The following is a 285,776-nucleotide window of genomic DNA, read 5'->3' on the forward strand; positions in this document are numbered from 1 at the left end:
GGTTAGTTTTGCAATTAAAAAATTATCGAGTTTCGAGCCCGTAGACTGAAATTTCAGTCTCCTTAATTTAATTTGAAAACAAAAAAATATGATTCAGACTGCATTATGATCTTTCCGTCGGATACTTCGTTTGCAGTCTACTAAGGTGTATTTTTGCAATTGACCAAATTCTTGACTTTTTAGTGATGACTGCCGGACTAATTCTTGACTTCTATAGTGACTATTTTTGGCGTTGACCAAAATATTTAAGCATTGACCGTAATATTATTGATATAAAATTAATTAGTTGATTGTAAAAGAAGTCTACTAATTAAAAAATTAAAATGTTGGTCAACCCCAAAAATGACCACGACAGACTGCAAATGAAGTCAACATTCCTGGAGACTTCGGACGTAGTCTACTTGGCGAAAGTCAAACTTGCTCAATTGCAAAATTAACTACAACGAAGTTTACTTTTTCTAGTTGACGGATAGATGAAGTCTACTTGTTAGCTAGAAGTCTACTACAAAGTCAATGGTTTGGTCAATTGCAAAAATAACCAGAGTAGACTGTAATCGAAGTTAACTTGTTGAAACTTTCTAAGAAGTCTACTCTGTTCTATGTTTTTAATTGCAAAAAAAAAGTTAACAAAGGAAGACAACAAAAGAAGTCAACTATCCTAGTAGACTTTATGCTTTATTAAATTGTAATTGCAAAAATAGACCACACAAAATAGACTTCAAGGGAAGTATCTTCATAGAGGCTAGATTATGTCTACAAGGTTGATATCAACATGAAGTCTTCATAATTTGAAAACCAATTTATTGCAAATTGGTGAATAATTTTAAAGATTTTCTTGTTGTATTCTTTGATATATGATATATACTTGCCTCTGTATGTTTTTGAAATGATTATATATTATACATATGGAGAAATCAAGTTTTTGGTTTTATTAGGCAGTTAGGTCATTAACTTAGACTTATTTTTGAAGTCAACGAGTTGGAGTTATGTGTGAAGTCTGTATAATTGAAAAAAAGTCTTCAATTGAAAATATATAAAGATTTTTTTTTGATTTTTTGATTCGAAGATGAAACGGCTGCGAAGATGAAGCGGCGGGGTTGAAGAATACAGAGTTCGGCGAGATATGGTACAAATTATAATATTTATAATAATCCCGGTTTTAGAAAACTAATTCCAGTTTATTTGTAATGATTACGTCAACGACTTCTCTGGCAGACTTCTACATGGGAAACTGAACCGTCTGCAAATCAATCAAATCAATTTAATATTTGTAATGATTATGTCGAAGACTTATCCAAAAGACTTATTCTAAGAATATAGTAGCCCTAGGACGTCGGTTTTTTCGGTTCGGTTGTTTCGGTTTTTTGGTTTTTTATTTTTATTTTGAAATTGTTATTCGAATTAAAACTGAAATTACAAAAAATGGAAAATATCAGTTGTTTCGGTTCATTCGGTTAATTTGGTAATTTCAGTTTAATTCGGATAAGTTGGGTTAATTCAGTTTTGTTGAATGGCATAAAAAAATTGTTGTTTCCCTTCTTTCTCTTCTTTCTTCCTCTCTCTCTTTCTCGACAAACTCTGTCTCTCTCTTTCTCAACTCTCTTTGTTAACTCTTTCTTGTTGTGAATCTGAGTTGTAGAACTAAATTAGATGTAGAAATTTGTCATAAAAAAAATAACAAATATTTTGAGAGAGAAAGAAGAAGGAAAGGAGACTTTTTCAATATATGAATTTTTGAGAGAGAAATTTGAGGGAGAGATCACATAAAAAAATAGGTTTGACTTATAGAAAGAAGTATATATATGGTTAAATTATCCGGTTAGGTTAAAATTAAAGAATCTGTACGCATTCGGTTAAGTTCAGCTATTTGTTTGGTTAAATTATCGGTGAAATTAAGATAATATAATATTAATGGTTGATTGCATCACAAAGTCAACCACTAATAGTCTACAGAGAAGTCTACTTAAGCAAACCCTAAATCAAATAATTTTAGCCTAATCAACTTTTCCTTGTTTAATTTGACTCGTTTATATGTAAATTTATTTTATTTCAATACAGGAAATCTATGTGGTTATTCTTTGATCAATAAGTTTCTCAAATTATTTTTTATAATTTTTTAATTAAAATTTAAACTATAATTAAGGAGTAGACGTCTTTTTATGTCTTCTTTTTGACGTCAATTTGTAATCCACCTTAAGAAATCTGTTGCAGACCTCCTCGGATTACATCTGTCATTTTGGCTTCTGTTTTTTGTTTATTCGTAAGGGAGTCAACTGTAATTTCAGTATTCATAGTGATTATGTTTCTCAAATAACGAATATAGGGTCTACTTTTGCATTCAACACCAAATAAAGGTATACAAAATGCAATTGCTGCAAAAGTAAAAGGGTATATTGAATCTAATATTTTGAATGATTTGAGTTTGATGATTGTATGATAGTTTTCATAATTATTGTAAAATTCCTTTGATCCTGCTTTAAACCATAAGATTAAAAATTATGTACTTTTAAGTTGAAAATCATCTAAATTTCTTATAAAATTTTAAATAACATAGGAGGTATATTTTCAAATCACTGTTTCAATAAAATTGTATTCACTGAAGTTTTAAAAATTCATGATTGAATAACTTAGGATTTTACACTAACTCACTGAAAATGTATGATAGATATTAGTAATATTCACTGAAATTATAACCTAGATCGCAGAAAAAGAATTGGTTAGGAAGGTAATACGATTATACGAAGCATTCTGAAAAAGAATTGGCCTTGACTTTGTTTTTTTTTCTTTTTTTCTTTTTTTTTTTTAAATTGGGTTCTTTTTGATTTTATTATAAATTAGAGTAGATAAACTCAGAATTTTTGGATTTTTATTTCTAATTGAATATTGTATTTAGAAACACCGAATATTCATAATAACAGTAATGAATATAATTTTATAATCTATATAATGAAAATAAATTTTATCATCATAGCCTCCAAGTAACAGTTGCGTTTATTGTATATTTCGTAACATATTTTATGTTCGATTCTTTTAATAGAAAAATTCTTCAGTTGTATCCTTTACAAAGTTGTCAATGTAAAGCTGTGTTTATTCAAATGCTCACATATATATGTTTGTGTTTATTTAAATGCTCAAGATGACAAGATCCAAGGACCATGCAGAAAAGAACATATATTTTAAAGCTGTAGCATATTCATTTTTTCGTCCAAGAAATATCCATTTATATCATATTTTAAAATAAAGCAGATGTATATTTATTTAGAAAATTGCTTTCTAAATCTAGTATTTTTCTAAATAATTAAATTACATAATATTACAACCCTTGAATTTTTTTTTGTACACCCGCCTATAATTTATGTAAATTATCTTGAACAAATGATCTTGTATTAATAGTTTAGGGAAAACAACATCGACTATATAAGATCAATGAAGATTAATAACAAGCTGCGTCAAATACCCAAAAGATGGTATGACGTGAACCTTTAAAAAGTAAAAATAAAAATGAAACTAGCTCGTTGTCCGAAATGAAGCAACATGATACATATAATTCTTCGTTAACATGAAAAGAAAAATGAAAGTGGCCCGTTGACATTCCACAAACGTTCTCGCACGTCTCTCACACTATCGTGTAGACATGCTTCCACGATTTAGTTGGAAAGAGTCCAGAAGGACACGGAAAAAGGAATAGTACAGCTGCACTTTGCTATAAAAACCCATGCGCCCATTCATTACAACACAAACCAAAACAAGAGAAACTAACCAACAAAGGCGTTGGTAAAGAAAACTATAATCACAATGCGATCTTCTTCTAAGATGGGGCCTTCAGCCAATCTCATTTGCGCTCTAGGAGTTATCATCATGGCAACAACGGTTGCTGCATATGAGCCATACACGTATAGTTCTCCACCACCACCATATTCTTCCCCATCTCCTAAGGTAGAATACGAGTCTTCCCCACCACCATACGTTTCTCTACCACCACTACCATCTATCTCTCCATCACCTAAGGTTGAATACAACTCTCCTCCTCCACCATATGTCTACAGTTCTCCACCACCACCACCATACTACTCACCATCCCCCAAGATTGAGTACAAGTCTCCTCCCCCACCGTATGTTTACAGTTCTCCACCACCACCATACTACTCACCAAGCCCTAAGGTAGACTACAAGTCTCCACCACCACCATATGTCTACAGTTCTCCACCACCACCATACTACTCACCCTCTCCTAAGGTAGACTATAAGTCTCCCCCACCACCGTATGTTTACAGTTCCCCACCACCACCTTATTATTCGCCTTCCCCTAAAGTTGAGTACAAATCTCCTCCCCCACCATATGTTTACAGTTCCCCGCCACCACCATACTACTCACCATCTCCTAAAGTAGACTACAAATCTCCTCCACCACCGTATGTTTACAGTTCTCCACCACCACCATACTACACACCTGCCCCTAAGGTAGACTACAAGTCTCCACCACCACCATATGTCTACAGTTCTCCACCACCACCATACTATTCCCCATCCCCTAAGGTTGTATACAAATCTCCACCACCACCGTATGTTTACAGTTCTCCACCACCACCATACTACTCACCAAGCCCTAAAGTAGACTACAAGTCTCCACCACCACCATATGTCTACAGTTCTCCACCACCACCATACTATTCCCCATCCCCTAAGGTTGTATACAAATCTTCTCCACCACCGTATGTTTACAGTTCTCCACCACCACCATACTACTCACCAAGCCCTAAGGTAGACTACAAGTCTCCACCACCACCATATGTCTACAGTTCTCCACCACCACCATACTATTCCCCATCCCCTAAGGTTGTATACAAATCTCCTCCACCACCGTATGTTTACAGTTCTCCACCACCACCATACTACTCACCAAGCCCTAAGGTAGACTACAAGTCTCCACCACCACCATATGTCTACAGTTCTCCACCACCACCATACTACTCCCCATCCCCTAAGGTTGTGTACAAATCTCCTCCACCACCATATGTTTACAGTTCCCCACCACCACCATACTACTCACCAGCCCCAAAGATAAACTACAAATCTCCACCACCACCATATGTTTACAGTTCTCCACCACCACCATACTACTCGCCTTCTCCCAAGGTGTACTACAAGTCTCCACCACCACCATACGTCTACAGTTCCCCACCACCACCATATTACTCACCAACCCCTAAGGTAGACTACAAGTCTCCACCACCACCACACTACTCGCCTTCTCCTAAGGTGTACTACAAGTCTCCACCACATCCTCATGTATGTGTTTGTCCACCACCTCCTCCATGTTATTCTCCATCCCCTAAGGTTGTGTACAAGTCTCCTCCACCACCATATGTCTACAGTTCTCCACCACCACCATACTACTCCCCATCCCCTAAGGTTGTATACAAATCTCCTCCACCACCATATGTTTATAGTTCCCCACCACCACCATACTACTCACCAGCCCCTAAGGTAGATTACAAGTCTCCTCCACCACCATATGTTTACAGCTCTCCACCACCACCATACTACTCCCCATCCCCTAAGGTTGCATACAAATCTCCTCCACCACCATATGTTTACAGCTCCCCACCACCACCATACTACTCCCCATCCCCTAAGGTAGACTATAAGTCTCCACCACCACCATATGTCTACAGCTCCCCACCACCACCGTACTACTCACCTTCTCCTAAGGTGTACTACAAATCTCCTCCACCACCATATGTCTACAGTTCCCCACCACCGCCACCTTATTACTCTCCCTCACCAAAGGCTGAGTACAAATCCCCACCTCCTCCATCGTATTCACCTTCTCCAAAAACTGAGTATTAAACCTCATGATCCCCATCTTCGTATTACTATCATTAAAACAACAAATGCCATTCGAAACTAAGCTACTGAATTTTATTTTATTTCTTCTTTCCTTTTGTTCTTGATGCTACTTGTATCTTTTAAGTTTCTTTGGATTTGGATTAAAATTTGGCTACAAAACCTTCATATGGTTTCATGTTTTTTCTTTAATATGTGTAAAGATTGCTTGAAATCTGTATGAAGAATTCGTTCGCGAATTTGAATTTGTAGTGTGTATTCTTGACTTTATAACTTTGGATAATATAATTTATCGATCCTATCCTCGTGTATGGAATGCATACATAATTTGAATGGATAAATGGAAAGTTGAATTTCTTAATGTTAGAAGCGTTACCCCCAAATTATAGAACTCGAGGCATAATACTAACTGGAAAATCTAAAGTCAACTAGATAAATGAGAAATGTAGATATAATCGAAACATCAAGAATTAAGGAGGTTTGGTTTTCCTACCTACTCACTGACCTACATATTGCATAGACCATTAGGGCTTCTTAACATACTTGATATGTATCTCCATGGCTGAGAGTGCACCCAAGTCCAACATCATCTTCAATTACCTTTTCAGCTTTATAAATGTGGAGTGACCAAGTGTCGATCACTACAAGAAAACATTCGATTTCCTACCGCAAATTTCGAATGAAAATAGAAGGAAACAGGTGTTTCCTTGGAGGTATCTCCATGTTTTTTACGAATTTTCTTACAAAACATGTTGGAGGTAATAGCCCGAAGGAAATCAGTTTTGGTAGGCATTTTGTAGGAAAATTCTTACCAATTTCCTACAAAAAAGCTTTCGTAAGAATTTTCGTAGGAAAATAGAAATAACCTTTTTAACCATTTTCCTACCAAAATATTCGTAAAAAAATTATTCTTACCATTTTCCTACTAAATCTATATTACAATTTTTCTACCATATATTTCATTCCATTTTTCTACCAAAATATTCCTGTGAGATTCCTATGAGTTTCCTACCAAATTAATAAATAATATACAATTTTTTTTTCAGTAATAATACGAATTCCAAAATTGAATTAAAATAAAATGATCATTTATGATAAATCTGAATAATCTATATAAAATCAATTTTTTACATAACAAATAAATCTAAAATCAATTTACTTTTCATATTATTATTCTTACCTAACCATATCAACCAAACTGGTCCGGTTAGGACTACAAAGCAAACCAAAACAGAAATAAACCACACACCACCGGAGAAGCTGTCGCCTCCATGTCCTTGCCATAGATTCTTTAGTTTCTTCGCTGCAGCTAACTGGCCTCGCCACATCGGAGCCGCTTACTGGCCTCGCCACATCGGAGCCGCTTCAACCAACGAAACCAAATCTTTGATTCAAGGAGATCAAAGTTTCAGCTAAGATCAGATCGAAGTTGAACAAGTGAATCGATACTAAGGATTAGAGGATGAAGACTGTCCTTAAGCTCACGAGAGCGGCGTTCTTCGGAAACTGAATCCATGTAACATGCTGAATCCATGATCTCCTCGTCTAACCTACCGCAACCTCCATTTTTTCTCGATTTGGACGCTTCAAAGCCCTAAAAATCTAATAAGGAAGAAGAAAGACGAGAAGAGAAGAAGTCAGTCAAAGAAAAAAAATAAAGATACGAAAATTAGTAGATCTAGGTGTCAAAAGATGTGCACAGCTTCTACGATCCAGGTTTGATTTGCAGCCATACTCAGGACATTTTTGTACACTTTTTCCATCTAGTAGTCTTTCTTCTATATGTCTTTTCAGGCATTTCTTGCAGGATTTATGATTACAGAATGCAACAAAAAGCATCTTTGCCGCTTCGATATCAGATTCCAAAAAGATACTGCAAGTATTGTTTTGAGCAAGAGACATACCTTGAGTCCCACTTACAAGAACAGGGATGCTAGATGTCAATTGTTGCCTGATGCGTTGCACATCATTCATTAGCAAGGCGATGATCTCTTGCTTAGGCGTGGATCTTTCCATGAGCTAAAACATTCAAAGATTAAAAGAAAACATCAATTACAAGACATGGTGAACATTAACAGGGAAGAAAAGAGAGAAACTTACAAATTCAAAAACCCGATAATCACGGCAGAAAATTGAGATATGATTGATCCCCAAATTCACAGCTTCGGTTAGACATCACTTCAATGCTATGAGTAGCCCTGGGCATTCGGGTTTCGGGTAAAACCCGATCAGGTTCGGGTTATCGGGTATAGGACTTTAGGAACCGATAAGGTAAAACTAAAAAATTGGTTTCGGTTCGGGTCGGGTTTTCTTGGGTACGGGTCGGTTCGGGTTAGAATTCTGATACCCGGAAAAAATCGGTTCCATGTCGGTTCGGTTTATGGCTACCCGAATACACTAATTTCTACCCGATTCTACCCGAAAACCGGAAATTTGCCTTTATAAACCGAAAACCGGTTTATACCCGAGACTAAGTGACCTGCAGATTGATTCTACACAACACAAGTACTAGCAATTATTCCTGCAAATTTGACACAATACTCAATAGATAATACTAATAGAATTCAACCATGAAATCCAATATTCCAAGTCATACAAATGGGAGAAACTGCTATACTCATCATAGAGATCCTTCAAGATCATGTTGACTGAATCATAAAGATGAGTAGCTTATGCAGTATTTTCGCCATAGAGTGTATCAAAATAGAGCTTCAAATAACTCATCTTCTTCCTAGGATCAAAAACAGTAGCCATTATCAACAGTTTGTTCATTTCCATTTTATCCCCAAATAGATCCCAATACTTCCCTAACTTATCTAACATAGCTGAAGCTTTTGTCTGCAGTTTTTCCTCAACTCCAGAACTAACACTTAACGCCGTAATGGTTTTAGTAATGGTGACTATCTCATTGTATATTTTATGAGAGGCAACACTAGTTGAAGCTGAAGAAACCAATGTAGACTTGTAAATAATGATGAGAATCTGAACCAACCTCTCAACTTCATCCCAATGATCTCTAATAGGTGGTCCAATCCTTTTCTTTCCATCCACCTTTTCCTGAAAATAATCATTGTAGGGTTTATCTTCAGCCTCCATCTACTCAAATGCCAGTCTGAACTTTAGAGCTTGTTCTAACATGAGGTAAGTTGAATTCCATCTTTTCTTCACATCTAAAGGGAGGCTTCCTCTTTTGATCTTTCCTGTGTCAACTCGGAAGTAAAACGACTTGAGTCTGTTTGTTGAAGACCTCACATATTGAATACCATTCCGAATTGCAGACACACTGCTATCTATCTCTTGCATACCCTCCTTCACAATCAAATTCAGAATATGAGTAGCACATCTCAAATGCAAATATTCACCTTTCAAGACCATTGAATCATCTCTAATCTGCTTCATTGCTTCCGTGAATTTCCTCATCGCTGAACTATTAGCTGTAGCATTGTCCACAGTGATGCAAAAAACTCTCTTTATATCCCACTCAGCCAAACAATCAAGCAGAACCTTAGCAATTGTTTTACCTTTATGATCATCAACACTCTTGAATCCTATGATCATCTTCCTTAACCTCCACATAACATCAACAAAATGAGCCGTTATTACCATGTAGCTTGCTCCAGTAGTCGGAGCAACCCAAATATATGTCGTCAGTGACAATCTTTGTGACATACATCTCATATATGTCTCTTGTAGCTGTTCTCCAAGAATGAGGCATATAGAACTGAACCTTAGAGCAGAAATGTCGAAAAGCTAAACTCTCTACAAAAGACAATGGTAGTTCCCCTATAACCAACATCTCATTAACAGCCTCTCTAAAGATTGATTCAGAAACCTTACTAACAATTAAACTGCCACCAACACTATCAGGAGTAAACACAGTTTGAGTTTTGTCTTGATTAGCACTCGACCATACCTTGTATGCTTTGCAGGTTTTTTTGATATGATTCTTCAGAGTGGAGGTTCCAAACTTGGTTGGATAAGCCATTTCTTTCTTACAGTAATTGCAGTTGCACTTGTCCGAATTTGCTGCTTGTCTGGTGAAGTGTTCCCAAACCCCATATCTTGTCTTCTTTATTAACTTAGAACCACTACCTCCTTCTCCTTCTTCACCCTCAGTTTTGTTATCTTTCCCCTTTCTTGTCTTTCTAGAGATAGGCGTTTGAATATCATCATCATCATCTGTTGCATCTATCATCAGATCATCATTGTTTGCTGGATTATCACAAGAAGCCATCTGCATCAACATGAAAATTACTGACATTAATACGTGGAAATAGAACAGTAGAAGTTTTAAATAAAACAGTCACAACTCACAAGGCACAAAGCGTTAAGTTAGAACTACAAGTCTAGAATAGTACAAGTTATAAGACAAAATGAAAATCAGAGACATTAATGTGTAGAACTAGAAGTCTAGAACAGCAAAGCAAAGTTTACAAGAAAACACAGTCACAAGAAAGAAAGATTTTGTGTCACAAAGTCACAAACTAATGAATCAAAGTCTCCACATTTGAGTATTTGATTTTGATTTTTGAGTTTTGAAACAAGTTAGACTACAACATCTAATTCTAATATGAGACAAAACCATACAGAATTACAGATTACAAAATCCAATACCCAGAAATCCAACATCTAATTCTAACATGATTCATAACCCAAAAATCGATATATAAAACTCCATTAAGACTAAAGTCATCAGTCATCAATGATTAGATTTGGTTTGAATCACAAATAGAAAAATGAAACACAATAAGAGACGGTGGTGGTGGAATTTACCTCCGATTGGTTTGTTGACAAGGCGGAAGGTGGAGAAGTGACCTCCGGAGATTGAATGGTTTGAGTTAGGGTTTCCAGGTTTGCGTTTCATAATATATTGACCATAGACAATTAGACATAAAGAAAAGAAAGGCAACAAAAAATTCGATAATCGAGACTAGAAGGAAACTCAATCGACAATCCTGCCTAACCCTAATTCCCCATGCTCTCATTCTCATAGGCTCATATACAGCGGTGCCGCCCAAGTTTAATAGTCGTATAGATCGGGTTATATGTTTAACGTTTCGGGTTTTTGGGTTATCCGATCGGGTATGAGATAAAAACCGAAACCGAACCGTAACCACGGGTACACATATATAGGAACCGCTGGTGTAAAACGCCTAAAACCAAACTTACCCGAAACCGGGTTTTTCGGGTCGGTTTCAGTTTGGGTGCTCGGTCCGCTTTTTTTGCCTAGGGCTAGCTATGAGCTCAGCCTCCAAAACTGTAATGAAAGAGTCATCAAGTGATTTCTTCATGTGAAACAAGCGACAACCATCTTCTTCTCTACAAATTACAACCCCAAACCCCGTCGTCTTCCCCGATATTAAACCCTTGAAATGAAGGCTGTAGGAGTAGAACTTAAATCTCCAGGTGAGAGTTTTGCGCCATCTTCTCGTGCTAGATTGCCTTCTTTCTTCATGGATTTATTGTGCATACTTTCAAATTAGTAGAAGAGGTGGCTTCGTGTGAGGATATAAGTATATAACAGAATTGTTAAAAAGTAACAAAAGTCTCTTTATATATGTAGGGATGAGGGATCGAACATCTAAACGCAAAAGGATATTAAGTTATATAATCTAAGACTAAACCTAAAGAAAATAGAAAATAAATGACGTGTCCGGAAAGTAATTAAAAGCTTCTAATCTCAATATCAAAAATTAAATTCTTAAGTTTTTTTTTTATATTTTTAAAATAATTAAATATTTTTTCAATGACGATAATCTTTAAAATTATCTCATTATCCTAATTTATAAAAAAGAAAAATTCCCTAATATATCATAAGAAATATCAGAAAATTTCCAAAACTTTTCTTTATAAATGCTTCATTAGCTTAGGCCGTAGCACATGCTACGTATAAAAGTTCAATTTTAGGTAGTATTCGTTTAAAATTAAAAATGAGCTCCCAGACCAGAATCAAAAAGACATATAGACGACGAAAGAGATGAAGAATTCATCTTCTCCGACGTCCTTTTCATCGTTACCGGAGGAGATCGTTCTCCATTGTTTGGCTCGTGTCCCAAGATACAGTCGTCCAACTCTATCCTTAGTCTCCAAGTATTTTCGATCTCTCATTGCTTCCCCTGAGCTCGAGGCCACACGATCACGCAACGGAATAACAGAAGATTACCTCTACGTTTGCTTAGACCTGAATAAGAAAAACCCTAACCCTAGCTGGTTCAAAGTTTCCCTAATCCCCAAGCAACAGAAACTGAAACCTGTCCGCTGGTTCAAAGTTTCCCTAATCCCCAAGCAACAGAAACTGAAACCTGTCCCTTCGTTTCCTCACCAACTTCCCGAATCCTCGAGTGTTGTTTCAATCGTTCGGAGATTTATATAATCGGAGGCCTCGTTAATGGACATAAAAGCAATAGAGTGTTGAGTTTTGATGGTCAATCTCGTGAATGGCGTATATTACCAAACATGCGTCTACCTCGAGAAGCTGCAGCTGCTGATGTGATCGATGGTAAAATCTACGTGATTGGAGGCTCTAGTTTAGACAATATCGAAGGTTGGGGAGAGGTTTATGATCCAAAGACCCAAACTTGGGAGCCATTATTGCCCACAACACTAAACCTCACCGCTCAAATGAGTGTGGTGCCAGGCAAATTGGTAATGGGTGGAAAGGTTTATGCCAGGGATGGTTTGAAGCTTAACTTGGATACGAAGATTTGCTTGGTAGATAACGGGTTACGTCTAATGTCAATTTCCCATCATAATATTTATTGGAATGATCCAAAGCAAGATTCAATATGGAGATGTGTTGAAGGACTTGAAGAACTCTCTGATTATACATATTTTTTTAATGATATTAATTCTGTGGGAAAGTCCTGCAATAGAAAAAGTATGACAGTGTGGTGGAAGTGGGTGGCGGTTCGCTCTCCAGATCACTGTTGTCGTAAGAAATGTAAAACGGAGATTTGGTGTGCCGAGGTTTTGTTCGAGAGACGCGGTTTAAAAGAGCTTTGGGGATCCGTTGAATGGACTAAGAAAGTGTTTACCTTTGAGGGATGTGACCCTCGTACCGGTTTCTTTTTGCATTCTATGATTATCTCACATTGATGTAAGGGTTTTTAGTATCATAGATTGATTGAGAGGGCATTTAGATTTCGTGTGAGATATTCCATGCACAGTCCATACTAGCTACTAGATGTTTTACTTTTCTAATTTCTATGCAAATATTTTTATTTGTTGAACAATATTTGATTAATTATAAACATGTAGTACTTACGATCCATATTTCAGAAAATCCAATACATTTATCAAGTTACAAAAGAAACTAAATATATTTGCAAAGTACCATGATAAAACATGTAAATTTGAAGATTATGAGTAAGAGATGCAAAAGGTGTATCAAAATAACTTGTTAAATCCAAACACATAGACTAAAGACTATAATAACCCACGTAATCAGGGACAGGGGGAGAATCATCGGATAAACCACCATCAGCATACAAATCATCCCAGCAACCTTCATGATCATCTCCATCATTATAATCAAAATCACCATCGGCAGCACGTGAGCAACCTGTAGGACAAATCACTTGACTCTTCTTCCATTCAACTCCACATCTGTAGCAAAACTGATACCCACATCTACAAAAAACCATATAAGACATTATAAAAATGTAAATATATAGTCCCAAATTATATCTTAATTGCGTTAAAGATATATATATATATATATATATATATATATATATATATATATATATACCTGCAAATCATGTGGTTGCAGCCTTGATTAAGCTCAATTAAATGTCGACATTTGACACATTGGCGCCATTTTTGGTTCTGTGCTAGAGACTTAAGCTTCAACTCATCATCAACTAGAGTGCCAGGGTGAAGTTCTTGGTACTTAGTACACGACAAATCAGAATGCGATGGTACTTTACAATCAATGCAAAAGAGTCCAGAACATTTGATACATGTTGCATCGTTCGATTGATCAGATCGAGAAACCGCGGTTTTGGACATCAACATTGAGCAGTTTAGATAGGGGCAATAGATACTCTCAGCTACGGGAATGGAATCCTCTTTCATCTTGTGTTTCCACATCTGAATCACCTTAGGTTTCAAAACCTTGCTACAGTATTGAAGACTCAGCTCTAACTTGCATTCATTATCAAGGCATGTGGGCACAGTTCCGTTTTGCAGTTTGACTTCCACAAACTGATTAATACAAGGAAAACAATAACGGTGAAGGCATTTACCGACAAAGAACATGCGATCTACCGTGGTTTCTTCCAGAGAAATGACACAAACTTCTCCCTTAACCTCCGAGGCGGTGCTGGTTTGAGAAACAATTGCCTCTCTTGCAAGATTAAAAACAAACTTGATATTGTTTCTACAAACTAGAATAGCTCTACTAGAATCAAATTTTTCTAGAAGGCGATGGACTTGTTCCAATAGTTGTTCGACAACTCTTTCCTTCTTAGGATCACATTTACCAATCATTATCTGCATTCAAAAATTAGATTCATTCTCCTTAAACCTATATATTTTGTCGACGCAGATTATAATCAAAGTCATCATCACATAACAAGATATGAACAACTGCTCTTTAAGACACTACAAGAAATCAGGTGATCGGCCACTGTAGTAATAATCACTAAATAGTCGTTGATTGAAAATTTGCGACTATTTTGCGACTATACACTGTTGTAGCTAATATTTTGTCGCTAATACAGTTGGTCGTTAATTAGTCGGTATTTAACGACTATACACTGTTGTCTGTAAATTGTGGTTACGTAGTCGTTATGTAGTAACTAAATTTAGTGACAATTTGACGACTAGTGTACGAATATATTAGTAGTTGTCGTGTAATAGTCGTTAAATATGACGACTAATTTACGACGAAGTTACGACTTTGTTACATGAATAAAATTGCAATACTAGGTTGTCGTTAAATAGTCGTCATATTTAACGACTATTTAACGACAACCTAGCGACAATGTTCTGTCTAAATGACGACTACATAACGACAACTTTGTTTTAGAAAATAATAAAATTAACTAGTTATTATTGTTTCGTAACTCTGATATTAATCCTGATTTTAATCCTGAAATTAATGAAATGGAGAACAAACATAATATACAAGTCCAAATTCTAATGAAAACACATTATATAAATAACCATAATTTTATTGAAACCAGAAAATACATTAGTCCAAAACAGAAATCAAACCAAAACCAAAGAGAGAAAGAGTTTATAACACATACAAACTGAACAAAAGAACTTGGTTCATGAGTTAAGAAAATATAGGAACCATATTGGAGTTGATCATGGTGTTGGTGAATGTTGATTGTCCTCCTCAGCTGATTGAGAGGCTATAAACTCCAAGTAGGCTGGATTTGTGTCGTGCATAAACTTTGCCATCAACGACAACTCTTTGATCTCATTCTTTTGCTCAGCCACAAGGAGAGCAGTCTCTTTTTCTCGAGCAGCAACTTCAGCATTGAGAGTCGCCTGAATTTCAATTTGTCGTTGGGCTTACTTGAGTTGCTCTTGCAATGTAAGAAAGGCTTCAGTTTGTGATCGTTGCTTGCCCTTGCCAAGATTAGCTTTGAGGCTTCCAAGACCATAAGGAGTTCCTCGTGAATCCTTCTCAGTGCACTGTTTTTACCAAAAAGAAAAACTGTAAATAAAGAGCAAAACAAATTCATGATCGAATAGAAATGGTACTTTACCTCAAGGAAGATGGCAGTACATTCATCGGTGGTGAGCTCTCGACGGTGTGAAGTACCATCTGAAAGGCTTGAATCTGCCTCAAGCTCAGCCATCTTCTCCTGCAACTTCTGCTGATAAGCTTGATGAATTTTCTCTGCCTTGCCATCCACATAAGAACCATCCGGCTTTGTATGTGTTTTGAAAAAAACTTCACCCATACTGACCTCTCTTCCCAACTCTTCTTCCTACAATGTTACAAAATAAAGAATGGTTATGAAAGTGTTTAAAGATAGAAAGGATATAAATGTAACTAACAAATTAGAAATGACTTAACCAGATCATCTTGGATTTCTCTATATGACTTGGGTCCTGATAAGTGGATGTGAGGACCTAGACCATTACGGTCAGACAAACGACAATTGGAATAGGTTGAACTCCTTTGTTGTTGTTCTTCAGTATCCCAATTATCAACCATCTCTTGCCAGAGAGTACCTTCAATCCATGAAGGTTTAATTCGAGATGTCCTTGCATCGCTAACCATGCCCTTCATCCGACGGTTGCAGATGGTGTTGAAATGTTCTTGAACGGTTCCTGTTATCAATGGATCACAGGTGTGAGTTTTCTACATAACAAAAGAGAGAAGGAATTATGTTAGTGAAGTTAGTGAAAACAAGCAATAAACACAAGTAAAAAACATGTTACATTGTACTATTCTTACCGCAAATTTCATGAAGTATCTTTCTTTTCGATCGGGAGGCACACAAGTCCAACTATAATATGGACCATCGAATTTGTTTGTAAAAATCTTGGTAATCTTCCGAACAAGTTGACCTTTTTTGTCCCGATCAAACCTCCACACATGTAAACAATGCTAGTTAGTCAGATCAGTTATAAAGCAAATAAAAAAAATAATAATCAATCAATATATGCTAAAGAGATTATATTGCATCAATTGTTTCACATACACTACTATAACGAATTGAAAGCAATAAGAATGACAAACCAATTGAAAGCGACGAGATTGACAAAAAGATTGAAAGCAAGGAGATTTACAAACAGATTGAAAGCAACGAGATTGAAACTTTCAATCAAACAAACCAATTTAAAGCAACAAAAGAATTCAATCCGCAAACTATGAGAACCAAAGACATCCTAAGTATGACAAACCAATTGCTTGCACCAAACCAAAGCAATTAAATCGAATTCTACATCAAACCAAAGCTAGAAACATTACCAAGTCGTCTTCTCCAATGGTATGAGAGAGAGAACAGTCGTAAACTTCTCACGGCCAGGCATCGTAAGCAGGACAGTTAGAGATTGCATCGTCTCATCCTGGAGTTGAGGCTCGTAGTTGTTACCTTGAGAAGACGGTTGTTGAATATGACCATGAGAGTGCTGCGTTGGAGATAGCAGATGATCCTCCGGCATGTGAGCAGTATTGTTCTGAACCTCAGGTGTCGAAATGGGCAGATCAGGAACTTGATTGGCTGAGTTCTGGAAAAGCGTCTGTGGCGGTGGGAAGTTCCGGAAATGTTGTTGCTCTTGGGGCGTGAACGAGGAAGGAATTCGAGCCGTTGGCGTGAAATTGTACTGAGGTGGAAGAGGGTTGGGTCTTCTAACGACGGGTGGGGGTTGGTTAGAGGGTCCGACTCTCTGAGAAAGGTTGGGTGCAACCTTTCTCTTTTTTGTTTTCTTAACAGCAGGGTTCGACGACATAGAAGATAAATCGATTGAGGAAGAAGGAGATGGATCGAATTGATGGATTGATTTAGGGTTAATGGAAGAAGGAGATGAGGAAGTGAGGAAGAAGGAGAGATCGAATGTTTTAGGTTTAGGTTTAGGAATAGGTTTGTCTCAGATCGATTTTGATGGATCAGATCGAAATGTTGTTGGGCCCAAATATAAGAGGACTATTACACAATATAAGCAATACGTTTTGTTTATATTCACAAAAAAGGAATTGGTTCAGATGGTTAATGTACCCTGATTAATATCATTAGACCTGGTTTTGAATAACCCCAAAGTCAAATTGTTAATTTTTTTTTATGACACAAAAAAAAGTTATACTTATTGTATAAAACAATAATCTTAAAGAAATTAACAAGGTCTTCCAAATGTTTATTAAACAGTAAATTATTTTACATATCTTATACATAATTTATTTTACGTATCAGGGTTCTTCATCGTCTTCTTCTTCATCATCCGAAGACGATAAATTACAGATAAATTCATCTTCAGGTTCCGCGTCTGCAACATCATAATCGAGATTTATTGGGTCTCCCCTTTCCAAATTGTCTACTATGACATCTTCAATTGTAGTGATCAATACAACATCATCAGTTTCTATTTGCAAAAGAGTTGGTTCTCCAGAAATATTTCCCCTCGGATTTACTTTTAGAACATTGAGCCACAAATGCTTTGGTTTCTTTATGTTTGGGTACGAAATATAACAAACTTGAGATGCTGTTTTGCAATCAACGTGTAAAGGTTACACATATTATATATAAAGGTGATAGTGACAATATATAATTAATGTGGAAATTTATATACATACCTAGAATAAATGGTTCATATTTATTGTACTTTCTGGATGAAAAAACCTCTACAACGCCACCATTACTTCTGCGAGTGCCTCTACCAATAACAGGGTCATACCACTTGCACTTAAATAGTGTGATCTTCAACCCAAGCATCCCTTCATACTCAAGTTCTATGATATCAGCTAATGTCCCGTAGAAATCTGCAGCATCAGATGCATTCACATAATTTTCACCTTTAATAGAGACCCCATAGTTACATGTCTTTCGTCCAGCACCGTGATTCTCTGTATGAAACAAATAACCGCTTGTAAAATACATTGGGCATGTTGTAGCCTTGTTCAAAGGTCCATGGATAATTTCTTGAACCCAAGTAGGAAATGGATTGAAGGCGTTCCAATAAGTAACCTGCATATAAGTTCCGTTATTTTAAATAATAACAATAAGTAAAATAGGTATATCACGAAAAATTATTTAACATACATATTGATTAACCCATGAATGATATTCATCAGCTCTTTTCAAGGAGAGTTCTTTCTCGCTAAGTCCTGGATATTTTGCCGAAATATAATTCTCGAACATACTAAATATAGAAAGACCAGATCACCACAAATGTATATGAGAAAATATAGTGGAATTAGATATCTTAAAATGTAACTAATTTGTGACATGTAACTAATTATATACCTCTCAATTGGTTGAAAATAGTCACAATTCCGTAAAACATATGCGTGTGCGCAACGATAGTCATCACCTGAAAGCCATATTTCATTCATTTCTCCATTGGGACAGCCAACTTGAGTAAATATAGAGGGTACTCCAGGGACATGATATTCAAATGCTTCACCTTCATCAAATCTTGTTAATCTGACCATAAAATTAAAACAATAATTATTATGACTATTAAATTAAATATCACTTTAAAAATAGTTACTCTTAATTGCTCACCTTGATTTTGTTTGTATGTTCGCAGCAAAATAGTGCTCAGAGAAATAAACAATCTCGTCATTGATATATGATTCAACAATTGATCCTGCCGCATATCTTTTGTTCTTTGCTTTTCCTTTCAATTTTTTGAAAAACCTTTCAAAAGGATACATCCACCTATATTGGACAGGGCCTCCCAGTTCAGCTTCGTAGGGAAGATGTATAGGCAGGTGCTCCATCACATCAAAAAAGATGGTGGAAATATCTTTTCCAAATTGCAAAGGATTAAAACATTGTTCTGTTTTAGAATTTGAAGTCGACTTGTTTGCAAAGTTCTTGAGCATAAGTCCCGGAAAAATGCTCCAAGCCCTGCAATATTATATTTATTCAAACTTCATCACATTAATTACGGAGAAACCTTTAATCACTTCATATATATATATATATACTTGTTTCGTGTTACAATTTTTTAAATAATTAATTAATATACCTGATAACGCAAGGTGGACATTCCGGTGAAGGAGTTCTGCAAAGATAAATGGAAGTAACCGCTCCATGAAAACATGGCAGTCATGGCTCTTCATGCCTGAAAACTTTCCATTTTCCATATCAACACAACTAGCTAAGTCTGCCGAATAGCCATCTGGAAATTTAACCGAGTATTATACACATTCCAATAAGCTTTTTCTGGCTTCGTCTATCAATGTGTAGGGCGGGAAAGGTGCTTTACCCCTACTATCAAGATGTAAGTGTGGCCGAGAACAGAACTTTGCTATATCCAATCTTGACATGACAGAATCTTTTGATTTACCTTTCACACGCATAAGAGTGTACATTATGTTGTCCAAAAAATTCTTCTTTGTATGCAGCACATCAATATTATGTTGGAGATTAAGGTCCTTCCAATACGGTAGCGACCATAAAATGCTTTTCATGTGCCAGTTATGGTGCTTTCCATATCCATGCATCTTCCTTTCATGACCATTTCCACCGACGTCCTTGGTTCTTGGTGGATTTACAGAATTCAACCGCTCAGAATAAACTTGCTCACCGGTCAAGGACTCTGGTGGATACTCTCTTGTAGCGTCTTTTCCCTTCAGGAAGTCTTTTTTATTCCTCCTCAGAGGATGATCAGGAGGAAGAAATATCTGATGACAATCAAACCAACATGTCTTCCTTCCATTAGGTAGATAAAAAGACTTTATATCGTCTATGCAAACTGGGCAAGATTATTTACCATGTGTTGTCCATCCAGATAACATGCCATACGCAGGAAAGTCGCTTATCGTCCACATCAGTACTGCTTTTAGGTTGAAATTTTGGCCCAAGGACACATCGTATGTATCGACTCTAGTAGACCACAACTCTTTTAACTCATCAGTAAGAGGTTGGAGAAAGACATCAAGACTAGCTCGCGGATGGTTTGGACCAGAATTTAGAATTGTAAGAAACAAGTACTCAGTATCCATGTACATACCAGGGGGTAGATTATATGGCGTCAATATCACTGGCCATAATGAATGGTGACGAGACATCCCAAATGGATTGAAACCATCAGTACACAATCCCAGATACACGTTATGGGGTTCTTCAGCAAATTGAGGATTTTGTTCTTGAAAATACTTCCACTCCGCTCCATCAGATGGAAGACTCATTTCTCCCACCTTTGCTTGGTGCTCAGCATGCCATCGCATTGCTGCTGCAGTCTTGTGACTCTGATACATTCTCTTCAGTCTATCATCAATAGGTACGTACCACATACGACTATATGGTACTTTGGTTCTGCGTCGGTCATTCTTAGGCTTCCATCTTGGTGCATAACAAAACAAACATTTTTCTTCCTTTTTGTCATCTTTCCAGAATAACATACAATTGTTTATACAAACATCAATTGTATGATATGGGAGTCCTGAATTGCGCATCAATTTCTCTGTCTCGTAATGAGAACCCGTAGCCTGGTTTCCTTCTGGTAAATAATCACTCAACATTTCACATACTGAATCCACTAACTTTTCACTCATATTATAATCTGCCTTATTTTGCATAACTCTAGCAGCTAAAGATAATTGTGAATGACCTTCACGACAACCATCATATATTGGACTTTTTGCACCTTCTAACAAGTCATAGAATTTTTTTGAATGGTTAAGTATTGGTTCTTCTACGCTCTTATAATCCCCATCCCATTGATAGTTATCATCAAAACCCACATTAGAAGGAAATGCATCATTCACCATATCCACATATCTATCTTCTACTACATTACCCACTTCCTCACTCCCACTAATAAATGTCGGATCAACAGTACTCGTTCCTATATCCATATTTATTTCTTCCCCATGCTTATACCAAACATAATAATCTGGCATAAACCCATAACTAAAAAGATGGTTCCAAATTCTAGTCCCTAGAAAATGCTTCTCGTTTTTGCACCTACTACAAGGGCAAAAAAACTTACCCCCATTTTCTTTTGCAAAAGGCTGGCTATTTGCAAATTGTATGAACTGCTCCATCCCGGTTCTGAACTCTTCTGTAAAATTTTCCGCCACCTCATCGATCCTCTTGTACATCCACTCCCGGAAATTACTATAATTGTAACTTCCTGACATTATTATAAATCTCTATGATCTCGTTTTTTTTGGTGTTGCTTCGTGTGTTTCTGTGAGTGAGAAAAACGTTTATTGAGCTCAGTTTATATAGGTATATTTAGCGACTAAAAAGTGACAATATCACGTAGTCACCAAATACAGGTACACCTACTCCGGATTGCTAAAAACGTGCTTTAAACCAACTTTTAGCGACTATTTTGCGACATATGCTGCGGTCGCAAACTTTTGTCGCAAAATAGTCACCAAATTTACGACAAAACAGCAACTACACAATCAGTCGCTAAATTAGCGACTAATGTGCGACAAAATTTTACGACCCGCCGCATAAGTCGCAAAATAGTCGCCAAATTTACGACAACACGTGCAACTACACAATTAGTCGCTAAATCAGCGATTATTTTGCAACAACATTCACAACTTCCTTACTTCGTCGCTTTTTAGTCGCCATTTAGCGACTAATTTAACGATTCAATATTTTTGTCGCAAACTAGCAACTAATACACGAGTATATATGATTCGTCGCAAAATAGTCGCTAAATAGTCGCAAAATAGTTATTAAATTTAACGATTACACATTTAGTCGCCGATTGTAGTCGGAAAAACCGTGTTTTCTTGTAGCGAGATATACAAATACCAAATATATATTCACGGTAATGTTTGCAAAAATTATTTCTCACAAGTGCGTTCAAGCAAGTATTCAAAACCATCTAGTTAAGGGCTAAAACATAAGAAAGAAATAATTTTTTATTTGTATAGTTTAAGCACTTTAAGTTTTGATAACGCAATACTAATTAATTAACCCCTAACCAGCCAATTTAGGGTGTCATGAATAATATATATTAAGTGCATATAACAAAGTAGAGAAACAAAAAAAGACTTACATTTTGGTAAATCGAAGAGTCATCACAATAAATCACAAGCTTTCTGATCCCTAAATCGAGTGCTTCACTTAATCCACGAACCAAAACCCTAATCTCAACTCTTTCGATGTTGATCTTGGCGTCGTTCATTGGTTCTTTTATCTCAAACAACAACTCATCTTTCGGATTGCAAATTGCAACTCCAAAACCAGCCATCGCCATCTTTTTCCCATCATGCTCCGCAGTAATATCTGCTGCAATATCATTGCTAACCAAACCCTTAAAATACAATCTGTAGACAACGTTATCGACATATTTTGCCGACGAAGATTTGGTTACTCTTTGTTTCTTAGAAACAAAGCCTACTTCATATCTTTCCATGATTGTCTAGTTTCAAGTTTTTGGTTGGAAAAGAAATGAAGAAGCTAGACGTATTAAGTTTCTCAGAAGTTATATTACGTATTATGTTTTGTTCTTAATAGAGATAATCACTAATTTTATATAAAATCTTTTATATTTGCGGCCACCAATTTTTTTTTTTCATTATTACGTTTGTATTTTTTTCAATTATGAGCTACTAATATTTTTTTTTTAGAGATAATATCGAATCCCTTTTGCTTAGGGTTTCGATTTTACACAAATTCTTTTTGACATTTTTGATAATCTCTTTTTTCACGTTAATAAAATTAAGAGAACTTTTTCTCGCTGGTTCCAATCTTTGTGAATAATTATGAAACGTATAAGCCAACAAATTGCGTCGAGCTTTCAGAGTTTGTTGGCTAGACATAATATCATAGATACTTTTATGCAAGGCATGTCTAGTCACAAGATGACTTGCAGTATCTGTTTAGATGATAATTTAGACATTAGTCAGATGTTTTGTGTTAATAAATGTCGTCATCAGTTCTGTTCCAACTGTGTGAAACGACATATAGAGTTGAGGCTATTCGAGGGAAGTGTGATTAGATGTCCTCATTACCGCTGCAAGTCCAAGCTGACTTTTGGAAGCTGTGTTGATATTTTGACACCTGAACTAAGGAAGACGTGGAACAAAAGGATCAAAGAGGACAAGATCCCTATAACAGATAGAATTTATTGCCCAAACCCGACGTGCGCAGCTTTAATGTCAATAAAAAAGCTCTCTAAACCTATTAAACAAGCTGGAGTCAGGAGATACTTCTCTACATTTACAACAGAAGCTAGATTTAGAAGACACTGCTTCGAATGCTTTCACCTCCTTTGCATCAACTGTAGAGTTCCGTGGCATAGTGACTTGTCGTGCAATGATTACATGAAACTGGATCCAAATTCTACAGCAGGTGATAGAAAGCTCAAAGCTTTAGCAAATCAAAGGTTGTGGCGTCAATGTGGAAAGTGCAACCAAATGATCGAACTTTCAGAAGGCTGCATCAAAGTAATTTGCAGGTACCATATCTGTTACAAAAAACATTTTACTTTTGAACTTTTTTATATGATTGATAATATCTGATTTATCATTCCATTTTTCATTGTAGATGTGGACATAGGTTTTGTTACAAATGTGGAGCCAAGGCTGGAGATTGCGATCATCATTTTTACAACATCTTTCCTACAAGGCCATCACAGCAGTAGCTTACCATCGATCTTTGCGCATGGCTTACTTTTCGTTTTGGTACTTATATTTATTAGATTTTTTTTTTTTTGCTTCATAAAATAGTATGATCAGTTGTTTTAATATGATATGATTAAATTAGGAGCAAACTTAAATATATTCCGATTACCTTTGATTTTCTATTTTGATGCCCTTAAAGAATGAAATATTGTTTTAAAGTATTTTCTGCCCTTACAAAGAAAAGATGCATGGAATATGTTTTCAGTTTTGAAAGGGAATCAAAATTCGATTTCTTCTAATCAAGTTGTTAGAATTTTTTAATTAATTTCGAAAATATACATATAATAGTATCATTTAACATTTATAACTAAATATTGTCTAAAGGATTAATATCAAATAAGTTTGTTTTAATTAAGAATATATTTCCCTCATGTACGTACCCAATTCTAGTTTTATTATATATTCAATTGATTGATTTTCTAACTTTTTAAATATTCACTTTCATTCTCGATAACTTTTCATTATTATACTCTAACTTTTGCAATTATAATGTTACACTGGTTAAAAAAGAGAGTATGATATCAATCACCAATCCTTTTTGGTTTTTGCTTACGTTGTTCCTTCTTACGGTGTTATTATTTTTATTTATTGTCTTTTGCGTTACTTGTTCGATCCCTATTTAAATTTATAAATTTCATCGAACTTCCTTCACAATTGATTCTGATCGGTGAATTGTGAATAAATATGCAACGTATAAGTCAACAATTTGCATCCAGCTTTCATATTTTGGTACCCCGAAATAGTATCAGACATGCTTATAAACAAGCAAAGGAAGCTATATTTACTAAATCCAGCAGGCTTGTGAAGAATCCTCCTCGCAAAACGACTTGCGGTATATGTTTAGATGATAATATTGACCCTAATCAGATGTTTTGTGTTGATAAATGTTGTCATCAATTCTGTTCCAAGTGTGTGAAACGACATATAGAGGTGAGGCTACTCGAGGGAGGTGTGATTAGATGTCCTCATCACTGTTGCAAGTCCAAGCTGACTTTTGGAAACTGTGCTGATCTTTTGACACCTAATCTAAGAAAGATGTGGCAACAAAAGATCAAAGAAGACACGATTCCTATTGCAGATATAATTTATTGCCCAAACCCGAGCTACTCGGCATTAATGTCGATTAAAGAAGCTGGAGTTTGGAGATACTTTCTCTAAATTTACAAAAGAAGCTAGATTTAGAAGACAATGCTTCGAATGCGGTCAACTCCTTTGCATTAAATGTAAAGTTCCGTGGCATAGTGACTTGTCGTATTACAAGAAATTGGGCCCACATCCTACTGCTGATGATATAAAGCTTAAAGTTTTAGGAATTCGGAACATGTGGCGTCAATTTGGAAAGTGCAAACAGATGATCGAACTTTCAGAAGGATGCATCAAAGTAACTTGCAGGTACCATCTCAACTAATAACATTCGAATTGCTATATATGTTTTTATCTGATTTTTTCTTTTCTTATAATAATGTTTTAATCAAATTATTTTTTTTCGTTGTAGATGTGGACATAAGTTTTGCTACCAATGTGGAGCCAAGGCTGGAAGTTGCCATCATGGTGCTCGCCATGTCTATCTTCCAACGCCGCCATAACATCCGCTTGCGCCTTCACCAGAGTGCCTTACCATCATGTGCATGACTTAGTTTTTGTTTTGGTTTTATTATATTCATTTTGCTTCAAAAAATAGTATGACCGGTTTTGTGGGTTGTTGATAAGGATAAAGTTTGATGCAAACATAATTACAAGTTCGATTGTATGTTTTTTTTCCCAACATTTATAATTAACTTATTACCCTTTCTCAATTTTATGAAGTTCATCAGCTTTACGGCCACTAGACAACCCAAGCCGTCTGACCTGATATATATTGACAATGTTAAGCGGTGAAAATTTAGACTTGCAAGTTTACAGAATGAAGAATAATTCTTACATATTTATAAAACAGATTAAGATGAATTAATAATATAAATTATATACATACTTTATAGAATTTAATGACTATATAATTAATTTATTATTGTTTTAATCAAAAGCATTATCGTGTTTTTAAAACGGACTAAAACATTCTACAAATTGCAGTTGATTTTTTTTAGATTCATAAGTAATTTATTTTTTAAAGGTAAAGTTGAATTATTTGACGTAAGATATGTTAAGTCGTTATTTTACCTTTTTAGATTGATTCGCGAACAAAAAAGTACATACAGTAGTATGAGGTATGTCATTCCTACTACATTATTCCAAATTTTTGAATTTTACATAAAGATAAAAAGTAAATAATATCTTTAAAAATTAGAGCACTAAATTAATTCACCTTTTGATAAATTATATATATATATATATGTATGATTTTATTAAGTATTTGACCTTTAAGTAACAAAAGTTACTTATGTCTAACTCATGAGTGTTAATTAGTGGATTGTAATGGGACACATACATACTTTTTCAGGCTTCCAAAATATGCATATTTTAGTCTTATGCATACGGTTAAAAAATAATGTCTTAAATAAAAAAAAAAAAAAAAAAGTGATGGAAGGTGTTTCAAAACAACTATTAATTTAGGTGTGAATCCAAAACACATAGACTAAAAAAACCATACCAATCTCATGTAAATAGTCTATGTAGAAGCCACGGGGAAAATAATAGAAACCAAAACCACAATCGTAGCACCTAGCTATCTAGGTCCCAGGACTATAGGAATTGCTAACAAAAATAAAAAAAGAGAAAAAAGGACTTGATGAGAAACCAACACATCTGTCAGCAATTGGCTACGATGAGAGCAACCTCCAGACTTCCATTGAGATCCACATTTGTAGCAAAACCTATAGCCACACCTAAACACATAACCATGAACATAAGTACATAACATTACATCACAGAGCCAAAAACATAATCAAATGGTCCAAAGAGGATTTGACACATAATAATAAGTAATAACTATAGAATGTGATTAGAGATGATACCTGCAAGTTACAACGGTGCGTTCTTGCGATAGTTTGTTCATATGTTGGCAACATCTACATTGACGCCACACTGTTGTACTAGGCTTTCGACCCAACGACCTTTTTTTGTACTCATCGCACGACAAGTTACTATGCCACAGAACTTTGCAGTTAATGCAAAACGGTTTACGGCATTCATAGCAACTTCTCCTAACTCCATCTTCACTAGATTCAGTGAGCTCGGTCTTGGACATCAAAGCCCAGCATGTTGGATTTGGGCAATGGAATCTGTCACATACAGGAACTGATTCCTCTTTAAACCTTTGTTCCCACAGCACTTTGAGTTTAGGTGTCAAAAGATGAGCACAGCTTTTAAGATCCAGGCTTGATGTGCAGCCAATATGAGGACATCTTGGTACACCTCCCTGGTTTAGCCTCAGTTCTATATGTTGTTTCATGTACTCCACACAGAACTTATGAAGGCACGAATCAACGCAAAACATCTTCTCAGCTCCAGCAGCACGGGGCGTAGTGGGTACTCTCACGTCAGAAACTATTGTTTCCATTGCGAGATCACACACAAATTTAGTTTGACTATCAGTCACAAGAAGAGGGATGCTCGTTACAAATCCTTGTCTGATACGTTGCACATCTTCCATCAACGAGACGATTTTCTCATTCTTAGGCGCGGATCTCCCCATGGCCTAATCATATTCAAAGGGCAAATCATCAATTAGGGTATTGAAACAAACAAATACACATCATTATGAGAACCTTAACAGCCAAGAAAACTTACAAATTCGAAAAGCTCAGGATCATCAAAGCAGATTGAGATATGATTGATCCCCAAACTTAGGGCTTTGGTTAGTCCTAGCTTCAAGGCCATAATGTCAGCCTCCCAAATTGAAAGGAGGGTCTCATCAAGTGGCCCCTTCAACTGAAACAAGAGATTATCACGATCGTCTTCTCTGCAAATTGCAACCCCAAATCCGGTCCGAAACTCCGTATCTCTCTGCCACTTTCTCAAACCCTTGAAGTAAAGGGTGTACTAGTCAAAACTTAAATCCCCCGGTGAGGGTTTTGGGGCATCTTCTCGTTCTTTCTTCATGTATTTGTTCTGCATATACTTTCAGTTTTTTTTTCCTTGAGGCGTAAGGTTTAATGACTCGTAGTATATATAGAGAGCAGAGGCGGCTCCAACTAAACGCATAAGGATATTTAGCTTTTTTTTTTTTGTTTTTGGTAGGAAAGGATATTTAGCTTTTAGGAATACATGTTTACCTTACGCCTAAGAAAACATCTAAGAAAGAGGAAAATAAACGAAAATTTTAATATGAATTAAGGATAATTATTGGAAACAGAAAATGAAACTTGTCGGGCAAGTGATGCTTCTGATTTCTCAAGTTGCATAAAAGTTCTTTACAACGCTTGATCTCAATCCACTGCAGATTTTTTAACCAATTGGGCACAATAGAATAAAGCCCAATTCTATTTTGTTTGAGTTATTTAGGTTAGTCAATTCTATTTGTGATTAAAAAAACAAAAACAATTTTATAAAATTTAGCTGCTATAGATTCTATTTTGATAAGAATTGGTTAAGTACTAAAAATTGGTCTTCTAAAAAATGGGTAAGTTGAATGTCTAAACCCCGTTTAAGTGTTAGTCGCTTAGACAAACCCCGTTTAATAATAACTAGGAAAACATCCAGGCTATCTGTTTATGTGATTACTAAGTGTTAAAAAAAATCAACTTTTATTATTAGGTCATCATGGTATGGATGTGATTATAAGTATAACATATTAAAATATTATTTCAGATGTTTTTAGCTATTTAATTATATTTAAATTTTGTATAAATCATTTATTAATATGCAGAAAACTTCTACCATATTTAAAATTTTAATATGTTTTTCTTAAAATTTAAACTTTTAGCATCATATTTTATAATGAAAAATACTCTAAAATAGCACTAAAACAAGTTTTATGGACAACTATAACACAAATTCAATATATTTCCAAAAATAACATTATTTAACACATTAAATTATTTAAAATTAATTTTTAGAATTTTGTTTTTCAGGTTTGGATTCTCATTTTCACATTTAGGGTATAGTTTTGAGGGATATGGTTTAGTATTTTGAATTTAGAATTTAATTTTAAAAGATTAATTAATGTTATTTTTGGAATTTTAGAAATGTTGTACTAATTTTGGATAAAAACTTATTTTGGTGCTATTTTTTAAAATCTCCCTTAAATAATCGATGATGGGCTTATCAAATAGAGAGATTCTCAAAAATAGCACTAAAATAAGTTTTTTTTCTAAATTTTGCACAATATCTCTAAAATTCCAAATTTATAATTATATATCAAAATTAATCTTTCAAAATAAAATTCTAAATGCAAAATAATAAATCCTACCCCCTCAAAACTACACCTTAAATTAATTTTAAATATTTTAATTTGTTAAATAGTGTTAGTTTTAGAAATTTATGGAATGTATATTATTATTGTCCATAAAACTTGTTTTAATGCTATTTTAGAATATTTTCTATCAGATTACACTAATAATGTAATTTACTATCAAACCCAGAATGTTACCTAAATTGTAAAACAAAGAACGGCGATGTGAACGTCGCTTCTTCTTCCGATCATCGACCCATCTTCTTCTGATGTCGTTTCTTCTTCCAATAAAAATTAATTCGTCTGGTTGGTTTCTTCTTCACAAGTGATTCTACATGTTCTTCTTCCTAGAAACTATGCTTCTTCTTACTTCTTTACTTGGCTTTACGAGCTTTAACTATCTTCGTTTGAGTTTGGAATTAGTTTGGGATTTTTACCCGTACCAGAATCAATGCTAAAACATACCCAGATACTGTCCCTAGTTTTTGATTGATTCGTTTCCCATTTATACTAAATTTATTTATCGATTTTCATCTTACTTTTTTTTTTGTTTTATAGAGAGATATTTAGTGGATATCTAACCAATGGAGCCTCAAAATTAAGTGAGTATCTCAAATTAATTTGAAACTAAACATAGTATTATTTTTATCATCACATACATAGTGGGTATGAGACTACTGCTTTTTAGAGGAGCTACATGAGATAAAGACTCATTGAGTTTCTAAAATATTATATTTTCTGACTTTGATTATTTTATTAAAATTTTAAATTAAAAAATTACACAAGTGACAAATAATATGCTAAAAGTGAGAAGAGAAACGCATCTTCATCTCTCTCATGCATTTTTATTATATTTGATTATTTTTTCTTTTTGGTGAGAACTTGAGATGGTCTTAGGCCCTAGCTACGTGCCAAGATTATGATCATCTACATGGCGTGTGCTTAAAATTTGCTAAACATAAAAAAGAATAAAAAAGAAGACTAAAGCAACCACCACCTTCATCAGAAATTGGTGATGATGAAAGCAACCTCCAAACTTCCATTGAGATCCACATTTGTAACAAAACCTATAGCCACACCTACACACATCAACCATGAAACATTACATTAGTTGAAAACATTACCAAATCTCCAAAGAGAATTTGAATCATAATAATGTGATTATAAATGATATATATATATATATATACCTGCAAGTTACAGTGATGCGTCGGTCGAATAGTTTGTTCATGTGCTGGCAACTTCTACATTGACGCCACAATGTTGTACTAGGCTTTCCACCAGACCTCTTGTACTCCGCGCACGACAAGTTACTATGCCACATGACTTTGCAGTTAATGCAAAAGGGTTTCCGACATTTATAGCAGCTTCTCCTAACTCCATCTTCACTAGATTCAAGGAGCTCGGTCTTGGACATCAAACCCCAGCACCTTGGATTAGGGCAATGGAATCTGTCACATACAGGGATTGAGTCCTCATTGACCCTTTGTTCCCACATCTCTTTTAGTTTAGGTGTCAAAAGATGGGCACAACTTCGAAGAGTCAGGTTTGATTTGCAGCCAGGATGAGGACACCTAGGTAGACCTCCCTTGTTTAGCATCAGTTCTATTTGTTCTTTCATGTACTCCACACCGAACCGATGAGAGCAAGCGACGGAAAACATATTACCAGCTTTACCAAAAAGAGGCTTGGGTAGTGTTTCCATTGCGAGATCAAAGACAAACTTAGTCCGAGTTCTAGTCACAAGAACAGGGATGCTCGTTGTAAATTTTTGTCTGATGCTTTGCACATCATCCATCAACAAGGCGATTTTCTCACTCGTAGGAGCCAATCTCCCCATGACCTAATTTATTAAAGGGAAAAAAAGATCAATAAATATATTGAGAAACAAAATATACATCATGTAAACCCTAAAAGCAAACAAAACTTACCAATTCGAAAATATCATGCTCATCGCAGTAAAATGAGATATGATTGATCCCCAAACTTAGGGCTTTGTTTAGTCCTAGCTTCAATGCCATAAACTCAACCTCCCAAATTGAAACATCTGAGTCATCAAGTAGCCCGTTCATCTGAAACAAGATATTATCATCGTCTTCTCTGTTAATTGCAACCCCAAATCCAGCCAATGTTAAACCCGTTGCTGTCTGCCACTGCCAGTTTCTCAAACCCTTGAAGTAAAGGATGTACGAGTCAGAACTTAGATCTCCCGCTGAGGGTTTTCCAATGGTGGGTTTTGGGGCATCTTCTCGTACAAGATCTCCTTCTTTCTTCATGTTTTTCTTGTGCATACTTTCAGATATATATATTTTTTTTCCTTTGAGGGTTAAGGTTTCAGATTTATATATAGAGCAGAGGCGGCTCCAACTAAACGCAGAAGAAAATTAGCTTTTAAGAATAGGTCATATATAAAACCTAATCTTATTCAAACAAAGGAAAAATTCTTCACCAAAATTTTTAAAAATTAAAATAAGCTAAATTTGGGATATTGTTGAAAACAGAAAAGCAAACATGTCGGGCAACTGGGCAAGTAATGCTTCTCAATTCTCAAGCTGCATCCAAGATTTTCGTGTTTACGTTATTTGGGTTAGTTCGATAAACCTTTGTTAAGTTGGCGAATGTTTTGTTAATTTTTTTTTATGGTGAATTCTTCTAATTTCCAACTATATATATATATATTAAATATTATTCGTTTTACCTTATTACTATACATGATTGTAAACATTTATTTGTTGTTTGAGATATATTAAGTACATTTTTTTTCTATTTTTTTTTTGTTTAGATAATTTTTTTTTATGTAGTTTCTATCTACCTTATCATACATTATCTCTTCGCGCAATTTTTAACCTGAATATTCATCGGAGTAATGGTGGTTTAACCACCGTGGTTATGAATCCAACATTGATTCTTGGTTAAATATTGGTCTTGTTTTTAAGGCATCTACAAGCCATTCCAATGTGTTTCCACCATATCTCATAAGGAATTCACTACAAGAAACATATTGTATTCTAATCGTGAAGTTTGGCCACTATAGTACATTAGTACTCCAATTTCGTACTTTCGGTCCAACACATTGTTTTTTGAAATACATAGCCAGTTGAAATTCTAGCTAGCAACGTTTATCGCATACTTTGACAGTATAAGTTTTTGTCAAAAAACCACTACACTAATTGACTCCATCCTCTAACACTTAGAGAAAATCAAGGTTAGGGAGTCCATCAGGCCAAAGATATCAAGATAGACGGAAAGTGATGTCTCGGGAAGACGAAGGGGGCAAAAGGCATGAAAAGATGATAAGACAGCCGGATATGAATTTCTAATATAGTAAAAGAGAAGTACAAATTTTTTTCGGATCAGGTCATAACTAAAATTAACCCGAAATTTACTATCTCGGATCCGGGTTGAAATATATCCGAAATCTCTGCTTGGGTGATCCAAATAACACCTCCAAATTTTGATTCCTCGAACCAAAACCGAGTATCATTCCTCACAACAAATCCGGTAAAGATTGAACCTACAATTTAGGCAACATATAAATTTATTATAAGAGATATGGCAGTGAATCATAAATTCAAAAAATATAAGATTCCCATATCTCTTAATTTTCTCTTAAGATCTCAAATTCATACCAAATACATATGATTACCAGAATTATCTCTTCTACATACTCCTAAGATCTCATAATTTCTCACAACAAATCTGATAAAGATTAATCCAACAATTTAGGCAACCTTAACATTAGTTATACGAGATATGGCATATTAATCATAAATTCAAAATTTAATCCTACAATTTAGGCAACATTAACATTAGTTATACGAGATATGACATATTAATCATAAATTCAAAATTTATATGATTCTCGGATCTCATTTTACCACTATAGGCCGGAATATCTCTTCTACATACTTCTAAGATCTCACAATTTTACCTGACATATATGCTTACCTGATTTGTAATCCCCTAATTGATATCTAACCACTGTATCGAATACTCATTTGACTAAAATTACGAAAATTTGATTACCGAATTAATTGCTAAATCAATTATGATAAAATTTAGGTTTACCTATAAATACTGATTACTCTAACACATCAACATCATACCTTCCAACAAAGCTTTCATCTCTTCTCACTTTATCTTCCGAAATGGCTGCCAACTTAAGAAAAATTGATATTGCATCCATCAAGCCTTTCAAGACTGTTTGGAAGATCCAGGTCAAAATCATCCATAGCTGGCAGCAGTATACCAGCTACTCTGGTGAGACCCTCGAAATGGTCCTCGCTGATGTATCTGTAAGCTTACCAACACTACACATAAACTTCATACCTTGATGTTTAGAATATTTTGCAAAAATTAGACACTTACTATGAATAAGTTTTTTTTCTGTTTAGGGTACTTTGATCAATGCGACTGTCAAGAAAAACCAGCTACATAAGTTCCAGCGTATGATCGTCCCTGGTCAATGGAGAACCATTGAGAATTTTTCATTGACTAAGGCTACTGGAAGATTTAGGGTCACAAAGCATGTTTACCAAATGTCTTTGTTGAACACTTCCAGAATTGTGCCATGTTTCTCATTGTTTGATGCCATCTACCTGGACTTGGTTGATTTCCAGACTATTCTCAACTAGCCAACTTTGAATGAGAACATTTGGATTGGTTAGTATTCTCAGAAAATTCTACTATATATATATATGATTATTTATTAGATATGAAATATAAATTTGGGTTTTAAACTCAAGTAAATGTTTTCCATTACAGATGTGATTGGCCAAGTTGTAAACGTTGGTGAAATGAAAACCCATGAAGTGGACAACAAGTTCAAGAAGAAGCTTGCGTTTGAACTCAGGGACACTAGGTATTATACTACCGAAACTAACAACTACAATTTTTTACTGGCTAAGTTTTAAAATCCGATTTAAAAAACGATTGTCAATATTCAGGGATGAACGTTTAGCATGTACACTATGGGGTAAGTTTTCTGAAAACATGTTAGCCGCATGTGAAAACAATCGTCTCAAGACATTGATATGTTTGCTGCGTTTTGCTAAAGTGAATTCTTTCAAAGGTAAACACGATTTATTCTCTTGAATATATAGATTATAAAACCTATATATCCGTTTTTAGACTAACAACTGTGTGTATTCATAAGGTCAAAGATCTGTCTCCAATGCTTTCGAGATGTCTTTACTTCTCATTGATCCAGCGCTCCCTCCAAATTCTTACTTTATCATTCTAACTATACAATTAATAAACCATAAATTGGTTTCCTACATTTATTGGGCCTTTCTATAATACTACTATTTTTTCTTACAATAAAACGCAACTATAAGCATTCAAAACACAATTAAGTTAAATAATTTTGGTAATGTTTTCTCCACCATGTTAATGGTTGAACAATAAATTAATACACTTAAATGTGAATTACCTACATAAATAACATATATGCAATATGTTATGAACAATTTGTTTTCGTTTTGTAACTCATATTCAATTGTGCATGACCTGCACATTTGTTATCAACGACTAGGTGTACCGTTGCTACAATACGGACATAATAGTTTTCTTTTACCAGTTAGAACCAGTATGATGTTTTGCAATCCGTCCATAAAAACTAAACACAATCCGTGTTTGTTAAAAAATTAAGTAATTTACTTATATTTTCAAAGTACTCTATATATCTTTTGCAGTTTTCTTAGAGAAGTTAAATTAAATTATAATACTGTATTTCACTTTGATTTTAGCTAGATTATTCCACATATATAACCTAGACGTATATCTTTTGGAACGGGAAACACATCTTGCCGCGTCTCTGATACTAGGATTTTTGTGTGTCTATCTTAGCAGGTCTCAATTAACCTTATGCAGTTGTAGTACAGAAGGTGTCAATCCAAATGGGAATCTTTACTATCACTCAAGATGCAATCAAGCAGTCACAAGTTAAGCCATATTCGAAATGAGTTTTTGTCTAACAACCTAGAGTGAACGAGATGCAAGAACAAAACAAGTTTACAGAACAAGAGCTAAAATGCAATAACTTAAGAGAGCAAAAACAAGCTAAATGAGCAGAGACAAATGAGCAAGCTATTAGAACAGAAATAAAGAACAAGCTTAAGGATGCAGAAACAATCAGATAAGATAGAAGTTCTAAGGATGGGAGTAATTGATGTCGGTAGAGTATCCTAGTTTACAGAGTGTTTAACATGCCACAAGCAAACTATCCCTAAACAATGAACATCACAACTTAGCTAATCCAATCTCTTGACAGAAGCTACTCAAACTCAACCACTTCCAAACCTAGCTTTCGCTAGAGAAACATGATCAAGCATGGCATGAAAATCAAGTTCATTCACGTCAACAAACATCCTAGACAACTAATCTCTTAGGCTAGGAACGTAAGTCTCTGGCACTAGTTGGTCAAACATTTCATCGAACACCTTTTGGATGCGGAAATGTCTAAAACCCAGTTCCAATTGATCAGAGAGAAACTAGTATTTCTAACTCTAGTCCAGAAGGGAATCATACAATCAAAGCTTAAATACTCTACATCCTAAGATCCTCCACCTAATCTATCCCATCCTCAAGAACTACCACACTACTCAGATCCGAAAATCATAGTCAAAGATATAAACTCAGAAAACATTAATTCAAGCATCCTAAGATAGATAAAAATGAGATGAACAAGTTTTAAGAAGAAATCCAATCAAAATACTGAACAAATTCAAAGATATCGGGATACAAAGTGTCAAGCGTTTTTGGTGGCTAGGGTAAACCTTAGGGGAAAGAACAAAAACGAGATAAAAGATATATGTTCGAGTGAAAACTTAACAAAACGTATTTATAGTAAAACATGGAAATCTCTAAAACATAAAACGACAATATAGAACGTCGGTTCGGGAATCCTTCTTGGATGCGTCTTCGGGACAAAACCAGGACGTCGGTTTAAGAGCATCGATCGAGTCGCATCGTCAGAGTGTCGATCGATTCGCGACGTGAGAGTGTCGATCGAGTCGCGGCTTGAGAATGTCGTCTGGGAACTGCTGATCGAGTCGCATCTTGAGGGTGCTCAGGAGCCATCCTGGGACGTCTTGGTCGAGTCGCGTCTAACATCCGATCGAGTGGGAGCTCCCCTTTGCGAGCGGGTCGAGTCGGACTTCTGAACGTACGTGCATTCACTAAAACGGAGATAACTCATGAACCACAACTCCGATTGGTTTGAAATAAAGTGCATTGGAAAGATGACTCAATTCTATACAACTTTGATGAAGACGTCAAAAGCTTAATCCCAAAGTAAAATCTTCACTCGACTCGATCAAAGACGTGGAAGCTTGTGTCACTGGGTAGTGTAGATCGAGTCGCTTAACTGCTCTCCTGATCCTTGTTTGCATTTGATGGTTTGGACACCTCCTAAAACACCTGAAACAACTCCAAAATGCAAGATGCGTGCAAGACCAATGCAAAGACTACCTAGATATGCATGTTATGCAAAAGAGACTAAAAACAATACAAAGCAATGAGTTAAGAGAACAAAATGAATGACAAATGCATCATCAAAAGGTGTAAAATTTATACATATCAGTCTCTTATCCGATAATATACTTGCACACCAGCTTCTTTGACGACGAGGAAAAACTGATTATACTGCAACCATTATACGATTCTTTTGGGAGATGGAAAATAATCGGGTTGATGATATGCCCAATCCTTCTGACGTTGTAGCTAACGTGATCGCCACATGCAATCGCCTTGGATTTCGTGGGGAAGATGCAACCATGATTGCAGTTGGCAACACATGGAAATTAGGTGAAGATATTGTCCATTCCACGCAGATATATTACTCTTTGGGTAAGGTATTAAAGTTTGAACATGTCACTAAAGATAACTAATATCTAGTTTCTTAAATCAACTTATATTCATTTTGCTCTACAGATATAGTTTTTGGATATTGATTATAATTATTTTTTCATTTGATTGGATACTTTTTTTTAGTCTCTCGTACACAATTAATCAGACACCGCCGATAAAGTGATGCTCATAAAAATCGTGAATTGGATAATCACTCATCTAGATGAGCACAACAAATGGGCTGTGCTGGGTATCTCCTATCTGGGTGATGAGTTAACGAACTATTTTTTTTCATTATCATTAGGTTTTCATAGTTTTGATTCTGTTCCGGATGTAATTGAGCCACTGTTCAGGGATGATCTTCTTAAGCACTCAAGCTCTCGAATAGTCTGTGTGTTGTTTTTTGCCATTTTGATAAATTGCGGGTGGCCTTGATCGCCTGGTCTTTTACCAAAAAGAAAAACTACTATAAGTATATAATGTTTTTATATAGAAAAAAAACAATTGAACTTTTTTTTTGTTAATTGTTTTTTCCTTTTTTTCTTTTTTTTTTCATTTGGAATTGTGTGACATATGCATGAAGGAAATTAGAAAATTTAGCAACCTACACAATTTAATCTACCTAACCGATTCTTTTAGTCTACACAAATTAAACAAGAACAAAATGATAATTAAAATGATAACAGAAACTAAAATCATACAAGAACAAATAACTGTATGCATCTTTGCTCGATGAGAGCAACCGCCTTGCTTCCATTCGGCTCCACATGTGTAGCAAAAGGTATAGCCACACCTATACATCAACAATAAACAGTACTTAGGAAAAATCATAAATCAAATTCTAAAATAATAGAATATAATATAATATAATAATAGATATAATGTGTCTTTAAATGATAATACCTGCATGTTACTTTGATGCATCCTTCTGAAAGTTCGGTCATGTGTTGACACTTTCCACATTGACGCCACATTTTGTCATCTGCCAAAGCTGTGAGCTTCCCATCATTTTATGTAGGATATGGGCAATCTCTTGTAGTCCTAGCATGACAAGTTATTATGCCATGGAACTTTGCAGTTGATGCATAAGGGTTCACCGCATCTGATTCAACAGCTCCTAACTTCAGCTTCTCCAATTCATGTAGAGAGCTCGATTTTCGACAATAAAGCGGAGCATCTTGGGTTAGGGCAATAAACTCTGTCCCATACAAGAGTTGAGTCCTCCTTGTAATTTTTTTGCCACATGTCTCTTAGTTTAGGTGTCAAAAGATGGCCACAGCTCTCAAGAGTCAGGTACGATTTTCAGCCATAATCATGACATCTCGGCACACTTCCCTCAAGTAGCCTCACCTCTATATAACGTTTCACGCAGTTATAACAAAATAAATGATGATATTTACTAACATAATACCTCTCCTCAGCTTGTAAATCAGATAGGGCAAGTCCAGTGCTTATCAATGTTGACGTGGCGAGGAGGGTCCACAGATTTGCCTATCTCCGAAACTATTTTCTCCTTTGCTAGTTCATAAACATATCTGATTTTGTTTCCGGTTACAAAAATCGTAAAGCTCGACAAAATCGTTTTCGGATTCGTTGCACATCATTATTTAGTAGGGCAATGTTGTTCTCCTCTGTCACGAATCTTCCATTAAATGAAATCTATTCAATAGGAACAAGATAATTTTAGTAGTGCATATTGAAAAAAAAAAAAAAAAAAAAAAACAAAGAACAATAGTTCCAAAAAACTGATGCTTCAATACATGGACAACTAAAACATGCAAACTCCTATAAAGAGCCAAGAAAAACACTTACTGATTCGTAAACAGGATAATAATCAAAATAAATGGAGATGTGATCGATCCCCAAACTCGCAGCTTCCCATAGTCCTCGTTTTAATGCCATTAGCTCAGCCTCCAAAACAGTAATGTTCGAGCCATGAATTGGTCCATTCAGCTGAAACAAGAGATCACCTCTATGTCCGCAAATTGCAACCCCAAATCCAGCCAATGAGTCCTCGCCAACCAAGCCTTTGAAGTAAAGGGTGCACAACTGAGTAGTACTAGAGCTCGAGCCAGTAAATCTCTTGAGCTTATTTTTCTCTGGCGATGTAAAGAGAGATACAAGAAGTCTTAACTAATCAAGGGATTATTAAGCAAGATTTATATGTATAGGAACAAATATAAGAAATATCAACTAGTCGTGGAGATTGTTGAGCAAGACTTATATGCCTAGAATTCTAGGTTTCTCTAAAGAGAAAAGCAAGAGTTCAAAGACTTATTGAAAAGAAGAGTTCTCCGACAATATTATTAGAAATCAAAAGCTGTCGTACAAAATAAAGCTCAATGCTTAAATAGAAGAGAAGGGTAAAACCACTAGCCATTCAATACTTTTATACACCTAAAGAGAATCTTAAAGAAAAGGAACAAATGGAACAGAAAAAAGAACAAATATTAAAATTCGTTTTTATATTTTAAAATTAATAATGGTTACCAGTAGGAGCCTCAGTTTTTTTTTTCCTTTTTTCACAATTTTCTCATTGAGAATGGCGTGACATTTCATAATTCGGAATAAATTTTGTGGATTTTTTTTTTTTTTGATTTTTTGTTTTGGTCAATTAACCTTTTGAGGATTCTGCAAGACTCTTGGATTTCACAAGTGCCTTGACAACTTGGGCAAATGATGATGCTACGAACTATGAGGCGTCCAGATTTTTTGGACAAACTTATGTTAAGTACGGACATGTTAGTATGATGAAAAGTAAGAATAAAGAGAGACTTTCTCAATCTTTGTTTGCTCTAATCTCCACATTGTTAAACAGAACAAGAGCAAGGGCCACGTTCTATCGCTTTCATTTCTACCAATCATATACTCTAAAGTCTCAGAATCTAAATTATCTCTATAAGCTTCGGATCATGCATCAGTTTTAAGTGGGCTTCCCACACAAACGGTTCAAGCATATCAGAAACTAAAACCATCCAGAGCTGTGTTCAACAACGAAATCTCTAACCCCTAAAATACACCAACTATTAATGATTTATCTCCAAAACATATTAAATTCGGGTTTTACTGTGGGATTCCAACTCAAAACCAATTGGTAATGAGTGGAGAGGCCCTAACCCTTTATATATTACTTAAATCCCTTACATCTTTCCGATGTGGGATATTTTACACTAACACCCCCCTTCACGCTCAGGCATGACCATCTAAAGCGTGGGCATATGTGGGAACAACATCCACGGGTGGCCCAACAAGCAACCTGCTCTGATACCATATTAAATTCGGGTTTTACTGTGGGCTTCCAACTCAAAACCAATTGGCAATGAATGGAGAAGCCCTAACCCTTTATATATTACTTAAATCCCTTACATCTTTCAGATGTGGGATATTTTACACTAACAAAACAACCTCTATTTCCATATTTGTTTAACGAATCAATCAAAGTTGAATAAAAAATCTTTATATGTGAGTATATCTGTATATATACATTCAAGGGCTTTGCATAAAGGTGAAAGCACTTGAATCTTCTGGAACATCTGACGTTCCAGGCAAGCCAATTTTTAAATTAGACTTTCATTTAGTTATCTTTTTAAAAGTTAGAAAACCAAAGACGAAAGAAAAAATCAAAACATCCGAATTGTAACTAGTAACTCACAAAAGCAATCATACTATTATATGAAGGCAAACTATATATTATAAATAATAGTATATAATAGGTACCAAGACGCAAAAAACAAGATGGTAAAAGACACTAATGGAGGCGGCAGCAACGGCTGTACTGGCGGCTGTCGTGGCATCCGGTGTAACGGCGACCATGGTTGCGTTGGAAGATACGTATGTAAACGACCATGACAGCAATCTCCAGCCTTAGCTCCACATTTGTAGCAAAACTTATGTCCACATCTACAATGAAAATGCAATGATTAAAAAATATGTATATAACGAAATATTAATGTTATTAATAGATATGATGATACCTGCATGTTACTTTGATGCATCCTTTTGCAAGTTCAATCATGTTTTTGCAGTTTCCACATTGACGCCACATATTCTTATTTGCTAAAGCTTCGAACTTAATATCATCCGCTGTAGGATTTGGGCTCAATCTCATGCACTCGTCGCACGACAAGTCACTATGCCACGGAACTTTACAGTTGATGCAAAAGAGTTTATCGCATTCGAAGCAGCGTCTTCTGACTCTAGCTTCTTCCGTAGAGTTAAAGAAGTATTTCCAAAGTCCAGCTTCTTTAGTAGATTTAGAGAGATCTTTTAACGACATTAAAGCTGAGCACCTCGGGTTTGGACAATAAATTCTCTGTTTTACAGGAATCGAGTCCACTTTAATATATTGTCGCCACATCTTTCTTAGTTCAGGTGTCAAAAGATCAACGCAGCTTCCAAAAGTCAGCTTAGACTTGCAGCGATAGTGAGGACATCTAATCACACTTCCCTCAAGTCGTAGCCTCACCTCTATATGTTTCTTCATACACACGTAACAGAATCGATGACGACATTTATTAACACAAAACATCTGATTAGCATTAATATCATCGTCTAAACAAATACTGCAAGTCGTTTTGCGAGGAGAATTCGGAAAGAAGGATGCAAATTGTTTTCTTATAGGTTGCATATTTCTTTGTAAAGATCAGAATCAGGAAGAAGAAGTGGTAACGAATTCAAGGAAAGGTTTGAGAAGAAAGTTCTCTTAATTTATAATCGTGAACTTAAAAAACCAGAGCATGCGAGAGTTTTTCTGAAATAGAGATCGAAACAACTAAAAGAATAAGAAAGTTAGGAGCTAAAGTATAAACCCTAAACAAAAACAGAATCCAAGAAGGAAATTAGATTTTCTAGTTATCTTATTAGTAAAGTAATAATAAAAAATAAACTAGTTTATATTATCCGGAAAGGCGAAAATAAAGGGTGAGATTGTATCACACACTCAATTTAATTCTCTATTTTTTTCATTGAGAATTGTGTGACATTCATAATTTTGAATAAATTGTTGTGGATTTTTTATTTTGTTTTGGTAAACTAACCTTTAGTGGATTCCGCAAGAGTCTTCGATTAATCAAGTGAATAAAATAGAATCATAAAACAAGTTTAAAGAATTTGCGAAGAATAAGTTTGAAGGCCTAAGTAACAGTTAAATTAAAAAATGGTAGATTCGATTATACATCTACATGTCCATCAATTTCTTCTTAGTGAAGTTCATGTGTTGGTTGTCTGAATACTCTGTACGTTAGAAGTTTCTAACGAGTTACTGAAACGACCTGATCCGTTTTTTTAATAATAAATAATAATAATAATAATAAATAATTATGATTAGTGGTCCTATATCCACTAGCCACCTACCTACAATCACAATCAACAGCTAAAATAACTAATATCATTAACCAATAATTCACCAATCATAATCCAATATTCAACATTAATTCTAAATCATAAACTAATGATCCAAACAGCATAAACCAGATACCAGCAATCCTAACAACATTTTAGGACTCAACTCTAGCAACCTAGCAACGCTAGACAACAATCAATCGAGTCCCTAGAACATCTTACTCTTCATTGCCTTGATTCCACGATCACACTTTGTCTTTACCTGCACCACAAACACAAATTGAGATGCATGAGTATTTGATAAATACTTAGTGAGGCAATCCTCCCATCTACTGGGCTATACACACAAGCAACAATAACTCCAATGTTCCAAACAATCAACAAACAAAACACACAAACCATGAAAACGAACATCGTCACACTGGAAGGGAGGTGTCGACCGACACCAACCTAGTGTCGACCGACACTGGCATTGGTGTCGACCGACACTGGCATTGGTGTCGACCGACACTACCCCACAGTGTCGATCGATGCCCATTTTTGCTGGTGTCGATCGACACTCCACCTGCAACTGCGATCCGCACGAAGCCGAGAGTCGAATCTGGCTTCCCAATCTCCTCCAAATCATCCAATACTCAAAACTCATGCCGGAAACATCATTAGGAACCTGTATAATCCAATCCCCAGCAAGAAAACACACAAAACAACAACAAACAAACAAGAACAAGGAAATCAAGGGCTTAGATTAGCCATGGTCATGCACTCACCTCTTTGCAGGAAGTTTCTGACCAACAATGAACGAATCCACACTCTCAGCAAGCTTCCCACACGTTCCTAGCCTTGAATCCTCACTCCCACAGCAAGATCTCACCCACAAAGCATTTAAATCTCACAATCTCCCTCTAGAACCTCAAGAACAGTTTTCTCTCTTTTCTTTTCTCTCAAAGCGGCGTGAGACAACAAAAACACGACCCTATGTCGTTTTCTCCTTTTTAAACCTTGGTCCAATGGTTTCCTTAAACCAAACCGGTCCAAATCTATAATTAAAACAATCTGGTCAAACCAGAAATAAGTGGTGTCGACCGACACCAACATGGGTGTCGATCGACACCCACCCCCAAAACACAGAGTTTTGGTTCGCGGGTGTTACAGTTACTCTCGACGTTTGCTTACAATGAGTTTTGAGATATTCATATTCTAGAATTATTGGAGAATACAAAAAAACCATGTTTTCTTGAAAAATGCTAACATAATCTTCTCAAGCTCCACAAAAACCTTAGTATCTCCTCCCAGTCATCACTGTGCTGCGGCACAATCCTCTTTTCTTGGCAGCAGGTCATCTGGTGGTCTCACTGTTCTCGCTGTCTGGTGAGCGGAAGCTTAATAACGGACGAGAACGCTAGATCTCCAGGAGAACTCGGATTCACGAACGGATCTTGCTTAGAACATCGTAACTTGACGAAGAAGCAATAAGGATCAGCCTGTAGTCTTGTAATAGTAACAATATCCTGATCTGCATTCTTCAAGGCACAAAAACACTCTTGAGATGCTGCAAGCTTGATTCTCAGCCTTGTTGATTCTTTTTCCTCAGAAACTAGCTTTTCCTCAATATATTGCATCTTACCGTTCATCAACATATTCTCCTTGACGAGTGCTACATTCTGTTGGCTAACCTTCATCCAATTTGTATAAAGACTCGTAAAAACAGTTTGGAGAACTAGGCATAATGCCATGCCACGTTTCTTAACGTATGTTGTGGTGTATTTTCTAGTAGAATGCTCCAAAGTCTGTTGAGAGAGCTGGGGAACAACATGAAGTCCTGGGAACCAAACCAACAAACAACACCATAAAGGCTTGAACGCTCCGTTTGTGGTCATCGTAGGAATATGAGATGATGATCTGATCTCCAAACTAAGACAAAGTAAATCACACAGATTCTCTTCACACGGCATAAAATAATCCTTTCTAGAAAAATATTCCAAGATTAAGCGTAGCTTTTCACAAGTCATGAAATTCCTTGATACGCAAGCAACATCCAAGTAACGTACAGCTATGCTTAACCATGTTGAATCTCCACACTGATCTGACGTTGCCTTCACGTCTTCAAAGTGACGGTGGAACTTATAGCGCGAACAGAGCAACAACGATCCAGCCAAAAATATTGGTTGAGAGACTCGCTAGGTCCGTAAGACACACGACGTGAGCATTGGTTACCCAAATGCAATTGCCTTGTTTGAACATGAACATAAATTTTGTCTTGGTAAAACTGATCTTGAGGTGCTGCCATGGCTTGCACAACTCTGTTACAGCTAACGACACACTCAGCCCAACAACTAAGAACAAAGCTTAGTTTTTCTTCTTGTCCAGAAAAAGACTTCCTCAAAATACACTCACGTGATATGAGTGTCATAAAAATGATATTTTCAACACACAAATCCACCATCTTTCTTCCAGCTCCCACAAGCATAGAAAAAGAAACGTACCATATGATACACGCGTCTCTACCGTGGAGGTTACGTCGCAGACACAGAAAAATATTGATTGGGGTGTTGTAATTAAAAGCCCAACGAATAAAATCCATCTTTGAACTGCAAACTTGAGTTTCCTCATTCCTTTGATTTGGTTTGTAGCTCACATCGAAATCTTCTTTTGTTATTCTCCAATGATGAAACGAAACAAGAGTTTCGAATTCAGTGCTCTCTCTCTCTTTTCAGGCACTCCAACACCACTACTTCCTTGCCCCAAAACTTGTATAGTCAACGCAATAGAGATCAAAAATTCCATTAACAAAGATCTTAAAAACCAAACCACCATAGATTTCGTGATAGAGATCTGCCCAGCGGCGAACAAACAAAATCTCGCGCGGACCACGATCTGGAGGTTCCTTGTTGACTTTCTGACGGCTGTGTGTAAGCTTAACAACATAAAATTTGTTAATATCTTTGACATCAAAATTCAGATCATCAACTCTCGGAACTTCTTCTTCTATAACCAACAATTTGTTTCCTCCATTGTCAAGGCTACCATCAAGATCTGCATCAACATGTTCCATAGTGGAAAAATTGTCACCATTACTATCAAAGATTGGCTTTTCATGTTTGTTGGGTGACAGTCTTGTGTATTCCACGCCCTGATTGACGTCTTCCTCACAACCATCACAAACTTGATCACAAACATCAAACACAAAATTTATAGTTTCAACGTCTTCTACCAAAGCGTCAAATTTTGGTACAACAAAGCTGTCTTCATCTTGAATCTCATCATACAGATCAACTGTATCATCTTCAACATCAACTATTGGAGCATCATTGGTGTGGGGTTTCGTAGTAGTTAACTCATCATCATTAAAAGCAACAAAGATCATATGTTCCACCGCTTCAGCGACTTCGTCAACGCTGTCGTGAAACTGAGCCTCGTCGACTTTATTTTGAATATGATCGTCGTCACCTCCGTCTCGCACCTTGTCATCCATATCGAGAACAGTACCGTCTTGGTCATCATCATTCACACTGACAAAATCAGCGTCGTTTTCTACGCTTACGTCGTTGACAAGAACACCATCTTCTTTGTATTTGACATCAAATTCTAGATATGCATCATAAACCTTAGGCGGAGAAAAAGTACCATCACCGTAGATACTATATATGGGTTTAGATACCATATAATTTTCTTGAATGTGCAAATTTTCTTTGTGATCCACCTAAAAACGCCTTTGTCGTTTTAACTTTTGCAAACGACTATGCACCAAAGTATCATAATGATGAGGTAAGAAGTGTGCGCATCTGCTTAAGTTTATGCCAAGATTTAATAGGGCTTTTCCCAGCTTGCTTGCGTGTTTTCTTCACATGTTGCCACCATGATGCGGCTTGTCCTCGAAGTTTTTTAACCACAAGCCAAACCAGTTCATTATCTGGAATGCTTCGAGACACCAATATGTCTTCAACTTCGACGAGCCAATCTAGGAACGAATCAACACTGATTCCACCATTGAAAGTAGGAATATCCATCGTAACGAAATCAAACCACCAGAAACGTGATCAATCTGATACCAACTGATAGAGAGCAGAAGCTTAATAACGGACGAGAACGCTAGATCTCTAAAAGAACTCGGATTCACAAACGGATCTTGCTACATCATAACTTGACGAAGAAGCAATAAAGGATAGGGCCGAGATGAGGAACCATATCAACGTGGTTTTGCAAGTCCTCCTTGCAGGACTTGAACACAAGCTATTAGGGATGAGAGTCCTCCTCTCTCCGCTTTTAACAAAGCTTTCTTAAAATTCTTTTATTCAATAATCGATCATTGTTTACAATAGAGCTTAGCGGCTCTTAAATAGAAGTCACAAAATAAAACCCTAACATACTTAAGAATCTAATCTAAAGCGTAAAACCTAAATAAAGCCCATAAGGGTAATATCCTAAACGAATAACAATAAAAAGCCCGACTACGACACGGACCATCGGTGGACGTGCTCGTTGCAAAGATGCGCTGCATCATCCGGCCTAAGATATTTTCCCGTGACATAGTTTTTGTCAAATTTCTTCTTCCGTTCGATTCTAGCCTTAGCTTTGCTCTCATTTAATTTCCTGGCTCCGGCTCAAAGAAAATCTGACTATCCATCGATGAAAAAGAGCTCTTCCACTACCTTAGATGCTTAATGATATATGCGAACCTCAGAATCCACCTATTATTCACGCTTCTCAGTTTCAAGGTGCATGCATGAATGATACGTGGAAGAGATTGAGATGGGTATTTTTTTTTTTGTTGTGGAATTCACAACAACACATGGACGAGAGTATTGATCGGAGTCACACCAATTGACTTGTAAATTGACAAGACTTCAAGAGACTCTATACACACTTCGTGTTACTTACTTTGAATGAAACTGTGTACAAATGAAGAACTAAGCTATGCTTATATAGAACAGTTAACCACAAACAGTCATAGAGCTAAAGAAGCAAGAAAAATCGCAAAGAATTAAATAAAAGAGCCATTGGAGGTATTAATGTGATTCTTGGCTCAAATATTATTTTATTTTAAAAAAATTTGACCCCTATTACTATAATTTCTAGCTCCTCCAGTCGAACTAAATATCCCTAAGCTTCGGATCATGCATCAATATTAAGTGGGCTAGCTAGACTTTCACACACACACAATTCAAGCATATCAAAAACTAAAATCATCCAGATATGTTCTAAAGCGAAATCTCTAGCCCCTAAATTACACTAACTATTTATGATTTATATCTCCGAAACAACACCAATTTTCATATTTGTTTAACAAATTTAATCAAAGCTGCACAGAAAATCTTTATATACAAGTACATGCTCCATGCAAGGGTATTTGCATAAAGATGAATGCACTTGAACAAGTCAACGGTCCAGGCAAGTCAAATTGTAAATTAGACTTTCATTTACTTCAAATCGTTACAAAATAAATATTAGATCGATAAAGAAAATTTCTGAATGGTTTCATTATTGCTGGGCGGACCAAGAAATTTTTAATTACTAGATCATTTCATAATTTTGATCCGGGTAACAAAAATATCTAGGTTTGCCATGGAGTCCGCCACCAGCTGTAATGGTGACCGGTGGCATTCGTTGTAGTGTCGACTGTGGGGTGGTATCCGCTATAACGGCGACTATGGTTGCATTGGGAGATACATATGGAAAATACCATGACAGCAAGCTCCAGCCTTAGACTTTCCACATTTGTAGCAAAACATATGTCCACATCTACGATGAAAATGCAATGATAAAAACATATGAATATGACCAAATTCCAAATATATATATTTTTAAAGTAAATAAATATAAATAAAATTTTGACAAAATATGAATGTTATTAATAGAGATAATGATACCTGCAGGTTACTTTGATGCACCCTTCTGAAAGCTCAATCATGTGTTTGCACTTTTCACATTGACGCCACAATTTCTTATTCGCTAAAGCTTTGAGCATATCATCAGCTGTAGGATTTGGACCCAATTTCTTGTAATCGTCGCACGACAAGTCAACATGCCACGAAACTTTACATTTAATGCAAAGGAGTTGACCGCATTCGAAGCATCGTCTTCTAACTCTAGCTTCGTTTGTAAATTTAGAGAAGTATCTCCAAACTCAGCTTCGTTAATCGATATTAAAGCCGAGCACCTCGGGTTTGGGCAATAAATTCTCTGTATTATAGGAATCCTGTTCTCTATGATCCTTTGTTGCCATATCTTTCTTAGTTGAGGTGTCAAAAGATGGACACAGCTTCCAAAAGTCAGCTTAGACTTGCAGCGATAGTGAGGACATCTAATCACACTTCCCTCAAGTCGTAGCCTCACCTCTATATGTTTCTTCATACACACGTAACAGAATCGATGACGACACTTATTAATACAAAACATCTGATTAGCATTAATATCATCATCTAAACAGATAGTGCAAGTCGTTTTGCGAGTAGCCTTGGCTTGGTAAGGAGGATTCTTCACAAACCTGCTGAGTTCAGAAACTATAGCTTCCTTTGCTTGTTTATAAGAATGTGTAATACTATTTCCCGGTACAGAAATCGGAAATAAGGACGCAAATCGTTTTTTTATAGGTTGCATCGCAAAGATCAGAATCACCGAGAAAAAGTGAACTAAGAAAACCAGAGCATGCGAGCGTCCCTTTGAAATAGAGATCGAAACAACTAAAGAAATAAGAGAGGGTCGTCTATTTGTGTTAAAAAGGAGCCTAAAGGAAACAACCATAAACAAAAAAAAAACGCAATCTATTGTATAAAGAGAGGGATTACAGTTTTGGAACAATCGTTTTTGTAACTTTAAAATTTTCCAAATTTTCTTTTGGAACAATCTTTTTGTAAATTACAATTTTCTTTTTGTTTATACCACTTTTTGGAACAATCGTTTGTAAATTACAATTTTCCAAAATTTCTTATAGCATTTTTTGATGGTACGTCGAATATAAGGGGCAAAATTACCTCTTCGAGTTTAGTGGTGAAAAGGCAAACTTATAATGGTAACAATTATTGTGGTGGACAAAATATCTAGTTTTTATTTTGGAAGAAAATTATTTCATCTTCCACAAACTGGAGTAGTTGATATATACCAATTTAATTTCAAAGCTCATGAATTAAATTGATGTAATATGAGTTGGAAAAGAGAAATAACAAAATGAAAACATCATAAAAATCATGACAATTGAGAAATAGGAAAAATAAAAATATGATTGGTTTGTGTTTTGTTTTGTTTTGTTTTTCTCTAGTTAAAAAATCAGGGACTAATGAAGTGGTAAAATCAATAATAGGAAGAGGAAAGTAGTATTTGAAGAAAAAAATTCTTGTTGTTGTATAGGTTTGAATAAGAAGAAAGTTTTTTTTTGTTCAACATTGACCAAACAGCGGTCCATTAGCTAAATCTCTACCTTTGTAGGAAAAGGGACTCGATCAATAGTGTGATGGTTATATAACTACATTCGTAAGAAGATAGTTATATGACTCAAAATATATGTGTTATCATAAAAGCTTAACCTTTATGTTGATTATTTTCTCAACAAACACATTAAGGTAGCTATATGATGTCCCTTTACTTTCATTTTGGCATTGTACATACCACTAAAAATTATCTCAAAAATATATATAGAATGATAAATATATCACATAGTTATAATGATGATGAATATATGTTGATTCTTTTCTCAATAAACACATTAAGGCAGCTATATGATATTCGTTTACTTTCATTTTGGCATTGTACATACCACTAAAAATTATCTGAAAAATATATATAGAATGATAGTTATATCACATATAAATGATGATTAATATATGTTATAGTAGTATAAGGTATTTTTCATATCTTATTATATAAAGGTTGATGTCAAAGTTACTCATTAACAAGATCGTGACATGTGTCAAATATATTGATTAGATGTTGACACATATCAAAAAAAAATTGTATAAATATAGTAGGACAGCTAATTATATTTATAGAATTTTACTTGTTTATATTTTATAAAAATTATTTTTCTCAATCGAAAAGGAAAACTAACAAAATCAAAATATTTTCCATTGTATGCTAATTATATTATATGTGTGTTCTCAATAAAATTTGACATGTGGAAATAAAAACTTAATTTATTGAGCATGTATATTAATCAATTAATAATGAATAACAAAGTTTAAAAGAATAACATAAGTTATTTAACATAATTTTAGTCGGATATAAATTGTATTTATCGTTGTAATATAAATTTTTATTGAAAGTAAGTATACAAAACCCTGAAAGAATAATGAACTTTAAAAAAGAAAATTTCAATACATGATGTGTATAAGTATAGTTTTACATGTTTTATTTTAAAGATTTAATGCATGTAGTAATATGATAAACTTGAAAAAAAAATTGAAAAAATAAGTTTGTAGGAATGAATTTTTGGTTAATTGTTGAAAATTGACAAAAGTATTAATTATGAAATTATGACATATAGAATAATAATATTTAGGATATTTGTGGATTGCCAAAAATTTTGTGGATGTTAACTGACTTTTTACTGATTATCTTTATTGTTAAATTAAAAATACTAACCAATATACATATTATTTCATATGATGCTCATATTTTTTTATTATTAAAATTTTAACCTTAATCCATGAAGAAGTGAATTATGGTTTTACAATGAAATAGATAGTTAAATGTGATTACTAAACTGAATGTCTAGCGATGAAATTTATTGTAGATTAAAAAAATTTCAAATATTAATATGTATCATTTATGAAAAAGTCATTTAAGAATATTAGTAATTTTTTCTTATGATTGATTTTATAATTTCAATACATGTATTTTTGTAATGAATATGTCAAAACATAAGATAATTCAAAATAAATTATAATTTATTTTCAGTTATTTGATGAAAATGTCTCTATATCTTTATATATGTTTTTATTTTATAATTTTCACTCATTTAAAATTGATTAAGACATGAGGTAAAATTAGTACTTATGAGATAACAACATAACAAATATATCTTAAATAATGTTTGATTCAGTTGAGAATTATATTTTGTTAATTTTTATTGTATTTTCAATTCTTACTAAGATATAGATTTGATATGATGTATTAATTGTGTTTGAGATAAAATATTTAGTTCTATTCATTAAGATGAAATGTGTAATTAAACTTAAAATATGGTTTATTATGATGGCATAGATATTTAAATGGTACTCTCTGTCTTTTAAGAGTTTTTGGGTAAAAGCACAAAGATTAATAAACAATAACTACTATGTCATTTATAAAACTTCAACTAATATGAAAATATATTGTATAACTCAAATAGTCATATATTGTTATATTAATAAAAATTATACGTAGAAATTTGAGAAAATATTATAAAATTGAGCAAAAAAATCCTTAAAACTCTTATATAATTTAATTGAGAGAGTGTTAAAATGAAATATGAGAGGTTCATTGTAACAACCCGTCCTGCGGACCCCACTAGCAACCCGTCCTGCGGACCTAATAGACCGTCTGTGGACCCTACTAGCCTTCCGCTAGCCGCCCAAACGGACTCCAAGCTGGCCCTGCAGGGCATCGATCATAACCTCTCACTGTTGACATCCAAATCACCAGTAGGTTATTGGTGCGCCAGGCGTTCCTTGGACCCTGGTCCTCACCCTTTAACAACCTTCCCACAGGACAAGCTGTCACCAATTGACCTGCAGGACCAGCTTCGGGCCAATGGGGGTAAGCTAGCGGTGGGCTAGTGGGGTCAACGGGACGAGTTGTCACATTCATATTCAGTATTAAAATGTTACAAGCTAAAATCTAAAAACATGTATAATATTACTTAATTATTTTTAATAATTTTTTTAAAAAATTTTACCCACGTTATAACGCGGGCCTATCTAGTTAGTATTATATAAAACAAAATACACATGTTAAAAATATATATAGTTCAAAAGACATGAACATTTAAACATATACAACTTTCATCAAAGACATAACTTTTGTAACGAAAAGTTATGATGGAAATCGCAAACAAAATACAAAATAAGGTGAAAGATAGAATTATAAACGAGGACATAAAATCTGTATAAGTATCTCTATATACTTATTTAAGTAATATTGTTAAAATTTAATCTGTATAGGTATCTCTATATACTTATTTAAGCAATATTGTTAAAATTTAACCCTAGTATCATGTGGCATATGATAGAAATGTCATTACATTTAAATTAATTTAATAACTAACAAAAAAAACTTATATTAGTTTATATAATAATAAAATAATATTTTCAAAATTATTCAATAAAAGTATTTAACAAATTTTAATTACTGTTTCAAAAATCTTACTATTAAGAAAAATTATAAAAATTAATTTTATTTATAAAACTAAAATTAAATATTTTTATATCTAAATCATTTAATAATGACAGATATTTTAAAGATAGATTCTCAAAAATAGCACCAAAATAATTTTTTTTTCCAAACTTATAACAAAATCTCTAAAATTCCAAAAATAGCACTAATTAATCTCTTCAAATTAAATATTAAATTCAAAATACTAAACCCTACCTCTCAAAACTATACCTTAAATGTGAAATTGAGAACCCAAACCTAAAAAGAAAATTCTAAAAATTAATTTTAATATTTGATTTTGTTAAATAGTGCTATTTTTAGAAATTTATGGAATGTGTGCTATAATTATCCATAAAACTTGATTTAGTGATAGTTTAGAGTATTTCTTAATTTTGAAAGTAAGATACAAAATTGCTTATATTTTAAAAATATCTCGAGATACTTATTTAAGCAATGTTTGTATAACTTTCACCAGCTTTGATGTGACATATCATGTTTAACAGATTTTATTTATTTTTTCAAAAATCTTAGGAAACAATAACAAACTATTTAATTAGCTAAAACTTATTTTTTATACACAATATTCACTATATAAACAATACTAAGTGTATAATGTTGACAATATACATATGTGACACCCCGGTTTCAGGGACATGCGGAGAGGTTTAAAAGAATTGATTTGGCCACCTATGTCACCAAAGTGCACTTATATTTTCAGTCAAGGGGCCTGAGAGAACTCCAGAGTTAAGCGTGCTTGAGCTGGAGTAGTCTCAGATTGGGTGACCTTCCCGGAAGTGACTGTCAGAAATGTGCGAGTGAGGACAAACTGTAGGGAACGATCATGTGGTGATTTGTAGGAACGGTAACAAGTCTTTAAATCCTCCCGAATGTAGCAAATCAACCGTCAGATAGAAATGAGCTCACGGGCCTAGTGAGAGGGCGTGAGGCCCATTAAGGAAGGTAGGCCCATAGACTGGGATTGGACATGAGGCCCACTAAGAGGTGGCGGTAAGGGCGTTACAACATATAGATAATATAATTGTAATTTTCACATATAAAATTATTATATACTAACATGTTATACCAATAATTGCAATGCTATTAATATTAACTGGTATATTAAATTCTCTAAACACGATCACTTCAAACGGTCAATATATACATGTGTTGTTGGGTTTTTTACCAGACTTTACCGAATTCATAATTAACGAATTTGATATTGCACCCAAACCAAAATAGTAGTACCGACTACGGATTGAAATCAAAATATAAAATTAAGTAAATTAAATATAGAAATTTATAAAATGCGTAGAATAAATAAATTTTCTACTATTATTTCGTAAGAAACAAATCCAAATTTACGTAATATTTCCCCCGCTTTAAGTGGGTAGGTATCTAGTAATAAATTATTTTGATGTCAAAATATAATCAATTAGTTAACACAAAAGAATAATTATTTTAAGTCTTATTGTAGAATAAGATTTAGAAGAAAAACTATTATAAAATTATGAAATTTTTTTGTTCCCGGTTAATTAACAAAACATTCATACATGTTTATTTGTTGTCACCTAGATCATAATAAAGCGAGGTAAAATATGAAAGCTATCATAAGTGTAAAACAGATGAGGCAAAAACACATTGCTGGCGCAGGTGGCATTTCAGGCGCAGGTGGCTGCGGTGTTGGCTGCTGTGGAGGCCGTGGAGGCCTTGGAGGAAGACCATGACCATGTTGGCAACTTCCAGCCGGGACTCCACATTGGTAGCAAAAGCTATGCCCACATCTATCAAGAAAATACAATGCTAAATCAGCTTAAAACATTAGAACCAACTTCGAAAACAAAAAATGTTATTAAATAGAGATGATACCTGCATTTTACTCGTATGCATCCTTCTTTAAGTTCAATCATTTGTTGACACTTTGGGCATTGACGCCACAGTTTCTGATCTGCCAGAGTTTTAATCTTTCTATCGTTTTCTGTAGGATATGGATGCAACCTCTTGTAAACGTCGCAGGACATGTTACTATGCCATGAAACTTTGCAGTTAATGCAAAAAATTTCACTGCATTTGAAGCACAATCTCCTATCTTCAACTCCTCCAGTCGATTTAGAGAGCTCAGTTTCCGACATTAAAGCCGAGCACCTCGGGTTTGGGCAGTAAATTCTCTCTGATACAGGAATAGCGTCCTCTTTGATCCTTTGTTGCCACATCTTTCTTAGTTTAGGTGTCAAAATATTTTCACATCCTTCAAAAGTCAACTTAGACTTGCACCGGAAATAAGGACATGTAACCACACTTCCCTCGACCAGCCTAACCTCTATATGTTGTTTCATACACTCGCAACACAATCGATGACGACATTTATCGACACAAAACATCTCATCAGCGTTAATAGCATCATCTAAACAGATATTGCAAGTTTTTTTTGGTGTAACCTTGGCTTGGTGAGGAGGATCCATAGGCACAGGTATGCTGATTCCAGAAGTTATTGTTTCCCTTGCTAGTTTATAAGCATAACTGATACTAGTTCCCTCCACGAAAATCGGAAAGCTCGACATAAATGCTAATCTGATACGTTGTACATCCATCATTAGCAATGCAGTTTTGTTATTCTCTGGTACGTATCTGCCCATTACCTACACTCAAAAGGCAAACAAATTAACCCAATCAATGATATTCATATTTTTACTATTTGGTAGACTAGTAAAACAACCGATACTATAATGACATAATTAAACCTCAAAAAAAAAACAATGGTCGTTAAAATAAAACTTACAAATTCGTAAACTGGATAATAATCACAGTAGATTGAGATATGAGCGATCCCCATACTGGCAGCTTCGGTTAGTCCTCGCATCAATGCGAGAACCTCAGCCTCCAACACTGTTATTGTGGAGTCATGATGGATTGGTCCTTTCATCTGAAACAAGATATCATCTTTGTTCCCAAATATTGCAACTCCAAATCCGGCCAATGAGTTCTCCTCACTTATCAAACCTTTAAAGTAAAGGGTGCATAACTGATCAGGAACGTCGTCGGGGGAAATTTCCGGTGAGGGTCTTGCGGTGCCATCAATACTAGGGTGCTCCGTATGCATTTCTTTGTTACACGGTGTTGAGGGGATCGGATTCTAAAGTCTTATAAACGCTTTATGCGAATAAACAATAATCCAAAACGAAAAGGGATTATATCTTTGGATATATTTGTACAACGATTCTAGTTAATAATATCCCGAAAATACAGGGTGTTTTTATTTTATTTTTTTATATAATTATCCGTAAATTGTAAGAGTCATACTTTTTATTAGGAAAAATATGTTTGGGATTCAAAAGTTGAATTTGTAATTCATTGTTCAGTTTTCTTGTCGCTCAAGTTTCGATCTACCTTACCAATTTTTTTCTGAGTTAAACAGTGTATGTAATGAGAATGCCTCAGTAGTTGTTGTTTTGTGCAATATATGTTTGTTTTGTACTCTTTTTATTTTCATGGACACAATTTGGTACTCTGTGTTATTTTTAAAAATATATATGAAACATACAAAATTATTAAAAATATCACGTATATTAAATAAGTAGGGGATAGAGATTTCAAGCAAAACCAAAGATAAGAAGATGAGCTATGAAACAACTAAACCTCCAACGTTGTTTGTCTTTATGGTTTATATAAGTATATTTTTTCATTATCGTCATGAACAATCTACTAAACAAATTATTTTATTCTTTTACGAAAAATGAACACAAAGAAATATTATAAAGGCAATTACAACTAAGGAAAGAGTACAAAGACGATAATCCACAAGCATCCTTTCTCGATGGGGGCAACCTCCTTGCTTCCATTCGGCTCCACACGTGTAGCAAAATGAATATCCACATCTACCTCCAATTAACCATGAGTATCTAATAAAGCTTGAATGGATTATAATAGAGAATATGATTAGAGAATTATACCTGCAAGCTACATGGATGCATCCTTCTGAAAGTTCGATCATATGTTGGCATTTTTCACATTGACGCCACAATTCTTCATATGCTAGACTGTTAGCTTCATATCATCTTACATACGATTAGTAGCTAATCTCTTGTAATCGTTACACGACAAGTTACTATACCATGGAACTTTGCAGTTAATGCAAAAGCGCTCCCCGCATCTGAAGCATCTCATAGATTTATCTTCATTAGATTTAGAGAGCTCGGTTCTTGACATTAAAGCCGAGCACCTCGGATTTGGGCAATAAAGTCTCTCCGTTAATGGAATCGATTCCTCTAAAATCCTTTGTTTCCACATCACTTTTAGTTTAGATGTCAAAAAATGGACACAACTTCTAAGAGGCAGCTTAGACTCACATTGATAATAAGGACAAGTAGGTATAGTTCCCTTCACTAGGCTTACATCAATATATCGTTTCATGCATTCCAGACATAAATGATGATTGCATAAATGAACATAATACATCTGATCAGCTTTAAAATCATCATCTAAACACATACTGCAACTCTCAGGAACCACAAGTAAACTGATTTCAGAATCTATTGTTTCCATTGCAAATTAATAATCAATTAGAAGATGATCCGAGAAAGAAAAAAACATCTAATTAGATGATTAAATAGGTTGAATAACCAATATATATATATATATATATATATATATATATATATATATATATATATATATAACGTGTAAATTCTGGTTATCCGTGAGTGCAAGTTTGAAAGTAATTGTATAACTTTTTCTCAAATTCAAAATCTTTTTTTTTTTGGTCGGTGCAAGTATTTAAATAGACATTTGTAAATGTAAATAAATATGTATAAATTCTAAAGTAACTGTAATAAAGTATCTCATATATTGTTAATAAAACAGACCTAGATTTTATGGTTATAGATATAAATTATAATTTATCTTCTTTATATAAAATAATAAACCATTTCAAATATTAAATTTTAAAAACTTATTATAGATTATTTAAATAAAATAGCAAAAAATATTATTTAAATAATATGTAGATTAAGTAAATAGAGATGTTAACTAAAAGAAATTGTAATAAATTAGTTCAAATTCTCATATCCAAAAATAGATACAATAATAAATCAACATAGATCATGTAAAATAAAAAATGGAAAAATAAATGATCAAAAAATAAAACAAACAAAGAAAAGCTTGTATCGATTTTTCAAAAGTGTGCTTTCCAATGATTTGTCACGGTAATTTTACAAAAGCCACAGACCGTGTTAGTTATGTCATGAACAGTGTAACGTATATGGTCAAGTGGCATGTGCTAAGTTTCTTTTATTTCGTAAACTAGTTAAGGTTGTGGTAACAACTCCGTTGTGCATTTGATTAGTTATAACTTTATAGGTTGCTAGATCATAATGTGAAACGTGTATGTGCTAATTGATGTAGCCACAGATGAAATTTGTTTAATTATACGCTCTTTTTAAAAACTGATGCAAAATCCAAAACTAGGGTTATACGATTGTTGAGGCCTATACAATTGTTGTCAACATAAGTATAAGAACAAGGATTTTGCTTTCTGTGTGTCTCTCGGTCTCGCTCAGTTTTGGTCACTCCTGTGTTTGCTTTAGACGAAATAAAAGGACACGCAAGAATATAACTGAGTTCGGATCCTTTGGAGGAATCCTACATCTCGCCGGAGAAGATCTCCGGAAAATCCACTAAAAACTTTGCTCTACCGAGCCTTCAACCCATTACATTTTTGTTCTCTCTACTTCTTTGTCAGGCGCACACTCACTGCAATGGACTCTGTTGTCAGTTTCTTTAAAGAAAAACTGAAGACACGACTTTGGGACAAACAATAAGCAAACTCTAACTTGAGTCAAGTCCGGGTGTATCTTGCCTGAATTCATTATCTTCTCCATATGCATCAACCTTGAGTGCACGAGTCTGTAACTTGCAGAGTTGAAAGTAGTATTAGGTGAGCTTTGAACGTACCCTTGAAACTCTCAGTGACTTCTGATTCTCATCTTAGCGTCATTGGATTTTTCCTTCTCCGGAATCTTCATCTCTTCATCCACCAATTCATTAAACTTTTACATACGGAGAAAACACCATGTACGATGATGACCTAGCAATTAAAAAATCACTCCATTAAGAAAGCTTATAGGATGATGATCTTGATATATTTTTAAAACATTATTAAACAAATGTTTATGAAAGATGAGACTCACCTTTGAAATGTTGACGGCGAAGCTCCATAAATATCAAGGAAAAATGCTTCCATTGCTGTTGATGTTAGGGTGAAACACCTTCGTCCTAAATCCAACCTACAATATAACAACACAACACTAGATTAAGGAAAATATATAAAAGCAAAATGCCTAAACTTTATGGTACTTTTGAGAATTCTTCCAATATTAAATATCCATAATTGTAGCTTGCCAATGAAACATGTCTTCAGCAACTGGCCCTATGATATTAATGCAACTTAATTTTTTTTATTCTTCCACTCAACTATACATACTGAGATTCGAAATAAAGCATGCTTGTTTACTTGTAATGGAGATCAAATTATATACCTCCGATGTGTAGACGAAAAGAACAACGCATCTATGTCTTTGGCATGTTCATCTTCAGGTAACACTTTTTCACGTGGTTTTTTTTTGTCTCCGTCCTATCGTATTTGTTCTATGGCCGTCACGTATTTGGTATAGAGTCTGAAATAAACAAAAAGACAAACATAAGAAGTAAGATCACAAAACATAGAAGGATTATCATACATTTATCAAATTATTAATATTATTACACTAAATATATGGCAGAAGCTAATCACCAGGTGTGTGATTTTGCACTGACCTGCACGGCAAGAGATTGGAGGGTCTTTTTGGAGATTCTTTAGCTCCTTCAAGATCGGTTTAGGCGCCATATTCTCACTGATAAACATATACGAAAAGGAATATATGTTAACCCTAGATATATATACTCTCTAGGCTAGCTACTCTAATCTCCCGCCGGTCAGTCAAGTTCTCCGCTCTAACTTTATCCTAATTTCTACTCTTACTTTACATCCTCCCACAAGAGGCATCTATCTCCATTCTTTCTTTATCATCGTCACAACCCGAAGTCTACTCATCTTCTTCATAGTCGTCTTATTCCTCTTCCACGCCTCTATGCAGTCTCTATGTCGTCTCTTCCGTCTATGCAGTCTTCTGCATTGCTTCCGTCTCTGCATGCAGAACACTGCAATATGCAGTCTTATGCAGTCTCTGCCGTGTGCAGTTTCTATGCAGTCTTATGCAGTCTCTTCCGTCTCTACCGTGTGCAGTCTTATGCAGTCTCTATCTTCTCTTGCGTATGCAGTCTCTATGCAGTCTTATGCAGTCTCTATCTTCTCTTGCGTATGCAGTCTCTATGCAGTCTTATGCAGTCTCTATCTTCTCTGCTGTATGCAGTCTCTATGCAGTCTCTAACTTATGCAGTCTCTTCCGTCTCTGCCGTGTGCAGTCTCTATGCAGTCTTATGCAGTCTCTATCTTCTCTGCCGTATGCAGTCTCTATGCAGTATCGTAGAGAGTCTTATGCAGTCTTATCTCTCTGCCGGATGCCGTCTCTATGCAGTCTCTTCCGTCTCTTCCGTGTGCCGTCTCTATTTGCAGTCTCTATGTGTCGTCTCTATATGTGCCGTTTCTATGTGCCGTCTCTATGCAGTCTCTTCCGTCTCTTCCGTGTGCCGTCTCTATTTGCAGTCTCTATGTGTCGTCTCTATATGTGCCGTTTCTATGTGCCGTCTCCATGTGCCGTCTTATGATGCAGTCTTATGTGCCGTCTCCATGTGCCGTCTTATGATGCAGTCTTATGTGCCGTTTCTATGTGCCGTCTCCATGTGCCGTCTTATGATGCAGTCTTATGTGCAGTCTCTATGCAGTATTATGCAGTCTCATGCCTCTGCAGTCTCATGCAGAGTCTTATGCAGTCTTATGTCTCTGCTGGATGCCGTCTCTATGCAGTCTCTTCCGTCTCTTCCGTGTGCAGTCTCTATGTGCAGTCTTATTTGCAGTCTTATGTGCAGTCTTATGTGCAGTATTATGCAGTCTCATGCAGTCTCATGCAGAGTTTTATGCAGTCTTATATCTCTGCCGGATGCCGTCTCTATGCAGTCTCTTCCGCCTCTTCCGTGTGCCGTATTATGTGTAGTATTATGTGCAGTAGTATGCAGTCTCTATGTTAACTTAATGACGTCTTATGCCGTATCGGCCGTCTCTCTGCCGTCTCTCCATTATTACATCGTCTCGCCGTCTACTTCTACAATTATTACATCGTCTCTCCTCGCTACCATCACTCTTCTTCTCTTCTTCTTCTTCTTCGCCCTTTCCTCGTCTTTCAACTTCTCATTCACCTTCCCATCAACAACATCAATAATGGCTTCGTCTCCTCTAAGTGTGGATGCTCTTTCAATTGTGAAGGCAGTGGGTACGCGTCGGAGATAGGCACTATTAGGGCACTATAGCGGCTTGAGAGACGTCTTCGGTCCTCTGTACAAATTAGCTAGGGTGATCAAAATTCGTATTTTAGAGATTATAGGAGAAAAAAATCCAACTAAGAATTACAATAAAGTCATCTATACTAATAAAAAGTAGGAGCTATAAGCTCCTAAAGTCGTCCAGATAGGATTTTAAACAATCAATAGAAATTTGACATATCACTTATTAATATTTTATACAATTTCCATAATTTTTTATATTAAGAATAATTTTAAACAACCTATCATGATTTGACATGTCATTCATTAATATTTTTTAAATTTACAGATTTTTTTAGAAAAAGGAAAATTTTAAATATATGGAAATCAAAGAACTAAGCATAATATCCCACATTGGCTATAAATTTTTTAGACAATGATTCAGAACCAGTATAAATAAGAGTAATATGCTTCCAACAATGAATGAGCAGGAAAGCTTGATTTATCAGGCGTCCAAGTTTAAAAGTTTTATTTGGTTTGACCTCGTTTTTTATTTGATCAAATTAAAACTTTAAATAGTTTCAAAAAAATATTATAATATTTAAAAATTTTAAAAGTTTAAATATTATAAATATTGAAACGTTTAAAAGTTCTTAACTTTTAAAAAGTTTTTAAATATTATAAGTTTTAAATTTTAAAAGTTTAAAATATTATAAATATTAAAATAATTAAAAGGTTCAAATTTTATATTTCAAAACCTTTTAAAAGTTTAAAATATTATAAATATTGATGCAAAACATAAATTATCTTATTTATCTACATTTGTGCTTTTTATTTCTTATGAGCTGTAAAACATATTTTTGTGTATGATTTTATAAATGAGTTGATATTCTTTCATTAGTTTTTTTATTTTTGGGTCTAAGGAAGAAGGATTGACATCGCAAGACCTTAATTTGATGTTTGAGTCAAATTTTGAGGTTTAAAGAAGAAAGATGGACGACAAACACACACGTTTTATTAGCTATACATAGGCATGACCAGGGTTCCGGTTGTCACGGTTAAGGTTTATTAACCATCGGTTATGGTTAGAAATTTTTGTAATCTTAACCAGAACCGTTTCACAAACGGTTAAACAGTTACGTTTAAATACGGTTACGGTTCAAGCGGTTACTGTTATTTACGGTTACGGTTGTTTGATAATATGATACGGTTGATATTATTTGATGATATAATATAATTGATATTATTTATTTATAATTAATATGTTCTTATAGTGTACTCATATTTCTATATATCATATGACTCATATTAAATAAATAATTATTAGTATATTTTATTATGTTTTTAAAATATTATAAACCAAGTAAAAATTTTGGTTTGAGAAGTTTCTAAACCGGTGGATCTAAAACCAAATAAGTATATGGATAAAATTTTCAATAATTGGGTGCATGTGTTGACTATGCTGGTAATCATGAATTTCACAAATTTTATAAGAAAAGAAATAATTTTGTTCTTGGAGTTTGGTGGATTAATAAGTTGTGTAGTAGTCTAAAAAAATGTTTTTCAGTGGAAGAATGTGAAGAAGTTGACGAGGAAGAAGAAGAAAAAGAGTATAACGAAGAACCAAATGGTAAAAGTTACGATGACAATTAACACAAAATTTGACAATGAAAATGACAAGAAAGAAAATGAAAAATAAAAAAACATTGAATAAAAAACACGAAAACATAGGTGGTAGCGATCAATTAAATATGAAAACGAGTTAAATTCATGATTATAAAATTGTTTCGTTTTTCTGATGGTCAAAGAAAATGGTTTAGGATATGTGAGGTTATCAGTTTGATTTGCCTCGCTTGGACGCCAAGTTAAATTTATGATTTTTTTATCAGATTTGATTTTATAACACAACTGATTTTTATATTTTAAAAAATTATGTATCTGAAATTTAATTCTTTTCCTTAGTACTAATTTTAAGTTTTTTTATGAGATAATATTTTATTACCGTAATCAATCATATATAATTTTTATCAAAATATATCAAATTAAATTCCCACGCTTAGCGTGGGTTCTAAACCTAGTACTAAAACTAAAGAACCTGTCTCGATTCATATAGAGACCCCTCCTAGCTAGCCATCGCCTAGATCTAAAGCGGCGAGCAAAACTGGTGGCGACTTCAAATAAAGGTTTAAGACCAAAAAATAAAACAGGGCATCCTACTCTCTTTAAATAGAGATCGAACCTACCAGAAAACCCTAAGTAAAAAGGAATTTTTCAAAAAAAAAAAAAAGTACAAACAAAAGATAAGTATTGGAAAAAAAAATACTAACCATAAAAAATTATCAAAGAAAAAATATATACTAACCATAAAAAAAAGGCGAATATTGACAATTAATTGAAAAAAAAAATCTCCATATTAGTAAAAAGGGAGTATAAAATTAGGGAAAATTGGAAAAAAAACGTTTTTTTTTTCAAAAAATGTCCATATGTACTTTTATTTTTTAGGTTTGGTAAAATAGGTTTTATAATAATAAAAACTCAGTTTTACCCCTACTTTTTAAAACCAAACTAAATACGAAAATACAGTAAATAATAATTAACAAAAGTTAAAAAAAAAAAAACCAAAGTGATGGAAACCTCTAATCGATTTAGAGGTTTATACACCCCAAATAATGAAAACCCGAAAACCCTTTTACACTTAGCTTTCACTTTTACCAAATCGTAAACCAGAAAAATTGACATCGACGACGGCTTTAACGGACGGTGAATTACTGCCACTTGTTTTTCTGATTAATCGACAGCGGTGAGTATCTTTTTCATCCTTTTCTCATCTGGGTGAAGTTTCGTCGTTGATTTGTCCCCCTCCTGATTTGATTTCGTCCTTGATTTCTCATCTTATTTGCTTCCATGGTTTTTTTTGCTCCCATCGCTAAATGTCGTTTGCTTCTCTTCAAATCATTTGAAATTCGGCTTCATATTACAGTGTAAATCACTCAAAATTTCTCATTTTATATAGATTTGGAAGTTGCATGTGGATTTTGTTAATCGCTTTTGAATTCCTATTACTAAATTGAGCTATCAACGATGAGAGTAACGAGCAAGGCTTGTCTTGGTTCATCTTCATCTAATTGTTTCATAGTTTGTCTCAAGAGTTTTGAAATCCCGATAGCTTGAGTTGGTAATTGCTAAGTTTTGTATTAAATTCTCAATTTTGGTAGTTTTAAAAGTTGGTTTGATCGCTTATGAACTGTTCTTGGTTTCATTTTTGGTTTGATAGTTATTTGATTGTATTATGTTTTATGCTTCACATGTTAGGTGTATATGACCAATATTAGCTTCTTGAATATAGAGGACAAAGATGGATCAATCGGATTGATATCAGGTTTGTTTATTATTTTTGAATATTTGTTTTTTCCGTGATGAGAGATTTTTCTCTTATTTCTAACAACTCATTTCGTTGTGTTTGATTTAATTTTGGTTAATTGTTTTGTTCAGGCGTTGAAAAAGAGTACCCTAAAAGCCTTTTCAAATACGGTGATGAACCACAAGTGAAGCAGATAAACAATAGCTGCAGAATGTCTATCATGACAAGAATCAAGGATGCTTTGCCAACCGAGTATGAGAAAGTGAAGAGTGATCATGTGTTTGCTAATGTGTTTGCCATCTACGAGAATGGGTTAGGATACTCTGCGAGTTTGATACACAGCATTATGTCTCGGCAGTTGCTCACAGATAAGAAACATGAGCTTTGGTTTTTGTTTGGAAGGAAGCCAATGAGATTTTCGATGCAAGAATATTATGCAGTCACTGGACTCAAATGCAATGATGATTTCAGCTTTGATTTGAAATCTTGGAAAGAAGACAGTTGGAAGAAGGACAAAGGTTTTTGGGCTAGATTATTAAAGAGAGATGGGGGGATTACCATTAAGAGGCTGAGGGATGTGCACCTAGTAGACAAGCTAAGATTTGTATATGTGTGCGTCATAGCTGGTTTGGTAATGGCTAACGACGAGACGAAAAAGATCCCTCTCTCATACATCAAGTTGGTGATGGATCTTGATAAGTTGAGAGCTTATCCTTGGGGTTTACATTCTTTTGACTATCTTGTGACCTCGATCATGGACACAAGAAAGGAGTTGAAGAAGACCAACAATTATATCCTTAATGGTTTCTCCTTTGCACTTCAAGTATGGGTTATGGAAGCAATTCCAGTGATTGGAGAATTGTTGGGAGAAAAGATCAACAAACAATTCACAAACGGTGCTAGATGTTCTAACTGGAAGGGAGCTGCAAAAGTGTCTTATCAAGACATTATCTTCATAGAGCAATCGTTTGGACCAAAGGTTAGTAATTTCTTTTCTCTATTCTTCTTTAATTGTCATTGTCTGAATATGGTTCTGTTTTTTACTATTGCTTAACCAAAATTTTTGTTAATGTGTTTTTGGTAGGATATCATTTATCCATACATCTCGAGGTCAGGAAATTGTGACATATACGATGATATAGAGTTTTTTAGGCCTGATGAGATCAATGATGTGGGAGTCAAAAATGTAAACGATTTGGTGCGATCTGGTTACGATTTTAGAGACCATGAGTGGGGTCATGTTGAAACTAATGATGTTGAAGAAGAGAAGATAGAGGAGGTTGTAAATGAAGATGATCATGTTGAAAAGGAAAGTGATGGAGATAATCAATTTTCTGGGTTGGAGAGTAGCGAGAAGAAGCAAGATGTAAATGTGGGAGCATCAAGCACAAAGAAGAGAAAGACAAAACACATTAATCATGGTGCAAAGACTCGTAAAATGCAACTCCTATGTCAGTGAGCCGCAACCACTCATGGTTTTGATGAAGAAATGAAGTCATTCATTAAAGGTATATTTGAAGCTTCTTTCAAACCTTTTAAGGAAGAAATAGGCCAGCGATTGAAGAAGATGGAGGAGGATGTATCAGAAGTGAAGGAGATACTATCCACTCTAGCATCAACTTCGACACAAGCCACACCACCATCATTTAAACCAAAAGATGTGATAAGTCAATAAATAATATTTATGCTTTGGTGTTGTATATGTAATGGTGCCTTACCAACTTATTGATTTTTATTTTTTGACATAGGGGAAATCACCATCCGTTCAACCAAAGAGTTTGGTAAGTAAAAAGTAACTTGGTAAAACTTGTTTTGGAAATCGGCTATGTATTTTTTTTTTTGAAAACATTCGGCTATGTAATTTTTTTGAAAATATTCGGCTAATTGTAAACTATGTATTGTAATTGTCTTGGTGAACTTATGTATTGTATTGTAAACATTAAACTTTGTTTGCATGTCTTTGTTTGTAAACATTAAACTTTGTTTGATCTTTCCATTGACAGGAAGACAACTTTGTTTTCGATGATTTGTTCACCAAATCGGGTGCCATAGACCTTAATATTGACAGTCAAGTTTTATTGAGCACTCAAGATTTCTTAGAGAAAAGTGTAGGACATCTTTCGCAAAAACCATGTGTACCCGAAGTTGATCCTACAATAGATGCGGGAAAGTATGACGACGATGCTGATTTGGTTTTCGTATCCGATGTTAGATGGAATGCTTTGGAAGCATGACAAAGGAATCTTGGGTACGTCTTCTAATTTTTATTCAAAATTAGACATATATTTTGTAACATATATTTACAATTGTCCAGATTTTATAATTTTTACCTTACAAATTACTACTTGATCGTGTCATTTCTCACAACAAGTGGTTGCACAATCAAGTAAGTATAAACTTGATTTTTCTCAATACTTAAATTGTTCATTATTTTACCATGGTCAAATTTAAATTTAACTTTTATTTGTTTTCAACGAAATGGATGCGATGATGTATTTATTCCGGGAGAAAACATCTTTAGGGCGAATGAAGTCAGACCGTGTGGGTTTCATGAATTGCATGTTCAGTGAGACAATCAAAGTGGAATACACAAAGTACTTGAAAACAAAGCGTCCGCACAAATGGGATAGTAGACTTCTCGATTATGCTAATGGTGAGTTTCCTTCTCACGGAAAGACAGGTAAACAATCAGGTACAAATGTTGATAGGATATACACTCCGATTTTTGTTAACGGCAACCACTGGATTTCTGTTTACGTTAACTTCGTCTTAAGAACTGTTGAAGTCTTCGACTTTGCTGGACACAAGAATAGAAGGTATGTCGAGTGTTTCGCAAACTGCATCCCAAGGATTTTGAAAGAAATTAATGCAAAGGTGAATGGAAAAGCATCTCTTTTGACACAATATGAAATCATAGAAATGAAGGTGTTGTCCGAGTTGAATAGGTCGAAGAGCGATTGCGGGGTCTATGCATTGAAATACATCGAGTGTCATATGAAATCTCTAAGTTTGGATTTGATGACCGATGAGAACATCAAACAAGCGCGTTTGAAGATTGATGTCGATCTGTGGGAAGCTGCAAATGATCCACTATTACTTGAGCGTATGAAGAACTATGTCCCTCCAAAGTTGGAGTCTCATAGAGTCGAAATTGACTGATTTTTCATTTTTTTAGTATGTCTTTAGTTTGACACATTGTATGATTTTGGTTTCATTTTTAACTAAATATATGGTATGACTTTGGTTTCATTTTTAACTAAATATTTGGTATGACTTTGGTTTCATTTTAACTGAATATATGGTATGACTTTGGTTTCATTTTTAACTTAATATATGGTATGACTTTGGTTTCATTTTTAACTTAATATATGGTATGACTTTGGTTTCATTTTTAACTTAATATATGGTATGACTTTGGTTTCATTTTTAACTTAATATATGGTATGACTTTGGTTTCATTTTTAACTTAATATATGGTATAACTTTGGTTTCATTTTTAACTTAATATATGGTATGACTTTGATTTCATTTTTAACTTAATATATGATATGACTTTGGTTTCATTTTTACTTAATATATGGTATGACTTTGGTTTCATTTTTAACTTAATATATGGTATGACTTTTGTCTTTGTCTTCGATGACTTTGTTCACCAAGTCTATCAAACCAAGAAACCGACTTTTAATTTGGTTTAATATCAAACCGAATTTTTAATTTGCTTTAAGAGCTAATACCAAATTAATAACTTAACCGATTTTGTATCTTGTACCAAACCCGATCCTTTACAGTGACACACATAAATACCCAAATTTAAGAAACCTAAAGTCGACCTAGTTCTCGTTCGATTGTGAGAAGAAGATGAGCAATGTATCGACAAATTCGACTGGATCAACTAGTTCCTGTGCAAGAGGAAGAGTGGTTGGTGTCCCAAGGAGATGTTAGTGCGGGAAGGAATTGTAGTACTTATATCGAAGTCTGATCCCAATCCTTACCGGAGATATTATCGTTGTGGCTTTGCTGTATCAAACAAGGTAAATTGGTATTGTTACACGTTTGAATTTGTTTTTAATTTTGATTATAACAGTTGGGCTTCTTGTAGCTTAGGAACGATGATCACACCTTCAAATGGGTTGATGAGGCTTTGGTCAACGAGATAGATACACTTACTACAAAGAATGTTGAATTTGAGAAGCATCTGAAAGATTTCAGAACAGAGAGATTGGAGTTTGAGAAAATAGTTTACGAGAAGATGGAAAAGGAGATATTTGAGAAGATAGAGGATGCTTTGTCTGAAGCAAAAACCATCAATAAGAAGATGATGGTGATCTTAGTGATATTGTGCATGATCATGATTGGATGCAGCAAATTAAAACGATTAGCGTATGATTATGATCATGTGTGTTTTTTTTTTTTTTTTGAATTTGTGAGCTTTTTTTCCTTTTGGACCTTCACCGTGAAAAATTGGTTTGTGAGCGTATCACATTGATCATATTTTTTATCGAATTTCTTAGCATTTGAGAATGATCATGTTGTTAACTTGGTTTGATGTTCTTAAGGAAGAAACCAGAAAAAGTGAAATAATGTGGAGATTGAACTAGACTTGACAACTCAAGAGGAAAGTTTAAACAAAAACTAGAAATGAATAATTCAACCATAAATTGGGAATGGTTTAAAATCCTAACAAAGAATAAAACATAACCTTACCTATATTGGGACATCACATGTTGATTGGTTGTGTCCTTCTTTACCACAACGGCTACACTTGTGTCTCTTTGACGATTGTGATTGTTGAGACGCTCTTATCTTGTCTTCAACCGTTTCATGTCTTTGTTTTCTTCGTCTACAAGGGTGTCTTCTTGTTTCAGGTGGTATAACTTTTGCAGCCTGAACGTGGTCAGGGACGCCCCATTCATTCTCTGGAATACCTATTGGATTAACAGTCTCCTCATAGTACTCTCTCCAACTAGTAGTGCTATACATATCATCAACATATGGATATAGATCATTGCCTATATCAAAAGCTCTTTTGATGGCGTGTCTGCAAGTAAGTTTGCCCATTTGGAACTTCCCACATGCACATGTCCTTCTCTCCAAGTCAACCACAAAGTCTACCCCATTCGCTTTAACCTGCATTATGTTTCTTCCAATCGGATAACTTTTAAAGTATTTACCTTTCACTATTCTTCTTGAAATCTTTTTCTCCACCTTTACAGTTAAAGGATCTTTCTGCTTGGCACTTAATTCTCTTCGCTCAAAAAACCACCGTGTTAACATCTCTCTGATGCTGTCTAACAAAGGGATTATTGGATACTCTCTAGGTGATCTCAAAGCTGAATTGATCGATTCTGCAGCATTGTTTGTGTTCAAGTCATATATGTATCCAGGGAAGTGGCATCGAGCCCATTTTTTAACCTGAGCATGCTCTAGGTACTCTCCAATCGCAGGACTGATGTTACAAATTTCTCTAAAATATTTTTCAAACTCAACAACTCTATAAACTTTAGATGCTCTTGAAACCAAATCAGCCACACCCCTTCCCTTGTGATATGTAATTACATTACCAATCAAGTGGTGGATGCAAATACCATGACTAGACAATGGATATATTTTTTCAAGTGATTTGCTAATTGACACATGCCTATCTGATATGAAAGATAACTCTTTATCATCTCCAATAACAACCTTAAGTTGCTCAAAAAACCACTCCCATGAAGAATCATTCTCAGAATCAGCAATTCCAAATGCTATTGGATACAAATTAGAGTTACCATCTACAGTTGTAGCAACTAGCAGAACTTCTTTGTATTTGTTCTTCAGAAATGTTCCATCAACCACAATAACTTTCCTCATTCCCTTGTAAAATCCTCTTATTGACTGACCAAAAGAAATAAATAGATATTTAAATCAACTGTTGCAATCAACTTCATAATTTGTAAACGTACCTGAATTCGTTTCTTGTATCATTGACAAGTACTTTGGTATTTTACCATAACTCTTCTCAGGAATTTCTCTAACTTTATTCACTGCATACTCGCCAGACTCCCATGCCTGAGAGTAAGTTAAATCACAACCATACTCTGTACGAATAATATTAATGATAGCATTCGGTTTAGGCCCTTCCAATACACCCTCATAATTCTGCATAATGAGATGCCCAATTGTTTTAGCTGATGGTGTCCTACAAAATTTCTTCTTCTTTGAAGGAGCACAAGTATGGAGACCCACAAACTTGTTGATCTTGAAATACGTAGATCCATTAAAACATTCAGCACGAAGACTCCATTTGCAAATATCCTCTATGCAGCGTATACACCAGAATTTTGTATCAGATTTTGTAACCCTGTAGTCACAATTGTACCTCATCGCATACAATTCCATTGTTGCTTGTAACACTTCTTTGCTTTTGAAATATTGACCCTTCCTTACGCTCACACCTTTGAACGACGTTCCAACACCATAACCGGCGTTCTCGTCGGATGTTTTTTTTCCCTAAAACATCATTCCGTTTGGCATCATCAGTACCCACAAATAAAGCTAGGTTTTCATTCGGTGTACCATCGTCATCTTCATCACTTGAAACCCCTGGTTCTTTATTCAAATCCAGTTTAAATTTGCTCCCAACATCCTCAACACCACCTTTGAATGTCACACACAAATTTACTGTTTTCTTCTTTTTATAGTATGAAAGAAAATTTGTGACCTGACTATTATTAATCATAACGACAGGAGGACATTCAGCAGTGAGATCTGTGGGTAAAAAACTTAGCTCCATATCAACCATACTAGGCTTTATTCCATAGACTTCTGAAACCATAATCTTCAATTCTTCATGTGTTGTACTCGATTCCAAAGTTAGTAATCTTCCACGATTTTCTTCATCAATAATAAATCTCCACTCATGATTGTCAAACAATCTCCACACACCACTCTTAACATAGATGTGCATTGCCATGGCTCGAAAATGGTGAAAAGAAATGGGAGAAAACGGTGTTACACATCATAAGCTAGTGCACTAAACGATTAGGGTTGTTTTAAAAATTTCTAAAATCGTTAGACAACTATTTCTAAATTTCGTAGAACACAATCTTAACAAATAAGTACGATCTTATCTAATTATTAGATAAATATTGAGTTTTCTATTCTAAATATTCACTTTCAATATTTAGCAATCACTAAAAGTTTCAGAGTATACAATCTACTTTTTGGTAGTAGATGTCAACTAATTTTCTCAGAGATAGAGTAAAAAGAATAACACATATTCTAACGATTTTAAAGCATAAAGTTTACCGTAGTAAGATTATACTAAAACGTTTAGTACATAGAGTAAACCGTAGAATACAAATTCTGAATTTTGTAGAATCCAGAATTTTGGGCCCCTAAACTATTTAGAAAAGAAACTATTCCTGAATTTAGTATAACATGTACAACATGTTAGAACACATCATCTTAAATTTTCAGAACAGCAGAAAACATTTTCTAAACTTTTTATATCAAATTTTATCCATCAAAAAAACAACTTATACAATTTTTTTTTTGTAAAAAATAATATTACCTCTATTATTGTATATCTACTTATTTTCCTATATTTCACATTCTAAAACTTGTTAAATTTGATTTTTTCAATTTTTATGGGTATTTTAGGTAAAAATGACCATTTTCAAAAAAGGTATAGATGGACAATTTTTTTTAGTGATCTTTTTTTCCAATTTTCCCATAAAATTATTTCTGGATCAGGTCATAACTAAAATTAACCCAAAATTTACTATTTCGGATACAAGTTGAATTATATCCGGAAACTACGCCTGGGTGATCCAAATAACACCTCCAAATTTTGTTTCCTCGAACCAAAACCGAATATAATTCCTCGAACGAAATCCGGTAAAGATTAATCCTACAATTTAGGCAATATTAAAATTAATTTGACGAGATATGCCATATGCCATATTAATGAGTCCCGTATCTCCTAACTTTCTCCTTCGATCTCATATTCATGCCAAATACATATGATTACCGGATTTATCTCTTCTACATTCTCCTAAGATCTCATAACTTTACCTGATATATATGCTTACCGGAATTTTAGTCCTGTAATTGATCTCTAACAACTGTATCGAAAACTCATTCGACTAAAATTTCGGAAATTTGATTACCGAAATTATTGGTAAATCAATTATGATAATGTTTAGATGAGAATATATTTTACCTATAAATACTGATTACTCATACACATCAACATCATACCTTCAAACAAAGCTTTCATCACTTCTCACTTTATCTTACGAAATGGCTGCCAACTTAGCAATAACTGATCTTGCATCCATCAAGCCTTTCAAGACTGTTTGGAAGATCCAAGTCAAAATCATCCATAGCTGGCAGCATTACACCAGCTACTCTGGTGAGATCCTGGAAATGGTCTTGGCTGATGTCTCTGTAAGCTTACCAACAATACACATACACTTCATACCTTTATGTTTAGAATATTTTGCAAAAACTTTCACACTTACTATGAATATGTTTTTTTCCTTCTGTTTAGGGTACTTTGATCCATGCGACTGTAAAGAAACAACATCTACATAAGTTCCAGCGTATGATCGTCCCTGGTCAATGGAGAATCATTGAGAATTTTTCATTGACTAAGGCTACTAGAAAATTTAGGGTCACAAAGCATGCTTACCGTATGTCTTTGTTGAACACATTCATCATTGTGTCATGTGCGTTATTTTCTGATGCCATCTACCTGGACTTGGTTGATTTCCAGACTATTCTCAACGAGCCATCCTTGAATGAGAACATTTTGATTGTTAGTATTCTCAGAAAATTTAACTATATATATACGATTGTATATAAGTTTCTAATCAAATATAAATTTTGTTTGCCTCTGGTAAATGTTTTCCATTACAGATGTGATTGGCCAAGTTGTAAATGTTGGTGAAATGAAAACTCATGAAGTGGATAACAAGTTCAAGAAGAAGCTTGAGTTTGAACTCAGGGACACTAGGTAATATACTACCGGTACTGACTACTATAATTTTATACTGACTATTATGAGATTCAGTTCTAAGAACGATTGTCAATATACAGGGATGAACGTTTGTTATGTTATGCCAAGTAACAAACAAAGGAAAGTTATGTTATGACACGGAGTAGAAGAATATCGTATATGCCAAGTAAGTTTGATGGTCATAACAGCTTGAAATTCCTTTTTCGTTTTCTAAAAGGACCACAATGTGATGAAGATTTAAGGACTTATGATAGTGTCGTCTATGACTCATACAAGGACGCATGTATGGGCAGGGGATTAATAGAAGAATGATTATTCTTTATGTTTCAGTACTTTTTTCAAAGGTTTCTAAACTTTCCTGCTTTTTCATGTCTAAGTTGATTTTTGTTTTCATTCGATAAATGAAAATGATATTAATAAAGGTTATGTTTCTTTTCTAATTAAGGTTGGCAACCATTTTAGCTAAGTTTGTATATGCAACAACCAATCAAACATATCAATATGAATTTTAATAGAAGTTAAGAAGACTAACCATTTTAAATATGGTGCACAACTTCAACTCAAATCTGAGGCAGAGGGTTCCAAGAAGGTACCTGAAATATATTACAGATTTTTTGTATAGTTCAGTATTATGATGCGGAATCTGAAATCAACTTAACCAATTAATTGGAATTAATTTAGAAAATTAGTAAAACTCACAGTTTAATCCAGCGTTCATGATATCTCTCTGTTTGTCCCTCTGTTTGTTAGATCTCATTCGCATATTTACTGGAAAATTAGGACATATCAATAAGACAATTTAAAATTAAAGCATAGTATACATAACTATTTTTATGTAGTTATCTTGCAAGGGTCTCACCATAGCAAGTAGTGTACTGTTTCAAAGATTGATTCTCCAATTGTGACTTGAATCCGTCGGCCAGTCTTCAATGGCTTGATGCCATTTGTAAAGAATAATGTGAAAATGAAGCAAAGAAACAGTTAAAATTTGAAGCAAAGTATACATATATATATAATTCACAGAAATTGCTGAAGGAAATATATCGATCGACTTGATAAAAATTATGAAAACTAGCCAATGAATGAAAACAATATTATTCAGAATTCAAACCCATTAAGGTATTGAAATGTAAGTTAATTTACTGTAATCAGAATCACCTTACCCAATGAATTAAAATCCTTCGGAGATTTGTAAACCACACACCCTAACCCAAAGTATAAGGAGATTTGGTTGTTCTTGATTACGACTGGATCCCCAAAATTGTTTAACAGAAAACAGGCTGCAGTTTGTAATTGGAATAATCGTGTTTCAAACAATTTATTTTATGGTATAGAAATAGAGATAATCAATTGATTTGAGAAGTGGAAACGCAGTCGACGAGTTCTTTCGGTGAGGGTGATCGGGAAAACTATTCACTTCTCCATAATTTTTTTTTTTTTTTTTTTTTTTTTTTAAATCTAACGCCAACTAATTGTCTGTTGTTTTTTACGTTTTTTTAATAACTTCAAAACCCAATTTCGGCCCAACTAAGCCCAAACACAAATTAATTGTATTAGTTTGATCCATCTTTCATATTTACTATGAACACAAATGTATACTGGACTGATATAATGTAGTCAATAAACATAGGTTACACTATATGTATATAAATGACTTTTATGTATATTTTATCCCCCTCAATGTTATATTAGACTAATATGGAAATACAATCTTATTACAATTTGAGTTATTTAAAATGAACATGTATATAAAATTTTCCCTCACGCTGTAGCGCGGTTCAGATCCTAGTAAAGAGTTAAAAGGGAAACTAAGATTAACAACAACCAGTAAATCTATACTAAGAGGAGGTATTGGATTAGCATTTTGAGATATTTGATGGATTTTAGTTTCTGAGAGACTTTGAATGATATCTAACGATTTAATGGAGTTTTAGAAGATTTTTAATTTTAATAATTAAATAATAGTGATAATTTTATGAGACTTGTTAGAAGATTTTGGAGTATTTAGTATGGATCAAAGAGATTTTTGGAAACGTTTACCTCCACAACAACTTTTTATCCACTTTTTATGCTATCTTTCATGAGTTGTTCTTATACCAAATACCCACAGTCCCACAACAAGATGCAACGAAAAAAACAAAAATAAGTTACACACTTAGCTTTATAATAAGGGTTTATTTCACCCACACCCACTTTGGGTTAAAGTTTTTTCACAAAAACCTACTTTACAAACTCACTATATTTTCTTAAGTTTGATGCTTAGGTGTCCTTGTTTTTTTGACAATTTTGCCCCTCTCCTCTTTCTCTCCTTATTTTCTCTATTTTTCTCTTTTTTTATTGTTAACACTTTAAATGGTTATCATAAAACAAATTATCTATTTATTTATATACAATATGTTATGATTATTATTTTCTACATTTTAAGATACATATTGCTAAATTTTTGATGAATTTTTAGATTATAAAATATCTATTTGTCGTTGAGCATTTGTTCAATGATAAGTGGATAGTCAATTGCAGTTTTGTTAATAGATAGTTACTTGTGTTTATTCATACAGAATAGAAGTAATACCCATCAATTCAGGTATCTATGACAACGTGTCCATATGGAAACATATGGGGTTATAGTGCAATTTGTGGAGACGATATTTGTCCACCTGGATAACTATTTGTGGATACATTATTTGTCAAACTTATCCAAATGGATAACTATTTGTGGATACCATATAATTAAATAACACTCACACAACAAAACTCAAACTTTTTCCAAGATCAAACTAAAACAAATTCAATATTAAAAAGCTCACAAGACCACAATTAATCAGTAAAATCACAAAATCACAATAAAACCAAGAAAACCCAGTTCGAATTTCATATAATCTAAAGTGATAAACTTTAAATATTTCATAATTGTAAAGCAGACAATTTATCTCATAAGAATTAGATTCAAAGGACACAAACTCAGACATCCTGTAAAGGTAATGTTTACTCTCTCATCATGTCGCCATTAGAAAGAATTAAGCAAGGGAGACAACCAAGAAAAAAAAAATTATAGATCTTTTCCAGCTGCTACCCATTGATTGATTGATTGATGATGAAGATGCCCCCAAATACGACTGGAACCGTATAATGAGTTTTTTGGTTGAATACTTTGCCTCTCGCTCTACGCAAGCATCTCCCTTGATTTTTTTTTCTTTCGGTGGAAGAGTCTGGAGTTAAGAAAAAGAGATGAATGATGCTACTTTATAATCGAGGTTTGTGGAACTTGAGAGAGAGATGTTAGTTTGGAAGATGAGAGAGAGACATAAAGAATAGAGAAAACCTGAAAAAGTTGTAGGTATTGGAGTAACTACACAAACAAAAAGTATAGGAAAAGTTGAAAATGGGTGTGGGTGTTAATAGTTTTGGAGAAAGTGGGTGTAGGTGTAAATTGCATGTATCAGAAAACTTAGAAATACTATATTAGTAAGGTACGTGGCTTGCTCTCGTTTCCTTCAAGTTGGTGAGTCTCTCAACGTTGTAGCATCACCACTGGTTAGTGTTGGTATGCTTCGACCATTTCCATGAAAACGAGAGCAAGGTTCCTGATACTAGGATTTTTGTGTTTTCTAGCAGGTTCAATTAACCTTATGTTTTGTAGTATTTAAGGTGTCAATCCAGTTGGGAAACTTTACTATCACTCAAGATGCAATCAAGGAATCACAAGTTAAGCCAATACAAAAAGAGTGTTTGTCTAACAGTCCTAGAATGATGACAATACAAAACGAAATTGAGTAACAGAACTAGAAACGAGAATGCATGACAAGAAGCGAAAATGAATAAAAACATAAACGAGTCTAAGCATGAACTAAAAGGCAAGAAAAGAAACAGTCTCAAGAATGTAATAAAAATCAGAAAGAAAAAGGTCCTAAGGATGGGAGTAATTGATGTCAGTGGAGTCTCCTAGTTTACAGAGTGTTTAACATGCCACAAGCAAACCATCCCTAAACAATGAACATCACTTCTTAGCTAATCCAATCTCTTGACAGAAGCTACTCAAACTCAACCACTTCCAAACCTACCTCTCGCTAGAGAAACATGATCAAGCATGGCATGAAAAACAAGTTCATTCTCGTCAACAAACATCCTAGACAACTAATCTCTTAGGCTAGGAACGTAAGTCTCTAGCACTAGTTGGTCAGACATTTCATCGAACACCTTTTGGGTGCGGAAATGTCTAAAACCTAGTTCCAATCGATCAGAGAGAAACAAGTATTTCTAACTCTAGTCCAGAAGGGAATCATACAATCAAAGCTTAAACACTCTACATCCTAAGATCCTCCACCTAATCTATCACATCCTAAAGAACAACCACACTACTCAGATCCGAAAATCATTATCAAAGACACAAATCCAGGAAATATTGAACAAAGCATAATAAGATAGACAAGAATGATATGAACAACTTTGCAGAAGAAATCAAATGCAAAAACTAAACGGATTAAAAGATATCTGGATACAAAGTCTCAAAACGTTTAAGGTGGCTATGTAGAACCTTAAGAACAAAACGAAAAATGAGATAAAAGATGAGATGTCCCCAAACCAAGACTTAACAAAATGTATATGTAGTAAAAACATGTGAATCCCTAAAACTTAAAACGACAAGATAGAACGTCGGTTCGGGAATCTCCTGAAGCGTGTGAGACGGAACGTCTTCCTGACATGTGCGAACAAGTGGTGGCTCGAGTCGGTGATGGTGTTGGCTCGAGCGGGTGGCTCGAATGTTGGAGGGTCGAGTCGACGGGCAGCGGCTCGAGGTGGATGGTCGAGTCGACGGGCAGCGGCTCGAGCTGGAGGGTCGAGTCGATGGGCAGCGGTTCGAGCTGGGTGTATATGCATCCACTAAAACGATGATAACTCTTGAACCACACCTCCGATTGACTTCAAACAAATAGCATTGGAAAGATGACTCAATTCTCTATACCTTTGATGAAGACGTCGAAAGCTAAATCCCACTCGAGTGGAACGGCTCGAACGGGGTGGCTCGATCGACGGTTCCGGGAGTGGTGATGACATCCATTCCATGCATGATGGATCGAGTGGGATGCTGGTGCTTCTTCCTGGGAGCGCATCCAAGTCGGATGTCGGTCGAGTCACATGAGGTCCATTCCGGGCATGTTTGGTCGAGCCGCATGTCTCAACCTCCATTCAGTTCCAACAGTCTGGACATCTCCTAAACACCTGAAGTAACTCCAATATGCAAGATGTATGCAAGACCAATGCAAAGATTACCTAGATATGTATTATTCTGCAAAAGAGACTAAAAACAATGCAAAACAATGAGATAAGAGAACAAAATGAATAACAAATGCATGATGAAAGAGTGTAAAATATATACATATCAGTTCCACAAATCTCTACATCGTTGTTGACAACTCATAACCCTCGTAGCCGCTCCTCCGTTCGCCTTCATCATCGATATCCTCTTGTTTCTCTGTTCTCTGCGGCTTATCGTCTTCCTCGTCCCCTGCTTTGGCTTCGCTCGTCTGGTCTTGTGTGCTCCATGACCACTCAGGCTGAAACTGGGTCTCCCCACCAATCCGATTCTTCTAAAACTGTATTTTCTTATTCTTGGAAAATTGAGACTAACGTTGAGATTTTTAATGGTAATTGGGAGCACATTCTGTTTCCTATTGAAATCAGGTTTTCGTATTAATGGGTTTTTGTTTCAAGAACAGAAGATGGAATCAAAAAATAATAACAAGTGTTTAGATTGAGTATAAGGGAGGAGACATGATGATTGCATCCACAAGGTAAATCCCAGTCACCAAGCATATTCAAATCTTTTGGCTATAGCCATTGTTCTATATGAGATCTAATGATCTAAACACACTTTAATCACACAACAACGATTAACGATTTTGACTCCCTTATGTTTTAAAATGTTTCAAAAAAAATTCCCAGGTTAAGAGATTCATTGTTCTTAAGGGAGATGCAACTAAGAGCGAGAGTATGAAAGATATAGAATTGATTGAAGAATCGAAATCTGGGTTCAATATGAAACTGAAAAGGGAATCCCTCCTCCATTGAAGCTCACTTTTGGTAAAGTGAAGAACGACAAAAAAAAATTGGGTTTTTTTCATTTTTTTTTTCTTTTTTTGAGGAAATGAACAATTAGGGGGTGTATTCAACTTGACATTTTAAGTGATTTGTGTGAAATTTACAAATTCTATGTTATTCAATCATGGATTTTAAAAACTCTATTAAAATTCACTGTTATTGAACTGATGATTTAAAAATCTACTTTAAAATCCATTAAAATCTCTTGTTATTGAACTGATGATTTAAAAATCTACTTTAAAATCCATTAAAATCTCTTGTTATTGAACTGATGATTTAAAAATCTACTTTAAAATTTACTGTTATTCAAAACAGTTTTGTGGATTAGAATTTTAATAATTTTTAGGATTCTGGAGGATTTGTTTAGTTAAAAATACAGAAATCCAATTCTCATGGTTTTAGGTGGGATTTGAAAGAATTTTACAGAAAATCATGTGAACTTCCCTAAAATCTATCAAAATTCTAAATTTCCTAAATCCCATCAAATTCTCCAAAACCATGGTTTGAATACACCCTCTTTAGAGTATTTGTTAAATCCTTCAAAATACCACCTTCAGAGGTGAGATTTGTTCATTCCTAATTTTCAAGTAAAAATGCATCCAAAATCTCTCAAAATCAGGTTTTTGTAGTATTTTGAAAAGTAATTGTTAAGTTTGAATAACAGTAGATTTGATATGATTTTTATAAATCATTGATTGAATAATAAGAGATTGTGAATTATTTTGAATGATTTTATGTAAATTCCAAATTGAATAACATGGTATTTGTGAAGAGATTTTAAAATCACACTTTGAATAACACCTTATTTTTAAAAAAGGTCCAAAATCTTCTAAAATCTTAGTTCAATACCTCCCCCTAAATAAAAGTATGAGCTATAAGCTTCTTAAGCTGTCAACCTAGGATTTTAAACCACCAATAGGGATTAGAAACTTCACTAATTAACATTTTAAAAAATTTCCAGAATTTTCTATATTAAGAAACAACCTATTAGGATTTGACATGTCATTCATTAACATTTTATAAATTTCCAGAATTTTTTATAAAAAATGAAAATTTTAAATTTATGGAAATAAAAGAACTATGTACAATAATATCCCACATCAGCTAGAAATTTTTGAGACAATGGTTCAGAACCAATATAAATAAGATTAATATGCTTCCAACAACGAATGAGCATGAAAGTTTGATTTATCAGACGTCCAAGTTTAAAAGTTTTATTCTGTTTGATTCAGTTTTTTATTTGATCAAATTAAAAAAAAAGTTTAAATATTATAAATAATGAAATTTTTAAAAGTTCTTAGCTTTTAAAAAGTTTTTAAATATTATAATTTTTTAATTTTAAAAGTTTAAAATATATATATTGAAACTTTTTAAAAGGTTCAAATTTTATATTTCTAAACCTTTTAAAAGTTTAAAATATTAGAAATATTGATGTAAAACATAAATTATCTTATTTATCTACGTTTGTGCTTTTTATTTCTTATGAGTTGTAAAACATATTTTTGTGTATAATTATATAGATGAGTTGATATTCTTTCATTAATTTTTTATTTTTTTTTATTTTTATGAGAAAAGAAATGATTTTGTTCTTTGAGTTTGATATGTTAACAGGTTGTGTGGTAGTCTAAAAAAAAGGTTTTTCAGTGGAAGAATGTGAAGAAGTTGACGAGGAAGAAGAAGAAAAAGAGTATAACAAAGAATCAGACGGTAAAAGTAATGATGACAATTACCACAAAATTTGACAATGAAAATGACAAGAAAGAATATGAAAAATAAGAAAACATTGAATAAAAACACAAAAACATAGGTGGTAGCGATCAATTAAATATGAAAAGGAGTTAAATTCATGATGATAAAATTGTTTCATTTTTCTAGTGGTCAAAAAAATGCTTTAGGATATGTAAGGTCATCAGTTTGATTCGCCTCGTCTGGACGTCGAGTTAAATTCCTTATTTTTTCTACCAGATTTGATTTTATAACACAACTGATTTTTATATTTTTAAAAATTGTGTATTTGAAATTTAATTTTTTCTTAATACTAACTTAAATTGTTTTAGAAGATATAGTTTATTACTGTCATCAATCATATATAGTTTTCATCAAAATATATCAAATACACCTACGGTGAGTTCAAAACCTAATCAAAGCTAAAAATAATTAATCAGTATAAGAATAATATATAACAATCTTAATAAGTGCTTAATATCTTTTCGTAAGTTTATTTTTTTTTTAAATAATAACAATTGTAATATTTTAAAATTGTGTTCTAAGTTTCGTACGTAACCATATTTATTTAGTTCGCTTTTCACAAAGAAAAAGATTTCAGTTTGGTAAGTATGAGTTTTACTCTTCACGGAAAGTGATATTAACGTATACATATGCTTCACGGCTAAGTGTTTAGCTGTCTTAACGTATAAACATGTTATAGCTCGCTGAGACGAATTGCTTAATTCTATTCAATAAAAGAAAATCAAAAATAAAGCAGCTTATGAAATCTATTTTTTGTGTTATTGTCACGGATAAAACAGGTTTTAATTTTCTGAAGCAAAGTGTGTATCTTTAGCGACGGTCGGAAGAACAAAGATGTGATGCATAACTGATTTTGCCTTAAAAAGGACATTTTGTAGTATCATGCTGAGAAAGTTTCTATGATTCTCTTTGGATTTTTTTCTTGTTAAAAAAACATCATTTATCATCTTTGGTTGCTCGAGTTACCCGATACACACTTTATCGTGAAGTAGTATATGCGGGGTCGAATCTATAAAAACCAATGGTACACTAAAGATTTATAAAACTTATAAATAGCTAATGCTGTCGAATGTTTGTTGGTTTTCTGGAATATAAATAAAAATGAAAATGGTTTAACTTATGAGATTAAAACATTGGGTCATAGGATATTTCAGAAATCAATGACCAATGAGAAAAAGAAATATGAAATTCAATAATTAATAACTGTTCTAGAACTAACCCTCTTTCAATACATTAATCAATAAACTTTACTACTAGTTTGCTAAACTTTCATTTGCAACCTCCTAGCCAAATTCGCATTACCAAACAAACTCGTTAAATTCACAATGTATTCTAACATCAACTTTCGCAAGCTAAAAATACATTACTCAATTTACATTCGTTCAGGCATTCTATCGAACACTTTTGAAGGTGTTCTCTTACAAGACAACTTCTCGGAGCTCTGCTTTCTTTGTCACCCTCGCCTCTGGAATCCCGCAAGCTAATGCAAACTGCAGCATGTTCGGGAATATCTCATCCTCTGCTGACGGGTTACCAAGATATGTGTGAGCTCGGTTAGCTTTGTAGAACCGATCCTCCCATTGCATAACCATGCCAAGATGATGGTTGTTTAGTTTTAGCGAACTCCTTTTGGTTTAAACTCTTGATCCTTTCTTCATGTATTTTGATATGACTCAATACGTCTTCTCTGTCTGCTTCATCAAAGCTTCGATGTGTGATCCAGAAGTGAGTATAATTTTGCTTAAAGTTTCAGATTTCGTTTAACACAATGTAATTTTGTAGCAAGTGACTAACTTTGGTTTGGCTGGTTGTATCATGTAGATGCATTGCAAGGTTCTTAAGGGGATTCTCACAAAAATAAATTAAGAAAACATTAAAAAGTAAGAAAGAGATACGAGAATTGAATCTCAAGTGAGAATTTTTGAGAATCCTTTAGAAACTCTTTTGTTCACATGTCTGTTATATAATTGGTTCTAGTTTTTGCTTTTATTTAAAATTTAAATAAATAATTTACATAAATTAAAAGTATTTAGATACTATTTTTTTAGAGACTTGGTGATATAACCAACAAAGGTGAAAAGAGAGAAATATCTCTCGGAGATATTGGTAATTAATGAAAATATAAATCGTTATCTAAAATTTACTAATATCTTTAAAATTGATTGTCAATTAAAGTTATTAACAACTAAAGTTACCTTATTATATATTAGAAAAGTATATATATATATATATATATAAAGCTCCAAGTATATTTAACCAATGATATTAGACATAAGTTTTTTAAAAACAATTTAACTAAAAATAAATGAAATACCTTTATAGTTATTAACTTAAATTTCATAAAGTTGCTTATAATTTACAATTATTTTAACAAATTAAAATAAAATACACGTAATGTAAAACCTATTTGTCAAAAGAAGTTATTACTTTTAATAAATTGTTATAAAGAAAATGGTGATTTACGAGAAACTAATATAAAAAGTGGAAAAAAAAATGGGAAAAGAAAAGAGAAAACAGAGAGTTTTGCTAAAATTAGGCTAACTACAGAACAAAGAAGAAAACCAAATAAAATCCAAATACACCAAAAGAAAACCAAGTTAAGATGTGATCATTGTAAAAATTTCAAGAACTGTATTAGTGATGATAAACAAAACAGCCTCATTCAACCCTTCTTCTTCGCTTCCTCTCCTCTCTGTCGCTTTCATCCAAACTAGAAGATGATGAATCAGAAGAACATGAGTCAGACTCAGAACCAGAATCAGAGGAGGATGAGCCCGACTCTGAATCAGAAGATGATGATGACTCTGACTCAGAATCAGACTCGGAACCAAAACTGTCAGAATCAGATTCTGATTCTGCAACTTCCACCTGTTGTTGGATGGTCTTCAGATACTCTCTAAGATTCTCAGTGATGCCACTAAGACCAATGGAGGTAAAGAAACTAATTGAAAACCTCACGTTCTCTTGGTTATCTTTAGGGAAAATAGATTCAAGTGATTCCTGCATTGCTAAATCCTGAAGCCTCTCATTAAGCAACCTAATCCCCAAGAGTTCTGACAATTCCTCAAAAAGGAACTTAAGGAAGATACGAGATGAAGATGTTGTTAACCTAATATAGGAAAACACATGCCATGGGATAGCTTCTGTTGCAAGTAAATGGCCGAAAAACTTAGCAACGTTAAGCAAATTGTTAGTCTCGAGACTGTGAATCATCAAATACTGCTGAACAAAACATTTCTCAAAACCCTTTTGATAAACTTTGCTGATCATACAGAAACGCTGACCCAAGGAACCGTAGTAACGAAGATAAGTTCTCTCCTGAGAGCAGCATTTAAGAAGCATTATGCATAGTTCCATCTCTTGACCTGGTTCAAGTTTAATTCTAAGTAACTTGTGACCTGCTTCCTCCAAATCAACACTGGACATAATGGTCTGGTATATCATCCTCCTAAGATTGACAACATTAGTCTCCTTCTTGTCTCTTATTTTCATTTCTTCTTCATCAAATTCATCATCTTCGTCCTCTGAACTAGCACCAGAGTCATCTTCTTCCTCACCAAGTAACTCCTTCTTGTGTTCCTCGTACTTCTTTTGGTTCTCGAGGAAGTCAGGATCAGGTTTGAAAACATCAAGAGAGGTTTCAGGATCTATTTCTTGATATAGAGAGACATAATGCGAGTATTGTTCTTCTACGAGATCTAACTCAGGACGAACAGCGGGATTTTTTGGAAATTTGGCAAAGTAGATCCCTTCAATCAAGTACTGAACTCTCTTATCTATCTCCCCTTCATGTAATATACTAAGAAACCGCTTAAAAATCTCATTCAGTCCTTTCCGTGTAACGTCCTGAAGCCTTGCGCCACACTCTTTCACAAACACAACAGCCAGTTCGACACTGTCATCAGTCAGGTTACCAAGAAGTAGAGTGACTAATTCAAGTGCGATGATCTCCTTAGCAACTTGCTGGTTTACTAGATGTGCTATAAACTTAATAGCAGCAAGAATCTGACGCTTGTCGTTCCAAGCATACGCTCTCATTAGCTGCAAAACAACCCTTTTCAATAGAAGTAGACCAACTTGAGGGAACTTGGAGTTAACAACAGCGACTAAAGCTGCAAAGACGTCAGTGAATTCAGGAGAAGCCATTTGAGACTTGATACAAGAACGGCAGAAGAGTCCTTTTCCTCTGTTGAGATTTTCAGAAAACAATTCAGGGATTACGTTCTCGATGTTTCTTACATTAACCTTATTCACAATCCCATTAATACTTTTACGAAGAGCGTCCCATGTTAGACGTTGGTACTCTACGCTGCTCTTATCTTCAACCTCCTTCATCTTACTTTCTTGCTTGAACGGTGGAACATAAACTCCTCCTGTTTTTCCCATAGCCCTAGCATTGCTATCAGACGATGGATTGAGTTCTGGCACGTTGGGCTTTGCAACTTCACTAGTTGCTTCCCTTTCACGGCGCTTGTCTTTGTGTCTCCGTCTTCTTCTCCTATCTCTCTTTCTATCCCTCTCCTCTTCATCAGAGGAACTATCGTGCCTACCCATAGACGAGTTAAAGATACAAAACTATGAACCTTTCTCGTTTAACTCAGAAAACCCTAGCCTATATATCCAACGATATATAGCATGCAAGAACACTAATGAGGTTGTGGTCGTCGCCAAGACTGAATCAATCGGCAAGCAAAAGTGATAGTGAGTTGAAGGAAAGATTTGAGAAGAAAGTTCTCTTTAAATAGAGATCAAAAACCAAAAGCAACAAGGAATTGGAATAAAGAAAACCTGAACCATAGAGAAAAAGGAAACAAGGCTGGAAACTTATTGGGCAAGTAAGGCCTCCATGTTATTATTGGATAAATAACTTATAACTAGCAACCCAAAAGAAATATCTTAATCTTTGGATAAATTTCAAGTTAAATATAAGTCACGAAAATACAGGAGAAGATGTGACCCCAAGCTGAAAAAGTGAAAAAAGTACCTGACAACATTTTTTATGGATGACCTTAAATCCTTCACCGTTTCAACTGTACATGCTTTTACTTCAAGGTAGTCCAGCGAGTTCGGTTAACCAAAACTGAACCAGGCGATTTTATCGGTTATCAAATAAGACCACCAAAATTAAGCGAATTTATATCTATTCGATTCGGTTTGAGTTTATTTTGGTTAGTGAATTTATACCAATCATTAAGGATTTTCGGATAAAATCGGTTAAAATCAAATAAAATCGGTTCAAGTTAGTATACATTTTGGTTTTATTTGGAATAATTTTAAAGAATATATAATCAGAGTAACTGATCAGTTAGGCAAACCAAACTGTAAAGAATATAATTCAAAATCCCTCCAAATTGAACTGATTGGTCAGCCGATTTTGAACCCGAACAGTAAAATCTGGTTCGGACCAATCGGTTTGTGTATAAACCGCAGGCCTACTTTAAGGGCTTAGAGAGCGAGGAAACAACGGGATTTTGGGTTGCAATTTGTAAGGATAATCTCTTGTTCAAATCAAGGGATCACTCATCACTTCATTATGATTTCGCCATTGTAGTTTTGGGAGCTCTCAGGCTGAGCTTACCGGCGCGAGGACTAGCGGAAGCTGTGAGATTTTGGGGATATAAATCATATCACACTTTACTGCAACCATTCTCTCAAACTTTTCGATTTTGAAGTCTTTCTTGGCTCACAAGTGTTTGCTTTCATATCATAAATGATGTTTTGTCTTGAATGTTAACAGCAGGCCGATTATAATGTTGTGAAGGGGTTTTGGATCTGCTCTATGTTTTGTGTTATTATTATTCTGGTGAGAAAGCAAACTAAGAATTATCAACTTTTTCATTAAGCCGAATAATAACAAAAAAATCCAAGCATTAAAATGCCCACGAAACCATAATAAAGTACATCACTCTCCTCAAACTCCATTTCTCGATGAGGGCAACCTCCTTGCTTCCAGTCGGCTCCACATGTGTAGCAGAACTAATATCCGCATGATCTATTCACACAAATCAATGAAAATTACAATGTTAATTAGTCAAAAACGTAATAAAATTCGAAAAGGAAACAGTCATAATTGTTGATGAGAGATTAGGATACCTGCAAGTTACTACGTCGATGCTATTTTTTTGTAGTTTCATCATATATTGGCAATTTCTACATTTTCGCAACATTGTTGTAGTATTAGGATTTGAACCTAACCTCTTGTATTCCTGGCACGACCTTTTTTTATGCCAGGGAACTTTACAGTTGATGCAAAAATGTTTACGGCATGTAGAGCAGCATCTCCTAACTCCATCTCCCGTTTTCGACTCTAAACCCGAGCACCTTGGATTAGGGCAGTAAACCTTGTCCGCCACAGCAACGGATTCCTTTTTGTTCCTTAGTTCCCACATCTCTCTCAGTTCAGGTGTCAAAATGTTAGTACAGCTTTCAAGAATTAACTTGGAAGTGCAATGGTAATGACGGCATTGATAATGAGGGCATCTCATCTCACTGCCCTCGAGTAGCCTAACTGTTATATGTTGTTTCAAGCACTCCACACAGAATTGATGACCGCATAAACCAACTGAAAACATATCATCAGCTTTGAAATCATCGTTGAAACAAATACCGCAAGGCTTCCTTTCATCAGGCCTATCTATGCTGACTTCGGAAACTATTGTTTCCATTGCAAGCTTATAAGCAAACTTAGCTTGATTTCTAGTCATCAGAACAGGGGTGCAAGATGTAAATTGTTGCCTTATATGTTGCACATCATCCATAAGCAAAGCAATGGTATATTGCTCAGTCGTGGCTATCCCCAAGACCTACATTCAAGGCAAACGATATCTAATGAAACCCTAAACATTGAAATATTTAGGATGACAAAATTAATCAAAGGAGAGGGAGAAGTTACAGACTATTTTCGCTTAAACATATATATATATATATATATATATATATATATATATTGTGGAATCTTTAGAACATAGAACTTGATCAAAGAGCCGTACATATTATAGCTTCCAAACCAAGTAAAAGTGCTCATCACCTACATGATTAACCATGTGAACCTTAAAAGCCAAAAAAAAAAAAAAATTACTTACTAATTCGAAAATCTGATCATGATCGCAGTAGAATGAGATATGGTTGATCCCCAAATCCACTGCTTCTGTTAATCTTCGCTGCAACGCCCTAAGCTCAGCCTCCAAATCTGTTATGGTGGATTCATCATGATGACGTGAACCCTTGATATGAAACAAGAGATTATCCTCTTGGTCACAAATTGCAACCCCATATCCCTTTGTTTCCTTGCTCACAAAACCCTTGAAGTAAAGCCTGTACATGTACGTAGAACGGTGAGGGTTTTAGGTCATCCATTGATATATGCCGCGAGTTGTCTCTGAAGCCAAAATATGTATATATAGAGGTCATAGATCTAGGGTTTTGGGGTTTACAACTCGAGTTCCTAATTTAATTAGATTATATATCTTTTGTAGATTTTACAATATTCCCAAAATTTAGGAAGCGTATCTTTTATCATAATCCACCAGTTTCCTAAAACATTATAATGAACTGAAGATGCCCGACGAAGGGTAGAGAGATATATAAATTACATGCACATTAGAAAAAAAAAAAAAAAGTTAATCATGTTGCACTCCCATGTGTTCTTTATGAACATCTTCATCATGTTGCATTAACTTTCTGTCTTTAGTTTAAGAGAGAGCTTTTCATGGTGTATAATTTGTGATGAAATTTATTCTATTAATAATTCTAGTATTTAATGTTTATTTGGCTACACTTATAATCAAACTTAGATGTGGTCTATCTCTATTCTTTAATTTACTGGGATCAACTTAGAATATTGAGAATTGAACACTACGTATTGCATCATTTAGAAATTTCATTGGTGTCAATTCTCTCTTCACTTTATTACATAAACAATTTATTAAAGGGGCTTCATAGTTATTTGTGGATTAATATACAGTTTGATGATACAGAGGTTCCAATACTAATACGGTCGTGTAAATATTTCAGAAATCTATAAGATAATACAATAATGAGGTCATGTAAATTATTTATAATAAAGCGAAGAGAGAATATGAAATAAATTGTCTAATCTCTTATAGATTTCTCATAAAAACATGAACAAATACAAAAATACCGTTTATCATAGTCATTTTTGGCGGTTTGAAAGATTGAAACCAATCGTAAAAGTGCCAAAACATAGTAAGCCCACGAAGGCAATTGCGTTACAATTCGCAACCCTCGTTTCTCGATGACAGCAACCTCCTCGCTTCCATTCAGCTCCACATGTGTAGCAAAACTTATATCCACATCTATTCACGAAAATTACATGCTAATTAATTAGTAGAAGATGTAATAAAATTCGAAATGTAATTAATCGTTTATGATAGGTAAAGATTGTGATTAGAGATGATCACCTGCAAGTAATTACTTCGAAGCTATTTTTTGGTAGCTCGATCATGTATTGGCACTTTCTACATTTTCGCAACCTCTTGTATTCCCCGCACGACATGTTACTATGCCACTGAGCTTTGCAGTTGATGCAAAAGGGTTTAAGGCATTTAAAGCAGCATCTCATCGCTCCATCTCCGGTTTTTGACATTATAGCCAAGCAACTTGGATTTGGACAATATACTATATCCACCACAAGAACTGATTCCTCTGCTTTGATCCTTCGTTCCCATATCTCTCTTGGTTCTTGTGTCAAAAGATTAGCACAGCTTCTAAGAGTTAGCTCAGACTCGCATTGATAATAAGGACATCTCATCTCCCTTCCCTCGAGTAGCCCCGCTTCTATATGTCCTTTTGCATTTCATGCAGAATAGGTGACCACATGAATCTACCAAAAACATATGATCAGCTTTGAAATAATTCTTAAAACATATACCGCAACTCTTCCTCGGAGCAGGCGTATCTATATTGATTCTGGAAACTATTGTTTCCATTGCAAGTTTATTAGCAAACTTAGCTTGATTTCTAGTCATCAGAACAGGGGTGCTAGATGTAAGTTGTTGTCTAAGACGTTGCACATCATCCATAAGCAAGGCAATGGTATCTTTCTCAGGCGTGGATACCCCCAAGACCTACATTAAAGGCAATGTAATCTAATCAAACCCTAAATATTAGTATGACAATGAGAGGAGAGATAAAATTCACAGTACTATATTGTCTCTTTAAACTAGTTATTACGGAACTTAATAGAACAAGTTAGCTTCGAGAACAAGTACAACTGATTATTAATTACCCTATTTGACTTACCATGCGAACCTAGTAAAATCCAAAGAAAAACTTACCAATTCGAAAGTTTGATCATGATCGCAGTATAATGAGATATGATTGATCCCCAAATCCACAGCTTCGGTTAGTCCTCGCTTCAAGGCTCTAAGCTCAGCCTCCAAAGCTGTTTTGGAAGAGTCATGCTGACGTGAACCCTTAATATGGAACAAGAGATTATCCTCTTGGTCGCAAATTGCAACCCCAAACTTTGTTGCTTCCTCGCTCACAAAACCCTTGAAGTAAAGCCTGTACATGTGGAACGGTGAGGGTTTTAGATCAGCCATCGATGGTATAGTAAGTTGCCAATTGTCAGATTCTTCTCATATATATAGAGGCCAAGATGTTAGGGTTTAAGCCTTTTAGGCCCGGCGTGAGTTCCAAATTACAGGGCCATATCTTTAGTATATTTTACAATAACCCTAAATTTTAGGAAACGTATCCTTATCCTCCAGTTGCCTAAAACTCTAAACCCCTTCACAAAATTCTAATTGGCGATTTATAAAAGTACAGTATTTGCAAAAACGTGTGGATATAAATATTTAATAACGATAGAACTTGCAACTATTCCATCTGGCTTAGTTGGTGCAGCTAAGTTATGAGAAAGTGAGCTTAGCTTAACTTTTCATGGTTGAACGAATAGTGTGCACCTTGTTAAGCATGGTCTGAACCTATAAAAACTATGTCATACTCTTTCTTAATATGAAATGATCGTTGTTAAGAGGATTAGTGTTCATTTGTTTACAGAAAAAAGACCAGAAGAATTCGATGATAAGACAATTAATATACGCCGTTGAACAGTTCAATAGATGTTAAAAACATTATTTTGGCATTAACATCAGATACAAAAAAAATGGAATACATAGATCTAATAAAATATCAAGAGTTGGATACTGGATATAGATAATGCATAAATTACTGTGACAATTATATATCACTAAACAGCCTCTTCCAAGAAAACTAGATAAGTTGCGCCAAACTTGGAACATAAGTGAGGAGAGGTGGGACTCTTGAAATAATACCACAATAATCCTCTAACGTGTATTTATCCTCTCCTACAATGTATAAGCGGTTTCCGATGATGCCTGGAGAACATTCATGGTTGCAACACAATGAAGGTTTGTTCTTCTGGTAGTGCAAGACTCTCATCCAAATCCTTAAATGAAAACGACGGAACTTGCTAGCTCCATGACATGGCTCTGGTACTCTCAATCTTAGTCGCTATCCATACATCTGTATTTAATACCTTATCATAGGTAAAAGCAGTGGTCCTAGTGGATAACATACAAAGTTGCTGCTCTTCTCTAGTCGCTGACAAAGCAATCTCAGGATAGTATATAGGATCATCCGGTGGTAGAGAATGAATTTGGAATTTCTCTGTTGAATAATCAAAACTTAGTAAGAAACAATTAATATCATATGGCTTCTTAACCGCAAGCCAGTAAGCAGTTCCCTTGACAGACATGCGATGACTCTTCATCTTTGGAATAAACCACTCGGTAGTCGAACCAACACCTCTCCATGTATTAGAAGCAAAGTCATAGACTTTGTACGTAGTGCGCATTACGAGTTTTACACTTTGATGTATCCTTAATATTTTGTAACCGTATGATTTGTTACTGTAACCAAGACCGTATAGTAGTCATTTATATTGTACTTGTTTCTGGCTTGGATCCACCTGGTTTCCCTGAACACGGATTCCAAACAACTAGTCTACGGTCTTTGGTAACGCATACCAATAAACCATCACAGTGAAAGGCGTTATCACTACAAGAAAACAGTTGATTTGCGATGGAAATCTGCGATGGTGAAAGTTTCTCGCAAATTTGCGACGGAGTTGCGAGTAGTTTGCTAGGAAGGCGAGGGTACTTACAATTTCCTCGCAAAATTTGTGAGAGCGAAATCCCTCGCAAATTTGCGAGGGAGTTACTACGGTTTTGCGACTCCGCTAAAGTTCCTCGCAAAACACTCGCAACTCCCTCACAATATTGCGACGAATTAACGATGACGAAATCCATAGCAAATTTGCGAGGGAGTTGCTAGGGACGATGATGTCGACAGCCATGTTTTTCCCAAGTGTAACTGTTATGTCGGCATAACAGTAAAAGCCTCGCAAATCCCTTGCAAGATAACAAAATTTTATACTTCCCTCGCAAATCCCTTGCAAATTTCCCTAGCAAATCCATAGCAACTATTTTTAGTAAGCCTATAAATAGCAAATTCATGATCCATGGAAACCACAACACAAAACACTTCCAACAAAAATATTTTTACTACCAAAAAAAATATTGTGAGAGAAAAAAAGCTACAAAAAAAGGCCTAAACACTTTTAAATTCTATAATAATGTTTGGAGGCGGGCATCATGAGATATACACAACGAGACGGTGGATGTACAATCACAGAGATTTAGAGACCAGTGATGTGACGAGAGAGTTTTGTGATGGGTTGCGCGCTTTCATGTACCATGCGACAAACCAAGACTTTGCTCGTCAAAACGGTACAATATTTTGTCCATGTCCTAAGTGCTGCAACGATAAGTATTTGGAATTTAATCTAGTGAAGAAACATCTTTATAATAGAGGATTTATGCCAAATTACTATATATGGTTTCGTCATGGAGAGGGTTGTAGCAGTAATGTTGGAAGTAGTAGTATGAATTATGCTGTTGATCATCCTAGTAATTATGGGCATCAAGAATCTGATAAATTTTGTTTTTATGGGTATAATGAAGAAAATAGATTTCATGATATGGTTAATGATGCATTTCATGAAACTACTGCTGCATTTCCTGAGAATATTACGGAAGAACCCAACATAGATGCACAACGTTTTTATACTATGTTAGATGCTGCAAATCAACCTATCTACGATGGATGTAGAGAAGGGCATTCTAAGTTACCATTGGCATCTACAATTAAAGCTGATAATAACTTAAGTGAGAATTGCATGGATTCTTGGACTGAACTCATTAAAGAGTATTTGCCACCTGATAATGTATCGGCTGAGAACTACTATGAAATACAGAAGTTGGTTGCGAGTCTTGGATTACCATCTGAAATGATTGATGTGTGCGTTGACTATTGCATGATTTTCTGGAAAGATGATGATAAGTTGCAGGAATGTCGGTTTTGCGGGAAAACGAGATATCAACCTATTAAAGGAAGGACGTGAGTGCCATATAAACGTATGTGGTACTTGCCTGTTGCTGATAGATTGAAACGCTTATACCAATCAAAATGGACTGCAGCGGCAATGAGATGGCATGCAGAACATTCTACTGAAGAAGGACAAATTACACACCCATCTGATGCAAAGGCGTGGAAACATTTTCAATCGGTATATCCTGACTTTGCTCAAGAGTGTAGGAATGTTTATCTTGGGTTGTGTACAGATGGTTTTAGTCCATTTGGTATGTCAGGGAGGCAATATTCTTTATGGCCTGTTATATTGACGCTATACAATCTTTCTCCAGATATGTGTATGCAAAGCGAATTTCTGTTCTTGAGTATTTTGGTACCATGTCCAAAGCATCCGAAGCGAGCTCTAGATATCTTCTTGCAACCTTTGATTCATGAGCTGAAGCAGTTGTGGTATGAAGGTGTTCAGACACTAAAAGATTATTTCTCGGAACATCGACTTGTTCCGAGAAATAATCTTTTAAGCTGAATTGACATGTTATCTGTGCAGATGTTTAACGTTTCCATGAAGATCAAGACTTACTAAATTAATCCTAGAATCAGCTACCATGAGAACCATAGAGGAGGGCTTCGGAGCATTAGCAGAGTGCTTCTTAGCAAGTATCGAAACTTTGACCTGACCGTTCCATCTTTTCGATGTTGATCGTAACCGTGCTAGAGATATGGCCGGAACTCTAGAAAGAATCTCGACTAGCAAATCATCCGGAAGATATACCGTGCTTCTCCCCTCGTACCTCTGCATCATCTAATCTTTTAGAGTCGACTGCGCTTTCTTTCAGATAACTTGGGATGGAACTAGAACCTAAAATTTTGAAGTTAAAAGTTCAGATTTCGTCTAACCTAAATCAAGAAGAGAATCAAAACGATTGTGGGTAAAATTCTAGATGGGCCAAGTGTGGGCCAAAAGAGTCGACTTCGAACTCATACTGAGTTGTGTTAAAGTTAGGTTCAAACGCATTCAGTTTTTGTGAAACAGTAAGGTACTATGGTGTGGTTTCGTTTTAAGGACGAAAAAAAATTGTCTTCTCTATCATCGTTGAAAGATATAGGGCAAGCTTTCTTCTAAACACGCATCATATCTAATCTATGCTGAAATTATAAACTAGTGTTTCCAGTGCAAGCTGATTTCTAGTCACCAGAACAAAACATACATTGACATTACCAAACAAGCCAAACACAAAAGAGTTAGGCCTTGAATGGAGAAAGCATATCATGCAGAGCAGATCATGTGGTTCAAGCAGATCAAACAGAATAAAAGGAGATCAAATATTTGGCTGTTCAAGTGCAGATTAAGGGTGAACATCATCAAAAAAATTGTAGATCAGATCTACATGTATTTCTCTTGTATTTACCACAAAAAGACAAAAAATATTGAACCGCACACAGATGAACTGCAATAATTTTTAAAAGTAAAAAAAATGTTGAATGATAACTTAGTGATAGGAGAACTACATGAAAAGGTGAACTGCTATTTTCTGTTCTCCCATTGAAAGCCTTGAAGTCTTGTTGTCATAAGGAAAGACAATTAAAATTAAACTAACAAGTTACAACAGAAAGAAGTCAAAACACTAATTAGCCCTCTTCTCCAAGAACGTATCTTTCAACCGTCTGCCATTTAATTTGAGCCAACAGATTCCATTGGACTCTCACCACCTTCTCTATCAAACTCATCCATCTGATCCTCCGATCTACCATTTTGCTCAGCATCCTCAACGTTCAAAACAATCCTACGTCTATATTCATCCATTGATCCCAATAAAAAAACTAGTAACATCTTTATCATCCAAGACATACGATGGTGTCGGTCTCTTAGCATTTATATCCTCCATAGGAATGTAGCTAAGTTTTAGATTCCATGTCCTGGGAGCTTTAATTTTGTTGCATATTCTATCAATCAACTCAGAATAAGTGACCTCCTCTATAGATCTCTTAATCATCAAACTAAACAGTCGACGTACTTCATTTGAATAATATCCATCATACTTAAAAAAATACGACTGTGTAACCAGTGTCATCCATTGTCTCCTTCCAAAATAAAAAATAAAAACATTAGTATATATAATTACGACTACTAATCTCAGTAATACCAGTTGTACCAGTACTTGTCTTAGATCTATAAATTGATTCTATAGCAAAATTACCAATTCCAATCTATCTTACCATTGGATCATTAGAATTTCATAAATTACCAAATATATATAACCTTAATCGACTAAGAAACACCCTTCCTTGAAATCCCCAAATTGATGAGGAAGATTACAAAACATAAAACTGGGTTCCTAGAGCAAAATCGAACAAGAAATATTATAAGAAAGTACCTGAAATCTGAAAAATGGAGTTTTTATTTATAGTATTATACAGTGCATGGAAGTTGTTCGACGAAATGTGTGAGAGAGTTTTTTGACAAACGATATTAAAGAGAAAAAAGACATCGTTCATCGTCCTCAGTGGGGTAATGTGTATACACATACCTCGGGGATTAATAAATAAAGAATATATTTTTCTGTTTTTTTTTTTTATTCTCTGTCTTCTCAAGAAAAATCATTTTCTTCTTCTTCTTCTTCTAAACCAAATTAGCCAAACTCAATAGTTTCTTCTGCAATTGTGTATATATAACGAGAGAGAGACTTTGGTAAACTCATAGTTTCAGATTTCTTGTTCATGAATTTTATAATATAGATTACGGAAATAAATTGAGTTTTTAATGTAGTTGGAGTGGAATGTTTTAGTGAACGTAAGGTGTTCGACGAAATGCCTGAAAGAGTTATTTATCTTAGTATAATTCAGTAATGTTTGTGTTTAGCGTGTACAATCTTTTTTTCATGAATGATGAGTTCAATCTTAATAACTGTTTTGAGTTCATTCACCAGATTGATTGATCTAACTTGTGGTGCTGCTCATTAGAATTAGCAGAAGTAACATATACATGCTTGCTTTTGTTTGGAATATTTATGATAGGTTGATCTTTTTTATTCTGTGTGTAGCGAGAGAGAGAGAGAGAGAGAGAGAGAGACTCATCTCCATGGGACCAAGGTGGAAATGGAAAGGTGCTGAGTCAAAAGCACTTGCAGAACCTGTTTCAGAAACAGTCTCGGAGCTTCAATCTTCTTTGTCCCAAACAGAGGCTTCAGGCTTCCTCTCAAGTTGTAATGTACTTCTATTGGTTGAGGTTGAGCAAGCTGAGCTTTTGGACCGTTGCTGTTTCGGTAGACTTGTTGTTAGTAGCGAGAAAGATAAGAGATGAATTCAGTTATCCTTTGAAGAAGCTTTCTTTTTGTTCTACAAACTCAACTGCATCAAGATCTCTCTTCACGGTCGTTCCCTAGAAGACGAGTTAGTTCTATGGCGATCAATGAGATCCTTTAAGCCTAATTTTGCGATCTTGTACAAGGCTTATTCCCATCTTAGATTAAAGAACTGGATTGTGAGATCAGGGTTACAATATGGAGTTGATTTCGTGGTCTATAGACATCATCCATCTCTTGTCCACTCTGAATACGCTGTTCTTGTTCAGTCCATTGGCGAGAATGACCGGTTAAAGGCGTGGTCCGATGTTCATTGCAGTGTTCGCCTAACTGGTAGCGTTGCCAAAACATAGTTGGTTCTTTACGTTAATGGACAAGTCAATACAGAGAACATGCCTTTGTGTTTAGATGACTACACAGTGGAAGAGCTAACAATTCGTAGATGGAGTCCTGAACTTAGCCGTGAAGTTGAAAGCAGAACATGATTATGCTTATGAGTTAAACAGTTGTGGTGTAATGCTTATTTTTAGAGAAAGATATAAAAATAGACTAGAGGTTCTGATTCCAGCATAAATAATATACACACACACACAAAAAAAAAATGTGTTACATACCAAAAACAAAAACACAAAAAGGTACTAGAAACTTTACCACAAGAGCCAGTGACAACATAAATCAAAGCTTCCATAATATATTTGTTCTAATGAACTATATACCAAACTTTGATCAAAGATGGAAATGACTAGGATGTGATTTTGTCATCCTTGCTTCACCGGCCGGCTCATCGTTATCCATCCTCTTGACATTCCTATAAGCCGCATAAGCGATCACGTAGAAGATAACGAGCATGATTAGCACCACGATGTTGATCACCGATACTTTTCTCCAGCTCTTCTTCAAACTCCCAAGGACACCAGCTTTACAAGAGCTACACTGATAACAGAGCATGCTCTGGTCATTGCTCCACAGCATACAGTCCGGGTTAGGTCCTATCATCCCTCCTCTCGTGTCCCACCCCGTCTCATTTACATATGAAAAACCACAGTCTGTTGGTGGCTTGCAGCAGCCGGACTGCAACATAAGAATAATTTCATATCATAAACCGCAACATTAATCACTCTTTTCTATAACCCGTCCATCAATGAATAACAAAGCTCAAGTTGTAAGCATAACCTACTACCATAAAGCATTATGATCAATTACCAAAGAAAGTATAAATATACATAGAGCAAAACAATCTGTCATGAGGAAAATAAACAAAAGAGAGCATTATATATTCATATGATATATATAACAAAACAAGGACTTGAACAACTACACTTTTAAACGTTCCATGCATCTTCATCATGGTTTTGGTTACTCCCGTGTAAAGCTGGGAATATGAGCACAAATATGTCTACTTTAATAAAACAAAAATATTCAAAAATACAACAAAGCAATAATTATTTTCCAAAAAGTTGAATACTTTTTTGAGTCGCTCCAAAAGCTTATAATATATTTTAACATATAAAAACAAAACAAAAAAAATGCAATGGACAGACATAAATTGCAGAGATCTCTCTGGCAAATAAGAATCGAAGCCTAGACAAACAAATCATTGTTCAAGGAATCATACCTTTTTTACATGTTCAAATTTTGTTTCATATATGGCTTCAACAACAACAATCAATCAGGACGAATAAATTAATAAAATAAAAATTGTCTCCAGTTTGTTATTTTTATTTTTTTGCTGGAGTAAGCTGGAGACAAAGCTAAAATCAGATCTAGACTCAATCACTCAAAGTCAACTAAGTTAATTATTAAAAAATGTTCACAAAATTTGAAAGAAAAAAAAAAGATAATAATTATCTTTTCAATAATTGAGTCTCTAGTCATATGGGTCTTGAACACATGGAGGACCAAAAATTTTAATTTCAAGAAAATAACACTTAAATGCTTTGTCCCAAGAAAAAAAAAACTAATATCCAGAGACCTTTCTTAAAATTTCTGTATCTGAATATCCCAGAATCCAAGATTAAACAAAGAACATCACTAGATTTGATTCTAAATTAACCAAGTAACATATATATGTATTATAAAAAGTTACCTCAACAGGACTAAGTCTTCTAAGGAAGAACATATCAGCAGTTTCAGGTACACCGTTAAAGTTCTTTCCGATCTTCCTACAAGCACCAGAATCTTTAAGACAAGAACTGATTTTACCCCAGTAACTATCATCCGAGACTCGATCTTTCAACCAACCAGAGTAATCTTGAATATAGTAGTCAAGATAACCCCGGTTAAGCACGGTTCGACCAGATCCTTTATCGGTAACCGCGTAAGCAAAGATGATGAAACCGATGAGGGCGGCTATGATGAGAAGCATGACGACTAGGTATAGCCACATGAGGAACTTGTTACGATAACAAGCTCCAGCGAACCCGGCTAAAGAAACGACCATGATTGAGATTCCGATGACTATGAGTGGCCACTGGAGGAATCTTAAACAGTCGGTGGAGTTAGCTCGGCTGCTCAGCCATATTCCACCACCGAGGATTGGGATCGAGAGGAGGAAAGTGAGGAAGTTGACTAGACCTATGAGATGGTTGCTTGTTCTCATAGCTTTTGATGGTTCTTAGGTTTAGGTTTTAGGGTTCCTGAGCTTTCTTGAGCTTTGAGTTTGTTGTCTTGAGCTTTGTTTCTTGTGCAAAAAGACTGTAAAATGCAGAGAGGCGTTAAAGAAGAGGATGGTGTTGAAGATGATGAAGACATGATGGGTTTACATATCTGCACATGGTTTGACACGTGTCAGTACAGATTATTTTTGCTATTGGGTAGTGTGTTATTGTCATTTGATTAGTACATTATAATATTGTTGTTTACCTAAAAAAATGAGAAAATTTTGTTTCTTTATTTGTCGTGACGCAGATATTTGATTTATATAATTTGTGTGCGATTTTTTATTTTTATTTTTTGGTTTTACTAAAACAAACGATCTTTATAGTATCTTTATGATATTGATCACTAAGCTAAGCTACATATATATAAAGTTAAAGTGATACATTTCTACGTAATAATTAGGCTTTGAAAGTTAACTAGGCTAAGACGGATTAGATTTTGAACGTTTGGGATCCACATATTTCTATTAGTGACCATGTCGGTAGCTCAGTGATTTTTTAATTTTGAAAAAATTATATTTGTAATTACTGTATTAATCCACATGTTCGTGATGTTGAACATTTGACTCATGGTGATGAAGTCATATTCATCACTTGAGTTGTTGTTGGTGTGCTAGTATTTTCTACATACATATCTTGAGCTAAACCAATAAAATATTAAAGACCGTTTTCTTAAATGGTATTCTAATTATGATCATAAAACAGGTAGAGAGTTTCAAATAAAGAAGTAAAAACAAAAGTTATTAGGTTCGTCTATTGAAAAGGTTTTTGTATTAGGCTAATCTGTTGTGATAAAATAAGTGAGTTGAAAAAAAAAAGTAATAATAATAGTAATAATAATAAGTGAGTTGATTGGAGATAGTCATGTGTATATTTTACTCTATATATATGGTAATTGCAGCTATGCATATGCGTAACAAGGCTTGAATTTCACTCTATATATACGGTAATTGCAATGAATGATTAATGACAATTAAAAATATATTAAATACTAAAATATATAAATATTTAATTATTGCATTTTTGTAACTCTTATATTGTTGATGTAACTTCTACCACAATGAAATATGAAGTGATATGAAGATTACTGCATTAACTACTACGCAATTAAATAATGAAATTATTATATGCTCTTAACTAATTTGATAAATAGGGAGACACACGTCTCACTAACTTTTATATATCAAATCTCACATAATTTTGTAAATTCTATATTTGTTAGTATTCATCTAACATAGTCTTAGTGTATTTCAATATATATGTAGCATATCGTATTATGTTTATAAGAAATTCAACAGGTTTGTATCGTATAAATATGTAAAAAAATTATATGATATATATATATATATGATACTTTTGTTTTAAAATATGATGAAATAATTAATATTTTTATCATCTAAATTGTTTTTGATATAAACTTTTTTTTTGGGATATTAGTACTGCATATATCATGTATAGTTTTATTTTCAATTTTACTTGTCATCTTAATATATGTAGTGTATTTCCTATTTTGCTTTTATATTTGCGTTCATTTTAAAATAAACAATTCACATGATGTATTATCAATTACTTATTAATATTATTACTATTTTTCAATTTCTATTCACTTATTAATATTGCTCTAATCATGTATCATTTATCAGTATATAGTATTATATGTTATTATAATAGTTTATACTACATATATGTATCTTTCCAATCTTGTACAAAGATTTTCAAATGTTTCCTCAATTATTGTTTTATAGTTTTCTTAGTTCACTCAATACTCTTTCAACTATCCGACAAACGCAAGAAAACTAACCTATTATTTTTTATATTATTTAAATTCAATTATGAAGATAAATATTATCCGAGATGATTAGTCCAAATCTAAAGACGCTCTTCTGAAATGATTGATGAAGTTCTATATTAAAATCATATAGAGAAATGATTCAATTGTACCAATATATGTGAGACGAAAACCTAACTTTTATATATTTACAATTCACAACAATTTTTTTAATGAATTAAACAGAAAAACAAAACTCATGACAAAAAAAAACTCCACATTCAAACAGAAAACATCGCATGCCCGCGAGACACAATAATCAACAAAAACTCCACAAACTAAAAACTTCACACACCAAGAAAGACAACACAAAAAAAATCTACAAAAATGTTAAAATACCCTTTTTAGAGACTAGACATTTCAATGCCACCAAAACCATCTAAGAATCTAATCCGTCTAAAATTTTCCTTGTGAAGGTAAATAGTCCTTTTGTATATTATATTATATATATATACTAGGATCTCACCCGCGCTACAGAGCGGGGGAATATTTGCGGACATATACAATATATAAATTTTAGTATAATCAATTACATTAAATCATATATTTGTTTAATGGTTTTGGATAAAATAGTAGAATGAAAAAAATGGTAATATCAAATCTCAATGAGCTTATATATCAAATCTTCTCTCTTCTACCAACAATTATTTTATCTCAGCCAACATGTCTTTTTCTCTCCCTTTCATGCAAAAAAAGTCAGATCTGTTCTTCAAATTTTTGAAAAATATGTTAAAAGGCATTAAAATATATGGTCGTGAAATGTGTTTATTTGTCAAATTGAAGCACATAAAAACAAAAGCTACATTCAAATTTGTATTTTTTTTATAAATTCATATTATTTTTGGATACATTCCAATTTATTTTTGTATCCTAGTTAAACACAATCTATCATCAAATCATGACCAAAGAAAAAAAAAATTGGTCTTTATATAAAAACTAACAGATTGATACATGAGCAATTCAATGCTATCAAATAAAGAGGATTCAAAAAAGCACCATATGTTTCATTAAAGTGATTCAAGAAACATGTATATCTCGTTTGAAACCATGCAACAGTGATTGTTTCGACCTAAGTTAAAAATATCAATAAAAATAGAAAAGTTTCAGTGATTAGTGAGGAGTGAATATGTTAGTCGAATTCTATATTTATAGGATAAATAAAGTCGGTTTCAATATTTAGGGTTAATTAACATTTTCATAAATATGATCTTAATAGTAATATATTTGTGAATCAAATGTTTAAATATAGATTTGAGGTATATGCTCAATTTCCAAAAAAAAATGAAATCTATATTTATGATTAAGAATTTTTTTTCCACATATTTATTAAGATTAAGATTATATTTGCAAATATAATAACTATTGTGATATGATTTTGTAAACTATTATGTGTAACTGAAAATTTCATTTTATTTTGGTTAGTTTGTAGATTTGAAATCAAATTATACACTATTGTTCCCAAAAATATCAAAATCAGATTATTCATTTAATTTTCGAGTGGTTATGTCAAGTGGTTATGTGACTTATATCAAGTGCTAATTATTAGGGTGATTGATTTTATTTAGATTTCCTTATTATCTATAAACAGTTTTTAAATATGGTTAGTTTATTTCTTCATAATCTGAATAATTAACAGTAAAGGTTTTTGGGATTTGAATATATTTATAGTTGTATGTTAGGTACTATATTTGGGGAATGCTAAATTTAAATTGATCTTCTTAGATATTTTCCTTAAATCAAAATTTTAAAATATATTTATACATTTTAATTATGGTAAGTTTGTTTAAACGATAATCCATTAAAGGTTTTGTGATGGTTTAGAAAATTAAAATCATCATATAATTAAATTATTTTCTCTTTGATATTGTAGATAAATTACATTATCATTATTATGTACTTTATTAGAATTACATAGATAATTTTATAACAAACTCAATATTATTTTGTAAATTTTGAAAGTTTGTTTTAAAAAATATTCTCTTTTCAAAAAAATTAAAGATTTTTATTAAATTATTTCGTAGTAAAATTTACATTTTTTCTTTATTAGTTATTAATAACTTTAGTCATATAAGAAATATGCTATTTTATAAATAACAAATATGATTTTATTTAAAAAATTATATATATGGGTTTCCTAAAAAATAGGAAAACCAATATTCTCATAATTAATATGGTTTTTTTTGTTTGAAATGTTTGTTTAGGTTTCCTTTGGAGCATAATTTAAATAAATATTGCAAAATTTAAATATATTTTCAGATTCTAACCTGATAACCCATTATAAACGAAATTGATATTTCTGACCCGGATCCAATTTGGTTGATTTTGGTTAATTTTCTAATTTTGACCCGATTCATTGTCGATTTTGTATTTCTCTTTTACTTATATAAGGATATATATACATTTTTGCTTTGAATTCGATACTAACTTTATCGTAGTCATCAAAAGAGTATTTTAGCTTTGAATTCGATATTACATTTTCGATTAATGTATTGGACTTTTTTATTATTGTAGGGGGCTTGGGATGTTGAGAACAATCCTATTCCTGCCAACAATACATTGTGAGATAAAAGAGATGATAGTGACATTGCTTTGTAAAGTACTTGTTTAAGTATTTTCTGAACTACATCTCTTCCCAGCAAAGTAATACAAAAGAATGTTACATTATTTATAAAAACGATACTCACATATTTGATGCAAATAAATAACATCGATTTATTATCAACTGACGCAAAAAAAAATTTTGTATCGATTGTTATAATCGATATTAATAATGTGTCAATTACCAACAAAATATACTATATTTTCTATCAATTTGTAAAAGTGATTTTACTATTTGTGTCAGTGATAATAATTGATATCACTTATTTATATCACTATTAAAAATAAATAACTGATGTTAACATAATTAATTTATAAAATAATAATTTTAAGATTAATAAATAGTTATTGTTTTTATTCTCAAATTAGTAATTTGTTACTATTTTTAATATACAAAAATACTCTCCCAAAATCACTCGTTACAATCAATACAATAAAACTTGGATGTTTTTCACCAGGTGATGATACATCAGCTTTAACATTCAAGCTGGTGTTGACACATCAATTAAAATCAATAGCCAATAAAAACATTTTAATTAATACAACTAAGATTTCTAAACCAATACAAAAACTATGTGAGACTAGACATATCAATTAGGCCCAGAGCCCGAAGGCTGGTCCGGCCCGACCCAGCTTTGAAAAACACTAAGCTCGAACTTAATATATGTCCAAAAAATTGGACTTTTTGGACTCAGCCTGTTCGGGCTTAAGAGTTTTAGGACTTAGCCCAAAGGGGCTCAGACCGGCCCGAAAAGTCCCAGAGCCTGAAGGCTGATCCGGCCCGACCAGGCTTTGAAAAACACTGAGCTTGGACTTAAATATATGTCCATAAAATTGGGCTTTTTGGACTCAGCCCGTTCGGGCTTAAGAGTTTTAGGACTTAGCCCAATGGGGCTCGGAACGGCCCGAAAAGCCATTATACAAATATAATTATTATTATTTTAACATGATTGTTTGATTGCAATATTTGATTGTAAATAAAGTTTAAAACTCTAATCTTAGTTTTCATCTTTACTTAATACCCTTACTTAATACTTTTAAAATCTTTATCTGTGATATTTTATATGAATTATATATATTTTTATTTGGTTAAAGTATAAAAATTTATTTGGTTTTAAATTATTTATTTGTTTTAGATTAAGTTGGTTTTAGTGAATATAGATGAGTTATTTAAGTTTTGATTGATTTGTTTTATATTGCACCTTTAAACATTGCGACATGTTATAAACTAACTTATAAGTTTGAATTTCTGATCTGTAAGATAAGCCTGAAAAATCTTTTAGCTCTGTTAGAGCCGGGCCGGACTTTGAAATATACGCTCGAAAATATTTTGGACCAGGTCGAGAAGGGCTCAAATATATGCGGGTTTTGCATATTTCAAGCCGGACCGGGTCGAGCCAGCCCGATTGACATCCCTATGTGCCACATCATGTTGTCTTTCACTTCATAAACTCTTGCAGACATAATAAAAGAAAAACACCAAGACTCTAATTGTTTGTTCGTCTCCTTCACACTAACTTCTCTTGAATTCAGTTAGAGAGAAGGAACAAAAGAATCGTCACAAAGATTTGCCTTCAATGAAACAATCAAAAAGAGAAGAAAACGCATGACTCGTGCGGCAAGAGACATGGAAGAAGCTTAGGTCATTGTTAAAGAGGCAAAACAATCTCACCAAATTCACCTTTGATTAATTCGAACAATAATTTTATCAAAATCTACAGATTATGAAATCAAATTATCTCGTTATCGATAACTTTTTGGAAGAAGAAGCGAAGTTAAAAATTAGGATAGGGAAGAAATTTGAAAAGATAGACTAGAGAGAGAGAGAGAGAGAGAAGAGAGAGAGAGAGAGAGAAGAGAGAGAGAGACATCGTGATGTGAAGATGAAGGAAGAAGAGAAGAGAGACATAGAGATATCAATTTCGTCTCTCCCTAACCACACAATTGTCGTCTGATATACAAAAGATTAATAAATAAAGAGCAACTTAGGCATGACAAAGTTCATTAATTTCTTTTAGAATCGCAGGTCTAATTGAGGTAAAGATGTTGTTTGTGTAAATTGATTCACCTCTTTTTTGTTGACTTAGGTCTTGAATGAAGACGATATTGAGCAAATTGATGCTTTGGACTAGAACGTTTTTTTTTTCAAGGTTTAGTACAATAAATGTTTCTTACTACTACTCGAGAACTCTCTATGTGAATATTATCATTATTTATTTCCCTTTCAGTCTTAGTAAATTTCAAAAGCTTCATCTTTGATTTGTAGCAAACAACAGATGATAGATTGGAATCATGATCGGTTATGTAGTTGCAATATCTAAAATGGTTGGAGGCGTGCTTCAATATATGAGGTATGGACAAAACAAAACAACTAACACAACAACTAACACATGCCATATAGAGAACACCATTAAAAACAGAAACACCACCTTCATATGATAAAGTGATTCAAGATGTTTGGTTCAAACCGTTGGTTCTCCTAAGCATGGCCAAGACTTCAAAGCTTTATAAAGGATATCTTGTGGAGAAGTTGACAATGATTTAAACCAAACACTTTATTCTAAAGTCGTCAAGCTAACTAATCAACGTCCACGCTAATAATACTTACAAAGGAAAATCTTATCCCGGTTTATCATGTTGTATTGGAAAATTGAACTAAATTGGATGGCTTCAATTATTGAGCTTGATTGACAAAAATATTGCACTTGGTAGTGATATATATATGTAATGAGTAAGTTTGAATTATAATAAAAAGTCACATTTATATACAATATCATCCAATTTATATATCATTAAAGTACATTTTAATGTTTATTTATCTAAGTATTTAATTTTTCTAAAAACCATTTATTAACCACAATTTGTAACCACAATTTGTTTAACAAAAATTACTTACTACCAAGTGCAAAAATATCACTCACGTACTAATGTGTAACAAAAATTACAGTAACCACAATTTGTTTAACGAGAATTTGTTAAAAATATTCTTTTTGAAATACCCCTTTTCAAAAATACCATTTTTTTGCCACTTTTATTTTGACCATCTTTTAATTTTTAATGACCATTTTACCCTTAGATGAAAAATATTTTATTCAATAAAAAGAAAAACAAAATTTTTCCGCCAAAAAAATTTCCCGCCAAAAAAAATTTTGTCAATAAAATTTTGATAAAAAATTTCGACAAAAAGAATTTCCCGCCAAAAAATTTCCCACGAAAAAAAATTTATAAGGTGTTTAAAAGGTTTTATAAAGTAGAAACCTCATAAAAGTTGGAAAATCGGTATATTCATACCCCAGTTAAGGGGGTATGTTGAATTCTTACCCCAGCTATGACTATGAGCAAATCCATACATTAACTTGAATAAAATTCAAATTTACTTCATCAACTTGAAAAACTGTATAAAAACATACACAAGCCGTAACGGTGTTAAGAGACCGTTAACAGCTGATTATGTGGAAGCCACGTAAGAAACGACGTCGTTTTGAGAAACGAGAGAAAAAGTTTCTTTTGGTCAAAACGACGTCGTTTCATACGTCTTCTTCCTCCTTTGGACGATCTTCTTCATCCCGTCTCTCTCGTCACTTTCGTCTTCTCTCATCTCTCTCGCGGATGAAAACAACGACGAGGTTGCTGTTATTGTCTTCTCCAAGTCTAGCAAGCTCTTTGAGTTCTCCAGTACTGGGTACTTTACTTCTTACCATTTTTTAATTTTGATTTTGCATTTGCATGTCTTGATTTAAGTATGAATCGATTTGGGGATTGGGCTTAGTGTTTCCGAAAGTGAAAAAATTGAATCTTTACATGTTTGTTTGGAGTATTTTGAGTTAATTTTTTCTGATTGAGCTGAAGAGAGTCACTAATTTGATTTTCAGATTTTAAAGTAGCGGTGATAATTTTTGTGTTCATCTATTGAAATTGTTTTTTTTTTAATGCATTCAAACTGCGTATGCATCATGTTTGTCTTTAAAACTCCTAACTAGGCACAGAGTTGACAATCAAACTTGAAGAATCACACCTCAAGGTAAACTCTAGTTTTTCCTCTTTAGCTTCCAACTGCGTATCACCAAATGTAAGCTTATGTAATCACATGATTCTGTAGTGGTTATGTTATCCTTCGACAAGCTTATGCTCTAATTAGCTAGTGTGCATCATGTTTGTCTTTAAAACTCCTAACTAGGCACAGAGTGACCAGCGATAATAATTACTTGCAGGAACAGCGGACAGAGTTGTAAGTTTGTAGACGGTATAGGTTTTGCTTTTAAAATTGGTCGAAGTTAAAGTCAGTGTACTAGTGTAGCAACATAGTAGCTTGAGTAGGTGAATCAGTTTGATTTGAGCGTGTAACTTAGAGCTATACTGACCTTAACTTGTTATTTTGGTTTAATTATGAGAATGATATTCTTAGATGTTTTGTTAGATGTTTACATAGTAGCTACTAAGTAGCTGAATCAGTTTGTGTTTAGGATTTTGGGTATTTGCTTAGTTTGTATTTTCTTCTCTCTAATCTACCCTCTCTAAGTTGAGAATTGAAGTTCTGATTTTTAATGGCTATGAGAACTTATTTCAAAGATTGATCGGAGGGAAGCAATGAAGCATCTATGTGTTAACATCTTCAAAGGGTTTTGTTCCTTCCTCTTAGCACACCTGTTGCTTCTTTTTGTTCATGTTCCTTACGTTTCTTTTCTCGTTTTCTTTTGGAAGCTTTGTGGTGAGATGATGGTTTGATGCAGATAAAAGGCGACGAAATTGGGCTGGGAAAGCATCTCTTTGAATTCACTGCTTATGTATTAGGTTTAGGGCTGGGAAACTATGAAACGACGTCGTTTTGACCAAAAAAACTTTTTCTCTCGTTTCTCAAAACGACGTCGTTTCTTACGTGGTTTCCACGTAATCAGCCGTTAACGGTCTCTTAACACCGTTACGGCTTGTGTATGTTTTTATACAGTTTTTCAAGTTGATGAAATAAATTTGAATTTCATTCAAGTTAATGTATGGATTTGCTCATAGTCATAGCTGGGGTATGGATATACCGATTTTCCCATAAAAGTCTTATAAACACCTTGTAAACGCTTTTACAAGATTTTGAAAAGAGTTTTAAAAGGTTTTAAAAGGTTTTTAAAAGGTTTTTAAAAGGTTTTTTAAACACCTTTTAAACGATTTTACAAGGTTTTTATAAGGTTTTTTAAACACCTTTTAAACGCTTTTACAAGGTTTTTATAAGGTTTTTATAAGGTTTTCAAAATGTTTTTAAAAAAGTTTTTAAAAGGTTTTTAAACACCTTGTAAACAAATTTACTAGGTTTTTAAAAGTGTTTACAAGATTTTTAAAATGTATAAATTTCAAAAATTTGGCGGGAAAAAATAATTTTTGACGGGAAATTTTTTTGATTTTGGCGAGAAAAAATAATTTTTGGCGGGAAAATTTTTCATTTTTGGCGGGATTTTTTTTTATTTTGGTGACTGTACATTCTTGTTGTCATTCAAAGAAAATGTAATTTGGTCATTTTGTACTTAAATAGGGATAGTTTTAAAAATGATCAACATGAAAGGGTATTTTTATAAAGAGACATAGAAGAGGGGATATTTTTGAAAATGCCCTAATTTTTTTCTTTAATTTTTACTTCGAAAACTACAACAAATTATAAAAATACGAATACAAAAAAAAAATTATTATTAACCACTACAAAAAAAAATTATTTATTATAATATATTTGATTCCAAACAATATAAAAACAAATAGTATTCCAAACAACATAAAAAAAATAGTATTCTAAAAAAACAAAATAAAAACTAATCTAAAACAACCTGCGGCGTAGCGGGATACATCACATGAACAATAAAAATTCGTCTATAAGAAAAAAACATCACAATTCACAACTAACTTTAGTTTCTTCATGTTTAAACACATATTCCTTCTGTTTCATGCTTCTTGCTTCCATTTATTTTTTGTACTTCTTGAAAACTTCAATTCTCTTTCTACGTCATCTCTGTGAGTACATTGATTATGACTTGAGATCCCTTGAATCATCAATTCATCATCACACTTGAAGTTTTGCTATACAAAATTTTGGTTTAAAATAAAAAAGAGATAGATTGTTTTGGAAATTTATATAGAATGTTTTGATCAGAATCAGAATAACCATTTGTAAGTACCTTTATTTTATGTTTCTCCAAGCTATTAGGAAAACAGGCAGTTCCAAATGATCAATTATATGCATTTCTGAATTGATCTTGTAGTTCTCATGGCATATTTATGAGAATAGAAGAAAGAAAAAAAACTAAGCGATGATTAAGAAAACCAGAAAGATAGAAATCATAGAATGATGTAGAAATTAAAAGAAAATAGTTCTTTTTAAAGGTTAAGAACTGAATGAGATTTAGAAAACGAATCTGAAGATATTCTAAAAAGAATTTTTGGAGATAACATAAAAAAAAAGATAGTGGGCGTAGAAGAAGGTTTGTGGTTAAGGAAAAAAAAATGTTTAATTTTGAGGAAAAATCAGAATTAACAAATGATTATTTATTTATGGTAACAATAACAATTTAGCGTTAACTATAATAATAAATTTCAATTCTTGTTTTTAATAATTAAAATACTTAAAATTAGCATCACATTGAATTGATATAAATTTTGTATTGTTTGAAAAGTGATGTCAGTAAAATTAAATGAATACATCGTTTATTTTAATTGATGTAAATGCAAATTTTACATCAGTTCTTCTAAGTGATTGAAACTAATACAAAATTGTTTTAATTTGATTTAACCGACACTAAAAAATTTAATAAACACATCATATATTACAATTGATTTTAAATTATTTATTTTGTATCATTTGCTAATAAGTAATTTAAACTAGTATCATTTATATATTTGATGATATTTAATTGATGTAAAACAAACTTCTTTTGTAGTGGCAGTAACATTTCCATGAACATTTTACATAAGTAGTCGAACACTTTGTACTGATCCTCAAACTCTATGACCTATAAAACTTAATTTTATATCGCGTTTTCACTGAATACCTCAACAGTGCAATTTTGATAATTACTGAGAAATTGAATGTTTTCCCCAACCTAAGAAGCTATTCAGGATCTTTAGCTTCTTGAGAAGCACCACCTTCGCCTTCATAATCATTTTCATCATTATTTTGTGATAACGGTTCTCGAATCCTCTCATCATCCCAAATTTCATCACCACTATCTGCATCACTCTCGTCTTCATTGTTACCTTCTCTCGCAGCCAGTGCCTGTTAGACTATAAGGGCGGGTAATACGATTTCCTCATATCAAAGATCCAAAAAAATTATAAATACAAAAGGGGTCCAAAATATTTTTTATATGAACAAAAGAGGTCCAAAAATAATAATTTGTATGTATAAAAGGGGTCCAAATTTTTTATATGTATAAAAGGGGTCCAAATTTTTTATTGTGTTACCAATAGCCCATCACACCAATCTTGAACTATATCTCTCTCCAGCAAACCAGTTGCGTGGACTTCTTAATCTCTTTGGCAAGCATCATATAAGAGAGAACCCTCCTGCATAGTTATGGTTTGTTGTCTATCTTTGGCAACCAATGGTCTTTGTTCCCTTTGTATGGTTTGATTGTAATGGTTTGCAATTTCCCTGGCCCCTTTCTTGCTCATCCGATGAAGCTAAGCAACCACTTTTCAGTACCATCTTCCCCACCTTGGCTATTGCCCATCGAATCTATGCCAATGAATTTCTAGTGTAATGCTTCTCGCTCTGGTGAGACTCTTGGTTCTGATTCTCTTTTTAACGTCAAAGTGTCTTATGGCCATGACTAACTTTTCTTTCGACGAGTCCCTCATGGAAGATCTATCAAGCAACCGTGAACTCACATGTTCCAACTAGTTTCCAAGAACTTGTATCAATTCTCTCATGGACCATTGTTTGATGTTTTATTACTCCTTGTTTATAGATTTGGGGAAAGCCTCCCTATGTAATCTCTTTGAAACCCTTTTAAACTTTGAAGCTTTGACCTTCTATCCTTGTATTATTGGTTCTTGAAGTTAATGAAACCATGAGTTTGACAAAAAAAAATGAACAAAAGAGGTCATATATATATATATATATATATATATAAGAGGTCCAAGTTTTTTCTTTTAATAAATAAAATGGGTTAAAATAAAAATTTATATGAATATAAGGGTTCATATAGAACTATTTTTTTTACCAAAATAAATAATATAGTAAAAGTTTTTTTTAAAACGACTCAACCCATTTTTTTTCTTTTTAACATAATAATTAACTAGTGATTTCATACTCACTAACAACCTAACCCCAATCAAACAACAGCGGATAACATAAAACGATATCATTAAACCAATAACCAATAAACCAATAACCAATTCCTCACAAACAGTAATAAATCATCCAACTGAGTCATAAAACATTAAACCAACAACCTAGCAACTTTCTAACGACTCAACTCTAGCATCCTAACAGAAGCTAGACAACACATCAACGAGCCACTAGAACATCCTCATCTTAATCGTCATGATTCCACGATCACACTTTGTTTTTACCTGCATCATAAACACAAATGAGATGCGTGAGTATTATCATAAATACTCTTTGAGGCGATCCTCCCATCTACTGGGCTATACACACAAGCGAAAAGACAAAACACAAGCAATACACAAAGAAACAAGCAAACCAGATAACTCTGAACACGCGCGTCGACTTTGCGCACTTTCGTTGACCGACTCACTACTTGCATCGACCGATGCAACATCCTTGCATCGACCGATGCAATTCCTCCAAATCCCTAGATGCATCGACCGATGCAGCTTCTTGAATTGCCATGAAATCCCTAATTGTGTCGACCGATGCAGTCGCGCGACACAACGCCGAGAACGATTTCCATCGACTCTCCCCGACTCCAAGATGTCAGAAACCGAAACCAAATACCACAAAACTCACAACAAACATTCACCTATGAGCACATAAGCGAACAACACCCAAAAACACACAAACAAACATCTAATCGCTTAGATCAGCCATTGTCACACACTCACCTTTGAGGATGACGAATCTGATCCTAAAACCCATGAAAGCAGCCTCCTAACAAGCTCCTCTCACGTCCTCAGCCTCAGATCTCCAATCACAAGGACATATTTCTCCAAAAACGGCTTACAACTCACCAGAACGCTCTTAGGAACTTTTTAGAAGTTTTTCTCTCGGAAACGATAAAAGTGGCTAAACCCCTCTAAAACGTCGAGCTTCTCCTTTTATATCCGTCTTTAGGGTTTTCCGAACCAAAAACGCAATAAAACGAGCGTTTAATTTAAGTTGTCACGCAAAAGTAAGTCTTGCATTGATAGATGCACCAACTGCATCGATTGATGCAAAACCCGAATTGGGATCCCAGTTCGCGTGGGTTTTACAATTTTAAATTTTTTTCCTAAAAACCTAGAAAATGTTTGAGCAGGCATGGAAATGAAGTGTTAGTTAGATTTAGATGTTACAAAAAAATAGGATTAGTTATGGAATGTTGCTTTAACTAAAAAGATATTAGTATTTCTTTATTTTTTGTTGTTGTTGAATTGTTACATTGATTTGCCAAAAAAAAAGGTTAATTGTACGTACATCAAAGGAAAATAAATTCGATTTTCCTAAAAATTAAGACTAGCAATAAAACTTTTCCTTGTCCAAAAACACAGGACGTGGATTTAATTAGGGGGAATTGTCATAAATACCGTTAACATAAATATAATATAATAAATTAAATTAAATAAAAGCATAAGAAATTATAAAATGCTAAACTATAAATAAGACTATGAAAATACATTTATACAAAGTTAGAATTGTTGTTCATCTAAATTTAACGTTTAAAAGATAATTTTTATTGTTTATGAGCGCCTACCGTTTTAGGCGACCCTGTTTTTTTTAGAATAATAGCTTTTACATCCAATCTCTAGAACGAAATGCTACAAAAGGTTTATACTAAAAGATGTATTACGTCGTCTGATTAGGTATACAATACAAATGAGAGGGGCTTCATATCTACTACACTTTGGCTTATTCAATAAAACAAATACAAAAATATGTAAGGCTCCGGACATGTAGGGGAATAATGCGACAATACAAACTTTACAAAGGAATTGATTCTCTTTTCTCCAGTATTTGTAAATTATTCGTTTCAAATCAATTTGCATGGAACACATACAAAAAAGTGGGTTGTCATAACGTCCATTTCTTAAAATAGTCAATTGAATATAAATCACGTCCACCGAGTCACCGACCTAACTGATTATATATTTATATTAATAGTATTCAGAATGTATCTATAAGTATTTAACGGTTACATTTTTTATAAATAGAAAAATATGTCTCAACGGTTACATATTTTTACTTGTCCGTATCCTAGATTCTGCTACATCGGTTAATAAACAAAAAGTTCTATATATTGTATGCATTTCTTTCTTTCGAATGATTTTAAAACTGAAAACAGAAATTATAAAAAAGAGAGTTAGGCTCTCCATTCAAACCATAGACAGAGGCCATCTTCGTATTTTCGCGGGGGCTGTGACCTGTGAGCTGAAGTGAGGAGAGATTATTGCGAATCATGTGAGCTTATTGAGAATCATGGCTGGTTTCGACACTTGATTAGTTAATTGATCTGATGAGTTATAGGCAGCTCACCATATCTTTCAGCGGTACTGTTAGATTGGACTTCTTTAAATAGTTCGTAGGTTGTTCTGTATAGAGACAAGTTTCAAACATTTTGTATTTTGATCATTTGAAGTTACTTATTATTAAGGGCTTTTTCTTTTTGTTTGAACGTAGGCAACCACTTCTTGATTGGGTCATCGACGTCATTGACCTCTGTTTCGGTTTAGCTGGTTCGGAATGACTAGTTTGCATCTCGTTTCCTAGGCCTAATAAGGCCCAGTGGGCTACAAAAAATGATATTTGAAGCTGTTTGAGTTTGATAACTAACAATTTCATATTCATGGCTGGTTTATAGTCTTACTGAATTTTAAGGTTTTTGCAAAAAATCGAACATGTAGCTCACATAATTAACATGGGTTCTTAATCAATCTACTTATCTACATATGAACATCTTAAACTAGTTTTGTTTCATAAATGTTGATTGAATTTTAGTTTTTAACATATAATAATAAACTCTCTATTTTGTTGACGAAAATTAACTTATTAATTATATAATCAATGTCACTTCGAAGACATTCGATAAAACTGTTAAGATACATAAAAAGTATTAGCATTGCACCTTCGCTAAAATAACACGCATATAGAAAAATGGCTTAAATTCATAAGCTTTTTTAACAAAAAGAAAAAAAAAATACAATGAAAATGTGTTTTTTTTATAAAGGAAATTAAAATGAGAGCACATCAAAGGAAACTAGTGATGCAACTTATATCAATAAAGCGTAGTATTCGTCAGCGCCCAGAAATATTTTTGAATTTATAAAAATAAAATTGTAAAAAGTGTTAAATGCTCGAGTTTGAGAACGTTTCTAATTTGATTTCTGTGATGTTTACAGAGTTCCTACTGGAATCAAGAATCGTTTATTTGCTTACGTTATTCACATAATTAAACTAATAAATTTTGTTTTCTTTTATAAATCTCTAATCATGATTGATCTTGAGATCGATAACAAATAGAAAAACAAAACTGAAGTAATTAAGTATTTTTGTGTAACAAATAGATCATTTTTTTTTCTTTTTATTTGAATAAGGTTTTTGTTTTGTTTTGTTTTATGATCTTCATAGACCTAAAAACTAAACAGAACAACTTGAACTAAGAATTTGTTTAATTTCCAAATAGTCTTCCCGACTCTTCCACCACTGCTCATTCCCAATATTAATTCTTGAAAAGCCATCACACCACTAAAGAAAATATAGCAACAAACATATCAAAATCAAAACGGTTTTTGGGGATTCAAAACAAATCATATCCTTTTAATAAAGACTTTGGCAGTTTGTTCAATTCTTACGAGGATTTTGTCACGCCACAATCTTCCAATTGGATCTGGTTGGCTGAGATATATAATTATATATATAGATATATTTTTGTGTAATAAATAAATAATATACATTTTTCATCGTCATTCGAACGACACAATATAAATTAAGCTTATAAACCTCGAAATACGATATAAATATACTGAAAATTTCTAAAACGTTCATACAAGTTATGATCAAACATTTTGCTTGGGTCCGATCGAGAGAATATTGCTTTCACTTTGGTCCAATTTTTGTTTTTCTTTTGGTCCATTTGTTAGGCTATAAAGATAAAAAAGTTTTATTATGAAGAATCCGAAGTTCGAACCGAAGACTAAAAAGCCAGATTTTATATTGGAGCTTCCCTCATATATGCTATACGTAGGACATTTTACTCTTTGCATGTTATGGTTTCATCTACTGTATATGGTTAAAAAGCGTATTTGTCTAATATCAATGTTCTTACAATTAAACTTAAATATTTAACCAAGAAGTAGGTAATTTAGTAAAGTTGGCTCAATTCTTCTTAACAAAACAGAGAAATACCAAAAAAAAAAAAAAAAAAAAGAAAAAGATCAGAACCAAAAGCAAAAAAAAAAAACACAAATTCATTTTCCAAGTAATTGAAAATCTTCGAAGGAAGCACACCATATCTATTATCTTTCACCATTAACCCCAAACTCAAATTATCCCTTTCTCTAACCAAGAAGACCAGAATCCAAACCCTAACCAAACCCCAAACTAATTAAATTGATTTAGTTTATAGTCGATAGACTACAATAAAGCACCAGTATTAATGTAGTTGACAGTACTGCTCCAAACCTCTCGCCCTGAGTCATTCTGTTCAACATGACCACTTCCTCCTCCTCCTCCTCCCATGTTCATCTGCCAGGGGAACCCCCACAAGACTTTGTTTGGATCACTTGTCGCCATCTGCTCCAAACCGCCTCCACCATTCCTAAACGCATAACCTGCGTTCTGCATCTGGTGGCTTGTGGTCCCAAACACGCCATCCATGCCCATTGGGGACTGAGAGCTTCCGAACCCTAGATGTGAAGAAACCCCTAGAGGTTGCTTGTTCAGCAAGGCAAATGCTAAACCAAGATCCATCTGTTCATTGTTAATGTTATTGTTATAACCGCCGAAACCCGCCGTCGAGAATGTTCTGCCGTCGTGGGTCGTCGTCGGTTCAGGGGTTGTTCTGAGGCTTTTGGTTGCGGAAGTGGAGCGTTTGTGTTTCCTGTAAGCACCACCGATTGGGATGTTTCTTAAGATCCCGCCTTTGGTCCAATATCTCCGACAAGATTTGCAGAAGTAGCGAGGCTGAGACAGACTGTAGTTGTTGTAGTAGCAGAATTTAGTGTTGGTAGAGTCACAACGAGGGCATCTCAGTGATTGCTCCGGTGGAGCTGGCCTAGTAGCCTGAGATGGTTTCTTCTCGTTCTGATATTCTTGTGATGAACAAGAAGATACTCCCACCACATTCTATATAAAAAAACAAATATAAATGAACATCAAATCTCAATTCTCTAACAAAACAGTTATAATGTGATGTAAAATTAGTACCTGATGCATCGAAGAGTAATCCATATCTCAACTAATTGAGAAGCTTCTTCGAAATGTAGAGAAGATTGAGACTGAGATAAAGCGAAGAGAGATAAAGGAGGAAAGGAGAGTGGAGATATATAAAGGAAAAGCCAAGCATCTTATCTCTCTATATATAGAAAAATAATGTGGAAGTAGCTAGACAATTTGGTGGCTTACCTCAATATTTTTTATATTATTTCAGTTTTTTTTAGCGTTAATAATCAATGTTTATTACCGTATGAGGGAATAACGTGATCCAACTCTTAGCATGAGATGTGAACCCATGAAGCCGGTTTTAAAAAAAAAAGATTTATTATGCCTACTTCTGATATACAACTAGACCTTTTTTTAATTCTTCATTTAGATTGGATATATTATTTCAATATTTAGATTAAGACTAGTTGTCTCTAATTTAATTATGCTTGTTCATCCGCTCTTCAATGGTATCATATTAATAATAAAATATCTCTCTCTCTCTATATATATATATATATATGTATATTGCGATATCGAGATCTTGTGAGCGAAGATTTTTCATTATCATCACACGTTGATTTTTTTTATAATTGTGATGGAGCCACATCCTTCACTTTACAATATAACTATGTGTTCCGTAAATTTACAAAACTTGTTGATATAGATTGTTCTATCATGTACAAATTTTATATGTTGAGTACATTACATGTGATGATGTGGGCAATATTGTTTGAAACTACCAAACACAGTTAGTACTCTCGGATCGAAAAATAGTTTTAGATGATGTACATGAAAAATAGTCATAAGATATGTGTTTGCATCTATTTTGGATTTTGTTCGAAACTTTCTAAATACAAAACTAAACTATTGTGATCCTTATATAGGGTTTCTAAGAAAAAATAAATTTGTGGGATTTTTAACAAAATGAGTCAATAACAATATGCAATTACTAAATATTATATATGTTTATATACATATATATATATATATTTCTGTATAAATGATGAGAAGTGTGATCGAGGACCGTACTATGATGTATCAGAATTGGTTGTTTGTAAGACGTCCATTTCTTAGGCACCCATCTTCATGTGTCCTTGACCTCTTCTTTTGTGTCACAATTCTTCTTGAGTTGTCATCACCACGCGGAACCCACCTTCATCTTCTAAGTTAGTCAAAAAATTATACTCTCGCGTGAATCCCACCACTACCTCAAGCTGGTCCTAAGTGTGACAAAGTAGTATATTTCTCAATTTTCTTCTCCTTTTTTAATCTTTTATTTTTCTCTTTTAGTTAAGTCACAGTTAAGTTTAATATTTTACCCTCCAAAATGTTGGGTGAAACTTGAAAGGGTAGAATAACACTACATAACTATAGTTGGTGCATGATTAATCATTTCCTGGACCACATTTTCTCTGTGAGGACTGATCAGGAGCCGAGGTCCACAAATATCTATGTGTCTGTAGCACATGTGGTTCATGACTTTTGCGTCCATTATTTTAAAATTCTTGTATGTACTAGTTTACGTTTTGTAATTTTGAAAATATGATTGTTGGATTCATTTGTTGGATGTAATATTTAGCAAACCACGATCACGGTTCAAACAGTTGAGTTGTACATGATGACAAGTGTAATTAAAAGAGAGCATTAATATTGTATATTATGGTTTTATAATGATTCTTTAATTTGTGTATATTGTATAGTTAGGACTGTGTTTTATGCATTTCCTAATCGAATAAATTTGTATCATCAGAAATTGTAAAATCAAGTTATTATATTCTATCTAGTAATTTTCTTTATTGTATATATGTCACAATTTAACATCGATTGAACGACATCAAAATCACCAATCATGATGATCCAATCGTTTATTAAAGGTGTAACTTAAACTTGCGTTAGCGATTTAGTGGTGAGTCGAACTTTTTACCAAGAGTGATACAAGCTACATGCATTTAGGGACATAGCATTGTACTTGCTTTGAGCAGACTCAAGCTTCTCTAGCTAAGTCATTCACTATACTTAAATCATCATTTGTCGTCATGCGCATATTCCAAGATTTATTTTGTTAAATCCCCTTGTACAACACTTTAAAGTGTAATTATTTTGAATTTTTCAAAAAACTTTATGTTAATCAACTACTACTTCGCCCTCGAGGTACCTAATTATATGGTTACTTGGTTTAAGTGAATATTCTTTATGTAAAAAAATCTATTTACACCTCTAACATATAACATGATCGTTGAAAAAACACATGCAATTTTTTTTTCCTTTTTATAATTTTAACACATTCTTCTCTCAAACGGAACAAAAATGACAATGTAAAAGCAGAGATTTGGCCGGACAATGTGTAGCCCATGATATCCCTATCAGTTAAAGTCAGTAGAGACACAAAACATCGATTTTCGTAAAAGGGACTTATAGGAAGCAGTATAGGAAGACCAAGATTTGGTCTTAAAGACATGTATGGGTATGGATTACCCATTATCCGATCCACAGCCAAATTACATACTAATATTATATGCATGTACGTATTATAACATGGTTTTTTTGTTGTGCAAACAAATGTTTATTATATGAGTACCACCTAATCTTGAGTTTTTTTTTTTTTTTGTTCTTTTGTTAAAGTGTTACATTCATAATATATTGCGTTTATTACACATATTTTTGACATCCCTTGAGTTGATATATATTTTGATAACACTTTGGAAATTGAGGTGAATAAATGTGTTGCATCAGGCTGTCATATTCTACCACTAAAATTAGTGATTCATACACAATGATTGGTATCCGAGTAAGGAATGGTGATCATTACATTCCGGCCAGTTGGACCCTCCTAGTGTTGTGGGTTGTTGCTCAAGTTTAAACAAACTTATGATGACCATTTCATATTTATTTGAACATGTTTGCTAAAGCTCTTTAATTTCATTAATGAAAAATATCGTTTTAAGGTATATATATATATATATATATATATATATATCCCGTTTAAAATAATCGAAGGTGATTTCGATCATTTTTTATCTAGTTAGGTTTCATTTTTCTTTTAAGTATAACGTAATTGCATATTTGCATTCATCTTTGTTTTGGATGGAGTGATTACTATCAACTTTGTCAATGATAATCAGGGTTTGGACAAATTAAACACTAAGCTCAAGGTATAAAACCATAATGTCAAAACAAATTCAATAGATCCGCATGGAGATTTAAGAATGCGACACGTGACAAAAGAAGAAGAATCTTTGAAGAAATCGAGGAATGAGACAAAGAAACAAAAGTGGGGATCCCAGAAGCTCTGAGAGATATGAGCATGTGGTCTCTCAGTCAAGGCAAAGGTTCAAAACTCATCAGACCAACCCACTTCTCAATTTTTCTTATTATATTGTTTTTATTTTTATTTTTATATTGTACCTTCAAGTGGATTTCTCATCATTATCGTACTGGTAAGTTAGTAGCGTATAACGATCGTTCATAAATCCCAATCAAATCCCCTCAGGTGCTGTTTGTGACATCGCTTCTTCACTTCTAGCTCGTTTTGTCTTTGTTTTTTTCTTCTGTCGTACGTGATCATGAAAATTGTAGAAGGATGTTAAACAAAACATCTTGTGTCTCCCTATAGATGATTTAACATTTCATTTTGTATTAAATATGTTTTGTGCAGGTTTTATATATACCTCATAATTTTATAATATATAAATTTCTATTCGGGTATTTTTTGAACAGTCATCTTACACTAGTTCACAAGTAAGCAAGTACAAACAATTAACTAATTAATGCTAATGCATTATATATAAAAAGGGGTAATGATACAATATAGAAAACAAGTAAGTGGATCGGACCGAAGATTTGAGGCGCAAATTCCAGAGCGACGTGCATCTATACTTAACTCCATCTTCAAGCAAAGCATCAAAGGCCTATAAGATTCCCATGCATACGTTATTAATTTCTTTATTTATAAAAAATGTTTCTGTTGCTTTTTATTCGTTTCACTTTCCTGACATCAGTTTTTGTTTATTCTTATATATTCTCGTCGTCATAGAATTTATGAATTTACGATCCGTTATAAGTCTCCTTTCGAACTTAAGATGATGATCAAAGTGGCATTTTCATCAATCATAACAATCACTAGGTTAGACTGGTTATTTATAAGTTATAACTATTAAAAACAAATATGTTTTATTTACGAAGAGTAAATATATTACTCATGAATTTGGTAAAACAGTTTTCAAATGTACATAGTTCTGGCTTTGATTATATATTTAGCTAGAGAATCAGTATGGTGTTTTTTAAGCTCATACTAGCTTTTAGTAGCTAGGTCTCTTAATGTAATGCCAACTTATTCTAAAAGAAAATTAATCATGAAATATGAACATTTTTTTCGGCGTCGTTAGTAACTATTTTTCTTTAATTTAATTAAGATATTGATGATATCATATGTTTTACACAAAATTTTCAAAAAAAAAAAATGAAATTTTCAAATTGTGTTAAATGTTACACCTGTCTAAGTCGGAATCAATTTTTTTAAGAATAATTTTTATTTATTGAATACAAATTTATGGTATTTTTATTGTAAGAACTAAGAAAACTGTATAGAAGAAGAGAATGTTTTAGGCTTTCTTCACTACAAATTTTGGTTTCGAATCTGGGCCAGGTCTGTATATATTTCCCCCATATGTTCTAAGTTTGTTTCACTGGTGAGGCCCAAACTATTATGGCTATTACCAAATCTTGATTGAGAAATTTTATTGTTTTATGTGAGTAAAGATCAAACATATAGTAACATTTTACTTCTTGAAAAATGTTGTCTTACAAATTTGCGCAACCCTTGGAAGAAGATATCATAGTTTCGTTTAAATTCGTAACTAGGTACCTTTTTTGAATTAAAATTAAAATCTACTTTTTTATTTCTAATAATATTAAGAAAATCATTAGAAATACATTTATAATTCATCTATAGTGAGTTTTTTTTTTAATTAAAAAGAAATCTTCGCTCCGTATCAAGTTCACACGATCAATATCGTTACTAGCATCAATATCATCACTATCATCAATATCGATGTGAGCAAATATATCATGTCGATTGCTCAACCATACTTTGGCTATCTTACGTGGAGCTGAATTAGGTTTTTTTGGAATTTATGTATATTTTGAATGCGTAAAATATTTTGATTCATGTATTTTTATAATTTCAAAATTTTAAATAGTGTTGAGTATTATATTTGGTTTACTTACATGGTAAATGTTAAAACATATTTAGATAAGTACGTTGTTTAGACATCATTAATCTTTTATACGGTAACAAATATACAATGATCGTATTGAAGTTTTTAAACGATAGCAATATGCATAAAGGTATTAAATCCAAGTATCATATTTTAATTTAGTTTTAATTTGGACGATTGCACGTATATAACCTACGCGTAACTATTTTAGAATGACAAAGACATCTCATCTTGTTTCTTCTCATCCCTACCCGCAAAATTTTTATGTTCCATAACTGTTCTCTTTAAATAATTAACAATTAGAAAATTTTTATCATCCAAAATTTTTGGTTAAGAACATAACTAAAATTTGTGCTTTTCTCACATTTTGACATATAATTTATTTTCTTCTGAAATAGAAGTTTTGTTCATAGTAAATAAATTTAAAAAAAAAACTACTTATTAATATACAATTTTGCATAAATATATAGTAATACAATATAGTCAAACAATTGTAATTATTGAATTTTAGAGTTTTAGATACTTATGTTTTGGTAATCACTATTTAAAAATACAAATATAAATTGAAATTTCTTTGCTTCTTTTTTTTTGTATTTTAAAAATGAATTTTTTATAATTTTTTAAACAACAAATGTAATCCATGAAATAGTTTATTTTCATAAATATATATTATTTTTATTTACGATTACAAAATATATTAGTTACATAAGATTTTTTAAAGATATTTCTTGCATATATTGTGTTTTAGAGAGTATTTACAAATAAGTTGATTTAAGATATATTTTATATTTTTAAAATAAATTTGAATTGTTTTTTATTAATTTCATATCTTATATATTAATTAACTTTATATTATGAAGGCTATAATGAATACTTTACTATTTTAAAATACCTTTTAAAATAAATTAATTAAAAAAAAATAAACTGTATATCTTTATTTGTTCCTAAAACTGTGAGGAAAAATATGTACAAATATTAACTGTAATTTTCTTTTTATATATATATATATATTTCGCTTTTTCCTAAAATATTTATATAGAATCATAAATTTAGATTTGATTTATTATGTATTTAAATGTTTTTCTTATTTAATTATCATGCATATGTTTTTCTTAATTAAAAATTCTAACCAATTAAGATTTCTGCAAGATTATCGTTGATTTAATACATAATAAATATATTGTTAGAGAAAATCGGGTCATTAACTGGGTATTAAATAACCATTCTATAATTACTAATTACTGATTACCATTTCTTTTACCACAAATATCCCGTTAAATACTTATTTTTTATTTACTTAAATATCCCTTTAAATACTTACTTTTTATTTACTAAGTAGAAATTATCCAAAAAAAAATACTTAATTGTTTTCAAAAATATCCAAAATTTTCAAAGTACTTGTTCCAAAATAACTGATTACATGTCGCATACTCAACTTTTAAAAATAGATATATTTGTATAGACAACACAATACACAACGACACATTAACCACTGAGACTCTTTGGATAATTTAGTACTTTTATCGATATACAATATATATCATATCCATTTTTAATTTGAAAGTTAAAATTTAATTTAATTATCGAAATTTTATGATCTTATATTTTTTTTATTAGAAATAGTTAAGATTTACTTACAATTTACATTCAGAATGGTGGCGACAATGACTTGCAGCTGAATATATATCGATGTAAACGATGGTGAGATGACACATAATATAAACTTTGACCATCTTTTCCTTTGTACTAAATTTAAAAGGGTAGAACTCAAAATGTATTTCAAAAATGTATATATATATATATATATATATTATTTATTTCATACGTAAACTTATAAATAATACGGAGAAAAAAGTGTTTAGCAATTCTTAAGAAAAATTTAAGCAAAATATAAGCAAAATTTAAGAAAATTTTAAGCAATTTTTTCACACTTAGTAACATTTTTGAGATTTGCTTCTTCGTATTTTACTTGTGACAAAAATAATTAGATGAAACAAAAAAACGCCCAATTTTTTACAATTGGTAAAGTGAAGAAGACTCTATTTCTCTAAGAGTCTCCCTCTTTCTTTTTGATTTAAAAAAATCGAAACCCTCCCTACCACTTTGTGTTTTCCATTCAACTTGTCCACACACGACACCAAATTTGCCTCCCTAAGATTTATTTCGGACTACATCAGCTTTCCTGAAACCGACAAGATGGAGCTCCAGAAACAGTTGCAGAACAACAAGCTCGAATTCTAAATTCTAGCCACCTTCTCTGTGAGAGCAACTTTGGGATCTTTACAATACTCCATAACGCTGCTTGGGAGGTGCGAGATTCAGCTTACATCTCCACCAAACGGACTCTTTTTTACTCATCACTGCACAACGAACAAGACGAAGAATAATAACTGACGGTGAGTTAGTATGCAGGGGAATCAATAGGTTGTTTGTTTTGTGATTTTTAACAGATGTAGATAATTTGAACTTATTTGGTGTTGTTGTTAGATTTGAATGTCTTGTATGATCGGTTATTGAGTTAGAAACAAGTGAACATTGTTGTGAGTTTCTAATGATATTAATAGCTCCTTCTACGTCTGGCTACTTTTGTTGTGGCATTGATGATTTGTATTGCAAAGAGCTTGGTTCAGTCTTATACTCCATACATTTTGAGTGATGTGTTGTGTGAATACATTAGAGGCTGAGTTGAATTATATCCTCTGTTTACAAGCTTTTGCTGGTGGTGGTGATTAATTAGTGTTTGTGTCCTGAATCTTGAGGGATGCTCTCTTCGTCCTTTTGACATTATCACAGAAAAATATTTCAGGCCCTTGCTTGTCTAGTTCTTCATTTGGTTTATGCATGTTCATATTAGATATCAAGTTCGTTTCTCTCTCGATCACAAGAATCAGAGAAACTGATATCTATCCCTACCGATCGATGAATCTTGCATGTGCCACTCGTGGAAATTACTGTTGTGAAAATGAATGAAATTGGATTTTTTCAGGGAATGGTGAAACAAATGAGTTGTCTATACAGAGACGCAGACTTGAGTATGAGTCAAATCCCTTTTCTTTTCTGTGAGGAAAAAGAAAAAAAATACATTTGACCTCCTTTTGCATTTACTTCATTTTGAACAAACTAATTAATTTTCATTGAAATTAAGTCTCAAAACCCCACAGCTTAAACATTATTAGTGTATGCATGGTACATTGCAAATTGCAATGGTCAATGTTGTCATTTGGGCTTTGATTTGGATTAATTTTAAAGATTTTTTGACTCGGAAATTCGGTGTACCGTGGGTCCGTATCTAGTATGTTTTTACTTTTTTTTTTTAATAGATTAAATTAGTCATAAATCCAATGACATTCAGTTGTAATTCTTTACAAAATTAAGATTAGTTTTATAAACAACTTTTCTTTTAATATTATAGATGATATGTGTCTTTTATTATTTGCTGATTCCTTCTTCTCTTAGGAATATATATATATATATATATGTATATATATATATTTAACAATTTGTTTACAAAATTAGGAGGAAATAAAGTATCATTTTAAACAATAATATTTAATTATTTATCCTATTAAATCTATTGTTCTGCCAATATCAAATGGTTCCGATTGAAGAGATTATATAAGTTACAGTAACTTCGCATGTATGCCGTTTTGAAGTGGGTTTAAACAACAAGCCGTCATATTTTGAGTAATGTAGACGGCACGATGTTCATGCCTGATTACGAATCACGATTTATAGTTTTATACAAACGCAAAAGCATAGAGAGACTTTAAAACTTCGTACAATGGCGAGACGACGAAACACAGAGATCGGTGATAGCTTCACGAAGCTATTCAACAGAGAGATTGGTTTCTTTCATTCGAGCTCCATCTCTCGTCGTATCTCTGCTTCTGAGGTTACTCATTTTGTTTTCTTCACTAACTCCATCACTCTATTCCTCCGATCTTGAACCCTCTCTTGCTTGTTTCCGTTTTCGAATGAGACTTTTTCTAACTCGGGAAGAGTAAAGTTTTCGTATTTCGTGCTCAAAATTCGTATAGGAATCGTGGGTTTTGATTAGTTATGTCATTTTTATCATAAAGTCTTCTCATTTTCTGGATTTGAGTTTCGAATCATGGATCTTAGTGGTTCTTCAAGACCAAGTTAGTGATGCTAAGGTTGTTTCTAAGTGGGAGGTCTTGTGTTAAAGTCGAAAGCTTTTGAATCAATGGGTTGTTACAACTTACAAGTTCTAGATTAGTGTTTTGTAGGATGTATATGAGACAATCCGAACCAAATTCAAAGACTTGTCTAAAGACTCTTAGGATTGAACTGTATTGTTTTATTTGGCTACTTCAGGGGATAGTGAAGAAACTAGATCTTTACGGGAAGTTAAATGGGCTTGAGGGATGTGTGAATGCCTTGGAGTTTAATTCCACTGGCGATGTTCTTGTTTCGGGTTCTGATGATAGACAAATCATGCTTTGGAACTGGTTGAGTGGAAGCAAGACATTGTCGTATCCCTCTGGCCACTGTGGAAATGTGTTTCAGACTAAGTTCATACCTTTTACAGATGACAGGACTATCATAACATCTGGTGCTGATGGACAAGTATGCTTGTAATCTCAAAAATCTACAAGACCTCCAGCATTGTTGCTTTTTGTATTTAGTTTCGGTGTTCGTTCTGTTTTGCAGGTAAGACTTGGTCAGATCCTAGAAAATGGCAAAGTGGAGACATAAAGGCTAGGGAGGCACCACGGTCGTGTGTACAAGCTTGCTGTTTTGCCTGGAGATCCTAATCTATTTTACAGCTGTGGTGAAGATGGTTTTGTTCAACATGTTGGTCTCTATATCTCTCTCATGCTCCAATGTGTTCATAATGTTTGGCTTTTGGAAACTCAAACATAACTTGTCTCTGTTTTTTCTTTTGGGCAGTTTGATATACGTAGCAACAGTGCCACTATGGTTTTGTATTCCTCTCCGTTCACGCAAGGCTGCAGGAGACATCACTCTAGCAGTAGGATCAGATTGAATTCTATTGCGATAGATCCAAGGAACTCATTTTATCTTGCGGTTGGGGGTTCCGATGAATACGCACGAGTCTACGACACTAGAAGAGTACAGTTAGCTCCAGTATGTCGCCACATCTTACCAGACCCACCTGTGAACATTTTCTGTCCCCGTCATCTTCGGGAAACCAACAGTGTTCATATCACAGGATTGGCATATTCCAAAGCTGGAGAACTACTAGTCTCTTACAACAACGAGCTCATTTACCTGTTTGAGAAAAACATGGGTTATGGTTCGTCACCGGTTTCTATTTCTCCGGAGAAACTGCAAGAAATGGAAGAGCCACAGGTGTATACAGGACATCGCAATGCACAAACAGTTAAAGGAGTGAACTTTTTCGGTCTAAATGATGAATATGTGACGAGTGGTTCAGACTGTGGTCACATCTTTATATGGAAAAAGAAAGGGGGTAAGCTTGTGCGGGCTATGTTGGGTGATAGACGAGTGGTGAATCATCTCGAGTCTCACCCACACATACCGTTTCTTGCATCCTGCGGTATTGAAAAGAGTGTTAAGCTATGGACGCCAATGTCAAACAATGTTCTTTCTCTACCTGAAAAGATCGAAAAGGTGAAAACTACTAGATAGATCACATCTCCTCTTTAACCAAAATGTTTAATGTTGAGACATGTCCCAAAACACTGAATCTGTGTTTTGTGGGAAATGCAGGTGATGGAATCGAACCGACTGGGAAGAGAAGACCAGTCGAGGGTGACACTGACTCCTGATGTAATTATGCACGTTCTCCGGCTACAGAGACGTCAGACGTCAGCGTTTACAGAGAGAAGATACGTTTCAGCTGACATTGACAGTGATGAAGGACATGAAGCTCAACTGATCGCAAGCTTAGCAGCCAACGAAGATGAGCCTTCAGAAAGAGAATGTATTGTAAGCTAAGTCCTCAACTAGTGTGCTGAGTCCTCCACTAATGTGATAGATTACACAGGTCCATGTGTTCCCAAATACTTGTTGATTTTGCTTGCGTGTTGTAATTCTTAATAAGTAAAGGAAAATAATAACAAGAAATTTGTAATCTTCCAAGAGACGACCAAAGCAAATCTCGTTATAAAAACAAACGAGTTCACGGTCTAATGCTGTGAATTTCTTTCATTCAATTAGGAGAAAAAGTTGAAGAGAGGTTGCACAAGAAACAGATCATTTTTTTTTCCAGCAACTCTTCTTTATACAAATATGCAGGGGAGTTTGTTCTTCAAAGCTCTATAATCTATACAGAATGAATTCACAGTAGCGCCAAAAATGCAGGGGAGTTTGTCACTAGTTAAGTCTTCTGAAGTATGCAAATGAAGACTAGATCATCTTCTGAATCAACAGCACTGAATTTTTTTGCTGATACACACACCCAACAAGGTAAGGTGTCCTCCTGCAAATGAGAGAAACAACTTTGGTAAGAACACATAACAATATCAGTAAATGATTGTCTATACTTGACGAGGTATAGAGGAACAAGATGTCTATACCAATCGAATTTAAACTACTCCTGGCAAGCAGATATTGCGATTGTTGATACTAAGGTCTGGTTTGATATGGACAAATAGACAGAGCAGTTTCGACTATGACTCTTCCAACACTGAAATCAGCCAAACAATCGTTCTTTTACGAAAATTCAACCAAGTAATCACATCCCGTATGCTCTGTTGTACGGATCTCCGGGACTTGGCCTCTGGTATTTAGGCTCTTCAAAACGGCTGTAGACATTGTCATTAAATCCCATCCGTTCATTCCTTAGAAGCTGGGTAATCCCAAGAGTGTTACCACTTTGGGGATCATTCCACTTATCCCAGTGACCATTTGACAACAAAGGACTTGGTGAAGTTTGTCTAGGCAACTGTGTAAAAGGAGATAAGCCAGTTCCTTGTGTTTGATCCATTAGCCTTGAACTAATTCCATATGGGTCGGAGAGTGAAGAAGAGAAGTTGTTAACGTTCCTGGGATCGTGATTTCCATTGACTTGTTGTGCAGCCAGAGACCTCTGTGCCAACAATTGAAGTCTTGGATCATTCTCAAAGGAATTCATCTGAGAAGAGAACCCTGATCTCATATCAAAGTCTGCCGTTTCCATCCCATTGTTAAGTCTTCCCCTTCCAACGGCTAAAATTGCAGGATCAATAAACTCAATATCTCCAGCAGAATTTGAATTGCCACTTGGAGGTGGTATATGATATGTGTTCTTCAAGAAAGCGGCTGCCTCAAGCAAACGAGTTCCTACAGAATATGTGTTACAAGAGTTTCAGCTTATGGAAAGTTGAAACTATTCATTTTTAGGAATGTAATATATAATACCTGATCCAATATCAGAAGACAGGTCGGCTCTTTCATGTGAAGAGAAACCGGGAGGAGGTAACCTGTTGGGAGCAGAGAAACCAGGAGGAGCAGAAACTTGAGTCCTCGCCACTACAAGAGGACAATGGTGAAAAGTTCAGAAAACCAGAGGAAGAGATAGTCTTAATGAATTACTTGTTAGTCAAACCAATTTTAATTGCAGAAAACAACTATAAGAAGCGATGATATATACTAACCAGGACTCTTGTAGGAAGACAATCCAGGAATAGCAGCAAATTGTTCATATCCACCGGAATAATTTGAGGCAAAACCGTTTTGACTCCCAAGCTTATCCTGATACATATCACGGTTCACTCCAAACTCTTGAAGAGGCTGATCTCTTGACAACTGCCCAGATACGCTGTAACTCTTACTGTCATACACTTGATTATTTGACTCTTCATGCCGAGCAAAAGAGAATCGGGACTGGTCATTATTTTGCTTTATGAGGTTAGAAGATTCCAAAATGCTGGCTCTATGATCACTCTGGCCAAGTAATTTTGCAAAATTGTGTGACGAAGCCAAGGTATCATCCCAGGGGTCAAAATCTAAAATGTTTGAAATTATATCATCCTCTGTATTCTGCATGTTGTTCCTGCCTTCATTCGCAAATAAAGAATGCTCCATATTGGATATGGATTTCTCAGAAAATCCGTTTGGAAGATGCAATCTATAGTTACCTATGTCAAAGGAGGATCTAATATCGGAATCCATCCCACCAGGAGTTTCCCTGGTCTGAAAAGAACGAGAAGCTAGATTATTTGAATCCAGGACGGAACTTGATGAACGAAGCATATAAGACGAGTCGCTAATAGCCTTTGCAACATCTCGCCTATTGTTTTTAAACGATGAAAGATCATCCACTTTCAACTTAACATCTATCTGGGATTGCAAACCTGATCTCCAATCCCACTCTGGCCTGGAACCATGAATCCCATTTTGTAATATGTCAGCTTCTGCATCAGTGTTTCTATGCATTCTACACTGCTCCAGATTTGATACATCGTTACCAGGTTGTCTAATAGAACCTTGATCACAATGAGTACCAATAGCCACTGGAACACTAGGACCTTCATCCTTAGAAATTGTAGTTATCCCCATCCGTGCAACATCAGCCGACAAGTTACTAACATGAGAGACATCTTCAGCAATTTCATCTGTGTGCTCAAAAGAATTCTCAACAGCAGAAGGCTTGTCAATGACTCTGCTATTGTGTGAAGATTCTACTAAACAGGATATCTGATTGCTAGTAGGATCTCTATTAGGCGATGTACTTCTCTTGGACCCAGGATCCACCACAATCTTATGTTGCACAGGCTTCAACATGCCAGGTTTGCTTTTTCCAGCCAATATTTGGATTTCTTCCTTGTGAGGTGGTTTCTGAAGAGTGTTACTAGACGATACAGGCCCATAAGCTGCATTTGCAACAACTGTAGACATAGTCAAAGTTCCATTCTCTGATGGTGATCTACGATTATCCAAAGATCCATTTGACATAGCTGAAGTTGCTATAGAATTATGATTTGTTGTTAAACGCGCCCCCCTGCAACAGAAATTTCAATTTTTTTAAATGACCACTTAAAAAAGTGCACATAAACAATGGCTTACAGCAAGAAACTTACCATGATGCTGCAGCAGGAAGAGCAGTTGATTTACCAGAGCTCCCACTAGGTGGAGAACCCTTGGGAGCACTAACTGCAGTCTACACCAATAAATATGAAAAGAGAACTAAACGTTAATTTCATATAGCCTTTTCGTAATTTAAAAAAAGAGTAAATGAAACGATTTAATTGAAAAAACAAAACACATGTACACAATCTGAAGCTATTGCAGAGAAAAGTTAAGTTTCTACGGAATGCTACACATGCACTAAAGTTTCTACTTTCTAGTGAGCAACATCAGAATGCATTTACCAATATATGACTCTAACTAAGGCTACAGGAGATAAGAATGCAAAATGTTAAGAGTAGCACCCTCATATATCAAGGTAAAGTAGTAGAGAAGTTTAGAGAGCTTACATTAGAAGGAACTTTTGCAATTGGTTTTGCAGTAGAACTGTCAATGCAATAAGCATCCGATGGTGGAGGTAGCATGCTCCCTGAACGGTATTGCATAGTATTTGACGCTCCAGTAATTTGCTGAACTCTGCTCATTTAAAATTACTAAATGAATTAATACTACAATTTCTCCACATATTATATGCGTAAAAATAATCATGAGTACAAGAAGAAAACTTAGACAATATGACAATGAAGATTACCTTGTATGGGCTGATGTGATCTCATCTTTTGTAAAACTATCCTCGTGAGAGCCAACCTCGTGCAAATAGAGGCAATCAGGATTGTTGCATGCCTGATAATAGAAAAACAAATCCATATTCCATTAGTATCAGTTGCAAATTTCGACTGAAAAGAGGAAAGCCAAAACAAAAACTCTGTCAGCCAGAGAGCAGAAAAGGAGTACATACCACGTTTCTTAACCATGCGTGACAATACTTGGTTGTCCCAAAACATGCCCTGCAGTAAAAGAAAAAAAGGGAAATAATGAAATCAATGAAGATAGTTGCCATTGTACACAGCCAGTTTCAAATAACAGGGTACTCCGAATGACTTACTTCAGTGCTTTACCATCCAAGATAAATCCATGAACGGACTCGATGCATCGAGCAGCCTCTTCCTCTTTACCATAAGTGATATATCTGGAGCAATAGCCAGTAATAATCAGAACATAATAACAATGCAAACAAACCTGTAAGAAATCCATTCATGCTAAAAGAGAAATTTGGTTGATTAACATTAGAAACAACGAAACGTACACACAGCATGTGTTGTTAGGGAACTGTTGAATGAGACCCGTTGTTGTTCGGGACATAGAAACCTTTAGAACCTTTCCATACTGACCAAAATATTCCTTACGGTGGAGAAGCTGAAAAAAAATGAAACTTTTCCGTCACTAAGCAGATCATAGGAAATAATCACAAAGTTTTCGAGGAAAGATCCCGTACATCTTCATCTGCTAGATTAAGTGGCAACCCAACAATGTAGACAAGATTTCTTTGAACCACTCGAACACTGGTTAGTTGCTTTCTCCCTTCAGAAGGTTTCAGTTTTGACTTCTGTGTTTTTTTGCGATCCATGTTGCCATCAAAGGCCAGTCTGAGAACAGGAAATAGATAAGAAACATCAGCAAACCAAAACCGAAGAACTGATACAGAACAAAAGTTGGCATTCATCAACAGGTGTCATATCTCAACCTCTCCTGATCAACAGTCATCCCAACAATCTTTTCTTTGTCATATGGAGTGCGGCAAGCTGGACAGCGCCCTTCTGAGTGATCTTTCTCAGCCATGTCCATTATGTGGTGCCAGCACCAAACACAAATCTGTAAGATTGGAGGTAAAACACACATCAGATCAGAAAATTATCAGCAGAACAAAAATCAACGATCTCTGAGGCCACCACAATCAGTATAAACACAAATATTTTGAGTCAATAGTTTTCAACATATATATATATATATATATTTTGTATGCTCTAGGTATACCACATTACAGCCTACAAAACTAAACCATAAGAAAATCATAACTAAACCTAATTGTCTACCCTAATCACAAAAACAAGAAAAAAAAAAACTGCTCAAAAAAAGCTAGAAGTTTAACACAATGCATCGACATGTAAATCAGAAACTGGACCTGATAGCCACATTTACAAGGCCTCAACTGCTGGTCAGTCAAATCCATCTCCTCTGCACACAAAGGGCAAGTCTTTTCACCGTAATCACTCATTGTTTTTTCCTGAATAAGACAAGTAAAAACAAAAAGAAAGCGAATAAGATATATATACGAACAAAGAACTTGGAATAATGGCCCATTAGAAGATTAACAAGCAAAAAGCAAACCATACTACTGACACCATTATATCTACCACACAGAGACAAAACTAAAAAATAAACTTTTTAGTACTTCCACAACAGTTTGTACGGCAATTTAACTAAATAACAGTTCAATCAAAATTGAAGATCTCATCAATATTATTCCAAAGCCAAATTTGGTTCTAAAGATTCGAACTTTTCCAGATCGAAATCAAGAATCTAAACGAGCCAGATGCATCTATAGTAGTCAAGAGCTGTCGATAAATTAATCCGTGCATGCCAATCGAAAGTCATATTAAAAAATATATATATATCAAGTGAGATTTCTACAATCGGAGTCAATCATGATTGATCCCAAAAACAACGCCGGAACTAAATCGTATAAATCAGAAGCAAGAAACAGAACTAGGGTTTTGAGATTCGGCGATTCCATAACCAAAATCAAAGGGATGATAGAATCAATCAAGAAGAAGAAGTGAAACATACAGCTGAGTCGAGAGAGAGATTCGATCGGAGAGATTTTGCGAGCGAGAGAGAGAGACGAGAGAAGAAGTGAGATTGGATGGCTGAGATTTTTGGCCGCTGGCTTTTTTCTGGTTTTGGTTTTTATAACCCTTCAAAAATCTTTTCATCGGCCAGATCCACGATTGCATAATAAGAAGAGATAATATGGAAATAACTATACCCATAGATTCTTTGTTTATTACGCTTCTGCCATTACCTCCGGTTCGATTATTACAATTGGCATCGGGTTAAAGATTTGAAGTTTAAAGTTTCTGGTGGTTTATTTTAATTTCTGAATTGTCTCATCTAAATCACTAAATTTATGTTGATTTTTTTTTTTTTAAATAAAATTGGGCAAGTTTTGATGACTAGGTCATTTGAGGTTCCACATTAAATCGCTGTTAAAAAGAAGGTGACTAGGTTATTTTTTACACGTTGGTCGCTGCGATTGATGGTTCCGAGAGGCAAAAGATGTCGGAACATCACGATGGAAATGAGTGCTTTGAGATCCCATCGGACACTGAGGTAGATCGAATCCCATAAGGATCTGACACTAAGGCGGTTCAATGCCCACCGGAGATTGAGGCGGTGGCAATCCCACAATAACCATAGATTGGGGTGTTTCAATACCCACTGGAAACCGAGGCGATGGAAATCTTAAAAACAACGAAAGAATCGAAAACGAAAAACGCCAAACGATATTGAAGAAAATCATGAAGTTGTGAATGGGGATGATTGTGAGGTTCCTAGCAATGAATATTTTAATGAGGGAAAACATGAAGAAGTTTGTAGAGAAGAAAAATGGAGCATTGTAGCTATTATGAAACCAGATGTAGGTGTGTAAAAATAGATGATGGAGATCTAAGTGTAGAGGAAGAAAATTGTGTTGACTTTGAAGCTGAGTTTAGAGAGGCTAACAATGGAGGCGAGAGTGATGCAAATGGTAGTGATGAAATTTGGGATGATGAGAAGATTCCAGAGCCGCTGTCGTGACAGTAATGACAAAAATGATTCTAAAGGTGAAGATGGTGCTCCTTAAAAAGCTGAAGATCCTGTATACCTACTTAGGTTGGGGGAAACATTCAATTTCCCAGCAGTTTTTAAGATTGCAGTGTCGAGGTATTATCTGAAAACGCGATACAATATTAAGCTTTATAGGTCATAGAATTTGAGTATTGGTGCAAAGTGCTCGACTACTACTGATGTGAAATGTTCATGGAAATGTTACTACTCCTATGAGAAGAAAAAACATGAGATGCAAGTAAAGGTATATATATGAGCATTATCATTCATGTGCCATGTTAGAATACTTAAAGATGTTGAAGGTATGAGCAATTGCTTAGTTGTTTGCAGAATGGTTGAGAAAGAATCAAAAATTGACCAAACAAGAGATGGTTGCGGAGATCACAAGAGAGTACAACCTCAGATCAATGTGCAAAGACGAAAACAACAGTTATGAAAGTAAAAAAAAAGATACTCATCAAGATCATTTTTCACCAATATGGGATTACCAAGTAAAGATCTTCGAACTGATCTATGGACTGTATTTGTGATTTGAGATTGTTCGAGAAGGTCTTTTTATTGCTTTATTTGTTCAAACTGACAAAGACAGTCCATACAATACTTCAACAAGTATTTTACGAGCCCAATATCACTATCCTCATTTTCTCGACATGTTAAAGGGTAAAAAAAAATTATGCTATTAAATTAGCCAATTAATTAACAAGATATTTCTCCACACATCTATCAATATAATTCACGAGAGAAATATGTATATAGTTTTGTGTATGATGTGTGTTGTATCACTTATTTTGTATTATTGCATTACTTATAAAATGATACAAATAAATTTTACATCATTTATAAAATTGATACTTACATTGTTGATGCAAATAATTAACATCGATTTATCATCAATTGATGCAATTTTTGTCTGTATCAGTTATTATAATCAATATTAATAACATGCCAATTATCAACAAATGATGTTACTATTTGTGTCGATTATAATAATTGATGTCAATTATTTATATTACTTACAAATAATTGATGCTAAAATTAGTATCAATTTTTAAAAAATGATTTTAAAAGTTGTATCATTTACAATAACTGATTTAATTTTTGTATCATTTCAAATATTTGATTGAAAATATTTGTATCATTTACAATTATATTCATTCCCTACACCGGTGCCAGGGTAATGCATGATGGATTCCGCCTTCCTTGTATCCAAAAATCGTTTAAACCTCCATCTCCTTAGCCAAGGCTATGACCCTGCGGAAATTGATGTCTCCCGAGGAGATACCCAACATAGCCCCTTCGTTGTGGTCATCTAAATGAGTGATCATCAAATTCATGATTTTTATGAGCATCACTTTATCGTTGGTGTCGGTTGATTGTGTACCAGAGACAAAAAAAAAAAAAATTATGGCCGTGTTGTAGCAACGTGTACACCTAGTTGTTGATAACAAATGTGCAGGTCATGCACAATTGAATATGAATTACAAAACTAAAACATATTGTTTATAACAAATTGGATATACATTAAAACCTCTCTATAAATTATTAATGTTGGGACCATGAAATTCTATTAATTTATAGAAGTTTTAATTTCTCGAGAAATTAATAATTATTAATTTATAAAGAAACTTTTACTAATTTGGTAAAAAAGTTTAAAAATAAAATTTAATCGTTATAATTAATATTTTTATAAAATCAATTAAAATGAAAATAACAATTATCATGTTTTGAAGATAGTACTCAAAAAAATTTCTATAGTAAAAATATTAAAAGTAAACTCTAATAAAAATTAATGTGTATATATATATACATATATTTAGATAATTTTTTAAAATTATTAATTTATATTATTGATGGGACCATATATTTACAAAGTATTTTCAAAAAAATTATTATCTTATTATATTATCGAATTATGTCCAAAATTACAATATTCCCAACTTGGGACCAAATATATTTATTAATTTATAGTGTATTAATTTATAGAGGTTCTACTGTTTGTTATTTATGTAGGTAATTCACATTTAAGTGTATTAATTGATTGGTCAACCATTAACATGGTGGAGAATACATTACCAAAATAATTTAACTTAATTGTGTTTTGAATGATTATAGTTGCATTTTGATGTAAGAAAAATTGTAGAAATATTAAAAGGCCCAATAAATGTATGAAACTAATTTATGGTGTATTAATTGTATAGTTATAATGATTAAAATTAGAAAAAGTTTTAAAATAAATTTTAATATAGTGATATACTTAATTCTAATGAAATTTGGTGTATAGTTATGATTTTACCTAATTAAAATCATTTGACAAATATCAACCTCTCAAGTGATCCATGTCACTCTATAATTTAAAGTTTTTGGATGGCCAATATATTAAGACAATACATATAGGGTTTGTATATCTAGAGTTTGTGACTTTGTGTTTTTTTTTTTTATAAAGTTTATGTACTTCAGTTTTTTACCTTTACTGTCTACTAAAATTTATGTATTTATTTGGGAAAAAAATCAAAATACAGAAAAATATATTGAGCGGTAATAAGTAAATATTGTAAATTTATTATTTTTAAGATTTAAAACACAATTTTACACGTTATGTTTGAATTTTTTTGGTTTTGTTTGCTCTAATAGTTTAGTATTTGGGACGAAGTATTGTGTATTTTAGCAAAAAAAAAAGTATATAGATAAAAAAAACACACATGTTGAGAAAAAAAAAATGGCAAATCTATAAAATCTAAACTAAAATTGAATAATAAAATCCAGAAAAATTATGAGATAACACATGCCAATTTTTTTCCAACATTGTATATAGAGAATAGACATGTATCTATAATTTTTTTTTGAAAACTAACTTATACTAACAAATCGAAGTATAATATTTTTTATTTTTACTTTTCGATAGCCATATTATTACTGCCTAACATAACAAAACAAGTTTATCCTCCTAATATTTTTCTTGTTATCTATATAAAAAAGAAAAAACCTATAAACAAGTAATGACTTAAAACACGACGATCATATCATAATATAGTATCATTAACCTCGAAAACCACAAATTGTATATTTAATACTCTTTTATTATACATTTATACTTCGATAATCTCATTACATAACAAGCTAGCGTAACCAATACTAAAAATTAATTTCTGAAACGAATAAAACGAGTACTATTTTATTTATCGATCGTATGTATACACACGACTTTGTTTATTAAAAATCCCACGTTATTTATATTTCTCCGAAACTACAAAACAAATATAAATAATAATTTAATATATTTAGAAAATAAATATAAATAATAAATAAATATATTTAAGGCAGATAGATACATAGAACTGTAAAGGACGTTGAGAAAGAGGAAGACCGTTGACGAAGTCAACAAACGAACAACAACCGTTAGATTTAAGGCGGCTCTAATCTAATCCACACGATCTTTTCATCTTCTCTCTTCTTCTTCCATCTTCGTCTTCCTCGCAGTTACCGCGAAAAAACTCATCTCAGCTTTAATCCTCTCAGTCTCTCCAGTTGACTCTTGACTATATATGTTAAAACGATTCAATACTTCATTCAAAACCATTCACTGAAGCTTGACTTGATTTAAAATCTCCAACGCTCATCGATCGAGAAAGAGAGAGAGAGATGAACACCGGCGGCGGTCAGTACACGGATTTCCCGGCGGTGGAGACTCACGGCGGACAGTTTATAAGTTACGATATCTTCGGTAGTTTATTCGAGATCACATCCAAGTATCGTCCTCCGATTATTCCAATTGGTCGTGGAGCTTATGGAATCGTTTGGTATGTTTTCGCTTTCGCCTCTCTGAGTTTTTTTTTTTTTTTTTTTTTTAAAGTTTTTGATTCGTTGATTGAGATCGGAGTTTTTTTTATTTTTATTATTGTGAAGCTCTGTGTTGGATTCGGAGACGAACGAGCTAGTGGCGATGAAGAAGATAGCGAATGCTTTTGATAATCATATGGATGCTAAACGTACGCTTCGTGAGATCAAGCTTCTTCGTCATCTTGATCATGAAAACGTTAGTTTCTTCGTTTTTTGATTTGTTTATGAAATTATTATCTGTAGAGAGAGATTAAGATTAGATGAAGGAATTAACAAAACAAATCATGATTTGGTATTTGTTGTAACTAACAGATTATAGCTATACGAGATGTGGTTCCACCACCACTAAGAAGACAGTTCAGTGATGTTTACATTGCTACTGAGTTAATGGATACTGATCTTCACCAAATCATCAGATCTAACCAAGGTTTATCAGAGGAACACTGTCAGGTAAAAACTAAAACTGTTCTTGTTTTCATTTGCTTGGATTGGATGGTTTCTATGGTAGAAGAAACATGAAACTGATTCTTGGCTTGTTCTTTGTTGTGAAACAGTACTTCTTGTACCAGCTTCTTAGAGGGCTGAAGTATATCCACTCAGCTAACATTATTCATAGGGATTTAAAGCCGAGCAATCTTCTGTTGAACGCGAACTGCGATTTAAAGATCTGTGATTTCGGTCTTGCTAGACCTACTTCAGAGAATGACTTTATGACTGAGTATGTTGTTACTAGATGGTATAGAGCACCTGAGCTTCTGTTGAACTCTTCTGACTATACAGCTGCTATTGATGTTTGGTCTGTTGGTTGTATCTTTATGGAGCTTATGAATAGAAAGCCTTTGTTCCCTGGTAAAGACCATGTTCATCAAATGCGCTTATTGACAGAGGTAAGAGATTAGAAAAGTTAGTATGGTTTTAAAGATTCTGCTTTTTACCGGAATATGTGATGAATATGTTTGGATTTCGCAGTTGCTTGGCACACCGACAGAATCTGATCTTGGCTTTACACACAACGAGGATGCGAAAAGATACATCCGGCAACTTCCCAACTTCCCTCGCCAGCCGTTAGCAAAACTTTTCTCTCATGTTAACCCATTGGCCATTGATCTAGTTGACAGAATGTTGACTTTTGACCCCAACAGAAGAATCACTGGTAAGTTATATACATGCATCATCTGTTCTCTATTGGTTTTTCTTATCATCGTATGGTTTGATTCAAAGCTAAAAACACTGTAAAATTCTTCTGTGTGTGCAGTTGAAGAAGCTCTGAATCATCAGTACCTCGCCAAATTGCATGACCCAACTGATGAGCCAATCTGTCAAAAGCCATTCTCTTTCGAGTTTGAACAACATCCTCTGGACGAGGAACAGATCAAAGATATGATCTACCAGGAAGCTATAGCACTCAATCCAACATACGGTTAGAAGAGCAGCAGCCCCCGTGAATGCCCGGTATTACCCAATAACCATCCGAAATGGCTGCTTAGTATCTTTGCATGTTCTTTTATTCATGTACTTTCCACATATATAAACTTGTAATTTTATTTGTTTGTTCATGTTTATTTACTACTAGTGAATTGAGTGTAGCTCCAATGTAAAGTACTCCAGTTATTAAAGCATATTTTCAGACTTTTTTTTACTGAACATACTTGAGTCTTCTCTAGCAAACAAAGAGACGAAAGGATACATACAGTTTTGTAATGTACACATCTAGCTCAAAAGTAGTGGGAGCCATTGAAGAGCTAAAACCAGAGTCAATGCTCGTCGCTGTGAGTAGTCTATTCTCATTCAATGACTTAAAAGAGACTTTTTTGTGGGCTTGGTTCTAGGTAGTAGGTACTTGCATTATTGAACCATAAATGGTCAAATTCCTTGGCAATAATTAGGCACAAATGGGTCTTTATTTAGCAATATCCTTTTACCTGACAATTTACAGTTGACTTCTTAAAATGTTGCGTTGGAAATAATTTTGTCTTCACACAGGCTGTTCTAAGCTGACAGTGATGGCTCAACTTGCATCGACAATAAGCTTTGAAGTTTTTAGTTTCTTAATCCTTCTTGTTTGAAGCTGCTGCGCATGAAGAATAAAATATCGTGGACCGGAGAATGTCATTATCAATGTATTATTACTTATAGTCTATATATGTTTCAGAGTTCCAGGCCATTGTTGACAAACAAAAAGTGAAAGATCTCTGCTATATTTTGAGACATGGCTGGTTCAGTTACAGGTGATGCAGAAATAGCTGGTTCAAGCACCAAACGCCGCAGTGGAGGTTGGATCACCTTTCCGTTTATGATAGGTGAGAGATTCTGTTTCTCTCTGTGTTTGATCTTATTCATAACTTCATAACTATTAGAACTTAAGTAGGAATTTGAACCTATCTATCTTTCTATGGTGCAGGTACGTTGTTAGGCCTGACAATAGCTGCATGGGGTTGGTTACTTAACTTGATTGTCTACCTGATTGAGGAATTCAACGTGAAGAGCATCGCAGCAGCTCAGATTGCCAACATTGTTAGTGGTTGTATCTGTATGGTTCCAGCTATTGCAGCCATTGCATCTGACTCTTTCTTTGGAACCATTCCTGTTATCTCAGTTTCAGCTTTCATTTCTCTTATGGTAAAGTTAACAAAAGACTCACTCAACATTTGTTTTTATCAACTTCTCTCTGAAACAGAAGTTCACCAATTCTACTTCTTGATCAGGGTGTGGCTCTGATGACTCTAACAGCTTCCCTTGACTCTTTAAGACCCAAACCCTGTGAAACAGCTTCAAGCCTATGCCAATATCCTTCGAAAATCCAGCTCGGCGTCCTTTACACGGCCATTACTCTAGCCTCTATAGGAACAGGTGGGACAAGGTTCACATTAGCAACCGCTGGTGCGAACCAGTACGAAAAAACTAAAGACCAAGGAAGCTTTTTCAACTGGTTTTTCTTCACAACATATCTAGCTGGAGCTATAAGTGCAACCGCCATTGTCTACACCGAAGACAATATCAGCTGGACCCTCGGGTTTGGTTTGTCTTTAGCCGCCAATCTCTTCAGTTTCTTGGTTTTCATCGCGGGGAAAAGATTCTACAAGCACGACAAGCCTTTAGGAAGTCCCTTCAGAAGTCTACTATGCGTAATTATCGCTGCTGTACGAAAAAGAAAAGCTGTGGTTTCCACCAACGAAAAAGACTACCACAATGAATCAATCACAACAATTCCCACAAGGAGTTTCAGGTTAAAAAAAACCATCTCTAAACCACAGTTTCATTCTTGCACTGAGAGGCCATTTTAATGAGAGTTATCAAATACGCAGGTTCTTTAACCGTGCAGCTTTGAAACAAGAAGAAGAGGTTAAACCAGATGGCACAATTCGCAATCCATGGAGACTATGCAGCGTTCAACAAGTGGAAGATTTCAAAGCAGTCATGAGAATCATCCCTCTTGCGTTAGCTACAATATTTTTGAGCACCCCAATCGCAATGCAGCTAAGCTTAACAGTTCTTCAAGGTCTGGTCATGGACCGGAGGCTTGGCTCTAACTTTAAAATCCCTGCCGGCTCTCTCCAAGTCATAACACTTCTCTCCACTTGCCTATTTATCATAGTCAACGATCGGTTTCTCTACCCATTTTACCAAAAGCTAACCGGAAAGTTCCTCACACCACTCCAACGAGTCGGGACAGGCCATGTTTTCAACATTCTTAGCATGGCCGTGACTGCCTTAGTTGAAGCAAAGCGATTGAAGGTAGTACAGAACGGTCATTTCCTCGGATCATCATCGGTTGCAGACATGTCAGTCTTGTGGCTATTCCCTCCTCTAGTTATAGTAGGAATAGGTGAGATATCAACTCTGGGTAATTCATCCTACTCGAACTTTTTTTCAAATTGATCATGTTCTTGTTTTTGGTTACAGGGGAGGCCTTTCATTTCCCAGGGAATGTAGCTCTGTGCTATCAAGAGTTTCCAGAGTCTATGAGAAGCACAGCAACATCGATCACCTCAGTTGTGATTGGGATATGTTTCTACACAAGCACTGCTTTAATCGACCTTATTCAGAGAACGACCGCGTGGTTACCAGATGACATTAACCATGGAAGAGTTGACAATGTTTACTGGGTTTTAGTGATAGGTGGAGTCTTGAATCTTGGTTATTTTCTTGTGTGTTCTTGGCTTTACAGATACAGAAACCTTAAGGATGATGATAATGACAAAGATGCTGTTGGCTCTCACTCTACTACTTTGTCCTCATGATCCTATAAGCTGGAGAAAGAAAGAGAGAGAGAGAAAGAACAAGTACTTTGTTTTCATAATTTGCAGTTTTGTAAAGGGAGAGCTATGTCTGAAAAGCTCTTTTCAACTGTTTTTGAAGTATATGTAAAACTGATTTGTAAATTTGTCGTAATATAATTGATTTGTGTCTGTGAATCTGTGATTGAGGATTAAGAAGAATTGTTTGGTAATGTTGATTAGAATAGTGCAGACATTACATGCTTTTCTGAAAATGAATGGGTATTTGGTGAATCTAGGATGAACTTTAATACGTTGATAGCATCAAAGCTGTCTTAGTGAATAGTGAGTGAGTTTAGTCTATTATATAATTCAATAACTTACAACATGTTTTTGTGCGCTTGGTTGCATCGTTGATGTATGAACAAATCCTTAGTAATAAAAGACAAGTTGGTCTGTCTTAAGTAATTTATCTACAGGACATGCATGTTAAGTTGACTTCTTGAATGTTATTAGGTTGAACGATTTTTTGCTTTCACACAGGCTGATTCGAAGCTGACAGAGATGGCTTAACTCGCAGGAAAAACCGCTTTGAGTCTTTTTTTTCTTTTCAAGTTTTTTCTTGTGAGAAGAGAGGCTGCAGCTGCACATGAAGAATACAATACATCAGTTTGAATCATTCTCTCGTTGTCATATTATTTGTATATTTACTTTTACCACAACCAGAAACTAATCTATAAGAGTCAAGTTTCAGCTTATCTCACAATAGCTCCTTGAGCTTTTCGATCCTGAAGGAGACCACTTTGAAGCAAGACCATGTCCTCTGTTTCACTTACAGTGTCTTAAAAGTCTACCTCAATTCTTCATATATAGGTTCCTCTTACTACAGCTTCATCCTCATTTATTGACAGAGAGAGATAGAGTCTATTGAAAACTTCTTCGAAGTACAACTCCACACTAAATATAATAGCACCAAACCATTTGTTCGACACAAATCTGTACAAACATTAAAACTCATAAAAGTATTAGTTATTCAAGGCAAATCACACACATATTGGATTGAGAATTGTTGCTTCTATAACCTCAAGAATCTTAGATCTACAATGATTACTCTCTCTCTCTCTCGATCTCTCATTTGTGAATGTTTGAACAGAAAGCGTAAGCGACACAGAGAATTTTACGAGTTCGGATCCTTAGGTAGGATCCTACATCTCGCCGGAAATTATCCGGAATCCACTAGAACAAAGATGCTCAAGTTCGAGCCTTCTCTCTCTATAAGTGTTTCTTCTTCTCTCTTTCTTTCTCTCACTAGGATCTAACAAACTCTAATGAATACAATGAATGATATATCAAGAGGATAGAAACAAAGGAGAAGAGAGACGATTGACTTTCGTTAGTCGTAGACGGCTTCAATCAAACCACGTGTCACAATCTGAACCGTCTTTATTCAGCAAGCTGAAACCTTCTGAACCCAACAGAGTCTTTCCCTTACTTAGTATAAATGTCATAATCCCACAAAACCTCCCCTTGACAATTATACGACTTGTTCTAGCTTTCTTCTGGATTCCTACTCCGGTACCTGAACACACTCATTCACCTTCCTCAGGTAAAACCCACCTGACTTCATATTTCCTGAGTAAACCCACTCAGCTGTTATTGGAGCTTCAGCTCCAAACTAATTCTTAGTAATCCTGAGTAGTTCCAAAGCTTCTTGGAACTTACCCACGGGCAATACCTTAGTAAAAATGTCCGCTGGATTGTACTCTGTTGCAATCTTCACCACTTGTACTACTCCGTTACTAATCAACTCCCTGATAAAGTGATACTTCACGTCTATGTGCTTGGTTCTATCGTGATACACAACATTCTTCGCCAAAGCTATGGCACTCTGAGAATCACAATGGATCTTCACTGATCCTTGATCATAACCAAGCTCATTCATAAGTCCCTTAAGCCAAACCGCTTCTTTCGCAGCTTCTGCCAAGGCCATTTACTCAGCTTCTGTAGACGACAGTGACACTACCTTCTGGAAAGACGACCTCCAGCTAATGGTGTTACCTCCCAGAGTAAACACCATTCCAGTAACAGACCTTCTCCTGTCCTTATCCGTAGCATGATCCGAGTCACAAAACCCTTGCAGTATAAACTCTCCTTCCTTTCTATAACACAATTTCCTTTCCAGAGCTCCACAAATATATCTCAAAATCCACTTTACTGCCAACCAATGATCCTTCAAAGGTTTACTCATAAACCTACATACCAAACCAACTGCATAAGCCAAATCCGATCGAGTCCCAATCATTGAGTACATCAAACTCCCTACTGCACTCTGATAATGAACTTTCCTCATTGCATCTGCTTGCTCCAAGTACTCTTCCTCTGTAGTTGCTTTCAATTTGAAGTGTGATCCCAGAGGCGTATCCACACAATTTGCTTGGTCCATTCTGTAGTTACCTAAAACTCTTGACAGATACCCTGCTTGCGAAATGTGAAGTGTACCTCTCTGTCTATCCCTCGTGATTTCCATTCCCAGTATCTTCTTAGCATCTTCCAAATCCTTCATTTCAAACTCAGAACCCAAAAGAGCCTTAAGCTTGCCAACTTGTTCCTTGTCCTTCGAAGCTATGAGTATATCATCCACGTACAGTAATAGATAGATATACTCACCACTTGACAGCTTCCTGAAGTAGATACAACAATCGTGTTTGCTCCTTTCATACCCATTGCTCTGCATAAACTCATCAAACCTGTTGTTCCACTGCCTTGGAGATTGCTTCAAGCCATACAGTGATCTCTTCAGGAGACACACCTTCTCTGGATACTTGCTATCAACATAACCCTCTGGCTGTTCCATATAAATGGTTTCCTCCAAGTTACCATGTAAAAATGTTGTCTTTACGACCATTTGTTGAAGCTCCATATCAAAGTGTACCACCACCGAAAGAACAAACCTTATCGATACGTGCTTAACAACCGGTGAAAAAATCTCTTGGTAGTCTATGCCCTCCTTCTGTGAATACCCTTTCGCCACCAATCTCGCTTTAAACCTGGGACCTTCGACTCCTACGATTCCTGCTTTACGCTTGAAAACCCATTTACAACCTATCGGCTTCTGTGTCTCAACTCTGTCAACTAACACCCACATATCATTCTTTAAAAGTGACTGCATCTCTTCATCTGAAGCCTCCAACCATTTATCGCTATCTGGATCATTGACCGCATCTTGGAAAGACCTTGGTTCAGTGATCCCACCATCCTCAGTAACCAGATAAGCACACCCTGTTGCCTCATTTAAAACCTGATCCAGAATCTCCTCGCTAGTTTCATAATCTTGCAGTCTTTCCGGTGGTTTGGTCTGTCTTCTCACACAATCTCTCGTCAGTTGATAATTGTTTGTCACACCTTGACCACGACTAACCGGCTCTGCTACCTCCCCTTGAACCACCGAGCCTTTGTCCCTGTTATTACCTGCACATTCAAAACTAGACACCTTGTTAGTATCAAACAAAGTTTCAGAGACCATACCTGGTAGTACCTCTGACATGAAATCCTTGTATAGAACGTCTTCTCTGAAAACCACATTACGACTGATAACACATTTCTCTTCTTCGAGAAGCCACACTCTAAACCTTTTTACTCCCTCAGGATATCCCGTAAACACCCCTTTCTTAGCTCGAGGATCTAACTTGCCATCAGTGGAATGAACATATGCAACACACCCAAACCTTCTCAGACCAGAGTAGCTTACAGGCGATGAAGACCACAATTCTTCAGGAGTCTGAGAGCCAATAGCTGTTGATGGTGATCTGTTGATCAGACACACCGCAGTTGAGACTGCTTCTGCCCAAAACTTCTTTTCCAACCCACTCTCACTAAGCATACTCCTAACCTTGTTCATGATGGTTCGATTAAGCCTCTCAGCAACCCCATTCTGTTGGGGTGTGTAAGTGCATGTCCTGTGTCGAACTATTCCTTCCTTCTTACAGAACTCATCAAATTTATGGTTGCAGTACTCTAACCCATTATCCGTCCTTAGTCGCTTTACTTTCCTTTCACTCTGAACTTCAACCATCTTTTTCCATTCAACAAACTTGTTGAAAGCCTCGTCTTTGGTCCTAAGGAAATAGACCCAAACCTTTCTCGACCAGTCATCAGTGAATTAATAAAAAATTGACTTCTGCCTAAACTAAAAGGTACACTCGGTGACCCCCAGAAATCTGAATGAATATAGTCCAGCTTCTCCTTGGTAACGTGATGTGCAGCACCAAAGCTTGATTTATGTGTTTTCCCTACAACACAGTCTTCGCAAAACCTGATCTCTGACATCTTGTCACTTCCGAAACAGTCCTTTTTAGCCAGTACCTCTAGAGCCTGTTGACCAATATGACCCATCCTGCTGTGCCACAACTGAGTTCGGTCCAAACCATCTGTCATTACCATTAACGCTTCTGACTGCCTTGCACGCCCTTGAAGAATATAAAGAGATGACCTTCTATGTCCTCTCATAACTACTGTAGAACCTTTTACTACCTGTAAAACGCCATTTTCTCCTAAAAATTCACATCCCTTAGCTTCTAAGCTACCCATGGATATTAAGTTCCTGGTAATATCCGGCATATACCTGACCTCTCGCAACACAAACCCAGAGCCGTCTGCATTGTCAAACCTAACACTGCCAATTCCTTTTATCTCTGCGTAGGAGTTATTCGTCATCCTTACTCTTCCAGAACTCATCTCCCTAAATTCTGTCAAGTAATCCCTCCTCGAGGTCATATGGAACGAACACCTTGTATCCATTATCCACTCATCCTGATCCGACTTATCCTCACCAATTTTAACTTCTGATGCCACCAGACCCAACGGTTCTTGATCATCATCCTTGACCAGAGCAGTCTCCCCCCTCTCGCTTGATTGAGATTGATTCTTGTTCCTCTTAAGCCACTTATAACATTTTCTCTTAAAGTGCCCTTCCTTCCCACAAATCCAGCAAATCTTCTTTCCATCTCTAGACTCAAATCTTGATCCACCACTGTTACTCTGACCTGTCTGACTTATCGAGCCTCTTGTGAAATTCTTTCCTCGAACATATAAGCCTTCACCAGCTTGACCAGACAAACCAGATTCATCACGCAACCCTAAATCCTTAGACTTGGCAGCACTGATGACATCCTCCATCTTTATCCCATCTCGTGCATACTTCAGCGTATCCTTTAACATATCATACTTCTCTGGAAGAGAACTCAAGATCAAGATCGCTTGTACCTCATCTGGAACCTGGATCTGAAGATTATTCAGATCTGATATCATCTTCAAGAATTCTTCTACGTTCTCATACAACGACTTTGAATCCTACATCCGGTAGATGTAAACCTTAAGCTGAAGGTAAACGCGATTGGGTAAAGATTTCACCAAATACATACGCTCAAGCATAGACCATGCTTCCGCTGCTGTTGTACACTTGTCGATCTTCCTCAACACCTTATCTCCCACATTAAGAAAGATAATATCCATCGCCTTCTCGCTACGACTAACCCTCGCCTCTTTATCTTCGATCCGCTGGATCCGCTTCGTCTTCCTTGAGCCCCGGAGCTACATCCTCTTGCTCCGTCAAGACATCCTTCAAGCCTAGGATCCTTAGATGAGCAAACATTTGTGTCTTCCACAAAGAGAAATCGCCAGATCCATTGAACACTGAGATCTTGAGCTTCGTATTCGCCATGCTTCAATTAGATCTAGAACAAATACTCCAGGCGCCAAGCTCTGATACCAATTGTTGCTTTTATAACCTCAAGAATCTTAGATCTACGATGATTACTCTCTCTCTCTCTCTCGATCTCTCGTTTGTGAATGTTTGAACAGAAAGCGTAAACGACACAGAGAATTTCACGAGTTCGGATCCTTAGGTAAGATCTTACGTCTCGCCGAAGATTATCCGGAATCCACTAGAACAAAGATACTCAAGCTCGAGCCTTCTCTCTCTACAAGTGTTTCTTCTTCTCTCTTTCTTTCTCTCACTAGGATCTAACAAACTCTCTAATGAATACAATGAATGATATATCAAGAGGATAGAAACAAAGGAGAAGAGAGACGATTGACTTCCGTTAGTCGTAGACGGCTTCAATCAAACCACGTGTCACAATCTGAACCGTCTTTATTCGGCAAGCTGAAACCTTTTGAACCCAACAGAGTCTTTCCCTTACTTAGTATAAATGTCATAATCCCACAAGAAAGAGTACAAAATAAAACCCCAATTTTTATTACTTTCTACTGCAGTCAGCACCAGATGATAAGTCAGCTGTCCCTATTTGCCATCCTAGCTGTCCTGATGCAGCGGCCAGTGATGCGTAATATTGCCACCCTTAGCGAGAAACAAAAATTAAAATTTTAAGACTGGTAAATGAAATTAGGAATCATAAAAGAACCCCTTGTAAAGTTCATTGAGTACTAAGATCTGCACTTAACACAAGCTTCTTGTAACGTGTTTGTTTAATATACACATGATTCACCCATATACAAATCTATCCAAGAAGCTTGCTTAACACAAATGATTGACAATCTGATTCGATGATGCTAATTGAAAGTAAAATACATTTCAGAGGAATTTTACCATTTACTGTATAAAGCAAATTAAAATTAACTAATCAATCAAATAGAATGTGCAAAGGAAAATCTTTTAATCTTATGCCAATTTTTGTAGACTTGGAAAAATATATTGTGGCCACTATAGATGTTACTATGTTAGTGGATACTTGGTAAAGTGGAAGGTATGGTAAAAAAAACTTTTTCTAGAAGTCTGTGATGATTACATTCACCACGTGAAGTTGGAACACGACAACAGTTGATCAAATGTCAAAATTTGGGTATAGTTATCGATATATTATATATATATATATATATAAGTTAGAACAAAGACGATCATGCATCATTAGCAAATCATTGCGTACAACAGACATAATTATTCTGCACTTACTTGTTTAATTAGTTTCTTTTATATAACTGCATCACAACACAACACACAAACATAGTACTGGATATAAAGAGTACATATATCTAATAAGGAAACATGTTTAATTAGTATAATCAAAATCCTTATGTAAAAGACTATATATACTGTAATCCCTCGTATCAATAGAATCAAACATTACTTACATGGTATCAGAGCAGTAAAGTCCTAGACCTAATTTTTTTTTTTTTTCCTCTCTCCCTTTTTCTCTCTCGCCGCCTCTTTTCTCTCTACGATTCTTGTCACCATGGCTGAATCTTCTTCTGATATCATCAATACAACATCTCCCTCTCATCTTCACAACATTAACATGTCCAATGTTACAAAACTCATTGCCTCCAACTTCCTGATGTGGAGTCGTCAGATTCGTGCTTTGTTCGCCGGTTATGGCCTCGCCGGCTACCTCGATGGCACCACGGTGGCTCCTGCTTCCACTGTTCTCCGTGCCGAGAACACAATACCGAATCCTGACTTTGATCTTTGGCAACATCAAGATCAGCTCATTGTCACCAGTATACTCGGTGCAATCTCTCTCGAGATACAACCTATTCTCTCCACGGCATCCACGACTGCTCAGATCTGGTCTCATCTTTCGTCGACTTATGCGAAACCAACATGGGAACACATCAAACAACTACGCGAACAGATCAAACAATGGGGTAAAGGTCCCAAATCAATCGATGAATATGTTCAAGGTCTTGTGTCTCGGTTTGATCAACTTGCTACGTTGGGGAAACCTTATGAGCATGAGGAGCAAATCGAGTACTTGCTTGGTGGTCTTCCGGAAGACTACAAGCCGATTGTTGATCAGATCGACGGAAGAGATACCCCGCCTACCATGCCTGCCATTCATGAAAAGCTTATTAACTATGAGTTAAAGCTTCAGTCGCAAGCTACAGCTCCCTCCGTGGTTCCCGTAACGGCGAATGCGGCGTTCTATAAGCCCTCCGGTGGATCACATTCTCAGCGCTCATCTCGAGGTAATAATCATTCTTTTACATCTCGTGGTGGACATGGTCGTGGATACCAAGGCCGTTGCCAGCTGTGTGGTGTGTTTGGGCATAGTGCGCGACAGTGTTCTCAACTTCCAATGTCCGGTCGTGGTTTTCAACCTTCTGGTGGTGGTTACTCCTCTGCCTCGGTTTCACATGGTTCACCAAACGCTAATGTTGCTACTGTGCCGCCATATAATCTGGCTAACTGGGTGATGGACAGTGGGGCTTCGCATCACCTCACCTCTGATATGTCGAACCTATCTTTTCATCAGCCGTATTCTGGTGGCGAGGAGGTCACCATCGCTAATGGGTCTGGTCTTAAGATCACTTATACCGGTTCCGCCTTACTCCCTACACCTTCTCGTTCCCTTGCTTTGAAAGATATACTTTATGTTCCTGATGTGTGCAAAAATCTTATTTCGGTCTATCGCTTATGCAATGATAATAAGGTTTCTGTGCATTTCTTTCTGGCATGGTTTTAGGTGAAGGATCTGAGCACGGGGGCGTAGTTACTCCAAGGCCGAACTAAGAATAAGTTGTACAAGTGGCCGGTTAATCGCAACACCATAAATGCTTTCTCCGTTTCCTCCTCTCCTGCAACCGACCTCTCATCATGGTATCTTTGACTTGGGCACCCATCTTTTCCTGTTTTAAAAGCTATTGTTTCAAAGTTTGCTTTACCCTTTTCTCCTTACACACAAAAACAGTTATCATGTTCTGATTGTCTTATCAATAAAAGCCACAAACTTCCATTTGCTTCAAACACTATTACCTCGTCTCAACCACTTGAATATGTGTATACTGATGTTTGGTCATCTCCGATCACCTCCTCTGAAAATTTCAAATACTACCTTGTTCTTGTTGACCATTTTACTCGATACACATGGCTATATCCTTTATAACTTAAATCCCAAGTCAAAGATGTCTTCATTGCCTTTAAGGCTCTTGTTGAGAATCAGTTTCAAACGAGGATTCGCACATTGTATTCGGATAATGGAGGGGATTTCAGTGCTCTGCGAGAGTTTTTGGCATCAAACGGTATTTCTCATCTCACCACACCACCATATACCCCTGAACATAATGGCCTTTCAGAAAGAAAACACCGACACATAGTTGAAACGGGTCTTGTGATGATGACTCATGCCTCTGTTCCAAGCATCTATTGGCCATATGCATTCGCCATTGCAGTGTATCTTATCAATCATATGACCATGGACGTCCTTGGCGGTGATTCTCCTTATCACAAGTTATTTCCAAGACACCCGAATTACAGCAAACTTCGTGTGTTTGGGTGCGTTTACTATCCATGGTTATGTCTGTATCGCAGCAACAAACTTGAGTCTCGGTCTACGGCATGTGTCTTCATTGGATACTCGCTCACTCAAAGCGCATACTTGTGCTTGGATCGTTCTACTGGTCGTGTATACACCTCCCGTCACGTTCAGTTTGTTGAGACAAGTTTTCCTTTTGCTGCTCCATCGATGCCAACTCCACCTTCTGTGTCGGTGGTTGTTACAAATCACTCTCCATCCGCTGTTATCTAAGTGTTGTCGACGCCAATCGCACCCTCGCCTACAGCTCATTCTGCACCGCTCCCGTGTCCCGATCCTTCATCTCCTCTGTCATCTACACCGGCTCCCTCCTCAAATTCTCAGTCACCGAAAATCAGAGGTTCGTCCACTGTTTCCCTTGATCTTGATCACGAAACCAGAACAAAAAGGGCTCATGATGGGTATCCTTCTATGGGCTTCACTGGCCCATCTCATGTGCCTCCATCACCAAATCCATCAAGCCCAGCAATACCATCAAGCCCAGCAACATCATCAAGCCCCGGACCATTGTCACCTTCTTCGTCATCTTCCTCTCCGCTGATATCACCTGTTGCACCGTCTGTTCCTGTTCCGGCACCTCCTCCACCAAATCAACATGCTATGCATACGCGTTCTTAAAATCACATTTGTAAGCCCAATATAAAATACGGCTTATCCGTCTCTGCCTCTCCGATCATACCAACGACGGTTGCCCAGGCGTTATGTGATCTCAATTGGCGGAATGCCATGGCTGAAGAGATCAATTCCCAAATACGTGAACACTCTTGGGATTTAACACCGCCATCTTCTCATGAGAATGTCATTTCATGTAAGTGGATCTTTACACTTAAGTATCATCCCGATGGCTCCATTGATCGGTATAAGGCCCGACTCGTTGCTCGTGGTTTTAATCAGTAGTATGGTGTGGATTACTCAGAGACGTTCAATCCGGTAATTAAATTAACCACGATTAGACTTGTGTTGGAGATTGCAGTCAAGAAGGATTGGGCTATTCATCAGGTTGACATCGATAATGCTTTCTTGCAATGCACCCTCAACGAGGAAGTCTACGTTTCACAACCCCCGGGCTTTGTCGATAAGGATCACCCTCATTATGTATGTCGCTTGCGCAAGGCCTTGTATGGTTTAAAACAAGCTCCTCGCGCTTGGTGACAATTCTCTCTTCTTCTACAAACATGGACTCTCTTATGTGTATGTGTTGGTATATGTTGACGACATTATCATCTCGGGTCCTCCTCCGTTGGTTCAAAATTTCAATGCATCTCTCGCGGCTCGTTTCTCTCTAAAGGATCTTGGCCCTCTAAGTTATTTCTTGGGTATTGAGGTTACGTGGACATCTATGGGACTACATCTGATGCAAAGGAAATATATACTTGATTTGCTGGCTAAAACTAAGATGCTTGGTGCGAAACCGGTTCCAACGCCGATGGCCTCGTCCTCTCAGCTCACGATCAACTCCGGCATACCTCTTACTGATGCAAAAGAATATCATATGGCTATTGGGAGTCTCCAATATCTTGCGATGACCACACCTGACATTGCCTTTCTGGTCAATCGTCTTTCCCAGTTTATGCACAAACCGACAGATGCACACTGGCAAGCCGTGAAGCGGGTGTTACGTTATCTTGCGGGAACTACATCTCTCGGTATTTTTCTCCGCCGTGATGCTCCTCTCACTGTACACGCCTTCTCCGATGCAGACTGGGGTCGGGACAAGGCTACCTATGTTTCGACGAATGCATATCTCATCTACTTTGGTGGTAGTCTCGTTTCCTGGTCGTCAAAGAAACAGAGGAGTGTTTCGTGTTCATCTAGAGAGGCTGAGTATCGGGCTGTTGCCAACACTGCTTCTGAACTACGATGGATCTGTTCTATTCTCCATGAGTTGGGTGTCACTCTTCCTACAGCTTCGGTGATTTATTGTGACAACATAGGGGCTACTTATTTATGTACTAATCCTGTTTTTCATTAAAAAATGAAACATGTGGTGTTGGAATATCATTTTGTTCAGGAACACATTCAGTCTGGGGTACTTCAAGTCGCACAAATCTCCGGGGATGACCAACTTGCTGACGCTCTCACAAAACCGCTACCGCCACCACGCTTTACTGAGTTGAATTTCAAGATTGGAGTCAAGAAGTTACCTCCATCTTGAGGGGGCGTATAAAGAGTACATATATCTAATAAGGAAACATGTGTAATTAGTATAATCAAAACCCTAATGTAAAGGACTATATATACTGTAATCGCTCATATCAATAAAATCAAGCATTCCTTACACTGGATGAAACTCATCTACTTCCCTATGTTCTCTCTATCAATTGCTGGTTTAATCTCTACTACTACTGAAACAGAAGCTCAGAGTTCTGGTGACCCAAGCAGCAAGCGCGGTGGCTGGATCACTTTTCCCTTCTTGATGGGTACGTAATATTTTTGTCTATGTTCTTCTTGATCCCAAAACACAGAGATAAAAATCTTGATATATTATTTTCTCTATGTTCTATGTGTTGTAGCTACGTTGTTAGGCCTTTCCATAACTTCTTTTGGATGGATAATGAACTTGATCGTCTTCTTGATTGAGGAATTCAACTTCATGAACATTGTTGCTGCTCAGATTTCAAATATTGTCAATGGATGTCTCAGCATGTTGCTTGTTGTTACAGCTATTCTAGCTGATTCTTTATTTGGTAATATTTTCCCGTCATCTTGGCCTCAACGTTCATTTATCTTCTCGTAAGTCAAAAACTCGTTGATCTCTCTGCTATCTCTTAAGTTACTTACACAAAGCTTACTAGTATTAACAATTTTTTTCCAGGGCATCTTTCTCTTGACTCTTATTACATCTTTCAACTACTTCAGACCTAAACCATGTGAAACAGGCTCAATCCTATGTCAGTCACCATCAAAACTCCAGCTTGGGTTATTGTATACAACCTTAGCCCTAGTGACTACTGGAACAGATGGGACAAGGGTGACTTTGGCATCTGCTGGTGCAAACCAATATGAGAAACCTAAAGACAAAGGAAGCTTCTTCAACTGGTACTTCTTCACAGTTAATACAAGCGCCATTATGCGACAGCAATTGTATATACACACGATAATGCTAGCTGGAAACTCGGGTTTGGTCTCTGCCCTGCTGCTACTTTGATCAGTTTCTTTGTCTTCATATCCGGGTAGAGATACTACAAGCATGACAAACCCATGAACAGCCCCTTCACAAGTCTTGTCCGCGTTGTAGTTGCTGCTACAGTGAATAGAAAGGCTGTGATTTCATCTAAAGAGGAAGACTATCATCACAATGAGCTCATAGAAGAGGCCATGCCCTCCAAGAGCTTCAGGTGAAACAAAAAGACATTAACTGATACATAAAACTTAACCACATAGCTGAAAGAATTAACATTTGCAGGTTGTTAAACCTGGCAGCGTTAAAGGCTGAAGGGGACTTAAAACTTAGTGATGATGACTCATTTAACAACATTTGGAGGTTATGTACTGTTCAAGAAGTCGAAGATTTTAAAGCGGTTCTTCGACTTATTCCTCTGGCTAGCCATCATGTTGGTTAGTACTCCCATTGTGGTGCAAGCAAGCATGATGGTACTCCAAGGTCTAGTCACAGACCATGGGCTCGGGCCTCACTTCAAAGTCTCGGCTGGGTCTCTCCAAGTCATAACAATCATCTCTGCATGTATCGTCATCATAATGAACAACTGGCTTGTCTACCCTATGTACCAGAAGCTAACCAACAAGCCGCTGACACCACTTCAAAAAGTTGGTATAGGCCAAGTTTTTACCATTCTAAGCATGGCCATCTCTGCGGTTGTTGAAGCAAAGAGGTTGAAAACAGTTGGGAATGAGCATCCCATGTCTGTGCTAAGGTTATTTCCTCCTCTCGTGATAGTAGGCATAGGTGAGGCCTTCGAGTTACCGGTAAATACTGAATTATTCTATGGAGAATTCCTCGAGTCTCTGAGGAACACTGCGACTTCATTGACCTCGGTGGTGATTGGAATCTCTTTCTATCTGAGCACAGCTCTTATTGATGTGATCCAAAGAACCACCGCGTGGTTACCAGATGAAATTAACCATGGAAGAGTTGACAATGTTTATTGGGTTCTAGTCATTGGAGGAGTCTTGAATCTTGGCTATTTTCTTGTGTGTTCATGGGTTTACAAATACAGAAACCTCAAGAATGATGATCAGGAACAAGATCCATAATATATTGTTTCACTTTCTCTATATTTTAAGTGTCTCCATGTCTTGAATCAAAAATGTCTTACATGCTCCTTTCGTGTGTTTATTGTTTGTTTGCAATTAAGTGAAATGTGATTTTTTATATATACCACATTCCGAAATAATACTTTCCAATCTGATGAATAGAGTGATCAAACCGATTCTTTCTAAGAAATGTCCTTGCTTATCATCTTCATTTGTCACCAAAGTTTATTGCTACTTTTGTACTTCCAAACGATACCTCTCTTGATTTTGCAACAGTCTCAAATTCTATCAAAACATTCTAAAGATAAAACTAGTCAATGTATTGTTCTAATAATGATATTGAAAGATATATCTCTGGACATTTCCTTTGTTAGTTGTGAATTATTTCAAAACTGACAACAGTAGATAAATGACAGAGTTGGGTAGGTATTAATCTAATTGTTCAGAACAATATCATTTACCAAATCATTTCACCAACATAAGTTATATAATTGTTAAGTATTTGCTTTTTTTTTTCCTTTATATAATAAGTTAAGGCTTTTTATCTGACTTCACCATCAGTTCATCACACACAACATGTACAAAGGCTCCCTCTTGTTCTTGTCATGCAGGGCCGGCGATAGGGAGGTGCAAGGTGTGCATTTGCACTGGAACCATTTAAAATTAGCATAAAAACTATTGTATTTTAAGGCCTAAAATAAAAAAAAATAAAAAAAAATTATATGTAAATAAGGCCCATTTTTCTAAAATTGAAATGGGACTATAATTTTTTTTTGGGATATTTACACCTCATGCTCGTATAGAGTTTTGCAAACGTGGTGGCTGGATCATTTTGGCGTTCATGATGGTTATTGTTTTATCTTATTGAACCCAAACCACCGAAAAATATTGATATATCTATATAGTAGGTGTTCTATTTGGTGCAACTACTTTTGTTAGGTCTTTCAGTAACATCACTTTTTGCAATCTAACTTTTTCTCTCCATCTTTACTTTTAATATACGAGACAATAGCATCGTAAATTGAAGTATACCTTTTAATCTAAATCATTACTACAAACTTTCTGCAAACTTAATACAAACGGATTTTAGAGTTGTGGTGACTGGTGGTGGTGACTTGAGAAGATAAAAGAAACAGGGTTATATAGGTTGTTATAATCATCGACTGATAATGCAGTCCACTAAATAATAGTGGAGGCTCCAATTGATCTCTCTACCTTTTCTCGTTAATCATCCTAACCAATTCCAACTGAGGTCGACCATTAGAGAACTTGAGAGTTGAGACCATAGAGCATAGCTAGTTATTTCATTCTGTAGGGTTCCATGATATGTATATGAATTAAGCTTCTAGGAGCATGCATAAATCGATGTTAACGTTATGATCATTTACAGTAAATAATAATATGCTTCGATCTTTCTCTCGGATCAATGAAACAGAATGTGTAAAGGCAAATATTGATCTTATGCCCATTTTTTTAAAGTATGCTCTCTCTGGCCATTATCGATGATAATGAGGAAAGTGGAAATGCTTTTTTAGTTATTAATTATAATTAGATTCAACCACGTGATTTTGGAACACGACAAGAGTTGATGAAAGGTCAAAATCTGAGTAGGTATTTGATATTATATAATCGAGACTCAACATGGATCATTAACAAATCATTGCACAATTCTGTCCTCGCTTATATATACTGTTTTAAGTGGTTTTTTTTTCTTCTTATCTAGTTGCATCATAACACACAAACACATTGGGCGTACGTGACTCCTCTGCTTCCTCTGTCAATGGATAGTTCAGTCTCTGGTGACACAGAAGCTCAGAGCTCTGGCGATGCAAGCAGCAAGCGCGGTGGCTGGATCACTTTTCCGTTCATGATCGGTTAGCTATAGTGATTTTTATTGTTTTTGAAACCAAAGACAATAACAAATGTTGATGATTGTTTTTGGTTCTATGTGGCGCAGCTACGTTGTTAGGCCTTTCCGTGACTTCTTTCGGATGGGTAATGAACTTGATCGTCTTCCTAATCGAAGAGTTCAACATCAAGAGCATCGCTGCTGCACAGATTTCAAACGTTGCTAATGGATGTCTCAGCATGTTGCCTGTTGTTGCAGCCATTCTAGCTGATTCTTTCTTCGGAAACATTCCTGTCATCTCGGCCTCAGCTTTCATTTCTCTCCTTGTAAGTCCAAGACGACTCATTGTTTCTCTTGTATGTGTTTGATACATAAAGCTTACTAGTTCATAAAAGTTTTTAGGGCATTGTTCTCTTGACCTTGATCTCATCTTTGGACTACTTGAGACCTAGACCGTGTGAAACGGGGTCAGTCCTATGCCAGTCTCCGTCAAAACTCCAGCTCGGGATTCTGTATACAGCTTTAGCTTTAGTGACCACTGGAGCAGGTGGGACGCGGTTCACTTTGGCATCCGCGGGTGCAAACCAATATGAGAAACCTAAAGAACAAGGAAGCTTCTTCAACTGGTACTTCCTCACACTATATGCTGGAGCTATTACTGGCGCAACAGCAATTGTATATACACAAGACAATGCCAGCTGGAAACTCGGGTTTGGTCTCTGCGCCATCGCTAATTTGATCAGTTTCATAGTTTTTGTCTCTGGGAAGAGACTATACAAGCATGACAAACCCATGGGAAGCCCCTTCACGAGTCTGATCCGCGTTGTGGTCGCTGCTATAGCAAAAAGAAAAGTTGTGATCACATCCAAAGAAGAAGACTATTACAGTGGGCTGGAAAAAGAGGGCAAGACTTTGGCTGCAGTGCCCTCTAAGAGCTTTAGGTAAAAGATAATAAAAACCTTGTAGTGAACCTTGTGCATGAAACTAAAACCAAAACTGAAAGATGATTACATGTGCAGGTTCTTGAACCGTGCAGCGTTAAAGACCGAAGATGATAACATTTGGAGGCTATGCTCTGTGCAAGAAGTAGAAGATTTCAAAGCCATTCTCCGAGTTCTTCCGCTTTGGCTATCAATCATCTTCGTTAGTACTCCAATGGTCATGCAAACAAGCTTGGTTGTACTCCAAGCTCTAGTCACAGACCGTGGGCTCGGCCCTCACTTTCAAGTCCCAGCTGGTTCCCTCCAAGTCATAATAATCTTCACTGCATGCATTGTTATCATGATGAACAACTGGCTTGTCTACCCCACGTACCAGAAGCTAACTCATAAGTCGATGACACCGCTTCAAAAAGTCGGTGTAGGTCAGGTTCTCACAATCCTAAGCATGGCACTCTCTGCCTTCGTCGAATCCAAGAGGCTAAAAACAGTTGAAAATGAGCATCCTATGCCAGTGTTATGGTTGTTTCCTCCCCTTGTGATAGTAGGTATAGGGGAAGCTTTCCAGTTTCCGGCGAATATTGAATTATTCTATGGTGAGTTCCCCGAGTCTTTGAGGAACACCGCGACTTCGTTGACCTCACTAGTGATTGGAATCTCTTTCTATCTGAGCACAGCTCTTATCGATGTTATCCGAAGAACCACGGGGTGGTTACCAGATGACATTAACCACGGAAGAGTTGACAATGTTTACTGGGTTTTAGTCATTTTAGGTGTCTTGAATTTTGGCTACTTCCTTGTATGCTCTTGGTTTTACAGATACAGAAACCTCAAGGATAGTGATCAGAAACAAGATCAAAAAGATGTTACAAACTAAAGACACAACTTGTTGTTTCAGTTTTCTCTATACATCACAATTGTCTCCATGTCTTGAAATTAGTATCTTACATGCTCCTCCTGTTAACTTTATTTGTATGTAAATTTTAATAAGTGTGTTTTTGTATGTTTACCAGCATTAGAAAATGATACGTTGAAACTGATGCAACAGAGTAATCAGCAGCTGCTTCTTATCAAAGTTTGAAGTCAAAAGAATTAGGTGAAAGTAAATCTTGCTTCCTCCGTGCGCCCTGTCAGGCTGTCAGTAACTTGTGACATAAACAATCTTTGGGTTTTCTTAGAATTAATAATTAGCAATATTTTTTAAAAATATTTGGTTTATTGGAGGATGAATGATTATCTCAAAAAATATTTGGTGTTAAGTGAGTGTAGTTGGTAGTTTTAGTAGACAATATATGGTGTATTATAACTTTAAAACTACATAGTTTTAAGCTTTGTAAAAATTAATATACCTACTTTACTAAAGCTCCCTTAAATCAATACAAAATCAAATTTTAAAACATATGTATTTATGTTTTTAAGACTTTTTCAAAATAACAAACATTGTAGAGTTATTATGTCTTTTAAAAAGGTGAAATGGTGTTATTAGTCTTAATCACTATTGACTATATTGACTGGGAAATCTGTGAGTCATGGATTTTCAATTGTGTAATCAAGAGAAAATAATGTCTAGAAACTACTTTTGTAAATGAGAGTGATAAAGTGGCTCGGGTGAGAGCAAACCCCAACTTTTATAGAAAGCGTACATATTAGTGTTGAATCTAGAGTAGATCACTCTAAGGATACTTTTGTAGATTATGAGAATTTACATGAAGATTAGTCAATGTTTTTGTTTTAGTATATTTATGTTTTCTTGATAAGTTGTCTAAATTCGGTAAGGTGGACTATAAAATATCATTTACAAATAATAAATATAGTGTTTGGGGATTTTGATCTCATTGCATAATTTTTTTTTTTGAATGAATGTAAAATTTGTATTCATCAAAAAAAAGCCTGTTTTTTTTTGAATAAAATGTTAAATTATACTTAAAGGAAAAATAGTGTTTTTACAACTATTGCAACTTGTGTTTTTTAAAAAAGCCTAGAATAAGCCAATTACAAGAAGCTAAAACAGAGCAAATTCAAACAGCCCTTGAAGCGAACCAGAGCTGAAGACCCTCATCGTACCGGCGGTCGCCGGTGGCCGAGATAGACAAGAGTTGATTCCTCACTTGTTTATCTATCCAGGAGATGAGACGGACAGTCGAGTTTGGAGCATCATCATGCCTGCGTGCATTACGCTCCCGCCAGATCGCGTGAACCAACCACTGTGTCAGACCAGCGATCAGACACACAGGTGATAAGAGTAGACCAGTTAGTGGTGTACTGATACCTGAATATATTCTTGGCTAAATCGCCCCACACGACCGATGCATAGCTGCAAGAAATAAACAGGTGAGTTCGAGTCTCAATCGTGGAACTCCAGAGGGCACATGTTGATACTGCATTTTGATTCCAGTGGAGCATACAATCACTAGTGGGGAGTCTATTCCACGCCTGTTCTTTACAACAAGTGTAACAGTTCTTATAAATCTACGAACTTGCTTTAATTCAGATCAACATTAAGTTCTGGTGGAAAACCAGAACGTAAGGATGTTTTCGTATTGAGGATGACCCGAGTTCAGAAGGAGAAGAAGCCTGTTGCGAATGGTCTTGTCAATTCGTTGTCCAAGTTGTGTTGCGGAGAGAGGATCTTCGCCTCAAAAACAACACAAGTGTATAAGTAACTCCTCTGCTTCCTCTGTTCTCTATCATGGCCGGTTCAGTATTTGCTGACACAGAAGCTCAAAGCTTTGACGATCCAAGCAGCAAGCGCGGTGGCTGGAACACTTTTCCCTTCATGATTGGTTTGTGTTTTTGGGAGTTTCTGTTTTGTGTTTTTTTTTTTTAAAAAAAAATCTAAAACATAGAAAAAAATGATAAGATTGTGGGGTTTTATGTGGTGCAGCTACGTTTTTAGGCATGTCCATAACTTCATTCGAAGGGTAACGAACTTGATCGTTTTCTTGATAGAAGAATTCAACATCAAGAAGATCGTTGCAGCTCATATTTCAAATATTGCCAATGGATGTCTCAGCATTGTTAAGGGTAGATCCTCACCCCAACAAAAGGCCCAGCCCAGAAAAGGCCCAAGTAAACCTCAAAGGAAGGAAGGGTACTTTGGTCATTTCGGCCGACACAGTTTCCTATAAAATATGAACGTACGGTGTTCGAAAAAAGGACGGAAGAAAAGAGAAGGATACGCTATAAAAGACCAGCTCCATCCCTCGTCTAAGTTTAGGGTCGACAAGCTGATAGCTCGTCTCTTGTATTTAATCTCATCACTTTAACGCGTCTAATTCAGATTGTAGCCTGTTCTTTTGTGCCTTCGCACCAATTTATAAAGAGGACTTCGACCTCCTTTTTACCGAACTAAATATTCTAATTGTGACGATTTGGACATCAACAAGCAAGTTACCTGTTGTTGCAGCCATTCTAGCTGATTCGTTCTTCGGTAACATTCTCGTCATCTCGGTCTCTACCTTCATATCACTACTTGTAAGCCCCAAGACTCATTGATTCTCTTCTCTCATGTGTTCTCTGATACATAAAGCTTTACCAGTTCATAAACATTTTCAGGGAATCCTTATCTTGACTCTGATTGCATCATTAGATTGGTTGAGACTCCTACAGTGTGAGACAGGCTAAATCCTATGCCAATCACCATCGAAACTACAGCTTGGGATCTTATGTACAGATTTAGTTCTACTGAAAACTGGATCAGGAGGGACGCGGTTCACTTTGGCATCCGCTGGTGCAAACCAATATAAGAAACTTAAAGATAAAGGAAGCTTTTTCAAATGGTACTTCCTCACACTATATGTTGGAGCTATTATTAGTGCAACAGCGATTGTATATACACAGGACAATGCTAGCTGGAAACTTGGGTTTTGTATCTGCGCTGCTGCTAATTTGATCAGTTTCATTGTTTTCGTCTCTGGCAAGAGATTCTGCAAGCTTGAAAAACCTATGGTAAGTCCATTTACAAACCTGATCCGTGTTGAAGTCGCTGCTACTGCAAAGAGAAAGGTATTGATTTTATCCAGAGAAGACCAGTATCACCGTGGGCTTGGAACAGAGGCCAACACTTCTATTGTCATGCCCTCCAAAAGCTTTAGGTGAGGAAACAAAAAAAAATCTTGCTTGATTCATGACACTTAAACAAATAGCTGAAATATATGTACATGTGCAGGTTGTTGAACCGTGCCGCTTTGATGACCATAGATGATGTAAACAACATTAACGGCTCAGTTTATAACATATGGAAGCTATGTTCTGTCCAAGAAGTAGAAGATTTGAAAGCCATTCTCCGCGTTCTTCCTTTGTGGCTAGCTATAGTTTTCTTTAGTGTTCCCATGGTGATGCAGTCAAGCTTGATTGTACTCCAAGCTCTAGTCACAGACCGAGGGCTTGGCACTCATTTCAAAGTCCCTGCCGGTTCACTCCAAGTCATAGTACTCATCTCTGCATGCATCTTTATCATGATGAACAATTGGCTTGGCTATCCAATGTACCAGAAACTAACCCATAAGCTGCTAACACCGCTTCAAAAAGTAGGCATAGGTCAGGTTCTCACCATCCTAAGCATGGCAGTCTCTGCGGTTGTGGAAGCAAAGCGGCTGAAAACAATTGAAACTGAGCATCTCATGTCAGTGCTATGGCTGTTTCCTCCCCTCGTTATAGTAGGAGTAGGCAAAGCCTTCCAGTTTCCAGCCAATATTGAATTCTTCTATGGAGAATTCCCCGAGTCTTTAAGGAACACCGCTACTTCATTGACCTCGGTGGTGATTGGAATCTCTTTCTATATCAGCACAGCTCTCATCGATCTTATCCAGAGGACCACCAAGTGGTTACCAAACGACATTAACCACGAAAGAGTTGACAACGTTTACTGGGTATTAGTCATTGTAGGAGTCTTGAATTTTGGTTATTTCCTTGTCTGCGCTTGGTTTTACAAATACAGAAACCTGAAAAATGAAAATCTTGAACAAGATACAAAAGATGTTACAACCTAAAAACACAAAAATGTTTTGTTTCAGTCTTCTCTACATATCTTGAATCAAAATCTTACATGCTCTTTGTTTCTGTTGTTTGCAATTTTTAATTACCAAGTGCAGTGTGTTTTTGCATTTCCTACTTCACACATGAGACTACATTCAGAAAATGATACTTTCAAACTGATGGAACAGAGTAATCAGCTGATTCTTATCAAAGTTCTAATGAAGTTACTACGGCCATTACACCCAAAAAAAAACAAAGTTGCTACAGCTATTGAATTACAACATAGGATTCCGATAATAACAACTAAAGATAACACAAATTAGTACGTAGTGAATGATTATATATCCTAGCTCAGCAAGAGATCATTAGTATTAATCATCTATGATCGACGCTCCTTTTCTCATGAATCCCACATCAGTTGCATTAACTTACTTCTAATCAAATTATATACATCAACATAAGGTACAAGGTTTGTCCCTTCGAAGACATCCAATAAAATTGGAACGATACAGAGAAGATTAGCATGGTCCATGCGCAAGGATGACACGTACAAATCTTGAAATGGTCCAAAAAAAATTTTCTCTTTCTATTAAAGAGATGTAGTATTGTGTGGATCTGTCCGTTTTAACTATTGAATGGGCCAATGGGGTTGTAGTAAACTAAAGAAAACAAATCCTAAACAACCTAGACAACAAAAAACACGAGTGTAAAAAAAAAAAAAAAAAAAAAATCCTCTCTCCTAAAGAAGAGTTCGCCCTAGCCGTCAACAAGCTTCAGTTCTCCGTTTGCCCTCTCCGGTGGTCGGCGCTCCTCGCCGCTGCCGTGAGAGGGTACCTTAGTCTCTCTTTTTCTGTTGTTGTTTAGTTCCTTGCTTCCTTTAACTCTTGGATTTCGGTGGAGATTGACTTCACTTTGGTTGAGACGGCAGATCTTCGCGGCGGGGCTTGCGAGTTTCGTCGTCGGCCAGCTTCTCCTGAGAGAGTTGTTTCTTGGGTCTCCTAGATCTATTTTTTGGAAGATTCGACAGAGTTTTGAGTTTCATGGTGATTCCCAAAATTTGCTCTCGAATTTATGGTTGTGGTCTTGCTTGTTTCTTTAGCTCGATAAGCCAACCATCTGATATCTTCTTCACCGTTGTCTAGAGCTAAATGGAACTGTTTTAGTTTGTTTCAATTTCTTGGATTAGTCGTTTAAGTAGATGTTTGGCTTTGGACTGGGGAATCGTTTGGCTTGCTTCGAGTCTCAATTTGGGTTTGTGGAGGCGGTTGGAAGTGTCATTTTGCAGAGATTTTGCTAGCAATTCCGGATCAGGTAGATCCACGGTATGACTCGAAGAATAAGGTATCTTCTTTGCTAGGTCCTTCCCTGTGTTCTTTCGTTCATGTGTTGTTCGATTGGAAGTCGTCAGTGTTGTGTGGTTGTGTTTGCGTTACCCGCCCAGCCTTTACCTTCCTATCACCCTTGTTTATATCGTCCTTCCTTTGATTCCCACAAGGCTTGTTTCCCTCTCTAAGCTTAGGCTCCGTTTTGTTTGAAGAAATGCTAGTCTCCTTTGTCTGCAGTTGGTCCTTCTCATGGTTGTGGTTGATAGCTGTCTCGGTTAGACTTCCCTCCTTGTCTTGCTTTGCAAATCTGTTTAGATTTGATTGCGTTTTGAAGGCTTCTATCTAGACGTTATGGGACGCTGTAGTCGTCGTCGTCGTATCCAGAAACGTTCGAGTCTTGTTTGCTGGGTTATGAAGTTCTTGGTTTTTGCTTCGAGAGATTGGCTCTCATATTGATAGGAGGTGGTGGTTGTTATTTTTGGATTGGCCTCGGGCATCCTTGGTAAAACTCAGCTTCAAGAGCTTCAGAAGAAGAAACATTGCGGTTTGGGACTAGTTTATTTCCTCAAGGTTCATCCTAGTTTGCCTTTGTCTTTAGCTCTTGGGTTCATCCTCTTTCCAAAGTTAAATTTTCCTTTGCTTTGTTGTTTGTTTTCTGTGTTGGTTTCTCTTATGCTTCTGGGAATTTGTACTCGTCCGCCGGCTTTGTTTCTCTTGTTTGAACATTAGACTTCGGGGAAATCTTGTGTTTCGCCGGTTTAAGTTGTATGTCACAATGTATTCCACCTAGTTATATATATATATAAAAAAAACGACCTAGACAACTAATAGATGCAAACAGTATACGACGGCGTTGGTAGCATGGTCTTGTGATATGTTTGAGAACCAAATATCTTGGAATGAAAATAGAGTTTAGTATGCGAGATAACGTGGTCAGATTTTTTTATATATATTTGCTGATACATGAGTTTTCTTTGTTAATTTATATATCATACACAAGTCACTAACGATCTTGACTATATATATTTTTTTTATAACGATTATTCAAACTTTCATTTCTGTTTATAGTTTTGAAAGATTAAAGGACAGTACTGTTTAGGATTTGGTCAAATACTTTTATAGTTGTTTATTACATTCACCAACTTGTCATTTTGCAAACAATAACAGTAGATGGACTGTCAGAATCTGATTACGACTTTTCGTGACAATTTAGTTTTTTTATAAATAGAGAGAATAGGTTTGTATTATTATAGTTGTTATATTATCAAATGCAATGATACAACTTATATAATCAAAAAACATAATTAAAGAGATTACATAGAATAATATAATTAATGTATATTAGAGTAATATATTGGATTTGAGTAATCATAGGTGATATGATGATACTCTTTCCTTAATACTTTTATCTAACTCCATTATTACAACACACAAACACAAGTCAACGTGTACCTCCTGCTTTCTTGTTCTCTGCCATGGCTGATTCAAACTCTGGTGACACAGAAGCTCATCGCTCTAGCGATCCAAATGGAAAGCGTGGTGGCTGGATCACTTTACCGTTCATACTCGGTTTGTTTTATTTTTTGATTTTTTTTTTAAATTGTTTTTGGTACCAAAACATAGAAATATGTTGATGATTGTGAGGTTTTTATGTGGTGCAGTTACACTATTAGGCATGTCCATAACTTCTTTTGGATGGATAATGAACTTGATCGTCTTCTTGATTGAGGAATTCAACATCAAGAACATCGCCGCTGCTCAGATTTCAAATGTTGTCAGTGGAGTTGTCAACATGTTGCCTGTTGTTGCAGCCATCTTAGCCGATTCCTTTTTCGGGAACGTTCCCATTATCGCGGCTTCCACTTTCATGTCTCTGATCGTAAGTCTAACACGCTCACTAGTTCTCTTCCGTTTTCTGAAATACAAAAAGCTTACAAGTTTTGAAACATGTTTTCAGGGAACCTCTCTCTTGACCTTGATCTCATCTTTGGACTACTTGAGACCTAGACCGTGTGAAACAGACTCAATCCTATGCCAATCGCCATCAAAACCACAACTCGGGGTCTTGTATTTAGCCTTAGCTCTAGTGATCATTGGATCAGCTGGGACGCGGTTCACCTTGGCATCCGCGGGTGCAAACCAATATACGAAACCTAAAGAACAAGCAAGCTTCTTCAACTGGTTCTTCGTTGCACTATATACCGGAGCTATTACTGGCACAGCAGCAATTGTATATACACAAGACAACGTTAGCTGGAAACTTGGATTCGGTCTCTGTGCTGTTGCTAATTTGATCAGTTTCATCGTTTTCATCGCCGGGAAGAGATTCTACAAGAGTGACAAACCTTTGGGAAGTCCCTATACAAGTCTGATCCGAGTTTTAGTCGCTGCTACATTGAAAAGAAAGGCTGTGATTACCTCCAAAGAAGAAGACTATCATCACTCTGATCTTGAAAAAGAGTCCAAGACTTCTGCTTCAATCCCATCCGACAGCTTCAGGTGAAGACTAAAACATTTGTACGATTCTTGAAAGTTAAACAAGGACTAAAAAGAACTTTACATGTGCAGGTTCTTGAACCGTGGAGCATTGAAGAACGATGAAGCATCAGTTAGTAACAAGTGGAGGTTATGTTCTGTTCAAGAAGTAGAGGATTTCAAAATCGTTCTCCGACTTCTCCCTCTCTGGGCAGCAGAAATGTTCCTCGCCACTCCCGTAGGGGTGCAAATGAGCATGACGGTCCTCCAAGCTTTGGTCATGGACCGTGAACTTAGCCCCCACTTCAAAGTCTCTGCTGGTTCTCTACAAGTCATAGTATTCTTATCTGGATGTGTCTTTATCATGCTCAACAACTGGACTATCTATCCCCTGTACAAGAAGCTAATCCGTAAGCGGCTCACACCGCTTCAACAAGTTGGTATAGGCCATGTTTTCACCATCCTAAGCATGGCGGTATCAGCTCTTGTGGAAGCAAAGAGGCTGAAAACAGTTGATGATAATGGCCATCCAATGTCAGTGCTATGGCTGGTTCCTGCTCTCGTGCTAGTTGGAATAGGCGAGGCTTTTCATTTTCCAGCGAACGTTGCAGTGTTCTATGGAGAATTCCCTGAGTCTTTGAAGAACACAGCGACTTCATTGACCTCGGTGGTGATTGGAATCTCTTTTTATTTGAGCACAGCTCTTATTGATGTGATCCAAAGAACCACCCCGTGGTTACCAGATGACATTAACCATGGAAGAGTTGATAATGTTTATTGGGTCTTAGTTATAGGAGGAGTCTTAAACTTTGGTTATTTTCTTGTCTGCTCTTGGGTTTACAAATACAGAAACCTTAAGAATGATGATCAGAAACGAGATCTTAAAGATGTTACAACCTAATTAAGGAAGCCACATAATGTTCTGCAAACTCATTATTGTTTGTCGTTTGTGCTTCCATTTACCAATTTACAACTGTGTTTTCTTTTCTGTACATGAAACTTCTAAAATCTATATTGGTATGCACTAGACTTAATTATATTGACCGTTACTTTGAAATTAATTTTGATATTCGTATTTTTAAGTTTACATTATAGTGGTCGAGGTTTAAACCTAGGTTCAATCAGAAGCCAGAAGAGAATGCTTCGATGGTATACTTGTGCAGTCAAAATACATCTAAAACCTTAATGTTCTTTCCAGCTGTTTCACCTGAAAAAATCATGAAGAAATTAATAAAATTCATGAAGTTTAGTATCAAAGAACAATAAGGTTTGTGTTGATATTTATGCAATATAATGGAGAAATCATAAAGTTCTTTTCTTTCCTCATTCAGTCTCAAGATTCTATTGTAGATTATGTGAATTGACAACATGATTTCTTAGAACGTGTTTTTATGTTTGTTTATAACTAGTGGATGAAATTGGTGAAGATTAATGCATGTGACTATCGAGTGATCTGGTCAAGTCTTTTTAATATTCACTAGCTGTTAGAAACTGATTTTCATGGATAAACAAAAGACCAATGACACATTTTTTTTGGTTGAAAGACCAATGACACATTATTTCATCAAAGTCATTTCTCAGCTTTCACACAGTTACTCTGCTCTATCATGGCTGGTTCAGTTTCTGGTGATTGCAACCGCGGTGGCTGGAGCACATTTCCGTTCATGATAGGTTAGTTTTGTGTTTTGGGGTTTTTTTTTTCTTTCTTTTCGGTCTATGTGAGATTTAGATACTACATATAGAGGGTTAGCACAGAGTGTTTTGTTTTTCTATGTTGCTAAAAATTATCTTCAAATGTTGATTATTGTGGGGTTCTATGATGAGGTGCAGCTACGTTATTAGGCATTTCAGTGACTTCTTATGGATGGGTACTGAACTTAATCGTCTTCTTGATCGAGGAATTCAACTTCAAGAACATTGCTGCTGCTCAGATTTCAAATATTGTCAATGGATGTCTCAGTATGTACGTTGCCTGCTGTTACAGCCATTGTAGCTGATTCTTTCTTTGGAAACATTCCAGTTATCACGACCTCTGCTTTCATTTCTCTTCTTGTAAGTCCAAGACTCAATTCTGTTTCATCAGTTCTCTTTCATGTTCTTATACACAAAAACTCACAAGTTTTGAATATTGAGTTACGTTTGTTTAATAGGGCATCGTTCTGTTGACTCTAATCGCATTTTTCGACAACTTGAGACCCCAGCTGTGTGAAACAGGTTCATTCCTATGTCAATCGCCAACAACACTCCAGTTTGGGATCTTGTATGCAGCCTTAGCTCTAGTGACCATTGGAACTGCTGGGACACGGGTGGCTTTGGCATCTGCGGGTGCAAACCAATATGAGAAACCTAAAGACAAAGGAAGCTTCTTCAACTGGTACTTCCTCACGGTAAATACAGGCGCGATTATTAGCGCTACAGCAATTGTATACACACAGGAGAATGCTAGCTGGGAACTCGGGTTTGGTCTCTGCGCAGCTGCTAATTTGATCAGTTTCATTGTTTTCATCTCCAGGAAGAGATTTTACAAGCATGACAAACCAATGGGAAGTCCCTTCACAAGCCTTATCCGCGTCTTAGTCGCTGCTATACTGAAAATAAAGGTTGTGACTTCTTCCAAAGAAGAATATTATGACAATGGGAAGTCAGAAAAGATTCCAAGGCTTCTGTTGGAATGCCCTCCAAGAGCTTCAGGTGAATATAAAAAGCTTGTGCATGTTTTCTTGAAAGTTAAAACCTGAACTGAAAGAGCTTTATATATATGTGCAGGTTCTTGAACCGTGCAGCATAAAAGACTGAACAGAACTTAAATCAAGAAGACGGTTTGGGTCATAACATATGGAGGCTATGTTCTGTTGAGGAAGTAGAAGATTTTAAATATGTTCTCCGAGTTGTCCCTCTATGGTTAGCCATCCTATTCGTTGGAACTTCCATTGGTGTTCAAGCAAGTATGACGGTCCTCCAAGCTCTCGTAACGGACCGAGAACTCGGCTCTAAATTCAAAGTCCCGGCTGGATCTCTACAAGTCATAGTACTCATCTCTTCATGCGTCTTTCTTGTGCTCAACAACTTGACTATCTATCCCATGTACCAGAGGATCACCCATAAGAAGCTAACACCGCTTCAACAAGTAGGTATAGGTCAAGTTTTCAACATCTTGAGCATGGCAATCTCCGCCATAGTTGAAGCAAAAAGGCTGAAAGCAGTTGAAAATGAGCATCCCATGTCAGTTTTATGGCTATTCCCTCCTCTCGTGATAGTCGGAATTGGCGATGCCTTCCATTATATGGCGAATGTTGCAATATTCTATAGAGAGTTCCCTGAGTCTATGAGGAACACAGCAACCTCCGTAACCTCGGTGGCATTTGGAATCTCATTCTACTTAAGTACAGCTCTAATTGACTTGATACAGAGGACCACTGCATGGTTACCAGACGACATAAACCACGGGAGAGTGGACAACGTGTACTGGGTTTTGGTTCTTGGAGGCGTTCTGAACTTTGGCTATTTCCTTATCTGTTCTTGGTGTTTCACATTTAGAAATTTCCAAGATGATAAGAGACAAGACCCTAAAGATGTTACAACCTAAGACACAACATGTTTTTGTTTCAGTTTTCTCTACCATATATTCAAGATTGATATCTTATTTGCTCCTAACTCTAGCGTTTGAGCATCAAGGTTATATAGACTATAGTATCAGATAAGTATTTGCTCCCTTTTTTTTTTTAATTCCATACTGCAAAAGTGAATAATTTATATAATTACATATTTAAGTTTCTATTTATCAATGTTTATTGTGAGTTAAAAAAACCTTATCTACTAAAAATAGGGTCCAAAACAAGATTCCTTATTTTCTACTTTAGAACCACCTAGTCAGCGACAATGAACGAGTGTACGTAGTAGCGCGTTCACTCATGTCTCCATTGTCATAATAAAACCTTCATTACCTTTCTAGATCAGACATATTAACGAAATTAATTACGTAATTTATCTTCGATTTACCAAATCAACCCTAGGTAGCTTGCTCCGCAAGTGAAAGAATTGGTCTTGAGAAGAACTGGTCTGTGTGACTTGTGGGCCTATTTAATTAAAGCCTTGCTCTTATGTTAAATCATATCCAAATCGGCTTCTCTGCTTCACTCTTTTAATTTATTTTCTACTTCATTTTTTTCCCTCACACAGATCTTTGATACTATTACGAGTTACGGTCATGGAGTTTCCATCTCCGTCCCGTTCAAGAAGGGAGGAACGAACCGTTCCTCCAAAGAGAGGTCGAATCAAGACCATGATCGTTCGTGATCTAGTCAGATCAGCAGCAACCTCGATCACGCCTCCTCCTCCGAAAGGTCGAATCAAGATCATGATTGCTCGAGATCTAGTCGGATCATCGACACAGAACAACTACGGTGGAGACGGCAATAGAGAAGGCTAGTTAAGTAGCCACTTCAATTGCAAAGCTGGCCCTTCCCCTGAGAAGATTGATCTGATCTTCAAAATTCATATCCTGTGTAAAAAATGTAATATAATTGTTGGCTTTTGTTTGCTATGTTTATAGATGTAATCTTTTGGGGGTAAATTAAAGGAAATTTACTAAAGAGTTTGGGGATGATACTTTTGTATCTTTGTAAAATACAAATGTAAAATATAGTATTGTCTCTTATTATGTTTTTTATTTATTTATTTATTTTGGATGTACTGTTCATATGAAACGCATAAATATATACTTAATTTTGAAATTATGAAAGCTACAAAACTAATAAATCATTCTTCTGAGGCTACAGATTAATATAACCCTAAATATATCTATCCTTGTTTTGATGTAGTGGAAAAAATGAAAATAAAAATAAAAAACAATTTATTCGTGTAGATGTTTGTATCTAATTGGTCTAATTTTTTTATATAAAAAACAATTTATTTTCTTTCTTTTTTTTCTCTTTCTTCTCTCTTATCTCTTCGCGATTCTCTCGAAAACGGAGAGATTTTTTGGCTTCACTCGCAAAATTCTCATCTTTGATCTTGTTGATTAACCAATCTCCAATCAAATTACTGATCAAATAATCTTCAGTCGAAGGTGTTGATTGAGAAATCAAACCAACAAATCAGAGATTCTGATCAATCGACGAGAGATTTGAGAGTCTTCTCCACCAAAGTCGATGGTTAACCAATCTCCATCTGATGGTAATTTCATGTTTCAATTTGTATGAATTATTGTTTAGTCTTGTGAATAAATTGTCTATTGTGTATATATATACATATATAAAAGATTTGGTCAATTTAGGAGTTTTTATCGGTTTGGGAGGAGAATAGATTTGTGTCTTTGATCTATAGATCTTTGACTTGAGGAATTAGGTATATTGAAGAACTGACGAAAAGGAATGAGATGAAGGTGGAGGAGAGATCGGTTGATGATAACGGAGATAAGGCGATATTGGTTAGCAGAGAAAACGTGATTGTGTTGACTACAAAGAGGGCACTGCTTGATGTTAGTGCTCGTGCCTTGTTCTATCCTACTCTGGTTTACAACGTTGTTAGGAATAAGCTCGAGACTGTGTTTTGCTGGTGGGATCTTGTCAATGAGGTATAACTTGTATTGATTTTTGAGCTGGTTTATGTTGGGATCATTTCCGATTGTTTTGTTTCGTCTCTTGTTTAAAGTATGTTATATGGATTTGATTATGCTAATACTTGTCTCTATTAATCTTGTTTCTATAGTTTATATTACTGGGAGCTGTTCCATTCCCATCTGATGTTCCGCAGCTGAAAGAGCTTGGTGTCTGTGGAGTGATCACACTGAATGAGCCATATGAAACTTTGGTGTTCTGAAGGCTGCAGGTCGGCCACATAGATGATGATCCTCCGATCATGTATGTCCTCCGATCATGTTATATAATCATCCTTCTCTCTCGGGGTTGGGGTGATAGGCATTTTGTTGTATATGCAAGAGATATGGACGACTGGAGAGAGCAAAGGAATAAAACCAATGCTACTAGGGAGACTGGCTTTTTTAGCTGGAAAACTTTTGCAGAAATTGGATGTAATCAAGATATGATGAAGGCCTTAAATGAACATAATTTTGATCGCCCGACACACATTCAGGTTCAAACTTTATTTTCCTTCTTGATAAATGTAACAACCCATCCCGTGGACCCCACTAGCTCCCACTAGTTTGCCCCCATAGGCCCCAAGATGGTCTTGCAGGGCATCGATCCTAACCCCTCACCGTGGAAAGGAACTACTCATCCAAATCCACTAGTAGGTTATTGGTGCGCCAGACATTCCTCGAACCCTGGTCCCCACCCTTTAACAACCTTCTCACAAGACAAGTTGTCACCAATTGAAAAGGAATGTGAACAAAACATTAACTGTGGAGGAGCAAGCGAAGGCTTTCATTGAGTTTCAGATGTTAAAGCTGCAGAGGATGTATGAGTTAAAGCAAAGTGATTTTTCTTTGAAAGAGAAGAATTTTGCGTTGAAAGAGAAGCATAGTAAGCATATCATGCTTGAGAGTCTAGTTGCCAAAACAGAGCCACTTAGTGAAAACGATATGGCTTTAAAGGACAAGCTCATTTCTGACATGTTGTCAAAATAATTAGTTTGAGAGTTTACGTTATATAGTTTATGTAATCGGTTGAATGTTTTGTTTCTATGAGTGAAAGTAATCACTTATATGTAATTGGTTGAATGAGTTTGTTTCTATGTTGGTTGTAATAACTTTTCTGTAATTGGTTGAATGTTTTATATAATCAGTTGAATGTTTTATGCAATGAGTTTCTCTTGCATGTTTTGTGTTCATGATTGAATCTGAGTTTGCATTGAGTTAGATGTTTTTTTAAATATTTTTGTATTTCAGATGCCACAAGAGAAGTTGTAGATTCTGGTTACAGGCTGAGTTTGTGAGCTAAAGAGAAGTTTGCGGCTAATTCAGATGCCTCAAGAGAAGAGTTAATATTCTGGTTGCGGCTGATTCAGATTCCAAAGATCATCATCAATGAGATTTTAAAAACCTCAACTTTGCTCTGTTCTTGCTTCAGGGGTTTATTGTTGGTTGTGACATAAGAACTTGTAGGTTCTATGGAGTTTGGTTGCATATTCAGTTCATAGAGATGTGTAGAGGAGCAAAATGTTTTGTTTTTTTTTCTTGTACCCTTTACCACAAATAAGAAAAGCAATTACCCTTTGGAGTTTTTTTTTTCTTGTAATCATTTGTTTTTGTGTACACTTTACCACACATTTTGAGCAAGTACAGCTCTCTATTTTTGTTTTTTGTGCTATTTACCACATATTTTTACCAAATACAACTTTCTATTTTTGTTTTTTTTTTTTTACCTTTCACCACAAATTTATAGCAAGTACAATTCTATTTGTATTCTTGTAAACTCACCATATATTTTTACACCACATTTTTTTTTGCAATCTTTCTATACCACACGTTTGTAAATGCTTTTACACCACAAAACGTTCTATATAAGTCACACATTTTCATACAATAATTATCACAATCAATTTCCAATATTCTCACAAATCAAGCACTCTCCTTATTTTTTTTTCTTATCTCTAAACAAATGACATCTTCTTCCCGAAATAATTTTGATGATATGCTAAATGATTGTTTTGATCAACTAAGCAATCAAATTAGCAATCAGATTAGCGATAAAATTAGCAATCAAGTCTTTGAAAATCTTACTGTTTAGCATGGTACTCGTCAAAAAGCACCAATTTCAAAGAAAAAGAGAGCATTCATTGAACGACGGCGTGAAGAAGGACACACTCTCTTGTGGAACGGTTATTTTAGTGAAGAAGAACACACCTCCGCAGCATTTTTGTCGTCGTTTTAGAATGAACAAGCCATTGTTCATGCGTATTACTGATCGACTCTCCAATGAAATTCCATTCTTTCAACAAAAAAGAGATGCTACCGGAAGATTCGGTGTCTTTGCAATACAGAAGTGTACAACAGCAGTTCGTATGATGACATATGGTTGTGCAGATGATGTAATTGATGCATACCTCCGGCTTGCTAAAACAACTACGATTCAATGCTTGGAAACTTTTGTTGAAGAAGTCATAAATTTATTTGGAGATGAGTATCTAAGGAAACCCACACCAGAGGATCTTCAACGTTTACTCGATATTGGAGAGCTACGAGGATTTTTCGGGATGATAAAAAGCATCGATTGTCTTCATTGGGAGTGAAAGAATTGCCTGACCGCATGGAAAGGTCAATACACACGTCGATCTGGAAAACCAACCATCGTTTTAGAGGCTATAGCATCACAAGATCTGTGGATATGGCACGCATTTTTTGGACCTACAGGACATTAAACGATATCAATGTTCTTGATCGCTTTCCAGTTTTTGATGATATATTACAAGGTCATGCTCCAAAAGTGAATTACATTGTCAACAGCCGTGAGTATAATTTGGCTTACTATCTCACCGATGGTATTTATCCGAAATGGGCTACTTTTATCCAATTTATCTGAAAAGAAGCTTTTGGAGTTTGTGGAAGTGGAATAGATTGGATAAAAGTAGCCCATTTTGGATAAATACCATCCGTGAGATAGTAAGACAAATTATACTCATGTCCGTTGACATTGTATTTAACTTTTGGAGCTCGACCGTGCAAAATATCATCAAAAACTGGAGATCGCTCAAGAATATTGATATCGTTTAATGTACCTCGAGGTCCAAAGAAAGCATGCCAGATCCAGAGATCTTGTGAAACTACAACCTCTATAACGATTGTTGGCTTGCCAGATCCATGAGTATATTGACCTTTCCATGCGGTGGGACAATTCTTCCACTCACAATGCATACAATCGATGCTTCTTATCATCCCGGGAAATCCGCGTAATTCGCCAATGTCGAGTAGTCGTTGAAGATCTGCTGGTGTGAGTCTTCTCAAGTACTCATCTCCAAATAAATTTATGACTGCTTCAACAAAATGGTCCAAGCATGAGAGCACGGTGGTTTCAGCATGTCGGAGGTATTCGTCAACTGCATCAGCTGCATAACCATATGCCATCATACAAATTGCTGCTTTCCACTTTTGTAATGCAGATAAACCCAACCTTCCAGTAGCATCTCTTCTTTGTTGAAAGAATGGAATTTCAGTTGTGTGTCGATCAACAATACGAATGAACAATGGCTTGTTCATTCTAAAACGGTGTTAGAAAATTCGGGGAGGGTATATTGCATCTTCACTGAAATAATCGTTCCAACAAGTGGGCAAGGCCGATTTCACGATTTCTTTCAATGTAAGATCGCTTTTTATTTGGTTTGGGTGGTTGTTGATGTTGAACCGGTGGAGTGAGAAGATTTTGCCACACTTGATTGGTAACTTGATCGCATACTTGATTAAAACATTCATCAATTGTGTCATCAAAAGTATTTTGGGAAAAAGATGCCATTTTTGAGAGAAAAATAAAAGGAGTTGTGGTAATGGAAATAAAGAAAAGGAGTTGTGTTGTTTAAAATTTAGAGAAGGAGTTGTGTTGTTGATTCTTCACAGAAAATGCTTGTGATACATATTTTTTGCTAGCTTTGGTCATTATATAGAAAAATGTTGTGGTATAGAAGAACTTGAAATTTGAGGTACACAAACATTGGAAATAATATGTGGTATAAAAGGATAAGAAAAACATCTGGTAGAAGTACAAAAATACAAAAGTACTTGTAAAAATATGTGGTCAAAGTACAAGGAAAACAAAAGTGTAAAAGTACTTCTACAAATATGTGGTAGAAGTACAATGTGGTAGTAGTATTGATGAGAGCTTTGGTATGACCGACCCTCTTCACAGGTCTGAGAGAAGGTTGTCTTTATTGATAGTACAACTTTTGGCTTCACGAACCTCTTCTTGGAGATGAGTACAGCTTCTTGTTCGACCTGTAAACACAAATATATTAACAAATGCTAAACCTCGGCTCATACACTTACCGAAACTGATTAATAAAACACAACTGCAACAACACCAAATAAATGAACAAGAAACCGATTAATAAAACACAATTGCAACAACACCAAATAGATTAACAAGAAACCGATTAATAAAACAGAACTGCAACAACACCAAATAATTTAACAAGAAGCCGATTAATAAAACACAACACTTCATATATATCATACTTGAAACCGAACACAAGAAAGCATCCATATCATACAACCGAATACATAAAACACAACAAAATGAAACCTAGTTAATAAAACACAACTGATGACATTCAAACTGATGACATGATGTCATCAGTTAGCTTTTCCTTAAGAGCTTTTTCCGTTTCAATAAGTGAATCTTTTTTAGCAATTAGATTCTCAAGCATCACATGCTTAATATGCTCCTTTTTCAAAGTGAACTCCTTCTCTTTCTAAGCGATATCCTTTTGATTCATCTCATACATCCTCTCAACACGCTCCATCTGAAACTCCAAGAAAGCTTTCCCATCTGCCTCCACATCCAGTTTAGTGTTAGAGCTTTTTTTTGCCTTCCCCTTTACAGCCTTAACACCAGGAGGACGGGGCATTGGTTCATCCTCGACATCAATCACCAGTTGTGCATCCTGTGCAGACCCATCCCCACACACCCTTCCCCTTTTCACTCCATTCTCTTTAGTAGATGTGGACGCACACCATTTATGATCATATCTTAGCTCTCGCCAAGAATGCTCCAAGGTAAACTTCTGTTTGTGATCATTGAAGAATATATGGTCTGCTAGCTTCATCACATCATCTTCAATCTTGCCAATACAGTTCTCCCTTGTCGCAGCCTCATAACATACAACGAACTTGCACACCATCTCACTTATCTTCCCCCACCTCTGCTTACAATAACTAGCCTCTCTCTTTGGCCGACCTGCACCATTCGGACAAGTTGCAAAGTAATCTGCAATCCTTCTCCAAAAGTCTCCACATCTTTGCTCATTTGAAGTAACGGTATCCTTGCTGGTGATTAGCAAAGCGCTGACAAGCATCACATCATCTGTAAGTAACCATGTATACCTTGATCTGCGGTTTTCTTGTGGTGATGCAGCTTCAGATGGAGCGTCAGAACATGGACTCTCATAAGGAGTGTATTCGAGGTTGCGGGTTTCTTGTTGACTTTGTAACAGATTCAAGTAGGCAGAGGAGTGACGTTATGGATTCATGGAGTCGTCTGAATCCATATCCTACTTTGTTTGTGTGTGTTAAAAGGAGAATGAAGAGATTGATATAGGGTTATGTAGTGTGTTTTGTGTTTTTACTATGAAGAGGAAGTCTTTTTATTTATAAGGTTTAGGTTTAATTTAATTTTTAAACTTGTTGGTTTCTATTTTGAAATTTAAGTGTTTACCTAAACTACAACAACCACAAATTAAACATCTTCACAACCAACTAACACAAAGCATCAAACAATAAGTCTGATGTAGACCTCCCCAATCAAGTACTAACCGTATTTATCACAACACACAAACAAAAGCATAACATCAATGAATGACTCTAATCTTACCTCAACTAACACCAAATAAATGAAGAAAGAAGAGGATGATAAATTACCTTCCTTCATAGCCGAACAGGTAGCAGACTCTATACTCATCAGTCCATCAATCCAAGTTTGTCCATCTAACCTCAAAAGAAAAGAGAGACGTAGATCACAATCATGCCCAATTTCAAAAAGTACAATGAATCATTCATGGTCAAAATAAAATCAAACTTATCAATCATACCCAAGGAGAGAAGACACACTAGAAGCTAAATCGAACAAGAATAATATGCTTTTAAATTTTACAATCATGTGTGAACAACACAAACAGACCCACCACATCCGTTTAAAGCATCACTTATCAATCATGGGCTTAACTTTTAAATTGGAAGAACACAAACAGACCCAAATCTTTTCTGCTTCCTCTTTATCGAACAATAAAAAGAAAAAGTCTACCAAAAATAAGCATCATATCGGAACACATGCAAGCAAGAACCCTAATTTTCCAACAAACATCAAAGAACCCTAATTTGCTATCAAAAATCAAAGAACCCTAATATGTTTACCTAATCGCAATTTCATACTATTTTACATAGAAACTTACCCTCCGATTCCAATTGATTCAATCTCTTCTGATTGAATCGACTCCAAATCCAAATCGCCTCCCATACAATCTCCGTAGGTTTTTAATCTCCTCCGATTGGCCTCCGCCGATTCAATCTCCTCTGATACGCCTCTCCTCCGACCCCAATTCCTCTGATTCCATATCCTTCGATTCCATCTCCTTCCTTTGTCGATTCGGGACTTCGATCGAGAGAGAAAGAGAGAAAGACAGAGAGGAAAAGAAAGAAAAATTTGATCGTCCATAAAATTTATTTTTCCTCTTCTATTAATCTGTTTGGCCAACAAAAACGTAGGGATGGGCATTTCGGTTTAAGTTCGGGTTCGGTTCGGTTTATTTGGTTTTGGTAAAACTCTAGCCAAACTCAACTGAAGTTAGTTTGGTTTGGTTTGTGTTCGGGTTGGTTTACAGTTGGTTCGATTATGTTTGGTTTGGTTTTAGTTTGGTTTGGTTTTAATTTGGTTTAAAAATCAATTAATGTAACAAAATAAAATTGATTATAGGTTTATAATAGTTAATTAATCAAATAAATTAGAAAAGATAGAAAATTAAAATTAATACCTAATATTAAATATAGTTAAATATATATATTTAGTTAATTTTATTTAAAAAGTTAAAATAAAGTAATATAGAAACCAAATGCAAGTGGTAATAGATAAAATCACATATTTATAATTTTAATAATATTATTAATTAATTTAGAAACACATTGGATTATTGGTTTGGTTCGGTTTTAAACCTAACTGAATCGAACCATTTGGGTTAAGAAGAAACATAACCGAATGGTTGGAGTATAGGATTGGGTTTGGTTTGGGTTGGTTTGGTTCGGTTTTCTCTGAATTGTTTTTTTCCTTCAAAACAATGAAAACCTCTCTTAAAACCTCTGGTTGGAGAAGGTCTAAGTTCCTTCTGAAATGATCATGATCATAGGTCACTTGGTGATGTACTCCAAAATTATATACATGTTTTAATTCTGAAGATAGTGATTTTGTGAAGGTGCTGCGTTTTCATATGGGTGTATTTTTCACACCTTTAAGCAAATGTTGAACCAAAGCCAACATTTTGGGTCAGTGGTCCCATATCTGAAAGTGACCACAGCACTCAAGTTGAATGTGTTCACCTTACTATAGTTGATATTGAGATTACAAATCTACAAAATAATATCTCAATGAATAAATTAGACTAACATTTGTTTTTTTTGCAGCTTATATAATATTTCTTTTTGTCAATATACAACATATACATACGTTGCCCGTAAGATGTTTTTCGTTTTGATGAATAAATTCGTTCGGATAGATTTATTTATAAACAAAAAAAGCTGAATTATTCAATCCAAACGGCATTATAAAAGTTAAGTAATGTACTCTTAATTAATACCACTTAAACTCTACTGCAAGTTACTTTTTAAAAATCATATCTCACATCAATACATCAGTTTAATTGTTTACAAACATTATTCGTTACGAATCTGTTTATTGTTGCTGTGTATATATCTTACGAGAATATATGTATATTTGTATTATTATCAAATATGCTTCTCCCACACGTTCACTTATAATAACCAAAAAATATTCCCTGACCATAAAAAATTGTTGCTTGGCGACCAAGGGAAAACCAAACCAAAACTCTTTCTCTTCTGTCTCTATAAATAACACTTTCTCACTTTCAGATCACCTCACTCCCTCTAGTCTCTCTTTCAAAGTTCTCACTTTCGACATATATTTAAAATAATGGAGTTATTGTCTCCCAACAACAGCTCTAGGAGAACTAAGCAATGGTTTCCTCCGAGAAGAGGACAGGTCAAGACTATGATCGTGCGCAAACTCCTCAAATCCATGACTTCGTTCGTTTCACTTTTGAAGAGGCAGCAAGATTGTAAATAATTATGTAACATAGCTTCCTTTTTTTGGATTGTTTTGAATGTTACTTATATGTACATAGTACTTTGTAAGATGCATTATTGTAATCTGAGATCATCATTTATGTAAAAAGTTTTGGTTGGCTAGCTTATAAAATATTTGTTGTAATAATAATATACATATGGAGAGTTACGAATACTGTCTCATGTCTGAATATGGTCTAGACATATTGGCTTTAATTATTGTAAAATTGTTAATTAAAAATTGTTTACATCTATTAAGGATAAATTGTAAAACCCACGGTCTTATGAACAGTAAGTCAACGACAACGATTTTAGTAGCGCGTTTACGAAAGTGACTAACATACATTCAGACGTATCTCTCCATTGCCACATCTATTAACCAATAATAAAACCTTTCATTGCCCCCTAGATCACACATGTTAATTATACCAAAATTATCCCTACGTAGCTTGCTCTGCAAGTTAAAAGAATTGGTCATGAAAAGAACTGGTCTGTGACTCTGGGAGTCATGTGGGCCTATTTAACTAAGCCTCAGTCTCTCTGTAGTTTCATCGTGTATCTCTCAATTGGCTTCTTCTCTGCTTCACTCTTTTGATATCTTTTCTTTTTGGAGACATATTTATAGGAAAAACGGCTTTTTCATACCCCCACAATAGCCCTGTGTTGAATTCATACATTTGACTATTAATTTGGCCTAAACATACATTATGTTTCTGAATATTTGAATTCCGTACCCCAACTTGGAAATCAATACCCCAAGTGTAATTGTTGTGCCATAACATACAAAACCGTGTTTATCGAGTAACTCTGTTAAGCTTCCGTTTAATCGTTCTGACGTGGATTCCACGTGTGTGGAGTGGTCCAAACAACGTCGTTTTGGGAAAACTGAGAAACTAAAATTTTGACCAAAACAACGTCGTTTTTTATTTCTCTCCCAATTCTCTCTTCCTCTCTCCCGAAACTCTCTCTCGCGGCGGAGGAAACCTAGAATTTGGGCGTTTTCAATTTCAAGTCGATCTGAAGTAGTTGCATCCAATGTATTCATCATCTAGTTCTGGTAAGTAATAATTTGTGTTTTGGTTGATTTTATTTATTCAATTTCGATAATATGCGAATTTTGATTTGGGAATTTGGCTAAGGGTTGAAAGAGAGCTACAGTCGTCGTGGACAAGAAAGAGGGATACCTAGAAAATGTAGATGTGGTGCAGTGTCTGTAATCAAGACTTCAGAAACATTGAAGAATCTAGGGAGGATATTTTATTGTTGTCCTTATGGCTCAAAGGAGAATAGTGGTCATTTGTTCAAATGGACTGATTTATCTATGGTGGAAGAGATGGAAGAGGTTGAGAGTGTTGTTGAGAAGATACAAGTAGATGTGGGAAGCTTAGAGAAAGGCTTACATGATGTGGAAGCTGAGATGAAGAGTCTAGCAATGAATAGCAATGGAAGTGAAACAGAAGGCATAAAAGCTGTTGCACAAGGATGTGAGAAGGAGATTGGAGAACTCAAAGCCATGATCGTTTGTTGTGAAGCTGTTGCACAAGGATGTGAGAAGGAGATTGGAGAACTCAAATCCATGATCGTTTGTTGTGAAGCTATTGCACAAGGATGTGAGAAGGAGATTGGAGAACTCAAAGCCATGATCGTTTGTTGTGAGAAAGAGATTCAAGCATTATGTAGCTTCAAAAATTTGATTGTGTGTAGTGTAGTCATGTTTGTTGTATATGCTTTAATCTTTTAAGCAATAAGCAAAACCCGTTTATGTAATGGTAATGGAGCTAAAATGCTATAAAGAGTGTTGTTTTAGATGATTCCATTTAGATGACAAAGTATTAAACAACATCCGATTCAATAAGTAGCCAAAAAACAAGCATCCACATCTTAAACCATATACCAAAAAACCATCATCCTAAACATTCCATCCAAACAACATGATCCTAAAACTTTGAATCATCCTAATCATAAGCTATAAAACAACTAATCAGCAAGTGAAATCTGTGATGGTTGGCTTGATTGGCTTGGTTGACTTGCTTGACTTGCTTGACTTGGACCTTCCCCTTGTGTTTTCCTTGGCTTATAGCGATGGACCCCAATATTAGGACAACTTCTTGTGTTATGTCCTACCATGCTACAGTTAGCACAACGCAAAGTAATTCCTGCTCTGCTAATTTTAATCTTCTTTGGTGGAGCGACATCTTCTACAAAGGTGCTTTTCTTTGAACAAAAGTATGCTGTCAAATACCTGCCCCAATCTTATCTCTCCACTGCTTTTTTTGTACCTAAGGTGTTTTTCGGATCCACCATCCTCATCATCTGAATTCTGAGGAGTGGCCTCAGAATCACAAGCATCATCTTCCTCATCATCATCTCCTCTACCGAAACAATCCTCCTCATCACCACCTCTAGCAGACCAAGCTCTATCGTTGCCTTCACTATCTCCACCATCTCCACCATCATTGACTCCATATCCACCAGCTTCATCATCATTGTGTTCTTCTTCACCAGCTCCATCATTAGAAATCTCATCCTTCTCCACATAGAGTTCTATTGATCTTGTCCACAGCGCAGCTGAACACATTCTCTGGAAATTATCGGATCCACCATACAACAACTTCAACTCTGAGAACATCTCGTAGGGGTATTTAAACCATATCCTTTGCCCAACCATAGAAAACCCAATCGACTCCACCATGTTTGTAAATATTGTCTCCGCCTTGCATTCAAGACTATGAGTCTCGCCTCCAACATATGCAATCGCAGCACCATTGGCGACTTCAAACTTTCCATTATAGTAAATTATGAAAATTGGATCTTCAGGTCTACAAAAACAAAACCAAATGTTGTTCAAAACCAAGATTTTCTCTAACACACACACACACACACACAATCATACACGGTTTGGTAAATGATTTTCTCTAACACACACACACACACAATCATACACGGTTTGGTTAAGTATTTTCTCTAACACACACACATCGCCAATCAATCGATGAACTATGAGGAATTTCATAAATGATTTTTCGAAAATTACCGGTTTGGAACTCCAGGTACGACTGATTGGCGATGTGTGTGTGTGTGTTACTTCAGATCGACTCGAAATTGAAAACGCCCAAATTCTAGGGTTCCTCCGCCGCGAGAGAGAGTTTCAGGAGAGAGGAAGAGAGAATTGGGAGAGAAATAAAAAACGACGTCGTTTTAGTCAAAATTTTAGTTTCTCAGTTTTCCCAAAACGACGTCGTTTGAACCACTACACACACGTGGAATCCACGTCAGAACGATTAAACGGAAGCTTAACAGAGTTAGTCGATAAATACGGTTTTGTATGTTATGGCACAACAATTATACTTGGAGTATTGATTTCGAAGTTGGGGTACGAAATTCAAATATTCAGAAACATAATGTATGTTTAGGCCAAATCAATAGTCAAATGTATGAATTCAACACAGGGCTTTTGTGGGGTATAAAAAACGATTTTCCCATATTTATATATCTTAGATACTATTACGACCTGTTGCACAAAAAAAAAAAGATACTATTACGACCACGTGGGCCTATTTAACTAAGCCTCAGTCTCTGCTTCTATTTTCTTGCAGCTGTAGAAGAGAGGAACAAACCGTTCCTCCAAAAAGAGGCCAAATCAAGATTATGATCGCTCGCGATCTAATCGGTTCAACGTCCTCCACCACACTGCTTCCAAAGAGAGGTCAAATCAAGATCATGGACACAGAGCAGTAACAACAACAACAACAACAAGAGAGGATGCTAACTAGTAACTAAGCCGCCACTTGAACTGCAGTGTCTGATCTTTATGTCAGATTCATCTTCTACAAAATTTATTATCGTAAGATCTTCAAAATTAATTTGAGAATCTTGTATATAATGTAATGTAACTGTTAGCTTCCAGTTCTTCTGAATATGTGTTGTTACTTTATATATAAACTTTTTAGGAGTAAATAAACGAGAATTTAATTTACTGTGTTGTATAAAGTTCTTTTTTTGGGGGGGGGGGGGGGGTGAATGTAAAGAGTTTTGTATATTTGTAAAATACAGATGTTTATTAAAAAAAGATTTACCTGTTTTGATTTTATTTAATTCTAATTTGGATATGTAAATATATGATTTATATTAATGTCAAACAAACCTGATGTAAAATGAGGGGTGAAATTGAATATAGTAAGAATTTGAAATCGAATGTAGTAATAAATATAAGTATATGGCTTAAACTGTTATTACTAAAGAGAAGGTCTCTTAAATGTTTTATTACTATTCGCCGCCCGCCTCTTAGATTCGGTAAAAAACAAAAAAAAGATAAGTTATCCTTGGGGTTTTAAAAATTATTTAGATTGAAGTTCATATAATTTTTTATAAGAAAACTAATTTAGTATCTCACTTCAAAAGTAATATTTTTATTTTGAAATATTATATGTAAGTATTGAGTTTATATCAACAAACAACCAAATCATGTGAATTTTGATTCGGCCACTTGGTATTCCTTTTATTTTAGGTTATAAAAATTAAAATATTTATTTATAATGAAAGGCATGTAACTCCATTTAATTCAAATGTAACTCCTATCCAATAATTGTACATTAATTCATTCCTCCTTCTAACTTATTTATCTTTCAAAAGAAAATGTTTTTGGTTAAATTTTAATATTTTTTTATTATTTTGGTTGGCTAAACTAATATATTTCTCATGTAAAATTATTGTATATAATGTATTTCTCCTTTCAAAGTTTAAAGCAATATATCATATATATATATAAGTAAGGTTTTGGTGGTGCACAAAAAAAAGTAAGATTTTGGTCTCTCTTTATTGGTTGATTTTCATTTAATGTTTTCTAATTTTTGTTATTTTTTCTTTGCTTTTTAATTGCTTTAAACAATATTTAAGACCCAATAAACACAATACATTTAACTCACACATTAAAATAAAATTATAACTGAAAATAAAATAAATTATGCATTAATTATATTCCACCACTCAATTTTATTCAAACACAATAAATTACTACTGTAAGTCCATAATTCTAAATGTAACTTCCATTATTTCTTATCATATAAATAAGCATTCTATCAATCTCTCATTCTCTCATATTGGCATTCTTTTACTATCTCATTTTCACATTCTCTCATTCTCTTCTACAATACCTCAAATCACTTTCGTTTTTATTTTTTTTTATTTTTGATTTCTTATTTTTTTTGTATGGGTTGTAAAAAACAAATGAAATATCAATGTAAATTATTAATGCTAAATTTTAATTTTAGAGACTACATGATATATATTTTACATTGTTCTTATTTTAAAAGATTAATCTCCATTATCTAATTTGGATTATTATCTTATAAGTAATCATTCTCTCCTCCTCTCCCACCAATATCAAATGTTGTTATATCTCATGTGTTGTAAGAGTTTGATTCTATATTTTAATTTAGAAAGTATTATATATTTATTTTACATTGTTCTATTTTTTAAAGATTCATCTCCATTATCTAATTTGGATTATCATCTTATAGTAATCATTCTCTCCTCCTATCCCCCCAATATCAAATGTTGTTATATCTCATATCTGTTGTAACTTGTAAGAGTTTGATTCTATATTTTAATTTAGAAAGTGTCATATATATTTAACATTGTTTTCAATTTTTATTTTATTTATTTAAAAATTAAATATTTCTTATATATTTCTTGCCTTTCTAATCTATTCATATTTATTTTTTTAAATTTGCATAGTTAAATTTAAATTCACATATGTTGGTTTTAACATTTCTCCAAATTTTATAATTCAATCAGTGTGAGTGTACTTATTACTTTGAAAAACCTTTACAGTGAAGTTCATAAAATCATATAAGAAAACTAAAATACTATGTCACCTCAAATTTGGAAAGAAACACTTGGTATTCCTTTTTAAAAAAGTCAAGACACATATAAAAATTTCTTAATATTTAATTCACTTTAAAGGCATAAAATGTCATTTAACTCAAAAATAACTTCTATCCAATATTCCATACATTCCTCCCACAGATAATATATATATATATATGTTCAAGATTATATTTAAATATTACAGAATTTTTTAGTTAGCTAAACTTATAGTCACATATATACAATATATATACATAAATTTGTTTTCGTCAAAAAACAAATTTCATTTAAATCAAAGAGTTATCACAAAGACATACATAATTATTGTAACACGGTTATTACATACGCAGAGGTATATGTCATACACTAAGAAAAATACAGCATAATGGATTTTGACGATGCTTTCCGTAGAGTAGTCTTACTCGCTAACCGATCTAAAGATCTGTTATTATCCAAATTCATATTTGATTTTTCTTTAATACGAATTGTATGTAGCAACTTTTGGCTGACACTTCTTTTCATAAAACGTAACATTAAACCCGATGTGTCCAAATCTAATTCTGGATTGTAGACATAGTGGCACCAAAGCTTCTATACCACGGTCTTTCTAAAATATGTAGACGTCTTTGTACTTCTCTTCAACATGTCCCAAGTGCTTGATCCTCTCGTGTTGATAGATTCCCATTTAAGTATCGCAAGTGCATTGCTCAACCACACAATACGAGTAATACCGATGAAATATTCTCGCAAATATATTACCACATCCAAATGTAATCTCGACATCTCAAACCAACAAAATCCAAATATGTACACCCAATAATCATAATCACTCACTGTTGGATTCCATATCTTAACTTGAACTCCATTTCTCAAGTTGGAGAACTTTAAATTACTTATTAACATCATAATTCAACTCATTATTTGTTTAACTCAAAATTGGTTTCAAAGCCAACTAAAGAAAAACAGAAACGATACCAAAACATGGGCATACAAACATAATCACTTACACGAAAGATAATTATTTATAAAAAATAACTTATTATTGCAACATCAACGTATGAAGGGTTTACATAAGCAATTAATTAGAAAATCTAAAATACAATAAATATATGGGAAACAATATTAGTCAATGATAAAATTGGATCCTCAAAAGCAAAAAACAACATCCTCATAATTCATAAAAAATAAATACCACAATTGTACACATTTAAACGAAATGTTATAAACATATAATGTATAAATACAAGTGACTGCAAAGCCCGTATATGCCTAATTAAAAAGAAATAATACAAAAGAGAAAACGAAAAAGACCAAAAAAAAATAAGAAAGTGTCAACTATACCACACAACCCACGCGTTACGTAGGGAAGCACCTAGTATATGATTTATATGAATGTCAAACAAACCTGATCTAAAATGAGGGGTGAAATTGAATATAGTAAGAATTTGAAATCGAATGTAGTAATAAATATAAGTATATGGCCTAAACTGTTATTATTAAAGAGAGGGTCTCCCAAATGTTTTATTATTATTCGCCGCCGGCTTTTTAGATTCGGTAAAAAAAAAATGAATCATCTCCGAATCTTAGCTAGAAACTGGCTGCGGCGGCGAGATTTTAATCTCCGATCACAGTCTCGTTCCTTCTCTAACATCATCTCACCGGAATCGACTCGGTGAGTTCTCCTCTCTCCTCTCCCGCTGCTGCGTTATTCCATCATTGCCTCTCTTTCACCTGTTTCTGACCCCAAAACAAAAACACAGCTCGTCTTTTGGCATTGCGTTCGATATCGATGGAGTTATTCTTCTCGGTTCCTCTCCCGTCGGTGGCTCCCCTGGTGCTCTCCGACGACTCTACGATGATTCCGGTTTACACTCTCTCTTGCGTGATTGATTTATAGAAGCTGCTATTGCTTAGTACTTTTGGAACTGTGCTAGATTTTTGTGTAGAGTTGTATCTGCCTTTGATGAGTTTTGAGGTTTCTTTTGCAGGTGCTTTGAAGATACCTTTCTTATTCTTGACTAATGGTGAGAGCCTTTAACTATAAAAATAGATTCTTGAAGAGACCCTTCTTATTTTGGACTGTCTCAAAAAATTATCAGAGTGAATTAGCTTACGTTACCTATTTCTATTGGTTATGGCAGGAGGTGGCTTGCCTGAATCTAAACGGGCCTCTGAGATGAGTCATTTGTTAGGTGTTAATGTTTCTCCGTTGCAGGTTGAAACCTTGTCACATCACTTCATTTCTATTATCTTTCTGTTAGTGTTACGGTAATAAGCAAGCTAGTTTGAGTAAATTGTGACGGTTTTGATGTAAATTTCGTCGACATGTTCATGTTGTAGATGTTACAAGGACACTCACCTTTTCGGAAGCTAGTGAACAGGTAAAGTTACATGTAGATTAAACCGTATTGCAACATTTGGCCTTACATTTTAAACCTCAACTATTTTTAAAGAGGTTAATCAGTTACAGCATGAATAATCAATTTGTACATAGGGCACATGACTTTGCAAACCAATAAGCCTTGGATTTTGTCACTTCTATTCCTTGGTTTTGTCATAAAGCTGTTTAATGACTGCTTGGACCAGGTTTGGAAATGAGCTCGTTGTTGCAGCTGGAAAAGGGGAACCTGCCGCGGTGATGTCTAATTATGGTTTCAAGTAAGTTCCAGGGATCGTTCTTGAGTTTTCTGATTTTCGTTTGTTTGTGCTTTACTATTCAGGTGATCATATTATATATGTGCATGTGTTTTCAGAAACGTCATTTCAATGGACGAATATGCCTCTTACTTTGACAACATTGATCCCTTGGCGCCATATAAGAAAATGATGATTGGGCAGGATGGTCACAAGGAGCTTAGATCAAGAGAAAATTTTCTATCCCAAAGAGTTCAGGCAGCATTTATAGTTAGTGATCCAGTCGATTGGAGCCGAGACATCCAGGTTTCTCATTCCCCTTTGTGGTTCAAATTACATTATTTTCTTCTTCAGATTCCTGCTTCACACATCTTATACATTCTTTTGGTTGAGAAAAAAATATCATTAGTACACATCGTAATAATTATGGCAAGGTAGAGGTTTGTAGTTTCATATCACTGGCTTCACGGTTATGTGGAAAAAAAGATATAAAACACATTGTTAATGGTGTGGCACTAGATTCTGATAGTTTTTGTTGGGGCAGCACCGCAGCAGACATACGTTAGAAGTTTTGGTGCTCACAGTTATAAAATACTGATTGAATCTTTTGGTCAGGTTCTTTGTGACATTTTACGAACTGGAGGGCTTCCTGGGAAAGAAATTGGACCTCAACCTCATTTGTACTTTGCCAGTGACGATTTAGACTACCAGGTTCTGGTGAATCCGTTCTTATGTCTCCATTCTTTTGAAATGCTACTATATGGGATACTAATAAATTGTGAAACAAAGGCAGACTGCGTTTCCTACTGAACGTCTTGGCATGGGAGCTTTTAGAATAGCATTAGAATCAATCTTCAACAGGTAATAATACCCAATCAAGCACACACCTTCCATATGAAACTGAACATCTTTCAGGAAACACGAGACTATTCTGTAAAAAGGCATAATAAATGTGATATTTTGTCCTCATTTGTCCAATTCTGTTTTGCATGATTGACGTTGGATATATTATACATACTTGCAGAATCCATGATAACCCTCTCGAGTACACATCTTTTGGCAAACCAAATCCATTTGTGTTCAAGAATGCAGAAGATGTTCTGAAAGAAATAGCTACATCCCGTCATTCTTCAACCGAAGGAAGTCACCACTTCAGAACACTATATATGATCGGGGACAACCCTAAAATCGACATCAGAGGCGCACGACAGGTTTTGTGCTCTTTCTCTCAAGACTAGAGTTGGTCATCTCGCCATAAAACATTCCTCTAATCTTTACCTTAAACCATTAGTAATCTGGTAAACGTAACTCTGTGCGACAGGCCGGGAGTCCTTGGTTCTCAATCTTAACAAGAACAGGAGTTTTCAAAGGGAAAGATAACCATGCTGAGTTTCCTGCTGATCTGGTAAGCAAAGCAACATCATCACTTAACCTTCAGAAGAAGGTAATTATTATTTCCGCGAGTTAATGTTCATGCGAAACTGTTTAACTTCTTCAGGTAGTTGACACCGTCGAGGAAGCAGTTGATTTCATTTTGACAAGAGAGTCCAAGAAGCAAAGCTTACTTTGATGAGTTAAGGTCACTCTCATTTTTTTCTGGCCAGTCCCAAGTATTTATTTACTGACGATTAAAGATTTTATCAATTTTTAACATATTGGCCAAAGTAGTGAACATTATTGAATCGAGAAGTCATTATTTTGCACCAATGGTTTCTCGACTGTTTAAGATTTTATTCAACTTTTAACATATTGAGGTCTTCACGAGAGTGAGTGATTACGTTACTAAATCGAAAAGTCATTATTTTTGTATCAAGTTGGGTAACTAAGGCCCTGATCATCGTATCTCTTCACTGATTTTAACAATATTAATTTTCAAATGATGAACCTTTTCTGACCATATCTTGCATAAAATTTGGTTGAATCTTACGTAGAACTGCATTTGTGATTACAAAGCAACATTATTATTAAAGAACCCAAAGAGGCTGATCGACTCCTCAAACCTTCTGAAAAGGCTAAACAAGAGATGGAATTGACCATCCTTGTCCAAGGAGGCCAAGGGAAGATGGGTCGTGGTGGTCGAGAAATATGTGGAGTTGGCTGATTTCGTTCACCGATCATTAGGGCTGCTCAAAACTGCAAATCCTGGCCTTCTTCTCTATAGCCTTATGTTTTTCTAAGTGTATGCTTTGACAGCTGGTAATTTTCGTATTATGCACAAACAAACATTAATCCATATGGATTTTCACGTAATGAGCATAATTCTTACTAGAGAAGATAGATTGATTCCCAAAAAAAGAAAGAGAGAAGATAACGTAACGTTCATGTTGCCTGTTGGTCCCAACAAAATATTCAAATACCAACCTCCACAGACCACAGCCACAAGAGAGTTGGTTAAAACGAAGAAACTTAAAAACACGTTTGCACCAAAAAGTACTAATTGGATCACTACCTAATATTTTGTCTTCTCCTCCTCAACCAACAAAATATCATGTGATTGCGTATTTTGTCTTCTCCTCCTCAATCAACAAAATATCATGTGATTGGGTGGTCAATCCAGTTTGTTTAAAACATGTGATAATGGTCTCAAACGAATTTTGTGGTGGCATATTGTAGAAGAACCAGTATTTATGCAAGTCTTGTTTTATCATCATTTCATCAATAAAAGCTTAATTAATTATAATTGTTAGTGTTTTCTCTACTTACATTTTGTAACCAAACAAGTCATCAATTGTAAGATGGAAGGCAAATTTGCAGCTATGCTCATGACTGTGCTCATGATGAGTCTGCTCATGGTGCAAATTCAAGTTGAAGCAAAGATCTGATGCCCGTCCCAGAATGCTAGAACTGCTTATACTATCTGCGATTATACCCCCACAATCCCCCAGTTCGCTTGCTTATTTTCCACTGGTTGCACAAAAGTTTCTGATAATGGTCGATGCCCTTCAGGCTCTATTTACAAGCGTCTCGAGAACTCAGGTAAATTGTTTTTTTTTTCCTAGTATTTTGCTATTTATTCGTTGCATAGATGGATTCCAATTTTGATGCAAGTTGCATGGATTTTGATTTGTGACTCAAGGTGATGCTGTCAATGAATACTGCAAGCTAGGGTGTGCTTCCTCTGTGTGCATTGCCATGACTACTCGCAGGAACTCTGGTAAATAGACTCCCCAAGATTATTATTATTATTATTTTTGTTGTTAGAAAAAATAATTAATTAATAATTTATTCTGATCTTGTTTTGGTGACTAGATGCTAGTGAAATTGTGGGTGGAGCCGTTGAAAAATGTACCAAGGCATGTTCTATTCTCTGCACCAAGGGCTTTGTGAAGCCTGCACTTGAAATTGCGTAAACTAGAGGATATCCACAAAGCAAAGATACCACATCCATGTGTTCAAATTGTTGATTTCCCTGTTTTCAATAATTGTCACTCTATATGACAATAAAAGCTAGACTCTTGTGTTAGCTAATACTATTTCTGGTTAATTTATGTTTTGCAATATTCAGTTTGTCTATGTGTTGTTGGTTGCGTCGTAGAAGGTTGTGTATCCTTTCTACTTGTTCTTGTTTAAATAAAAAACTATTGTGTCCTTCTTCTCTTACAAGTTACAAGCAGCTCCTCATATATGACGACAGCAACATATGCATGACTTAGCTACACTATTAAAGATGAACAAAATCTCAAATCCTGAATAAGAAAAGCATATAATTTTTTTCATACACCAAATTAAACATAAAAGTTATTTCAGTTCTAGTATGTATAACAGTTATCAATAATTAAACCAATCCGTTTAAATTGATAACTGTTCAAATTGATATACGTCAACTAAAATTTTTATTTGAATCCATCCAAAAAAAAATTAAAGAATTTTTTGTTGCTTTACCATAAAGTCACAAAGGATATATCTTGCAGAAGTTCATAATAGCAATTTAAATTAAATCTTACATAAAATTGGTAACAAATCCTCCAATCCAAATTTAAACCGAATCCAGCATAAACATTTAAACAGATATTCCAGCTAAACAGAAACATACAGACATTCATGACACTTTCTTATCACCCAAAACTAACTGTAGTTCCACTCTCCACAATTAAACCCTAAGTAACCAAAACCTGTACTCTCCGCCAATTATATATATAACATGAAGTTACTATATTCATCTTTGAAAAAATGGTTGGTTATTGGTTTTTAACTTTGCAGACCAAAAACCCTACTAGTAAAACGATCTACCAGAATGAGGTTGGGGAAGGTTTTGAGGACGGAAATTCCCATAGCTATCTCTACCATAAGGTGGAGGTGGTTGGGAAAGGTTTTGAGGACGAAAATTCTCATAAGTATCTCTACCATATGGTGGCTGTGGCTGTGGCGGACCAGTTCTTAAACTATAGTCATGACACTGTCCCACAGGCATTGGTTCTTCACCCCTATATCTATCGTCATTCCTATGGGAAGTTTCAGTACAGTATCCGATATACCTGTTTCGGAGTTCTCTGAGATCATCGTATCTCTCTTCCTCTCTCCTGTGACCTGTTTCTTCTACAGCTCTGTATCCGTTTCCCAAGCAAACTCTTTTGTTGTAATGTATTTCAGGAAGACCGTTGAGCCCGTTTCTGAAGTTGTTATGAGGTTGCTGTAGGTAAACATTGAGTGACGTCATAGGAGGACGATGCTCCACAACTGATTGCTGGCCAACAAACCTATCACTAAAATATGTTCCAGTGATATTGCCATTGAGTGAAAGCACAGGAGGACGAGGCTCCACAACTGCTTGCTGGCCAAACAACCTGTCTCTAAGATGTGTTCTAGCAATATTGTCATTGAGTGGATGCACAAGAGGACGACGCTCCACAACTGCTTGCTGGCCAAACAACCTGTCTCTAAGATGTGTTCTAGCAATATTGTCATTGAGTGGCGGCACAGAAGGACGAGGCTCCACAACTTCTTGATGGCCAAACAACCTGTCTCCAAGATGTGTTCTAGCAATATTGTCATTGAGTGGCGGCACAGAAGGACGAGGCTCCACAACTTCTTGATGGCCAAACAACCTGTCTCGAAAATGTGTTCTAGCAATATTGTCATTGACTGGCGGCACAGAAGGACGATGCTCCACAACTGCTTGCTGGCCAAAAAACCTATCCCTAAGATATGTTCCAGAAATATTGCCATTGAGTGGCGGCACAGAAGGACGAGGCTCCACAACTGCTTGTTGGCCAAAAAACCTATCTCTGAGATGTGTTCCAGTGGTATTGCTATTGAGTGAAGGCAGAGGAGAACGAGGCTGCACAATAGCTTGTTGGCCAATCGACCTATCTCTGAGATGTGTTCTAGCGCTATGGTCATTGAGTGGCGGCACCGGAGGACGAGGCTGCACAACAGCTTGCTGGCCAAACGCCCTACGTTTAAGATGTGTTCCAGCTCTCTTGCCATTGAGTGGTGGCGGCACAGAAGGACGAGGCTGCTGAACAGCTTGCTGGCCAAACTTCCTGCGTTTAAGATGTCTTCCAGCGCCAGTAAGTGGCAGCACATGGGGAGGAGGATCCAGAACAGCTTGTTGGCTTAACAATGTCGGCACAGGAGGAGGCTCCACAAAATCTTGTTGGCCCAACACCCCAGTCTTTCCATTGAGTGGCGCCACAGGAGGAGGATGCACAACAGGGATATGGCCAAATAACTTGTGTTTGAGATCTGTCCCAGTGACCTTGTCATTGAGGAATTCAAAGATGTCTTCAACGCTTCTGTCTATGGAGCGGTATATCTTTTTGGCTCCTGCGCCATTAACCCGTCTTGAAACATTTTGAGACACATTTGTAAAATCCTCAACCTGTTAAGATACACGGAAAAATACTAATGACATAAGACAAAAAAAGGTAAGAATGCAAATATAGTATATTACTGAATAGAGTTTTCATTGAGTTTACACTAATGGACGCAATGCCAAATTTTTTCCACTTTTTGGCTATCCAAAGACCATTCAGCACACTGACGCAGAGCCCTTGCCTCCAAAGGAATTCTACAGATTGCAACTGCAAGACATAAATGTTTTTGTTATAACAGCTTGTTCTTTAATTGGTGTAAGGGTTTAGAGGTAATAAAGATATTACACCTTAATAAAGAATGTTGCAAACAGTCTACCCAGGGATTCCTGATTACGATGTCCCCAGTTTAAGAACTTTTGAGTCCTTTTCTCCACATTAGGAGGATCCATTCCATCTGGAAATGAAAAGGGTCACTTAATGTCATAACGGAAAACCATATGAGCAAAAACAAGAAGAGAAGGATAATAAAATAGGAATATGATTCTAGCACGCACTGGAAAAGACGAGTGTCAAAAATGTAATCTGATATTTGACAATCATCAAGTGTTCTGTTGGTATCACAAGCTTAAAAAGCCTAAGTAGACCGACATAGTTACCTTTAAATAGCATAGAGAATGGAGGTAAAATGGGAGGATATTGAGTCTGCGCATAATACAAAGGAGAAGCAAATTAGACTCGAAAGTATTTAGTCTATCAACATTCAAAGCCTGAAGAGTATCTGACTGGATAGTCACATGCAACTTAAAATGACAACAACCTAACACTTCTATCCAACTTGATTTTAGAGACTAAAAGAAACACATTAAACAGCCAGACGAACTACCTACTTGGGCATCCTGAAAGTCAATGTAACTGGAATAATAAGAGTACATAATCTAGTGGACATCCAACATAATAAGGGTAACTGAGTTGATACCTGTAAATAAAGAGCGACTAGCATTGTTATAGATACAGAGTTCAGGGTTCTGTGTAGCGCACTGTTAACTTCATGTGCTTTGGCCCAATGCTTAACCTGACATATGAGAATAGTCACATAAGTAAATATATTGACCACAACTACATATATCTAGCTGAGTTAACAATAAACCATCTATATGCTCGTTTTGAACTATGACTACTTCATCAATTAAAAACTATGGTTAGCCAAACAGTCCCTAACATTTTAAATTTCATGCGGTTACTTCACTTAGATAGTAAAGAAAAAAGTGTCCTGAAAAATTTATCAGCACCGAGTTAACTTTTGTTAAATTTAAAATCATTAGAAACTGATTTGAAAGAAATTACAGCAACAAACCATAGGCAGTTCACAAGAAATCTAAAACCCTACCAACTTCTAGTCAGTCAAAAAACTTTTATAGTTTTAACTTGCCAACAAGAACCAAATTCTGTTGAAAAAGAAGCGAGTCATTACTACTATAAGGATAACAAAAGCCATTAGATCAGAACTTAAAATCTTACCAGCATACAAAGTTTTTGAAACCTGCCATCAATTTGAGATATGATGCGAATGATCTGCGAGTTCAAAATGCCGTCTTTATTTTCGACTGACAAATCACATTCAACAGCAGCCCCATGATCAAAGAATTTGACAATTGGCACCCTAGCAGTGACTATAGATTCAACATTCCTAACATGCCCTTCTCCTATAAAAGAAGTTTAGGTTATATAAAAAAAAAACAATAATGGGAGTTGGCATATACCTTAACAGCTTCTAATAAGTAATAATCAATAATTTCATTTCTCATAATGGAATCAGCAACAAGAATGGAACAACAAATATCATACCCTCCAAAGAGCGGAGCTTTTCAGCAAATCTTTCAAGTATCTGGATCTTCTTTTCACGAGTAACTTCAGATGTTCCGTTAACAAAGTTAATACACACATCCAAATCACTCTGAGAGGTATACATATCCATTACAAAAGACCCATACGCCTCAAGGACAGGGCTCTTCTCTTCTGAATCACCTAATGAACAAAAATAAATAAATAAAACCTCTGCTAACATTCGTTATCAGCCAAGCTAAATAAGATAAAAAGAAATCTTAGATTACCATAAATATCAACAGCCATAGCATTAAGGCTTCTCACCAATTCCTTCCTAATATCGTAATCAGCAGAAACCGGTCGAAAAGAGCAGTAGACATCATTTAATTCCTTATCAAGGTCAACTAAGTTATAACTTTCAATCTTAAATTTCGTTAACGCTATGGCCAAAGTGTTCTTCACCTTCCTTCGTATCGCTGACAATCCATAAACAAGAATGATTGAGAAACTCTGAAATATAAACACAAACAATCTAAGAAAAATTTTCCATCAAAGAGTAAAAAAGTATTAACCTTTACTCGAAACGTTGATTTCGTCAGATACATTTCCTCGAAAGTCCATGATACCTCTCTGTCTACTAAAACCTGCAAATATAACATAGAAACCATTCACATCAAAACTAACGAAATCAAAAGAGATTGGAGTCAAATAAGAATCCCTATAACCTAAATTACTAATCAAACTAAGATCTAAAGTTCATTTTTTTATAGCATTCGAGTCATTTTTGAGTCCAAAGACTCAATTTTTTTCGATTCGATCAATAAGTAAGGTAGCAGAACCCACAAGAAATCTGAAGCAAAGCAATAAAATTTTTGGGATACGCACCAGAGGAATGTATTTGGCCAGAGGAGAAGGCGACGAACTAGTCGGAGATGATACGGTGTCACGGTCCCGTTGAGGGAACCGTGGCAAGAGACAAGTCTGAGAAACCCACAATTTTGTATGGAGGAGAGAGGGGGAGAGACACAAAAAGGTGGCTGTCTTGTTAATCTTCTTTTTTCTTTAATATTAATTGTACTTATGTCTAGGTTATTTAGGTTTTTATACTAGTTAAATTACCCAAGCTAGGACCGCCTTTTTAAAAGATATTTTATATGATCTTATGAATATATGTATATTTTTAAAAACAATAAGTATATTTTTATACAAAGAGAACAAATATTGTTTTCTATGTAAATAGTTATTCATAAATAAATGTTGTTAATTATTCGAAAAAAAAAACTATTTTTGAAAATGCACCATTTATCAATACATGCATGTTCTTAAATGGCAAGCTAGGAAAGTTATATTTTATCTTTGACTTTCATATTGTAGAAATATAGTTGAACTTTTTCTTTGACCACAGTATGCATTTGAATTTAAAAGGCAGTTTTTGGTCAAATCGAAATCTAGGAAGCAAATGTCCGGAATAAAATCCATTATGGACATCAATCGTCTGTAAAATAAAATAAGGCTATGAATGGTAGTGGGTTTTAAAATAGTTTTTAAATTATGGTTTTTGGTTTTTTGTTTTTTGTTTTTTATTTTTGAGTTTTTAGTTTTTACAATAAAAAAAAAGAAATGTGGTGAGTGTTTTTTTAAAATCTCTAATTATGTGGGCTATTAATAGCAACGATTAGAGGGAAAAAATGAATAAAAAGAACAATACGAACTGAACAACAAAATTTGAGGAATGAAAGGAAAAGATGCAGAGAAGGAATAAAATAATAACTAGTGATTAAACAATAACAATATTTTTTAAAAATATATTAAATATTAAATAAATCAATCAATAAAAATACTAATACTACTTCTAATGTATATAAAATAAATTATACATTTGATTTAAAAATAAAAATTTTGAATTAAATTTTAGATAGATCATATTAAATATAGATAGCCAATATTAACCTTCAATATAATTTTAAGAATAGTTTTTATTTACGATAGAAAAATCTTTTAAATTTATTTTACTATTCATACAATTTCCAGATAAAGCCTTCAGATTAATTTAACATGAAATTTTGTATCAAAAATATTTTTTCTGCCAAGATACTGTGAAAATATGAATATTATTTTATAATAAGATTGAAATATTATTAATAAACATAACTTTTGTTTATTTAAAAATAAAAAACAAAATTTTAATATTTGTTAATTTTTTGTTCCATTTGTTCCTCATCAGTTTCAAAGAGGAACATTTTTTTTTATTGTTCCTTATTTTATGAGAAATGTAGATGAAAGATGGAAAAATAATCTATATATATAAAGTTACATTTTCTCACTCATGGTGCTGCCACATCAGCCACTTATTCTTTAATTTTGTCGGTCTTACAGATTCTAATAAACCCTTTAAACAATTATTCAAATGACAAACTAATCAACTAAATTTCATCCAAAGTTTGTAGTAGGGCTGGGCATTCGGGTAACCCGTTCGGGTTCGGGTATTACCCATTCAGGTTCGGGTAAACGGGTTTAGAAAAATAGAACCCATTGGGTATTTTTAGATATATGGGTTCGGTTTGGTTTGGGTACTATCGGGTTCGGGTCGGTTTGGGTTACAAATTTTAGAACACGATTAGTACCCGAACTACCGAGTATCCGAAAAAATATAATTAAATTTAAATAAATTTAGTTAAATTTTGACTTACATAACAAAATATTTTAGATATTTTGATTATTTTTGATATTTAGGTATAAAACTAAATGAAATATTCAAAATTATAATCATAATTTTGGGGTAATTGCATTATATTAATGATAAATATTATAAATATGTTTATATGTTCGGGTTTAATGGGTACCCAAACGGGTACCGGGTATTACCCGACCCTAACCCGAACCCACGGGTATTAGAAAATAAAACCCAATAGGGTTTTATAGGCAAACCCGTACCAAACTCGAACCCGGTTTTTGGGTCAGGTTCCGGGTTGGGTATTCGGGTACGGTTTTTATGTCCAGGCCTAGTTTGTAGGGCCAGCATTATTTCATTCAAAGTCTCTAGACCCAGCACTATTTTAAAAACCCTATGGATTCAATTTTGTACTTTAAAATAAATTTAAAATATTCATATAGTGCATATTTCTGTTAATTATAATTAATAGAAAGTTGAAATAAAAAATAGTTATGTAAAATAAATAAAATATTAAAATAACAAAACAATACTAAATTTTTTATTAGTGGTAATAACATAATTAAAAATTTCTATTGAACTGATCATAATTTAAAATTTCAAATGTATTATTGAGTTTTAGAATAGAAGAAAATTTTAAATTTATGGTAGAATAAAAAAAATATAATTGCGTATTATTGAGTTTTAGAATAGAAATAAACTTTAAATTGATGGTAGAATATTTAAAAAAAAATGTAATTGTGTAATTGAGTTTTAGAATGGAAGTAAAATTTAAAATTATGGTAGAATAAAAAGAATTTCTGTAATTGTATTTATAAAATTTAAACAGGAAAAATAAAATTAAAAGTGAAATATTATTTTATCCAAAAGTAAAACAAATTTGATATTCATAAATTGAATCAAATGCTTCTAATCCAAATTTAAGTATTGAAAGATAGTAATTAAAGAGAAAATAGTTATAATATATCTTAAAAATTATTTTACAGTCTGATATGTGTTATATGTGAGCCAATAGAATATGGAAAAAGTAGATGTCAAAAGAACTGCATCATCAATAATGACGAAAAAATTATAGTTAAAAGTTTTTAAAAATAAATTAGTAAAACTTGAAAAGAGAATAATACACAACTAAAATCTCTGAAATCTCATTAGTTGTGTGAAACGAATGAGTTTGTAGAAAAATAAATGACATACATTATTAGATTCCAAGTCGGGTTTAACAGTTTGGCCATATAATCATGGAAAGTGGGATAAAATATGTACATTCATGAATTGGTCGTTTATGGTATGTTGCAATGACTTAGATGGGTAAAGCGAGCTTGGTAAAAATGTTATAACGATATGATATTATATTTTACCTTTACACTAAGCAATATTCATGAGATTCGGTATATTCAAATTTATACGAAAAATGTTATGTTAGTATCAAAATCCATCATAAATAATTTATACAATTAGATCAACATCAAAGCCTTAAAATTTTTTTAATGAAATATGAATAAGAAATAAACTTTCTTAATGATAAAAGATCTTAAAATAGTCATCAATGTCGTTTATTTTTCCTCATATTACCACATGACATATATGTATAAAGATTTACCCTCAAAGTTAGCTCAAAAATTTATATCAATAGAAAAAGTTTTCAATTAAAATCCCGCGCTTGCGCTGGTACAAATTCTAGTATTTTTTATAAAATGGTAAAAATTTGAAGGTATGAAGAGGAACATCATTCTTTTCATTAATTATGGTTACCAATTGGAAGAGTGGATTTCGGTTTCTATTAAGGATTGTAAAGAAAATCCAAAAACAAGTTTCCCTATTTTTTTAAGAAATCTATTTAGGCTAAAATCTTGATTGGAGATAAAATGAATTTTTCAAAAACAAAATCTAAAGACTATTGGAGAATCTACTACCATTCAAGACCTAAATAAAAACAAATTATAGACTTTACATGTATAAGAGAGTCAAACAAAAACAAAGTAAAAACAACATTGAACTAGACTAGAGAACAAATTACCAAGTTAATCAGAGATAGAAGCATATATTAAAGTACAGTTTTTGACCCCCGAATACAGCAAACTCTTTCCTGCAAAACACAGCAAATCACTTTCTTGATTCTATTCATCATTTTCTCAAAATCTCTAATATAACAATGGTTTCAGGAGGTGATCTCGACATTATCTCGACTCTTTCAGACATTCTTCTTGTCCTAATCATTTCGAATCTGACGTTCAAGGAAGCTCTCAGGACCAGCGTTTTATCTAAACGCTGGAAGCATATTTGTCGTGAGACGAGGAACGTTTCATTTCAAGAGTCTGTGATCACTCAAACCTATCCGGCGTGGGTTGATGAAGATACGAAACGAGAGGCATTTGTAGGTTACACCTTGCATTGGGTTTCCATGTTCACGGGTGGGATCGTTGATACGTTCGAACTCTCCTTTCATAGGCCGATTGGTTTTGAAGCGGAGATGAGGACTCTCATAGATTTCGCAGCCGCTAAGAAAGTCAAGAATCTCGTTCTTGATTTCTCAGACCGGCTTTGGGTGAACAGAGATGAAGTAGCAGCATCATTTGAATCTACCATGATTCAAATGCCGGAGAGTTTTTACCGATTAACCGGCCTGGTGAAGCTCAAGTTACTCGCATGCCGGTTTGATGCATCGAGGCTTGCATCTGCGGGTTATATAGAGTTCCTATACTTTGGGTGGATGCTGCTTGCCATGATCACGTCTTTGTTACCAAAGGCACCTCTTCTGGAGTGTCTACAGATTAAAAATTGCTGGAACGTTGGTCTCGGAGCAATAACCGGAGTTAACAACAGGTTGATCAAACTGGTGTTCAAGAACTGTGTCTTCGCAGTGCAAGGTACTTCACTCGACCTGCCAAGCATTCTCATCTTCAAGTATGCTGGCAATGTTCATTCCTTTATGTTGAGGAACGTAAACAAAGAAATGGATGAAGTGTCGCTGGACTTTGGGAGGCTGAGCCAATTCCAAGCTGGCTTAGGAACACATTTTTGTGACCTCCTCTGCAGTTTGGTTACTGCCAAGACAGTAACCGTCTGTCCTTTCCTCATTCAAGTGATCCAGGATAATGTCAACCCGCTTCGCCTTAGAGCAGATATGAAAACGACGAGATTGGTGCTGATGACCACTCTCGAACCACGTGAGTTTGTCGGAATCAGGTTCATGATCAACAGCTGTCCATATCTGGAGACGCTGACTTTTCAGCTCGTTGTTAGAACCGCTGTCCGAATGGTGCGAGTGCCGATCGATGCAAACGGATATTGGAGGGTTGGGATTTTTCACCCGTGTTTCAAGAATACACTCAAATATTTAGAAGTCTGGAACTTCTGTGGAGGATTTTATGAGTTGCAGCTCCTGAAGAATCTGATTCGCGTTTGTCGTGTGCTGGAACGGGTGGACTTGTATGCACCCATGGGACTTGGCGTGGATCGACTTGACCGTATCCGTGCAAGAGCCGACTTTGTGAGGACTAAATTCAGGGCCAGTTCGGCGGATTTGTCTATCCATCTGTACTAAAGCAAGGTTGAAGTATTTCAAGACTGAATAATTCGGGTGTGTGACCTGATGTATTGTTGTTTTTCATATTTCAAGATTGAATAATTCGGGTGTGTGACCTGATGTATTGTTGTTTTTTCATATTTCAAGACTGAATAATTCAGGTGTGTGACCTGATGTATTGTTGTTTTTCATATTTCTAAACTGAATAATTCGGGTGTGTGACCTGATGTATTGTTGTTTTTCATTTATATTTCTCGAACAAAATGGGGTTTCAATGTTCGTAATCTTACATTTACAAGTTTTCAATATAAGACTCGGGGAAAAAAAAAACGGAGATAAATGTGTTAATTAAATGATGCAATTCACAATTGTTGAGAAGAATAATCGTTCACTTATTAAAGTTAACATACTTATAAATGCTCATCTATTCTCAGTTCAAATCTTCAAGCACTTTCCAGATATTTATGTCACTCTTATTTTTTTATTTTTTTTTCTGGCCGGTCTAAAGATTTCTTAAAGATCTGAGTTTCTATAATTCTATTATGGCTACTTTCAGGGTGATGCCAAAATATATTACTGAATCTGAAGTAATATATTGGTGGTCGATCATATATTTAACTTATCTTTCAGTGAAAGTGTGTATAAGGATCCGAGGCGAATTGGCATTAAGAAAACATGAATTTATAAAAGGTAACTTCAGACACAAGTTACACAAAGCTAGCTACAGATTCTCCAATCCAAATCCAACATAAGATGCAAGATATGTAGGTAGATACATTCAGTCCCACTTAAACCAAAGTAACCAAATCCTGAATTTGTTATATATACTATGTTTTAATATATATGGTTCGTCATTCGTGATTGGTGTAAACTTGTGCTAAGCAAAAACAATATTAGTAAAACGATCTACCAAAATAAGGATGGGGTACGTACAGTTGGAGTGCCAAAGTTCCCATAACTCACTATACCAGTAGTTTCCCAGTTTTTGGATATTCAAAGACTGACTATGCATTGCACTGACGCAGAACCCTTGCATCCAAAGGTACTCTACAGATTGCAACTACAAGGTAGAAAACATATATTTCATTATACAACAAATAAGTATGTACGTACAGAAGCTTGGTGTTTGGGTTTAAAGGCAAAAAAAGATTAGTACCTTAATGAAAAAGGTTGCAAACATTCTTACCCACACAGTCATGATTACGTTGTCCCCATTTTAAGAAGTTTGAGTCTGCGCAAGACAAAGGAGAAGCAGATTGGTTCAAACTTTAAGCATATACAACTTAAAATAATACTGAGTTGATACCTGTAAATGAAGAGCGACTAGCAACGTTATGGATACAGAATTCAGGTTTCGGTGTAGGGCACTGTTAAAATCATGTGCCTTGGCCCAATGCTTAACCTGACATATGAGAATAGTTACATTAGTAAGGGCTTGACAGGTTTAAATGCAGCAGTTGCGGTTGTGATTGCAGAAGCGGATATTTTCCATTTGAACTTTAATTCAGCGTTTTGAACGACTGATTTATCGGTTAAAATGGTGTGTTAATTTATGACTCGTTGATCAACACATACGACAGTGGCTAAACAAATAATTATTAAAACAATGCAATTTTATAATTATAAAATTTTATAAAAACACCAAAAACTCTATTAATGAAAAAAACATTAAAATTGAACATTATTAAGTAATGAACACCAGAAATGATGTTTAAGAATTATTGTGAATATAAATAATGTTTGATAACATATTTTAAAATCTTTTGATATATATTTTCCTTTTTAAAAAAAATTCTCACACGTAACCACAAACTTTTGCGAGAAAGAGTTTTTGAAATTCAGCGATTTCAAACGGTAAAAATTGATTTATATAATTGGTACCAAATGCCAATGTTCAAAAATACGGACTATGCGGCCGTATATACGGTGAGTATACGGTAAACGGTGACCCACTGTACCGTTTATAGTCTAAGCGTTTTAACATATACGGGTTGGTCTAATTCGCTTACTTATATAGCGTATATACGAACGATTATACGGTTAGCGCATATACGTCCGTATTTTGTTTTTTTTTAACCTTCAATCAAGCTATAAAACGAAACCTATAAATTGAAGAAACCCTAAGCTTTATTCGTTTTCTACTGCCGTGACACTTTTCTCAAACTTCATTCTATATTCAGAGAGTCTTCAGGTTTTCTTTACTCCTCTTCTCTTGTTTTGATTATATGATCTTTTTTTTTTTGACAATCAATTATATGATCTTTCTCTTTTTGGCTTTATCATGTCTATAGTATCGTTGTTGTCTTGTTGATTATAGAACTATAATACTTAACATCGTTAAACTAGGTTTGAGTTTTGAGTTTTGAATTTTGATACTACAAGTCGACGGAGAAGAAGAATTTGAAGATTAAAATTGGTTTATTTTTCTGTTTTCGTTTTGCTATTTCAATTATTGAGTTTTAGACTACTTGGTTTGACAATTTCATAAGTATTTTTGACAATTTAAGGTTGATATACTATTGGTTTGACAATTTCATGAGTGTTTTTGCAGAGATTTTAATATTTATTTTGTTCTTTTATTATATAGATTTATTTATATATATAATATATTTATAATTTTTCATATCTATATATATTTTTGGTAAAATATATTTACCGTATATATCCCGTATATACAGCTGCGTATACAGCTATACGTTAAATGGTGGTGCACCGCCCGACTAGCGCCTAGCGTATTTTAGAATATTGCCAAACGCTAGCAACCACAACAACCATCAAACACAGCGTTTGCAGTAGTAGATAGCGGGGGAATCAATCAACATTTTGATTGGTTCTCTCGCTATCACCTGCAAATGTTGCGTTTACAGTTGGTTGTGATTGGTAACGATTAGAACCAATTGAAGAAATCTCTTTCTACACATTTCTATAATAGCCAAATCACTCTGCCTAGAAAACATATCCATCACGAAAGACCCATACGCCTCAAGGGCGGGCTGCTTACTTTGGAATTACCTAATGAACACAAATTAAAACCTTGCACGCTGAGTTTTTTGTTTTTCCCAATCTTAAAATGATAACGTGGATTTCATGTAAGTCTTATATTACCATAAACATCTATAGCCATAGCATTGAGGTTTTTCACTAATTCCTTCATAGTACCGTAATCAACAGAGACCGGTTGAAAAGAGCAGTAAACGTCATTTAATAATACCTTCTTTTGAATCTCTGACATGACATCCATAAACCAAGGAGAAACGATTAAGACCTCTCCTGAACACAATTTTACCAATATCAGAAAGAAAAAAAGAGAGTAATATTCATTCACCAAGACTTGAAACATTATTATATTCTTCAGCCACAATAGTTCGAGAGGCCATAACAGAGCTACTAACCCTGCAATAAATTAAAACCATTAGAACTGTGAACAATTAGAGTCGATTAGGAATAATCAGTTATATTCCAATCACTGTTCAAATGCTTCAATAAATGTTTTTAGCATAGATTCAAGAAATGTTTCAAGCCAAGGTTCAGAATTCAGAACCCAAGCCAAATGTGAAGCACAAGGAAAGAATTAAGGAGAGAATTGGCTCTGAAAACACAATGATCTAATCCAAAGCGGATATAGATTTTTGGGAGTACTTATATTAGTAGAGTATCCACACCATGCAAGTTTTTAAATTATGTTAACTGATAATAAATTATGTTAACTCTTTTAATTATATACCATAACTTCATTGAACCTAGAAGACTAATATGCAATGTAACCAACTAATTATAACCATTAAAAGATGGTCGACATAATGATTAAATTTCGCTCAAAATGAAAAAAAATGAATAGAGAGATAAGTTAAATTTTCTTATTATTTAATATTTTGAACTTATTTTTTCCAAAATTAAACTCAATGATATATTGACTTTTATTTTTTTATTTTTGTTAACATAATTAATAGTTTATTTGTCAATAATATAATTATATTTTTCTATTTTTTAATTTTCTATGTGGTGAGGTATTCAGTAAGGAAAGTTATTATATCTTTGACTATTCTAATATATTTATTAGAAATATAATAATTGATTTTTTTCTTTTATCTTTGACTATAAACTATGCATTTGGAAACAATTTATAGGCATTTTATTAGTCAACAAAACCATTTCCTTTTTTCTTTAGTATGAAAAATATTGAAAGTCCATGAGTGAGTATAATGAACCATAATTGGGTTCACCTAAGGGTGAATCTCTTCATTCACCCCTTCTAAAATAAGGAAATAAAATATGTATACATTATTATAAAATTAAAAACTTAAACTGTTATTTTATGAACCCAAACCGATATATAATTTCATTCTAATTATAAAAGTATACATTTGTTTCCTTAATTTATTTTTACTTTTTAATTTAATTTTATTTTATATTTTCAAATAAAATATTAGATAAAACATTATGATTGGTTGAGAAATAAGAGATAAAGTGAACCTAAGTATTTATCGAGTACAATTTAGTAAACCTAAATGGACTTGAGCTCTTTGACTATGGTTTCTAGTTATATAACTTCCTCAGTTTTCGAACCAATTCTGTTTTTCTTTTTTCTGTAGAATGTTTAAAAATTCTTCAAAATTGTCACGCCACCCGGAGAAAATACAAAGATGAGATGACACTGATCAGACAACTTCGTGTACTGGTTAGAGCCGAGCCCAGTTGTTTAAAATTCGAAGCTCCGTGGACAAGTGACTATTATTAGCAAAGTGAGAAATATACCGAAGTTGGATCCAAATGCTTTTAAAAAGTAGTGGACAGTTCATTTTGGAGGTTCTACATGTTAACATAAAACAAAAACAAAAAACAAAAAAATTACAACAAGGGTAAAAAAGATGCATTAATTAATTCTCATGAGTTTAGAAGTTCTCTGCTTGTATTATCATTTTGAGATTGTGGAACATTTCTGTGCTTTCGACTTACATTTATAAAAGGAATTTCGATATCTTTCCACCAAACAAATCTCTACTGATTTAGACATCAACAAGAGAGAAAAATTGATGCACCATTATCAGGTCCCCAACTCCTAACTCGCTCATATCGCGATCTCTACTTCTCTTTGATGTGTATGTTTGTTGTTTTATTTTATTTGACACACCGTTATAATGATGTATGTGATGCGTTGCAACAAAGAAGTTACATCAAAGACGACTTATAAAAAAAGTGTCACAAAAATAAAATGGCCTCAGAAAGATAGACTGATTGAAGAACCACTATCAAGTACTTTTGTAGTGTTCATTCATATGTCATGTAATTTTTATTTCTTATTCTAACTCTCAATTTTTGGGTTTTTGAAAACTAAGCAGAGTATGAACAAACTGATTGTTTCATAAGGTTGTACTCGGAAATGGAAAGTTTAAAAAGGTATATACATGTCTTCTTGATTTTGCTCATAATATATATACGCTAGCTCCAGCCTTAGAATCTTGGGATTTTTTGCCAAAAAGACCACATTTTTTATAAAAGTTTTGGGAAATGCCACATTTACTTTATCTTTCTAAAAATGCCACATTTTTACTGTTCACATGTGATTAAAAGACGAAAATAACCTTATATGAAAGAGAGTGATTGTCGTGGACGAGATATGATGGACAAGTTATTAGTGTAAGTCATAAACTTGTCCACGAAATCATTTTTATAACTTGTCTACGAGAATTACATTAACGAAGTTGTCCACAAGTTCAAATTAGTTATCCATATTATTAAACATAAGTTGTATATGAAAGATAATTAGACAAAAAGAGTAAAGTGTCGTGATGGTGGACCAAAAAAAGATGGTGGATCAAAAGAAGATATGGATAATGATGAACTAAAAGAGGGTGATGGACCAAAAGAAGGTGATGAACCAAAAGAAGATGATGTGGATGAGGGTGGACTAAAAGATGATGTGGATTAGGGTGGGCCATCATCCACATCTTGTCCATCATCCACATATTTTCCATCATTCGCATCTTGTCCATCATCCACATCTTTTTTCATCATTCGCATCTTGTCTATCATCCGCATATTGTCTATCATATGCATCTTGTTTATCATCGACATCTTGTCCATCATTCACATCTTGTCCATCATCCTTATTTTGTCTATCATCCGCATCTTGTCCATCATCTGCATCTTGTCCATCATTTGTATCTTGTCTATCAGCAGCATAGTGTTCATCGAGGAGCATTTATGTCTTTTTATGTAAAGTTTGTGGCATTGTGGAAAAAAAGGGAAAAAGTGGCATTTTGACTAATTTTTTTATATTGTTCATGGCATTTTTGTTAATTAACTCTAAAATATTTGCCATACAAATGTCACAGGGGCTGTTGCCTTGTTCGCGACGTCAGCTCATCATAACGTTGATAAGAAAGATATATTTGCATCTGTATTTGAGGAGATACCACGACAGATGGAGAATGTCAAGTCACATATCCTAACAAACGGGTATGTAACTTTAATAGATAGTACATATCTTTTTTTATCAGTCATTTCATTCATGTATCCTGATATCAAACGATGATGATATGAACTGTACAGGGGAAAGTTGAATAATCTTTTTAAAAAATCAAATCAGTGCCCTATAGATATTCTCCATCTCTATATGCATCTCCTTAGAACAATGTTGCAAGATTATTCAACTTTCCCCTCCTGTGTAACACTTTTATAGTTTTTGCACCGGGTATATATAGATGGAGAATATCAAGTCACATTTCCTTACAGATGGTAACCATATAAAGGTTAAGCTTGAGAAAGATTTTTAGAGTATATTAATCTTTGGCAAGATGTATTGATTTTTTGGGTCCTTTCCTGAACGTAAGAGCATTAGACATCATCTAATACCTTATCGAGGTCCATTAAGATATAACTATCAATGTCATGTCTCTGTAATGCTATGAACTCAGAGTTCTTCACCTTCTTTCAAATCACTAACATCCATAAACCAAGGCGAAAAAAATCTACTCTTTACTTCAGTATGATTCCAACAAAACTAAACACAAACATAAGGTAAACCAACATCACCTCGAAACCAAGTCAGTTTCTCATAATTTTATAGTTATCTCTATGAGCAGAGTAAAAAATTAGCACATGCATGACCATGGAGTTGTATACTAAATAACATGTTAATATAATATGTTAAGACACAAGTTACACAAACCCTAACCAGTCAAGACCAAATTTCTCATGAAGAACTTTATCATAAGGTGCTGGCGGTGGTGGCAGATCTAAACTTCGACTGTACTCATGCCACAGACCAACATGCATTGGTTCTTTGCCAACATTCACCAAACCACCCTTTCCTCCTACAGCTCTGTATTCGTTTACCAAGCAGACTCTTTTGTTATGATGTTCTTCAGCATGGCCATCAATCTCCTTTCTTTTGTTGTTATGAGGTTGTTGTGAGCAACCATTGTTGATCAGTGGCGACTCAGGAGGACAAGGCTCCACAACAACAGTTTGTTGTTCAAACAAGCTGTGTTTGAGATCTGTTCCAGTGATCTTACCTTTGAGCAATTCCAAAATGTCATCTACAGTTTTGTTAATCGATATGTATATCTTTTCGACTCCTTTGGCACTAACCACCCTTGAAAAATTGTTAGAAACATCTGTAAAATCCTCAACCTATATAAACAACACAGAATGAAACAAAAATAAATAAATCAACTGAAGTGATAAGAGAAAAAAGGAAGAATGTTAATGTAATTTTACAGTAGAGATTTTTTTACATTAATAAGAGCTCCTTTCCTCCTTTTAGATATCCAAAGACCTTTCAGCACACTGGCGCAGAGCCCTTGCTTCCAAAGGAATTTTACAGATTGCAACTGCAATACAGGAAAAAACATATTTTCATTATAACAATTAACAAATAAGCATGTTTAGGTTCAAAGGTAAAAGAAGATTTACAGCACCTTAATAAAGAATGATGCAAACAGTTTACCGAGAGATTCTTGATTACGTCCTCCCCAGTTCAAGAACTTTTGAGTCCTCTCTCCACGTTAGGAGGATCTATTCCATCTGTGAAAGACATAAGCAAAGACAAAGAGGAAAAAAAGATGATAATTTAGATCAGTAATGTAATTCTAGCTCAAAGAGACTTTGTAAAATGTTGATGACTCTGCCATTTAACTAAATGACCCCATCAAAACCATCCTATGTATATAGTTCTTTTGTCTTATGTGTGGTATATTAATCACCTTTAAAAAGTGTAGAGAATGGAGGTAAAATGGGAGGATTTTGAGTCTGCCACATAAGACAAAGGAGAAGCAAACTAGAGTTTTAGAGAGAGATGAACCAAACCCTCAAGATTCTACCTAAAATAATCCAACATGAGTAACTACGTTTGACCTGTAAATGATGAGCGACTAGCATTGTGATAGATATAGAATTCAGGGTTTGGAGTGACGCATCGTTAATCCCATGTGCTTTGGCTCAACGCTTAACCTAACACATGAAGAATAGTCACATTGGTACTAAACAATTGACAGCGCACTTGAACAATATGCAAACTATATATGAATATATCCACAGACTTCCTTTAGAATATATAGAAACTGAAATCTTACCAACAAACAAAGTTTCTGAAACCTGTCATCAATTTGAGATATAATACGAATGATCTGTGAACTTAAAATGCCGTCTTTGCATTAGACTGACACATCACAATCAATAGCAGTCCCTTGATCAGTGGATTTTACAATTGGCACCCTAGCAGTGAAGATAGATACAACATTCCTAACTAAGCCTTCCCCTACAAAAAAAAAAAAAGTGTAGGTAAGAAGATGAAACTCAAAATCATTTTGAGAATGTTACATTCACTTGTAACACTAAAACTAATAGTTTCATTTCCCGTAATGGAATCAGCAACAAGAATAGAACAAATATCTTACCCTCCAACGAGCGGAGCTTTTCCGCAAATCTTTCGAGTATCTGAAGCTTCTTTTCATGAGGAAGTTGAGATGTTCCGTTACTAAAGACAACAGACACATCCAAATCACTCAGAGAGGTATACATATCCATCAAGAAAGATCCATACGCCTCAAGGACATGCCTGCTCTCTTCTGAATTACCTAATGAACACAAAAATAAATAAAAACCTATGCGAACTTTCGATATAGGTAGAGAAGATAAAAAAAAAGACTACAAGTTAAATCTTATATTACCATAGATATCTATAGCCATTGCATTAAGTTTTTTCACCAATTGTTTCCTAGTATCGTAATCAGCAGGAACCGGTCGAAAAGAGCAATAGGCATCATCTAATACCTTATCAAGGTCCAGTAAGATATAACTATCAATGTTATATCTCTGTAATGCTATGGACTCGGAGTTCTTCACCTTCTTTCGAATCGCTGACATCCATAAACAATATTGATTGAAACATCTATAATGAACACAATCTTAGAACAAAAAAAAATCAGCAAAGAGTAGTTTCAATCTTAGAACACAACCTTCTTTACTCCAAGCTATTTTTTCCTCAGTCACATCTTTTTGAGAGTCCATAATATACCTCTCTGTCTCTCTAACCTCTGTTAACTTTTTAGTTTCAGCCGCTTAGCTCTTTTGTTTTCTTAAAACTTTCTGGATAAGATTCATTATACTCCTTACATCATATATATATGCCACACTTAGCATTTAACCTATGGTTTTGCAAACCACTAATATCCACTTAGCATTTTGGGCTTACAACAATATTAATGGCCCAAAGCCTTTTACCACTTTTTCTCCCTCATTCTCGTCGCTTCTTCTTCCTCTATCTTCTTCTTCGATCTTCTTCACCTCTTGTTAAATCTCTGATTATTCACTCAAGTTTAGGTATTAATCAAAGGTTTGATTCCAACACTCCCTCTCAAACCTTCTGATTTAATCTCTAAATTCCCAGGCTGAAATTTGATCTTTATTTCCTCCAAATCTTTGTTGTTGATTTTGATTCCCATGTGAGACACACCTCTCACAACGTCTGCGTAGCTCAACGGTGAGTCTCTTGTTCTTTTCATCACCTCTTCCCTTGAAGATTTCAACTTATTTCCCGAGTTGGTGTCTTTTTCCGGATTCATCTCTATCCCCTTCTTTTTCTGTTTATGCTGGTTTTCCATAGAATGATTTTTCTTGGTGACATGCAACTCAGGTTCAGCCATAGTGGTTTGAGCATGATCTTCTTCGATGCTACATCGCTCGTTCGGTTTTGGTACCACTCCCAGTTTAGATCGGAGTTCTTCAAAGTGTTTTGTTCCAAGAGGTTTTGTCAGTACGTCGGCGATTTGTTCTTCACCACTGCAGTAACGTAAGTCAATCACTCCTTCTTTTTCTGCTTCACGAACAATGTGATAACGAATCTGGATGTGCTTAGTTCTCCTGTGTTGAACAGGATTTCTTCCAATCGCTATAGCCGACGTGTTATCACAGTAAATGGGAACTCCTTTGTTGGTGTCTACTTTCAATTCATCCAGTAAACGTTTCAGCCATACTGCGTGGTTGGTGGCCGCACTCAATGCCATATACTCTGCCTCTGCAGTGGATTGAGCGATTGTGTCCTGCTTCTGGGTCTGCCAAGTAAACATTCCACTTCCTAAGGTGAAACACATTCCCGTAGTACTACGCATATCTTCTTTACAACCAGCCCAGTCGGAATCAGAGAATCCAATCAACTCAGTTTGGTGCATCTCTTGAAACCTTAATCCATACTCAACTGTTCCTTTTACATACCTTAATACTCTTTTAGCATCCTGTAGGTTTCCTTCTTTTGGATTTGAAAGGCTCCTTGACAGGTAGGATGCTGCAAAAGCAAGGTCTGGTCTCGTCGCAGCAAGATACAGTAATCCCCCTACCATACTTCGGTATTTTCTTGGATCTTGTAGCTCAGCTCCATCATATCGTTTCACATTTGGCAAGAGTGGCGTGCTGACGCTATTACAGTTCTCCATACCAAACTTGGTCAGCAACTGTTTAGCATACTTTTGTTGGCTTAGAAACACTCCTCCTTCAATGTAAGTTAGCTCGAACCCAAGAAAATACTTGAGTTTTCCCATGTCAGTCATTTCAAAAGCTTTACTTAGATTTAACTTGAACTGCTTGATCATATCCTCATTGCTCCCTGTAATAATAAGATCATCCACATATAAGCTTATTACCATGATTTCACCTTCGAGTTCTTGAGTATACATGGCTGCATCACAATCACTTCTTTTGCACCCTTGTGACACAAAGTATGAATCGATTTTGCTGTACCAGGCTCTTGGTGCTTGTTTCAGGCCGTATAGGGCCTTCTTTAGTTTGTAAACTTTGTTTTCTGCTCCCTCTATTTCAAAGCCTGGTGGTTGCTCCACATACACTTCTTCAGTAATTTCCCCATTTAGAAAGGCTGATTTGACATCCATCTGATGCAGATTCCACTTGTTTTGTGCAGCTAGAGCAATGAGGGTCCTTATGGTGTCATGTCTAGAAACTGGTGCAAAAGTTTCACCATAGTCCTCCCCGTAAGTCTGTGTAAACCCTCTTGCCACTAGTCTTGCCTTTAATTTCTTCATTTGACCACATTCATCTGATTTGACCTTGTATATCCATTTGACTGATATAACTTTCTTATCTGTAGGTCTTTTTACCAGTTCCCACGTTTCATTCTTGTTAATGATGTAAATCTCATCACCCATTGCAATCTTCCACTCCTTACTATTCATGGCTTCATCAAAAGTAGTTGGCTCTTCCCAGGTAAAGTAGCAAGATTCTTCAACCTGATTTGCTTCATTCCCTAAATCTTCTTCATCATGATATATCTCACTTAGTTTCTTCACTTTGTGGATTTTTCGGGATGAGCTGCCCACTTCTGGCGCACTATCGCTTAGTTGAAAAGGTATGGGACTAACATTTCCTCTTTCATTTTTGTCACTTGACTGGATTTCTGGCCTTGAGTCCCTTTCTCTTTGTTGATCAATACTTGTTTTCTGATTGGTATTGATATTGTTGGGTACCGCCTCTCTTTGTTCCTTTACTTCTTCGTGGGTTTCCCAATTCCAACTTTTGGTCTCTTCAAATATGACGTCTCTTGACACTTCTATCCTCTGTGTTCTTAGAACATATATCCTGTATCCCTTGCTCACACTGCTGTACCCCATGAGTATAGCTTTTTCTGATCTGTCATCAAGCTTCTTCCTTCTTGCTGCAGGGATCCAGGCATGACATATGCACCCAAATATCTTTAGGTGGGCAACTGAGGGCTTGTGGCCACTCCAAGCTTCAAGGGGTGTCTTAAGATCCAAGGCTTTTGTAGGGAGTCTGTTTTGGAGATATGCAGCAGTAAATGTGGCTTCAGCCCAAAACTTGTCAGGCATTCCTTTGTCCTTGAGCATGCTTCGTGCTATATCCATCAGAGTTCTATTTCGACGTTCAGCAATTCCATTTTGCTGAGGTGAGTATGCCACTGTGAATTGTCTCTCAATTCCATTCTCTTCTAAGTACCTTGAGAACTGTTCTGATTTAAATTCACCTCCTCTGTCTGATCTCACCTTCTTGATCCTTTTTCCCGTTTGATTTTCAACCAGGTTTTTGAATTTTCTGAATGTGGCAAAAGTTTCCGACTTCAGCTTCAGGAAATAGACCCACACCATGTGTGAATAGTCGTCGGTGAATGTGAGAATATATAAACTTCCACTGCATGAAGGTGTCTGCATTGGTCCACACACATCAGTGTGAATCAGTTCTAGCACATCTGCACTTTTGGTCTCAGACATCTTCGGGAACTCTACTCTACATTGCTTCCCTTTAACACAAGCTTCACACACATCCTGGATTACCTTAAACTTTGGTAACCCTTTTACCATCTGATTTGTTTGAAGGTTTTGTAAATTGTGGAAGCCTGAATGTCCCAATCTCTTGTGCCACAATTCAGATATGCTTTCTTCTCTTGCTATTCTCACACTTTCCTCAGCAACTTGCATTCTCAACGTATACGCCTTCCTCACCATTTCCACTTCAGCAATTTTATCTCCATTTTGGTTATGAATTATGCATTTGTTTCCCACAAATAGCACTTGGTATCCATTTCTTACCATCTGAGGTATACTTAGGAGATTCTTATCTATTCCTGGAACAAGGAATACATCTCTGATTACTCTAATTCCTCGCTTTGTTATTACTTCGACATTTCCTTTCCCAGCAGTCATTAATCTAGCACCATTTCCTACCCTAATAGGAATATGGACTGACCTGTCAATAGTTGTGAAAAGTTTTTCTTCCTTGGTCATGTGGTTAGTTGCTCCGCTATCAATTAGCCATACTTCTTCACTACTCACTTCCTCTCCGACGTGAGCAGTGTTAAACAGGGCTGACTCTTCTTCTTGAGTTTGTTGTTTCTTGTTACTCTGACAAATCTGTTTGCTTTTGCAGTCTTTTCCAAAGTGTCCAGGTTTCCCACAAACAAAACACCCTCTCCTTGGTCTGAATTGTTTGGAGGCAAACTGGACTTCATATCGACGTGTAAGGTAACAGTTGTCTGCTCCATGATTGAACTTCTTACATATTTTACACTGCTTCTTCTTCTCTACTATTGAACTACCCTCTGACTCCATAATTCCTTCAACAGATACAAATCCCTCAAGTCTTGAAGATCACCAAGATTAACCTAATTCCTCGCTCTGATACCATGTTAACTTTTTAGTTTCAGCCGCTTAGCTCTTTTGTTTTCTTAAAACTTTCTGGATAAGATTCATTATACTCCTTACATCATATATATATGCCACACTTAGCATTTAACCTATGGTTTTGCAAACCACTAATATCCACTTAGCATTTTGGGCTTACAACAATATTAATGGCCCAAAGCCTTTTACCACTTTTTCTCCCTCATTCTCGTCGCTTCTTCTTCCTCTATCTTCTTCTTTGATCTTCTTCACCTCTTGTTCAATCTCTGATTATTCACTCAAGTTTAGGTATTAATCAAAGGTTTGATTCCAACAACCTCTACTAGTTTTATCAAGAAGCAGAGCTATGAAACCTGCAATAACATAGCTTCTGATAGAATATGAATACTGTAATATTCCAATTATGTCCTTATGTAAACCTAATACACTTGTATATATACTCTTGAATCAATACAATACAGGACGAGGGGGAATTACCAAGTGACATGGTATCAGAGCCACCCTAAAAAAAAAACCCTATTTTTTTTAAACTGCCGCCTCCCTCTTTTCCTCTGTTCTTCCTCTGCTCCTACGCTCTGTTTCTCGTCTTTGTTTCTTCTTCAATTCTCGTCAGTCTTCTCTTGTTTCTTGTTCACCTTATCAATGGCTCAACCGGCAGAGAAAGCTTTTGGTGTGACACACATCAAGTCTTACATTCCCTTGGTCCTTGATATGCAGAAGATGAACTATGATGCGTGGCGTGAACTATTTGAGACTCACTGTCTCAGCTTCAGTGTTTCTGGTCATCTCGATGGAACCTCGGTACCTGCAACTCCTCAAGACACGGCCTGGAAAGAGCGTGATGGTCTGGTCAAAATGTGGATCTATGGAACGATCTATCCTTCTCTTCTCGACACGGTCCTCAAATCGCGTTGCACTGCTCGTGAGCTTTGGGTCACTATCGAAAACTTGTTCCGTGATAATAAGGAAGCCCGAGCAATTCAACTAGAGAACGAGCTGCGATCCTTCACGATTGGTGATCTCTCTGTTCATGACTATTGTCAAAAACTCAAGTCAATATCTGATTTGCTTGCTAATGTCGACTCTCCTATCACTGAGCGCTCGTTGGTGATACATATGCTGAATGGGCTTTCTGACAAATTTGATAACATTCACAATGTCATCAAACACAAGTCACCATTCCCCTCGTTTGGTGCTGCTCGGTCTATGCTGCTTCTGGAGGAAGAGCGTCTCAACAAACCCTCCAAACAGGCAACTTCTGCTCCTCTTGGTACCTCTACACCTCATCTGCTGTACACCGCCGCAGGTCCATCAACGCCTCCGTCATCTCATGCGACCGACAATCGCAATTCATCTCCGCAACACTTTCCTCCTCAAACCAACTGTGGACATCAAAACAGAGGACGTTGTCGTGGTCGCAACAACGGTTACCGTGGACGTGGTCGACACAACAATCACCACAACATTAACAACTCATGGATGCCGCAACAACCATCGTACTGGCCAGCTCCACCCCACCAGCAACCGTGGACTCAACAACAGTGGCGTCCATCTCCAATGGCGTATCATGTTTCCACTACTTTGCCTCACAACAATGGTATTCTCGGGGCGTATCCTTCCTCGGTGCCAACTGGACCTCCGATGCCAACTGCAATTCCGCCAAACATTGCTCAAGCCTTCGGCACCATGACGCTGCAGAATCCGCAGGATTCCAATTGGTATATGGATACCGGCGCCACAGCACACATCACAGCTTAGCAGGTGCTCTTCAATACCTCACTTTCACTCGTCCTGACATTGCATATGCTGTTCAGCAGGTGTGCTTGTATATGCATGATCCACGAGACTCACACTTTACTGCACTCAAACGCATCATTCGGTATGTTAAAGGCACACTTCAGCATGGCTTGCAGCTCACGCCAACGAAAACCTCCTTGTTAACGGCTTACACCGATGCTGACTGGGCGGGTTGTCCCTCGACGCGACGCTCCACCTCTGGCTACTGCATTTTTCATGGTGACAATCTCATCTCATGGTCTTCCAAACGTCAACACACAGTTTCAAGATCAAGTGCCGAAGCAGAGTATAGAGGTGTGGCCAATGTGGTTGCTGAAACGGTGTGGCTACGCAACTTACTCCTTGAGCTTCATTGTCCCCTCACCACTGCCACACTTGTCTACTGCGACAATGTGAGCGCTGTCTACCTCTCCTCCAACCCGGTGCAACATCAACGTACGAAGCATGTGGAGATCGATATCCACTTTGTACGTGAGCGGATAGCTCTCGGTCACATCCGTGTTCTACACATACCTTCGTCAAGCCAATATGCAGACATCTTCACAAAGGGTCTTCACACACCTCTATTCATGGAGTTCAAGTCCATTCTCGGCGTCATGAACAATCCGGCTTTGACTGCGGGTGAGTGATAGAATATGAATACTGTAATATTCCAATTATGTCCTTATGTAAACCTAATATACTTGTATATATACTCTTGAATCAATACAATACAGGACGAGGGGGAATTACCAAGTGACAGCTTCTTCTTCATTATGGGAAAGGAGAAGTACAGTGAACAACTGGAGTCAAATATGAATTTTCAAATTCATAAGAAAACCTTGTTTTTTTTTTTATCAAACTATGATCTTAAGGAGCTTTTTCTTACAAAGCAGTTACGCTAAGATCATGTTTCTATCAAAACGAAAGGTATGGTTTTGAAGCCCAAGGGACACAGAAAGAAAGCAACTGGTTAGGATACAGAGGACAAAGCGACGAACCTAATCGGAGCAAGTAGGGTTGCTATCGGCAAGAGAGACGAAGGTGGCTGTCTCGTTAATACTCTTTTGTTTTTGGCTAATCCAGTGGTAGGTGTAAGAGAGTGGTTTAGCACCAATCGATTAACCCGATTTTGAACCAAGAATAAACCATTTTTATATTTTGGGTCTGGCGGTCCAATAAGAAATCTAGTTTCGAGGAAAAAGCCTGATTAGCTCGGAGATCCATTGGTCAAGAGACCGACCAAGGATGTTCGGAAGACATCATCCAACTTGGAGCGGAGAGGAAAAAAAATGAAGACTGAAAAAGGAAGATTCTCTCCCGACAATAATGTAAACAAACCATATCGAATGGTCAACAACTCGAGGATATGAAGAGTGATCTCAACCGCCAAGCAAGACACAACTTCCAAACTCAAGAACCTTATACTGTACATAAGCTCACCTTAAAAGAACCCTAACTTGCAATCCAAGCAAGTGAGATTTCCTTTGTAACATTTGAGCTGTTCATGATCAATAAAAGAAACCGGCTTTAATGATTCTCTAGTCCATCTAATTTTTCCGGTTAAGTTTAGGGGTGAGCAGTAGGCATGCTTTCCATATTTTAAAAAAGGTTAATGTTAAAATTTGGTAAATGTATATCATATGATATTTTGTTCAATAAAAAAAAACTAGTAATTATTATAATCTACTAACTACTAAGCTGAACCTGATGTGAAACAACTCTGGTTTGATTCGAACAGTTACAAAGCTTATCTCTAAATTTAGGTTAAAATCAACATCACCTCGAAACCAAGTCAGCTTCTAATAATTTGGAAGTTTGAACAGAGTAATATATTAACACATGACCATGGAGTTACAATCTGAACTTAAGCATAACGATTTATTTATTTTGGTTTTAATGAAGTTTACGTTCTCATTGATACATTAGACAAGAGGACGCAGATACCGTATAATAAAGTCCATCATGCATCATCACAGTAATAGCTAACACTAACATGGCTCACACGAAGGAATCTTCAGAATGTGATGACTTGTTTAGGTTGCCTACCTAGCTTCCCGAGAGCTTTATCGAGAGCAACAGGGAACTCGTCGAAGGGAACCAATTCCGTTCTGTCAGAAGAAAACAACCATTGGTTTATATGGTAGCCGAAGATAGTTTTTCAAGGGAGCTAAGAATCTTTATTTAAGAAAAGGACTCACTCGTATTTTAGCTTTCCGTCTCGTGCAAGCCCGAGGAGATAGTCTATCATCTCTCTGCATTCTTTTACTTTACCCACACTCAACCAACTCTGCAGCCAGAATCCTCTCAAGGCCAAATCCTGTAGGGCAATCAAACTTTAACACAGTGCACAAAAGCCATAGATCATGTACACCCAACGAATTTGAAGTGAGAGAAACCGGTTTGTGCAGTTGGGGTACTTTTTCAACTATGAATGAAGATCTAAATTTACTACTCTAAATCACACTGATGCCAGTTTATTTTTTTCGAATGATCTAGCAATTACCTTAAAGATGAAAGATGTTGTTGACACAGTGATTGGCTTCTTGGACATCCCACCATATGTTACCATGGTTCCTCCTTCCCTGAAACATTTATGTATCCACTACCTTCAGCACAGCGGTAATTCATTTAGCTAGAAGTATGTAAAAACGGAGATGTTCACTGCACCTGAGATATTTGAGCACAAGAGAAGCAGCATTTCCACCAACACAGTTGAATCCCAGAGCTGGTTCAGGTAAGTTACCCTAGACAACAAACACACATATGTTAAAGCTTCAGATACTCAGCAATTTCTGCGATAGAATTGCTAAACATAAATCTTACCAAAAGACTTTTCACGTTCTTTACATTGGGTTGACTCTCTGAAAACACTTCATCTGCACCTAGAGCTTTCAGCTGCTCTCTTGCTTCATCCGACCCAGCCCTACCACACGACAGTTTTACTTGACAAGAGCCGCTTTGATTGTTCGTAACCAATATCTTATATTCATAATATACTTCACCTGTCACGAATAATGTTGATGGTACTGATGCCACGGAGTCTTGCCAACTGGATCACACATTGACCCACGATACTTGTTGCACCATTCTGCACCACAGAGTCTCCTGCTTCAGTTGATTACTTGGTTAGTAAAAAAAAAAAAGCAAGTAAGGAGTAATTACATCAAAGACATAAGATAACAGTCCAAACCAGAATTTAAGTTCACAAAGTCCTCAAGCATCCTTAAAGCCGTCAGTGGATTAACAGTGATCGTCGCCGCATACTCCATTGGACACGCTTTATCGATTTTGTGCCACACACTCTCCTCCTTCACAACATACGTCTGCCAAGTCCCTAGTTCCAGAGAGATTTCCATCACCATGCTTCAAAAACTCAAAAGTGGATACCAATAACTAAACTGTTTTACAAACTAACATCCAAGTTTCAGATTCCTCCTACCTGAAGATGGTGGAGATGGAATGACCCAATCACCAGGAGAAAGACCATTGACCTTAGAGCCAACTGCATAAACTTCACCAACACCTTCATAACCACCAACCGCTGGTACCGGTGGCCTCACCGGATACACACCTAAAACAATCATCATTTTCTCAACATTGAAACTTCACTATCTAAATCACAAAACTCTTAATTAATTAGATTAACATACACTAATCACAACAATGTTCATGAATTAGAGAAGAAGAGGAAACAATGGAGAATTTGTAACCTTCAATTCGATTGATATCAGAGGGATTGATCGGCGCGGCGATCATTTTAACACAAACATCGTTTTCTTTCACTTCCACCGGCGGGAGATTCACCAATCTGTCTTCACCAAAAAAAAAAAGAGAAAGAGTTGAAATATTTGAGATTACGCGTACGTATAAGCAAGAACAGAGTGAACGTGTATACGGACGAACCTGGTGACAGAATCGGGAGAGCCGTGCTGTTCGTAAACGATGGCCTTGGACGGTGGTGACATAACGGTGGAGAATGATCTGATACAGAGTGTTGGGGTTTTGCTGCATCGGGTTGACCTGAAACTCGCCGCCGATGAGAATTTTAGAGCTCGGACGGTGACTGACTTCATCAACGCCGCCATATTTCTCCGCCGTCACCACAGTCGCTCTTTTTCTAACAGCGATTCGCGTAACGACGTCGTTTTCTGTTTTTTCTACTTATTAAAGAAAGAGCAAATGTCATGAAAACCCACTTTCTCCTAAAGTATTGTCACAAAAACCCAATTTCCACTCATGGTATACTTTTCCAAGTTTTTTGCTTATGTGTCCATTTTCCTTTTACATTTTTGCCCTTACTAACAACTTACCTCTTTTTCTCTCCTTCTTTTCTCTCTTTTTCTCTTCTTTTTTGTTGTTAACACTTTAACAAAGTAAAATATATTTATTTGTTATCATAAAACAAATTTTCTATTTATTTATATAAAATATATTATGATTATATATTTTCTACATTTTAAGATACATATTGCTATATTTTTTATGAATTTTTAGATTATACAGTATCCATCAGTCGTTGAACATTTGTTCAATTATAAGTGGATAATCAATTGCAGTATTGTTAATAGATAGTTACTTGTGTTTATTCATACAAAATATACATACATAAATTTGGTTAGATCTTTATCCATAACATATTATCCATAACACAACATAGACCAAATAAGTACAAAACCCTTTAATTCTAAATTTTAAATCCTAGAACATAAACCCTTGAACCTAAAACCAAAACTATTCACTTTAAAAAAAAAACAAAGTTTAGTGGATAGAAAAACTGTGGATAGGTCTCCATGGATTCACAAAGCATATCTAGACATTAAGCTGAAGAATAGTAGTTGAATGATGGCTATGGATATTTTTTTGTGGATACCAATGTAGACAGACCAAATAATCATCATACAACATCCACACAATTAAATCCATAGACACCATGAGCTCCTTGCTTCATATTTTGTGTTGGTCCAGAAACATATACACTCATAAGTGGTTAACAAACAAAATAAAAATTAACAACATTGATTTATTTAGAACATTGAATATCAATCATGTGGATTAGTAGTTATGGATACTTATCTTATAATATCTTGCTCATTCTTTACATGAGCAGAAATTTGTCCAAGATAAATTAGCCACATAGATTTCTTTTAGTTAAATGTTTTTGTACTATTTTTCAGCTAGAAGGATTTCTTTTAGGGTTTAGGGTTTAGGGTTTAGGGTTTAGGGTTTAGGGTTTAGGGTTTAGGGTTCAGGGTTTAGGGTTCAGGGTTTAGGGTTTAGGGTTTAGGGTTTAGGGTTTAGGGTTTAGGGTTTATACCCTAAATATTAAATCCTAACACCAAATAGACTAAATCCATATAAGCCCAAAAACGTAAACCTTATACCCTAAATCCTAAATCCTAAACCCTAAACCATACACCTTGAACCCTAAATCCTAAACCATGAATTAAAAATATAGACACATCATCCACATACCTAAACCTAAACTTTTAACCTTAACCCCTAAATCCTACACCTTGAACCTTAGACAATACAATTTGAACTCAAAACATAGACATTGAATCTATATACCATCTAATGTCTAAACCCTAAACTATGGTGATGTTTGAACATGCAACAAACTTGTCAATAAAATTCATCTGGATTGCTTGTTCACGTGGTCAGAGTTTGGTGGATAGGCTTAGAGATTAATAATGACCATGTTTGTTGTGTAGTATGCTTCTAGTGACACTTCTAAGTTCTAATATCTCTAATTCTAGCTTAAAAATAGTACAAAAACATTTGGCTAAAAGACATCTAAGTGGCTAAACTATAGTGATGTTTGAACATGCAACAAACTTGTCAATAAATTTCATCTGGATTGCTTGTCCACGTGGTCAGAATTTGGTGGATAGGCTTTGTGATTAATAATGACCATGTTTATTGTGTAGTATGCTTCTAGTGACACTTCTAAGTTCTAATATACCTACTTCTAGCTGAAAAATAGTACAAAAACATTTAGCTAAAAGAAATCTATGTGGCTAATTTATCTTGGACAACTTTCTGCTCATGTAAAGAATGAGCAAGATATTATAAGATAAGTATCCATAACTACTAATCCACATGATTGATATTCAATGTTCTAAATAAATCAATGTTGTTAATTTTTATTTTGTTTATTAACCACTTATGAGTGTATATGTTTCTGGACCAACACAAAATATGAAGCAAGGAGCTCATGGTGTCTATGGATTTAATTGTGTGGATGTTGTATGATGATTCTTTGGTCTGTCTACATTGGTATCCACAAAAAAATATCCACATGATCACATCCATAGCCACCATTCAACTGCTATTCTTCAGCTTAATGTCTAGATATGCTTTATAAATCCATGGAGACCTATCCACAGTTTTTCTATCCACTAAACTTTTTTTTTTTTAAAGTGAATAGTTTTGGTTTTAGGTTCAAGGGTTTATGTTCTAGGATTTAAAATTTAGAATTAAAGGGTTTTGTACTTATTTGGTCTATGTTGTGTTATGGATAATATGCTATGGATAAAGATCTAACCAAATTTATGTATGTATATTTTGTATGAATAAACACAAGTAACTATCTATTAACAATATTGCAATTGATTATCCACTTATAATTGAACAAATGTTCAACGACTGATGGATACTGTATAATCTAAAAATTCATAAAAAATATAGCAATATGTATCTTAAAATGTAGAAAATATATAATCATAACATATTTTATATAAATAAATAGAAAATTTGTTTTATGATAACAAATAAATATATTTTACTTTGTTAAAGTGTTAACAACAAAAAAGAAGAGAAAAAGAGAGAAAAGAAGAAGAGAAAGAGAGATAAGTTGTTAGTAAGGGCAAAAATGTAAAAGGAAAGTGGACACATAAGCAAAAAACTTGGGAAAGTATACCATGAGTGGAAAGTGGGTTTTTGTGACAGAACTCAACCCAAAGTGGGTTTTCATGACATTCACCCTTAAAGAAATTGGAATATCGTGGAGTTTTTTTTTACAACGACGTTGTTTCAGCGTTTTTCTCAAACCAAACTAGGGTTGGAAAAACTGTAACCGGAAAACCAAACCAAACCGGAATTAAAATGTTGAAACTAAACTAATTATACGGAATTGGGATTTTATCCTTGTGTTGTGTCGTTGGGACTTCGGAGAAAATTTGTTCTTATATACGATGAACCAAATTTAGGATAAAGAAAACAAAAAATCGAAAAGACCCAACCGAACCAAAACCAAAATATTAGACCAAAACCATATGAAAAAATTATTGGTTTGATTATTTTGAAGCCAAACAAACCATAACAAAACCGATGTCAAAACTGAAATGTGTGAAAAATGTATGTTATGGATTTGATATAATTGACTTATCCGGCTATTAAACAGTTGCACATTAACGGAGTAGCGAGTAGAGTGACCTGTAACAGTCTCATCTTGTTGGGTCGCCTTAACGTTTCTTCTTTGCCAATTATCTTATTGCCTTTTTCCTTAAAAAACATAAGTAAATCTATGAATAGTTTACGTAAGGGTATAGTGAAACATGAACCGCAATTTCTGTGAACTATTGGCCCTTCATTTTATTTTATTTTGTTGTATTATGTTTAGATTGTGTTGTTTTTGTATGTTACAAAAATATGCAGGGTGTGGTGGTTGGTATCTCCTTACCAATTTTTTTTTCTTTTTGGTTCTCTGGATGTCTTTGGTGTATTTAATAGAGTTCATGATATTTGGGGTATGACTGGTATCCCCTTTTATCAATCTCTTTCTTTCGGCTACCTCTATGTCTTATTGCTACATTTTATATCACAAATTGGATAGCGTTATACATAATACACCTAATAAAAGTTTATCATCTAAAATTTGATGAGCTGAGAGCTTAACAAGTTAATCAACATGAATTAAGCTTAGAAATTCTTATCATCCCTTATACATTGATAGAGAAACATTATATTAAAAAATTGATGTCTTGCCGCCAGAGAGCACGAGACACATTTAGTTATTTAGTTTTATTTTGTGATTTATTATTTATAGCTATATGTCATTGTGTTTTTAACAAAAAAAAAGTGTTATTTTTAAAAACTTTATCACATAACTTTATAAATATAAATTAAGTTTAAGCTTTAAATATATTTTATATATTAGAAAAATGATTTATTGAAATGCAGTTGACTTACCCGCGGATCTCACGAAATTCAAGCAGGATGGATGCAAAGATATTTTGTGGCTCAAAATATATAAACCCATTGCGGGATGGCTTAGCGGAAGGATTTGACTGGGTAAACAATTTTATTTAAATCATCCGGTTCATGAAATTTTGGTTTTTAGCGGTTTTAATCTGATTTGATAGTTCATGATTTTGATAAAAATCTAACCAATCACTAATTCGGTTCACATTCGATCCAGATCCGCCATCATGTCAATCTAAAATTTGTGGTGAAACGATTCTTATTTAAAAGTTTTATAAACTTGATGAATTTAAACCAATATAAGTTTGTATTATAAATGTTATTACCTAGTTGAATCACTAAATCAGAAAAAAACGAAAAAAAAAATGCATGAAGCTTAACTTAACATGCATCCAACTTTGTATATTTGAATTGATGTAATTCAGTTGTTTAGTAGAACAATTTAACAATAGAGAAATTGTTAAAAATATCTTTTTCTATACACCACTTTTCAAAAATATATTTTTTTTAGCTATTTTTATTTTTGTCATCTTTTGCAAGATTACAATATGTTAAATTAACTTTTAAAATTTATTTTAGATTTGGGTTATCTATTTTTTATGTAGGATATAGTTTTGAAGGAGGGGGGAGGGGTATATTATTTATTTAGAGACTAGAATTTAAAATTTATTCATTCTAATACATAGAAGAGGGTATTGTTGAAAATGAACAATAGAAGAGAGTATTTTTGAAAATATATAGAAAAAGTGTATTTTTACAAACGCCCTTTAATTATACCGGATATCATATATTTAAAAAATTTAGAAAGTTTTAAATACTACTATTGATATATGTAAAAAATTGATGAAAAGTTGAACTTATAAATTAAAAAGTTTAAATGAGAAAAATAAATATGTTTATTTGGTTCTCTTCTAGTTATGACTTAGCAAAAACTGTCCATGTGGCATATAACTTATCATGCATGGTTAACCAACACCATCTCGATCCAATATTGTTTTTGGCAAAAATTTAATAGTCCATGTAGTTTGTTTGAAAAAAACGTTTTGTTCATGTTAAAATCGGTACGCTATCAAATTAATAGGCTATTTACCTCCACATAACATATATTGGGGTCCTAGATATTGATTGTATACTCTGTTTCATTCGGATCAATACTTTAATTAATCTATGTATACTCTATAAGTAATTGGATATTTATGTTAAAATTTCGACATTTAGATGCATATATGATCTGTTTCGTAAGAGGTTTAAAAATTAATATAAAATGAAACTAAAAATACAGATTTATATATATATATATATATATGATTTTTTCTTCTTATTTTGATTTGTTAATTAAACTTTAAATATATAAGAACTGATTTCTTCTATAAAAGTCATAAAACTTATGATAATAGTTATACTTATATGTATTATGTAATATGATTATCTATATACACACATGTACCGGAAAAAATATTCATCTTTTAAAATTTTAGTATTGTGATTGCTCTATTTTTTTTATCGGATATTAAATTTTAATTTTTATTATGCTTTGTGAAGCTATACACATTTTATTTTATTTTTGAGTCGATTCGAAACAAATAACAAATCAGAAATGATTTTTTTTTTTGGGAAAACCAAATCGAATGAATATAATGAAAATTTTCACCAACCATAGTTTGAATACCAAAAAGAAGGGAAAGCAACAACCAAAACTTTTTGATAATGTTAGTCAAGAGACACTTGAAAATATCATGAATAAGATTACCAAAAGTAAAAAGTTGCACATTAATGGAGTAGCGAGTAGATGGACAAGTCATAAAGATGATGAATCAGAAACTGCCAACAATTTATAAAAGTGACGTGTACCTGTTTCATCTTCTTGTTAGGTCGCCTTAACGCTCTTCTTTGCCAAATTATCTTATGCCTTTCTTCCCTAAAAAATTAATAATTGCTGCTATCTGAATTAAATTGTGTAAGAAATAGTGAAACATGATGTGCAAATCTATAAATTCTTGTCCATTGATTTTGTTTTCTCTTTTTGTTGTATTAAGTTTAGGTTTTATTGTTTTCGTATGTATATCAAAGATATTCGTTTCCCAACGTGTCTTATAGCTCATAAACTTTTTCTCCATTCACACAATAGTGGAGATGGTTACTTGCACGCAGAGTTTAACTTGTACACGTTACTCTATGCTTTGGATCGATGCGAGATAGCTAACTCGATCTAATCAGTTCGCATTCTTGTTTGTATCATCCTCCACAAGACTCATATATCGACGATTTCACTACAACGATATGATATGAAATCCTCTTCGATGTCAGAAAAAGTAGATTATGCTAATGTAGATATTGCTCTTTGTAGTACTATCATTGTCCCATCTTTTCCTTCTTCCCCCACATCTAGTCTAGGGAATAAAATAGGGCTTGGTTATAGAAAATTAAAGAAACTAAACTGCCAATGTGAAGACTGATGTGACATTTTCAGCCCCCACCACACACTCACACCCACAATTGGCACATGATGGATAAGATTATAACCCGTTAAGATCTTTTTATTTTTTCTTTCTCTTTGATCAATCTTCACGTGGGTTACGGTCCTACTTGTTTTTTGAAATTTAACCATACTCTTCTCTGTCCAGAAGGTCTCCGACAAAAGTTTTGAATCTACAGTTTGATCGTGATCGATTGGGATGATCAGTTTGCAGTGACTGAACAAGATATATATTTTTACGGCGGTCCTAGGATATTAAAAAAATTGTAATCGAGCGAATATGAGTAGAAAAAGCAATGTGTAATGGGGGTAATAGGCAAAGATTTACCAATTATACATGCTATTCTTTATTTTTTTCCTCTTCAATATTTACATACAATTTACAATATTTCACCGAGGATCCGTATCTCCTAAAAGGGTAAGTTACTGATGACAGAAAGTTTTATGTCACACCATTGAACAAGTTACACATTATTTATCAAACTCTTAGTCAAAAATTGGAAAATGCAAATGGCCAAATTGTATGTTGGTTTAATGTTTGGTTTGTGCCTCTAATTTGACAGTGTACCAAACTGATTTAATTACCGGTGCGTGCGAGACTGCTAGCTATCGTTGTAACTTCTTTTGTCTCTATATATAGAAACGAAACATTGCCGAAGGAAGTTAAATGTTTGAAATTGTTATTTTTGGGGAAAACGTATTGAGATAGAGTAAAAACGTTTGAAAATGGAAATTTTAGAAATAAATCAACCAAAAATGACATGTGGTTGATTTTTGTTTTGTGATTTTACAGTGAATGAAAACTCCTTCGTTAATATTGGTTTTATGCATTTGGGTTTTTGCCTTTTTGGTTTTGGGCGTTTTCAAATGACAACTCACTCCCACCGATAGTCACTGACACAAAACAGAAACTTTTAAAAGAAAAGCCATCACTCCCACACATTTGTGTGTTACAACAAAGATTGTTCCTTTGTGCATTAATTATTATATTTTACGATCTTGTTTGTCTTAATTACACCATTTCTTTGATTAATCACAGTCACAAACTTGCCAACATTTAATCATCTCGGGTATGTCATAAACCATTATTGTCCAATTATAAGCAAATTTAATACAATAAAAATTATATCATAATTCTCACGGCTTATAATCTAATTATATCAAGATAGTGTTATAGGAGACTAATGTTCTCTCTGCTTCTATATAAGCAATTTTAAAGTAATTAAACAAAAGAGAGCCATGTGGAAATGAGGAACATAAGAGGCATGGGAAGATCAAATAATCTAGTGATGGAGCTAGAAAGGAGCTAAATCAATCATGAACCCTAAATAATTTTATATCTTTCTTTGAATCACTTCTTGTCAAAATCTCCATTGTTTTAAAAACCATCAGCAATATTATGCTTCTCATCCCAAACTCTTTTCTCAACTGATGATCTGTTTGTTTCCTGATGAAAGTTGAGTGAAACAAAATCTTACGAAGCTGTTTCTTCCTACACAAGCTAACTTGCAAGGTAGTGTTTCCCCTTTCGACTCTTGCTTTTTCTCTCACTTTCCTAGAGGGAATTCTCGGGAAAATAATGAAATGTTTTTTTTATTCGTCTGTTCACTCTTTTATTTTAGGGTTCTTGACACATTTTTCACCTTCGGTTAAATTGTGTATAATTATAAATCATGAAAAATGCATGCAATATTACATAAACTAGTATAAGATCATACTAGACGATATAATATAAATATATATCGCATGCGTTATCTTTTAAGACTAGTTAATGTAATATTACATGCATGCAAGGAATAAAAATGAATTATTTGAATGTCAGTTTTTTATGTAAAGTCACACATCACCTGGCAGTATCATATTTAAAATTCTACTGAATTTGATAATTTGATTTATAGTTGTCCACTCATAACATATATTCAAAAACTTTATTCTAAATAGATTTTTCGATTACCAAACTTTTATATTTTTCATTAGGGGTGCACGAACACAAAACTCGTCTCAAAATTATGAATGAAATTATGTGTCTAAACCTAATTTATTTTCCAAATTCTGTATATATATTATAAAGAAGTTTTTAAATAAGGACATTTTTCTATAAGTTTTTAAAATTTAGGGTCCTTTTCATCTAACGAACATTTTAAAAGGAAAAAAAAGACTAGAGGGGGTGTATTCAACTTGACATTATAAGTGATTTGTGTAAAATTTACAAATTCTATGTTATTCAATCATGGATTTTAAAAAGTCTATTAAAATCCACTGTTATTGAACTAATGATTTAAAAATCTACTTTAAAATCCATTAAAATCCACTGTTATTGAACAAATGATTTAAAAATCTACTTTAAAATCCACTGTTATTCAAAACAGTTTTGTGGATTAGGATTTTAATAATTTTTAGGATTCTGGAGGATTCTGGAGGATTTGTATAGTTAATTTACAGAAATCCAAATCTCATGGTTTTAGGTGGGATTTGAAAGAATTTTACAGAAAATCATATGAACTTCTCTAAAATCTATCAAAATTCTAAATTTTCTAAATCCCATCAAATTCTCCAAAATCATGATTTGAATACGCCCCCTAGATGTTTTTACATTGTCGGCACATGCTTAAATGACACAAATTAACAATTACCAAATTTACCATGCAAAAAGAGTTACTATTTTTATCTTTAAAATCATTATTCCCTATATATTAATAGAAAAGCATACTCTTGAAAAAGCTGATGTGTCGCCGCGAGAGAGCTCTGTGTAAGTTTTAGCAAAATACCCTTAAATTTACTACTTAATTACATAAAAATACCATTATATTTTTTTAAAAACAATTAACTGAATAATAGTTAAATATGTCATCATTTTCACACAAATTTAAATATCAAATACTAATTAAATAATTACATACTATTTTAAGGCAAAATTTCACTAAAATTTACTTACAAATATACAAGTCAAAGTTATAAGTAAAATATTCTAAAAAGGCTATAAAAATATCAATTAATATAAAGTTAATAAAAAAGAAAAAATATATAACTTATTAAACATATAACTTATTAACATAATCATATAAAAACAAAATATTATTTTTATGTTATTATTATAACCATAATAATTTAAATAACATGCCTTTAATAGTTATTATAATTGGTTATAGAAAGAAGTATATTTAAAATGAGTGGCTATTACATTATGCAAAATTGTTATAATTACTCGATAAACCATAAATATAAATTTGATTTTGAAAACACACAAAATATTTGTTGCCATAACTTGTAACATTTTATTAATATTTTCTTTACAACACTCACATATTTCACGGGTGAAATGTATTCTTACACAAATACGTTGATTTGGACTTTCATTAGTTTTTCATAATGTTTTTTGTGGTAATAACCGGTCATTTATAGAAAATATTAACAAACCGACTAACTCAAAAGATTTAATTAGCCTGATAAAGAAAAATTAAATCAATAAATTAGATTATCTTCAAAAATTTTAGTTTAGAATCCGATTGTTACTAACATATAATAAAATTAAATAATTAACTACCAAGTAATTTAGTATATGTTGTTATGGTTACATAAGAAAAAACATGCAAAATTGTTACGATTACAAAATAAAACATAAAAAAATATGAGTTTGATTTTTAAACCACATAAAAGATATGTTGCAATAAATAATAACATTTTATAAGTATTTTCTCTACCATAAAACATCTTACCAATTCAAAAATTTCACTGGTGAAATGTACCTTTTACACGAAAAGATGCAGTTTTGAATAAATAAATAAAAAACTTTAGTTACATATTATGTTTAACCCAATATATAAAAAACATAAATATATAAATAATTTTACTATAATAATTTTTTTAAATTGATTTATCTCGGCGAATTATTACCTAATTATCATACAAAATAGTGTGATAAACTGTTTTAAAAATCTTCACTTATTATAAACCAATAAAATGACAAGAGTATTGAAAAAGACAAAATATTTTTTTAGTTGAAATCTATGTATCGATCGAATAAAGAGTCGACTCAGCTACTGTTTTTGTAATAGCACTGTCCATTTTCATACTTAAAATGACTAAAAACACCTCTAGAAGATGCATGTTTTGTGTGGTTACAAAAAAAAAAGTATTGGAACTTTACAACTTTGTGTCGTTTTCTTAATTTTACCCCCCGCTTCATTAGGAATTGTCACTCTCAGTCTTGGCGTATTTCCCAGTTCATACTCATTTTATTAATGGTCCCATATACCATTACTCTGTTCTTTTTAACCAAAAAACTGATTAAATAACAGCAACATGCATGTAACCTGCATCTGCATGCATATACATACATATATGTATTCATTATTTCATTATCATGTTGGGTATGTCTTGTCTATTATTTCCCTAAAGAGGACACCAAAGAGAGCGAGAAACTTGTTATCCATGATAACAGTTTTGAAGATTCAAACGAAATGAGTGATTGATTAATAATTTATGGTCAACATCTACTCAAATTAGTTAGACTATTATATTTTCGTTTACAAAAACTGTGGGAATGAATAGCCGACTCTGAAATATCTCACTAGTCACTAGTCTTAACTGCTATTTTTGTTATTTTAAAACCTTAAAAGCTTAATAACTCGAATACGTACCAGGATAAGTCAAATCATAAGTTAAATATCATTCTGTAATTTGCAAACTTTTAATGAACCTTCTTTTTACATTACATCGCTCTTTGTGATTAAACATATCCAACAATTATTAGTTAACTTTCACATATCAGATATTTGTATAGGCTTTTCATTTTGAGAAATCAATCCATCCATCTACCGCAAAAGAACTTGGTCATGTTTCCATTTTTAGAAAGCATTAAAATATTATAACATCTATCTATATATATATATAATATCTAACTATAATAAAAGTATCATTTTTATTTGCCGATTCATGGACACATGCGTGTGGTCTCTATGTCTATCCACTTAACTAAATTACATATAAACTTATTTTTGAGCCACAATTTTTGTTTCGTTTACTAGAGAAGCTAACAAGATGGAACCAACAGAGAAACCATCGACCAAACAGTCTACTCGAACTTTACCTAGAGACACTCGTGGCTCTCTCGAAGTATTCAACCCTTCAACTCACCCGGCCCGAATCGAGAGCCCCGTGTTCCGTCCAGAACCACCCACATGGCAAAACTGGAGTGATCCACGTGGCACCAGTCCTCAACCCCATCCCCAACCAGAACAAGAACCATCTCCTTCCAACCCTGTTCTGCCTGATCAAGAAGTCCCCGTCACAACCTCATGGATGGCTCTAAAAGACCCGTCACCGGAGAAAATCTCAAAGAAGACGATCACCGCCGAGAAACCACAGAAATCAGCGGTGGCGGCAGAGCAGAGAGCGGCGGAGTGGGGATTGGTTTTGAAGACCGACACAAAGACGGGAAAGCCACAGGGAGTAGGCGTAAGGAACTCAGGTGGAACTGAGAATGATCCGAACGGGAAAAAGACTACTTCACAAAGAAACTCGCAGAATTCTTGCCGGAGCTCCGGTGAGATGTCTGACGGAGATGTCGTCGGAGGTAGAGGAGGGATTCCAAGAGTATCGGAAGATCTTAAAGATGCGTTGTCGACGTTTCAACAAACGTTTGTGGTTTCAGATGCTACCAAACCTGATTACCCGATTATGTATGCAAGTGCTGGTTTCTTCAATATGACCGGTTACACTTCCAAAGAGGTCGTCGGCAGAAACTGGTAAACACTCATTTACAAAAAATATATTTCATTTTCTTTAGTTACCAAAATTTTAAATCTAAAATTAATATAGATATTTTGAAAAACATTATAATTATTTTTAGAAACTATATAATTTCATGTTTTGGAAAGGTTATACTAAACGTTTAGGAATGTTGTAAATGATTAATAACTCTTATGAATTTTTTTAAGTAATAGTATTTTGGAAAAAAAAATTATATAATATTTTGGAGTAAATGTTCTTCTGAAAACTAAAGCATCTTACTTTTGAAAATTCGTCAAAATAAATTAATGAAAATAAAATATATATTTTCTTGTTTTGTTTTATTGTAGCCGATTCTTACAAGGATCAGGGACAGACGCAGATGAGTTAGCGAAGATAAGAGAGACATTAGCTTCTGGTAACAATTATTGTGGGCGTATATTGAATTACAAGAAAGATGGGACCTCTTTTTGGAATCTTCTCACCATTGCTCCCATTAAAGACGAGAGTGGCAAAGTTCTCAAATTCATCGGGTTAGTCCTTTGTTCCTTTATTCTTAACTCGTTTGAGTCCTTTTTTCAGTTTTGTTTTCAGCATTACACCCTTTTTGATGGGACTGAAGTGTGTGGACCTTTGGTCCTTTGTGTTGCTTTCTCCGCAATAATTCAATGAGAATTGTGTCACTGGCGGATTTGATCGTCTTCAATCCAATCCAACGGCCGTTATTTTAATGTTATTTCAAACTTTTATATTTTCCACTCGTAAAATTGATATATATTATGGCCATGAGAGTTTTAAATGGTTTTTGTTTAATTAAAGATTTTCATTTTCAGATTTTAGATTTTTTTTTTCTTAGGGAAATTATTTCTGTAATACTGATTGGATAACTAAATGATTTTTGAAAAGCAAAAACTAAAAACTAAAAATCATGCTAGAAAACTAGTACCATTCAAAGCCTATATTAAATGGATTAATCAGATGAATTATAGAATCTAAGATCAAAATATGTTTTTGAGTAATAAGAAGATACAAATATGTTTTGTTTGTTTTTATCTTTGGACCAGAATGCAAGTGGAGGTGAGCAAGCACACTGAAGGGGCCAAAGAAAATACTTTGAGACCAAATGGGCTCCCTGAATCTCTTATTCGATATGATGGTAACTACACTTGTTTTTATACATTGTTTTTTTGGTTATTTAATTTAAACTTTTTGTAATGCTTAATAATTTTTTTTTTTTGGTTTTGTAATAGCCCGCCAAAAAGATATGGCAACGAACTCAGTGACAGAGCTGGTGGAGGCAGTGAAGAGACCTCGAGCACTAAGCGAATCAACGAATTACCATCCCTTCATGAAAAAATCGGAGAGCAACGAACTACCGGCAAAACCGGCTCGGCGAATGTCCGAGAATGTTGTTCCTTCAGGCCGAAGAAACTCTGGTAGCGGGGGAAGGAACTCTATGCAGCGAATCAACGAAATTCCCGAGAAAAAATCGAGAAAATCTTCTCTTTCCTTCATGGGGTAATAACTCAAAAAATCTTGATCAGCTCTACTTCTTACAAGATTATTCTTTGACCTAACAACTGTTGTGAACTCTTTGTGTTATAGGATTAAGAAGAAGAGTGAGTCTTTGGAATCTATGGATGATGGATATATAGAGTATGGAGAGGAAGACGATGAGATTAGTGATAGAGATGAGAGACCAGAGAGTGTGGACGATAAAGTGAGACAAAAGGAAATGAGAAAGGGTATGGATCTCGCTACTACACTCGAACGTATCGAGAAGAACTTCGTCATCACTGATCCTAGGCTTCCTGATAACCCCATTGTAAGAACAAATGTTTGAAAACAAAGAGAGGATTTGTTATGTTTCCATTTAGATTTGTCTGAAAATGTTTTGTTTGTTTTCTCTTCTATTTCTAGATTTTTGCATCTGATAGTTTCTTGGAGCTCACGGAATATAGCCGTGAAGAAATTCTTGGCAGAAATTGCAGGTATTTGAGAATATGAACTTAGGTTTCTTCTGCAAAGATCCGAGAATATATAGAGCACTGTCTTTAATCTCTTCTTTTTTTTGGTTCATGGTTTTAGGTTTCTGCAAGGTCCAGAGACTGATCCAACGACGGTGAAGAAGATTCGAAATGCTATTGATAACCAAACCGAAGTTACTGTTCAGCTCATCAACTACACTAAGAGCGGTACTCAATTAGTTGATATATTCCTTAGATAAATCTGACGATAAGAGTATTTAATTTCTTAAGTTGTACATTATTTTCTCTGTTCCAGGAAAGAAGTTTTGGAACATTTTCCACTTGCAACCTATGCGTGATCAGAAGGTACCACGCTTAACATAGATATCTTGTACAATACGTCACCTTCGAGTTGCCCCTCGGATTGTTTGGTTAATGAATTCAAACCTAAAATATATATTCTTTGATATGTTTTTGACAGGGAGAAGTACAATACTTTATTGGAGTCCAACTAGATGGGAGCAAGCACGTAGAGCCAGTCCGCAATGTCATTGAAGAAACTGCAGTGAAAGAGGGAGAAGAGCTGGTTTGGAACCCTAAACTATTTAATTATTGATTTTCATTGTGATCATTAGATCAAAAATCATGTGTTAAAATCTAATTTACATTTTCTGAATCTGAATTCTACAGGTGAAAAAAGCAGCTGTAAATATCGATGAAGCAGTACGAGAACTTCCTGATGCCAACATGGTAAGTGATAGACTGAGGATCTGAATATGGGAGTTTAAAATTAATTAGGCTTTATATATGTGACTGAATGTTTTGTTGTGTCTTGTTTGAAGACACCAGAGGATTTATGGGCAAACCACTCAAAGATTGTTCATTCGAAGCCTCACAGGAAAGATTCACCACCATGGAAAGCTATCGAAAAAGTATTGGAAAGCGGTGAACCGATTAGTCTGAAGCATTTCAAACCAGTGAAACCTTTGGGTTCCGGTGATACAGGAAGGTCTCAAAGTCTGACCTAGTGAAACATTTTACAAAAACGTTTTTTTTTTTGTCATCAAACTTAAACTGTCCCATTTGTTTTTTATCAGTGTGCATCTAGTGGAACTCGTTGGAACGGACCAGTTGTTTGCGATGAAAGCAATGGACAAGGCTGTTATGCTAAACCGTAATAAAGTAACTAAAATAACTAGTGAATTCACAAACCTATATTTTTTGTATCTGCTGTATAAGTAGCAACTGATAACAAATTTTGGCAGGTTCATAGAGCTAGAGCTGAGAGGGAGATCCTAGATTTGCTTGACCATCCTTTTCTTCCTGCACTCTACGCTTCATTTCAGGTCTGAAGATCTGTGTGGACGTGTGTATATATATATATATATATATATATATATATATATATATTATATATATATATGTCTCTTAGTCTTACGTTACTGATGGATCATGTTTTACTTTGCAGACAAAAACACATATATGTCTTATAACAGATTACTACCCAGGAGGAGAACTCTTTATGCTCCTTGATCGACAACCTAGGAAGGTCCTTAAAGAAGATGCCGTAAGGTACAAGTGTTCCTAGCTCAAAAAGTCTCAAGATTTTGTTTACTTAAATCGTAAATTAACAAAAAACCTGAAACGAATTTTTAGATTCTATGCTGCTCAAGTTGTCGTTGCACTCGAGTATCTTCATTGTCAAGGTAAGCCGTTCGACCTCCTCTTCAATTAAAAATAAATGGATGTAAAGGAGTGATTCTGACATGATACTAAGTGGATCTTTGTAATTTTTCTTAAACTCAGGAATAATTTACCGAGACTTGAAACCGGAAAACGTTTTAATCCAAGGCAATGGCGATATCTCTTTATCGGATTTCGACCTGTCTTGCTTGACATCTTGCAAACCTCAGGTTTAATATTTCTCAACCTTCTTCCCTTAAGATTCTTTCCAAAGACTTATTCTAGGGAATTTGCTCATGTATACTAATTAAGGGTGTCTAATGAATCTTGCAGCTGTTGATTCCGAGTATAGACGAGAAAAAGAAGAAAAAGCAACAAAAGAGTCAACAAACTCCAATCTTCATGGCTGAACCAATGCGTGCATCAAACTCATTTGTTGGCACTGAAGAGTACATTGCTCCGGTTAGAGTAATACATATACCATCTTAACTATATACTGATTAAGATATTTGCTCTGTCTTAACCGGTAAGTGATGTCTCATATGGATAGGAAATTATATCCGGGGCAGGACATACAAGTGCAGTGGACTGGTGGGCTCTTGGTATTCTTATGTATGAAATGTTATACGGATACACTCCTTTTAGAGGCAAAACAAGACAGAAGACTTTCACCAATGTTCTTCAAAAAGATCTAAAGTTCCCAGCTAGCATTCCTGTAAAAGATCAATCATTATATTTATATCAAGTAATCGCATATAAATCATAGATTATAATTAATGGTTTTGTTATATGGTATGCAGGCAAGTCTTCAAGTGAAACAGCTGATCTTTAGGTTATTACAACGAGATCCGAAGAAAAGATTAGGCTGTTTTGAAGGAGCAAACGAAGTCAAGAATCATTCTTACTTTAAAGGAATTAATTGGGCTCTGATTCGATGCACGGTAAGCAACTTCATACGTTCTGTTTTACTTGGTGTATAAGAAACAGTTTTTACTTGCAAAATAAGGAAAACCATCCTTTTATGAGCTATGTTTTGATCTGCAGAACCCTCCGGAGCTTGAGACTCCGATATTTACTAGTGAAGCAGAAAACAAAGATGAAGTTCTGAATCCTGAGCTAGAAGATCTTCAAACAAATGTTTTCTGAGATCGATTTGAATTATATGTTTATTGTTTTTTTTTTGTTTCCCGCTTTCATGAACCATTTGAAACTTTGTTTGTTTGTTTTTTTTTTTTCTTTTTCAGTTTACCATTATCTTTTTTAATATATTTATAGTCCCAAGTGTTTCTTGTAATTTAATTTGTGTGATCTTTTAAGAAGAATTTTTGTATGTCAATAAAATTAATCAAGTTTTGCATTTTGCTTGTTTGTTAATGTATATTGTGATAAGTTTTTCTAACATTAAAAAGGATCCAACGTTTCTCATAATCTAGTCATTTCTTTAAAGACATCGAAAAAGAGTTTAGAAAGCTACAAAAACAAATAGTAAAAAGCTATGGAAAAAGCTACAATGTAGCATTGTTTAATAAAAAAAATTACTGAAATATGAATATTTATAATGTATTATGAATTAAAACTATAAATTGTGTATATGGATGATAAACAAATTAATTGGTAAAAATTAAAAATGGTAAAGGTGATTAAGTTAATCAATAACTCAAATTCTTTGTCATCTCTCTGCATTTGCTCTGCTTTTGCTCTGCTTTTGCTGATCTATATATTGATGCAAGTTCTTTTTAATAGATAAATATGAACTGTAGAAGAGTATATGTGTATGTTTAACTATAAAAGAAAGTGTTATCCTCATTTCTCAATAGAACTCAAATATTTGTATTTGTTGACCATATTTTGATTTTTCTTTGACTTTCTCCACATTTGTAAGTGTGAGAAGAAACTTATGAAGAATATTAACTTTACTTATGACTAGTATTAGCCGTGGTATATTGTGGGGAAAAACTTTAATTTATTGTTTCTATATAATGTTTTAGTATTCAAATTCTGAATTACTTTTGTACTATGTACTATAAGTAACATAATTGAATGTTATGCATATTTTTGTTCTATTGTTGTAACTTTTTTAATTAATATATATATATATATATATATATATATATATATATATATATATATATATATATTAACCTTATGCAATTACTTATCATAAAATATATATGCTCATCAATGTTATGTTATAATCATATTTCCAACCTCTAGTATTTTCAGTATATGGATATTTACTCTTTAGTTTGCTTTTAATATGTGTCGCAGTATGTTAGTTAATCAAATGTATTGATTCAATTTATTATACATATCTCTTTATATTGAAGATAATTTACTTAAGTTATTTAACATTTAATAAAATTATTAACCTGTAAATAGGATTGAACTTATTACTTTTTAATTAATAATTCGTTTCATAATAATATGGTTAATTTATGTATGATAATACAAAATTTTGATTATATATCCTGATTTATTATTAGAATTCATTCAAAACAATTTTTATTCATTAAAATATCTTTGATATAAATGAACTACTATATACAAGAAATCCCTAGCCAAACTTCTTGTGAAAAAATGTTACTAAAATTAAAAAAGTAGCCAAAGGTTTTTGTTGATGTATTTGTTGCGTTATTGGTGCAACGCAGAATTATATAATGCATGTTGTTGACAAAAAAAATTAATTACTACATATATGATATACATTTAAATTCAATGATTTACTAAGAAAATCTTAAATGTTTAAAGTAAAATTTTATGTAACAATTTTTTCTTCCTTACTATAGGTCTCATAAATTTACTAATTTTTAAAAACAAACAAAAAATTATCTATTAATATCTATTATATATATTTTGATGTATTAAAAATATATCATATTTTACAAAAACTGTTAATCTGTCAAACATGTTTAATACATCCTTCATTGCTTTGTTTTTTGAAAAATATGACGTTTTTTACATTCATCCACATAAGTAAGTCATGAATATCAATACATCATTTATGTTAATCACACTTGTGATATCTTACTTATATCGTCAAATTACTTTGACTACATATTTTTAATATGAAATCATTTTAAGAAGAAGTACACAAATATTTAGTGTTTATGCATCAATATTTATAATGCGATTGAAAATACAAATATGAGAAATTTTTTTTTTGTAGTTCTGATAATTTAATCATGTTGCAACTTACATTGGTTCATAATATCTAGATATTTGAATTGGTTTAAGAACAACTTTTGCACTTTACATTGTAGGATTCTCAATGTCATAATAGTTGTATCTTATTATCTAAAACTTAGTTTTCAAAATTAGTAATTTATATAATCGCAACATATGTCAAATGTTTGATAATATTTTTATATTGTGAAACTAAATTTTATTTAAAAACTAGAGGAATTAAAAAATTTTAAAAATAAAAGGTATTCATACACCACCCGTCTTATTTAACCCGAGTACAAATACCTCAATCGCACATGTGGTAAGTTTGTTGGCTTTCCTTGACCTATTTTCAATATAATTTTTGTCAATTACTCGGTTGCTATGTAGCACCGGCAAAAACCATGTGGATGCAAGGGCTAAATTCTTTTGATAAAGCACTTGATGTATGAAATAATTTGTTTTATAATTGGTCTGTTATTTGTACTGAAATTTTTAAATAATATTGGAGGGACTTGAAGGACTTGAAGAAGAAAACTAAAATTTTAAGTGCATGATGAGTTAGTTGCATTGCATATACCTTTGTCATTCAATCCCGTCTCTATGTATGTGTTGAGGTGCAAATGCTAGGGGTTATTTAATTTTTGGACTTTTTCTTTTGATATTAGGGTCTAAATTTTTTTTAGTTTAGGGTCCAAAAAATAATTGAGCCGGGCCTGTTGTAATTATTAGGTTCAACACCCGCAAACCATTTTTTTGGAATTTTTGTTAGGGTATCGATCGACACCGTCTGCGGACGGTTGGATTGGTTCGATTTTAATCGTCCAGCTTGCGTGATTGATTTAGGGAAAGCCCTAAGCTCGAGTTTAAAAGGGGTAAATCAACTTATTTCGTCCCTTTAGCCGTTTTGACAGAGAAACAGAGAGAAGGAGGAGAAAAACATTTTTGAAAGGGATTTGTGAGATTCTTGGTTGTTCTTGGGAGACGCTTGGAGGGTGTTAAAACTTGTTAGGAGGGTTGGATTTGTTGTTGTTGGTCAGAATCTTCCTGCAAAGAGGTGAGTGCATGACCATGGCTGATCTAAGCCTGAAATTTCCTTTGTCTTGCTTGTTTGTTGTTTTTTGTGGTGTTCTGTTGCTTGTAATGGTTGCTATAGGGTCTCTACAGATTCATATGGCTTTTGTTTGAGTATTGGACGGATTGGAAGTGATAGAAAGCGAGATTCGACTCTCGGTTTCGAGCGGATCGCGGTTGTAGAGTCAGTGTCGATCGACACCAGGAGGGTGTCGGTCGACAACAAGGTTCAACATCGATCAACACTATGGGGTAGTGTCGGTCGAATGCCAGTGTCGGTCGACACTCAGCTGGTGTAGGTCGACACTCGGCTGGTGTCGGTCGACACTCGGCTGGTGTAGGTCGACACTCGGCTGGTGTCGGTCAACACTCGGCTGGTGTAGGTCGACACTCGGCTGGTGTCGGTCGACACCTCCCTTCCAGTGAAGACGATACTTGTTCCCTGGTTTGTATGTGTTGTTTTTTGAATGTGTTTCGCATTGGTATCTCAGTTGCTTGTGTGTATAGCCCAATAGATGGGAGGATTGCCTTATTGAGTGTTTATAAAATACTCATGCATCTCAATTTGTGTTTGTGGTGTAGGTAAAGGCAAAGTGTGATCGTGGAATCAAGGCAATCAAGAGGAGGATGTTCTAGTGACTCGATTGGTTGTTCTCTGGTTTTGCTAGGTTGCTAGAGTTGGAACAGTAGAACATTGCTAGGTTGTTGGTTCATTTTCTCATGATGTTTGGTTATTAGATGATGCTATGATCTAATATTGGTTATTTATTTATTGGATATGTATTGGATATTGGTATTTTTTGTTTAAATTCCGCGGTTTGGTTTGATTGTGGTTAGGTGGTTAGTGGTTATGTGATCACTAGTTTAGATTATTAGTATTACTACTAGATGAATACCCGCGCTATGCGCGGGCTTATGACTTATCGTTTTAAATAATTTTGCTATCGTTTTTTTAATATATATGTAAAGATTATTTTTGTTTTCTTAAATTGTAGAAATTTTGAAAAATATAATTTGATGTTCATTTTTTTAATACTTCACATAAGTTTTCTTATTAGATAAATGCATGAACAATTTTGTTTTGAGAGATTTAATCAGTCTACAATTCTTGTCTAAAACGTCAAAACAATATATCAAATAAAAGATTGATAATGATGCATATATTGTAACAAATAGGTTTTTTGGTTAACTAAATTTTACATTCATGTTAGCTCCTCAATTTTTTGAATATAACTCTGGAATTTGTTTTTTTTATAAGAAGTTTATATAATTTTCTTTTTGACAACTTCTAAATATTAGAATATAAATACCAACACTCATAAATTTATTCAACTATCTTCCTCTTTGTCTCTGTATTTTTCTAAACTAACATTCTACAATTTTATTAAACTATCTTCCATTTGATAGTGAACATAACCCCATTCTTCTTCATATATAAAAATTTAATTTTTTAGGGACAAACTTTCATGAATTTCTCTACAATATTAACCAATATCATCATCGCTACTGCAACTCCTCAAACTATTGAAAAAATTGTAACGCGTTAACCATATGTTCATATGTTCATGGTTTACGCCAAGAGTAAGAAGTGGCTCTTTGATTCACTCATGATACCCTATAAGAAATATGTTCATGGTTTTGCCTTTTGGTGATGCATCTATTTTCTTGAGACATATTCTAAATCTCTCTAAATTCTTAGTTAAATATTGCAACTGTTTGTGATATAAAAAAAGAATAGAAAATATGAAAGATGTTTCATATTCCTTTTAGTTTAGGTTTGTTTGCTTTTAAGGAGGACAAATGGCACTCTCTCCACTGCTGACGTGTCACTCATATGGAGAGAGTTGACCATCTTTCATAATATAGATTATTTATTACTGTTCTTTATTAATTATTATTTTAAAAAAAAAAAAACTGGTCGGATTGTTTTATTAGATATTTTTTAATCATATATATAAAAGTAAGGTTTCAATCTCTTCTTATTGGTCCACTTGGCAATGCATTTTTAACAAAAAAATATTTATATTAAAACACAAATTTAAAAATAATTAATTTTCACATTTAACTCACATAATATAAAACTGAAATTATATGAATTCCCCTTATAAATTATGCATTAATTTTATTTCTCCACTAAGTTGTATTAATCAATTGTATTAAAACAAAACAATAAATTAGAATTGTAACTCTCATTTTTCTAAATGTAATTTTTCATCATTTCTCTTCCTATAAATACTCATTATTATTCTCTTAGTCTATCTCTCTTTCATTCTCTCATCTTCTTCCACTACTCTCAAATCTCTTTTTGTTTTGTTTTGTTCCTTTTTGTATTTTTTTTTGTTATTGTTGTTGTATGGGTCATAAAAAATCAAATCAAATATCATTGTAAAAGCTTAGTTTTAGAGCTTGTATGATATGTATATCTTATATATATATATATATATCTTTTAATTTTTTAATCTTCTAAAAGGTTTATCTCCATTTTCTATTTTATATTAACATCTTATAAGTCATTATTTTCATACTTTCTTACAATATTCACCACGCAATAATATCATGAAATTGAAATGATCCATATCTAATTATCTATTATGTCTCTGGTTATCTCACATATTCATGTATCATTTTTAATAATTTATAAAGATCAATATAATATTTAAAGATCAACATATTTATCCATTTGTAAAGTCTATTTTGTTTTGTAAAGTCTATCAACTCTATTTATAAAGACTATTTTGTTTTGTGATCCAATTGATAAATCTGCAAAGATCAATATAATTTATATATATTTTTATGATTTGAGGTTTTTGAAAACAAAAAGAACATAATTAAACAATTGGTTTTTGTGTGTTTAATCAAAATAAAAAATGTTCCAAAAAATAAATATTCAACTGGAACTTAAATATAAAAATAAAATATAATTTTAAAAATACCATTTAACTAAATTCTCTAAAAATGAAACCATTAGTATGAAATCTAGCACTATAAATTAAATTGATGAGTGAAAAACAAAAAAAAAAAACCAAAAAAATATAAGTTATCCTTGGGGTTTTAAAAATTATTGAGATTGAAGAATTCATATAATTTTTTATAAGAAAACTAATTTAGTTTGTCACTTCAAAAGTAATATTTTTTATTTTGAAATATTATGTGTAAGTGTTGAGTTTATATCAACAAACAACCAAATCATGTGAATTTTCAATCAGCCCTTTGGTATTCTTTTTATTTTAGGTTATAAACAATTAAAATATTTATTTATAATTAAAGGCATGTAACTCCATTTAACTCAAATGTAACTCTTATCCAATAATTGTACATTAATTCATTCCTCCTACTAACTTATTTATCTTTCAAGAGAAAATGTTTTTGGTGAAATTTTGATATTGTTTAATTATTTTGGTTTGCTAAACTAATATTCATATTTTGGTTGGCTAAATTAATATATTTCTCATGTAAAATCATTGTTTATAATATATTTCTCATTTCAAAGTTTAAAGCAGTATATCATACATATAAAAGTAAGGTTTTGGTCTCTCCTTATTGGTTGATTTTCATTTAATGTTTTCTAATTTTTTTATTTTTTATTTACTTTCTAATTGCTTTAAACAATATTTAAGACCCAATAAACACAATACATTTAACTCGCACATTAAAATAAAATTATAACTGGAAATAAAATAAATTATGCAGTAATCATATTCTACCACTCAATTTTATTCAAACACAATAAATTACTATTGTAACTCCATAATTCAAAATGTAACTTCCATTATTTCTTATCATATAAATAAGCATTCTCTCAATCTCTCATTCTCTCATATTGGCATTCTTTTACTATCTCATTTTCACATTCTCTCATTCTCTTCTACAATACCTCAAATCATTTTTCGTTTTCATTTTTTTTTATTTTTGATTTCTTATTTTTTTGTATGGGTTGTAAAAAACAAATGAAATATCATTGTAAATTATTAATGCTAAATTTTAATTTTAGAGACTACATGATATATATTTTACATTGTTCTTATTTTAAAAGATTAATCTCCATTATCTAATTTGGATTATTATTTTATAAGTAATCATTCTCTCCTCCTCTCCCACCAATATCAAATGTTGTTATATCTCATATGTGTTGTAAGAGTTTGATTCTATATTTTAATTTAGAAAGTATTATATATATATATATATATATTACATTGTTCTATTTTTTTAAAGATCCATCTCCATTATCTAATTTGGATTACCATCTTATAGTAATCATTATCTCCTCCTCTCCCACCAATATCAAATGTTGTTATATCTCATATGTGTTGTAACTTGTAAGAGTTTGATTCTATATTTTAATTTAGAAAGTATTATATATATTTAACATTGTTTTCAAATTTTATATATTTCTATAAAAATAAAATATTTCTTTTATATTTCTTGCATTTCTAATCTATTCATATTTATTTTTCAAATTTGCATAGTTAAATTTAAATTCACATATGTTGGTTTTAACAAAAAAATCAACTTTATTTGAGAATTAAATGTTCCTATTCATTTTTAAACGATCAATGTGTAACATAATATATATAATGTCTTGCAATCACAAGTTCCATTTCCATTGATTAACTCCATATGTTGTCCTATTTGTAGGAACAACAACATAGTTATTTAATATATTTAAAAGAGCAGATGATTAATCGAAATAAACATTTCTCCAAATTTTATAATTCAATCAGTGTGAGTGTACTTATTACTTTGAAAAACCTTTACACTGAAGTTCATAAAATCATATAAGAAAACTAAAATATTGTATTACTTTAAATTTGGAAGGAAACACTTGGTATTCCTTTTTAAAAAAGTCAAGACACATATAAAAAATTATTAATATTCAACTCACTTTAAAGGCATAAAAGGTCATTTAACTAAAAAAATAACTTCTATCCAATAATTCCATACATTGCTCCCACAAATAATATATATATATATGTTCAAAATTATATTTAAATATTACAGAATTTTTTAGTTAGCTAAACTTATAGTCACATATATACAATATATATACATAATAATTTATATTACTCATTAACACCATAATTCGACCTATTATTTGCTTAACTCTAATTCAAATTGGTTTCAAAGCCAACTAAAGAAAAACAGAAACGATCTTATTGATATTAGACCAAAACATGGGCATACAAACATAATCACTTACACGAAAGATAATTATTTTTAAAAAATAACTTATTATTGCAACATCAACGTATGAAGGGTTTACATAAGCAGTTAATTAGAAAATTTAAAATACAATAAATGTATTGGGAACAATATCAGTCAATGATAAGATTAGATTCTCAAAAGCAAGAAACAACATCCTCATAATTCATAAAAATAAACGCCACAATTGTAGACATCTAAACGAAATTGTATAAACATACAGTATATAAATACAAGTGCCAACTACACCACAACCCACGCAACGTGTGGGGAAGCACCTAGTTCAGAAATTAATGACAAACTTTTCTTCTTATAATGTTCAGTTTTTGTTTCTGTGTGCTAGGGACTTTTCCATGCCCATCTTGCTGTGGAGAGTGAAACAAAGATGAAAAATGGGAAAATACACAACTTCTTAGCTTTTGGTGTTTGACTTTGGTCAACCTTAAGATTTCATTACTATATCTTAAAGACGAACGTTCCTAATTTTTTTATAGAAAAATAGAAATGTTTTTGGATTTATTGATTGTCTAATCTAGTAAGATAAACTTCTTAAGTATATTCTCCAATCTTATCTTATTTAACAAAATATAATGATCATGGCTTTGTTTGTACATATATAGTAAGTTAGTAACTATTGATCATCTTAATTAAGTTTCTAGTCAAGTTCTATACTTTTCATTTTGACTCCATGGCTGGTTCTATTTTGTGATCCAAAACAGCCATGTTGACTCAATATCATTGGTTTGACATTGATGCTCATGGCAATCTTGCTTCAAAATAAAAGGATGTTGAAGATGTTGCTCATGACTATATAATTCTCAGTTGTAAACTTGCAATCTTGCTTGAAAATAAAACCTGGAACGTTGAGCCATATACGTGGTGGTATGAAAAACAAGATATTTATGACTTGGTCAAAAAATTCCTTAACGTACCATATACTTGGTGTAATGCCCCGACTGTCCTCAATTGACTCCATGTCTACTCTCAGTTCATGGGTCCACCTTTTTTAATGGGTTTCACATTTTTTCACTAGGCTCATGAGCTTATCCATATCCGACGGTCGATTTGTTATATTTGGAAGGCTTTAAAACCTTGTTTACCGTCCCTACATATCACCACATGATGTTTTCTTGTGTTTTCTTCTCACTCGCACAGTTCCAACAATCACTTCTTGGAAGGTCACCCATCTTGAGACTACTCTAACTCAAGCACTCTTAACTATGGAGTTCTCCCAAGACCCTTGACAGAAAAGTTCTCTCAGGACCCTACAAATCACCACATGATATTTCCTTGTGTTTTGTCCTCACTCGCACAGTTCCAACAATCAGTTAACTATGGAATTCTCTCAGGACCATTGACCGAAAAGATAAATGCACTTTGGTGACTTAGATGGCCAAATCAATTCTTTTAAACTTCTTTGCATGTCCCTGAAACCGGGATGTCGCAATTCACCCCACTAACAGATCGCATTGTCCTTGTTGCGCACCAAGACTGTCATCCCTGATGGTGTGAGTCCACCCGAATCCACACTCGTTTAGGTTCGGCTCTGATACCATTTGTAACGCCTCGACAAACACCTCTCAATGAGCCCCATGTCCACTCCTGGTCCATGGCTCCACCTTTCTTAATAGGCCTCACGTTCTCTCAGTAGGCCTGTGAGCCCACCCATATCTAGTGTTCGGTTTGCTACGTTTGAAAGGCTTTAAAAACTTGTTTGTCGTCCCTACAAATCACCACATGATCTTTTCATTTGTTTTGTCCTCGCTCGCATAGTTTCGACAATCACTTTCCAGAAGGTCATCCATCCTCAGTCTACTCCAGATCAAGCACGTTTAACTCTGGAGTTTTTTCAGAACCATTGACCTAAAAAATAAATACACTTTATTAACATAAACGAACAAATTAATTATTTTAAATCTTTTTGCTTATCCATGAAACAGGGTGTCACAGTTGGTTCGATTGGTAAATCGTGCTCGTCAAACTCATTGAAAGCGGCATGGATATGTACATCTATACATCCATAAATTGATGATCAAATTCAGAAAATTTGCATTTACTATAAGATAAGAATAGGCCAACCTCATAAAATATATACTAATAAGATCTAACTTTTGTTACTATGTGGTACCTATTTGATAGTTTAAAATTTGAAATCCAGTGCGTTGTGAGCATAAATATAGTTTAAATAGAAGTTTACTCATAAATATAGTTTAAATAGAAGTTTACTCATTTTTAAAAATATCTCTTTTTATATGTCACTTTTCAAAAATACCCTTTCATGATATCTATTTTCAAAAATACCCCTTTTGAATATATAAAATAAATAAATTTTAAACCCTAAACCTCAAATACTAAACCCTAACCCTTTAAAATTATACCCTAAATATAAAATAGAGAACCCAAATCTATAAAAAAAAATTTCTACAACTTAATTTAACATAATGTAATTACGTAAAAGAGAACAAAAATGAAAATATTCAAAAAAAAAATATTTTTAAAAAAGGTACCTCAAAAAAGAATATTTATAACAAATTTAATTACCATTTAAACTAATATACGTTTCAGTTTTCAAAAACAAAAATAGTTTTAAAATAAATATGTTGAGGGTATTACATCAACTATTCTCATTTTAAAAATGTCACCGAAATAAAATTCTATCTTGATATTTATCTTTCGTAACATGACTAATCAACTAACTATAAAATACATACCTAACTACAAATTGTCCTAAAGTCTAAGTGAGATCACTCAACTCAAAATTTCTTGTTTCAATAATAACCAATATATTACAAACAATTTTATGAAAAGAAACAAAAAAAGAAAGTTAGAAATTCTCTTTGTGAAAAGTAAATCGGGTGGGCGACTCTAGACTGAACTCTTGACAAAGTGAATTTAGCGGTCGAACAAGCGTGGGACTTCCACAATAGAACACACCTGAAAATCAACCATATAAACCAAGATCATCTCAAATAAGAAAACGTTATAAAATAAAAACTCAAATTGAAAAATAAAAAGGAGTCCCAAAAAAGAAATATAAACCTATTCCCTTATAATTTTTCTTTACCGACTAAACTAAAATTTATATATCTTTATAGTACTTCTAGCTAGGTTAAAAACCCAAAATAATAAGGCCAGAAATTACATGATTATAGTTTCTTTGAACATATTTCCTTATGAAATTTCTTAAATAATGCAAGAAAAAGTGTTTATTATGCAACTAGTTTAATAAAACAGGCCAAAGGTAAACACATGAAGACTCTCTAATTTCATACATGGAATGAGAATTAAACTTGAATATTAAATAAAAGACACTCAAAAACATTTTGCTAGCAATGTTAAAGAATGTTTTAAAATAACTAAAAGAACCAAATTACCTATGCGAGAAGTTTCATGCTTGCTTGACAATTCAGAAAAAACCTTCCTCCAATTAGGTCTTGCAAAATGGGTTCGTATCTGAATCAGGTAGGAATATAGGAAATTTCTATTATTTTAAATAGCGATGAGAAATAGAACTAAGGTAAATGAAATATCAAAGTGGATATAATAAAGAAAAAAAAAGTTTAAACATACTCGGCTCTCGGAGACGATATCAACACCGTTTTTGGCATGTTGAAGTTTCTGGACCATAGCGATTAGAGCAGATCTTGCATCTCCTGCTTCGTACATACTTGTTAAGTAGTTATGCATCTCTATCACGTTCTGCCAAATACATTACACACACAAAAATATAAAATAAAGATATAGATAAAAAATATTTAAATTGCGTGACATCATTAAGCTTTCCCAAGGTATTGTAAAATCAATTGAAGACTAACATTATACAGTATATATTTTTGTATATTAATAGACTATCACAAAACTAATATGAAAATATACAACATGTATAATTTAAAACTCAATTCATACTTTTTGAAACTGGATATTAGAACTTACGGTTTTGTCATACACTGCAATATCATCCATAACTCCCTTGAACCATTCGAAAGAAGCTTGCTCTCTTGTCACCCAATAAAAATATGCTCTTTGTGGAAACTTCTTACCTCCACTTACACTACCTCCTCCTACACTACCTCCTCCTACGCTTGCACCTCCTATGCTTGCACCTCCTATGCTTGCACCTCCTACGCTTTCACCTCCTACACTTCCTTCATGCTTTTGCCCCTGCATTTTCCAAAATTTACACCCCTTTATACTTTGCTTCATATAGTCTTATCGTCTCTTCAAGACTCACTTTGGTTGAAGATTACTTACAGGTTTGGGAATTCCAGGTTTGAGATTGTTCAACATGTCTTTTAGGATACTTATAAATGGGGTTGCCCCGATCCCTAGCCCGATTAACAAAAGAATATCGTACTTCTGATAGTTTTGTGCCGGAGCCCCATAAGGTCCCTTGATAAAAATTCTTGGAAATCTGGTTGTGGATAGATATGGATCGAAGGATATCAGATTTCGATCATATATCTTACGTAAGAATATCCTCGATTTATCAAGGAGTTAAAATTCACTTACAAGACTTGTGATTCTTTAATGAGAGGATTTGCACCTCTCGCTCTTGTTTCCATTCGAATAAGATTATTTGGACTAGGTTTTGATGATTGATGAGGCTCGCATGTCTACAAGAAACAAGAAGTAACTATAAATATCAAATTTGGACTTTGATTTTGGTTATGACATGTATTGAAAGTGATAGAAGCATATTAAAAAAAAAACAAACAAATTAAGAAAATTACTTCTGCAAATCTGTTCCTAAGTTCAGAGGTCCAATCTCCTAATGCTCTTATGTGAACGCTCAAGTATTCATCTCCGGGTGCAGAAGTGACGGAGAATGGATGCCTAAATCACATAAACAAAATGACAATTAAATATTTTCAATGATAAAAATATAATATTTATTTTGGTAAGTTATATAACTATTGTCTATTACCATTCGAATTTGGAGATATCAGGGCACTTGACAAACATGTACATACCACTTTTGTACTTGAACCCTTGAGGTTTTGTCATATAGAGTGCAAGAACATTGCCTGAATATACAATTGCCTAGGCAAAAACAATTTACGAGGAAAGAAAAAACAATGAAATTGTTATTACATATTACACTTCATAATCATCAGAATTAATTCATAATTAACATTATAAGAAGGCATATATATATATATACCAATCTTAAATAATTACCTTGATAATGTGGACGCGATGGTTGTGTTCTTGAACTCGCGAGAAAAGCCTCTCGCCCGCGTACAAAACCATTGGCACGGCTACGTACATCCATGTCTGTATTTTTCCATACAACATAAGTATTTGTAAAAAAATTAAGACTATAAAGTTTAGTTAATATGTTACGTTACGTCTCTCTATACCTCTTAGCATATATTCATTGTAGTATATAAACTTACCGTCTTTTGGTACCAAGGCTTCTCGATGATAAGAATGTAACCATGGATGATAAGAAGAGCATAAGCAATAACCAGCAAATGGTGAGCATACCAAAACGAATTAAATCCAGCTAGACGGTTAAATGGTTTACGCAGTTTCACTATGTTCCTTCTGAAGTAATGCATAGCAAGCGTAAATGAGATACCCATAATGACGATCATTAGAACTCCTGTGACCGAAACCGAGGTCAGCATTAGACCAAAATAGGTAGGTTGCTTGACCCCCAAGAGATTTCCCGCGTAGTTCGAATACAAATCATGAGGGCAAGTGCTTAGCCTCGGGTAATTACAAAGCAAATGTAGTGCCGTGTGGAGCAAGGAAATAACCGCTATCGCCAACGCTACCAGCTTGTGGAAGTTGATGTTATCGTCGAATGGGATCAGGTGACTCAAGAAAGTTGATCTGAGGAACGTTAGGGTTCTTCTTAGAACAGGGACCAAGATCAAAGCCATGTTTAGTTTCAGTATTTCGGCCGTTCCTTTGGCGGCGCAAACGCAGCGGCCTGTGATGTTGTAAAGAGGGCTTGTAGTGAACTCATTGTATTTCCACACGAAGAGAAAGATGTTAACTGCGAACCACAATGTGACGACCCATATCTTCTTCCAGTTCTCGTACATTAGCTCTGCGGTTACTGAAACGTATTTACTAGTCGATGTTCTGTAACGTTTTGGGATCATGGCTCGCGTTAGCTGTTGCGAATTCCTCACTATCTTTTTTGAGTAAGCGTTTGATACCATTCCTGTTAATAGCACCTCGAGTTGCCACATCTGGTCGATGTGAACTAAATAAATGTCAGAGTGGACAAAGGCATGCAACACAAAAAGTTTTAACAAAAAAACAAAAATATGCAGCATAAAGATAGTTATGGAAATGAAATCAAGATGAAACCTCAATGTAACCGTTTTGGTCCGGGTCAAGTTCTTCCATGATCAAAGAAGCATAAGACGCTGCATTCTTCTTAAGATTCCCGAGCTTGTTCGCGGATGCACTCAAGACTATAACCTCTTTAACCTCATCTTCTGTTAACTTCCCGTCTCCGTCCTTGTCACACCTACACCGCAACTGTTAACATTTTTTCTTTTACAAATTAAAACCAAACATAATAAAAAAGAGGTTACATGTCGACGAAGATCTGGAGGCGACAGTCGAGATCTTTCTTGATCATGTCTTCCCAAAAATGCTTGAGTTGTTCCTTGTCAACCCCATTTTCTGTGTTTATTTGTCTTCTCCTACCCAATGCTTCGTATACTTTTGCCGCAAACTCCAATGAATCTCCCATTCCTAATACACATTACATAATTCTATTATATAAACATCATTTTATTTTAATTTTGAAGAACTAACTTTTCAAATTGACAACAAATAAAAAAAATATAACCTTATTTTTAAAGATTACGTTTAACTACGTAAGAAGAAAAGATTAATCATAGTATTACTTTAAAGATTACATTTACGTAAGATAAAAAAAAGGATTAATCATAGTTTTACCAATGCAAACGCCGAACTTTTCCTTGGGAAGCCGCCCGTCAACGGCGAATTGATTAAACCGGTTCTCGATCGATCTCCATGAATCTAGTTCCCGTCCAGTGACCGTCCTATCAAGGAACCGGAGACTTTGTAGTCCCCTAGCCGCGCTAGATGTAGTCCTCTCAACTCTTTGTGGCCCTGGTCTTTTTTCTTGGGCCACAGGTAGCGGAGGCCCCAAGTTTCCACTCTTTCTCCTGCTCGGGGATCCGAGGTTCCCGCTCTTTCTCCATTTCGACACGCTCATAGATCTGATCATTGATCCCACCCCGAGATTCTTAGACATATTCCTCAAGATCCCACCACCATTACCACTACCGGTACTACTCTCGGGATTATTGTTATTGGTTATGTTTTCCGGTTGTTTCACCGAACCCGCACCACTTGGATCTATCTCGACGCTCTCTAACATCCATTTCGTGGAGTCCTCGGTCCCAGCCTTTCTGTTGTTTTTCATGATGCCTTATAACTTTGTATCGTTTCCTTTTCGTCTATGATTTAAGTTTCAACGCACATGATGATGTCGCAGAAGAGGGTTTTGGCAAGTTGTGTTTGTCGCCGTTCTCTTGTTTTTTAGAGAGAAAGAGGAGAAAACAGTTTCTAAGAATTCTTGTGAGAGTTTGTGAGATTGGAAGGCATTTTTGGAGAGATCTTGATGTGAGAGTGAAGATCCAAGGCTAGGAACATGGTGGGAAGGTTTCTATGGTGGTAGCTTCGTCCTTTGGGCTTAGATCTCTTTGTTGGCTAAGGTGAGTGCATGACCATGGCTTATCTAAGCTAATATCTCTGTTTCTGTGATATTGTGTGTTGTTTGGTTGTTTGTATTTGGTTGTTTGTGAGTTTTTCGTAGCTCCTGAGGCTTGGATTCGTTCCTGGGATTGTGTGGGACGAAGAGGAGAAGTTTGGAGGCGAGATTTGGAGGTTCTGTTCGAAGGAAATCACTGCTCGACAGTGGTGACGGTCGACACCAATGTGATGTCGGTCGACACTAACGCGAGGACGGCTCGGGGGTGTCGAGCAGGTGTCGGTCGACACCCAAGTGGTGTTGGTCGACACCAGATGTCCAGTGTATGTCGACACCATTCTGACAGTAACCGGATTGTGTCGGGTCACTTGTTCATGTTCCTGGTTTGTTTTATTGTTGTTGTTTGTGGCATGAGAGATCTTATTGTTTGTGTGTATAGCCCAGTAGATAGGAGGATTGCTTCACTGAGTATTTATCAAATACTCATGCATCTCAATTTGTGTTTGTGGTGCAGGTAAAGGAAAAGTGTGATCGTGGAATCAAGGTAATGAAGAGGAAGATGTTCTAGGGACTCGATTGGATGTTGTCTGGCATTCCTAGGTTGCTAGAGTTGAGTCATTAGAAACATTGCTAGGATTGCCAGTTTGGTGTTTCTTGTTGTTTGACATTGAAATGGTTAGGATTGGATATTGGTTATTCTATTATAAATTATTATTGGTTATTTAATTGGTATTGTTATTCCCCTGTTGTTTGTGATTGTGGTTAGGTGGCTAGTGGGTATGAGAACACTAGTCATATTTATTTATATTATTATTATTTATTATTTTTAAAAAAAACGGTCATGTCATTTCAATGAGTGTCATTTTACATTTCCAATGCACTATTTTATATTTTTAATGATCTTTTTCATTAGATTTTCTAGTTTTACCTTAATCTATGACTAAATTAACCCATTAAACATTTATTAAATAAGGGCATATATGTATATTTTAAAATTTTCTTAATTTGTGTGAAATGTGTCAAAATGACACTTATTGTGAAACAAAGGGAGTACTTGAATAATCATCAAATTTTTTAAAATCGGAAAATAAGTTTTGTATTTTCAAAAAGTTAAATAGATGAATAAGTTTTTAATAGTTTATGAAATGTAATTTACTTTAAATCATTAAATATTTTATGAAAATGATAATTAAATTATTAATTATATATATTTTTTAATAGTTGATGAAGTCTTTCATTTTAAAAAACTAATAGAAAGAAACATTACTTTATACATTCTAATGACACATTTATGTAAATAATAATGAAATAAAGATTTCCTTATATATTTTAATGGCACATTTAATAAATCAAAAGACTATTTTTGTAAATATGTTTATCTTGAGATGCTTAATTGTAATTAAATCTCCAAATCGTTCTGGCGACGACACATCAGCATTTTCAACAAAATGCTTCTCTATTAATATATAGGGGATATTAAAAGAGAGATTTTTGCTGATGTGGCAAGCCCGCAATTTTTCTCATCTGTTAACTTTTCTCTTTTATTGAAAAAAAAAATTTACTATCACATTTGTCAAACACATATTAACTTTATCCTCATCCCTTATAAACCACTCACCAAAACACACATTTTATTTTAATATATAGAACTTCCAAATTTAGTTTATTTATTTGTTTCTAACTTCTCTATTACCAAATATTCAATGCTTTGATTTTTTACATGCACTTTAAATTTGAATATAACATCTTCTATTTATAAATTTTGAGTCATTTGGAAATATTTCAAATAAAATAGTTATAAAATTAAGTAGCCTATCTAAAACTGAAAACAGAAATTAAAATAAATAAATTGAAATAAATATAATAAATTAAAAAATAAAATAGAAAATTATAACAATATGGAAACCTAGTTTAAGTCATAACATACTATTAATTGAAAAATGATATTATAGTTTAAATCAATTCATGACACTTGACAAAATTTCTGATAGATAAAATTTTGGAGCATTTTCAAAAATACCCCTTTTCCATATCCCTTTTTTAAAATACCCATTCATGTTGATTATTTTTAAAATTATCCATTTTTATGTACAAAATAACCAAATTACCCTTTTTGAATGACAACAAGATTGTACCGTCACCAAAATCAAAAAAATTTCCCGCCAAAAATGAAAAAATTTCCCGCCAAAATCGAAAATTTTTCCCGTCAAAAATTATTTTACAAGGTGTTTAAAACCTTTTAAAAACCTTGTAAATTTGTTTACAAGGTGTTTAAAAACCTTTTAAAAACCTAATAAAAATCTTGTAAAAACGTTTACAAGGTGTTTAAAAACCTTTTTAAAAATATTTTGAAAACCTTATAAAAACCTTGTAAAAGCGTTTAAAAAGTGTTTAAAAAACCTTTTAAAACTTTTAATAAAAACCTTTTAAAATTTTTTAAATCTCTTATCAAAATCTTGTAAAAGCGTTTACAAAGTGTTATAAGATTTTTATGAGGTTTCTACCTTATAAAATCTTTTAAACACCTTGTAAATTTTTTTTGGCGGGAAAATTTTTGGCGGGAATTTTTTTTTGTCGAAAATTTTGATAAAAATTTTATTGACAAAATTTTTTTTTAGCGGGAAATTTTTCCGAAATTTTTTTGGTGGGAAAATATGTCGGAAATTTTTTTGGCGGAAAATTTTCTTTTTTTTCTTTTTATTGAATAAAATATTTTTCATCTAAGAGTAAAATGGTGTTTAAAAATTAAAGGAGAGCAAAAATAAAAATTATAAAAAAATGAATATTTTTAAAAAGGTATTTCAAAAAGAGTATTTTTAATAAATTTTCTCAAATTTTTGACACATGTCATAATGGTAATCAGTAACATTTGGAAACTAAACACCATATATCTGAAAAAAAAAAAAAACTAAACACCATATATATTAATAAGTTAATAACATTTGTCAAATGTTAGTTTATTATCACTTTTTCGTTGACCGAAAAAAAAACAAAACAGAAGTAAAGTCCAAAGTCCAAAGTCTAAACGACGCCGTAAAGAATGGGAAAATAAAGTTGATAAAAAATATCACAAGGCTGGATCGTCTTTCTTCTCGTGTCGACTCGCTCTGAGTCGACTCGTTTTACAAACTCGGTCCGTCTCTTCCACTCTCTTTCCCCAACCACTTTTTTTTTTTTTTTCCTTTTTTTTGGTGTTTGTTGCAATTTCACCGTCTTCTTCGTCCTAGTATGCCCTAAGTGTCTGTGGCTTTACCCTTTTTCGTCTTTTCACATAACCCTCACTAATCTGACGGCTCTGTTTCCTTCCACGTCAGCTTCGTCTTCTTCAACCCTCTCTCTCTCTCCGTCACCGTCTTCTCCTCCTTCCTTTAGTTTATCGCGTTATTTATACGGTTTCGCTTCTAGGGTTTCCTCCAGATTCATCTCCCCCTTTTCGTTTTTTCTTTTTCTCCTCTCCTCGAGAACTTGTCTCAATTTTGCTGAAGCAGACACCTTCAAGCTCCAATTTTGTTCAATTCCGGAGACAATTTGAGGTATTTTGATCGTAATTCATCGAAATTTTAAGTTTTGATTGAATTGGTACTGTAAAGTTTTTGTTTTTCTTGTTCGATTCCTAAGTGTTTTTTTTGTTTGTGTGTGTGTTCTGGGTTTGTGTTTAGGGTTAAGAGAATCATACTCTTGATTTGAAGGTTGAGTGGGGATTTGGGGGGTTTTTTTTTATATGAGGGTATGGCGATCGAGAAGAGTAACGTCAAGCTTTCGAGGTTTGATCTAGAGTACTCTCATGGTGGTAGTGGTGAATCTATATCAAGTTACGAAGAACAACTACGTAAAAACTCAGTGGCTAATAATAACAACAACAATGTTGATTCGGAGGATGAAGATGATGATTTTGATGAAGAAGATTCAGGAGCAGGCTCTGATGATTTTGATTTGCTTGAATTAGCAGAAACTGGTGCTGAGTTTTGTCAAGTTGGGAACGTTACTTGTAGTATCCCTTTTGAGTTGTATGATCTCTCTTCTTTGGAAGGTATACTCTCTGTTGATGTTTGGAATGAGTGTCTCACTGACGAAGAGAGGTTTAGTCTCTCCAGTTATCTCCCTGATATTGATCAGCTCACGTTTATGCGTACTTTGAAAGAGCTTTTCGAGGGTCGTAATTTCCACTTTGGCAGTCCTGTTAAGAAACTGTTTGATATGTTGAAGGGTGGGCAGTGTGAGCCGAGGAATGCGCTTTATCTCGAGGGCCGTAGTTTGTTTCTACGAAGCAAACATTATCATACTTTGAGGAAGTATCATAATGACATGGTGGTGAATCTTTGTCAGACAAGGGATGCTTGGATAAGTTGTAAAGGGTACAGTATTGACGAGAAGCTCCGTGTCCTGAATATTGTAAAGAGCCAAAAGACTCTGATGCGTGAGAAAAAGGATGATGTTAAGGAGGATTCATCAGAGAAAGAAGAGCCTTTTGATGGGCCTTGGAGCAGAAAGGAAAAAGATAGGAAGGCTACTCAAAAGAAATTGCCCCGTCATTCTGGTTATGGTGTTGATTCAGGTTTGGAATTTCCTAGCCGGCGGCAGCTGACGGCTGTAGAACAGGACAGATATGGAAAACCAAAGTCAAAACTGAAGTTTCCGTTTGCTAAATCATCTGTTGGGCCATATGCTCCAGGTTATAATGGTTTAAGTATGAATTCTGCGTACAACCCCTCTTCTCTTCTTGCTAGACACAAGTATGGTTCAGGTTTGGTTCTTGGATCAGAAGATAATATTGACGATGATGATCAGGATCCACTCTTTGGAATGGGTTCTCGCCGAGGGAAATCTGGATACTCAAGGCCTGGAAAGGAACACAGATTTTCAAGAGACGGTGAACCAATTTCTGAACATTTCATGGGTCAACCACCATATTCATCAAGGCATCCCCACAGCAACTACGCAAAATCGAGTAAATATGCAAATAATGGTCAGCCTCGTGCATTTGCTGACCAGATGAAGCCTGTGAAAGGTAGTCTAGCGGACCTTCGTGGTGATTTATATCGGCATGGGAAGAATTATGGAGATGGCTTTTCTGATCCCAGATATATATCTGATGACTTGAATAGTAGAAGCAAAAAATTGAAGTTTGAGAGGGGCTCACCTGATACTAGTTTGAGATCTTATAGAGCTTCTATGCAACAAATGAACGAGAGATTCTTAAATTCTGATTTTGGTGAGAACCAAGTGCAGGAAAAGATAAGGGTGAATGTGGTACCAAATCCGAGGTCTGGTATTGTGGCATTCAGGGATAGCAGAACGTTCATGGAAAATGATGATACAGAGTCAGATTCATCCCTGGGTTATGATGATGAGGAGAGAAATCGCTTTATGCGGAAAAAATCATCCGTCTCTGTAGATAGGCTGAATAATTCTCATTTTCCAATACTCAAATCCAGGCAAGATAACAAAAAGAGCAAATCCAGAAAGAATGATATGCAGGATAATCAATTGCTTGATGAACGGGGTGCTTACTTGAAATACTTAGGTGCACCTGGAGAACACATCTATGTGCCAGGGACAGAGAAGCACTCCTTCAAGGCAAAACAGAAGGGTAAGATGCGTGACAGGAGTCCCTTAAATCACTTTTCCTCTCGAGATTTTGAAGAGGGCCCGGTCACTAGCTTGAGTGAGTTGAAGGACAGAAACAACAGGAAGGAGTTTTTCAGGGCAAACAAGAATAGTCAGACAAGAGAGCAAATGATTGATAGACAACTGTTTCAGAGACCATCTGCAAAACCAAATTTGTCTGGGAGAAAAAGAGGCTTTGATGAAGATGACGAATCACTTGAGATGAGAACATTGGTTGATGATAGTGCTCTGGGTCTACTTAGTAGGAAATATGAGGTTTCTGAGGGTGACGGTAACAGTGGTGATGAACACTTAGATGCCAGGTTGTTGGTTTCTTGCAGTGCCGTGTCGAAAAAGAGGAAGACCAGAGAGTCTCTGATGGACATGGAGAGGAGGGAGGAGAATGGTGATCTGCAGCTATATTCCGACATTCCGGTTGATGATGTAATTGTCTCAAAGAGAAAGGGAAAGAAGAAAATGGAGGTTGATACTGGTGATTTGGAAATCGGTGACATACCAAAAGCCGGGATGGGAGTAATTGAAGTAGAGGTGGAAACCAAGCCGCAGAAGAAACCATTTGTGTTGATCACACCAACAGTTCACACTGGCTTCTCTTTCTCTATTGTACATCTTCTATCGGCAGTGCGTATGGCAATGACAAGTTTGCGTCCTGAAGATTCATTAGATATTAGCAAACCTATGGCAGTGGAGAACGCAGAACATGAAACTGGAGGAAATAATGGTGCTCCCGTGCCCAAGGAGACAGAGGATAACAAGTCGCCACAGCAAGGAAATGGAAACTTGCCATCCCTCACTATCCAGGAGATTGTTAGCTGTGTGAAGTCAAACCCGGGAGATCCCTGTATCCTTGAAACGCAAGAACCACTTCAGGATTTGATTAGAGGGGTTCTGAAAATCTTCTCCTCGAAAACTTCGCCTTTAGGGGCAAAGGGTTGGAAGCCACTTGTAACATATGAGAAGTCCACAAAATGCTGGTCTTGGATTGGCCCCGTTCTCCTTCCGTCTGAACAAGAGGCTGTTGAAGAGGTAACATCGCCTGAAGCCTGGGGTCTTCCGCACAAGATGCTTGTCAAGTTGGTTGATTCATTCGCAAATTGGCTGAAAAATGGCCAAGAAACTCTGCAGCAAATAGGAAGTCTTCCTGAACCACCGTTGTCACTCATGCAGTGTAACCTTGACGAGAAAGAAAGGTTCAAAGATCTAAGAGCCCAAAAGAGCCTTAGCACAATCACTCAGAGTTCCGAAGAAGCAAGAGCTTATTTCCGTAAAGAGGAATTTCTGAGGTACTCAATTCCGGACAGAGCCTTTGTGTACACAGCTGCTGATGGTAGAAAGTCGATGGTTGCTCCTCTGAGAAGAGGTGGAGGGAAGCCAACCTCGAAAGCTCGAGATCATTTCATGTTGAAACGCGAAAGACCACCACATGTCACAATTCTGTGTCTGGTGAGAGATGCAGCCGCCAGATTGCCTAGTAGTATTGGGACAAGAGCTGATGTGTGTACCTTAATAAGAGACTCGCAGTATATCGTGGAGGATGTATCGGATTCACAAGTGAATCAAGTCGTGAGTGGGGCCTTGGATCGTTTGCACTATGAGCGAGACCCTTGTGTCCAATTCGATTCAGAGAGGAAGTTGTGGGTGTATCTACACAGAGACAGAGAAGAAGAAGATTTCGAGGATGATGGTACTTCATCCACAAAGAAATGGAAGAGACCGAAGAAGGAAGCTGCGGACCAAACAGAGGAACAAGAAGCTGCCACTGTAGCTTTCAATAGTGAAGAACAAACCGAAGTTGAAATGGGTACAGAGCCTAAGATTGTTGAGCCCACGGGTTTGGACGAGGATCAAAGTGCAGCAGACCAACTGTGTAATGAGACTGAACAAGCTGCAGAGGAGCAAGATGGTGAGAACAACACTCAGGGTAATGAGCCAACAATGTGGGAGCCTGATCCTGCTGCTGTTGTTGTTTCGAATCCGGTAGAGGATAACACATTTATCTGCCAAGAGAACTCAGCGAATGATGATTTCGATGACGAAACATGATTGGTGATACCAGGTGCGTTTCAAACACTCTCTTTCATATTCAGATTCAATTGATCAGATCAGCCATATTGTAAAACAAAAAAAATTAATAGGTTCATTAGTCCTGACTCGTAAGTCCATTCCTGTTGTGTGATGTTATCCTTCTGATATGCCATTTGTATTTTCAGGTGAAAAGGCCATAGTATGGTTAGTTGTATAACAGAAAGAGAAGCTTATGGATTTGTATAAAAGACGTAACTGTTTGGTCCCAATAGATGTGAAAAGAGTGAGAAATCACAATCACAGAGCTCTCTCTCTCTCTCTCTCTCTCTCACAACAACAGGTTGAAAGAGGTTTCCTAATGTTCTCATGTCATCCATGTTTTCTATTCTTATACAGAAAGAAAAAGAAAAAGTTAGTTAGTGGTGGTATTTAGATTAAACGTCAATATTTGATATATTATAGGCATATATTAAAAAAGATTGTTTCATTAAGTTAACTTTGAAATACAAAAGAAAAAAAGAAATGCTGTTATATATATATATAACAAAGGTCGACCAAAAATCAGAAATTTTTCACTACGATGATTGACGACATTCATCTAAAACTATATAAAACTGTATTGGAACCTTTATTATATCAAGAAAGCATGGATGGCTGAACCTTATAAAACCATTGACCCTCGCTTTGGATTCATGATGCTTCAATCATTTTCATTTTTCAAAATGTGCATATATAATGAGTGGCTCTGTTTTGCGTTATCCTTTTTATCAGTTTTTATACTATGGCTATCTCTCCATCAAAACAACACCAAAGAAAATGGTTTCATCACTGAATATTATACATGTGGAGCGAGTCACTCCTTCAAGCTCCGACTCCTCTGAGTCACTCACTCTCCCACTCACTTTCTTTGACCTTCTCTGTTTCAAAATACCTCCAGTCGAACGAGTCATCTTCTTTCGACTCACCGAAGCAAACCGCTCTCATTTCGACTCAGTCATCGTCCCAAACCTCAAAACCTCTCTCTCTTCATCCCTCTCTCACTATCTCCCACTCGCCGGCCAACTCGTCTGGAAACCACTTGATCCCAAACCCAACATCGTCTACTCACCAAACGATGCCGTTTCATTCACCGTCGCCGAGTTAAAAGCGGAGTTCTCCCACTTAACCGGGAAAGAACCATTCTCCTCCACCGAGTTACACCCGTTAGTCCCTGAGTTACAAAACTCCGACGACTCAGCCTCGGTCATGTCGTTTCAAGTCACGCTGTTTCCAAACCAAGGGTTTTGCATCGGCGTAACCGCACACCATGCCGTTTCAGATGGGAAAACAACAACCAGTTTTCTTAAATCTTGGGCGCACATATGTAAACATCAAGACTCATCTCTACCTCAGGATCTACTTCCGTTTTACGATCGCACGGTCATAAGAAGTCCACCAAATGGCGATATAAAAGTTTTGAACTCATGGCAGACTTTAGTCAAAACGTTCACGGGCGGTAAAGAACCAGTAAACCCCAAGAGTTTAAAGCTTCGTCCGTCGCCCGTGATTAGCCCTGAGGCAGTCCGGTACACTCTTGAGCTCACTCCCGAAGATATCCAAACGCTTGGGGAGAGGCTCAAGAGAGAGTCTTCCTCCTCCTCCTCTTCCTTGTCAAAGAAGCTTCGTTTGTCTACGTTTGTGATTATATATTCATATGCTTTAACATGCTTAATAAGAGCTCGAGGTGGAGATCCGAATAGACCTGTCGGGTTTGTGTTTGGTGCGGATTGTCGAAACGTAGTCATCCCGCCGATTCCATCGAGTTATTTCGGTAACTGCGTCATCCTTAATAGTAGAATTCCATTAACCGCAGGTACGTTTATGGGTGAAGAAGGGTTTTTGGCTTCTACGAGGTTAGTGAGCGAGTTGGTTGAGGAATTGGACGAGAGTGTGGTGTGGAAGATTCCTGATTTTGTTGAGTTTTTTAGAAGTATTCCACAAGGAACACAGGTTATATCTGCTACGGATTCGACCCGGTTTGGAGTATACGGGTTGGATTTTGGGTGGGGAAGACCGGAGAAAGTGATGGTTGTGTCGATTGATCGAGGCGAAGCGATTTCTTTGGCCGAGAGTAGAGATGGGAATGGTGGTGCAGAAATTGGCTTCTCCCTCAAGAAACACGAAATGGATGCTCTCATTGATTTGCTCCATCAAGGACTAAAACTTTGACCACTTACTTACAAAGAAGATATGCCAAAAAAGATTCTCACAATTTCAAAATCATGTTTGTGTGATTGTACCACTGTCTGTCACAGACTCATCCTTATTTTTATTTCTTTTTTTGTGGTGTGTGTGTGTGTGTTTTGTTGTTGTAAAATGTATTTGGAATTTGCATATTTTTCCAAATGTGATAGTGCAAAAATGTTTTAAATGATATTCAATTATTCAACAAATGACAAAGTTTGAGAAATATTTGCATTGTGGTTGTATATGCTTTAACTAGGCCGTATTTTCTCTCAAATAGAAGACTAAACCGAGAAAATTTTCGCATTTTCTATTTGGAACGGAATCATATTGCTCTATGATAGATATTGTCTCTTAACTTAAATAGGATGATGAGAATCATACGATATGTCATATTGTGACAATCAATTGGTTTTACAAATTTCACAAATGAATGAAACACATTGAATTTAAAGAAATTTTCATATAACACACCAAAAAAACTTTTTCTTCCATGGTTTGACAAAGTCATTTACACTTTTCATAGAATATGCATAAGGTTATTTCTAGACAATAATATCCATATAACCAAACTATGTTAGTTTGCTTTCTATTCCAAATGTAATGTCACTTTATTTTAGCTGATTCCTTTTAATAATATATAAACAAATGAAAACAAATAATTGGGGAGAAAAAACAAAGACAAAGTCCAGACATTTTGTGGTGAGAAACCAATTGTCTTCTTCATGGAGAGAAGTGGAAACCAGAACTTGTTCATGAGCGAATAGAATTCTAGTCGGAGTGTTAAAGTTCATTCATCTTTAGACCTATGTAACTGATTTAAACATCCTAATAAGTAACAAAAAACACAGAATTATAAGCTTATCAAATTTAAAATATGTTAATATATGCTAGATTTACATGATTTTTATGTAAAAAACATTAAAAAGTAAAGAAAACAAAGAATTATGAAAAACTGAAAATGACGACTGCAAAAATAGGGTTGCAGAAGAGAGAACTTAGGTTGAAGATGACTGTAAAAATACAATTATACCTTCATTATGGACGTACACAAAAAAATATTATGTACGTATATGACTATATTGACTTAAACGTACATACAACAACTAAAAATAAACTATACATCATATACGTACACGATTATATTGACTTTAATGTACACATTCTTACCAAGAATTGCAAAATAAAGGTGGTAAGTATATTATCGTTTTATATTACTTGTATATATATATATATGTTGTATAATATATATCTTGTATGATGCAACCAGAGTTTATAGGAAGGTTAAATGCACAACGAACCTACCAATATCATCTTCCTAGATATAACGCACGATGTAACGCACATGAACCAATTTCTGGTTAAGGGTGTCGATCCACACCATAAGAACGTACTGTTGTTATCAATAGGAAGATTAAAATCACCACAAATCCACCAATGTCATCTTCCTGGAAATCTCTTGCTCTTCGATATTGTTTTCATTCTCGAAAAATCTTTTATTGTTAATTACCTCGTTTTCGAATGATCACATGAACCCAAAAAACTATGTACAATATAAGTATAACTCTCACCAACAAGTATTTTTAAAAAATGGTCAAACATACACAGAACCTAAAAGTTAAATCCTAAATCGTAGACATACATGATCATACTTAAACGTACATAACCCATAAATAAACCCTATATTGCATACGTGCATGATCATATTGGTACTTCAATGAACACAACCCCTAAAAATCAAACGATAAAACCGTTTACGGACACGATATTAACTTAAACGTACACAAACCCTAAAACATATGTGTACACAGTCATATTGACTTAAACTTACACAATCGTATTGACTTATATATACAAGATTATATTCGTGTATTCGTGTCACACTCGCATTTGGTTTTGGATCTCGTAAATTAAATTGTTATCGAGCCCATATTTATATATATATATATATATATTTTTAACTTTAGATTTTATCATGTTACGTTTCTTTCAACCAAAATTATACGTGATCAAGACCTTTCGTATCTCCCCTGCTGCAGACGTGTCCAATGACTCAGAAAACTTCTCCAATCTCCCTCTAACCTTCTTCGACTTAAATTTTACGAAACCTGTCAAAAACCTATATTTGTATAAAGATTTTCTTGTTTACAAACACAACATATGTTAAAGTGGATCAGTTGGTTTTCAGTTTGATTGTGCTGAATCTAACTAAGGTCACGGGTTCAAATCTTAACTTTGTAACTTTTTTTTTAATTTTTTCTTTATCAGAAAAACAAAACGACGTCGTTTTGTAGTTCTACATGGCATATGTCGTTTTCCCTCGTATGTCTTATAAATTTTACCATGACAAAGATTCTTGCAATAATCGCATAATGGTCGATAATTATTACTTTTGTGAAAAATTTCAACCTCCAATATCCCATTTAATTTGAAATTTTGATCAGGCTTCATGTATGGGTCTTCACCCAATAAACATTCAGTATGAATAGTGGTGCAACACTCATCACACCAATGGAACATTTGTCTGTTGGTATCTCCTAAATCACGTTCACATACCTCGCACCAACAAGAATTTACTTCCCCATTAGTCACAACAACTATAAAGAAAAGAATAATTCAGATAACTAAGCTCGATATTAATGGTATAATTGTACAAACGATTGTATGTCATTTCCAAATTTTCTCTAGTACAAATAAATAAACAATAAAGAATATTAGATAAAAGCTGATGTTTTTAATTCTCCAAACCAAAACTCCATGAATAAAAGAGTTTTTACGTGTATGCAACAATACTCTCTCTGTACAGTGTAACACTTAACCTGTCCTTCGGTTTTGTAGCACCAAGCCTCTTGATGTTTCAGTTCACAGCAGAGAGGGGGAATCTTGAATCCGACACAGCTGCCTCGTAAAGAGAAGGAGCACGGATAAGGTGTTGCTGCTGCTGCTGCTTTGCATCCCCATTAGCTTGCTTCAACAATTTCTCATCTCGAAATACTCTCAGTAACTCGTCTGATGCTGGAGTTCTAAGTTCCTCGATGGACTCAATGCTCGGTATGTCGATTGGTCTTTTCCTTGGCGTTGAGCATGATGGTTCATCCACCTATTGCATCCATAAACACATCAGTATTGTAACTAGACTCTAAGACCAACTATAATATATGAAATGTGCGGTTTTCTTGGTTTGTTTTTGTGCGAGTTGAAATCTTAAAACTTACTACATATTCATCAAGAAGACATTTCCCAGCATTCTCTGTGATCTCTACGATCTTGTGATTGTGATCACTCTTGAGCTCTACCAAGTCTTCACAGCATGGAATGATCATGGAGTTGACCTTTGTACATGCATCATTATCGAGTTGCAATGAATCTGAAAAAGAAGTAAACGTTCAGCAAAAAAATGATGAAGAACTTTTTGAATCTGTCAATTTAAGGGAGTTAGTTAGCTCTACTCACGATCAATGGAAGTAAGGAGGCTGCCATTTGCAGCATCAAAAACATCAAGAGAGGATGATACAGCAGACGAGAATTGAGAGCGTAGGTTCTCGTTGGCATCCATGCCACCTCTGTTGAGAGATTGAAGTGATAAGTGACTTGAAACAAATGAGAAATGGTGAAACAAAGAGAATTGTTTATGCCGAGATCAAACCTAACGATGGAGTCAACAGAAGCCAAATTGTTGCGTTCTAGACTAACTAATGATTCTTGAGCTTTCCTCCATTGATGTGCACTCATCTCAGCCTTCTCCATGCTACAATTATCCATTTCAAAAAAGTCAAGCAAATGCATGACAAAAGCTCGGCGCTTAAGATAAGATATGCTGTGAAGTTTTGTAAACTGTGAGAATTTTATTTATACCAGTTTAAGAGAACTTCTTGCATAGCTTTCTTCCCACTCTCAACCGCTGAAGTGTCCTCGTGGTGGCTAGATTCTGTTTTCTCCATGTGAAGGCTCCACTCAGCTTTAATGGAAGATGTTGAATCTTGCATCGTTGACATCTCATGTTGTAGGGTGGTTGTTCTGGTGGATGTGCTCTCGCGTAGATCGTGTACAGCCATTTGGACCTAAAGATTAAAGAGTTTTCTCAAAGCCGTTAATCAAATGCATTTCCTAAGAACTAACATGCATAATTGCATACGTACAAGGTTTTTCTTCCTAGCATTAGAATTTGCCAGAAGTTCTGCTACTTTCTCTAGCAATTGTCTCTCTTCATTTGCAGCACATTCCTACAAGACAGAGGAAATAGCATTAAAGCTTATGCAAGACATTTGCAGCTGAACATGTGTCAACAAGGCAAGAACCGGAATCACCTCAAACTTGTTTTCAAATTCACTCAATTTCTTGTGGTTAACTGTCTGGGCTTCTTCCACAATCCCGGTTAGTTTGGTGGCATGCGTGTCTAGAGTCTTGAAGAATTCTACTGTTACTTTTGAAACTGACCTTGCTGTATCCACAGCTCGTGAGTGCGCCTGCAAATAATAATGTTTCAAAACCAACATGTCTGATATCAATATTTTAACATTTTAAAGGATCATCGAGGATTATTAAACCTTTCGTTGCTGCTGAGCAAATGTAATAAGCTTCTCTTCCTGTTTGTTAAGGCTACTTTGGAGATCTTGCAGTAACATGTCAGCCTCGGAAGCAAAACCCTTGAAAACCTACAAGAGACAACAAAGGACGGAGATTGACTCAGAACAGAGATAACAATGGGTCTAGTGGGATAGATCAAATACTAGACTTACATTCTCAAGTTCATGCGAGTGTTTCGATACTTCTGAGTTCAGGCTACCAAATGTCGATTGAGAATTTCCATCTAGCTTCACAGCTATGTTATCAAGAGCTTCGATGCCAGAACCATACACTGTCTTCAGTTTTGAAAGTCTCTCACGGAGTTCTTCAGTAGCCTTTACAAGAAAAAAGCAGAATGAGGCTAAAATGGTCGGTGAAAACAAAAATGGCCATAGAGAAAGAAACAAAGAAACCTAGTTCAAATTATGATGTTTAACCTCAGATTTTGTCGAGACAAAGGACTCCATGTCTTCCTCCATGTGTTTAAGTTGAACCTCTTGTTGAGTAACAGAAGAAGCAACAGTCTTATGCAATAGCTCAAGCTGTTGTGTGAGCTGTGACTGAAACTTTTGGATGAGAAATCTGTTCCCGTCCTCAATTTCGTCCTTTCTTTCTGCATAACAACAGCATATAGGAATCAGGGAACATCTATCAACAGAAATTGAAAACTTTGGTCCATGAATATTTTACCTATTTTGGAAAACAAGTTGGAAACATCTAATGCTGCCGTTTCTAGTTCTGTCCGCAGCTGAAAGGCTCGCTCCACAAGTGATTTTTCTGAAAGTCGCAAGAAAATTGTAAAAACCCCTAACTGCTAAAATATTCCTCATAAGTCATAAGTAGAATAGTAAGGAATATTAAGTACCTGACTTGAGGAGATTAGATATTACAAATTCCTTCTCTTTAATTGTTGCATTCGCCTGTCTGTATTTTTCTTCAAGATCAAACAATGAGCACTCAGTTTCCTCGAGTTTTTTCTGATATTTTGTAGAGAGATACAGTTAGCTTTTCATGCATTTCAATCAGCATATATAGAAAATGGCTTTGGGAGAAGTTAGAAGAGTAATCAGGCCCAGGCGTATACCTCAGTTTTCTCAAGTTTCTCACTCAACTCCGCAGTTAAAAGCTGCTGAGAATTGTATAGATCCTGAAGTTCAACTACTCGCTGCAAGACCAACATAATTGTTACAGAGATATCAAGTGAGGCACTAATGGTATATGGAATCAAATGATGTGGGTTCATACCTTGTCCTTGGATTCTGATTGAAGTTCTAATCTTTCTATCTTTTCAGCCATTGCCTATGATTTAAACACAACTGAATAGTGTTACTAATCACATTTAGGATTGAAAAAGAGGAAGGCATAGATAAGAACCACTCAGTTCAGAGAAAAGTAAAACCTTTTTCTCAGCCTCTTCTTGAATATAGCGGTCTTTTGGAATATAAATCCCGTTTTTCTCTCTCGCAGCATATACCTCTAAGAAAATATAGGAAATTTATTAAGCAGATGCAACAATGAAAGCAGAAACGAATAAAACTTACAATACCATGAAAGGAATACTATGAACTAATAGATCAAATGATCATATTCATACCTTGCTTCAGTCGGTCAATTTCAGAGTACAGATCTTTCATGACAGCAGTTTTCATCATCTTCTGGTTGATCTGGAATCAAGAGGAAGTTATTAGCGCTTTTGTTTTGTGCAAGAGATAATAATGCAGAAGAACGTTGTTAAAACTCACCTCTGGTTTGTTCTTGATATTCTTGGCGCGATGTGCATAATCCAAAGTGCTTAGAGTCTCTTCTAAACAATGGATGGAAGGTGAAATTGTAGCGATAACACACGTTTTCGTCTTTCCTCCCAATGAATCCCTCAGGAGCCTCGTCAACTTGCTATCTCTGAAAATTCAAAAGGCAATACCTGAGTACCCTCTAATGGCAACAAGAATATTATAAACTAGTAGTTCCTTTCAAAGTTTCAACTGATCACTTGTACCTGTAAGGAATATGACCAGAGTGCTCAACAAGCGCGTTAATGACACGGCCAAGAGTAAGTAAACTCTTGTTGATCTCTCCAGCTTCTCTGGCTCGTCCCTGCAACAACAGTTGTCAAATTATTTACCACTAAATTCCATGACTCCCTTGAAGACACTGACATTGGAGACAATAATAATAAGATAAGTATACCTCTCGCGCACCAGAACGTGAGATATTTTCAGAACCAGCAAGGTCAACAAGATTTAGTTTCCCGCATTTGATCATCTCTTCTCCCTCTGGAGTATTTTCCTTGATGTGAATAGTAATAGAAAATATCGAATGAGAGCGACTACTTTGCTTGTTCAAAAGAGTTTCAGCTGTACGCCTTTTCGCAGAACCTTTTTCCAAGATCTTGTATATTTCATTCGCTGTACTAACTATCTCTTCTTCTAAGCCACGGACAAAGACACTTCCTTTCCCGTCTTCCATGAGGGCAATCGATTTTTTAGACTTCTCATCAACAAATTTTATAGTCTCCTCTGGTGCTAAAAGATCTGAGATTTCCTCGTTATATAATTCTAGGAAGGTGACCTTCATGCTATATTCAGCACCCTGAGCTTCTAATATGTCGAAAATTTGCTTAACAGCTCTTGGAATAACACCCGCATCACTCGGGAACTCACCATTCTACAAAAAAAAAAGCAACCATAACTACTTAACAAAACTACAAGAAAGATTATACTGAATCATACAGAAGCTCAATAGGTTTTTTTTTAGAGCGATCAACCTTTTTCCTCGCACCTCCTTCCATTGTATATGTCTTTCCAGTTCCAGTCTGACCATACGCAAAGATGGTACAGTTGTAACCCTCAAGTACTTCAAACACAATCGGACAAATGGCTTGGTCATATAAGTCCTTCTGTTGAGATGCCGGACCAAAGACCTGAATATTTCAGAGAGAGAAATAAGACAATTGAGAGACAAGCATAATCAAGAAACAGGCTTTAAGACAAATATATATAACCTTATCGAAAGCAAAATGTCTATCAATATGCTTTCCAGCAATACTCTGAGTAGCAGCAACTTCTCTACGATTCTCGTTACAAGAAATCACCACCGGTGTATGTATTCTAGCCTCATCCTCACTCAATGGCCTATTAAAGAACCAGCAAGAAAGATCAAAACCCAAAAGAGACCAAAATACAAAAAAAAAAAACACAGAGCAGCTTTAGCCTCTAAACAAAAACCACACCTGCAACGCAATATGACCTGCACATTCACACCCTTTTCTTTATCATTTCTATTTGAAGAATTCGAGTCAGAAGATCTCGACTCTCTAGCTGATTTATCACTTGATCGTGGTGTCTGAGCTGGTGAGAGAGATACAATCCCACCTCTTCGTTGCTGAATCGAATCCATTCTGCTAAAATTATCTACCATTTAGGCTCTCTCTCAACACTTGCAAATTCCCCTCCTGCACAACAAACACAAACGGATCACATTGAGTAAAATGGATCCAAAGACGAACCAAAACAACATTCCTCAAAACCAATCAAACATATATAAAGGTAACATTTTTAGAGATGCCCAGAAACTAAAACTACAAATCCTAAAAATTTCGTATAGTTTGACTCAAATTTAGTAACTTTCTGACTCAAAATTGACTCCATTTCATGAATCAGCAAAAAAACAAAACAAAATGTGAACACTTTGGTGAAACTATGCTACTTCAATATGTAGCTACTCTAATACCAAATTTCATCTATAGATCGATGACACGAAATCGGATCAAACAATCGATCACTAAAAAAGAAGAATCTTGGAGAAAATGATTTCATTGAGTAGTACTTTTTCAGGAACACTCTGGAGATTTGAAGACTTACACAGAGAAGGACAAGGCTTAGCAATGGCGGATACGAAAGAGAGAGACTTGGAAAGAGAGAGAGAGAGAGAGAGAGAGAGAGAGAGAGAGAGAGAGTGTGACTTCTTCAAGTGCATTTATTGTTCCTTCTTCTCAAAGCAGAGAGATGAGAGGAGAAGATGAGAGATGAAGTAAAAGGCACAAAACTAAAAAAGTTAAAAAGATGAACGTTTTGTAAACGACGTCATTATAACGGTTTAAGAAGACCGGATCCAACCGAAATCTTGGTTCCGGTTTTCTAATTAATTATCCATATTATTTATATATTTTTTATGAAAGAAGAAAAAAACAGAAGATAAATTCATAGTTTCATATACATTACTATAATTCATTTTAAAATTTTAAATTGTGTATAGATAAAATAGAATTGTGAAACTTATCCGGTTTGATCTAATTGAGGCTACCGGTTAAGTTTGGGTTATTTTGATCTGAACTTATTTGTTTTTGTTAACGGCGTCAAATCAAATCGTTTACTTGAATTATGCGTTAATTGCTCTTTCCATTTTTTTAATGTTTTTATAATTAATTAAGATTTTGTTTTTTTCTTTCCCACTAAATTCTATTTAGATTAGAAGACAATTCTTTTAAAAACGTCAGATTAGAAGATTAGAAGACAATTTTGTCTTTCCCGTTTTGAGGGGAAAAGTTAGAACCTTTTTAGAGTTTTTTTTGTTAATTTTAAAATGAGCTCATTCCCATTAACATAAATTTTAAATTTTGAATTTGAGACATCAGGTAGTAGTAAACTAACGGGCTTAGTTTAAATTTTTTTAAAACTCTAATGTGAAAATAGTCTAATTTCTCACCTAATTATCTATCTACTAAAAAACGACAGCCACACAATGGAAAACAATATATAAATTAGATTATGACACAATAGTCAAATATTATTAATAAAAAAAAGTAAAACTTATAATCAAACTTGTAAACTTTTTTGTCCTTCTAAATCTTACAATAGTCAAATGTGTTCATCCAATGAGTTTGATACCATAGACATGTCCCAAGTTATTTCACATGTTATGGTTAAATTAATTAATCCTATATGTAAAACCAATATGTCAATGTTAGACCACAATTAATGTTCTTGAAATTAGTAAGAAAATAGTAATATACTACTAGATTATTAGTAAAGAAAACTATTATTATGTTTGGCAAATATATGTATACATATATGTTTGGCAACATGTGGTTTCTACATGAGATGTTATGTGTATATTAAGGAGTGAATAAAGAAGCTTGAAGAAAAAGGGAGAAGGCAAAGAAAAAGTGTGGGGTTAAGAGAGCATGTGATATGATCCCTCTAAACATGTGGTCTTCTTTTTAAAAACCCCTTTTGCTTTTTATTTGCTCATCTCCCTCACTATCAACACGCACAAACACACAAATATAATTATAGTATCTGAGTAAGTGTGTGTGTGTGTTTGTGTTTTCTCTTAAATTTTGTGTGTCAAGCTCAGCGTTGCACTCATATCTACGCAGCATCTTTTGGTACCAAACACATGTGGGGTTTACCTTTATGGTATCGATAGTTTGGTTCATATTTGTTGGAATAGGTGATGTATTAATTTTGTAATATTCAACATCACTATTCTTATACATATTTATCGTATCTATTGACTAATGAGTTTGAAGATAACACAATTTATCTAAAAATTTCACCATTTCATAAAGGGAACAAAAATTGTTGGAGCTACGAATAATATCATCAAATCTTGTTTTGGAACAAGACCCTTTAAAAATGTTCAAGACAGTTTATGATTTATTATGTATACCATCATTATATAGAGTAGTAATTTATCTCTGTAAATGGAAGTTTATAATCTCACAAAGTTGTGGTTAAAACAAATTTGTTTGATATATGAGTTTTTCGAGGTAATAAATGACTTTAGTCTTGTATATTATGTATAGACTTTACATGTGTATATGCATACTGCATACATTTCGCTTGCGAGACACTCTATCAAAAGTACTCATTAGCTAGCTTGTGTCTTACTTCAACTCATTTTATTTGGTAAATATACTCTAGTGATTCACATGCATTGTTTCAGAGGTTTTTGATTCCTTGCCTCCACCATTACACAATTTCATTTCCAATGCCTGTTTCACATTTATTTTGCTTTTTTTTTTTAATTGTAAAAGCTACATAATGCTAACTAGCCCTGGGCATTTTACCATAGACCTGAAACCGAACCCGACCCAATGTAGGGGATTCGGATCGGGTTCGGGAAGTATGTAATACTCGATCGGGTGTAATATATATAAGGATCGGATACTCGATCGGGTTCGAGTATTACCCCAAATCCGAAGTAAAACCTGATTCCTGAACATATATACATACATACATACATATATTTATATAAATACATATATACATATTTTCTAAATCCCTAAACCCCTAAATTACTAAATCCCTAAAAACTAAAGATCCCCAAATCTTTACTCTTTTCTTTTATCGGAGACTGTTCGGTTTCATATCTTCCGAAAAAAAAAAATCAGTTTTTATCTCCAAATCTTCAAACTGGAAACACAAAATCAAGTCATCGCATTTTCTCCTCCATCTGAAACTTCACGGAGGAAATCAAAGGTTCGTCTTCTTACTCTTCATCTTCTGTTTCGATTAATCTTTTAATTTGCTAAAATATATTTCGCTTAATCTTCTTACAAGTAGAGAAGAATGTTCTTGTTCTTTGCTCTTGTTTTGAGTGATTCTTAGAAGGTTTTAATGGTTGGAGATTCTGATTTTGAAGTGTTTGTCTTTTGATGTGAAGCAGTTTGGTTTTGAATTGATTATATATAAGTAACTTGTACTTTCAGTTGTTTAACTCTCTGTTTCCTAGAAGTTTGTTTAGCTCTCTGTTTGTTTAACTCTCTGATACGGATTCGTAGAAGTTTGTTAGCTCTCTGTTTTGTTATAGTTGCTAAATTGGTTATAATTTATATTTTAGTTTGTTTAGGTCTGAGTTTTCTTTTAATTTGAACTAGTTTTTAAAATGTTACTTATGATTTGCAGATGGATTCATCATCTCCAAATTTTGATGATGACGAGAGAGATATACACGAAGAAGAAGAGTTTCTAACACCTGAGTCTAATCGAAGGAGCAAGAAGAAACAGACACGTAACAGCGGTTCTGAGTCTGACCAACTTGAGTCTAAGGCTCCGAAGATTCTCAACCCAAGATTAAATGTGTGGCAACACTTCACAAGATTGAAGGACAACCGTGACAAAGGTATCTGCAACTATTGTGGAAAGGAGTTGAGTTGTCCAACAAAATCAGGGATAAAAACAATGTGGAATCATCTAAAAATCTGCAAGGCATACAAGGCATGGGAAGAATCTCAAGATCCTAGTGAAGGTCAACAAGTTATTAATAAAGATGGGAATTTACAATCTGGAAAACTGCCTGAGCATATTTTTAGAGAAGCATTGAATGAAATGGTTGTGATAGGGGAGTTACCATTGTCGTTTGTAGAAGGAATGACAATTAAACACTTTTGCAACAAGATGATGCTTCTATCTTATTATGCGACTTGTTTTAATATACATGATTCTAAGTGATTTTTTCTTCTTAGGTAAACTTATACAAGCCGCATTCAAGAAGGACAGCATGAAGAGATGTAGTATAGATGTTTGTTGAGAGGAAAGCTACTCTTAAAAAATGGTTTCTCATTACGTACCAAGCAAAGAGTCTCACTAACAACTGATATATGGGTTTCCTCTATAACCGGTACTGTTTTTTTTTTATCAAAATTTATTTATATTCTGATCAATGTTTTTACTCAATTAGAGAAGATGCTTATCATTATCAATGTTTTTTTATTCACAGTTTCAAGTTATATGGTTATAACTGCCCACTATATTGATAAGATTTGGCGTCTAAAGAAGCTAATTATAAGATTCAAGCATGTTGAAGATCACAGAGGTAAAACAATTGCCAATACACTGCTGAAATGTCTAGCTGAATGGGGGATAGAAAGGCTGTTTACTATTACTGTGGATAATGCAACCGCTAATTCTAGTGCTTTGAGTCAGTTTCAGTCTGCTTTCTCTTTAATTAGTGAAGATTCTCTGGTTCTTAATGGGGACTTTATGCATATGAGATGTGATGGGCATATCATTAACTTGATAGTGAATGACAGTATGACTGAGATTGATTCAAGTGTGATTGCAATCTGTAATGGTATCTCTTATGTTAGATCGGGTCCAAATTGGAGGAAGTCATTTCAGTTGAGAGTAGATTCTAGTAATTTTTCAAAGGGAAGTTTGCCTTTTGATGTCTTCACTAGATGGAATTCGACATTTTTGATGTTGACTAGGGCAATAAAGTTCAAAGGAGCATTTGATAGGATGGAGTTTGAAGATAAGTTGTATAATGATCATTTTTTAGAGACTGGAAATAAAGTGAAAAGGATTGGACCTCCTCAGAAAGATGATTGGCGTAAAGTTGAAAGGTTAGTTAAGTTTCTAAATGTTTTCTATCATGCGACATTGGTGGTATCCGCCTCTACTACTATGAATGCATTTAAGTGTTATGGCAAGATAGTTAACATAGCAGTGAAGCTTCGGTTGCTTTGTCATAATATTGATAATGAAGTGAAAGTAAATGCAAAGAATATGTTTGACAAATTCGACAAGTACTGGGATGGCCTGCATAACATCAACAAGATGTTAGTTATTGTCAGTGTTTTCGATCCGAGAAAGAAGATGCAGTATGAAATTTGTGTTTTGAGGAGCTATATGGGGAAGAGAGTGTAACAACTAAGACATTGTATGATTCGGTTCTGAATATCCTTCGTGATATGTATAAAGAGTATTCTACAAGATCCAACACATCAGCAAATGAGGAATTTTCTCAGTCTCAGTCCTCAACTCAGAATACGCAAGAGAGGCAAGCAGACCGAGTATTTGACTCGATGGAGGATGAGTTTGATGGCTACCATCCAGTGGACCATAAGTATGATACGCTGCTTAAGAGGATTGGAGTTAGAAACATAAATGAATTAGATACTTATCTTAGGGAAGAAATTAAGAATCCTGATTTGATGATGGGAATTGAGTATGATGTACTCTCTTGGTGGAAAGTTAATAGTGATTTATTTCAGATGGCTAGGGATTTATTTGCTATGCAGGTGTCTTCAGTTGCTTCTGAAAGTGCTTTTAGCACTAGTGGAAGACTAATAAACCCATATAGAAGTTGTCTCAAACACTATATGGTTGAGATTTTGATGTGTACAGAACAATGGCTCAAGCAAGACCTCAAGTTTGAAGATACTGTGCTTACAAATGCACAGATTCTTGCTGACTTTGAGTTTGAGGATGAGCTTGAAAGAGGTTTGTTTCTTATCTTGCTAAATGCTTACTATCTAAAAGTTTTTATTGTTAATATAAACTTATCTCTCAATGCTTCTAATTGTTTTTTTTCAGAGTTTGAAACATCATCAGAAGAACCTTAAGTTATTCACATGCCAAAGGGAAGATGCAAAAGAGAAGTGAACCACAAATTGAAAGAAGCTGTTTTGGAAGATTTCAAGTTGATTTTCTCTTTATGTTGGAATATTTGAACTTAAGTATTGTTTTTAAAATGTTTTGGAAGACTTGAATTTCTTTTTTTCTTTTGCTTTGAGCCTTTGACATTGAGTGAAATTTCAGGTTAAGTGTTTGTCATTCACATTATGTGTTTAAACTTGATCGGGTTTTCGACAATCCGATCGGGTTCTTCGGATTTTCGACAATCGATCGGGTTTCGGATATACCCGAACTAAACCCGAACCCAAAATAACCCGATCCGAACCCGATCCGATAGTATATATAATCCGATCGGGTTCTATATGTGTATACCCAAAAATCCGAAAACCCGAAAACCCAAACCCGATCGGGTTCAGGTACCCGGATGCCCAGGACTAATGCTAACACAATTGACTAAAAGAAAAGCTTAATTATCACAGTTTTTTTAAATATATTTGGTCTTAAGGTTATCCTATTTGGAGTAAACAATCCAAAAATCCCCAAAATCAATCAATTTGCAACAGTTGAAAGGGCATAATCATCCAAAATGCACAAGTTATGAAAATCTGAATTAAAATAAATTGTAACTTTGTCAAAAAACGTTGCTAAAAACATGGATCGTGACAATTTTATAAAGACTCCTCTTTGTTTTTTTTTGGTAAATGTTAAGTTTTATGTTTATACAATTTTTATTTGTGACGGAGATAGCGGAAAAGACCAAAAATATTACAATACGGAAGGAAAAGAACATAACATAAGCAAGATTGTTAGTTTTGCAAGAAATTTTGGACAAGGTTTACTTTTGTATATAACCCAATGTTTTGGATCATTTTTAGTAATTATGAATTACTTCAATTTTTACATTTTTGTAGAAAATATTTTCCAAATTAATAAAAAATGCTTTTAAGTATCTACAGTATATGAAAACTCAATTATATATTTATTCGTTCCTCGAATTTATCATTATAGTTTGTTTTAGGAATTTAACCATGTTAGATCTTATATTTAGGTTCTATATAGTAATGCAAAATTAAGAATGGCGGGTAATTAGGATCTATCGGAATGCATGCTTGTGTCCAAAGCATGATGTCAACATTTGTTGTTCCCCTGTCTCGTTCGATCCATTAACACATTTTGACAGAAGAGCTAGCTAGAATCTAAGAGACGATATATAAAGCAATCAATCTCAACATTTAAGTGTCATGTTAATAATATTTATCTCGTACGTATGTAATATATTAGTATAAGCGTTACGGGATATGACACTTCCCTTCCTGAGATTGATATCAAGATTGCGCTGCGCTGTGTATGCATCTCTCTTCATGTAAAGGGGTCAAGAAAGTTGTGCTTCTCCTTCTCGCTCCCTAGATTTTGTTGCTTCTTTCTTCATCCAACTCGTGAAGTTTTTTTTCCTCAACTATCAAGTTATTGAAATTCTAACTTAAGACTTCCGTCTCTGTTGAATTTTATAGATATGCTCGCGTTTTTATTTTAGGAGAAGGATGTGTAGAGAAGGCGCTAAAACTAGATGGATGTAACGTGAGAGGAATGGCCTTTGAAGTTAGACTTGTTGTTCCGGTAAAACGAAGAAGATGCACCACCCGAGGTACTTTATTTGCTCTTCCTTCTTGATTTTTGGTATAACAGATTAAATCTTCTCTCATTATACTTTGTTTTTTTGTACTCTATATTAGGTTCTAAGAGGATTGCTCTTATGAAGGAGAAGGAAAAGACGAACCTCTTTGGTGTTTCTAACGGTGATACAATGCAACCTTTTTTTTTTTTTTTGTTAATTCGTTTTTTCTTTGAAATCACATACATATACTCTTCGACATATCCCAGGAAATAATAAATTATATATATCACAACTTATATATGACTTATATAAATAAATTTGTCTTCAACGAGGAGTTACTTGAGTAATGGAACCATCATCGACGGAGCAGAGAGCAGACGTATTGATAGATAGATCCACTAGTCCTGCTTGTTCAAGTCTACTCCGGAAGAAAAAACCTGGTGGTTGAGGTACAGCGAGAGCAATTGAGGTACTAGTGAGCATCTGGACAACAGCTGACATGGTTGGACGATCTTCAGCTTCTTCTTGAACACATAGTAAAGCGATATGGATGCATCTTGAAACTTCGTTTATTCGATAGTTATCATGAAACGATGGATCCACGAGCTCTAATGATGACCCATTGCTCCATAGTCTCCAAGTCTTGTGAAAAATTTAGTAATTAGAACTTTTGTCACACTCTTGAATAAAGCAAAATAATAAAATAAAGATTGGAAAATTAAGGCTATATACTCACATATGTAACCAAATTTCCAGAACCAGTATCTATTTGATAGAGATTGCTGTTCTTTTTCCCACTTATAATTTCAAGAACTAAGACCCCGAAGCTATAAACATCTGATTTCATGGAGAACTGGCCATACATTGCATATTCGGGAGACATATAGCCACTATGACAAAACTCAAAGCTTTAAAATAGAAGCAAGCATGTTACATGTCTTAAGCTAATATATGGAAAACTTACTATGTTCCAACCACTCTCCTCGTATTGGCTTCCGTTTGGTCCATTCCAAAAATTCTCGCCATTCCAAAGTCGGCGATCTTTGGGTTCATATCAGCATCTAGGAGGATATTACTTGCTTTTGAGATCACGATGTATAATTGTGAGTCGTGAATCTTGATGAAGATAAAGAATCCCTCTAGCAATTCCTCCAATGATTTTGTATCGTCTAGACCAGTCCAACTGGTTTTGCATTGTAGGGTCTGCGCACGCATATTTACCATGTTACAAAAAAAGTGACATGCAATTTTGAAAAAATATATCTTAACTTCACTGACCAAAAATGAAGTAGTCGAGGCTTTTGTTGGGCACAAACTCATAGACAAGTATCCTCTCATCTCTTTCCAAACAAAACCCTAGCAGTCTTACCAAATTTCTATGTTGAAGCTTTGCCACAACAACAACTTCGTTTGCGAACTCCCTTTCACCTTGTCCTGATGTCTTGGATAACCTCTTCACTGCAACATGTACTCGACTAGGAAATATACCCTACAATAATAATTTATTTTTTAAGACTAGGTTTGCAAATTGGATGCATAAGATCATGAAAAAGGTGTACTACTTAAATGCAATTTTGTAGAAGTTCACATAATCCCATATATCTCAATAGTAATGCATTGTGACAAATATCATGTTTAAAACTTGTTTTTTCTCAACACATTTTTTTAACAAATTTTGTTAAGCGTTTAATATATGTATATATTTTGAAAGCAACTCATTGTTTTCTTCGTTTGTGGCCTAAGATCGGACAATGGTAATAACTTGTAAACTTCACCGAATCCACCTTGACCAAGTTTGTTAGTCTCACAAAACTTATTTGTTGCTGCCTCAATATCCTTAAAATCAAACTGAAGTGAGCCCGCACTGGTAATAGTATCCCTTTCTGTAAAAACCATTCTGACAACTCAATTAGAATAGAGTAACACATAGAACATTCTACGTGAACAAAAAAAAAAAGAAAAAAGAAAAAAGGTTACAGTTTATTTATCATTGGTGTCTTTACCTTGAGTAGATGGTTCCCTCTCATAAGTCGTCCTTGTTTTCTTAGCCCGGAAACTAAAAACAGCTACGGACAGAAGAAAAAGAGCAATGATTGGAACAACAACAACAGCGATGATTATGACATAGGTGTTTCTACCTTTTCCTGCATTCACAGAAATAGAAACGGAGCACCACTGTTTTAGCAACTCTTGAATGTGTCAGAAACAAGTTTAATTGCACTTAAAATATGTACTCAAAAGAGGATAAATTAATGTTACCACGACATGAAATCGATGCTGGTGGTGCTCTATTGGCGGCTTCATTGTAGAACGAGTAAAGCTCGTACCTTGAATTACAACTAGGGTAAAGAAATCTTCCTCCAATTCTGTAAA

The 285,776-nt window shown here is 34.8% G+C and overlaps 28 protein-coding genes, 4 long non-coding RNA genes, 1 other non-coding gene and 21 pseudogenes across 41 annotated transcripts; 30 read left to right on the forward strand and 24 right to left on the reverse strand.

Moving 5' to 3' along the window:
- The first annotated feature begins 3,739 nt into the window (after window positions 1–3,739).
- LOC104790798 (uncharacterized) lies at window positions 3,740–6,148 on the forward strand. The gene has a single exon (XM_010516583.2). The coding sequence runs from the start codon at window positions 3,796–3,798 to the stop codon at window positions 5,848–5,850; it is 2,055 nt and encodes a 684-aa protein (XP_010514885.2). The 5' UTR covers window positions 3,740–3,795; the 3' UTR covers window positions 5,851–6,148.
- Window positions 6,149–11,824: 5,676 nt separating this feature from the next.
- LOC104698880 (putative F-box/kelch-repeat protein At5g03000 pseudogene) lies at window positions 11,825–12,942 on the forward strand (annotated as a pseudogene).
- Window positions 12,943–13,265: 323 nt separating this feature from the next.
- LOC104698881 (E3 ubiquitin-protein ligase RSL1 pseudogene) lies at window positions 13,266–22,863 on the reverse strand (annotated as a pseudogene).
- Window positions 20,691–21,627, reverse strand: LOC147942551 (uncharacterized; annotated as a pseudogene).
- Window positions 22,864–23,212: 349 nt separating the features above from the next.
- On the forward strand, window positions 23,213–24,093 carry LOC109133310 (E3 ubiquitin-protein ligase RSL1 pseudogene; annotated as a pseudogene).
- Window positions 24,094–24,817: 724 nt separating this feature from the next.
- LOC109133311 (E3 ubiquitin-protein ligase RSL1 pseudogene) lies at window positions 24,818–25,719 on the forward strand (annotated as a pseudogene).
- A 196-nt stretch (window positions 25,720–25,915) lies between these two features.
- On the reverse strand, window positions 25,916–27,767 carry LOC104698882 (E3 ubiquitin-protein ligase RSL1 pseudogene; annotated as a pseudogene).
- Window positions 27,768–30,260: 2,493 nt separating this feature from the next.
- LOC104790799 (E3 ubiquitin-protein ligase RSL1-like) lies at window positions 30,261–31,808 on the reverse strand. Its single transcript, XM_010516584.2, has 3 exons — window positions 31,394–31,808; window positions 30,653–31,305; window positions 30,261–30,541 (listed from the first exon to the last, which is right to left on the reverse strand). Exons 1-3 carry the CDS (start codon window positions 31,751–31,753, stop codon window positions 30,415–30,417), a joined length of 1,140 nt encoding a protein of 379 aa, XP_010514886.2. The 5' UTR covers window positions 31,754–31,808; the 3' UTR covers window positions 30,261–30,414.
- Window positions 31,809–33,610: 1,802 nt separating this feature from the next.
- On the forward strand, window positions 33,611–34,096 carry LOC147942552 (uncharacterized). Its single transcript, XM_087456111.1, has 2 exons — window positions 33,611–33,757; window positions 33,857–34,096. The coding sequence occupies exons 1-2, from the start codon at window positions 33,611–33,613 to the stop codon at window positions 34,094–34,096; spliced, it is 387 nt and encodes a 128-aa protein (XP_087312237.1).
- Window positions 34,097–38,005: 3,909 nt separating this feature from the next.
- Window positions 38,006–39,690, reverse strand: LOC104698883 (uncharacterized; annotated as a pseudogene).
- An 809-nt stretch (window positions 39,691–40,499) lies between these two features.
- LOC109133312 (E3 ubiquitin-protein ligase RSL1-like) lies at window positions 40,500–52,430 on the reverse strand. The gene is made up of 5 exons (XM_087456112.1): window positions 52,344–52,430; window positions 48,984–49,307; window positions 41,285–41,775; window positions 41,087–41,210; window positions 40,500–40,571 (listed from the first exon to the last, which is right to left on the reverse strand). The coding sequence occupies exons 1-5, from the start codon at window positions 52,428–52,430 to the stop codon at window positions 40,500–40,502; spliced, it is 1,098 nt and encodes a 365-aa protein (XP_087312238.1).
- A 2,093-nt stretch (window positions 52,431–54,523) lies between these two features.
- Window positions 54,524–56,115, reverse strand: LOC104698884 (E3 ubiquitin-protein ligase RSL1-like). The gene is made up of 3 exons (XM_087455562.1): window positions 55,771–56,115; window positions 54,861–55,630; window positions 54,524–54,775 (listed from the first exon to the last, which is right to left on the reverse strand). The coding sequence occupies exons 1-3, from the start codon at window positions 56,089–56,091 to the stop codon at window positions 54,568–54,570; spliced, it is 1,299 nt and encodes a 432-aa protein (XP_087311688.1). The 5' UTR covers window positions 56,092–56,115; the 3' UTR covers window positions 54,524–54,567.
- Window positions 56,116–56,715: 600 nt separating this feature from the next.
- LOC109133248 (E3 ubiquitin-protein ligase RSL1 pseudogene) lies at window positions 56,716–57,565 on the reverse strand (annotated as a pseudogene). The gene is made up of 2 exons (XR_015560426.1): window positions 56,942–57,565; window positions 56,716–56,866 (listed from the first exon to the last, which is right to left on the reverse strand). The product of XR_015560426.1 is annotated as an E3 ubiquitin-protein ligase RSL1 pseudogene (transcript).
- A 7,156-nt stretch (window positions 57,566–64,721) lies between these two features.
- LOC147942553 (uncharacterized) lies at window positions 64,722–66,998 on the forward strand (annotated as a pseudogene).
- Window positions 66,999–67,299: 301 nt separating this feature from the next.
- Window positions 67,300–67,923, forward strand: LOC147942554 (uncharacterized). Its single transcript, XM_087454020.1, has one exon. It carries the CDS (start codon window positions 67,315–67,317, stop codon window positions 67,921–67,923), a length of 609 nt encoding a protein of 202 aa, XP_087310146.1. The 5' UTR covers window positions 67,300–67,314.
- A 1,545-nt stretch (window positions 67,924–69,468) lies between these two features.
- On the reverse strand, window positions 69,469–70,614 carry LOC147942555 (uncharacterized). Its single transcript, XM_087456113.1, has one exon. It carries the CDS (start codon window positions 70,612–70,614, stop codon window positions 69,469–69,471), a length of 1,146 nt encoding a protein of 381 aa, XP_087312239.1.
- Window positions 70,615–73,173: 2,559 nt separating this feature from the next.
- LOC147942556 (uncharacterized) lies at window positions 73,174–73,766 on the forward strand. Its single transcript, XM_087454019.1, has 3 exons — window positions 73,174–73,194; window positions 73,298–73,568; window positions 73,666–73,766. The coding sequence occupies exons 1-3, from the start codon at window positions 73,174–73,176 to the stop codon at window positions 73,764–73,766; spliced, it is 393 nt and encodes a 130-aa protein (XP_087310145.1).
- A 10,505-nt stretch (window positions 73,767–84,271) lies between these two features.
- LOC104793794 (uncharacterized) lies at window positions 84,272–86,167 on the reverse strand (annotated as a pseudogene).
- A 2,098-nt stretch (window positions 86,168–88,265) lies between these two features.
- On the reverse strand, window positions 88,266–91,176 carry LOC104698885 (E3 ubiquitin-protein ligase RSL1-like; annotated as a pseudogene).
- Window positions 91,177–92,069: 893 nt separating this feature from the next.
- LOC147942557 (putative F-box protein At4g10190 pseudogene) lies at window positions 92,070–92,453 on the reverse strand (annotated as a pseudogene).
- Window positions 92,454–95,474: 3,021 nt separating this feature from the next.
- LOC147942558 (uncharacterized) lies at window positions 95,475–96,550 on the reverse strand. The gene is made up of 2 exons (XR_015558993.1): window positions 96,406–96,550; window positions 95,475–96,112 (listed from the first exon to the last, which is right to left on the reverse strand). It is a non-coding gene; the product is annotated as an uncharacterized LOC147942558 (long non-coding RNA).
- Window positions 96,551–96,594: 44 nt separating this feature from the next.
- On the forward strand, window positions 96,595–97,906 carry LOC104790801 (tRNA-splicing endonuclease subunit Sen2-1 pseudogene; annotated as a pseudogene). Its single transcript, XR_015558992.1, has 2 exons — window positions 96,595–96,719; window positions 97,072–97,906. The product of XR_015558992.1 is annotated as a tRNA-splicing endonuclease subunit Sen2-1 pseudogene (transcript).
- Window positions 97,842–100,218, reverse strand: LOC104790800 (tetraspanin-3). Its single transcript, XM_010516585.2, has 2 exons — window positions 99,419–100,218; window positions 97,842–98,403 (listed from the first exon to the last, which is right to left on the reverse strand). Exons 1-2 carry the CDS (start codon window positions 99,929–99,931, stop codon window positions 98,059–98,061), a joined length of 858 nt encoding a protein of 285 aa, XP_010514887.1. The 5' UTR covers window positions 99,932–100,218; the 3' UTR covers window positions 97,842–98,058.
- A 7,736-nt stretch (window positions 100,219–107,954) lies between these two features.
- Window positions 107,955–109,403, forward strand: LOC147942559 (uncharacterized). Of its 2 annotated transcripts, XR_015558869.1 has the most exons (3): window positions 107,955–108,097; window positions 108,396–108,436; window positions 108,985–109,403. It is a non-coding gene; the product is annotated as an uncharacterized LOC147942559 (long non-coding RNA). The 2 variants fall into 2 exon arrangements; XR_015558868.1 differs by having other exon boundaries at window positions 108,396–109,403.
- A 7,502-nt stretch (window positions 109,404–116,905) lies between these two features.
- LOC104790802 (dof zinc finger protein DOF3.2-like) lies at window positions 116,906–118,274 on the reverse strand. The gene is made up of 2 exons (XM_010516586.3): window positions 117,971–118,274; window positions 116,906–117,889 (listed from the first exon to the last, which is right to left on the reverse strand). Exons 1-2 carry the CDS (start codon window positions 117,992–117,994, stop codon window positions 117,179–117,181), a joined length of 735 nt encoding a protein of 244 aa, XP_010514888.1. The 5' UTR covers window positions 117,995–118,274; the 3' UTR covers window positions 116,906–117,178.
- Window positions 118,275–126,949: 8,675 nt separating this feature from the next.
- On the forward strand, window positions 126,950–129,264 carry LOC104790804 (uncharacterized; annotated as a pseudogene). The gene is made up of 5 exons (XR_015558994.1): window positions 126,950–127,075; window positions 127,519–127,770; window positions 127,855–127,998; window positions 128,095–128,799; window positions 128,899–129,264. The product of XR_015558994.1 is annotated as an uncharacterized LOC104790804 (transcript).
- Window positions 129,265–129,321: 57 nt separating this feature from the next.
- LOC104790803 (uncharacterized) lies at window positions 129,322–135,152 on the reverse strand. The gene is made up of 14 exons (XM_010516587.3): window positions 134,926–135,152; window positions 134,261–134,362; window positions 133,823–133,950; window positions 133,574–133,724; window positions 133,385–133,494; window positions 133,184–133,267; window positions 133,037–133,085; window positions 132,830–132,921; window positions 132,588–132,714; window positions 132,192–132,271; window positions 130,767–132,112; window positions 130,531–130,641; window positions 129,708–130,452; window positions 129,322–129,610 (listed from the first exon to the last, which is right to left on the reverse strand). The coding sequence occupies exons 2-13, from the start codon at window positions 134,351–134,353 to the stop codon at window positions 129,866–129,868; spliced, it is 2,958 nt and encodes a 985-aa protein (XP_010514889.2). The 5' UTR covers window positions 134,354–134,362; window positions 134,926–135,152; the 3' UTR covers window positions 129,322–129,610; window positions 129,708–129,865.
- Window positions 135,153–139,285: 4,133 nt separating this feature from the next.
- Window positions 139,286–141,447, forward strand: LOC104790806 (mitogen-activated protein kinase 3). The gene is made up of 6 exons (XM_010516588.3): window positions 139,286–139,763; window positions 139,870–139,999; window positions 140,116–140,253; window positions 140,358–140,690; window positions 140,773–140,956; window positions 141,059–141,447. The coding sequence occupies exons 1-6, from the start codon at window positions 139,606–139,608 to the stop codon at window positions 141,226–141,228; spliced, it is 1,113 nt and encodes a 370-aa protein (XP_010514890.1). The 5' UTR covers window positions 139,286–139,605; the 3' UTR covers window positions 141,229–141,447.
- Window positions 141,448–141,466: 19 nt separating this feature from the next.
- Window positions 141,467–144,218, forward strand: LOC104790807 (protein NRT1/ PTR FAMILY 2.7-like). 3 transcript variants are annotated; one of them, XM_010516590.2, is made up of 7 exons: window positions 141,468–141,572; window positions 141,787–141,923; window positions 142,026–142,103; window positions 142,205–142,422; window positions 142,509–143,029; window positions 143,109–143,629; window positions 143,707–144,218. In XM_010516590.2, the coding sequence occupies exons 2-7, from the start codon at window positions 141,881–141,883 to the stop codon at window positions 144,042–144,044; spliced, it is 1,719 nt and encodes a 572-aa protein (XP_010514892.1). In that variant the 5' UTR covers window positions 141,468–141,572; window positions 141,787–141,880; the 3' UTR covers window positions 144,045–144,218. The 3 variants fall into 3 exon arrangements, with proteins under 3 accessions (XP_010514891.1, XP_010514892.1, XP_010514893.1); XM_010516589.3 differs by having other exon boundaries at window positions 141,467–141,923; XM_010516591.3 differs by lacking the exons at window positions 141,468–141,572; window positions 141,787–141,923 and having other exon boundaries at window positions 141,946–142,103.
- Window positions 144,219–155,633: 11,415 nt separating this feature from the next.
- LOC104698887 (protein NRT1/ PTR FAMILY 2.3-like) lies at window positions 155,634–157,564 on the forward strand (annotated as a pseudogene).
- Window positions 157,565–159,215: 1,651 nt separating this feature from the next.
- Window positions 159,216–161,354, forward strand: LOC104790808 (protein NRT1/ PTR FAMILY 2.3). Its single transcript, XM_010516592.2, has 4 exons — window positions 159,216–159,438; window positions 159,522–159,739; window positions 159,816–160,354; window positions 160,433–161,354. The coding sequence occupies exons 1-4, from the start codon at window positions 159,345–159,347 to the stop codon at window positions 161,226–161,228; spliced, it is 1,647 nt and encodes a 548-aa protein (XP_010514894.1). The 5' UTR covers window positions 159,216–159,344; the 3' UTR covers window positions 161,229–161,354.
- A 1,686-nt stretch (window positions 161,355–163,040) lies between these two features.
- LOC104790809 (protein NRT1/ PTR FAMILY 2.3-like) lies at window positions 163,041–165,342 on the forward strand (annotated as a pseudogene).
- Window positions 165,343–165,801: 459 nt separating this feature from the next.
- Window positions 165,802–165,904, forward strand: LOC147942560 (U6 spliceosomal RNA). The gene has a single exon (XR_015560520.1). It is a non-coding gene; the product is annotated as a U6 spliceosomal RNA (small nuclear RNA).
- A 2,064-nt stretch (window positions 165,905–167,968) lies between these two features.
- LOC104790810 (protein NRT1/ PTR FAMILY 2.5-like) lies at window positions 167,969–170,189 on the forward strand. Its single transcript, XM_010516593.2, has 4 exons — window positions 167,969–168,222; window positions 168,315–168,532; window positions 168,611–169,152; window positions 169,222–170,189. Exons 1-4 carry the CDS (start codon window positions 168,129–168,131, stop codon window positions 170,027–170,029), a joined length of 1,662 nt encoding a protein of 553 aa, XP_010514895.1. The 5' UTR covers window positions 167,969–168,128; the 3' UTR covers window positions 170,030–170,189.
- A 546-nt stretch (window positions 170,190–170,735) lies between these two features.
- LOC104698888 (protein NRT1/ PTR FAMILY 2.1-like) lies at window positions 170,736–172,714 on the forward strand (annotated as a pseudogene).
- A 523-nt stretch (window positions 172,715–173,237) lies between these two features.
- LOC109133401 (uncharacterized) lies at window positions 173,238–173,861 on the forward strand. The gene has a single exon (XM_019246485.2). The coding sequence runs from the start codon at window positions 173,336–173,338 to the stop codon at window positions 173,555–173,557; it is 222 nt and encodes a 73-aa protein (XP_019102030.1). The 5' UTR covers window positions 173,238–173,335; the 3' UTR covers window positions 173,558–173,861.
- Window positions 173,862–176,817: 2,956 nt separating this feature from the next.
- Window positions 176,818–177,318, forward strand: LOC147942561 (uncharacterized). The gene has a single exon (XM_087456115.1). It carries the CDS (start codon window positions 176,818–176,820, stop codon window positions 177,316–177,318), a length of 501 nt encoding a protein of 166 aa, XP_087312241.1.
- Window positions 177,319–177,344: 26 nt separating this feature from the next.
- On the reverse strand, window positions 177,345–178,282 carry LOC147942562 (uncharacterized). The gene is made up of 2 exons (XM_087456116.1): window positions 177,676–178,282; window positions 177,345–177,433 (listed from the first exon to the last, which is right to left on the reverse strand). Exons 1-2 carry the CDS (start codon window positions 178,280–178,282, stop codon window positions 177,345–177,347), a joined length of 696 nt encoding a protein of 231 aa, XP_087312242.1.
- Window positions 178,283–179,487: 1,205 nt separating this feature from the next.
- On the reverse strand, window positions 179,488–181,247 carry LOC104698889 (glutathione S-transferase T3-like). The gene is made up of 2 exons (XM_010414271.2): window positions 181,183–181,247; window positions 179,488–180,217 (listed from the first exon to the last, which is right to left on the reverse strand). Exons 1-2 carry the CDS (start codon window positions 181,245–181,247, stop codon window positions 179,488–179,490), a joined length of 795 nt encoding a protein of 264 aa, XP_010412573.2.
- Window positions 181,248–182,930: 1,683 nt separating this feature from the next.
- LOC147942563 (uncharacterized) lies at window positions 182,931–184,823 on the forward strand. The gene is made up of 3 exons (XM_087456117.1): window positions 182,931–183,075; window positions 184,222–184,451; window positions 184,572–184,823. The coding sequence occupies exons 1-3, from the start codon at window positions 182,931–182,933 to the stop codon at window positions 184,821–184,823; spliced, it is 627 nt and encodes a 208-aa protein (XP_087312243.1).
- A 5,627-nt stretch (window positions 184,824–190,450) lies between these two features.
- LOC104790811 (mitochondrial hydrolase YKR070W) lies at window positions 190,451–193,291 on the forward strand. The gene is made up of 12 exons (XM_010516594.3): window positions 190,451–190,622; window positions 190,711–190,814; window positions 190,939–190,974; window positions 191,092–191,165; window positions 191,291–191,331; window positions 191,537–191,608; window positions 191,704–191,890; window positions 192,200–192,295; window positions 192,378–192,445; window positions 192,609–192,795; window positions 192,906–192,989; window positions 193,083–193,291. The coding sequence occupies exons 1-12, from the start codon at window positions 190,516–190,518 to the stop codon at window positions 193,152–193,154; spliced, it is 1,128 nt and encodes a 375-aa protein (XP_010514896.1). The 5' UTR covers window positions 190,451–190,515; the 3' UTR covers window positions 193,155–193,291.
- A 732-nt stretch (window positions 193,292–194,023) lies between these two features.
- On the forward strand, window positions 194,024–195,172 carry LOC104790812 (uncharacterized). The gene is made up of 3 exons (XR_768821.3): window positions 194,024–194,560; window positions 194,661–194,738; window positions 194,834–195,172. It is a non-coding gene; the product is annotated as an uncharacterized LOC104790812 (long non-coding RNA).
- A 317-nt stretch (window positions 195,173–195,489) lies between these two features.
- On the reverse strand, window positions 195,490–200,430 carry LOC104790813 (uncharacterized). 2 transcript variants are annotated; one of them, XM_010516595.2, is made up of 10 exons: window positions 200,050–200,430; window positions 199,737–199,808; window positions 199,452–199,640; window positions 199,186–199,365; window positions 198,859–199,043; window positions 198,317–198,412; window positions 197,997–198,042; window positions 197,688–197,794; window positions 197,503–197,607; window positions 195,490–197,405 (listed from the first exon to the last, which is right to left on the reverse strand). In XM_010516595.2, exons 2-10 carry the CDS (start codon window positions 199,783–199,785, stop codon window positions 195,798–195,800), a joined length of 2,565 nt encoding a protein of 854 aa, XP_010514897.2. In that variant the 5' UTR covers window positions 199,786–199,808; window positions 200,050–200,430; the 3' UTR covers window positions 195,490–195,797. The 2 variants fall into 2 exon arrangements, with proteins under 2 accessions (XP_010514897.2, XP_087309118.1); XM_087452992.1 differs by having other exon boundaries at window positions 198,859–198,912; window positions 200,050–200,246.
- Window positions 200,431–203,987: 3,557 nt separating this feature from the next.
- On the forward strand, window positions 203,988–205,379 carry LOC104698890 (F-box protein At3g62230 pseudogene; annotated as a pseudogene).
- Window positions 205,380–212,522: 7,143 nt separating this feature from the next.
- Window positions 212,523–214,874, reverse strand: LOC147942564 (protein HESO1-like; annotated as a pseudogene).
- A 625-nt stretch (window positions 214,875–215,499) lies between these two features.
- Window positions 215,500–218,848, forward strand: LOC147942565 (uncharacterized). Its single transcript, XR_015559618.1, has 7 exons — window positions 215,500–215,655; window positions 215,740–216,028; window positions 216,104–216,358; window positions 216,778–216,847; window positions 216,964–217,221; window positions 217,534–217,776; window positions 217,910–218,848. It is a non-coding gene; the product is annotated as an uncharacterized LOC147942565 (long non-coding RNA).
- Window positions 218,849–219,649: 801 nt separating this feature from the next.
- LOC104698891 (uncharacterized) lies at window positions 219,650–220,765 on the forward strand. The gene has a single exon (XM_010414273.2). The coding sequence runs from the start codon at window positions 219,650–219,652 to the stop codon at window positions 220,763–220,765; it is 1,116 nt and encodes a 371-aa protein (XP_010412575.2).
- A 1,880-nt stretch (window positions 220,766–222,645) lies between these two features.
- LOC104790814 (enoyl-[acyl-carrier-protein] reductase, mitochondrial) lies at window positions 222,646–225,003 on the reverse strand. The gene is made up of 10 exons (XM_010516597.3): window positions 224,690–225,003; window positions 224,497–224,594; window positions 224,226–224,357; window positions 223,977–224,120; window positions 223,789–223,891; window positions 223,610–223,709; window positions 223,454–223,530; window positions 223,290–223,368; window positions 222,985–223,103; window positions 222,646–222,894 (listed from the first exon to the last, which is right to left on the reverse strand). Exons 1-10 carry the CDS (start codon window positions 224,869–224,871, stop codon window positions 222,801–222,803), a joined length of 1,128 nt encoding a protein of 375 aa, XP_010514899.2. The 5' UTR covers window positions 224,872–225,003; the 3' UTR covers window positions 222,646–222,800.
- Window positions 225,004–236,098: 11,095 nt separating this feature from the next.
- Window positions 236,099–242,201, forward strand: LOC104790815 (phototropin-1). Its single transcript, XM_010516598.3, has 20 exons — window positions 236,099–237,211; window positions 237,545–237,727; window positions 238,259–238,350; window positions 238,445–238,712; window positions 238,800–239,019; window positions 239,115–239,185; window positions 239,283–239,389; window positions 239,478–239,527; window positions 239,643–239,747; window positions 239,852–239,911; window positions 240,004–240,170; window positions 240,259–240,343; window positions 240,427–240,507; window positions 240,630–240,733; window positions 240,818–240,867; window positions 240,968–241,074; window positions 241,178–241,306; window positions 241,395–241,559; window positions 241,645–241,785; window positions 241,889–242,201. Exons 1-20 carry the CDS (start codon window positions 236,505–236,507, stop codon window positions 241,988–241,990), a joined length of 2,994 nt encoding a protein of 997 aa, XP_010514900.1. The 5' UTR covers window positions 236,099–236,504; the 3' UTR covers window positions 241,991–242,201.
- A 10,714-nt stretch (window positions 242,202–252,915) lies between these two features.
- On the reverse strand, window positions 252,916–257,715 carry LOC104790816 (putative respiratory burst oxidase homolog protein J). Its single transcript, XM_087455624.1, has 13 exons — window positions 257,204–257,715; window positions 256,834–256,996; window positions 256,604–256,766; window positions 255,676–256,482; window positions 255,458–255,553; window positions 255,204–255,319; window positions 255,010–255,112; window positions 254,789–254,892; window positions 254,531–254,690; window positions 254,213–254,440; window positions 253,850–253,978; window positions 253,654–253,732; window positions 252,916–253,213 (listed from the first exon to the last, which is right to left on the reverse strand). The coding sequence occupies exons 1-13, from the start codon at window positions 257,694–257,696 to the stop codon at window positions 253,104–253,106; spliced, it is 2,751 nt and encodes a 916-aa protein (XP_087311750.1). The 5' UTR covers window positions 257,697–257,715; the 3' UTR covers window positions 252,916–253,103.
- A 3,228-nt stretch (window positions 257,716–260,943) lies between these two features.
- Window positions 260,944–266,128, forward strand: LOC104790818 (uncharacterized). Its single transcript, XM_087452993.1, has 3 exons — window positions 260,944–261,517; window positions 261,644–265,668; window positions 265,823–266,128. Exon 2 carries the CDS (start codon window positions 261,714–261,716, stop codon window positions 265,653–265,655), a length of 3,942 nt encoding a protein of 1,313 aa, XP_087309119.1. The 5' UTR covers window positions 260,944–261,517; window positions 261,644–261,713; the 3' UTR covers window positions 265,656–265,668; window positions 265,823–266,128.
- Window positions 266,129–266,155: 27 nt separating this feature from the next.
- LOC104790819 (phenolic glucoside malonyltransferase 1 pseudogene) lies at window positions 266,156–268,069 on the forward strand (annotated as a pseudogene). The gene has a single exon (XR_015558995.1). The product of XR_015558995.1 is annotated as a phenolic glucoside malonyltransferase 1 pseudogene (transcript).
- Window positions 268,070–270,475: 2,406 nt separating this feature from the next.
- Window positions 270,476–276,481, reverse strand: LOC104790821 (kinesin-like protein KIN-5D). Its single transcript, XM_010516605.3, has 23 exons — window positions 276,287–276,481; window positions 275,656–275,877; window positions 275,428–275,557; window positions 275,191–275,346; window positions 274,614–275,090; window positions 274,423–274,520; window positions 274,169–274,325; window positions 274,021–274,090; window positions 273,826–273,902; window positions 273,672–273,725; window positions 273,511–273,591; window positions 273,292–273,403; window positions 273,117–273,203; window positions 272,864–273,039; window positions 272,600–272,761; window positions 272,408–272,515; window positions 272,168–272,326; window positions 272,000–272,083; window positions 271,716–271,921; window positions 271,507–271,608; window positions 271,314–271,423; window positions 271,076–271,227; window positions 270,476–270,960 (listed from the first exon to the last, which is right to left on the reverse strand). The coding sequence occupies exons 2-23, from the start codon at window positions 275,841–275,843 to the stop codon at window positions 270,718–270,720; spliced, it is 3,189 nt and encodes a 1,062-aa protein (XP_010514907.1). The 5' UTR covers window positions 275,844–275,877; window positions 276,287–276,481; the 3' UTR covers window positions 270,476–270,717.
- Window positions 276,482–283,727: 7,246 nt separating this feature from the next.
- Window positions 283,728–285,776, reverse strand: part of LOC104698892 (cysteine-rich receptor-like protein kinase 4) — a 2,740-nt pseudogene continuing 691 nt past the window's right edge.

This window comes from Camelina sativa, chromosome 6 (assembly GCF_030686135.1).
Source record: "Camelina sativa cultivar CO46 ecotype springtype chromosome 6, ASM3068613v1".
In the NCBI taxonomy this organism is placed as follows: Eukaryota; Viridiplantae; Streptophyta; class Magnoliopsida; order Brassicales; family Brassicaceae; genus Camelina; species Camelina sativa.

Bases quoted from the DNA above. Each gene is read 5' to 3' on its own strand.
- LOC104790798 (XM_010516583.2), top strand. From the start codon at position 3,796: ATGCGATCTTCTTCTAAGATGGGGCCTTCAGCCAATCTCATTTGCGCT.
- LOC104698884 (XM_087455562.1), bottom strand. From the start codon at position 56,091: ATGCATACGGAGCACCCTAGTATTGATGGCACCGCAAGACCCTCACCG. The intron at 55,631-55,770 runs GTAAGTTTTATT...TTTTGAGTGTAG, and splicing joins ATTATCCAGTTTACGAATTT to GTAATGGGCAGATACGTACC. The intron at 54,776-54,860 runs GTATCATCTCTA...TTTTCTTGATAG, and splicing joins TGCATACGAGTAAAATGCAG to ATGTGGGCATAGCTTTTGCT.
- LOC104790800 (XM_010516585.2), bottom strand. From the start codon at position 99,931: ATGAGAACAAGCAACCATCTCATAGGTCTAGTCAACTTCCTCACTTTC. The intron at 98,404-99,418 runs GTAACTTTTTAT...CTTATGTTGCAG, and splicing joins GAAGACTTAGTCCTGTTGAG to TCCGGCTGCTGCAAGCCACC.
- LOC147942562 (XM_087456116.1), bottom strand. From the start codon at position 178,282: ATGAACAAGCCATTGTTCATTCGTATTGTTGATCGACACACAACTGAA. The intron at 177,434-177,675 runs GTATTTATCCAA...AATGTCCTGTAG, and splicing joins GTCTTACTATCTCACGGATG to GTCCAAAAAATGCGTGCCAT.
- LOC104790807 (XM_010516589.3), top strand. From the start codon at position 141,881: ATGAAGAATAAAATATCGTGGACCGGAGAATGTCATTATCAAT. The intron at 142,423-142,508 runs GTAAAGTTAACA...CTTCTTGATCAG, and splicing joins CAGCTTTCATTTCTCTTATG to GGTGTGGCTCTGATGACTCT. The intron at 143,630-143,706 runs GTGAGATATCAA...TTTTGGTTACAG, and splicing joins TCTAGTTATAGTAGGAATAG to GGGAGGCCTTTCATTTCCCA.
- LOC104790821 (XM_010516605.3), bottom strand. From the start codon at position 275,843: ATGGTAGATAATTTTAGCAGAATGGATTCGATTCAGCAACGAAGAGGT. The intron at 275,558-275,655 runs GTGTGGTTTTTG...GTTCTTTAATAG, and splicing joins CAGGTCATATTGCGTTGCAG to GCCATTGAGTGAGGATGAGG. The intron at 274,326-274,422 runs GTACAAGTGATC...TTGAATTTTCAG, and splicing joins TCTGGTCATATTCCTTACAG to AGATAGCAAGTTGACGAGGC.
- LOC109133312 (XM_087456112.1), bottom strand. From the start codon at position 52,430: ATGAATGTGACAACTCGTCCCGTTGACCCCACTAGCCCACCGCTAGCT. The intron at 41,211-41,284 runs GTATCATCATAT...TTTTCATTGTAG, and splicing joins TGCATCAAAGTAACATGCAG to ATGTGGACATAAGTTTTGCT. The intron at 40,572-41,086 runs GTACAGCCGTTG...ATATGGTATCAG, and splicing joins GGATGCCACGACAGCCGCCA to AGCAGGTTGCTTGTTGGGCC.
- LOC147942555 (XM_087456113.1), bottom strand. From the start codon at position 70,614: ATGAGGAAAGTTATTGTGGTTGATGGAACATTTCTGAAGAACAAATAC.
- LOC104790799 (XM_010516584.2), bottom strand. From the start codon at position 31,753: ATGCACAAGAAAAACATGAAGAAAGAAGGAGATCTTGTACGAGAAGAT. The intron at 31,306-31,393 runs GTAAGTTTTGTT...TTAATAAATTAG, and splicing joins AGCATGATATTTTCGAATTG to GTCATGGGGAGATTGGCTCC. The intron at 30,542-30,652 runs GTATATATATAT...TGATGTGTGTAG, and splicing joins CGCATCACTGTAACTTGCAG to GTGTGGCTATAGGTTTTGTT.
- LOC147942552 (XM_087456111.1), top strand. From the start codon at position 33,611: ATGGCTGCCAACTTAAGAAAAATTGATATTGCATCCATCAAGCCTTTC. The intron at 33,758-33,856 runs GTAAGCTTACCA...TTTTCTGTTTAG, and splicing joins TGGTCCTCGCTGATGTATCT to GGTACTTTGATCAATGCGAC.
- LOC147942561 (XM_087456115.1), top strand. From the start codon at position 176,818: ATGGTACTCGTCAAAAAGCACCAATTTCAAAGAAAAAGAGAGCATTCA.
- LOC104790816 (XM_087455624.1), bottom strand. From the start codon at position 257,696: ATGAAAAACAACAGAAAGGCTGGGACCGAGGACTCCACGAAATGGATG. The intron at 256,483-256,603 runs GTTTCATCTTGA...CACATCGACCAG, and splicing joins ACCAAAACGGTTACATTGAG to ATGTGGCAACTCGAGGTGCT. The intron at 254,691-254,788 runs GTAAGTGAATTT...ATCCACAACCAG, and splicing joins ATTAAAGAATCACAAGTCTT to ATTTCCAAGAATTTTTATCA.
- LOC104790802 (XM_010516586.3), bottom strand. From the start codon at position 117,994: ATGGATTACTCTTCGATGCATCAG. The intron at 117,890-117,970 runs GTACTAATTTTA...TTTTTTATATAG, and splicing joins ATTACTCTTCGATGCATCAG to AATGTGGTGGGAGTATCTTC.
- LOC147942554 (XM_087454020.1), top strand. From the start codon at position 67,315: ATGAATTGCATGTTCAGTGAGACAATCAAAGTGGAATACACAAAGTAC.
- LOC147942563 (XM_087456117.1), top strand. From the start codon at position 182,931: ATGGAGTTATTGTCTCCCAACAACAGCTCTAGGAGAACTAAGCAATGG. The intron at 183,076-184,221 runs GTAAATAATTAT...AATTTGGCTAAG, and splicing joins TTTGAAGAGGCAGCAAGATT to GGTTGAAAGAGAGCTACAGT. The intron at 184,452-184,571 runs GTAGATGTGGGA...CAAGGATGTGAG, and splicing joins GTGTTGTTGAGAAGATACAA to AAGGAGATTGGAGAACTCAA.
- LOC104790808 (XM_010516592.2), top strand. From the start codon at position 159,345: ATGGATAGTTCAGTCTCTGGTGACACAGAAGCTCAGAGCTCTGGCGAT. The intron at 159,439-159,521 runs GTTAGCTATAGT...TATGTGGCGCAG, and splicing joins CACTTTTCCGTTCATGATCG to CTACGTTGTTAGGCCTTTCC. The intron at 160,355-160,432 runs GTAAAAGATAAT...TTACATGTGCAG, and splicing joins GTGCCCTCTAAGAGCTTTAG to GTTCTTGAACCGTGCAGCGT.
- LOC104790803 (XM_010516587.3), bottom strand. From the start codon at position 134,353: ATGAGTGATTACGGTGAAAAGACTTGCCCTTTGTGTGCAGAGGAGATG. The intron at 133,086-133,183 runs GTAAGTCATTCG...CTTTTACTGCAG, and splicing joins TTGGATGGTAAAGCACTGAA to GGCATGTTTTGGGACAACCA. The intron at 132,715-132,829 runs GTAATCTTCATT...TTAAATGAGCAG, and splicing joins ATCACATCAGCCCATACAAG to AGTTCAGCAAATTACTGGAG.
- LOC104790815 (XM_010516598.3), top strand. From the start codon at position 236,505: ATGGAACCAACAGAGAAACCATCGACCAAACAGTCTACTCGAACTTTA. The intron at 240,344-240,426 runs GTAACTAAAATA...AAATTTTGGCAG, and splicing joins TTATGCTAAACCGTAATAAA to GTTCATAGAGCTAGAGCTGA. The intron at 241,075-241,177 runs GTTTAATATTTC...TGAATCTTGCAG, and splicing joins TGACATCTTGCAAACCTCAG to CTGTTGATTCCGAGTATAGA.
- LOC104790818 (XM_087452993.1), top strand. From the start codon at position 261,714: ATGGCGATCGAGAAGAGTAACGTCAAGCTTTCGAGGTTTGATCTAGAG.
- LOC104698889 (XM_010414271.2), bottom strand. From the start codon at position 181,247: ATGGGAGGCGATTTGGATTTGGAGTCGATTCAATCAGAAGAGATTGAA. The intron at 180,218-181,182 runs GTAAGTTTCTAT...TCTGTTACAAAG, and splicing joins GAATCAATTGGAATCGGAGG to TCAACAAGAAACCCGCAACC.
- LOC104790806 (XM_010516588.3), top strand. From the start codon at position 139,606: ATGAACACCGGCGGCGGTCAGTACACGGATTTCCCGGCGGTGGAGACT. The intron at 140,000-140,115 runs GTTAGTTTCTTC...TGTAACTAACAG, and splicing joins GTCATCTTGATCATGAAAAC to ATTATAGCTATACGAGATGT. The intron at 140,691-140,772 runs GTAAGAGATTAG...TGGATTTCGCAG, and splicing joins AAATGCGCTTATTGACAGAG to TTGCTTGGCACACCGACAGA.
- LOC147942556 (XM_087454019.1), top strand. From the start codon at position 73,174: ATGGTCTTGGCTGATGTCTCT. The intron at 73,195-73,297 runs GTAAGCTTACCA...CCTTCTGTTTAG, and splicing joins TGGTCTTGGCTGATGTCTCT to GGTACTTTGATCCATGCGAC. The intron at 73,569-73,665 runs GTATTCTCAGAA...TTTCCATTACAG, and splicing joins TGAGAACATTTTGATTGTTA to ATGTGATTGGCCAAGTTGTA.
- LOC104790813 (XM_010516595.2), bottom strand. From the start codon at position 199,785: ATGGACTTTCGAGGAAATGTATCTGACGAAATCAACGTTTCGAGTAAA. The intron at 197,795-197,996 runs GTAACTATGTCG...TTTCATTTCCAG, and splicing joins ATTCTCTATGCTATTTAAAG to ATGGAATGGATCCTCCTAAT. The intron at 197,608-197,687 runs GTGTAATATCTT...TATGTCTTGCAG, and splicing joins TTGCAACATTCTTTATTAAG to TTGCAATCTGTAGAATTCCT.
- LOC104698891 (XM_010414273.2), top strand. From the start codon at position 219,650: ATGGCTCAACCGGCAGAGAAAGCTTTTGGTGTGACACACATCAAGTCT.
- LOC109133401 (XM_019246485.2), top strand. From the start codon at position 173,336: ATGGAGTTTCCATCTCCGTCCCGTTCAAGAAGGGAGGAACGAACCGTT.
- LOC104790814 (XM_010516597.3), bottom strand. From the start codon at position 224,871: ATGGCGGCGTTGATGAAGTCAGTCACCGTCCGAGCTCTAAAATTCTCA. The intron at 224,595-224,689 runs GTTCGTCCGTAT...TGGTGAAGACAG, and splicing joins TCTCCCGATTCTGTCACCAG to ATTGGTGAATCTCCCGCCGG. The intron at 224,121-224,225 runs GTAGGAGGAATC...CTCTGGAACTAG, and splicing joins TCCATCTCCACCATCTTCAG to GGACTTGGCAGACGTATGTT.
- LOC104790810 (XM_010516593.2), top strand. From the start codon at position 168,129: ATGGCTGATTCAAACTCTGGTGACACAGAAGCTCATCGCTCTAGCGAT. The intron at 168,223-168,314 runs GTTTGTTTTATT...TATGTGGTGCAG, and splicing joins CACTTTACCGTTCATACTCG to TTACACTATTAGGCATGTCC. The intron at 168,533-168,610 runs GTAAGTCTAACA...ACATGTTTTCAG, and splicing joins CCACTTTCATGTCTCTGATC to GGAACCTCTCTCTTGACCTT.
- LOC104790811 (XM_010516594.3), top strand. From the start codon at position 190,516: ATGAATCATCTCCGAATCTTAGCTAGAAACTGGCTGCGGCGGCGAGAT. The intron at 190,975-191,091 runs GTGAGAGCCTTT...TGGTTATGGCAG, and splicing joins TTTCTTATTCTTGACTAATG to GAGGTGGCTTGCCTGAATCT. The intron at 191,332-191,536 runs GTAAAGTTACAT...TGCTTGGACCAG, and splicing joins TTTCGGAAGCTAGTGAACAG to GTTTGGAAATGAGCTCGTTG.